Raw genomic sequence first — 288,358 nt, 5'->3', positions numbered from 1 at the left:
TGAACTCAGTTCGATGGAAATAATCAGTCCAGGAGCTCTAAAGTGCACTATAGTTTCCAATAACCCATCATACAATTTGTAAGTAAGAGGGAAAAGCTTAAAGATTCTAAAACATAGGTCCCCTGGTTCCCCTTATTTTCAATAATCAGTAGACATCTAGGATAATCTTAGCAGATAAGCAGAATAGCTCCATAGCTATGTACATATAACCCTTTAAGATGATATAAATGAAATGAACTCCAAGACATGGAAACAAGAGGTTTTTCTTTGTTGTTGTTGTTCTAAATGTACTATGTGATTTTTTTGTTTCTTTTGTTTGTTATTCCCCCTATGGTACATTGCCTGTTGTCTCTGTACTTGATTTTGGTACCCTGGTATTGTATATACGTTTAACTGAATTAGGGAAGGGAAGGGGAATGACAGAATGGTGAGGCAAAGATGAGGGAGGAACGCAATGCAACAGTGATAAAAAAAACCATAAGACAGTATGTGGGAAATGATCTGTACAACTTGGGGGAAAGGTTTGGGGGGAGGGAAAGTAGGAGAAAAATGAGGGAAGGGGTAACAAATTTGACAAGAAATGTACTTATTACCTTACTTATGTAAGTGTAACCCCTCTACATCACCTTGACAATTAAAAGAAAGGGAAAAAAGTAGGGGCTGGGAAGGTGGCTCAGTGGTAGAGCGTTTGCCTTGCATGCCTGAGGCCCTGGGTTCGATTCCTCAGCACCACATAAGCAAAAAGAAAAAAAAAGCCAGAAGTGGCGCTATGGCTCAAGTGGTAGAGCGCTAGCCTTGAGCTGAAGAGCTGAGGGACAGCGCCCAGGCCCAGAGTTCAGGCCCCACAACTGGACCCCCCCCCCAAAAAAAAAACAAGAAAGGGAAAAAAGTAGAGGTGTTAATTATTCTGTCTTGAATCTTACATGGTATTACATATATTGAAAGACCATACTGTACCTAATAAACATGTACATTACAAGTTCATCAAAAAAGTTAAAAATGCTTAGGGCTATGGAAGTCTCAACTGTGGTGATTTGATCTAAATGCAAGTTATACATACATCAAGTTACCAAGTGAGACCACATAAATTTGTATTAAGAAAAAATCTCTAGCAGCCAACAAATCTCACTTCAAATATATTCATGGAAATAACAAGTTTCAATCTATTTTCACAAATGAATAAAGTAAAAATTTATAGTGCCTCAACCTTCATTTGGCTATAAAATCCATTGTAATTTGGCCAGGCACCAATGAGTCATACCTGCAATCCTAGTTACTGAAGAGGCTGAGGCCTGGAGGACCTCAGTTTGAATCCAGCCCAGAAGAAGAGTCTCTGAGACTCCGCCGCTAATTAACCAGAGAAATGCTGAACTGGAGGTGTGGCTAAAGTGGTAGAGTACCAGCTGTGAGCAAGAAAGCTGAATGAGCATCCCAGTACCGGCATGGCATGTGTCCACACACACACACACACACACACACACACACACACACGGAGGTCATGTTGTCATTTGTTATTTAGAGCTTTTTAAACTCACTTATATAAAAAAGCAAAGCCAAATATTTTATCACAGATAAAGAGAATGCACATAATCCCCCAAACTGGTATCTAGGAAGCTTCTGAGTTGGTAGATAGCAATAAGCTGGCTGTGAGGTTCTGTGGTAGACTCAGATAATGAGCTCATGACAGGGCACTTTGAGGACAACTTGCCACTGAACTACATCCCAGACCTCTATGTTTAGTATATGTATATAGGCAGGCAATGCAACAGTCGTCAACTCAGTAATTTAGGTGTAAGAGCACCTAACTCTATTCTCAGAAAAGTTTTCTGGTGTACAATAATACAATATTGTTAACTTTATTTCTGTGCTTTCTGTGCCCTAGCTCCCTCCCCAGAGAGAGAGAGAAAGAGAGAGTGAGAAAGAGAGAGAGAGAGAGAGAGAGAGAGAGAGAGAGAGAGAGAGAGAGAGAGAGAGAGAGAGAGAGAGACCATTGTTTTCTGTTTTTCTTGTAGGAATTTTGGGGTTTCTAGTCTTTTACATAGTTCTCTAATCTACTTTTTTGTTTTTAATTTTTCGATTTTTTTGATTATCCACTTATATTTTTACTGGAAAACAGAAATTTCAGTCGTGATCTCTGAGGAGCCCTGAGATAAAAATCTGCATTTCTATATACAAGTTGTATAGCCTTGAATGCATTAATCTTACTTTAAATCAAGTTCTTTCTGTGTAAAGCCAGGTTGATAAATCTGGTGAGAGAATTGAATACGCAAATTCATGAAGTGCACGAACCAGGCTTGCTCCATAGTGAATGTCTTTGCTAATGTGACAGAACCTCATAGTTTATATAAGAATCAAGGAATAATGGCATTTGACAGCAAGCCATTATCTTCTATAGCAAGCTTATCCCATCATTCCCCTAATCTTCAAATAAAGGGACTTGACTCCTCATATAATTGCATTTTTGATCTCATGTATGGGGTTCAATGCTAATATAGTATGGCTATGATATTTTGAGCAGAATCATATGCTTAGAAATAGATGGGAAAATTGGCAAGTCATATGCATAAAATTTAGCTTGGTGATTGGTAGTATTATCTTCATACTAACATTTTGATATATATGTATCAGTTATAATTTCAATATCAGTATATTTTAATGATGTTGGTTAATGCTGAAATTCACCAGCATTCTCCTGTAGTGGATAAGGTAGTGATTGGTTGGGTCCTTTCTTCAGGACTCCTGTACCCGTCCTGAAAGCTCCTAGGGATATAGGCAGTGCCAGCCCCACAGGCAAGCCCCTCAGTGGGTCTACTGCTTACCACCAGAGAACTACCTGCTGTTGTGTGAATTCCCTTCCAGAAGGTCACTAAGACCACTGACAGCCTGATGGATGGATACACATGCTTCAGATGATAACATCCAAAATCAAGAGCTCACTATAGAATGGGCTGAGACGTCACTCCTGTGGATTGAGCCATTGAGGACTTCCCTAATAAGCCATCTGCATGTGATTTCCGATCTTAGATTTCTCTCCATGGACTTCGCTAAGACTTCAGTGTTGACATTCCACAGAAAACCATGGTGATCCTTTCAAGAAAAGAAATGACTCTAAATTATTTTGGCAGTATGTTGCTCCAGAAGGGGTTCTCATCAATACAGGCGTGGTGCAAGCTTCTCCACTGCCTCAGCTCTGGCAACTCCTTAGTAGTGCTCGATGCATCTAGGGCAATCTAGAACAAATAAAAGAATCATAGGAGGCCTCTGGAAAGGGTTTAATAGTGAATCTCTCAACAGAGGTCTTCAGGGTTGGCTGGGTAATTCCATGTCTTTGGAAACATTTTTTTCCACTTTGCAAGGTATCTCTTCATGCACAAGTCCCTGGTAGATTTATTTAATGACTGATCACACAAGCTTCATCTGCTGTCATCATCCAAGTGTTTCCTCAACAAGGTCATCATAGAAACATCTGGTGGGTGAAACACAAGTGATCCCTGAGAGTAGCCCAAAGCCCCACCCAGAGGAGACAGCCCACATGTGACAGCGATTCCCACACCACTCCTTTGCCTTCTCAATTTGCACTTACAAAGAGATGGAGGGGGAGCGAAGGGTGTCTTTCAGAAATAGATGTGCACAGCAGACTGCTACACTAGAGGTCAATGGCTGCTTCATGACAACTCCCACGCGGGGTGGCCTTGGAGAACCGTCGTGATTACACAGGGATCTCAGAGGGAAGAGTTCTGCGTGGTGCTCTTGATGGTTATTTTCCCAATGGAAAAAGGCATAACCTATTGTAGTCTCAACTGGACTGATGGGCCTCTCTGAGAGATTTTTTTTTTAATTCCTGGGAATTAGATGAAACAATGAGGAAAGATACATGATGCGATTCCATGTATCCAGGGAATGAAGATGAATTTGAAGAGCATACATGAGCACTTGAGGGAGCACCCTGTGGAAATGCTCCCAATAATCTAGTAGTTGAGATCCACATCATGCCGACTCCTTAGCCTTGCTCCTCAGCCATTTGGCTCTCTGGGCCTGCACACAAAGGATCTGTGCGTCAGGACTGAAAACCGGGGTTGGTGTGGGCGCTGCCACTTGCTTCGCCAGCCTGCACATTGAGGATGCTTTGGGCAGAGATTAAAGCTAAGCACTCAAGAGGTAAGGCGGAGAGGAGTCTAACTTTCCCTCAAGATTCTTGGACTCTACTTCTTGGCCTGGCATCCCGTTGGCTATTCCCTTCACTCTCAGAAATGTCCCACCTTGGAAGATAAATTGTATGATTGTACTCCTTTTTTTCCCCCTGGAGTCCTTCCTTGGCCTTTTTTTTGGTAGCACTTACATACATGCTAGTCCCTGGCTTTGGGATTACCTGGGTTTTCCCCTTGTGATTAGGTTAGTTAGGCAATGTTGGCTGAAGGCTACAGGGTATTTTGCTCTCAGGGTATCATAGTGAGGAGGTACATGGTGTCAGCTCTGATCACAATGTGGATGTCGGGCCATGAACACATGGAGTCCAATAGATTCTTTTCCTTCCATAGTGGTGTGTGAAGCAATTTAATGTAGTAGAACAGATGCATATTCTAGGTAGAGATTTATTTACCCTGCAGAAAATATTTCTGATCAACCATCATTTGATGACTTATAAATTCCCAATTCATCATGATGTATGTCCATTTGCAGTGATTCTAACCAAGGAAATCATTTTACTGTGAAGGAGAATGTATAATGAACTCAAACCTACAAATTAATTTATTTTCACCACGTGCCTCATAAAACACAACCAATTGGCTTGTCAGACAGATGGAATGGACTCCTGGGACAGAGGGAAGAGTTTTCAGGAAACCTCTGTGAGTTTAGGATGCTGTACCACTAAATAAACACATATGCCTTAAATCAATATCTATCTCTGTTAGCCAGGGTCCAAACAGGAGAGGGTAACTACCCTACATTTTGAAAATGAATCTAATATAAAGAATATGAACTATAATAGAGGATTACCCAAATGGGGAAAAGAGAAATAAAAAGAATACAGAGCACATGCAACCACTAAAGTTTTGACAGAGCACCCTGCCTCCTGGTCAGAGCTTAGATGAAGCCCTCACTAGAAAAGATGCAACCAGCCGGGCGCCGGTGGCTCACGCCTGTCATCCTAACTACTCAGGAGGCTGAGATCTGAGGACCACAGTTCACAGCCAGCCTGAACAGGAAAGTCTGTGAGACTCTTTTTTTTTTTTTTTTGGGTCCGGTCGTGGGGCCTGAACTCTGGGCCTGGGCACTGTCCCTCAGCTCTTCAGCTCAAGGCTAGCGCTCTACCACTTGAGCCACAGTGCCACTTCCGGCTTTTTTCTTTTTGCTTATGTGGTGCTGAGGAATCGAACCCAGGGCCTCGAGCATGCAAGGCAAGCGCTCTACCACTGAGCCACCTTCCCAGCCCCTGTGAGACTCTTATCTCCAATAAACCACCAGAAAACTGGAACTGGCGCTGTGGCAAAAGTGTTAGAGCACTAGCCTTGACTGAAAAGCTGAGGGACAGCTCCCAGGCCCTGAGTTCAAGGCCCACAACTGACCAAAAAAAAAAGGGGGGGGGGATGCATCCCAAACCCATTGGATGACAGCAAAGCTTGTGGAAATGCTGTCTTGCTGGAATTCTGTTTTCTGGGACATGGAAGGACCTGTATTCCAGGAGAGATCATGTCACCGAGATCACTGAGAAATCACCTTTTCTGGAGTTTGGGGACAAGGCCCACAGGAAGGTGAAGTGCGAATGGAAGCCACTGGGAAGCTCAAGGAAACCAGGACCCTCGGGTTCACGGGGAAGATGCTTGTGGGGCATGATACCAGGAACACACCCTCCAGCCCCTGAAGGAAGCCTTCTCATGAGAAGGAACATAAACTTTTGGCTATCAGGTGCTGTCAGAACCTATGAAGGGGGATGTTTTGCAAACAGGAAATAGAGCTCCATCCACTGACAGGGTCCCTCCAGGGAGACCTGCAGACAGAGGTTAACTCTGTGCACCTGCTACGCTATACTGACTCTGACTTACCTGTGCTACTCTGTAAGTAGCTCTCCATAATCACAGATCAAGCTACAACAGGTGAGTTGGAAGCCAAGTAACAAGTTGGTAGATAGTACAATTCTTCCCCCTGACTGTTCAGATTCCACAGTCACCATTCTGTACACTTTGTTTTAAACTTCTATACAATAACAAAACCATTAAGTGAGAGATACAGACATCCTTCTTACCTACATGGAGTTCCCCACACTCTGAAGTGTCTAGCCACTGTCTCTATAATGGACTTTATTAATAGAGAATAATCTCACAGACTTGCCTACCCCAGCTGGCTTTGTACTGTGATCCTCAGATCTCATCCTCCTGAGTATCTAGGATTACAGGCATGAGCCACAGGTGCCTGGTGACTTATTAAGTTCTTATATAATGTTCAAGATAGCTAACAGAAAATCCCAAATAAAGATCTCACCTTGATGCCTTTATAAAGCAGAATTCTAACTCAAAAAGCATAAAACAAGACAAAATAAGGCACAACCTTAGAGAATAGTGAGGCAGATAAGAACCAATGTCTGTTTATCACCTGGTATTCTAATCTCTCCCATTCCAATGGTGTGATATTTAGGGAGCCCAGGCTGGGTAATATTTCAGGACCTCAGTCTGAAAGAATGCATGGAATTTCTATTGTTCGACACCTCAGTTTCCTTGATCAATAGCCACAAGTTTATCTTCCTGTGTTTTTCTTTCCTACTTTTAACAATGCAAGGGATTGAACTCAAGGCCTCATGCCTGCTCAGCTTGCTTGTTTGGCTGTGCTTTACCACTCAAGTCATACCTCCAGCTTTACTTTTTGCTGGTTATTTTGGAGATAGAATCTCATCAACTTCTCTTCCCAGGCTGAACTCCAACTCTGATCCTCCAGATCTCAGCTGTCTGAGTAGCTGATATTATAGGCATGAGCCCCCATCACCTAGCTAGCTGCCACGGGGTTTTCTATGGCTGTTTTATGCTTTTAGTAATACACGATTATTAATTTTAGCAAACTTTAATTGCATTTAAAAGTTTGAAAACACATTTCCCCATTTAAAAATCCTTTCATATTTGAATTCTCTGACTCCATTGTCAGATTCCCTTTAAATTACTAAGTGAATGAATAGCTTTAATTTTAGTTCTTTTCCCCTGAAACCTGAGAGTGTTTTTGCATAATTTTACTTGTACTATTTTCTCAGCCCTGCATAATTTTACATCTCAATTCTTCAGCCCCAGCATGACTTCTTTCTTTTTAGTGCAGATTACTTTCCCATCATTATGCCATTGACTTTTTGTCTTACATTTTTCTTCCATCGTGTTTTATGAAACTACCGCCTTGCATCTTTTGTGAAGCTAAACCATTTAATTTCTATTGAAATGCAATGATATTTTGTAGATGAAATAATGGTCTTTTATTTATTTTTTCACTGCTATTGTGGCTTGAACTCAGGGATAATAGTCTTTTAGTTATCTCTGAGCTGTAACTTTTTTTGAGTTGCACTTTTATCATCAGTAGGAGTACAGAGTACTTCTCTTGATATACTGAAGTGACAGGACCTATTCTTACAAGTGCAGGTAGACGTCACCAGGATGTGTTTCTAGTGAGCATGTACTCCAGACCCTGGACCTGTCCGTGGTGCTGAAATGTCTTTCTCTATGCTTGTTTCTTTAGAAGTCTGACCTTTTGGGATAGAGTGATCTACCTGCACAGACTCTAGACACAAGGCCTAAATGCTAGCTGTGCTGACTGTCACTGGAGTGTTATTTTTTCCAGTCCTTGTCAGCGGCCATATCTGCCCACACAGCCACACTTGTAAATGTAATTATTTTTATGTTTATCTCCATGTATCTAATTATCTATATAATAAGACTGGGTATCAACAAATCAGATTTCTTTCATATATTTCTACCCTCTTTCTTGGCAACACATTAGCTCATATGCTTAAACTCCCTTGTGGTGATCTATGCTCTTTATTCCAATGCTAGGTGTTACAGGCCGATATTTTCTGGACCACTGAACTTGCGGTGCAGCCTGGTATTGATTTCATTCTATGGGCTATTGTTACTAACAAACTTTTGTCTGGATAATTACTTCTCAAGTAAATCAAGTGAGCAAAGAAGGAAAAGAGAGAGTGTGTAATAGGAGAGAATAGAGGGAAAAGCTTGTCTGTTTGTTTTTTATATTACCTAAAGCTCAACTCAAAGAAATATTACAGTAAAATCAGTGAGAGCTATATGGCCTGGAGGCCCCAGGTACTTGCTGTCTACTGCAAAGAATTAGTATGTGATGCATCTCAAATCACTGCTGTGTAAACTTAACGTTTATAAAACCTACCTATGTCAAATTCCGCTTTCATTGCTTGTTTGTTTTTACTGGGGTTTAAACTCAGAGCCTTGTGTTTACTAGTCAGGAGTTGTAACCACATGAGCCACACCCCTAGCCCTTTTTATTTCATTATTTTTCAAATACATTCTCACTTTTTCCCTAGGGAGCCTGGACCCATCCTCCTGTTTTTGCTTGTGTACCAGAATAGCAGGTGCATCCCACAACTACACCCTGCTTTTATTGGTTATGATGAAGCCTTGAACACTTTTTTTGCCCCTGTTGCCTTGGAACTTTAACAATCCCAAAATTCATGGCGGCACAAGCCACGATGCTGTATTGAGTTATTAAATGCAGTCCTTTTCTAAACATTCCATTCTATTCCCTCAATCTACAAATTACCCAAAATTGTACAAACATAATTTTGAAGCAGAATCCACCCTTATTTTTCAGGTGTAGAAACTTGAATAGGAACAAGAATGGCTTAGCCAAGTATAAATGTGTTTAACATGTAGGATGAAATAAATAGTAGAACAACTAAAACTCAGTTGTATCTATAAAGATACAAGTTTAAATCATATCATTTATTCTTTTCAAAACAATTACATATCTATCTTGTCTCAGAATGTGATCATACAGAGTAGCCTCTGCTCAGAAAATCATGGAGAAGATGATGTGCTAACATAGGTGTTGTGGCTTAAGCTTTCACAGAAATTATACAGCATGGTTATGTTTAGTTGTCTAAGAAATAGGAATGGCTACAAAGTCTGATGTCCACAGAGCTAAGAAATATAATTCTGCTCCTAAAAAAATGAAACTATTATATTCAATCATAATATCAACTACAATGTGGAATTAGAAAACATTTTTATTTCTTTTGTTGGCGGTGGTGGTGGTGGTCATGGGGCCTGAACTCTGGGCCTGGGAACTGTCCCTCAGCTTTTCAGCTCAAGGACAGTGCTCTACCACTTGAGCCACAGCACCACTTCTGACTTTTTCTGCTTTCCAATTTTTATTTCGTTGTTTGGTATTTATTTCTCTTACATTCCAAATAGATACATGCTTGATATGGATACTGCCTCTACTTAACCTACAAAGCAGAATGACTTCTGCTTTCTTCTACTCTGCAAACATTTTCTAACCATTCATGTAAATATCAATGATCTCCCTTCTCTAGTCACATGTAATGTGAGATCTATTATCTGTGCCCATCTTGGTCTGACCTCTGAGCAGTAGAGTAAATACCCACCATTCCAGAGCCATTACAATCCTCCTCATACTATTTTTGATAGCTTGTCTCTTGATATGACACATGCATGTGTGCATGCTCACATGTGCCCATGCATACAGACACCCAAACACTGTATAAGTGTATATATAATATCTATATCACCTGTATCTGTATCATCTATAAATCTATAGTATGTACTAGTTCTATATTTATTGTATTTGCATATATTTTTTCACTTTTTTGAGTGAAGACTACAATAATTGAAGGCTTACTCTAGGAGATTCAGAATGGACTGGTTGCTTTCTCCTCAATTCACCTTCCCATGATTCCTCACTCCAGGCACTCACTGCATTTTAGTTCTGTATACTTGCCCAGCTTTCTTCACCAGACATCTTGCAAATGCATACCAGATTCCTAGAATGTTCTCTTCCCATATCCTTCACTATCCAGTCCTGTATAATCTTATATCTCTACTTCCCAATGCTTAGAATCAGTGAGATTGTACAGATTTTATTATTCTCTAATTCTACCACTTCTCTAATCACTTCCATGTCAGACCATGCTGCCTCCTTCACCTTCTCATCATGGAGATACAGTGCGGTGGTGATAGTCATGGGAGAGGACAAAAGGGATATTTATTAAAGAAATTAATCAATCCCTTATTGATTGTTTCTCTGAAGTTGCTTCTCATTTCTGAGCTACTACCCAAAGTAGGACACTTCATTACATACTACTGTGGTAGGAGGCCATTATCCAAAGATGTTCATGTTCAAAAATTTCCAAGGCTTCACCCACAGAATGTGGAACTGTGTTGCCTAAATTGCCAAAGAGACTTTGAAGATGTGGTTCACTTAAGGGTATCGAGAGGGGAGATTGCCATGAATTGTCACAGTGGGTAGTCATCATGGTCTTTGTAAATGAACAGTGGAGATTTGAGGAAGCTGCACTGAGCCTTTGACACTGGAGGATGGACTCACAGACTCAGGAATTCAGGCAATCTTTACAGACAAGTAAGTAAATTCTTCCTCTGAGCCTTCAGAAAGAATAAAGCTTGGCCAACACTTTGATTTTTAACACTGTGAAACGGACTTCGGTATGTGAGTTTCAGAACAGTAAGACTATAAGCATGTGAGAACTCACTAAATGTTCATTAGTTTGTCATCTATCTGGAGTTGTGTTTACTTTTCTTGTGACCCTCCCTAGGATATGAAATCCACAAAGCTAGGTGTGTAGGTATTTTAGCCTTTGTGTGAGTTACAGATGAAGACAGATGACATGGAAGCATCCTCTTGCGTTATATTTTATGTGTGTGAATTTATGGGGGCAATCAACATATCCAGGGTGAATAATCGAGTCCTCACAGTCCGCCATGCGTGCCTCAGCTAAGTTCTCAGCCTGGAAAAGTGGTCATCTCCCACCTTGCACTCTCGCTATTTCCTCCCAGAACAGACACACACAGTGCTTCACTTTTCTCATGCATTTGACCTCCTCAGAGAACGCTCCCAGGAAACCCCAAGGCTCTTATCAAGGTTGAATGTAAAGTAGTTACTGATGACTTCAGGCAGTGAGCTCATCATTGGAACTGCAGAGTGGTGAGAGATTTGTACACTTGTAGTGATTCTGTAATAGTCACTCAACATCATAAATGTAAGAGTACGCCTTCAATTATTGTAGTTTTCACTCAAAAAAGTGAAAAAATATATGCAAATACAATATAGTAGTAAAAATTATAATGGAAATGTAAAATGCTTGTAAGTCTGAATGAGACAAAACAATATGGGCTTATTTCTCGTGAAGAGGGATATGGTTTTCGTTTCAACTTTCCTTCTTATTGTATTATATTGATGAATTCAATAATCTGAAAATCAACTTTTTCCCTCATATTAGGCACCCATCAGTGACTTATGGCTTTGGATTATTCAAGGATTATGCATAATCAAACTTTGCTTATTTTTTAAGAGAAGGAATGAGAGACAACTCTGACCTTTAAACTCTATGTCTGTTTTCCAGTGTGACTTCATCTGTGTGCAAAAGGAAGCTTTTGGCACTGAAACTGAAATTGGAATAAGTTTCTCATTCTGCTTAGCAGTTCACACATTTTTTTCTCTGAAACACTTCCTTATCTTCCTTTTGCACTGATACAGTGCATTCTTTGAAGACAGGACAGAGTGTCATGTTCTTTCTGGGAGCCTCGACTTGGCTTTGGGAGAAACAACAGAAATGTCAGGCTAATGTCTGCTGTGTCTGGAGACTCTGTGGTCTGAGGTTTTACTCGGGGACAGTATTGCTCTTGCTGCTTTCATAAATGTTGTTTTGGGCTGCCCTGGTGACCACACTGTGGAAAAACTGCTGTACATCCATCCTTTTCAGACATGATAAGGTTATACAGATGAGATGAGCTCCGATAAAGGATGGCTAGGGTGGTAGGATGCCAAGGTGAAATTGCCGATCTAATACAAGTTCCTCATATTCTCCACAGCAAGACCAAGATCACAGGGAGAAAGGTGAAACTTACTAACGTTGCGCCAAGAGTTCAGAGAAAAGAAAGTATCAGCATGCAAATTCCTGGGCTTGGCCAATGACATTGTTTTCAATATTGAAGTCAAGGAATCAAAGCAGTGACCAGATGCCTGATTAAAGCATCTTAAAAAGTGAAATTATGTATGGCTCCTGGTTTCAGAGTTCCCACCAATAGACCTGACCCTGCTGATTCTGGACCCTGGGCAGAATATCATGACAGTGGGGATGTTTGGCACAGGACCGTCAGCTCAGCTGACAGGGCAGGGGTAGGAAGGGGCCAGGCAGATCAGATAGCGTGCATGTGGACAAACAAGCCTCCAGTGACCCACTTCATCCAGGCCAGGCCCCACCTTCCAATTCCACCCCCTCCCAGTAATCTGTTCAATTCCTAAATCCATCCAAGGATGAAACCCTTCATTACATCAGGGCCCTCATGATCTAATCATCTCTGGAAACTTCTCTGAGACACACTTGGAAGTGTGCTTTGCTGATCCCATAGGCCACCTCTCAATCCAATCAAGTTGACGGTCGAGATTCATCATGGAAAGTATGTGGAAGGTGAAAGAAGCAGAGAGATCCTTCCTTATTTCTTCTATGGATATGTGAGCATAGAAATACTCCTATAACTAGATTGCATTCCCCTTAATTGAGCAACAATACTAACCACCCACTCTAATACTTGGTTAAACTGAAAAGCATAGATTGTAGCAAATGTTAATTGATTTACTGAGGACTCAAAAAATCCATATATACCTCCATCCCTGTGGTATTCAAGCATTCTGTAGATTACAAATCTATACATACTGAAAAGTACGATGGCTTTCATCCATCCCCTCAACCACAGTTTCTCAATAAGATAAAATTTGCATTACAAATTCATTGTGTAGTCCCCTACATATTGTTTATTTGTACTTACATGCTCGCATAGTTTTTAAAGATAAGTGACATCACAATATGCATGTATCCTATGAATTTTTTCCTTTCCTATATTTAATCACAGCCATTTATTTCAGTATTACATAACCACTTCATTCTTTTGATGGGATTGTAGAAAACATCTGCCTATTGAGAGGTATATTGCTACATGAGTTTAATGGCCTAGAATTTAAAAAACACCCAAAAAGTTTGCTAATCTATTTATAAGAACATTTTAGACTTATCAACTCAGAATTAGTGACAAAAATAGGATTTGTGGAGTCAGAAGACCTAGTTTTGAGTATTTTGTCTGCTACCCCAGGAAGTTCCTGGGCTGTATCATGGGTGGTAATACTTAGCTCACTTAGACCGTAGGTAAGACGTAAACAACAGTACTCAGGGGAAGCTCTTGGCACAAAGAAAGGTGCATCAAATGCCCGTTAACTCCTTCACTTCCCACATACTTTGTGTCCCTTCCTATCAGATAATGAACTACAGGGTGGGGGGTGGGGTGGGGGTAAGGGTCATGTCATTTTTACATTGCTGAGATAGCTCAGAATGAAACTTCTATATCTAATTCCACTTCCTGTCTTTCCAGAGGGTTCCCATCAGAACCCACCTCAGAGGGCTGCCCATCTGCTTTGCCCTGGTGACCTCCATGAAGCCTGCTGCCACTGTGCCAGTATACCTACTCGGTTTTCATAGGCAATTGTTATATCCACTTCTTGTGTAAGCCTTCGTGTCCCTTTGTCTTGTCTCATCGCATGTTGCTTGCTATGCAAAGCTCCCAACTTGAGACTCACATTTGATTAGATCCAGATTTCCACAGCTCTGCTTGAGTGTGCATGCAGCTCAAAGTGACTAAAAGAGAAATCTTTATAGTCTTCAAGTGGGCCAGGAAAAACCCCAGATCTCACCGTCTTCCTTTCCTACTCACCCCATCACTCACAGAGACTTTGTCGTAGCACGCGACCTTCTCTTTCCTCCAACCATACATGCCCGTGCCACCCAGCTTTATCCCTCTAACCTCTCTCAATAACAAAGTAGAAGCGATTAGGTTAAATTAAGCAAGGTTACCCTGTCAAACTGCATGCCTGTAAGTACGTACAGGTTCAGTGATGTCTTACTGGATACCACATATATTTTAGTTCAAACTCATCATTGGTCACCACAATCTAGTTCTTTCCCAAAGATACTGCTCTGAAACGTCCATTCCTTTAAACTTACACTATTATGTTTCATTATCCCATTCAATTATTGCCATAAAACTAGACAATAACATCAAATGTGTTCTTTTCAAACCATGATATCCTTGATATCACTCGGTTTTTGTTTTTTGTTTTTTGGTTTTTGGTTTTTTTTGCAGCTGCCACTCCATTTTCTGTTCCCATACACTGTCTTGAGCCTGGTAACCCGAAGTTATTCAGACTGCATCTTTCTCCTCAATGCCAGACTCCCAAATACAAGATCCATTCAAATTTCACAGTACACATGCTTATTCCTGACTGGCAAGTCAAAATCTGACTTCTAATCTTTATCCAATCTCTGTTAAACACCATTTCCAACTTTTTACTGGAGACCAATGGTGTTGGTCATTTTAAGTTATCTTATTTCTCTCCTGTAATCTGTGGCACCTATCTGTGAATTCTGATCTTCAGAACCCAACAAGAATCAGACTTCTACTATTGCTATTCACCCAGGATGAACAGCGTCTTCTGCTCCCTATAGCATCACAATGGCTTTCTGTCTACTCTTCCCCCTTGTCCTTACCCCTCTCACTACTTTTGTAAGAAATTCAAAAGTAAGCTGTGCACTGATGGCCCTCATCTGCAGTCCCACCTACTCAGGAGGCTGAGATGCATGTAGTTGGGAGCTACCCTGAAAAGTCCACAAGACTCCATCTCTGAAATAGCCAACACAAACAGGAGACATGGATCAAGTGGTAGAGCACCAGCCAAACAAGCAAGCCAAACAAATGCAATGACCCAAGTTCAAACTCATCCTAAAATGGTGGGTTGTAAGAGTGATCCTAAAAAAATATACCAAAGATTATATTTTCAATCTCTTTAAACACTCTAAAGTTCTGAGTAAAAAGCAAAACCAAGGTCACACTGTCATAAGAACCAGTGAATTTTAAAGATCAAATGAGAAGATTTTTCTAGTTGAGAGAGTCAAAGGATTTTTTTTGTCAGTCGTGGGGGCTGAACTCTGGGCCTGGGCACTGTCCCTCAGCTCTTCAGCTCAAGTGTAGGGCTCTACCACTTGAGCCATAGCACCACTTCCAGCTTTTTTCTGCTTATTTGGTGCTGAGGTATCGAACCCAGGGCCTCATGCATGCGAAGCAAGCACTCTACCACTCTACCACTGAGCCAACTTCCCAGCCCCTTATTTAAAAAAAAAGAATGAAGCATTGGGTTGACTCTTAAAATGGCATAATTTACAGAGGAATAAATATTAAAAATTATGATCATTGTTCTCAGTTGAGGAAATAACCCAAAGGCTTCAAAGAAGAACTATAGTATTCATAAATTTTTATTATCCTTAAGTAGTTGTACAAAGGGTTTCAATTCAACATGTCAGTTTATAAGTACAATGCATCGTGATCATAAATGTTTTAAAGAGATAAATGACTGTAGATGCTTGAATGACTTACCAGGAGACAAAAACAAAGGGATAGATTTGACCAAGATCATAAAAGATAAGGAACAGTGAAATGTCCATGGTAGTGTGGGTTAATAGTGGTTTCCATGGGGGTAAACAAAAGGTAATATGATATTAATATATTATGAATAATAAAAGAGGTGTCATCATTGGTGATGTCAGGATTTGAACATGGGGAAATGCACCGAGTAGCTGAGAAGCTATTGTAATATTCCTAGGACACTACACCTCTAAACTCTGTAAGAGACAGTGGAATTGTCGAGAACAGGTGCTCAGATGAACTATCTGAGGATCTACCCTTTCTGTTACTTTGCAAATAGAATCACAAGTTGGGATTCCTTATCTGAAATGAAGTGCTTTCTTATTTCGGGATTATTTTTTAATTTGGAATTTTGCATTTACATAAGATCTCAGGGGAACTTGGCCTAAGTTTGAACAAACACTTCACTTGCATTTCATATACATTCTTTGAGTGAAGGTGATCTTCTCTGTAATTTTAGTGCACTTGTATTTTGTTGCAATTTGTCATCTGAGGTCAGGTGTCAAGTTCTCCACTTTGAGAATCATGTTGGTGCTCAAGAAGTAGTGAATCATGGAGCATTTTGAATTTCTGAATTTCAGAAATTCAATATATAGATACAATAGACTTAATTTTTTTCTTCTTTTACACATGTTTACAAACAAAGTATAATGGGAATTCAAATCAGGAGGTATTTTTTCTGGCTTTGTTGCTATAAACATTATGTTTGCATGATGTGAAGTTGAGTTAGAATGCTCTAAATTAAACTTGCTTGGATATGAAGGGCAAAGGAGTTGTGTGGGTAGAGAAATGCAGGAGTGAAAGATGACTTCCGTTTCCAGCATTCTAACATTTTACTCCATCATTTTGGAAGCCTTTCTTTGTATCTGAACAGCTTTCATCCACAAAATATTATCCAAGAAAATATAACTGAGTATGTACCTACCACTTGTCATTTAATATATTTTTAATATGAAACAGATGTGTCATGCAGTACAGAATTCATAACTTCTCCTATCAAGGTTTATTACACCTGTCACTATCTCCCCATCTCTCCCCATCATTACCCCGTCACTGAGGACAATATTCATCAGGCAGAGATGTTCCCTTAGAAAATCATCCCGGCCAATTCTCATGCTCTGTTATTTCCTATTGAACCACGATTTATTGGTAAACATTCTGCAACTCCACAAGAAGAGAAAAATACCTGGGTCACAATCAATACAGTGCCTTAAAACAATTGAAAAATGTATTCAGAAACTGTCTAAATGAAAATACTCATGTGAATTTCAATTTATTAGTTAGACATAATTACTGCTGACATTCACTTGCTCTTTTAGTCGTTGCATTTTTGCATTTTAATCATGTTTTCCTTAGTTTTAAAGCTTTATTTTGATATGATTGATATACAAAACCTGTACATATACTATGTCTGCAATCTGATAAGGTTGGCTGTATGGATACATGTAGGCTGCCATCAATATGATTAAAGCAATGAATATGCATACGCCTCCAATCTTTCCCTCACTATCCCTTTGCTTTCAGTGTAGTAAGAATATTTTATCTAAGACCCACCATCCTAACTAAATTTTTACTGCATAGATCACATTGTTAGTTATAGGCAATAGGTTGCAAGTAGAGCTCTAGAATTCTTGTATAGCTGATTTTTTATCTTCATGAAATTACATCCCATTTCTGTTCTCCCCAACTCTTGTCAACCATGTGTGTTCTCTCTGCTGCCTTTAGATGGACTATTTTGGAAACACCATGTAACTTGGATCATGCAATATTTGTCCTGGGGTCACCGTCCTATTTCATGTAGCATCAGGTCTTCCAGGGGCAAATGTCCTGTTAGAAATAACAGGGCCTTCTCTTCTGAAAGGCTGAATGATAATCGAATCATCTCTCTCTCTCTCTCTCTCTCTCTCTCTCTCTTTCTTTCTTCCTTCCTTCCTTCCTTCCTTCCTTCCTTCCTTCCTTCCTTCCTTCCTTCCTTCCTTCCTTTCTTTTCTTTCTTTCTTTCTTTCTGTCTTTCTTTCTTTCTTTCTTTCTTTCTTTCTTTCTTTCTTTCTTTCTTTCTTTCTTTCTTTCTTTCTTTCTTTCTTTCTTTCTTCAGCAGCTTGTCAATGGCCATCTGGGTTATTTCCATATCTTGGTTAATGAAAATGATGGTGCCGAATCGATGGAAGTGCAGTTTGACTTGGAGTTCCTGATTTCATTTTTGGGGGGATATATACCTAGAAATTGAATGTAAATCAATATGGTAATTGCACTTTTAGTTTTTTAGGAACCTCCATACTGTTCTTCATTGTGGTTGTATAATTTTATATTTTCACCAATGATCCTTCAGTTTCTACCTATGTCCATATATATGTATATATATTACATATATGTGTATGTGTATAAAAATATTCATGAACATTTACTATGTGATGCTCATCCTCTGCCATGTCATCTGAGAATTAAGTTGAACTTCTCAGACAAGGATACACCTTTAATGGCCCCTGAGTTTTTAGAGTATTTTATTTACTTTATTTATTTCTAATCTTCACACTTCATAGTGCATTTTAATATGTGGCACGTATGCTTGCTCAGATCACTCACGCTAAGAATTTGGGTGGGAGTAGGTACACTAAAATCATAATTTGTGCATATTTGCAATCTCAGAGCCTTTACTGCAGTAGGTGCTCCCTGCAGGCCTGTTGAATAATGGATAAGCAATGCATGTAAATGATTGAACCAGTAGATTTAAAAAAGTGTTTAGGCCTTGATCAGCACTACTGACCAACTTGATCAAATCAACCTTGTTATAGGTGTACTATGTACACTCTTTCCAAGTGCATATGGGATGTTCACAATTTTAAAAAGCTACACCTGTGTCATAAAATGTATAATTTTACCAAGTTTCAGATAATTAAAAAAAGGGTATCCAACTGACTACGATCCTCCTTTATTGCTGGGTAATGACTCCTAAACTACCATCTTCATGGTTGCATGTAGTCGCTGTGTGCCTGGGATCCAAGCTTGGTTATCTGTGTGGATCTGCCGCAGGGTGTCTCATGGGGCTTCAGCGAACAGGTCAGGTAGGCCTCCACTTACCTCAGTCCTCCAGAAAGCTGTGGGCCTCGTCGCCATGCCACTGGTACGGGCTCTGCTGCCTTCGGTTGGCTGCCACGTGGGTCTCTTCCTACATTGCCCAAGTGTGCTTGCAACACAGCATTGGCTCCTCCCAGAGCAAGCAATGGAACGATCCTCACAACGTTGGGGAAGGAACATGGGCTGTGACCAGCTCCAAATAATCACGGGGGATTTTGTTTTGAACAGATTTTAAGAACCCTCGGCTGTGAATCTGTAGGTTCATATACTTCTCAAATATGGTTTGATAGAATAATTAATCTGAGAGGTTATTTCAAGAAACATAGACCTTTAAAGAAGAGTCTTTTAGAGAAGAGTCTTTTAAAGAAGACAGCATATTCATGATCAGCTCAACAGGTCCCGCTAGAACCAAGCTCTTACTGCCCATGGGTGTGACCCAAACCAAGAGCGATGTCTGTTCTCCTCACTTCGTGCATCTTCTCCAACCCCCGCCCCCATGTCTTTGTAATTGTCCACAATAAGAAAGGAATTTCAGCATCAAATGGAAAGAGTCCGAGCAGATAACCAGCACGTATACATATAATGACAGAAGACCTTATTCAGGTTACAGTCCTGAGTATAATTATGGTGATTACTGAGAAATAACGTCACAATTAGTCATCAGCATTATCCCTGTCTGTGTCCTGTTGAAAATAGCCTTTATCTCCACAATCATATTTCATCTTGCTGGAAAAACTGCTCCTGAATGACTCGTCTCATTTTTCACCTCTTCAGGGATGCAAGGTAATTGCTAATACTTTGTTTCTAAGAGACAAGCATGCTGTACATCTTTAGAGAATTTATCCTCGTCTCTGGGGCTTCTGTGGAGTTAAGAAATAAATTATAGTCAACTCTCAAGTAGTTTAGAATGTGAAGTAAAGCAAAAAAAAAAAAAAAAAAGCAAAAATCTTCTGAGTACCCGTCATTCTCTCTAAATAAGAATGGCACTTTTTTATTAAAAAGGAAAAAACCCATCAGCCTCCTCTTGCAAGAAAATAATTCATATGACAAGACATAGACATAGACTAGGAAGCAAATTTTTCTAATGCTTATCTCCAGAGATGGCCAGTATTTATGCATTTATATATTTCCCCCAGGATTTTTTCATATATATATGTAAATATGATTATTATACATATATACGACATATCATGATTTCTCCAAATTGAAATTACATTTGAATGAGGCAAGATGGTGTCTGTTCTACCGTTGTCTACAGTTGGTCGCCATTTATCACGAGCCCCTTGGTGGTGCCCCTCTGGGGGTGGATGCCGTACTGTCAGCCTGCTTCAGATCGATGCACATTTAGATAGGTCCTAGTTTGAACAATATGAACAATGATTTTCCTAAAGTGGACATCTAAAAATCTTTCTACATAGGCAGCTATTTCGTTTTACATAAATTTCAATACTTACAGGATGTGCCGATTTTTGTCATTTAAAAAAGTGTGTGTGTTAATATCTGAAGGCAATATATTATTATAACTTTTTTCAGTGATACCCAAATGGCCTCTGGCCTGGTCTTCCTGCATCCACCCTTCTATTGTAACTTCTTTGTGTCTGCCAAAACAAGCACTTAAACAAATGGAGAGCTTCCTTCTTCTAGAGAGCCCTTGGGGGGTCTTCTCAGTACTGAGGGAAAATACTTTATACTCCTTTGAAGGCAAGCAAGACATTGCATTTACCTACTCCCTACCTCTAGTGACTACCTCCAAATAGCTGCCCAGGAAACCATCACAAATGCAGGGGCTGAAAGCATCACGCTTTTTAATCTTACAGTTTTTGAGATTACAAGTCTGACATGGGTCTTGCCTAACCAAAGATCAGGTGTTGATAGGACTGCCTTCCCCTTGGTGGCTCTTGGAAGAATCTGTTTACTTGTCTGGCCTAACATCTAGGGGCCAATAGAATTCCTTGGCTCACAGGCCCTTCACCCAAATCCAGCAGGGTGCAGGGACAAAGCGTTATCTCATTGATGGATGATACACACACCTGGGCCTGATCAAGGAACGAGGCGGTATCTAACTTAAGCTCATAGCCATACTACACTCTTTACAAATCCCAGCACATTAAAAAAAAACACAAAATAGTACCACATAGTTCTATTTCTGAAACAACTGCATGTAGTTTGAACACAGATGAATCAGATGGCAGGCTTGTAGATATTTCTGTACCAGATACACACCAGTTATTCCCTCCGACTTAAGTGAGATGATGTCACCTTTGCATCTCCCTTCCCCTTTCCCACTGTCCTTGCTGTCCTGTAACACTTGGTATTGGCCATCACTACTACCCACCTCTCAGCTGCTGGTCCAACCTGGAACCACTTCCCCAATGGAGTCTAGTTGTAATGGACACAATACACTGGTTTTTGTAACCCTGATTCTTCTCAGACTCATGGAGGAGCTTCATAACCAAGTCAGGGCCCGGGCACATCTCTCTCCACCTGGGTGAAGATGTAGGATCAATGTGTTTCAAGAGCTTACAAGGTGATTCTGACCTGTCTCCAGCATCAGACCCACTGCCAACGCTAGCATCTTCTCCAGAGGCCAGAGTGCACCTGCAGTTGCAGTCCTCAGGCTCTTGATGAGAGGAATTTCTGAGAAGAATGACCATATCCACTTCCACAAACATGCACTGGCCCCACGTTCTGCACATTGACTCTTAGGCCATTCTCCAGGTCCATGATGTTTGAGAATCAATTTATCTTCAAACTTCTCAGTTTATCCCCAAATTGAGGCTTCTCAAAATAGAAAGAATTGATCTAAGATATGAACTAGAACATAGAATTTCATCCTGGTACCTTGAGCTTTTTTTTCTTTTTTGTCAGTCATGGGGCCTGAACTCTGCACCTGGGTGCTGTCCCTCAGTTTTTCAGCTCAAGGCAGATGCTCTACCACTTGAACCACAGCGCCACTTCCAGTTTTCTGGTGGTTCATTGGAGATAAGAGTCTCACAGACTTTCCTGCCAAGCTGGCTTTGAACCACAATCCTCAGATCTCAGCCTCCTGAGAAGCTAGGATGACAGGCATGAGCCACTGGTGACTAGAGAGGTACCTTTAGCTTTAACACGTCACTCATTACAATGATCTGTATTCAACAAGGCAGTTTGGAAGACTTTGTTATCTTTCCTACAGAGGATTGAATATACTCTTCTTGATATAGTAATCTAGGTTGGATATTATTTGCTTTCAGTGCTTGAAATATGTCTTTTGTAGTCCTCTTATCTTTGGAGTTTCTACTGAGAAATCTGCTGTTATTCTGATGGCTTTGCCATTAGATGGGACTTGTTTCTCTCTTGCAGCTTTTAATATTCTTTCAAGTTCTCTACTCTTAAAGTTTCAAATGTTAAAGGTATTGGAATGGTTCTTTTCTGGCCTTGAAGATGGACATTTTAAAAGTCTCCTGTTCCTAAATGGCTTTGTCTTTCTCAATGTTTGGGAAATTTTGTTCTATTATTTTATTGAATAGGATTTTCTCTCTCTTTAGCCTCACCTTTTCTCCTTCTTTTACTTTACTTTATAAAGGTGGTCTTTTAATAATAGCCTCGAGGTCTGGCTTATAAAAGAAATGTAAATGAAAACATAAAGTCAATGCAATTTAAACCATGTTACTAAGATACATATAATTGTTTTGCTGATATATGAATAATACTAATTTGAAACATTACAGGAACATGGAAATGAGCTCTATCTGGCAAGGTTTATTTAGAGTTTGGCATGTTTTATAGCTTTGTGCCTGATGGTTTCATGTCAGTAAAACCATGTATTTTATGACAATAGGCATAAACAAAAACCTTTATCTGTTGGTAGTAATACATATTTTTCTCAAGTATAAGGAGATTGAGAACGCTTATATTTTTATCATTGTTTTAATAGATTTGTACATTCACACACATATTATCATACAGAATGTCAAGATTGTTGACAAGTCAGACAAACCATAGTTACAGAATTGCCAATTTTGGCCATATAAACTAAAAATATTTTATGACTTAGATTTCCCAAGATTGTTCTTATAGACAATTTAAACAATCAATTGTGCTTTCATTTTTCAATCTGAATTTGGAGGTTGGTATTTCTTTGCCACTCTCTAGTTTGACTGAAGAAACATTCTAAGATCAGCTTTTGGTACTGAGACAAAACATTTAATTGAAATTCATATTTCATTTGCCATGCATTTGTTTCCTGGTCTGTCATTTTATAGACCAGAAAAGCCACTTTTTATTTTTTCCTACAATATCACTCAATAAGTTGATATATCATGCTCAAACATATATCAAACATATGTGTTCTATATTATTGGCTTACATTGTCACATGTGCACTTGCACATATGTATACATTTTTATGAATCACATTTTACCTAATAAGTTCATTTTTAATAATTTAAACATTTATCTTATATTTACAAAGTTTCCTTTGTAAATGAATGTTTTCATGTAGTTCTAGTTCTTGCTATTACTATACCTTTCATAGCAGAAGCTGTACTTCTCTCTCCAATTAACTTATTTAGATGAATTTCCAGAGGATTTGTCCCTGAAAGAAAATGTAAAATATTCTTTCACAATCACTTTCACTTTAAATTTGAATAGCACCTGTCTGCATATCAATGTTTAATAATAAATTTTTGTACTACATTCCCCATCTCCCCTGTCAGCACACAAGGTTTAAAGTGTTTGAGGTTTACAGCAAATGTACTAAATGAAACAGCAGGTACTCCTCTCCACAGAGGCTTTTATTCAAGTAGAATATTATGTTAAAAGTTGAGTTGGAACTATGTTTGTTTTATATTAATTTCAGACGAAACATTTTTCAAAAAATTAAATAAGCCTTCTCAGGAACATGAAGCAGCGCCTTGTTTCATTTTATAGAATGTTTTGTTTTAGCCATTTGTTACTAGGCATTTTTGTAATTGTTCCTCATAGGGGACAATGTTTTAATAGCAAATTGAGGCATCCCAGAAATGTAATGAAAAATAAACCCAACTTTTTGAGGTTTAACCTACAGCATACCCACCCTTGTTAGTGTACATATTGGAAAGGAATAGGCACGCACTTTTCTAAGAATCTTTGGACATCTTGAACTTTGATTCCATTTTATAACCCAAACAGCTACAGCCTATCCCGCTGTCTGTCTGTGTCAGCATTTGCATCACACCATACGTGCTCTTTCCCCTGCTGGAACCATGAGTCTTTCATGAGGGTCCTGGGTTCTCAGGTTGTACCTTCTGGCTTCTCCTTGTGGAACTGTCACCAGGCCTTGTCCCTCTCCTGCTTAGTCTTTGACAATCGTTTTTCCTGTCCATCCTTGGCAGAGGGCCTGACCATGCATTGACAGTGATTCAGTATGACCTGGGCCTTGGCAGTGAAGAGACTATAGCCAGGAAATGAAAAGGTAATGCTGGCGACTTCTGTCATTCTCAGCTCCACATGCCAGCCAACACCCACAGTGTCCCCAAGAATCTCAGTATAACACTGGGCACTGCCACTTTGCAAAGGCTGTTTGGTGTCCTTACCAGGGGCAGAAGTCTCTCACTTGACCTGTCTTCCCACCCTCCCACCACACTTAATTGAACAGGAAACCCAACTGTCGTCCGTGTGGAAAGAATCCTTTGTCCAGGTACCTGTCTGTGCACTCTTTCCCACTTACCAGATGGAGATTTTCACTTCACTGCTCTATAATCTGGCATTCTAAATTTTCACCAGGTCTCTCTCAACATGTGTTTGGAAACACAGAAGGTAAATTGGCATTGATTGATATCCTGTGCATATAAATTGGTTTTAAAAATGGTTACCCATTTTTTTTCAAATAATAGTTATTCTTCAAGACTGGTCACTAATTGGACCGGCAATCTTCACAGAAAGGACTTGATTTCTTGTCTGAAACTATTCAGCAGCAGGATTGTAAGGGTTTAGCCTGTGGAAAGGGTTGTTAGAGCTATGAATTCTTCCTCCAAGGATCGGAAAGAGGTTCTGATTGTTTGAGAAAACACTTAAAATGTTACCTCAAACTTGGAGTTTGGATGAAGAATTTCAGTCTTTCAAAATGCTGTTTCTTTTTATCTTACAGAATAAATGTTTACCCTAAGGAATGTTAAAAAAATTGAACATACTACTTGAGAGGTAGTGGTCTTTCTATCGCCTTCACTGTTCAAGTAGGCATGGCATGCCTGAAACATTCCAAGCATAAAGGACCCAGACATTGAAATCAGACACATAAATTTCACAAGGTATGTGGTCTACAATCACACCCTCACCAAACTTTAGGATGCTCTTCTATAACATACACAGTGGTTCCCAGATGTCCATGTGCCATTCTGCTAACCTGGAAGCAGATCTTGTCCCCACAGAGCCCCTGGAAGCCTAGTGGGTGCGGTTGATGTCCCTGAAGTTTTCTGGTGATGGAGTCAACCCTGCATCCCTACTTGAGCTAAATGGACAGCGTTCTCCAACTCCCTTCCCACTCACACACTGCAGAACTTGCTTTGTCTTCATCTTCCCATGACACTCTGTCCCCGCTCTACCTTATAGTCAGAGACCAAATCTACGCTTCACGTGCCTTTCAGTCCCCAGGAACGCAGGGACATGCAGGGCACGGACTTTAGCCTTGCTCCAAAGCTTCGGGTCGAGACCTTGGAGGTATTTTTCAAACACAAAGCTTGTGTGTGTGTGTGTGTGTGTGTGTGTGTGTGTGTGTGTGTGTGTGTGTGTGTGTGTGTGTGTGTGTGTGTGTGTGTGTGTGTGTGTGTGTGTGTGTGAGAGAGAGAGAGAGAGAGAGAGAGAGAGAGAGAGAGAGAGAGAGAGAGGTTTTCCTCCTCTCTAAAAAAAAGTCAGAAAATATCACCTTGAATAATTATATTCTTTGTATGAATAATCCTGCTGAATGAAATGTTCTATTTTGAGTTAAGGGATTAATAGTATTAGACATCTTTTGTCTCATTCAACAACTGAGTCGTGATTTAATAACATAAAATATGTGGTGCTCCTTGAAACTGCTCCTTGATAGAAATATGAGAGGAGGATCAGCACAATTGAGAATCACCCAGAATCTCTCTAGCTGAATAAGGGAATTGATGCATGCCATTAAGCAATTTTGTGTTCAGCTAAGGGTCCCGGGCTGGATTGTGCTCCCTCAACTCCATGATGCTTGTATTTGCAGTCAGGGTCATCAGGAGGCAGCCAGGTTTAGATGAGGTCAGGAGGATGGACTCCTCCACAGTGGGATTAATGTGGAAGAAGGAGGAGGAAGGAGCAGAGGAGGAGGAGGTGGAGGAGGAGGAGGAGGAGGAGGAGGAGGAGGAGGAGGAGGAGGAAAGAAGATAAAAGAAGCAGAAGCCACAGTGTTCTTTCATTCTGGACTTCCATCTCTCTCTCTCTCTCTCTCTCTCTCTCTCTCTCTCTCTCTCTCTCTCTCTCTCTCTCTCTCTCTCTCTCTCTCTCTCCCCCCCTCCCTCCCTTCCTCCCTCCTTCCCTCCCTTCTTCCCTTCCTCCTTCCCTCCCCTGCACAGTAAGATGCTAACTAACTGCAAGTCAGAAACTATGACAACATACTCTTGAAGCTTCACGTTGCTCTTCCACAGAGGGTGCAGTCGCCCAAGTTGAGCCTGTCAGATACCTCACCTAGAGCATATCAGAAGAGCTTAATGATCATTTGTTCCCGTGTTTCCAATTAAGCATCCTTAGCTAAGAGCTATGATGAAACATGACTATCTTGAAGAAATGGATTAGAGGTCACTCTTGCAGCTAGTTTGATAGCTTTCATCAGGAAGCATCTGGCGGACAAAGAATGCTGGGTGCAATCAGACAGGCTGGCTTTAGATTTTACCTGATGTACTTACCAAGCAATCTTGGGAACGTACTAAGCCATTCTGAGTCTTGGTTCTAACATTTTTTCAAATGAATATAACTTATGCAGGCTCAAATTCTTTATCCAAAATCTTGAAAATATGCAAGACTGCAATGTTTCTAGGCCTAAATTGTAGAAGTTTAGTATAATAGAATGCATATTTCTAATATTTTTAAATGCCCCCCAAAGGGTGGGCTCCTATAATAAAACTCATTACTGTTTTTGCAGGGAGGCATGAATATTCATAAGAGCAAATAACTGAAAACTATAAATAGTGTTATGTTCTTTCTAGCCAGGTTTTCCTATGAGATAAGTTACAAACTCCCTGGATTTTTACCTACCTTCTAGGGTTATTTCGCTACCATACCAGGGCATACATCTATAACCTGTAGCCCTGGGTTGGGACTACAATACATATTCCACAAGTATCATTGGTTATCATTTGTTAATAGCATGAGGGTGGCTACAATACACACAGAGATTCCATGAACTAATTTTACATGAAGCAAAGAGCTTTCCAGTATATTGTTAAATTCCCTCTGGTTATGGATGAGTGTGGTAAACTTCAGAGAGTAACATTGCCAACTTTGGATAGTCATTCAGTAGAGCCGGAATGCAAGTTTATCTCTGGGATTGTGTGTGTGTATGTGTGTGTGTGTGTGTGTGTGTGTGTGTCTGTCTGTCTGTCTGTCTGTCTGTCTGTCTGTCTGTCTGTCTGTCTGTCTCTGTCTGTGTGTGTGCATGTGTGCATGCTCTTAAGAATGGGGAACAATATGCATAATATAGTCCCACATATTTAGAGCTGGAATGACCTAGTGAAGTGTGTGTGACATCACAGGGTGTGTTTGTAGAGAGGAGCATGCTGGGTAGGGGTCCACACCGGACATTGGCATACATTGCCATCGGCATATAGCTATTTATTTTCCTTCACGGAGACACTATGGCTTTCGTTCCCAGCATACAGAGAGAAGTGTTTGCAGTCAGGCCATGGCAGGAGGGGGCGTGCTGTCCCAGGAGGCCGGTTCCCCCCCCCTCCCTGCCCCCAGCTGCTCTCTCCAGGTGGATTTGATTGCCACGGCCCACAGCTGCTCCAGGGCTCACTAATCGTATTATTCTGGCAGAGGACATTTCAGGGCCAATTAGCATGTGGAGATCTTCCAGGCTTCTAGAGCTGGGGCCTGGCAGATGATAAAAGGCCCTGGTTATGGATGGTGCCCTCCGAGATGTTGGAGGGGGTTAGAGAGGGAGCCTGTGGCATCTGGTTGCTGTGATAATTAGATTAAGGAGCAGAGGGGAGAGGAGAGAAGGCAGCCAAGGTAACCTGTGGGGACTGGTGGGAAAACTGGCAGAAGTGACCTCCAGAAGGTCACACTCAGCCTGAGACACAAAGCCAGTCGGGGCCCTGGCTGGTGAGAGGTCATTTGAGGGCAGCTTGTCCAGCAACTTCTGACTGACAGCCGGGTAGTATGCTTGTTTAAAGACACGGGTGGCCGGGCGGTGCCTAGCTACTCTAGGTCAGTAGATGTGGGTTTGACTAAGGTTGGAACTGGGGTCCGCACCTTAAAACAGGTCCTGGAGGATCCTGGTGTACGCAGTTCGCTCATCCCCGACCTCAGTCAACACTCACATTGCCCGGATGGGGAAACTGAGGCAGGGAGATCTGCCCAAGATCAAACATGACCACAGTGACACCACGCAGCGGGAGCCCTTCGCTTACGGTGAACCTCCTTTAGTCTCCAGGCGCTTCTGCGTGGTGGCTGCGTTCACCCGTGTGGTGGGTGAAAACGCTGAGGATTGGAGAGGGCACAGTACTGTTCACAGCCACGTAAGGAGTGAGTGGGGAAACAGAGGCGGCGCTGATGCTGCAGGACTCCTGCTCCAGAGGCTTCTTTCCACCGCCTACCTAGCATGGTGTGGCCGCTCTATAATCCTACTGTCACATCACCACTGTGCACCTGGGCATGAGACTCCAACCCACTGGCTGGCTTTTATTATTTTTATATTTATTATTTTGAAGTAGTTGTATAAAGGAATTGCCATTTCACAAAGTAGTTCATGAAGACAGTGCCTCTTGATCCATGTCACCCACGTTACCATTCTCCCCCAGCCCTTCAACCTAACCCATCCCTCGCTTTTCTTAATTTTAGGCTCTACATTGGATTCTTGACTACATTCTACCCTCTTCTTCTCTTCATTGGTCTTCCTCCCACCCCTTGCCCCCACCCCTTCAAGTACCTGCTTCCTGGTGTTTATGTTGTTCAACTTTGACTTTGTCTTTCTAAGGGATTACATTGAGTTCTCCTTTGAATCTACCATATTTCAGTTAATATATTTGTACACACTTGCACACCACCCAGTGCATTTATTTATGAGTGGAGAAAGCAATTCTGGCTTCCAGAAATGAGAGAAAACATGTGACCTTTGTCTCTTTGGACCTGATTTACTTCATTTAACCTAATTTTTTTCAGATCCTTCATTTATCTGCAAATAATCCGGTATTATTCCTTCCAATGGATGAGTAACATTCCGTTGTGTATATGTACCACATTTTCTTGATCCATTCATTTGTTGAGGGACTTCTGAGCTGAGTCCACTCCTTAGCTAGAGTGAGTAGCGCTGCAGTGAATATGGTTGTGCAGGTGGAAGGGCTTGATGGGCGTCTATAGCACAGACTCAAAAGCTCACACTCCCCTTCACTCAGCACACAAGCTGCTGTTCCCAGGGTAGCAGTTGGACCTTCTCAAATGTGATTTCTACTTTATGGACCTCAGTTTCCCCACTGAGAAACAAGAGGTGAGATAATGTGAACTCTGAGTTCTAACACAGCCATTGACAGACTTGAAGGTTCCCTACTTCTTACAATGGACAAATGATATTACTGTATGTGAAGAAACTTCAGGACCCAGCTTAGAGATTGTGCTTTATTCCTTGGCCTGATTGTGGAGACAGTTTCTCTCTCATAATGCCTACAACAAATGAAGTCACACTCTATGAATTACCCAGAGTTTTAAGCAAAATATACTGAAAGACAAATCATGCCATCTTTTATTAGTTAACCTCTAGCAGGAAAATGATATATATATATATATATATATATATATATATATATATATATGTGTGTGTGAATATATGCACATATTTATATATTGGGGGGGGTCTGTTATGGGGCTTCAACTCTGGGTTTGAGTGTTGTCCTTCAGTTCTTCAGCTCAAAGCAAGTACTCTACCACTTGAGCCACAGCACCACTTCCAGTTTTCTGAGTGGTTTATTGGAGATAAGAATCTCATGGAACTTTCCTGCCCAGGCTGGCTTTGAATCTCGATCCTCAGACCTCAGCCACCTGAGTAGCTAGGAAAACATATATATATATTTTTTTTTGGGGGGGGGGTCCGGTCGTGGGGCCTGAACTCTGGGCCTGGGCGCTGTCCCTCAGCTCTTCAGCTCAAGGCTAGCACTCTACCACTTGAGCCACAGCGCCACTTCCAGCTTTTTTCTTTTTGCTTATGTGGTGCTGAGGAATCAAACCCAGGGCCTCAGGCATGCAAGGCAAGCGCTCTACCACTGAGCCACCTTCCCAGCCCATATATATATATTTTAAAGGCGAAAATTTCCATCAAAACAATTTATAAAACAGTCACTTCATTCCAGATATCTAAGGAGGATGTTATGAAAACAATCAGCATTTTGATTTCATAACTCCTGCCAGGAACTCTTACTAGCCAATTCTATCATGTAAGCAGACGGCATGACAGCCCTTGATTCCAGCTACTCAGGTCTGCACCCACAGGTTACAGCCTGGAGGGAACATTCAAGCTGCAGTAGAGTACTGCATAGTATTACTACTGGTAGTTAGGAAATGGATAGCACACAACTTCAAGAAGAAATCCAAATCAATCAAGATGAAGTTTATAGAGATAACCTTGAGTCGCTCTATTTATAAAGCATATCATTTGCAGCATCGGCGTTTTAATGGTTGTTAGTCTCAAATTACTCGTGACACATTTCTAAATTATTTGAGATACGTCAAAGGAGCCTCGCCATGTTGTACTGGGGACATCATGAAGTTATAGGAAAGATCATTAGACTGGAGCATATAAGCCAAGCTTTGTTTCTGACAAATCATGTTTCTAGAATCCGATTTTGTCATCTAGAAGGAGTAAAATTACCTCAAAAATTCTGAAATATCATCTATAGGTAGTCTTTTGGGTTCTCCTCCATTATAGGGTATAAGACATAAAATATATATTTATACTACCTGCAATTTATTGAACCTAAGGGCTTTTGCCCATTTGCCCTACATGCTCTGAAACCAATCACAATCCTTGTATTGCCGTTATAGTAATGCATTCTTGCAGATCTAGCCCAACCTTTCTGTCCTTAATGGATGGCATAGTGTCCAATTACTCACATTGCTTCAATTGAATTTCATCTGTGCCATTTTCTGTGGAAAATTGTTCTTCAATCATATTTTTACCTCTAGTTGTGATAGAGTCAAAATAGTATTTGTTAATATTCCTTCTAAGACTTACTCTTCAGTGCTAGAGGATTTATCTATCATATATTTTATAACAGATGTATAATTTCATTAGACACTACATATGATGGACATGTAACAAAACTTCCCAGTATATGAACTTTATGAACATACTTATACACACATAAGTATGCACATATTTACATACACTGTCCCAAGATTTGAGACTTCATGTAGCCAAAACAACACATTTCTTATCTCTTGCTTTTGGAATAGAACTCTAGGGGGAGAGAACATTACCTGTGGTGTACGGAATATTGACTTCCTAAATGACCCAATTTAATCCTCAGACCCTGAGCATATGTAGATTGTAACTGTAGTGCTTGTGTTTTTTTTTAGGAGACATGGTGATAGGGAAAATTTTCTGGACCAATGAAGTAGTACAAACCCTTGACAGCAAAAGGGAAATACAGAAGGAAGGGGCAATGCTGGCTCAAAAATGAGACACCCTTATGAGAAGAAATTGGATTCTTCCAATCATCTATATGTTTGTGGTAACACCTTAACTTCAACCATTTAAGACCACAGGCATAGAGTCTAACTGAGCCATAGTGCATCCAGACTTTCCATCCATGCAAACTAGTAGACACCCCAAGTGGATTTTTGTGAAGCCACAGGATGTGTAGCAATTTATGGGTGCAGCAATAAAAGATTGCTACATAGTCTTTGCTCAACAGGGCATCAATTAGGGTAGACTGACTAGGGAGAGATGATCTACTTTCAAGATAGCTCCCATCCCTGGCTGGAAATGTGCTATTGGGTACCTGCTGGTTACTTGGCTGTTTGTTAGCCAGGACCCTGGTGGTCTTTTGATTTTATTTAATTTTGTTGTCAAGGTGACGTACAGAGGGGTTACAGTTGCTTATGTAACCTTGCTGGTCTTGGAGGCGAGCTTTCCACTTGGCTATTAGGCTTTTTACAACATGATGATGGGGTTCTGGAGAGGAATGGTTCAAAAACCATCATTTCCACAAAGCATTCCCTCAAGTCCATGTGCCTTTGGAATATCTATTTGCAAGGCAAGTTCTCACTGCACACGGGCCAAATCTAGTCAGATGGCCAAGCCTAGACATGACATTGGAAGAGAACCACTGATCAGCCTGATCAGAAGAGCAGTTTACCATATTCTCCACATACAAAACGACAGTTGTTTTTAGGCCCAGATGCCTCGAAATCTCTTCTCGTGATGATCGTGGACTCAGTCTTAGGTTCCAATTCAGGATGTCATCATGTGAAACAGGTTTAGATGCTGGTCAGAGCCTTCTCTCAATCAGAAGGCCTTGTTACCAAAAGAGAAAAGTTATCTGCCCTGTTACCCACTCACCCAACACATCCATTATATTTTTATTGTTATGAAAAAGAAAATGTACAGAGTAGTTACAGTTACATAAGTCAGGTAATGAGTGCATTTCTTTTTGTACAATCACATCCATTTTTAATGATGAAACAAAGACAGAAAAGTGAATTAGATGCTTCAATCACAAAGGAGACAGGAAGGACCCACCACAGCCACTCATCCATAGCAACTGCAAACCCCGCTGGTCACATGTCTGTAGTATCTTGCTAAGAACGAAGTTTCCTCTTGGGAGTGGTGCTCCATGGCTCTGGGCTCATGTCTTCTGTCCTTTTCCATAGGAAATAGACTGGGGATGCTCCGTTTACCTCTACAATGTTATTGCTATTTGATGACGCATCCATCTTAGAAAGACTGAGAAGGGGTTTTCCTGCCTGCTCCTTACACTTAGCAAATCGGATGCCTTACCTGTTTTCAATTTCTCCCACACTGCGTTTTCCCTTACCTTTTCCATCAAGGCAAATTTCTTACAATTTCTAGGGGTTTCCCATGAACTCTTGTTCGGGTTCACTCCATCAGACAAAAATCCTCTTTAGCCCACTTCAAATCTCTTGCATCTGTGTGCTGTCAGTCTATAGGAAAACCCTGCTAAGATTGCTCTTGTGGTTAGCTTAGTGATTTTTTAAATTATTCCTCATTTGCTGATTTTTAAAGTTTTTATTATCTTTAAGTAGTTGTTCAAAAGTGGTTTTAATTCAACAGGTCCATTTATGATTATAACCCATTTTGATCACCCTTTTCTCATTCTTCACCCCATCTAAACCTCACCCATCCCCTCAAATTACTTGGTACCATAGTTTACACTGAATATTTCCATTGCACATTGAGCATCATGACTGTATTCACCCACAATTCCTCTCTATTTACATGCCCCTCCCCTTGAGCCCACACCTTTCTGACAAGATAGAATTCAGCTTCCTGGTATTCATTTTAGTTAACTTCAAGTTAGTTGTTCAGAGGAGTTCCTTGGCATTGAACTCACTTTAGTCAGTTTGTATGTGTATGTATATTGTGTGAGTGTGTATCCAAATATGTTTATGATTAGATCTTTGCCAAGATTCTTATACACCCCTTTAGCTAGCTGGGAAGACTTATGAAAGCATACTCTTTAGCCCCTTAGGAGACTTTTTGTCTAGCTGAGTCTAGAAATCCATCTTAAATTTTAAGGTCATACCCTTGAACTAGTCTCGAACCTGACACCATGATTCAGGGACAGTTCCTTGGAGCTGATTACATTACATAATTTTGCTAGGAAAGCCTATGGATGAAAAGCAATGTTATTTTTAAACCTTGGCTCCTTTATTCTTCAAATTCTGCTTGAAAACCTAACATTTCCATATATATATATATATATACATATATAAAATCTCACCTTGCACCTCTTGTACTTTAGTGCAGATAGCTAAAAAAGAGTCAGTTGGCATTTCTACCAGTCTGCCTGGAGACCTCCAGGTAGACCTGCAAGATTATTAGATAATGTGTTTTTCCTCCACACTATCCATGTGACAGTTTCATTACTTTTTCTGCTGGTACATAACCCAGATACCCTTTTGTCCAACCTCTGCTTGCAATTTCGTTTTCTTCTTTTTCAGCACACAGTATCCAGTCCTGAAACAAATGCCAGGGTTTGGATTTTTGTAATGTCAGCAACCTGTTTCTGATACCCGTTTCTATTTTAACTATATATCTAGCATTGCATAACAGATCACCTCAATACCAGTAGTTCAAAACAAAAAAGAGCATTTTCTCATGATTCTGCAATCTGTGTCTGCAGCTCAGCTCTCCCGGCTCAGCACGGCTGCAGCTGGAGATCCACCAGTGGGGTGGTGGTTGCATTTCTGGAAGGCTCACTCCTAGGGCAGCTGCTGGGGACCTTGGCCAGGGCTGCTAGCCAGGTTTTCCATCTTACATGACTTCTCCAGGTGGCTAGATTATGCTGTACACAGCCTGGAGTGTGGCTTCTAAAGGGAGTCATCCCAGGAGTAAGAGCAAACCTCAATGGTCCTAGTGCTGGCCAATGTTCTATGAGCCACCAACCTGGGGTTGGTGGCACATCTTAGCCAACAGTTGAGGTGAAAGGAGACTAGAGAAGGGCATGCGGACTAGGAAGCCAGGAAGAACAGTTCAGTGTGTGTGTGTGTGTGCACGTGTGTGCATGTGTGTGTGCGCACGTGTGTGTGTGCACGTGTGTGTGTGCACGTGTGTGTGTGTGTGTGTGTGTGTGTGTGTGTGTGTTTCAACCAAGAAAGAAAGTTTCAATCTGAGGACAAAACTCTGAGGAAAATGAAACTCAAAAGGATGTAAACTCCAAATTGAACCAGGAACTACTTCCTTTACCCACCATTCTATGTCTATAATGATGGCAGAAAACAGTCCAGATTGTTGGGACATGGAAGCATTTTTGAAAGTATTTTTATTAAGATTCACACATGAAGTTTCACAATTAAGACCATGTGACAATTTTTTGTGCAAAAATAGGCCAATACAGGAATTGACTAGAGTTAAATTTCCAATAATAGAAACAAATGCACACAGGCAAAGGCATGCTCACATGCACACACATGTATGTAATCAACAAATGAATGATTGTGAATCAATTGTATATAAAATGAGTATTCACTCCCTCTTCAGCATGAAACCTACTTCTGATAGATTTTAGAACTAAGTGTAAAAAGAGCATAGTTATCAATTTTAAAATGTAGCATTGAAGATTGGTTTTATGATATAATGCAGGCAAAACACCTTCTACAAAAAAATCTCTTGCAATAGCTACAAAGTATTTTTTAAAGATACATTTGTCTAAGCTATAATTAAGAATTTCTATTCACCAAAACACACCACTAATAGAGTAATTGTGCATGCCACAGATGGAGAAGGTATTTCTGACAAAGGACTCATACCCAGACTAAATTAGTCTTTTAAATCAATAGGAAAAAAGCACAATAATTCAACAGAAGAGTAAGAGATTGAACAAGCCCTGTACAAAAGATTCTATCCAAAAGGCCAGTGTGTAAGTTAAAGTGTTCGACCTCTTCATTCAAATGCAAATGAAAGCCACAATGAGACCTGGAGCATGTCTCCAGACCCTGAGCTATAATGAAAATGACGAGGATACCAGATGTAGCTGGGACTCGACAGCTGCAGATTACGCTAGCGAAGATGGCAGAAGTCTACACTGTTGCAACCATTTTGTAAAACTGGCTGGCAGTCGCTATAAAAACTAAACAAATGGATCTTTTATTGCCCAGACTTTCCATTCCAAGGTACTAACCAAGAGCTTTGTTTTCCAACACCATGTAGAAGGATTTTCTTAGTAGCCTCATTTGCAACAAACCTGGATAGAACTCAATGTTTGTATTTGGTGAAACGGATCAACAAGCATGATATTGACATATACATAAGAGAAAACAAGGAGGATGGGAAGGGATGGGAAGGGATGGGAAGGGGAAACAAAGGAGGAGGCTACAATGCTTGATAAGAAATGTACTCATTATCTTGCCCATGTAATTGTAACCCCTCTGTACAGTATTTTCACAATAAAAAATAAAATTTAAAAAATGATCTAAATATTGCCATGTGCAGGTCAGAAAGACAATGCTGCGTGAACAGATCGACTTGCAATGAGTTCCGTGCTGTGTGGTTTACTCTAAGACCTTGTGCTTGTACATTTCATGCATAGGGAAAAAAACCCACCCTTGGTAACAGAAATCAGAGTCTGCGGTGTTAGGGGGCTGTGCTTGTCTCTAGGGACAAGGATTTTGTCTGGAAGGAAATTACAGGGACCTTCAAGGTGCTGTTCCTATTTTATGTTTCAACTTGACCCTGGCTGGTGTTTCCAAGGGTAACAGATGTTACTTTTTTATTTCAGCACATTGGGATTTGATTTTTATGCTCAAATAAAAGAAAGTCTATTTTCAGAATGTCCCTTTGTTATTGATGTGTGATCATAAACTATTTTATGGTAATTCCAGTTGGGGATGCTACTGGTGTCTGGTCTCCTTCATTAGCTAGTTTTTGCCATCATTTGCTTATTTGGTCATCAAATATCTCCTGATTTGCCTTGTACAAAGTCCCCATTAAGATCTCGGAGATATCAGTAAAAAGAAAATCCAACAGAAATGCCTTTTTTTTTTAAAGGAGCTTACATTTAATTGTAACATGAGAAGACTTTTTTATTTTCACATAGGAAACAACAGCTTTGAATGTGAGATGTAAAGAGACACGGTCAAGGGAAAAGGGTAGGTGAATGAAGAGAGGCAGGTAGAGAATGCTGTTGTAATATATGTGAAAATGGAACTATGAAGATTGAGAGGATGATGGAGTTGGGAATGGGATGGAGTTGGGATGATAGGGGAAAATTATGAAAAGATATACTGATCAAGATGCATTGTACACCTAAACTAGTATGTTGAGTTGAAATCCTTTTTTTTTAATTTTTTGGGTCCAGTTGTGGGGCCTGAACTCTGGGCTTGGGCGCTGTCCCTCAGCTCTTCAGCTCAAGGCTAGCGCTCTACCACTTGAGCCACAGCACCACTTCTGGCTTTTTTTCTTTTTGCTTATATGGTGCTGAGGAATCGAACCCAGGGCCTCATGCATGCAAGGCAAGCACTCTATCACTGAGCCACCTTCCCAGCCTCTGAAATCCTTTTATATTACTACTTAAAGAAAAAAATTTAAATCTGTTCTAGAAAACAAAACATTTTGAATGGATGTTGTTGCAAAGTAATATATAAGGATCTAGTTTTATTTTTCTGCATGTGGATAGCCAATTTTACAATTCAAAAATTCATACGGAATAATGAAAGAACTCAAATAGCAAAAGCAATCCTCAGCATGCAGGATAGAGCTGGAAGAATAACAATACCAAACTTTAAACTCCATTACAGTGCCATAGTGGTACTGGCAAAAAAAAAAAAAAAAGAACAAAGAACAAACAAAAACGAAAACAAAAACAGGCTTGAAGAACAATGGAATAGAATAGAACATCCAGAAACACACTGACCTACAGCCATTTAGCACTTGTTAAGGTAGGCAAAAATATAAACTGGAAGAAAGACAGTCTCTCAGCAAATGGTGCTGGCCAAATGGTATCGGCCCATTGTGATGCTCCTGGAGATAAAGACGTGGAATCAGTCCAGATCTTGCCAGTGGACTGTGGGTCTGAGTCACCACAGGGACGAATGGAATCTTTATCCAGTTCTGTGCTTTGAGCTTGTTCCCAAGTGTTCCTAAATGCTTTTTGCAGAGGGAAGCAGATACCACTTGAGAAAGAACCTCAAAGGGTAATCGTGTGTGTGTGTATGTGTGTGTGTGTGTGTGTGTGTGTGTGTGTGTGTGTGTGTGTGTGTGTGTATGTGCCAGAAATGGTCATGCGATGTCCTCTCAGGGCATGGAATCCAGCTTGTTTGTGTGTCCTGTGAAGGCCTATGCCATCACCCCCATGGCTGCTTAGAGAGTCTCTGAGATGAGCAACAGGCAAATTGGAATGAAAACACTGATTTTGCATATGAGAAGTAGATTGTGGATTAAAGAATCATTTAAAATCTGCTATTGTCATTGTCAAGTGTTTGTATTTGGTTAGCTATGAGATCATAAAGTTTGAAGGGTACTGCAGACACTCCAGGTTGCTTGAAATTCAGAGAGCAAAAGCGAGCCATGGAATAAAGATAAATAGGAGAATTAGGTCATCAGGCAAGTTGCTTTGTCCTAAAGATAGGCAACAGTTCCCACAGAAACACTTCAGCTGGCAGACTCCAACCCAAAGCTCCATTAGAGAACATAAGGTCACTGACCTATGAAATGATCCATTTGAGATGGGAACAAGTTTCTGCAAACATGCAAAGATGGCTCAATATCCGAGAATCTGGTAATGAGATTCAGCCCATTTACATAATGGAGTGGGAAAAACACGGAAAAGGAGAAGAGTTTTGCAAATTTAAGCATGAGCAATAAATTTATGGAAATTAGGAAAAAAAGGAAATTCTTGGGCTTCTTTGATGTACTGAGCATAATTCTCTAGGTCATGTTCGCAGAGCTTCTTTCTTGTAAAACCTAATTTTAGAGGTTGTATAAGAGAAGACGCTTGTGAATGGCCAGTAGTCCATGCTGATAGTTCATTCGAGATAGGGAGAGATGCAAATGAATGTATAACTTGGTACAGAGGATCTCCTCTCGGTGGGGCCTCTCTGCCTGCCTCTATTAACAAAGCAAACTATGACACATAAAAAGGAACTAGAAACAATGTGGCAACGTGTAATAAACTTGTGACAGAATATACTGCATTATTTTCTGTGATTTTTTTTGTTTGAAATGCCTTAAAAGCACAGAAATACACATACAGGTTAAAGAAAATGCTCAATAGTAGCCCAAAGTATCTGGTAGAAAGTAAGTTTTCTTGACCTATAAACCTCAGTGCCCGTGTTCTCTTGTGGGCACCATCTTTGCAGAAGCATTCCAGCCCAGGTGTGCATCTTGCACACTTGAGGACATATGCTGGGAGTGCCCCTCACTAAGCAGAAAACCTCATCCATGAAAATTCAAACAAAGCTCACTGAGGCAAGACAGGAGCGCCACTGCCCTTCCTTTCCTGACATTTGTCTTCATCTCTCATGCCCAGGCTCTCAGGCCTGGCTCTCTGGCCTCCTCCCTCTTCCAGTCCACACACACACCTCGGTGAGCTTCTCTTCTCCTTCCTCAGGTGGAGCCCTGCCTGGGTATCTGCCTTGGAGTCACACCCCTTACCACCCAGGGAGCCTTGAGCACCTCATGCAAGCTGTCTGTTCGGTTGAAAACCTTGGTGCTTACATAAAGAGCTGTATTTAGTTTAGACTGATGGAGGCTGGAAGTCCAAGACAGGCTTCCATGGTTGAGCCTCTAAAGAAGCCCTTTGCAGGGTTACAACCCAACAGAGGTACCGTGGTGGAAGCAGCCGTGTGCAGAAGAGCCAAGTACACAGTGGCTTCATTTCATGATAACCCCTGCTCTTGAGAACTGACTCTCCACAAGACGTCAGTCCCTTCTGCAGACGGTACACACAGGGCCTAATTATCCACCAAGATTCCCCCATTTCTTAGTAACACCACATGAGGGTCCAGCCTCCCATAGGAGCAGGAGGACATTCACACCATTCACACAGTCAAACTATAGGCCAAGCACTGCAGCTCCTTTCTTCTTAGAGTGGCTGCAAGGGTAGAGGAGATGACACAGATCCTGTGCCTGGAACAAAGCCTGAGAGCTTAGTGCTTGCTGTGCATCATCTGCTCTCATTATTACCAGCAGTCAATACTACAAGCAAATGCAGCCCGGCATTCAAGACCTTTCCTAGCATGGGCTCACCCTGCTGCCCGTCCTCCTTGCAGCATGTCTTATTTGCCTGCCCATGTCTTCTCCCCTGCCCATCCGTGGGCTTGCTGCACTAACTAGATTGGTGGTGCTGGGATTGTCACCCACGGCCAGCCCTCTCCTGCCCCCTCCCTGCCTGACATCCATGCCACTCTGCGCTTCACCAGCCAGCTAGGCTGTCACTCTTATCTGTCTCCTCCCATCTGTCTGGATGTCCTCTCTCTGCTGCCCGGCACCCTGTGGCCACAGCTCGTGTCTCTCTTCTCTAATTTTGCTCCAACCTACTTGTTCTCTGTGTGCTTGACCACCAACTCCTGTGCTGGCTTACAGCACCCTAGCTACAGGTCCCCCCTGTTCGTGGATGCGTTCAGTCCTCCATGTCTCCCTCACCACCTCACATTGGAGCTGCCTGCTCAGCCTCATGCCTTGTCTGTATGCAGGCATTTCCTGCTCTTCTGTGCCTGATCTCTGTGAATGCCCCCACCATTGCCTTCCTCTGATAGCTGGCCTAGCACCTGTTAATGATGCCACAAATAGATGTGCAATTACACATGGCGGTTGATCCGTAGTGACATTGTAAACCGATACGGTAAGCACTTCACATGGGTTCGTTCATTGGGTCATAATAACCTCATGCAGCAGACCATGCTGTTGTTCTTCCTACACTGAGCATTAGACGGCAGCTAGGTCTAGGCATTTGCCTCATGCACGAAGAGGAGATGCAGAGACCCTTTTTAAAAAACGTGTCTCCTCTCTGTGTTTGGTGGCTTGTTGCAGCCACCAAAAGCAAGTGAGAGCTATGGCTCCCCCATCTCTCCAGCAAGGTGTAGGTTGCCCTTCATCCTGTGCACACCACCTTCCAGTCCAGCCTCAGGTCCCGCTGTGGGGGCTGATCTTCCTGCACAGGCTCGTTGCTGCCCCGCTGCAGAGAAGGCTGCGGCTGTGGATACAGCGTGCAGAAAGCCCTTTGCTGCCCCCTGCTGCCCACCATGAGCCATCGAGGAGAAAACGGACCTGGGATTTCAGTCCACAGCTGCTACAGACTTTGTTTTGTGCCAGGGCTTCTCCCAAGGCAGTTTACTCTCACAGAGTTCCCAGGGGTGAAACCCTAAAATCCATTACTTCAGTGGGTGCCTCGGTGGGCTTTTACTAACAAGCAAGTTGAGAGGAATCACATGCAACTGAAATGGAGCCTGTGTTTGGGATTCAGAGCTAATCAGTCCAGCTTTGTCCCGCCTGGAACCACAGAGCCACTACGCTGTGTCTCTCTATAGTCGAAAGATGTGACCTATGCAGGTTTCACTGGGGAGATTTTGTGATGCTTGGTTAAGAGCATGTTGGACAATCGACTCTAATTCCTTTTCCATTTTACCTGTAGAAAGAAAGAGAACAGATTCTAAGCAAGGCCATAAAGCATATAGAATGCACTGTTTAAAGGCTTTCAGCAATTAAAATGTTAAATGAATGTTTTTATCCTATTTAAGTAGTTGTACAGAGGTTTCAGTTCTGATCAGACATCTGATCCATGTCATCCCTTTTATCCTTTTCCCCCATCTCTTCCAACCCCACCCTCCCCTCCATTTTCCTACTTCCATTTCCACGTGCATGCACGGAATGTTACGGCTACATTCACCCACCCTTCCTCTTCCAGCATCTTTTCAGGCTTGCTCAAGCCTAAAAATTTCCTTCTTAGACTTCAGGCATTGTCTTCCTCCTGTGTTCACAGTTCTCTGTCTTCAGGAATGGCTCAGCTCTCCTTCTGAACCACGTTACTGTGTCTCAGAGTTTCACAACGAGGCTGGATCGGAATCTCTCCAGGCTGTTTTGAGGCAGGTTTGGTAGAGGGTCACTGCATCCCTGGAGGGACAACGGAGGAATCTCAAAGGACAGACAGCCAGACCAAAGAGTGACAGGCATGGAGATGAGGACCAAGCAAGACACTCCGCCCAGGTCTTCTGTCCTCCTGACCTGGCGGCAGCTGCTCCTCCCCTTGGACATCTTGACCATGTTGTGCCCACTGCGCTGAGCAGGCCAGCCTCGGATGGTCCAGGGTAAATGGTGAGAAAATAACTTCCCCTCCAGCAAGGCCATCAGCACTGCAAAATGAGGATGGAATTGGAACAGTGATATCCCAAGTGAGGGCTATCTCTGCCCAGCTCTCATTTCTAGCCCTGAGATGAGCCCCTTCTATCCACCACAAGAGTTCTCTCCGTTGTCCATCCTGGCAGGAGAGCTGGCCCAGTAGACTCTGCGCCCAACTGCACATGTTGGATATTTATAGCATCATGACGGGCCGTGCAAAGTTCTTAGTGGTGGACCATGGACAGCCGACAAGAAGTTTTATGTGTCTGTCTGGTCACGTACCATGTGGTTCCACACACTGTATTTGGCCCACAGGCCCCAGACTTGTCTCCTCCGGAGGCCAGTTCTAGGGAGAAAGGATATTCAGGAGCTGGGTTCCAGCCCCTTCCCTAGAGCTGGGCATGGCCACAGGTCCCTGTCCCTCCCTTCCTATCCTGTATGGACAACCCTTCCTCTCCCCCGTCCTTTCTCCCCATGATGCCCTTTCCCATTAACCACTGGTTACAGGTACTTTCTCCACAGAGGCCCTTCTTCAACAACACAGCTGCCCACTGCCTCAGTGTGGGGTACTCAGTGCTCAGGGCTGTTTGTATTACAGTCTCCTGAGCTCATAGGCAAGGATATTATCATTGCTGGCCCTGTGATGATCTTATGATCGCCCATATCATTCCTAAGAGAATTTTGTAGCCGCCTTATCTGTGAAAGGAACAATTACAACACCTTGCTCAAAAGGTGATCAGATTTCACTTGTGTGTGTGTGTGTGTGTGTGTACATGCCTGTGTATTTGCACACCTGTGTGTGTGTATCTGGTGGAAGGGTGCTTTTTATTGAGACAATCTTGAAGAATAGAAGTTATTAACCCCATTTTGCATACGACAAAGGAAATGCTACTCAGTGACTCTCCTCTGTTTTTAGTTAAATAGTTGTACAAAGGAGTTGCCATGTAATAAAGGTTTATGAATACAATGCATCTTGATCAATGTCAACCCTTTCAACATTCTCACCCATCCATCCCCCCTCTACCGTTTCCCTCACTTTTCTTAATTTTGTAGGATACATGTTGAATTCTTGACTGCGTTCTCCCTTACTTCTCTTGCAGTTGTACCAACCGCAAGCCCCTGTCATCTTCTTACACCAGAGGGCAGAGACACCTCGTGGTGGGGAGGTGCTTTGACCTCAGTAAGTGCTGGACTTTCAGTCCTCCAGGAGAGGCAGGCTCTGCTCAGGGGTGGAGGAGGACATGCGTTACAGTTGTCCAGCAGATTTCGAATGGATGTTCTGGAGTGACTTCCATTTGAGACTCGTCGCTTTTCACCACAGGTTCTTCATGCAGTTTCAGCTGTGACAGCTGATGCTCGCTGACAGACGTGACCATGTTTGACTCACCAAAATGAGACTCACCACTGGGTTGATTTTACTGCCTGGCCCCGGTGGCGTCATTATTTAGCAGAGTTTCAATGTGCATGCATTTGTCACCATGCCCTAGTTGGACACTGCCAGTCCCTCACCTGTGTTCAAACTTCGGGTTCTTCGGTACGTAAACTACAAGGAATCATATGGAGTTTAGACCCATGGACAAGAGGCTGGACTGACCCCCTTCCCCACCCCACCCCCACCTCAGCTCAAGTCTCAGCACTCAGACCATGAGAGTCACCAGTGAGTCCCAGGTCTGCCCTTATCAACTCTGTGACTCTAGGCAAATTACTTAACCTCTCTTGATTTCCAATTTGCTTATGTAAAGAGCTCGAGGAAATTAAAGTAACATTTGCATTTGGAGGTTGTCATGAATCTTGATATTTGGAGAGAGCTTTGGTAGGGAATTAAACTACACCCATTATTTGATGAAAAAACCCTCTGACTGTTCAAGGTGAACTTTCTTTAGGAAGTACGATGTTGAGCCCTTTGGTTCATATGCATTTATTGGGGGACACTCTTTCTTCAAGACAATGATAAATAGAATATGGCAGAAGGTTTTACTTTTAAAATAATGTAAATGAATGCAAATTGTCTAGGAGGGCGATGACCTCTGATGTGGGACAGTGAGATAAATCCCCAAGGCACGTGGTTGGTACCCTTTCTGCTCCCACTTCTATCTTGCTTCCTCTGCTACTTCTGTCTGTACTTTTTTTACTTTTCTCTTCTCCCACTCCCCTTCATCTCCTTTCCTTCCAGCTCCCATGTATGGAGCAATAACCAGAGGAAAAACTCCACCATCAGGCACAAAGACCAACTCTACCCCCAGGGGCCTTTTATATCACCAAGTTGAAGACAGACAGATAGACAAACAGTTAAGAGAGGAAGGGTATGAAGACATTCCAGAAGGCCCAGCTTTCCCCTCCCCCAGAAAGGTTGCTCTGGCCTCATCCTAGGGAACAGCAGACCAATCCAGGGGCTATATTTCCCCAAGCTCAACACAGACCTAGACACCTGGGTTGTAGCACCCTGGCATGTAATATGAATAGACCATGTAAGATTATTCACATACAGGATTTTACCAGAATAACCAGGAGGCAGGCACAGGCAACTCATACTGACAATCCTAGCTACTCAGGAGGCTGAGATCTGAGGATCACAGTTCAAAGCCAGCTCTGAATGGAAAATTTCTGAGACTCTTATCTCCAAATAACAAGCAGAAAACCAGAAGAAGAGATGTAGCTCAGGCTATAGAGCACCAGCCTTGAGTGAAAAAGCTAAAAACGAGCATGAGGCCTTGACTTCAAGCTTCAGGGCCACCCACCCCCACCCCCTGTGTAGACAGGAATCTAGAGTTTTGAAGACTAGGTACTGGTCTTTAAAAGTCATAAAGCCTTTCTATACCCTTAATAGTATATAATTTTAGACCCATAAAAAGTAATGAAATGGAAATGGAAATAAAAGACCTACCATCCAAGACCTATCATCAGCCCAGGACCTGATGGATTCACAGCCAAATTCTGTAAGGCCTTCAAAGGAGAACTCACGCCAATGTTCCTCAAACTCTTCAATGAGATTGAAAGGGAAGATCACTGCCAAACTCATTCTATGGAGTCAGCATAGCCCTCATCCCCAAATCAGATAGGGACTCATCAAAGAAAGAGAACTATAGATCCATCTTTTTGATGAACATCGATGCAAAGCTTCTCAATAAAATTCTGGCCAACCAAATTCAACAACTAATTAAAAAACCTCATGCACTATGATCAAACAAGATTCATTCCAGAGAACACAAGAGTTGGCTCAATATACACAAATCAATTTATATAATTCAACACATCACCAGAAGCAAGGACAAGAATCACATGATGATCTCAATAGATGCAGAAAAAGCATTTGAAAAGATTCAATACCCCTTTATGATGAAAGTTCTGGTGAGTAGCTAAGAATCCATGGAACATTCTTCAATATAATAAAGACTGTATATGACAAACCTATAGCCAGCATTATACTTAATGGTGAAAAGTTTAAAGCATTTCCTCTAAAAGCAGGAGTGAGACAAAGATGTCCACTCTCTCCACTCTACCACAAGATAGTACTGGAATTCCTAGCAAGAGAAAAACATAAAGGGAATCAAATAGAGAAAGAAGAAGTGAAAACTTTCCCTCTTTGTAGATGACATGATCCGTATTTAAAAAACCCTATAGGTCCCTTCCCCAATTTATTTGAGCTCATCCAAAATTTTGGCAAAGTAGAAGGGTATGAAATAATCCCACAAAAATCAGTGGCTTTTCTGTATGTCAGCAATGAGAAGAGTGAGACTGAAATTAAGAAAGCAACTCCATTAGTAATAGCCTCCAAAAAATACTTAGAATTAACTTAAACATAGATGTGCAGGACCTCTATGATGAAAACTTCAAAAATCTGAAAAAATAAATCAAAGCAGATTTAAAGAAATGGATAAACCTCTGATGCTCCTGGGTTGGAAGGATTAACATTGTGAAAATGGCAATATTACCCAAAGCTATCTACAAATTCAACGCAATACCCATCAAAATCCCAATACTATTCTTTAATGACATAGAGAAAGCAATCCAAAAGCTCATATGGAATAAGAAAAGACCCCAAGCAAAAATAATCCTCAGCAGTAAGAACAGTGCTGGAGGAATATCAATATCAAACTTTAAACTCTATACAAAACAGTAGCAATAAAAACAGTGTGGGGGCTGGGAAGGTGGCTCAGTGGTAGAGCGCTTGCCTTGCATGCATGTGGCCCTGGGTTTGATTCCTCAGCACCACATAAGCAAAAAGAAAAAAGCCAGAAGTGGTGCTGTAGCTCAAATGGTAGAGTGCTAGCCTTGAGCTGAAGAGCTGAGGGACAGCACCCAGGCCCAGAGTTCAGGCCCCACGACCAGACCCAAAAATAAAAATAAAAACAAACAAAAAAAACCCCAATGTGGTACTGGCACAAGAATAGGCCTGAGAATCAATGAAATAGAAGACCCAGAAATGAACCTACAGACCAATAGTCATCTAATATTTGATAAGGGAGCCAGCCAAAAGCACAGGATGGAAGAGACAGCCTCTTTGACAAATGGCACTGGCAGAATTGGCTATGCACGTGCAGAAAACTGAAGCTCAATTTTTATATACACCATACACCAGAATCAATTCCAAATGGATCAAAGACCTCAATGTAAGGCCATATGCCATGAAAATATTACAGGAAAAGGGTAGGGGAAACACTGCAGCTCCCAGGCACAGGTTGAAACTTCCTAAGTAAAGATCCAGAATCACAACAAATCAAAGAAAGACTGGATAAATGGGGCTGCATCCAACTGAAGAGTCTCTGCATGGCAAAGGACATCGCTAGCAAGATAAATAGAAAGTCTATAGAATGGGAGAAGATCTTTACTAGCTACGCATCAGGCAAGGCCCTCAGATCTAAATTATACTTAGAGCTCAAAAAATTACCCCCCCCCAAAAAAAACAAACAGCTCAGTTAATAAATGGGCTAAAGACTTAAAGAGAGTCTTCCCAGAAGACGTAAGAATGTCCAATAGACACATGAAGACATGTTCAACATCTCTAGACATAAAAGTAAAGCAAATCATATGAACATTGAGATTCCACCTCACATTGGTTATTATAGCCAATATCAAGAAAATTAACAATAATAGATGTGTTTCCAAAAGGGGATGCTACCATACCATTGGTGAGAATGTAAATTTGTTCAACCACTCTGGAAAGCAGTATAGAGTTTCCTCAAAAGACTAAACATAGAGCTCCCCCACGATCCAGCAATCTCACTCTTGGGCATTTACCCAAATTACCATAAACAAGGCCACACTAAAGCCACCACCACAACCATGTTCAATGCAACATTGTTTACCATAACCAAGATATGGAATCAACCCAGAAGTCCCTCAGTAGATGAATGGATCAAGAAAATGTGGTATATATGCACAATGGGATGCTATGCTTCCATCAGAAAGAATGATATTGCCCCATAAGTAAGGAAATGGAAAGACTTGGAAACAATTATATTAAGTGAAGTAAGCCAGGTACAAAAAACATAAGTTGTATGGTTTCCTTCATTTGTAGTAATTGGAAACATAATAGAGCATAAATGACAAAAAATTGTAATTGGATATGTTAAATTAAACAAGACTCTAAATATTCACACAGTGAAACCAAAGAAAGATATTCTTAGAAGATCATGAAAGCTCAATAGCTATGTACATATGATCATATAAAGTGATATTTATGGAAATGAACTATAAGAAATGGAAACAAGAGGTTTTTTAAAATTATTTTACCTCCCCCCCATTTGACTGTTTTTTATTTCTGTACTTTTTGTCTTGTATGTAAGTTTATCTGTCTTTGGGAGGATAACGGAGAGTACAGAAATGGTGGGGTAAAGGGTGAACTAATTCAGTGGTGATACTTACTAGGCACTATGTTGAAAATGAAATTTACAACTTAGGGGGTTGTAGAGTTTGGAGGCAAAAAACTGGGAGAAAAAGGGAACCGGGACACTATTCAAAAACAAATATACTCATTTCGGACTTATGTAACTGTATGTCACCTTTGTATGTCACCTTTACAATAAAAATAAATTTAAAAATTACAAAGATATTGATATATAAGATCAACAAGTCTACAGATCTAATGTATAATATAAGGACAGTTGCTAATAAAATTATACTGCATTACAATTTTTCTCAAATAAGTATGTTCTTATGTATCGAATCTTCCCAATGCTCCCCAGAGTAACTGAGTAAAACAATAGACATGTGTGGTATGCAATTTATTGTCTATATTTGCCAAATAATGTCATGTTGTAAACCTCAAATAATTCACAGTGAAATTCTCTTCTTTTGTCGTTTTTGTTGGTCGTGGGGCTTGAACTCTGGGCCTGGGTGCTGTCCCTGAGCTCTTCAGTTCAAGGCGACCACTCTACCACTTGAGCCCACAGTGCCACTTCCAGTTTTCTGGTGGTTTATTGGAGATTAGGGTCTCACAGACTTTCCTGCCCCATCTGGCTTTGAACTGTGATCTTCAGATCTCAACCTCCTTAGTAGCTAGGTTTATAGGCGTGAGTCACCATTGGCCCGGCTGCAATTCACTTTTAAAAGAGTATTTGTTTCCATTGATCTTTCTCAATAAAGCCTCATTGTTTAGAGATAAATCTTTAAAATAGTAGGTTCTTTTGCCCATTTTTTTAAGGTACAACTCTGCTCTGACTACCACATGATAATACACATTGTGAAAAAGTCCTTATGTCTACATCAGGGGGAAACATCTTACTTTGGCAGAGTAGCTCAAATGAGTTCCCTGAAACAAAAGAATGTCTTGTAACTCCTGACAAGGACTAATTGGATGTAGAATAAGAATTTCCCGAGTTGTCATTGCTCCTGTTGGAGAACTGTCTCTTCTCTCTGTGGGCCAGTGCACACAAATCTTAGCTTGCTTCTTCTTCTCTTGGGGTTGTGACTGCTTACAGCAGCTAAGGGGAACCGAGATCCTGGAGGCCAAAGCATTTCCGATGCATTGCATGCTGGGGGAAGGCAGGGCAAGGGAAGGCAGCCCCCAGAGCTGCCCTCAACTGCTCAGATCACAGGCCAGGCCTTAGGCCATACTCATGGCATTGTCTGTGGTTCATGTGCCAGCTCTGCCTCTAACCCTGGTCCTACAACCCACAAGCACGTGCGAGTCTTGATCTCTCCATATCGAAGTCAGAGGTCATCAGCGTTTGGTCCCAAAGAATCTTCTTGGAATAGATTATCACAATACATTTCAAACTGCCCTGTGAGAACCTCCATCCTTCCCACAGTGAGCTTTCCATGGGTTTTTCTGTGTGTCCTGCTTCTCCAGCAAGTAAGCAGAGTCCACATTTCATCCCAGGACAGAGCGTACTTTGTTCCACCTTCCGCCCCAGCCACTGTAGAATAACACATCACACTTTAGAAAACACCCCAGCACGAGAAGGCAAGCAACCAGGGGGCTCACAGAACCCACTTGTGAATAGGGCACTCACATCCACACGGAGACTGCACCGCTGCCTAGCAGGATGACACAGAGTAACTTACTTCATTCTACTGAATCTCAGTTCCCTCTCCATAAGCATGAAGATAATCATAGCAGCTGCTCTAAGAGCCGGAGACAATAAATTCAGCAAAGCACGTGAGTGTCTAAGCCCAGAGACGAGGCTTAGTTCCACCGTCCTTGTCACCATCATCATCATCATCAATATCACCATCATCACCATTGTCCACACCATCAGTGCTATGGTCATTCCATCACCATTATCTGTGCTCTCAGGTCTGAGATTTGTCATCACGAACCCATGTTCATCCATCCAACAATGGAGCATGGAATGGCCCAAGTCACCCTCTAGTGGAGGAGGCAGGACTGAGACCCGGCCGTGGAGGCCCTGACACCCCAAACCCTCCAGTCAGATGTGCTCCGAGTGACAGGATGTGCTGTTACTCAGGCCCTCGGGACTCCTACATGGTGGTGGTTTAGGGCAACAGCAACAAGTAGAAAGGCAGAGTTACAAGACTTCCACAAAGAAAGCTTCTGAGAGTTGGCCTTTATCATGTTGGAGTTGGCGGCAATCGAGTCAAGGCTGTGTTGTCCACAGGCAGATGCAACAGATCAGGGGACAATGGACAGTGGACACTCCCAAAAATGACCACAGAATGCTCACAGCCACTGGGCGGCCGAGCCAGGCCCCCTCTGAAGGAACTGGTCCACAACAATCAGGACTCGGTCAAAAACATCCAGCTTCCCCTCTTTTGCCTTCTCTTTTCACTCAGGACCAAGCAGAAGCATCGGACTGTGTTCTCAGACCAGCAAGATGAGCAGTTCGTTCTAGGAAAGCCTCCTGCTTGTCTGTGCCGGTGATCTTTGGTAGGGGGCGTGTGTGCTCAGGGTGAGCTTCTTCACACCTCTGCCTGCTGAGTCTCAGCCACTGGACCCTCCTGACCCCCACACACACACCTGGCCTTGGGCTGCATTGCCTTGTGTTGCCCCTGGCTGCTCCTTCAATGTTACAGGAAGGCCAAATGCAAATGATGGTGGCTGAAGCTTTTGCACTGGTAAATCCTAAATAAATAGCTTCTGGTCTCATCTGGGTGGTTTTGTTTATGTGTACATATTTGAGAGAAAGAGTATGCTGCACAGCACCAAAGTATCCAAAGGATTACTGTGGATAACAGGACAGATGGGACAGGAGCTGCCTCTGGAAGCCACTGTCTCCTGTGTGCCAGGGCTGTAGGCTCTCTGGTCAAAAATACATCACAGGTCTCCATTGCCCATCTCCTTTCTCTGGTCCCGGGGTGGGGATGGGATGGCCAGGATGGCGTGTCGGGGACAGCCTCGTTTGACCGCCGCCGCCAGCGACGCGGGGGACCAGGAACACTGGCCGTGTGGCTGCGGGAATGGAGCTGTGCTTGTAAAATGCACACCAGATTTTAAGGATAATTTTAAAAGGTTCCAGGCCTGGGAAGGTGGCTCAGTGGTAGAGTGCTTGCCTTGCATGCATGAGGTCCTGGGTTCGATTCCTCAGCACCACATAAGCAGAAAAGCCCCAAGTGGCACCGTGGCTCGCCTTGAGCTGAAGAACTGAGGGACAGCGCCCAGGCCCAGAGTTCAGGCCCCATGACTGGAAAAAAAAAAAAAAAAAGGTTTCTTATTGATCATTTTGTCTCAGTTGCAATTAAAAGGGTTGAATACAGCACTTTATTCCATTTAAGTCCATTTGTGCTTTTTAATATAGCTAAATCTCCCTTGGGCTTGCATTTTATTCCTGTTGGAGAAGGTGCTCTAAGCCATGGTAATGGTTCATTCTAAACATCCCAGCTGACCGCCCAGAGTCGCGTGCCTGTGGACAGGGGGAGCTGGGGGCAACTCAACCTGTCCACCCTCTGAAGACTCCAGAGGCCCCGGCTGGGGGGCCGTGTGGGGGCTCACAAAGGTGTGTCCTGGGCAGTGGCATGGGACTCTCCTGGGAACAGCTCAGAATTGCCACTGACTGGACTGTCACAGGCCTGTCTGCCTGGGCGTCTTCTTCCCCTGGGAGGAGCTTTGGTGGGAGGAGCTATTAGGCTCAGAGCACCACGGCCTTGCTGCAGCCCAGAGGCCCAGGCCAGGAGGTATCAGGCAGCCCTGAGATCAGACACAAGGCAGACATGGCCCAGCTCAACCTCCCCCGTGAGACAGGAGGACATCAGGCTTCCTTTCCCACAAGCCCCTGGGAAATATGCATTCTATGGCTAACAGCCAAATACATCTCAAACCATAGGAGAAGTCTCAGATCTTCTATAGCTGCTCAAATTCTACTTACCTGTCTAAGTCTAGGCCACGGGTTAGCGGGCTGACCGGCCATATGGCTGCCTTGTGCCCTGACCCTGCAGGCATGACCAGAGCTGAGGCAGGGGTGATTAAAGACGTCATCTCATCTCTCATCTTTGAGCTCCATGTACCAGCCTCCTACAAGCAGCCCAGTTCTCCATCCACTTAGAAACCACTCACGATGCCTCCCGTCCTCTGCTCCCCCTCAGAGTCTCCTGGTCCCCTTTCTCTTCCGAAGCTCGGTTCTTAGCTGCATACACATTTCAGATCTTAATGGCTTTATGTGGAATTGAACTTTTTTATTATAAAATGTTTTTTAATCTCTGGTAATAACCTTGATCTTGAATGTAGTCTGTCAGCTTTCTTGTGCTTTGTGATTGCCTGGGTGCTTATTTCCACCCATTAATGTTCAAGTGGGCTGTGTCTTTAGATTTCAAGTATATTATTTTAATCAGCGTGCGTTTGGTTCTTGTCTTGTTTCATGATCTTATTGTCTTTGCGTTTTATGTGGCATACTTGCCCATTTATATTGGACGTAAATCTCTGATTATGGTGTTCCTGCCTGCTCTTGCTTTTTTGTGCTCTTTCTGTCTTGTTTCTAGAGAGATCTGCTCCTAGTCTTCCTCACCCCTAACCTGCAGCCCAGCACCGATTCATCTCTCCGCCCTGACTGCAGACTTGGGAAGGCTGCTACCTTGCATTCTCAGCAGGCCTCTGTGTACATTTGACGTATGTTTCATGTACGAGATCTTTTATTTAAACCTTGGTTTTCCTGCCGCTTTACAAAACAAACATTTAGAGGAGGGAAAGTTTCTATCCAAGCTGGAAGATCTTTTACATCTTCATCCCTCCAGTCTCAGTCTGCCACCCTACATACCTGGGTGCACTCAGTGGGAAAACCTTGATGATGAAGGCAGCCAGCAATTCAGCTCATCACCTGCCTCTGATGTCTGTTAACAGCTTGTGCTTCTCCTTTCTACGTCAGCTCCACCCCTGCCATGAATCTGGAAAGGAAGATATACATGGGTCTCTTCTCTCGTAGAAAGACTTGATTCTTTCTATTGGATTCTTTGCATCTGCAGATATCTGACCCATCAAATCATGATCCTTTAGTTTATTCCACATGTTCTTGGTTTTTAGGGTGGTAGAGACAGTCTCTTGAGACTTTCTGTTTCCCAACAGGAAAGAGATGTGCTCAGAGTGGTCACAACTGCCTTGCATGACTCCTTTATTCCCCTTAAAGTCTCTTCCCTAATGCTGGGGTGACACACACACATCCCACTGGGACATGGGCCTTCTGAGCTTGTCATCAGGCCTTGTTCTTTTGCATCATGGCCAGCCAGAGAAGTTGGTGAGGTTGACTGGGAACCTGGAGGTCATCAAGCCTGGCCTCAGCACGCAGCCCAGAGCCCACAGAGGACTGGCCGATAACTCCATCACCCAGTCACAGCGGAAGTGATTACCCCCAACATACCCTATTTTTCCTGTTAGAAGTGTCTGACTTTTGGTGCTTTAATCTCTTCATTAGCAAAAGAAGCGAGTTGGATTAGGTAAGCAGGCGGTCCCTTCCAGCATCATCAGTCTTGTTTTGTTTTGTTTTGTTTTTTTTCCTCCTCTTGAGCTCAAGAAAGCTTTCAAGGAGGTCAGGGATGTGAACCATGTTACATCATCGGAGACCTTTTCTATTTATGCGTAATGGTTTATCAGACAATGTCTACATCACAATTCTGGGGGACAAAAAGCGAATAGCTTATTATTACCCAAAAGAATAAAATAAAAGCCAAAATGAAAGAAAGTGTTTCAACATTGCACTCACAAAATCTAAATTTGCTCCCGTGAAATATCAGTGATTATATAGTAAAAAGACGATTTTCCTATTTGATTCACTCTCAGAGATGACCACCATAAATAATTTATAATGCATTGCTCAAAATGTGTATAGGCGTACGAGGTATCTGTGATTTTATTCTTTCTGTGTGTATTTACTGGCCTCCTGCTGTGTGCTGGAACATTCTGCCACATACCAAGGGCCATCAATAACCAACCCACAAGATCTGTGCTCCATGACCTGTCCCGTCCAGTGCCAAAGACAGATGAGAAGCCAACAAGGGAATGGACATCACTATCGCATAAGGAGAGGTGATAGAGGGGGCCAGGAAAGGCCTATTCTAAAATAGATGTCTCTTTCACAAACTTAGACTCCAGCAGTAGGAAAAGTCAGTTGCTCACGCCTGTTTTCCTAGCTACTCAGGAGGCTGAGAATTGTAGAGGTTCAAAGCCAGCCTGAGCAGAAAAGTCTGAGATTCTTACTTCCAGTTAACCAGCAAAATGGTGGAAATAGAGGTGTGGCTCAGGTGGTAGAGTGCCAGCCTTGAGCAAACAAACCAACAAAAAAGCCAAGGGACAGCACCCAGGCTCTGAGTTCAAGCCCCACTACTAATACAGAGAAACGAATCATCAACAACAAAAAAAACAAAACTGTGAGCTGAGAGTAAGCAGGTTGAAAAATGTTTAAAGGCTCTGAAGCGCACGGGGAGCTCAGGAAGCCAGCCCGGCCCGAGGCGCCTGGAAGGCAAAGCTAGGGATGGAGGGTGGGATGATGTCCTTGTGTCTCTGCAGATGAGTGCAAGATGTCCTGTGGTGCGGGGCAGAGACACTGGAAGGCTTTAAGCAGAAGGGTCAGCCAAATTCATAATGTGAAACGCAGTGAAATCTGAACCCACATAAAATGCTTGTGTCTGCTACTAGGTGCAATATGTTTATTCTCACAGTTTCACGGAATCCTTTACTATTTTAGAAGAACATACTTTTTGACGGACTTTTTAAAGTGCTGAACACCTTAAAATTGTAACTTAAACCTCCTTTCCCTGAGAAGCAGCAGTCTAGAGAAAGAAAAATCAATGGTGTGTGTGTGACCAACCTCCATCACCTTCCACAAGGACGGGAGCAGAGTTTGCCTCCGATGAAAGAGGAGCCTGACAAAGTGGGGTTTGCCTGTCACCCCCGCTACGTGAGAGGATCCTGGGCCCAGGTCAGCCCCGAGAGTAATGTGTGTTCGTTTTCCTCAGAAAAGCTCAGCTTGGTAATACACACCTGTCACTCCCGCTGTAGAAAGAAGCAGAAACAGGAGGATTATGGTTCAGGCCCAACTCAGCCAAAAGCCAGGTCCTATCTCAAAAAGAAGCAGAGCAGGAGGGCTGGAGGCATGGCTGGACGAGTCGAGTACCTTCCTAGTGAGCACAAAGCCTTGAGTTCAAACCTTAGAATTTAAATAAATAATAATAAAATAAAGTATAATGTCAGTTTCCAATGTGAGGAGGAGAGAAATCTCAAGATATTGGGGAAATGTGCCAGGTGTCTGACCCCCTAGAAGCGAGTAGTGCCCTGGGCAGGATGTGTCCAGGATGTGTCCAGGAAGGAGCAGATGATGCGCCCAGGCTCAGAGCAGCACATGCCCATCCGGGGACAGGCCGCGTCACTGTCTGTGAGGCCGACAGCGATGTGGAAGGAATGATCGATCAGACGGTCAGGATACATGGAGTACCTTCTCTCTCACCATCGACTTCCTAGGTCTTCCCACACAGCTCCTTCCTCTTTCAGTGCCCCAGTCTCTCCATCTCAGAGATGGCTCTCGTATCCCACAGGACTGTGAGTACAGAGTCAGACATTCTGTAGAAAAAGTATTTGCTTTGACTTCTCCTGATCTCTGAAATGCTGCCAAGTCTTTTCCCAGCAGACAATATCGAAACAATTCATGTCGGGAGAAATGCTGATCTCAGAAAGGTCAGCATCAACCGAATAAAGGGGAAGAATTAAGTAAGGATTCAAAGCAACAAGGAGGCAATTTGTTCCAACTCCCCTTTGACCATCGGATAATCCTCCATAGCCCTGCCTAGATGCCCACTGTCCTCAAAGAAGGAAGGGGGGAACCCTTTCTTCTGGGACAGTCCACAGCAGCTCCCACTATGCCAAGAAGAGCTGTTGGTTTTAGGAGACTGGAAGTTGGCCTGGAATCCCAGCTTCGGGGATGTGTGACCAGGAGACTGGTCTCATTCCCTCCGTAGTTAACACAATGGCATCTATACAAGAGGTGGCTCACGCTCTAGACGCATTTGACTCCTGAGAAACAGGATCCTCGTCTCTGCCTTGGCTCTGAAAACACAAGGCTTGGAACTGGGAGCCGCCATATGACTTGGGCACTATGGGAAGAGATGGACAAGAAGGAAACAGACACGTGTGAGGGGCAGAGAGAACCTGAATCCCACCTTTGCAATCCACTGATGAGTTACAGCAGCTATGCAACAGTCTCCCGTCCTAGAGTGACAGTGGAGGTACCTGTTTCGTCACTGTCAGAGCCCAGTGGCCAGGAATCTTTTTCTTTGTTTTCTTTTTTACCTGCTGCTTTAGATACAAATGGAATCCTGAGCATTCTGGACGTGTGAAGTCTATCATCTTCCACCCTCCAGGTTGAGTTTGTCCTCATACTCCTCCCTGCGTCCTTGTGTGGACATATTCATCTCTCTGATTACAGTCCCACCCACCCCACAAGGAGGCCTGCTTGGTCAGACCCAGAACCCATCCCCTGGTCATTTTGATCTCTATCATCTCTTTCTAGAACCTTCTAGATTGCCTTTCCCCAGTATACATGTACCATTCATTCTTCCACTAGGCACATCTCATGCCCCGTCAGTGGAAACACAGAAGAGCTGCTTTTCCTCCCCTGTATTCCATGCCTGGCACAGAGGCTGTGGACAGGGAATGCATGGCTGTGAATGGCTTTCCAGCATCAACAGCCAGGCCACGGCTGTGCGGGGAGCCCGCCTCTCTCTCCATCCCAGGCCGCAGAACCTCTGGACTCGCGGACTTGGAGTTTATAGAACATCACGTGCCTTCAGGAAGCAAAGTCTTATCTCTTCAGTGGCCCAACACAGCATCTGCAGCTTGCTGGAGTCTCGGGAAGTGGTATGTCTTAGAATTATTATTATCAGTTCTGCTGGATTTATGGAAAGACTGCAGCTCTCACACTGCCCTGCAGAGGAAGGAATGTGTCTAACTGGTATCAGGGAATGACTTTTAGGAAGTGTATTACCCAATCTTTAAATAGGAAGGTGACTGGGTGCTGGTGGCTCATGTCTGTCATCCTAGCTACTAAGGAGGCTGAGATCTGAGGATCACAGTTCAAAGCCAGCCTGGACAGGAAAGAGCTGAGGGACAGCACCCAGGCCCAAAGTTCAAGACACATGACTGACAAAAAAATCTCTTTCCTTACCTCCCCTTCAGGGTGTTGAAGTGACCGAGTGTGCTGTGGATCCCAAGCAGGTTATGCTGAGCTTTACCACATTGGCTCACAAATTTCCAAAACCTAAATGTCCATTTGAAACTAGCTATCTACCTCTCTTCTTTGTGAGGCACAGACTTGGAGACTGCATCATGGGTGAGCTCAGTGTGTGATTAGCACCCTTCCCGATCACAGATGGAGATGTCACTTGATGTGTAACTGAGTCCCCAACTATACCACAAGCTCACGTGGAGCCTCTGGCATCTGGTTCAACTCCAAATCTGTTTCCTTGTCTATCAATGGGGAATATACTGTGATTAGACTTGAAGTAAAATGACTGAAATTCACAGAGTACCTCTCTGTAAATTAAAAAAAAAAACTTCACTACTATTTTCTCCAATGAAATAAAAATCTAACTCAATGTCTTAAAGAGTGATGTCCAGCTGCAGTGTTTGCTAAAGGCAAAGAGAATATAAAGGAGTGGTGGGAAGAAGGCAGTTATAAATGCCAGCTATCGTGTGGGTCCTGCTACAGACCGCACTTGATAAGAATACTTCCTTTATATTTTGTTATGGGTATGTAATCATCTATTTCGTTGTGAATATATTCATGCATATCATCATTAATATAGATTCACCTTTTATTATGTGAAGTATGTAGGAGTGATCAAGCTCACCCTGAAATCTTTCTCATAGCAAAAAGAGCCACACCCGTCCCTTTCTCCTCTATACCCGCACGTCATAGTTTCTATTCGCTCCCAGCATACTGCTGGTGGGTGAGCTCAGCTTCAGATGCTACTTAACTCATCCGGGATCCTGTCTGTGCTCCCTCGTTCTTACCTGTGGCTTTCCCTGGTGTCTGTGCCGGGCCCTGACTCCGGTTTCTACCCCTCACTCTACGTTGTGACGTTCGTGTACTTCCCATATTTCAACAGCTGGCTGTCCCCAACACATGCCACACACAGGTCCAGCAACATCTTTGTGCTAGACCTGCTCAACTCTGGTCTTTATTTGAAGATTCATATACCTTAGAGCAAGAGAACTTAAACGATTGTGTCCAATAAGACACACCGTCCTTCAAGGGCCTTCGTTTTGATTTACTTCCTTTTCTCCTCCTTCCTCCATATACTGCCTCACCTTCCCACTTAGGAACTGTGGTTGTGTAGAGACTCCCCATATGAGTGGGCATTCTTGCAAAGTGGACAATAGCTTTCCGGTGGGTGCATTTCAGTGTTCCATTGTTGCACAATTCCTTCGACTCTTTGGGATCTTTCCATGTAGCAGCACATCCTCCCTGTTTGTGGTTTCTAACGGCTTCAGATCCCCTAGTGCTTTTACATTTTGCCTGACTGTCTCTCCAGTCCATGGCACTGGGGCTTCTCCAAGCACCTGCTACCACAAACAAAGCTGAAGCAGGCCTCCTCCCACATCTTCCACGTGTGGAAGATTCTCTGCTGGGCCGTGGGAAATGCGCCTACCTATTTTCGTTAATTATATCCGTCTAGCCTGGCTGAGCCTGAAGAAGGCCCACTGCGGTCCCCTCCTTCTCATCCTCTTTATCATTCCAAATTGTTTGCAGTTTCTGTCATGGTAGAAGGTTATGCCTTTAATTGTTTAAATTAGCATTTTTTAATTACTGAGTTTGAACATTTTTTAATAAACATCTGAGTAATTTACACTTCCCCAGCTGTCAGTTGGTTATTTATAAACTCGGCTCATATCTCTGCTCCGTGTAGTATCTGTGGTTTTTATTTTCAGGAGTTTTATTTTTTTATTGCTGATATAAATCATGTGTCAGTTTCAGAAGCTGAAAGCCTCTTCTCCTGGCTTGTCCTTAATTTAATTTCTATGATATTTTAAAGTAGGAATGATTAGTTTTCGTGAAACAAAAACCACCCTGTCCTCCCCGGAGGTTGTGTCTTTCTGGAGTGCCCAATCTGTCATGGCTGGTCTTCGCTGACAACCTCAGTGGGCGCCATCACTCTCAGCCCCGCACCACTTGTTGTAAGGTGCATTATTCCAGAAGCCACATTTAGGTAGATGGAATATTGGAGTCTTTATTACACAGTTAGCAGGCTGCAGGCAGCCCATTGCTACAAAGGCCTGCGGCCCCCAAATACACATAACACCGCTCAGAAACAGGCCAGAGAGGACAGAAAGAACAAAAACAATACCAGCAAACCAAGTCAGCTCTGATGGAGAGCCAAATTGGGATGCCATGATGACCAGAGACCAGCCAGGAGACAGGACACAGGAGACACACGTGCTATGGCATAACGGTGCCTGTGCTGCTCCAGCCTACATAGGGTCCAAGCAGGAGGCAGGTCCAAGGACATTCCCAGTCCCAGGCACTGGACTGACAGATCCAGTAACCTATCAGCCAAGTGCTCGCCCCTGTCTCCAGGGATTCAGGCACACCCATCACCTGGGAGGGCAGGAGCATCACCTTCCCCCAGCATGAAGACAAGGTGCCAGACCCTACCATCCACCATGTGGCCAAGATGGCGCCGGCCAGACTTGCCCTCCTTACTTCATACTCATCATCCTGGACCACTTTCTCCTCCATCCCACCGCTGCCAGTCACCAGCGTGCCCGGGGTGTGTCTGCCTGTGGCTGACGCATCTCACCCATCCTCACCGGTGCCATGCCAGCTGGCCCTTCTTGGTCCTTACTTGGATTGCCAATGATTAGCAGACTCTTGACTGGCCTCCTTGCCCGCTCCTCCAGCCTCTTCCCACTCCATGCCACTGGCTAGGTGTTCATTTTAGATATGGAACCCGATGGTCATCTTCTCCTGACAGGAAGATCTGAGGGGTGCTGGCGGTCACCCTGGTCGGGCTGAACATCGTAATCATTGGCTGTAGCTATTTGCTTTTCCCCAGTCCCAACCGAAAGTACAGAATGAAGAATATCCAGGGAGAGTTTGGGGAGCTGGGTTGATGTAGTGAAGTCTCTCACACAGCAAACCGGCTTTCCACCGCCCTGCTTTGTCTTCTAAATCCTGAGCATGGCACACCACACCCTCTGGGTTAGCATATCACATCAGGCTGCCTTACCCACGTCTTCACCTCACCGGACCACGAGGCTGCCAAGTATCGCTGGGGTATTTGTCCTCATGTGCAATCAACTTTTCTCGCTTTTCTACCTTTGCAAGTTTTGTGCCAACCTCTTGGGAGTCCTTTTTTTTTTTTGTCAGTTGTGGGGTTTGAACTCTGGGCCTGGGCACTGTCCCTGAGGCCTTCAGCTCAAGGTTAGTCTGCTAACCACTTGAGCCACAGCTTCCTGGGAGTCCTTTGACTTACTTTCAACTTACTTTAATTCTTCGAGGTTTTGATAAGCCAGATCTTCCTAGGGAAGCAGACGTGTGGCCACCGGTCCTAAGGTTGGGGTGCCCTTGCTGTGTCCCCCCTCCTCATGCTGGTGCTTCCTGTGGCGTGCCCTGCCACCACCCCTTCCCACTCTCTACTTTAATTCCTAGTAATTTGTCTTCAGATCTGTCTCTCTCAACGAACTCTGAGCCGCTGGAGACAGACAGAGCGGGCACATCGGCATTGTACTCGGGGCCATAGGACAAGAACATTAGACCTGGAAAGAGGATGAAACACGATTCATGGATTCGTGAATCATTAATGAATGATTAATGAATACCTATGTGCTTGTAAAGACGACTCAGTGTACCAATGGGACCCTTAATAAGAATGAGCTTCTAAGCCTGGAGCTTAAGTTCCCATGTTTATGGTAAGAATTAGATACCCATAGCTACTTAATCACCCTCCTCAAGCTTAGTGATATATAAAACTCAGTAATTTTTACTATCACTTCTTCTAGCTCCGGAGCTCAACTGGACTCAGCTTGCCTAACAAAAGCTTAGGCTGTGGTCATTTCTTCCCATTACCCCCATTACTTATGTAATGGCGTCGAAGGGAGCACTCCCTGAAGGATGCTCCAAATAAAACAATTGGTTTCCTTCCTGGAATGAATTTTGTATGGGATCTATCTATCTATTGATTTATCTATCTATTATTTATCTAACCTACATTTTATGTTTTACATGTGCTATTTCCTTTGCTTATTGAAATCTTCTGTGTTCTAAAATCCTGAATCTACTATCTTATATTTCTTAACTTTTAAAAATGCTTTAGAGTAGATTGTTGATCCTCGTTATAGATTTTAGGGATGTGTATCAACCTACATGCATTATATGACAGTATTATATTGTTCATGATAGATGATAGATAGATAGATAGATAGATAGATAGATAGATAGATAGATAGATAGATAGATGTAAAGAATATTGGAGAAGATACATGTTGAATACCTGTTATGCCCTAGGTCCTGCATTAGATGGCTAAAAACATCACTTTTTTTTTCCAGGGCTGAGGACCGAACCCAGGGCCTTGCGGGCACCGGGTGGGCACCCTTCCGCTGGGCTAAACCCCCAGCCCCAACATCACTTGTTTTGTTATTACTTTCCATGTAGATGAGGTAATAATTACTACTGTATAGTATATATACATAATAATTTCTACGATGCGCCAAGAGGTGCAGTCGACCCAAATCAGGCTCCAACCCTAACTTTGTATGAAACAATGATTTGGGAGTAGTTGATATCCATTATCAGAGCCACTTCTCCTACACACTTCCTCCTTGGGAACTGTTTCAGGCTGTGCCAGGGGAAAGCGAGGCCTGGGTTAGATGAGGAGATCTCTGGGGACACAGGGCCTTGAATCCAGCACTGAGCAATGGTGAAGCGGCAGCGTGGACTCCTTAGATCTTCACGGCTGTCCTCCTAGGTTCTCGCATAGCTCGGCCCCTGCCCATCCTGGCAGTGGCCAAGCACTGCCCACACACTGGCAGCGGGGCAGGGGGTGAAGCAGTCGCTACGGTGAGGTGAGAGAGATCAGAAAGGAACCTGCAGATCGCACTGTTGGAAAACCTGCTTTCCACCCAGACAGAACCTTCACCCAAGATGAACGAAAATCCATATCTGCACAAAGATTTCTACACGCGTGTTCATGGCAGCCATATTGATTAAAATAACCCACACTGGAAAGAGAGTAGAGAAATGGCATGCAGATGTGTTACATCCACGCCAGGGGTCACTGGCACCAATCACGTGAATGAGCTGCTCATGGAGGCGGTAGGCGGGAGCACCTCAGGAGCATGGCTCCATGCACACACCAGTGCAGAACATGAGCGTGTTACAAGTACACATTTTATCTGTTATCAAGATAGCATGACAGAACTTAAGGTGTGAATAATGGTGGGTGAAGGAAGGAGAAAGACATGAATCTAACACCTGCAGGTGGGAGATACCGCCATGAAACCACTTTGAGGGCCTCCACACACACCTAAACACCAAAGGACAGGAATGCAAAGCAGGTCCTGCGAAGCGGGCTGGGCATTAGTGGCAGAAGGGACAATTGAGGGGGGACATGTAGGGAGTGGAGGGGGACGTGGAGGGGGAAATCCTTTTGTTTTAGTTTCCTATTGTGAGGAATTTTGCTTTCTAACTTCAGTTCCATCTTGGGGGAAATCTGTCATGAAACTTTGCTGGCATCTGTGTGATGATGGGTGTGATGTTTGATACACACTCCGTTGTGCTGTTAGCAGAGCTGTGTTCTTGACGTTTACTCGGATCTGCTGCTCTTCCCGTCCTGTAAAGCCTCACGCCAGGGGCCTCTGAGAGCACATGGGATCTGACCTGTGGTTCTGCTGGTGCATTTGTCTCTACCCTCTCCTTTGAGTTCTATCGTCTTATACTTCCTGTACTTGAAACTAAATTGTCATCTGCATGCAACTTTGTTGACATTGTTCTGTCCTTTTGATGTCCATGAACGACTGTAATTTCGCTTTCTGGTCAGATTCTTCTTCATTTTCCACATTGGAGTTGTGTTTATTGAGTAAAGTTGGTTAGGGAACAGTCTACTTTTTCCTCAGTATCTATTAATTGGGAAAAGTGGGGGTTGTTTCGCCATGTTTACGTACCCCGATCAGACTTCCTCCTCCATCAATCTTTCTCTGCCTACTCCCCACTTCTGAAAACAAATGCATTCTCAGTCAGAAATCCCTGTGGCCAGCGAGGTACCGTTCCCCAGGGAACACATGCTTCAGAGCTAGATGGATATGGGTTCGATGCTACAGATGGGATTTACTTGTTGACTTCAGACAAATCATCTCCTCCCCCTGTCTTCCCTTTCTTGTCTGTAACAGCAAATCTGCAGGGTAAGGATGTTCTCAGTGACCAAGAATACTAAAACCAACTATTCCATGAAACAGCAGTTCCCACCGGGCGAGTCGGTGGTCCATGTATAAACTGGCCCATTATCAAATACGTTTCAACTGTTCTGAATACGAATTATTTTCAACTTCAAAATTCCTAACAATAGAAAACTAAAACAAAAAAGTAGATTCCCTGCCTACCCCCTCCCAGTGAACATTGTGATTCTCTAAGGGAGAATAAATAGAATGTTCGGTCTTCTAATGTCTGAACCAGGGCAGCATTTTTCCATGCTGTGTGAATGCCCTCGAGGAAATAATGGAGCAGGACAGAACAGACATTACAACGCTCTATCTTCTATTACGATTTTTATGATGGTCATTGCTACTAGTATTACGATTACTGGGGTTGTGATTACTACTTTGCAATAGCAATAACGATGCAAGAGGGCCGAGTCTATATAGATCCAAGTCACATATCAAAATTCACAAAGCATCACTTCCCAAACAAAATTCACATACAGAATTTTGCTTGGCTCCTCTTTTTTAAGTGCTGTTTACTTTAGAATGAACAACTTGGAAATAGACAAATCCCTCATCCCCCTGCTAATTAGTATGATGGACTGGTGAATGGAGACCCTCCCATCACAGGAGAGACCATGCCATTGCTTTTAATTAATCATACAGGGATTTGTGATCATGCAAACTAAGAGAAAAATCCTGACTGGGCCCATTTTCCTAAGTTAATGACTAAAGATGTCCAAGAAATAGCTTGGCTGTGGGGCTAATTTTTCTCTTGAGTTCCTCGCACAATAACAGGTGTATATTCACTGTAAAGCTGTTATTCTTTTCACGACCTGGCTAGGCTGAGGATGTGAACAGAACATTTTAGATTCACACAATTCTACAGTGCCAACCTTTCTTCCACTGTCTTGTTGTATTATGCGGTTCATTCCCAGAACGTTTGAGTTATAATAGTTGCTAGGTGATGAGTAATTTTCCATTATTCACCAGTGCCTCCTTGCATGCAAGCAGCCACCAGCACTTGTCTGATTTGCTGTGGCAGAGGCTCTAGACCATCATGCTCCTAGGCTCCTTCCCTGGTCCCAGTCTCCAGGACACTCCCAATATCAACAAGAATATGGGCCTGTGATTTGTCTCTGACATATTATGTGCAGCCCTGAGTAATAGTATTACAAACCTCTCATGGCCTTTGCCAAATTCCACTGGTTTAAGACCATGGATCCGGCACATGTTCCGAGGAACGGCTGAACACGGTCAGGGATGGAGGGGGAGGGTCTGCAGGCAGATGCTGCCCTGGAGTTTTCGCATCACAGTTTCCAGGATGAATCCTGAAGCGAAGAGCTCCTGCTCTCCTCCCTCTGTTGCATACTGGAGTGATGGCCCGCACCTTTTGAAATAGCTTCTGAGCCCGGGGTGTCTCGTGGAGAGGGGGAGTGGGCACCGTTGGGTCACAGGAAGTACCCATTGGACTGGGAGATGGAGGCACACATTCCATGCAATCCTATCAGAATCTCAGCGGAAATGTTTACATGAATAGAAAAAAAAAGTAATCCCCCCCAAGACAGGCGGACTCACAAGAAACCCTGTGCTGTCAAAACAATCTTGAATAAGAAGAACCAGCGGAGGACATTGCGCATCTTGCTTCTGACAGAGATTATCAAGGGAGTGTGTGGTGGTGGAATACACACAGACCTATATACACGGCTTCACACTGGGGACAGGTTCTGGGGACTGCACCTCCCTGTGACTGTGTGGTTGTGGGAAAGAACATCACAGAATATTTAAGCAGATGTGTTGTGCGGCAAAACTAGGATGGTCCATGGGGCTCTCGATGCCTAGTCAGCAGTCTCTTGCTCTCCCCCATTGCCTTTCCATCTCTCAGTAAGTGCACAGGAAATCTGCTCACTCTTGGGGCCACATTCAAAATGACCCTTCCTCCAAGAAGCCTTCCTCGCACGTCACTAGACACACTGTTTTCCCATCAGCCCATGTAGACTCCGGGGAAGCCAGAAAATCATTATGAAAAAACACTGGATCCTGGGGAATGACTGAAAACCAACTGCAACCTACGGAGACCTGTCTAAAACCCTGCATTGATTCCTCCCACCCATCCCAGCAAGGCCCAGAATTCCAGATGGCAAAACCCTGCAGCCAATCCACCCTCCCACTCCCGCCTTTCACCGTCGCCTTCTGCAGACATCACCCCTCCTGCCATGCCCAACCGTAGCCTGTGCAGCCGTGGGGCTGGGCCTGACCTCGGCAGCCCTGCTTAGCTCCATCTCCTCTGGGCTCACATCGGAGGGTGGCTGTAAGTGAGCAGGGAGGAAAGATCGGCCTCTTCCCTCCCCCGTGCCGGCAGAGCAGAAACGTAAACACACGCTTATCCTACACTGTAACAATGTGCGAAATGCAGATAGGGAAACGAGTCGCTCCCTGGCCAGGAGAGAACCCTTCACCCTCAGCCAGATTCCGTTAGTTGCACTTATTCCCAACAAGATCAGATCTGAAACTGGTTGGTGTGGGAGGGCGCTGACCGGGAGAAGCGAGACCACTGGAAGGGTGTGGGCAGGGACAAAAGCAGAGGCATCCTAGGGCCACCGTCACTCGGCCTGCTCTGCGCCTGAGGCCTTGTGACCGGCACAGCTGCTACCCTGGCAGAGACAGAGCCCAGGCCTGGGATGATGGCCCCACAGAGTAGAGAGAGGCTGGTCCAACTCAGCAATAGCCATGTGGAGGAGGCCAGGAGGGTAATTAGCTACGGCAGCAGCTGTATGCTCCATCCCGGGGCTGTGGCTTCTCCGTAGTGTCTGAAAAACCCAGAAGGTCAGGCACAGCCAGGAGGATGGACAACCAGCCCGGGATGCCTCAGGGAAGGAACAGCTGAGAGCCAGACCTTGGCCACTCCCTGGAATGCATTTTAAAACCTTCCTGGAGGAGCATCAACTCTCTTATCACGCTGGACTTGAGCCACGGCCAGCAGGTGGCGCAGGACAGGGAACTGGAGAACAGCAGCCTGCTAGAGCTCTGTATAAAGAGGGTTTGTTCTAACTGGCTAGGTCCTTTGCCACGCAGCTCTGCAGTTTAATGCAATCCCCACGGACTGGGAGAAGATCTTCACTGGCCATACAACAAACAAGGGCCTCATATCTAAAATATACTTACAAAAAAACTAAATCCTCTAAAAACAAATCCTCAAAGAAACAACCGCCCAATTAATAAGTGGGCTAAAGACTTAAAGAAAGACCTCTCTGAAGAGGAAATAAGAACGGCCAATAGACACATGAAGAAATTCTCAACTTTTCTGGCCATAAAAAAAATACAAGTCCAAACAACATTGAGATTCCACCTCACCCCAGTTAGAATGGCTACAATCAAGAACTCTAATAACAACAGATGCTGGAGGGGATGTAGCCAAAAAGGAATGCTACTGCACTGTTGGTGGGAGTGTAAACTTGTTCAACTACCCTGGAAAGAAGTATGGCGGTTTCTCAAAAGACTCCACATAGAGAGCTCCCCTGTGACCCAGCAATCTTACTTCTGGGCATTTACTCAAACGATCACAAACAAGGCCATACTAAAGCTACCAGCACAACTATGTTTATTGCAGCATTATTCACCATAGCTAAGATATGGAACTAATCCAGATGCCCCCTCAGTAGATGAATGGATCAAGAAAATGTGGTGTGTGTGTGTGTGTGTGTGTGTGTGTGTGTGTGTGTGTGTGTGTGTGTGTGTAAATTCTATGCTTCCATCAGAAAGAATGATACCACCCCATTTGTTAGGAAATGGAAAGACTTGGGAAAAAATTATATTAAGTGAAGTAAGCCAGACCCAAAGAAATATAGGTTCCATGGTTTCCCTCATTTGCAATAAATAGCATATGTCTAGGACAATTTTACCAGATGAGCAGAAAATCCTCAAAGCTATGTACATATGACCATATAAAATAATGCTAAGTGAAACGAACCTCAAGATGTGGACACAAGAGGTCTTTCTTTGTCGTTGTTGTTTTTAATGTACTATGTGATTTTTTGTTTCCTTTGTATTTCTTCCCCTATGGTATATCCCCTGTTGCCACTGTACTTGCTTTTGGTGCCCTGCATCTTGGATATACATTTATCTGATTTGGGGAGGGGAAGGGGAATACAAAACGTTGAAACAAGGACACAGGATGACCCATTGCAACAATGATACTCACAAAACACTATGTCGGGAATGAACTTTACAACCTGGCTGGGGGGAGGAAGGTCGGGGAGGGCAGGGATAGTGAGAGAAAAACAAAGGAGGGGATAACAATGTTCGGCAGGAGATGTACTCATGACCTTACTCATGTAACTGTACCCTCTGTACAGTATCTTTACAATAGAATAAAATAAGAGCAGCCAGCATCCGCATGCTCTGCTTCATCCTTGGTGCCCCACAGCCTCAGCCTCTATCCACCCAGATAAAAGTCTTTTTCATTGCATGACCCAAATGATGGTGTCTCCAGCAGTTCTGGGCTGTTGATAGCGGGTGCTCACTGAATCGAGAAGTTGACACTCATGGCCTCCTTCAATCTCTTCCTTTCATCAACCCCCGCCAGGGAAACACCTTCACAATCCTCACTTCTCACATGACTAAACTGAGGCTGGAGGGCCTTCACGGCTTGCACATCATCATACCTGATGAGCTAGTTTTAAACACATATCCCAATGACTGCACAACAGCAGAATGTCTAGGATAAACGTGCACCAGCCCTGTGAAGGGCAAAACTAGAAATAATTTGCATTTTTTAATCCCTTCCAGAACCTAACACGGTGTCTAGAATGTATTAGATCCCAATCAACATTCTGCAAAACAGAAATGATGAAGAATGAATCATTACTGAATGATTAGCAGAGACAGCAGGTGGTTTGGGACTCAGGAGAGAATTGTGCCAGCCAGAATGGGAGGGGGGAATATGAAGCTAAGGGCAGGGCCACAGGACAACTCAGAAGGACAGTGCATTTGGGGAACCCCTGGTCACTGTTCACCTAGGGCATTTCCAGAGAAGGGTGCTGACTGGGGGTAGCAAGCTGCGGCTTGTGAACCCTCCCTGGGTTCACTGAGGGCCCCTTGAGTCTTCCAAGGGCTGCTGGACGGTTCCTCCGATGGGTCTCGGGGGGGGGGTGGACATCCAGCTCTTCTCTTGCTGGATGTTCATGAACCTTCCACACATTCTAATTGTCCTGCTGAACCTCAGGGAAGCAGCTGCAGGCCCAGCAAGATGCCAGACTAGCCCCCTGGTCTACTAAGGTCTAGGACCAGAAAGAGCCTCTCAGAACCTTAGAGCGGCGGGAAGGGAGGAGGAGGTGATGGACTCCAACACGGGGCTCGCCACACACCTTCCTGGCCATCAGCAGCCACCGCAGCAGACCTGGCCGTGCGGATGCCACGCCTTCACTCTTCTTCTAATTAGTAAAGTCCCGGGCTAGACACAGCAATGTCCTCATTTACAGAGAATGAAACTTAGCATGGCCTAAGGAACCATGCTTCCAGTTATTAACTGCACCCCACCCCAGGGCCACTCCTACCGTACCTCTGTTTCCCCTTCAGGCTGTTCGGGTAGGATGGCGGAGGTACTGTGTCAGCCCGGGAGGATGGCTGCAAGCTGGGCTTGTTCGCTTTTCCTCTCCATTGGTCTTCTTTCCAGCTCATTGGATTTGCTCATACTTTTATTTTCTTGCTCTTGATTTGATTTGTTCTGAGCTTTTGAGTTTCTTAACATGGAAGCGTCAGGTATTGAATTTACAATTTTCCCCCATTATTTGCCTTCAAGATGAAAATTGTTCTGTGAGCTCGGCTTCCTCTGCATCTTGTAGGTTTTGTGTGTGTGTGTGTGTGGGTGTGTGTGTGTGTGTGTGTGTGTGTGTGTGTGTGTGTGTTTTCCAGTCATGTCCCCTTAACATTCAGAATAAACTATTTTGTAATTTTCTCTGTGAATTTTTTAACCCTCGGGCTATTTAGAAAAGCATTGCTTAATCTGCAAATATTTTGGTTTTTAAGGCATCAAAATCTTATTGTAATTGACTTATAATTAAATTCCATGTTGTCTAGAGAGTGCACTGGGAGACTGTCTAGCACTTTAAAGCTTGACTGGACTTGTGTTGTGTCTTCAGGTGTGTGAGCTTCTCAATCAGGGAGATCTGGTGGGGGGGGGCCTGGGATGCTGATAGCAATCAGGGATGGCCATCACCACCATGCCCAATTCAAACATTAACTGTGCTAAATTTAAAAAACTCTGTGGGTGCCAGGCACCTGTGGCTCACGCCTGTAATCCTAGCTACTCAGGGGGCTGAGATCTGAGGATCGCGGTTCAAAGCCAGCCTGGGCAGGAAAGTCCATGAGACTCTTATCTCCAATGAATGACCAGAAAACCGGAAGTGGTGCTGTGGCTCAAGCGGTAGAGTACTCACCTTGAGCTGAAGAGCTGAGGGACAGCGCCCAGGCCCAGAGTTCAAGACCCATGACTGACCAAAAAAAAAAAAAAACCCACTGGGGAATGTCATGTCAGAATTCTTCACCTTTCCTGATTTCTAGTTGCTGCAGCAATGACAATTTCAAAACTGTAGACTTGTCTGCTCATTAGCCCTGCTGGTTTTGCTTCATGTATTATAAGGCTCTGTTCTTAAAGTTTGAGCATACATTGGATGGCTGTATAGTCCTAATTAATTGACACTCATATGTTCCAGAATGTATCTCCTTGTTGTCACCTACCTTCTTCAAAACCGTTGTGACAATGGATCCTCAGGCTCATTCTTTGGGAATATATATATCTTTTTTTCCTTCACTTTCAGATGGTTATGGCTATATATTTAAAATATCCATATTACCCACGGAAATCAGTATTTTTTAATTCCCCATTCAGTTGGAAATTCCTCTTGGTGTTTTCAGACTGTTTAAATTATTTATATTGGTGTACTTGGGTTAAAATTTATTATCCTGAAATTTGTCTCCTCTATACATTTTTTAAAATCTTCTTTTTCCTACTTTCTCCAATTTCTTTCATGTAAAACTATTTAATCACCTTTATTGACTTTTTTAAACTTTCATTTTCTTTCAGTTAGCTTATGCCAGAGGACTTTCATATAACAGAAAAGTTTCACATTCATTGTCAATATCATATATCTACGTATCATGGAAAATACTTCCTCAATATGTATCATGACACCTTTTGCAAAAGGCCAAAATTGGTATCTATCAACTCCTTTACTCTTGCCTCCAATAAGCATAGAAATTCCAAGTCATGAAGACACAATAGTAGGAGCATAATGCATAGTGACTGTCAGAGTCTAGGAAATCAACAAGAGGAGCTATATTTCTAAGTGTTGGAAACAGAGCTATGGGAATCCATTTTCAAAGCAAGGCATTTGACCCTGGAACGGAAAATTACCAGTAGCTTGCTTACACAGTGACTTGCAGAGGTGTCAAAGTTCATGCACTTAGAGGTAAGTTGCTGGGCAAACAAGGTAGACAAACAAGGTAGACAAACAAAGTAGACAAACAGGACATTAAAGGGCGTCTGACTGCCAAGAGCAAGAATGACTGCAATAAAAAGAGAAGAGAAATTGGTACAAACTGTGTCAATACCAGAAAGCACATCCCCAGGGAAGCCTTCCAGCCACAAGAGAACAAAGGGAGGTGGAGACAGCCAACCCCTGCCCCTTCTACACTTCAACCAGTCTCAAGACAGCATGTATTAGAATTAGCCAATCAGAATCAAGGAAACTCAGGACTTCCAGAAAAGAACACACTTCCAGAAGAGAGCACAAGGCTGCACTCACCCAAGGAGAATTACAGAAAAATGGCTTGCTGCACCATCTGTGGGTGTGTCTGACCACTGGATGCCCATCTCGGCAGACCATCACTAGAGTGTTGCTTGTCATTACACTTCAGGTCTCCTAACTCAATTCTTTTCGGGTCAATGGGTGACTTTCACCTACATGAATGGCCGGCCCTGCGAGGTGATCCTAGAGGGAGAAGCAGATGTCTTGAATCTTAGCTGTGGCAGTATGTATACACAACCTGTGTGTGCGTTTGCCTGAGGGAACTGAGCACTCTCAAAAATAAATTTTACTACGTCTAAGCAGAGTAAATCTCTAAAAGGGCAACATGAAAAAATATTTATTAATAAATACCAAAGGAAAACATAAATCTATTAGGTCAAGAGATGAATCATAGTCAGAATTCAAATCCCAGGACTAAGAAATCCCAGGAAGAAGTTTTTTTTTTTTTATTCCTTGTCATCATAAATAGTATGTGTAGAAAGAACTCTCCCTTAAAAAAATTCAATTTAAAAAAAATGAAAAAAAATAGATTGCCTTTCTATTGACCTCTAAAATGTAGTTATTTGAGTGGTTGCACTAGAGTTTAAAAAATATACTCCCATCTACCTTTAAGTAACAATATAGTGATTTTGGAATAATGTACGAGTCTCCCAAGGGCAAAACTCCATTTATGCTACATCCTTTTTTTTTTTTTTTACTATGCATTTGTTGTTATGTTACTTTGTAAATATTTAAAACTACAGAACACTGTTATTATTTCTGCTTTTAGCAGCTAAGTCCCTGAGTTTGTGCATGTGTGCAAACCTATGCCTGGATAAGTAGTTAAGGAAAAATATATTCTGTATTTGTTCATGCATTTTCCTTTTTGCATTTTCCTTCTTCTTGCTTATAGAGCCAGGCTTTCTTCTGGAATTCCTTTTCTTCAAACTTAAGAACTTCTCATAGTACTTATTATACTGTGAATCTTCTATATATGAATTTATCATCTTTACTATACCCTCTCTTTATAAATCTTCTTTTTAATGAATTTAGCATGCATCCTTAATTCATAATTATTTTCTTCAGTATTGTAAATATATCATTATTTTTCTGTTTGTTTCTAGTCATTGTTCCCTTATATGTAGCATGCCTTTATTTATTTATTTATTTATTTCTCTTGTTTCCAGCATTTTGTATATGTTTGTTGTGTGTGTTTGTTCTACTTAGTTGTCCTCTTTCCAGTGCTCTTGCTTGTGGAGATAGATGGAGTTATACAATTAAAATATTTTTCAGCTATAATGTCTTCAAATGTTGTTTCAGCCTTATTCTCTTTCTTCCCCTGATATTCCAATCACACCCAAATTTGACTCCTTGATATTCTGTTTGGGAAGTTTGTTGCTCTTTTTCATCCAACCCTGTTTTCCTCTGCTTGTGCTTCAGATTGATATTTGCAATTCGTCTTTATTCAAGCTCGTGCCTCATTCTTCTGCTATCTTTCTATTAAGCCCTCCAAATGATTGTTTTTTTTTTTTTTTTCATTTTTGGCTTAAAGATGTTCACTTGTAGCATTTCTGCTCAAGTCCCTTTAATAGTTTCATCTCTCCACAAAACATTTCCAATTGCTCACGTTGTGACTGTGTTTATTTTAGAGTCTCTATCTTAGAACTTCAGAAGCCCGGAAGCTAGGCAATCTCAGGTTCCCATCAGTTGTTTTCCTCTCTTAACTATGGATCAGTTTCTCATCTGGATGTTTTATAGATGAAACATTACGGACCAATGAATTCTGAAGGAAGAGGCTATGCGTAATACCTTCACATAAGCCGTGTTCTTTCAGACGGGCAGCCAATAGTGGGGGCCGGGGGGGGGGGGGATGCTGATCTGTATGCAAATGAGCCTGTGTGTGCTGATCTGTATGCAAATGAACCTGTGTGGTGCTGTTCTGTATGCAAATGAAGCTGTGTGCACACTGGGATGCTTCCACTCTCATGGAGATTTAGTGCCCAGTTTTCCCCAAGCCTCTCAGGAGAGCTGAGAAGACACTTCCTTCAGATGGAGATAGTGTTAAAACTTCAGAAATAGTTCTGTGTTATATAAAGATAAACTTAAGTTTTCATTTACATCAAAGCCTTCAGCTTTATGTAAAGTTGCCAAATTTTGACTGTGGTCTATCTGTCTGCCTATCTGGTTATCATTTCTCCCTCTCCCTCTCCCCCTCCCTCTCCCTCTCCCCCCCTCCCTCTCCCCCTCCCTCTCCCCCTCCCCCTCCCCCTCCCCCTCCCTCTCCCTCTCCCTCTCCCTCCCCTCTCCTCCCCCTCCCTCTCCCTCTGTCTGTCTCTCTCTCCCCGCCTTCACATCCTCTCTCAATTCTTTCTTCTCTCTCCTCACATGTCAGTTTTTGTGGTCTCTGGGACTGTGTTCTCCCCTCAGTCTCATCCCTAAATTTCAATTCTGTAATCTTTCTGCAGCCCAGGGCCTCACTCAGCAAGAGCCGGAAGTGCTCCCAGAGGTCTCCAGCTCCTGCTGTCAGGCCTGGATCTTTGGAGGCTGACGCCCCCCACCCCCAGCAGGGTGTCTGACTCTGTGCTGTGCTCTGTGCTCTGTGCTGTGCTCTGTGCTCTGTGCTCTGTGCTCCCTGAAGGCTTGGTGTTTCCCTGCACTGTGTGGCAAAGCAATCTCCACATTAGCACGGGGGGGGGGGGGGGGAGGGGGACTGCCATTGTCCATCTGGCGGTCAGTCACGCCCTGGCCACATCATCCACAGGCTTGGTTTCCCCTCAAGCTTTGTCCACCTGCCTGGCCCACATGGAGCCCGAGCTCCATGCTTCCTTGAACCATTTCTCTTAGGATTCTACACTTCCTTATCTGCTGACTGCCCTGTATTTCCCAAAGAGGTCACTTTGACAAGGGTCCCTGAGTTCTTCCATCTGTGTGTGCCCCATGCCTAGAGCAGGCCTAGCATGCGCAGGTGCTTAGCTGCAGGGCTACGGTTGCCAGTGCAGTGCAGTATTGCACCGTGCATGCTGCTGAATCATCCCTACAAGGCGGCTTCACAAATTGCCTACCTTGGGGTTTGAGGTTGGATTTAATATCCTCTTTTTATTAAGCAAGAAGGGAAGAGACCATTAAGATAATGACGGAGGACATCTTGACGAGGTGACATTTAAAGGGCACATTCAGGAATCCAGGCCTCGTTTTGAAGCCTCCTCACGTGACAGTGCTGAATCTGTAGTTGCAAGTCTGGTAGAATGACATAGGACCTTGATGCTGTTTTATTCCATCTCTTTGTTTGAAAGAAGAGGAACACAAGAGCCTAGAAAGATTGTGTGTGTGTGTGTGTGTGTGTGTGTGTGTGTGTGTGTGTGTGTGTGTGTGTGTGTGTGTGTGTGTTGCTTTTTGTTTGCCCACAAAAATTTCAGTTTGGTAGAAAAGCCAGTCCCGGAAATTGAAATCCTAAATCTAGCTTGTCAAACAGTGAATGAAACACTGCAGCCAGTATCCCCAGCGTATTCAAATCCCTGGCTACTTCCACAGTCCACACCACCAGCCCCTCCCCAGAGCCGCTCAGCAAGCAAATGCACTGCAGTCTCTTCCCACCTGGCCCTCAGCCAAGCTCCGCCTACTCTCATGGCCAGTCCCAATCCCACCTCTACTCTGCGGCCTTTCGGGATCATTTACCAGCATTTACCTTGCCCTGGAACCCACAGTCCCTGCCCCAGTCCCGCACACATCTTGTGACTCCCAAGTCTGTTTCCCTGTGGAACAGGAATTGGGCCTGGGCACCTTCTTTCTCACCTCTGTGCATAGACCACACCAGAGCCTAGACATAGCACAGGTGGGACACAGAGGCTGCTGAAAGGTAGAATCACATGGCTCTAGCTCTGCATTACACATCAGCCCCAGCTCGTCATCTCTATTGTTCACAAGCCGTGTAAGAGCTGGAACTGGGACAGGATGATTACATGCTGTCAGGGATGAAGAGACCGGAGCCAAAGGAGCTCACTTAGCATCCCTGGGGGCTGAGCAGGTGGAAGTAGAGGACTGGATTTGTAACTCGTCTGTTCATTCCATGTCCATTGCTCTTTTAATAATATCTCTGGTGGGAGGAGGGGTGAAGGGGGGGCTGATCTATATCAGCACAAAGGTCACATTGTTTACATTGTTTGCTAAGTACAGGTAACTCCACATGCACAGGTTCTGATTCTGCAGATTCAACAGCCACAAATGAAAATATTTGAAAATGATGAATCTGTACTGGATACCTATTTCTTTCCTACTCATCCTCTAAGTAATACAGTACAACAATAATTTAAATACAACATATTATAGCTGCCATCTAGAAAAGATTTAAAGAATACAGGAGGATGCACATGCGAAAGTGCATCATATACGAGGAACTTAAGCATCTGCCAATTGGGGGGGGGTCCCCTGGAGAGCTTAAGGGATAATTATACACATGTGCAACTACCCATGTGTGTCCTTACGTGTAAATATGCGTGTCCACATGTGCATGCTATGTGTGCATGAACACATTAACACAGAAATGTCTGTTATACTGAATCAGCCATCATTTCCTTGTATATCTAACATAATAGGTTAGTCTACCTGTGCATTTAAAATTATGCGCGTTCCTTCATATGAAACATCAGTCAAATTGCGATGTCAAAATTCCTGGGTGGTGATGGCATGTGCCACAAGGGACACAGTCAAAGATACATGAGAGACACAGCCAGAGCTACACCAGAGACACAGTCAGAGCTACATGAGAGACACAGTCAGAGCTACACCAGAGACACAGTCGGAGATACATGAGAGACACAGCCAGAGCTACACCAGAGACACAGTCGGAGATACATGAGAGACACAGCCAGAGCTACACCAGAGACACAGTCAGAGCTACACCAGAGACACAGTTGGAGATACATGAGAGACACAGCCAGAGCTACACCAGAGACACAGTCAGTCAGAGCTATACCAGAGACACAGCCAGAGCTACACCAGAGACACAGTCAGAGCTACACCAGAGACACAGTCAGAGCTACACCAGAGACACAGTCAGAGCTACACCAGAGACACAGTCAGAGCTACACCAGAGACACAGCCAGAGATACACCAGAGACACAGTCAGAGCTACACCAGAGACACAGTCAGTCAGAGCTACACCAGAGACACAGAGCTACATCAGAGACACAGCCAGAGCTACACCAGAGACACAGCCAGAGCTACACCAGAGACACAGCCAGAGCTACACCAGAGACACAGTCAGTCAGAGCTACACCAGAGACACGGTCAGAGCTACACCAGAGACACAGCCAGAGCTACACCAGAGACACAGCCAGAGATACACCAGAGACACAGCCAGAGCTACACCAGAGACACAGTCAGTCAGAGCTACACCAGAGACACAGTCAGAGCTACACCAGAGACACAGCCAGAGCTACACCAGAGACATAGTCGGAGATACATGAGAGACACAGCCAGAGCTACACCAGAGACACAGCCAGAGCTACACCAGAGACACAGTCAGAGCTACACCAGAGACACAGTCAGAGCTACACCAGAGACACAGCCAGAGCTACACCAGAGACACAGTCAGTCAGAGCTACACCAGAGACACAGTCAGAGCTACACCAGAGACACAGTCAGTCAGAGCTACACCAGAGACACAGCCAGAGCTACACCAGAGACACAGCCAGAGCTACACCAGAGACACAGTCGGAGATACATGAGAGACACAGTCAGAGCTACACCAGAGACACAGCCAGAGCTACACCAGAGACACAGTCGGAGATACATGAGAGACACAGTCAGAGCTACACCAGAGACACAGCCAGAGCTACACCAGAGACACAGTCAGAGCTACACCAGAGACACAGTCAGTCAGAGCTACACCAGAGACACAGCCAGAGCTACACCAGAGACACAGCCAGAGCTACACCAGAGACACAGTCGGAGATACATGAGAGACACAGCCAGAGCTACACCAGAGACACAGTCAGAGATACACCAGAGACACAGTCAGAGCTATACCAGAGACACAGTCAGAGCTACAGGAGGGACACAGCCAGAGCTACACCAGAGACACAGTCAGAGCTACACCAGAGACACAGTCAGAGCTACACCAGAGACACAGTCAGAGCTACAGGAGGGACACAGCCGGAGATACACGAGAGACACAGTGAGCAGATGCCCAGGAAGTGATGCCACGCTTGCGCCTGCACCGCTGCACTCGGTCCTTCCCCTGTTGGAGGTGGCCACACCTGTGGAGGTGAGATCTTCAGGGCTGGAGTTTGCCTACAGACCTTTGGAAAGCTACCAATGGAAACGGGAAGCTGGGGGAAGTTAGGACTTCACTCAATCAGACATCACAAGACACTGTGAGCTGTGAATCATCTCCCCGTGCGTCCCCTTCCCAGGCCTTTCCACTGGCATAAGGGGTCTGGGAAGCCACCGCAGTTGCCGTTTAATTCTCCTCCAGAGGCTCTTGGGCAGTAGAAGGCCGTTTCTAAGTCTCAGGGCTGGGACTATGCAGCCATCTGATGTGTCTCCCAAAGTGAGCGTCATTCTCTTCCAGTCTCAGACCTTCCTACATTATGGTGCTGCTCTTCTGGGGCACAGATAGCCAGGAACTGGGCTCGAGGCAGATTTCCTTCCTGTACCGGGGACACAGGTCAGGAGAGCTGGAGGCTGCTCAAACTTTTTGGAGGAAGGACCCTGGTGAGGAAGAAGTTTCACCTTCCTTCCCAGCAAAAGCAGCCCAGGGACTCTAATTAACCAAGAAAAGAAAGGAAAGGGGTCGTGGTTGCCGGCTGGGACTGTTACCTCTGCAGGCCACCAGAGGGCAGACTCCCACCAGGAATCAGCCGTGGCAGTGCAGTGGGTCTGGAGTGGCCTCTTGGGATGACCTTTCTCCCTGCACTGTCTGCACCGGCCTGCCTGAGGGCGGCTAGGGAGGAGCACTTGCCTGAGCTCTCCCTGTGTCCCCTCTCAGCGGGGACTGTTCAATGCATCCATAGGCGGCTGCTTCTCAGGCACATAAACTGAATACAAGTCAGAGTGCACAGTCAGGACGTGCACTTGCCACAGGGTCCTTCATCCTGGGCTGTGTTGTAACCTGGTCTTGCACCTATAGCAGAACAATCACTGAGTTGATGGACTTTATGCAGGATGTCCACTGTCTGGTAAGACCTAAGTGTGCATGAGAGGCGGGGTGTGAATTTGGCAACGCTATCTGTGAGTTAAACCATCCCATATTTGCATAAACCCGGACCTGCAGGGTGGGAAGAAAGATCATGCCAGCAATGTAAAATTTTAACATTTCTTTCCCTAGAATATTAAATAACGAAAACCACAACGATAAAAAAAAGAGAGATTGTGAAAGAAAAGAAAGAATGCTAAGTGAAATGAACCCCAAGATACGGACACAAGAGGTTTTTTGCTTTGTTGTTTTTAATGTACTATGTGATTTTTTTTTTTGGTTTCTTCTGTATGTTCTCCCCCCGCCCTGTGGTATAATCCCTGTTGTCACTGTATTTGATTCCGGTGCCCTGCATCTTGTATATACATTGTTCTAATTTGGAGAGGGGAAGGGAAATAACAAAATGCTGAAGCAAGGATACAGGATGACCCATTGTAACAAAGAGATGTACAAGATGCTATGTTGAAAATGAGCGTTGCAAGTTGGAGGGGAGGAGGGAGGAGTTGAGGTGGGGGGGAGGGAAGAGATAATAGGGGAAAACAAAGGAGGAGGTAACAATTCTCATTACCTTACTCATGTAAATGTAACCCCTCTGTACAGTATCTTTACAATAAAAATATTAAAAATGAATAAAGACTTTATGAGGTTATGCAACCATAAAAAAAGAATTCTGTATTTATTACCTCGACACCATTTCTTCTCTGAGACTTAAACAAGGCGTCCAAATCATCATCATGCCTCAGACACTGGATAGCTGGCGGCTATTTTAAAGAGAAGTTAGAGCTGGGCTCTGGTGGTTCACCATGGTAATCCTAGCTATGCAGGGAGGCTGAGATCGAGGATTGTGGTTCCACATTAGCCTGGGCAGATACATCCATGTCACCTGCATTTAATTAGCCTGTAAAAAGCTGGACCTAGAGATGTGATTGAGCAAAAAAAAAGCTGAATGAAAGCCCAAGAGCCTGTGTTCAAGCCCCAGCATAAGCAGAAAGGGCGGGGAGGGAGGGAGGGGTGGGAGAGATTGGACTATTGAAGTCCTCTGTTCATAGATGTGGGATCTGGGCCTGGGGGGGCTGCTGTGAACATGAGTTCAGGGCACCTTCTCACCCAGCCCTGGGCTGCCCCCTCACGGACCATGCACAGCCCCGGCCCTGGGAGCCCACAGCCTCGGGTCCCAGCTACACCCTGGGCACCAGGCCCCGACCAGTCCCCATTCTCTGAGGGCAGAGACAACTGCTGAACCATGTTCTGAGGAAGTCTAGAGACCCTTATGTCCTCCCCACACAGAGCCCGTAGCCATGAGAATGCGGGTGCCCTGAGGTCCGTGGGAACCCCGCATGGTGGTCTACACAAAGCAGGAATGTCCCACCCAGCCAGAGACCCGGCTGCATTCACGGCATTGTGCCCGGAGAAAGAGGGAGGCCTTCAAGCGCACAGAAAAGAGGGGGTTGTGTCTGGCCCCAAGCATGGGAGATGGGGTGCAGCCTTTGATTACTGGGGCCTCTGCATTCCCACGGCTTCTCTCCTCTGGATTTGGCCTCGCCCTAGTGGCTCTGAATCTGAAGGTCATTTCCAAGGTTAGCCTGTTCAGTGTTTCTCGGATCAGAAGCAGGGGGGACTGGAGTGGGCGGGGTATTGGGGGCAGGGTGGTAAGGGGTGTGAGATGACAGCCAGCCCAGAACATGCTCTGGGGGGTCGGATACAAGAACAGCGCTGCCCATTGCCTTGTAGAAAGATCTTTTCTGGCCTCCGGTTAGATGAAGACAGCAAGCGAGAGCCACAGCCCTCCTGTCCTGCGGCCCCACGCAGCCAGCTGCGGCTCCCCTCAGTGTCTGGCTCCGTACAGCCCATTTCAGGTTGGGACCCCACAGTCAGTTCCTGACCCCACAGAGGAATGGCCTCAGGGCCAGAGGCGGCCCTGCCCTGTGCTGTGTGGGGCTTGGTGCCAGCCCAGTGCTGCCCTGGGGGCTTTCCATTCATATGCGTGTCTGGCACTTTGCCCCTCGTTTTCAGTGTCAACTCCCTCCCCATGGGGTTACGGGACCCCTGAACTGTGAAAGAGCCCAGGCCGAGGCTCCAGCCCTGCACTTGTCACTTCAGCGGTGAGGAGTTGCTCAAGTGTCTTAACCTCTCTGAGCCTCGACTTACTTGTTCATAATCTTTGGAAGGATGACACAAATCAAACCTCCTCCACATGAATTTCCTGGGGTTCTTGGCTTTGAAATCACTCCCAATTGTCCCAAAATTATCCCGAAGATGAGGAAACCTCCAGAACCACCAATGAAAGGGATCACAGGTAGAGTAAAGAGGTTGAAAGGAGAGGGAGACCAATGGCCGCCTGGGTTCTGGCCTGAGGTTCTCCAGAGGCTGGCCGCGTCTCCACAGACAGGAGCAGGCCAGCCACCCAATCCTCCATCAGCCACCAACGTGTGGTGTGGGCAGAGTGTGGAGAGGAGGCCTCTGAAAGCCCCGGGCTGGCGCTGTGTGGGTCAGCTGCCTGCAGGACGCTCAGCACCACAGCGCTGACAGAAAGGAGGAAGCTCAGACATGCTCTCTGCAGACCAAGCCCAGCCCCAGGCCCTCGGTGGTGTCGCTGCTACATCTGAATGCGAGGATGGGGTCCTTTCCTTCTCAAGTATCAGAGTAACTAGGGCTGCTTGCTATGCACGTGGTCCAAGCACAAGCGCATCAGAATCATCCCTGGCCTCTGTCAGAGAGATGACTGGGCTTTTCTGGGGCTGGAATCAGCTGCCGTGTGTCTCAGCCAATCAGAGACGTGTTACATGTGAAAAGAGAACCTGCGAGAGCCAATCAGAGATATGTTAAGTGTGAAAAGAGAACCTGCGAGAGCCAATCACAGACTTTAAATGTGCAAAGGGAACCTGCCAGAGCCAATCAGAGATGTGTTACATGTGAAAAGAGAAAGGAGAGCTTCTGAGGCCTGGTCTGACTCCCCAAGGAGAGACAGTGCTGTTGAAAAGGTGCCTCACTGGCACTTTAATTGGGGGGTGCACACACCCCATTAATGTGACTTGCTTTACACAGTACATGTGAGCATATCGCTGATGATTAACACACTTTGTACAACATAAGACGTACTTAAAAACAATGACGTTGTCATAAAATAGAAATGAGACGTCAAATACCGTAAGGCGATAAACAAGGGCCCCTCAGTCTGATCCTATAAAAATACAAGTTCCCATGGAAGAAGAAGTTAATGACAAGCAGTGTTTTCACTGGCTTGCAATGTCACCAAAATGAAGATCAGACAGTGTGACTGATGTAAGCGATGATGGAGCACAATGGAGCCTGTCTGTGCCTCCAGAGATCAGCAGCCATTGCCGGGGCACCTTCCCCAGCCCCAAGGAGGGCAAGGCCTGTAGCTGCCTCTTCCAAGAGCAGGGGCCGGGCCAAGCGCGGATGCCCCTGTCTGATCTTTCTGTGCCTCCTCTGCTTCTTCTTCACCCCCAGAGTTCCACGCACCTTCTCAGACTCAATGGCTCCCTCAGAGAGCTTGTGCCTCATGTCAGGACTCGTGGCTAAATTTCAAATAAGAGTCTGCATTTGCCACTGGAAACGATGTTGTATGATAAACATCCTTGTTTGTTCCAGGTTCTCTGTCTATCAAGCCAGAGATGGCAGCAGGATGGTCCACGTTAGCCCCGTGCACGTGCGTGTACCGCCGTGTACATGGCAGAGCGGAAGCAATCTCGTAATACTCTGTGCTGTTTGAAACAGAGCAAAGTTCCTTCCATAGCCTTCCACATGCGGCTGCCTGAGGTCTGAGCCCCTCCGGGCTGCAAGCTCCACCCCTGTTTATTTTCACTCTGTAAATATTTGTCAGGGGCCCCTTCCCACTCTCCCAGCAACAGGTGGGCGAGGGCAAAGCCAGGCTGGGCAAGCAAGCACAGGCAGTTTGTCAAAATAATTGTTACTGCAAAGCCAGAGGGCCAGGATGATGGACACTTGCAGTGCAGATGGCGGGGTGTGTAATCCCTATAATACGGACCGAGGCATGTAATTTAGGAAAGTGGATTTATTTTTCTTGAGCAACAGGATGGATAATGCTAGTTCATGTAGCATTGTCTCTGGGAAGTGCAGACCTTGTTATTTCTAAGCCCCATTTTTTCCCAACTCTCACTGTGTAGGCTGGAAATCCTACAGAACTGCCCTTTACAGCCTCCTGCTGCCCATACACAGGGTGACCACTCAGTCCATCCTCACCTCCCAGCCCAGGGACGCAGATGGATGTCTGGGGATCATGTATTCTTGGCAGTGCAGCATCAAGCAAGTCTTCAACTTCTCTGGGCTTCCATTTTCTGATCTTCACCACAGGGATTAACTAGGGCCATCCCTGCACCCACACATGTATTTATTGTACGCAAGTCCTTGGGGCACGCATCACAGGTCATCTTCTGAGCAAGAGCTGTTGTTGTATGGGAGGTGTGGGTCAGGCAGGTCTTTTTCTTCAGGGGTCTGTCAACCAGCATCACAGCTGCTCCACAGCTCTACAGATCCCTCATGGCTTCTGGCCTGCCCAGGATAAAGCTGGGCTCCAATATTTAAGAGATTCACAACATATATGTCTACTGAATTTAAAGTTGGGTACATTCTTTGCCTACTTTAGGGTCCCTCCCCTCTCCTCAACATGCATAAACAGAAATATGAGGTTCACCCATGTCCTAGGGGCTTAGCTCCAGAATCCTCTGCAGATGCTAAAATCTACAATGTTCAAGTCTTACATCAAATGTGTGGTGTTTGCACCGAACCTGTGCACCATCTGTCGTATAGTTTAAATCATCCCTACTTCACTTGTGCCACCTAATGCAAAGTGCATGCTATGTAAATAATAGTTGTTACACTGGATTGTTTAGGGAATGGTAGCAAGAAAAGACTGGACATGTTCAGTACAGATGCAACTTCTTTTCTAATTTTAATCCGTGGATGAGTATGGAAGCCATGGATTCCAGAGACCAACAGTCTATACAAAGCTATTTATTGCAGTATGTTTTAACTGAAAAATGATAGAGATAACCAGGTAGCAATTGAAGGATCCTGGAGGAAGTTTCAGTATATAATGCTGAGCTTCATGATGCTATATCAAGCATAGTCTCTGTTATCTAATAAGCATGAAGCATTGGTGAGATCAAAATGAAAGAGAATGCAAAGAGGTCATCAACAGAATGAGACAGGGCTAAATTAAACAGCAATTGTCAGGTGCCCAAGATGTATTGTTAGGTGAGGAAATCATGCTACAAAATGAGAGGTGTAGAATATGCTTCCACTTTATGAAAGACCGTGTGTCTGCATCTGTATCAGACTAGACTTCTTGAATGCATGGAGCACAGAGCCACAAAGAATCGCTTCAGCCATGGTTTCTGAAAGGAGAAATGGGGAGTTCTGCTTTACTAATTTGCTTCATTTTTTTCTGTTTAATACTACAGTATGGACCTCTTGACATCATAAACACAACCCCTATCTCACCACGCAAGCAACTTTCTAGACTCTGTTGAAGCCACTCTTCTGGGTGCAATATTTTGATTATTGTCTAATTTTCTCTCCTAATGGATGCTAAGCTAAACATGCTTGGAATATCACTTTGCTCATAAATAATACATCCTCAGAAGTAGAATCGTCTTTTTTAATTAATGTTTGTTCCGGTTCGCTTCGATAACTGCACACCACTTGATTAATTTCTAGATCGGGGAATGGCTCAGCCTTTTCCTAGCTGGAAGACAGATTACATTAACCTCGGAGGTTCACTTTCTTCTCTCGTAAAGTAGAAGTGAGTCACTTGTGGCACTGCCCAGGAGATGATAAGGAAGACAGGGAAGACCCATGGGAATGTGCCATCCAACCTTCCCGGGGGGGGAGGGGGAGCAAGCGTGGAACTTAGCAGAGAGATTTAATTTCTCAAATAAGGAAGCGTGGGGCCTGGAGGCCTTGCACAGGGGGAGACAGCCCAGGACGGGGTCGCAATATCAGCTAAGTCGTTGCTTTGAGTTATTCTGAAAAGAACCTGGGACAAGGCCCAATACAAAGGAAACTGGGATTGTATTTCTTAATAGATAGTTGCAAGTAACACAGAAGCCCAGCAGGCCATGTGAGAGCCAGGTGGGGTCTGTGTAAGACCCAGACAGACTCACCTAAGGACCGGACATCCGCACTTTCTGACGGTCTGAATGAGAACAGCCATGATTGCCAATTGACTACAAGTGCTCTCCCCACAAGCACCCTGTGGGGGTATATAGAGCACATGGGCAGCAAAGATGGCGCTGAGAGGGAGTTGAGTGGGCAGAGTCCAATTTGCTTTACGTTCAGTGCGTAACCAGCCCGTGGAAGCTTAGGTGCATGATAGGGTGTGACCTTGACAGTGATTGGTTCCTCTTCCTCCCCTGCCATGCCACCGGCTCTTTTTTGCTTTAAAAAGGACTGCTCTCCCGGGCTGAGGGAGGCTGGGGAACCGGCGAGCAGCCGCACTTACCTTTCCTTGGACCCCCTCCGTCTTTTGTGGGACAGATGAAGACCCGACAGAGGTAGTTGTTCAAATCATCACCAGCTCTCCCCATCCCCCCAGTCTCTTGGTGAGTGGCATGGGGCGGGGAGCTGGGACTGTTTGCTGCAGGAGCTCTGCTCAGCCTCTTCCTCCACCTGCTCCAGGATGTTTTCCCGCTGGCCGCCAGAGGGAGGGCTTGACAACACAAATCCAGTCCTGGTTCTGGATCTTCTTTGGTTTCCCCATCTGCCTGGAGTGATATTTAGCCCCAGACCTCTGTGTCCCCCTCTCACATACAAGCCCTGCTGCCTGCCTCTGCAGAGCTCCAGCCTGGGCGGTCTACTGCTCTTCCTAGGTCCCTCAAACCTGGTGGTGGCACATTTCCTGATCCAGATTTTTGTTTCCTCCCCTCCAATTGTGCCCTCCTTGACAGACACCCGCCTCCCCCATCCTTCACATGGAGAGAGTCAGCAGGTCCCTGACTATTTTCTCATTCAACAATCCTTCCCTGTTGAGGGCCAGGCCCTGTCCTGGGAACAGAGCAGTAACCGAATCTCCTGGCCTGGAACATCTCATTTCTGGCTGAAGAGAAAAAGAATTAACACATAAATTTTGTATTTATGTGTTATTTCGCTGACAAACAGTGAAATCCACTAGGGAACAAAGGATGTGGGAGACAGTACAGGTGAGCTGGCTGTGAAACCCTGCTGAGAAGGGAAGACACCGAAGGACTGGATTTGTGTTGTCAAGCCCTCCCTCTGGCGGCCAGCGGGAAAACATCCTGGAGCAGGTGGAGGAAGAGGCTGAGCAGAGCTCCTGCAGCAAACAGTCCCCCCCACGCCCCGCCACCCCATGCCACTCATCAAGAGACTCTGGGGATGGGAGGGAGAGCTGGTGATGATTTGGACAACTACCTCCACAGGGTGCTGGTGGGGAGAGCAGGTGCAGTAGTCAATTGGCAATCATGGCAGTTCTCACTCAGACCATGGGAAAGTGCGGATGCCGGGTCCTTAGGAGAGTCTGTCTGGGTCTTACACCTGGCTCTCACATGGCCTGCTGGGCCTTCTGTGGGCCAGCCCAGGCACACTTGCCACCATTGCTTCTTCCTCAGGGTGGCTGGCCCAGGCTGTCTCCCCCCCCCCCCTCCCCGGGCACAGACACAGAGGCCGACATGCCCAGAGCCGGCATCCGGGGCTGTGACTATTTACCCTACTGGAAGACCCTGGCTTCCAAGAGCCCAAGGAACAATCCCAAACTACTTTAGGTTTCCCTTAAGCACTGACTGACCCATTTCACAAAAATAAAGGCATGTAATAAGTGGGAGTGAGATCGTTCTTGATCTGCTCTTCTGTAGAAGGGAGTAAGTGTAACAAGAAGGAAGCCCATCCTCCAAGTAACAATTGTAGGATGCTTCTTATTCTGCAACAAAGTATCATGCTAATGAGGGCAATTCCTCTTTCTTCCCTGCAAGGTGTGTTTGAGAGATGTTTTTAACTGATCTCTGAGGAGCTTGAAAGTCCAATGTTAAATGACCTGAAAAAATAAATCAGCTCTTATGTTTATCTAGAAATTCCTGTGTGCATGGTAACTTTGTAGAGTTGTAGGAGATTCACATATTCCATGGCCCATGTTGTCATGTAATACAATTGAGGGAGACAATCTAAACCCATGAGTCACCATTCCACAGTGGCCAAACAGATGCCCAATTCATTTCATTCACTCATTCACTTATTCATTGGACATGTATTTATAGGAGTACCAGGCAAGTACTCCAAATTATTCTGAAATCTAGGCATTTAAGAGTAAACATAACTTCACCATACCTTCCTTCTCTTGGGGCATTTACACTTCAGGTCATGCTGAGAAAGGGGCTTAGGGTGATTGTCCAAGGACCAATAAAAGAAAAAGGTGATAGACTTGAGAAGGGACTCTCAGGCCAATGCCTGACTATGACCCCAGATAGATAAATATAAACGGTTTGAATACAAAACAGGCAATATTTCAGAGAGAAGTATGAATTGTGATTGGGGACCCCTGACATTTTTGTGTACTATTTGCCATTGGCATTAGTCATCATAATGGCTGAATGAGAAGAAGAAGAAAAAAGAAGCCACTTGGAACATTTCCTTATCCTCTGTGAAACATGTATCCGCATACTTGTGTGTATAATGATCTATATGTGGATCTTCTATTCCTGTTTAATACATCTTGCATGCTTGATCCCTTTGTCATCTTGGCAGAGAAACAGCAGTCCAAAGGAGGAAGGAAGGGAGACAGAGAGCTTTCCAATGGTCTTTCCAGAGCTTCTGCTTACCGCCGCCTCCAGTCCCAGGTCTCTCACCCCTGATGTGGGAACACAAAGCAGATGTCACTGAGCGCTCCTCTTCCTTGAGGCCAGGCATGGTTGTCAAAGCCACAGATTCATCTTCACGAGGAGACCTGGCTTTGGAGCATGGCAGCAGGGAGAGGGAGCTGGGGGAAAGAAGGCCTGTACCATGTTCTGCCTGTCCTCTAGCACTGGAACTCCACTCCAGGGAGTCGAGGGAAGCTGGGCATTTGCATGGGCTAGCCTGGCTTCCCCAGGTGAAGATGATTGCTAATTCAATCCCTAGTTCCCTAACTCAACACCACCACACTCAATTCAACACCACACTACCCACCTCCCAATCCCAGGGCACAGGAGTTCCCCATCCCACACCAGGTCCTTCCCTCTGCCCAGAGACCCCAGACCCTTGTGAGCCCTAGGTCACCCTTCGAACCATCACTGAGAGTCCCCTTTACACAGCGGCTTCTCCCATTCTTTAGACCCTGAGCTCTGTGGAGAGGTCTGTCTTCTGTTCTTAGGCCCCACCGTTCCTCTGTCCATTCTCTGGTTTGTGGATCTGTCTCTACACCCAGTGTTTAGTGGAGCTCAGGAACTGAAAGGGCAGGTTCAGGTTCAGGGGTACATCCCAGGGCTTTCTCACAGTCCCTGGCCCATGCTGAGCACACCACCGCGGGACTCCTTGCTAAGGTACTGACCGGGAATCCTTCTAGGCAGATGCTCCCGATGGATGACACATATCTTCCTGTGTCCCGCGCCTCTGACCAGGAACTCTTGGCCGGTGTCCACGATGGGGGGGGGGGGGCTGCGCCTGTTCCCCAGCATACCTCATCTCTGCTCAGCCGGTGCTTGCACCCAGTGGATGCACTGAACTGTTGTCACTGATGGATGCAGGACAGGGGAGCAGGGGCAGGCTGCTGAAATTCCCCGGGTCACAGAGGAGCCCATTCGGGTCTGTTTATTCATTGCTGCTACTCAGCAGGCGGCCAAATAAAGACACCCCAGAGCTAAGGAGCCTCCTGGGGCGCCCAGGTCACATGAATTAAGCCATGTTCTCATCCGGTTCAAAATACTCCGGCCTGGCCCATTTTAGGAACAGCGCTAGAAGAGAAAAAAGTAGGAGGGTGCCCAGGCCAGCGCCTGCCCCCCAGGCCAGCCTGGCAGCCCTCCCTGCTGCCCTGGGCCCCTCACTGTCCTCACCCAGCAATAAAGACACAATGCCCTCCGCCCTCCGCGGGGACCAGGGCCTGGGAGGCCAGGCTGCCGCGGGGACCCCCCCCAGACGAGGCTTCACCTGCGCCCACGGGGCAGGGCTCAGGGCCCGACCAGGGAGCCTCCCCAAAACGGGCCCAGCAGCTGCCTGGCCAGGCGGTGGGCTATTTCAGACCCCGCCGTCAAAGGCACCAAATATCCCAAAATACCCGGTGATGCCTACAACAGGGAGGGGGGGGGGGACAGGGGAGGGGGAGAACCGTCCTCACTCCCCAGGCTTCCTGAGGACGGTCACAGAAACCCCTGGAGTCTGAAGCTGTTGTCCTGGTCCCCGAGACCCTACCAGCCTCCCCACCAGGCTGGAGCTCCGGCCCAACCCGACCCTCCTCCCGCTCCCCTTCCCGGTCCCGCCCCCTCCCCCCCACCGCGTGCCAGGCCACGCCCCCGCCGTGCCTCAGGCCCGCCCCTCCACCGCGTGACCATGCTTCAGGCCACGCCCACTCCAGCCTCCGCCTCTAGGCCCCACCACCACACTCCAGGCCACGCCCCCTCCAGGTCCTGTCCCACCGCGCTCCAGGCCACGCCCACTCCAGCCTCCGCCTCTAGGTCCTGTACCACCACACTCCAGGTCCCGACCCTCCGCGCTCCAGGCCACGCCCCCTCCAGGTCCTGTCCCACCGCGCTCCAGGCCCCGCCCTCTCCAGCCCCTGCCTCTCGGCGCTGAGGCCCCGCCCCGCCCGGCCCCGCCCCCGCCCCAGCCGCTCTTAGCCCCGGAGCCCCGCCGCTCGGGTCGCCCCCCGGGCGGCTCGGGACAGCTTTGTTCCCGGTCTGCCTGCGCGTCCGCCAAGGCAGTGTCCGCCCCGTCTCGGTGTTCCGGTTTCTCGCACACGGCACACTTTATCCTGGACTCTGCAAGTTTCCAGCCGCGCGCGCTAACGGTGTGGAAGCTCGCTGCTCGCTCTCCGGGCCCGGGCCGGCCCGGCGCTGACAGCGCGCGGCCCGCGGGGCCCGAGGGCTGCGGGGCCCGGCGTCCCCTCCCCGGCGCGGGCTGCCTCCGGAGCAGGTGAGCCGCGTGCGCGCTGCGGGCGGGGCCCGGCCTTGACTCCCAGAGCCGGGAGCTGCTGGAGGGGTCGCTGCTGGCAGAGTAGCCGAGATGCACCGGCCTCTCCCAACGCTCCAGTGCGGAATCGGAGGCTGAGATCTGAGGATCACGGTTAGAAGACGAGGCTGGGCAGGAAACTCCCTGAGACGCCAGGCAAAAAGCCCCAAGTTGGGAGCTCCAGTGGCAGAGCGTTAGCCTTCAAGGATAGTTTTCAGGGTCTCCCGAGTTCAAGTCCCGGGCCCAGCAACAAAAAGCAAAGCGATACAGAACGAACGATGGGGAAGGAGGTGGGAAGGTCAACCTCCATCTGCATTTAGGTCTCCCGAAATGTCTGAGCATTTTGTTTGAGGTGTTTCTACCTTTGTGCTTCTCTTCTTCTGTGCGTTGTAGTCTATGGCAGACTAGACGGTAGTCCTGGCTTATGGAGCATAACTTGGATTCGATTTGTGGCTGGACAGGCAGATTGCGTGTGACCACTGGCAGAGAGCTTGTCAGGCTGGGCTGCAGGGGACTTTCGAGTCCCCCACCCCTGCTCAGAACTTCATTGTATTTCTTGTCATCGTGCAGAGCCTAGACAGGTGCATCTTAGTGAACAGAGATCAATCTAGCCCCCAATCGCTGTTTCCTCCTGATAATTTATACCTGGAAAAATCCTTAAAAGTCAAAGACTTTTCCTTAAGACACCCCTCTAAGTTAGCTCAGAGTTCCAGAAAGTTCTTTCCCAAGCTTCCATTTTTGTCAGAGAACTGTTGCATGGGTGCACTGCTCAGCTGTGTGCAGTTAAGTATGGGAGGAAGAAGGTTCAGGTGCCCAGCCACCATGCATTGTCTTGGTTTACTTTGCCTCATTCATCTAGTGAGCTGCAGAAGGAAGCACTCCCCTCCCTCCCCCCCCCCCCACCTCTTTGTCATTCAGCTACTGGCTGATTTCAGGAAGTCATTGCTCTGATGCTGGGTACTGGGTTGGACAGGAGGGTCTTCTAGGGGTACATGACCTACTTCACTGTCATGGGCTCTTTCAAGTGTTTGGAGTACAAGTGTGTGCTGGGAGGTTCTCCTAGATTCTCTACAGTTTTAACACCTGCAACATGATTCCATAAGTAGCCTACAGGCTGCTCCAGTCTGTGAAGAGTTTCAGTGCTTCACAATTCTTTTAATGATTTGCCAACATGATACATCCAGATTTTGTGTACAAATGTAAACTTTAGCCTAACTCCCCTTTTCTATTTTATTATTTTTACTTCCCACAAGATTGCCAGTGGCTGGGGCTGGGAGCAGCTGCCCACTCCAGACAGAGCATCTGGGCTCCCTGGTCATTGTGGCAATTGGGGATGTCCAGCAGGGTCTCTGCAGACTCAGAGAGTGCCTGCCCCAACCAGTTACCTCTCTCTATATGAGTCTGTTGTAAGAAGGGCTCAGATAAGTAGACGTGCACTCAGGAAAGAGAAACCTAGATATTTTGGGATGGGAATCTGTGGTGCACATGGACAGATAAACACTACCATGGGAAGGTCTTCTTGGGTTTGGGATCTGCCCTAAAGAAGAGATAGCTGATCTGTCCTTCTGTTCCCCAAAGGGTGGGGTTAGGAGGGATGCAGGGGACATTTCGCCACACACAGGATTCCAGGTGAGTGGGAATAGCTGCACGGAGACAGTAGAGGTTGACACATTGGGGTTTGAGTTCCCCACCATGGGATGCGGTCAGTGGTTGGGTGGCCATTGCGGAGGACTGGTCTAAACTTGAAAGCCTGGACCAGGTGAGCTTTTAAGGTCACTAGGATATCTACCTGACATCCTTCTCTTTGTAGGAGCTTGCTTCTCAGCCTAGTTTCCTCCTGCCAGCTTCTTTCTCCAGTGGTGCTGCTGCTGCTTCTGGAGAAGGCGAACACAGGTTGTGTGGTTGTTATTGTGAGCCAGGGCCATAAACAATCTCAGTTTGTAAATCAGAGTAAGAGACATGGGATGATGTGCCTGAGGATGGACAGAAGACATACACAGGGAGACAGTCCAAAGGCCATTTGAAGGTCAACCAAGGTCTTTCCCCTCCTATATTGGGGAGGGGTCCCCTTTAAAAAAGAATAGCAATTATTGATACAGAGCTCCCCAGCCCCAAAGAAAACTTGAAAATGACAAAGGGCTACAAAGAATTCTTAGGGTAGGAACAATCTTTGAGGATTGTTTAGTCGATCTTTGTTTCAGGAATAGCAGATCTGTTGAGCTGGCTGGCAAAAATAGCTGTGAAATCTGGTGAGATAGGAAAAATACAGTTCCCTGATTTTACAGATGAGGAAACAGATACCTGCAGAGGGAGGGCGATGGGACAGTGGGGGTGGCGGCTTGGTTTGCGGGCAGATAGACCTGGGATCAGGGATCAGGGGCTGACTCTCTGTTCTCCTCACTGAAGACTCAGTCTCAGTTGTTTATGTGTCTATATATGGGGATATGTGTGTGCATGCACACACGTAGTAGATGCCTATACATGTGTGGGCGTGTGTGTGTGTGTGTGTGTGTGTATTGGAGGTAGAATTCCGATTTGAGGCTGGGCTGCCAGGCTGTCATCTCCTCTTTTGCACTTGACTGGGGCAGCTGAGTTTGTTGAAAATGCATGAGTACACAAACAAACGAATGAATGAATGCATGACATGGACTCTCCCCCAGCTTTATTATTTAACAAAATTGATCACTTGCTCTCTGGTCTCAATAAGTGTAGCATGTTTATAACATTCCCTGGACTGAATGAGTGATGATAGGCTAAGCTTCTCCCTCTGGTGCTGATGTGAGCATCACCAACGCGGTGATGCACTCCAGATGATTCCCCAGGGACAGAGTTTCAGAGGACATGGGGCATTTGAGGCTCCCAGGAGATAACAGGACTGAGCATACTTGAGAGGCTAGAAGCTGGGGTAAAATGAACACAAACAAAGATGAGTGCTGGCAACTACCCAGCAAAAGCGTGAGCTCCTCCCCTTCTCCCCAACCTGGTGGTCCTGAGACACCCTACTGGAAGTCAGGCCAAAGCCTTCCAGTTCTTTTCTCGAGGCCATCTGCTCCCATTTGACCTCTCCCAGGTCACTGACCCCAGCCAACCCTGGGTGTACCCTAGTAAAGATGGAAATTGTCTTTTATGTTTTCTCTTTTTAAGTTTGGCTCATAATTAAATTTTGGAAAAGTAGTTCAGACTTTACACAATCTTTGGGTTGGAGTCATCTGTGAAGAGAACCCTTCCCTGCAACCACACAAACCAATGCAGGGCGCATGAAGCTGCATCGAGCTGCCAGGCAGCCACATCGCAGAGGCACAAGCTGCTGCAAGATGAGAACAAGCCAACCAGTCACAAACACCAATCTGATACCGCTGCATTTAGAATAAACGGGCGTGCTGGGCACCGGTGGTGGCTCACGCCTGTAATCCTAGGTACTTGGGAGGCTGAGATCTGAGGATTGTGGTTCAAGCCAGCCAGGGCAGAAAAAAGCCTCGTGAGACTCTTATCTCCAATTAATAACTTTAAAACCAGAAGTGGTGCTAGAACTTAAAGTAATGGAATGCCAGCATTGAGCAAAAAGAGCCAGGGACAATGCCCAGGCCCTGAGTTCAAGCCCCACAACTGCCAAAAAATAAAAAGGATGTAACACTCTCATGACACCAGCGATCTTCCCATCAAAGCAAGTACATTCTGGAGATGTACTGTACAAATGCATGTGTAGAGCAGTACTCACTCATACACTCAGCAGTCTGTTCAGAGAGCAGAGGGCAGGTCAAATGTTCCTACCACAATAAGATGAAGCATGATGAAACAGACCCACCAAACTCATGAGATGTAGTTCAGGAGAACACTTTGAGATCTAATTCAGGGTTTTGCCACCAAATCATTCGTTTCGTTGGCTTGCATCCGAGGTCCATGTCCAGGCACCTATCCGGGTGCTGTGTACTCTCTCCTTACTGAGGACAGTGTCCTGTCTTGTCACATCGTCCCCAGGGACCTGTGTGCTGTGCTTACAGAGATGTGACCTCCTCCAAAATCAGCCTGTGTGCTGTTGGATATGTGGTTAAAAATTCTTCCTTTTATCCAAATGAAAGCCTTCTCTACAGTTTCAGTCAGTCTTTAGTTCATGTTTTGGGGTATACTTAGAATAAATTAAATGCCTTCTCATGACATATTTTGAGCTCTCTCAAAGCAAAAATAGCTTCAATAGCATGCTTCCTGATGCTCTTGTGTGATGCTCTTGTGCATCTCGGGTACTCATTCCGAGTGACGCTCTTCCTTGTAGACAGACACACTGGGCTCATGGAAATCCTCTAGCGAGGCAATGGCAGGCCTGGGCTTCAAACTCTTAGTGCAAAGCCCACACCCCTCACATTCTTGATTGATTTCAATATAAATGTAGGCCACTCACACAAATAGGTATAAGCTAAATAGAATTCATATAAATGTAAACATATATAATTCACATAAAAATGCAAATGTGTCTTTTGGGTGATTGTTTTTCTGTCTAAATGGTGTTATTTATTGCAGTTGAGTTTTCTGTGTGTGTGTGTGTGTGTGTGCCAGTGCCAGTGCCAGTATTGGGACTTGAACTCAGGGCCTCACACTCTTGCTTGGCTTTTTTGCTCAGGCTTGTGTACTACCACTTGGGCCACAGCTCCACTTCCATCTTTTTGGCGATTCATTGGAGAAGAGTCTTCTGGATTTTTGTTGCCTGGGATGGCTTTAAACTATGATCCACAGATCCCAACCACCTGAGTAGGTGGGATTACAAGTGTGAGCCACCATGTCTGACCTATTGAAGCATTTTAAATCATAAAGGTAATACAGATGCCTTGCTACAAATGCAGCAGTGCCAGAAATCCTTCTGCAGTCTTACCTCCTGGTAGTAACATTCGACTACTAGCAATATCCTGCTACTATAACTAGTAGTAACAGTCCAGCAGTCCATTTATAACCTTTCCTATATACAAAATGCACCCAGCAATTAAAATCCAGCCTTCAAACAATTTGGAGAATAATACTGACAAATATGGAAAGGCATAGTTAGCTGGTATCATCATGTCTGGGGTCTAAGAAGCCTCCCTCGGATCTCCTATGGAGGAAACTTGTGAGAATTTTGTTCCACTTGGGCTGGGAAGGTGGCTTGGTGGTAGAGTGCTTGCCTTGCACCCTGAGACCCTGGGTTTGATTGCTCAGCACCACATAAGCAGCAAAATCCAGAAGTAGTGCTATGGCTCAAGTGGTAGGGCACTAGCCTTGAGCTGAAGAGCTGAAGGGCAGCGCCCAGGCCCAGAGTTCAGGTCCCATGACTGATCAAAAAAGAAAAAAGAAAAAGAAAAAGAATTTGTTCCACTTGATTGGATGTGTGCTGTGAGCATATTGGGGAGTGGCACTGGACCCCCACCCCAGCCAATCAGGTGATGGGCAGAGAGGGGCAGGGAGGGGATGTCCTTGGGCCTCTGCAGAACTTGTAACAGTGACCAATTCTGGCTTTATATGCCCCCTCCTTCATATGCCTTGCCCAGCTGTTGTTGCCACTAGACAGTGAGCTTGAGTTCATGAGCTCTGCTTTGCTCAGCTCAGAACCGCTGGTTTTGCCACGCTGGGCACAGACTCAACCTTTACAGAATGAAATGGTTTAAAAATAATGATAGTGAAATAGGGCACTGGTAGCTCAGGCCCCAACCCTAGGTACTCAGGAGGATGAGATCTGAGGATAGAGGTTCAAAGTCAGCCTGGGCAGGAAAGTCCATGAGACTCTCATCTTCAATTAAGTACCAAAAAGCCAGAAATAGAGCGGTGGCTTCAGTGGTAGAGTGTTAGCCTTGAGCAAAATAACTCAGGGACAGGGCCCAGGCACTGAGTTCAAGCCCCAGGATAGGCACGCACACAGAACAGTGATTCTGAAGTGCCTGCAAAACTCTGGCCATGTAAATAGGTGCGAGCTGAGTGAAGTTGCAGTCCACTTTGCATCTCCGTTATGTCGGTGGATGGAATGATGGGGTTGGATGTCCTAATGACAAGGACCATGCTCAGTAGGGTGACTTCCTAGCTGCATAGAGAGGCCCAGGGAGGCCTGTCAGTTCACCTGGCTTCCTGGCACCTTGGCTCGGTAGGGAGCCTGGCTGAGCTGGGGGTCTGATTCACAGACCAGGCTGCAGTGGTCATGAAGCTAGGCTAGGTCAGAATTTGGCTTTTCTGTCGGCTAGCCCTGTGGTTTTGAGCAGTGTATCAAGCACCTCTGGACCACAGCCCCGTGAGAAGTCTTGGCAAATGAGATCAGGGTCATCTCAGGGCCCTGAAAGCCCTGGTCAGCAAACAAATACAAGGCTACAAAGGAGGTTAGCCATAAATTGAGAGGAAATGCAAACTGGGTGTTGAAGGCTGAGTAGGAGTTTTCCTGTTGTCTCTGAGGTACCATCAGAGACAATGTTGGAAGTTAGGAAAAGAAAGTGCTGGTGTGGGAGGAACAGAGAGGAGTCTTTAGGGGTTGGTTTATGAGATGTGAATGTGGAAAAGGAGCTTAGGGTCAGTCAGGCTTGGTGCACCCAGAGAGAGGATTTTAAACCAGAGAATAGCCTGAACCAGTTGGTCTTGTTCAGTGATGTTTGTGCTTAGGGTAGCGAGAGGCTCCACAAATGTACACAGTGCAGTAAGCAGGGAAATGCTGATTTGTGTAGATGTGGATCTGTGACCCGAGAAGCAAACTGTTCTCTGCTTGTATGGGGTGGTTGTTCCAAGGCAGAGTTGGCGTCTTGTGTTTGACCACCAGGTCCTGCATTAGACCATGGGGTCCTGAATTAGACCATGGGGTCCTGAGTTGGACCATGGGGTCCTGAGTTGGACCATGGGGTCCTGTGCCAGACCATGGGGTCCTGAGTTAGATCAGGGGGTCCTGAGTCAGATCATGGGGTCCTGGGTCAGATCACAGTGTCCTATATCAGATCACAGGGTCCTGAGTTATGCCATCCAGGTCCTGAGTCTGACCACATTAGACCCCGGGGTCTTATGCTAGATCACATGGTTTTATGTGGATTCCCATGGGAGACTGTGAAATGGGTGATGGACAGGATTCTTTGGGTAATGACAGCCTCTTCTCACCAAGTGTCCATAGTAAGTCAAGAGTTTGACTCCCCATCTATCTTCATTCTCCACACTGTCTTTAACTGGCAACCAGATACGGGTAGGGAATCCAATCCCTCCCAGCGACAGGTGAGGCAGATGCGTAGCCAGGTGAGGTGACTAAGCTGGGAGAGACAAGCTGAGCTCATGTGACCACCAAGTGATGGAGGCTGCAGCCCATGGGTACCACCTGCTGCCCATGGCCCGCGGGCGTCAGGGCCCGCGGTCTCACCCCACCACAGAGCCCCTGGGTGGGCCTTTTTATCCCCCCTCCAGAAAATGGGGATCCTGTTGGGACGATGTAGATGCTGGGAGCGCTATTTATATGCACTGCTTCACCAGAGCAGACACGCTCAAAATACATGAAACAGAAATATCTCCTGTCCTCAAGCCCCTGTAATCTGAGCCACCCTCTCATGAGAGGAGGCGGTGTGCGGCGGTGGTTGGGGGGGAGAAAACTGGGCAGAATTCCTTACCAAAAATATGAAAGGACGCACAGGCTGTGGTGGCTCTCAGATGTCTACACAGACTAAGGAAACAAGTGTTTTTAACTAATGAAGAGCGAGGCTCATTCTCTCCCACAGGTGGTGGGGCTGGCTGGAAGGGTGGCTGTCTCACGCCTGGAAGGGTGGGCAGAGGGTGTGTCTGGATGGGCTTTGGATGTCTGCCCTAGGGGAGGGATGATTGGCTAGGGGTATTCTGGGAAAGCATACCTATGCAGAGTTGTCCAAGTAGTAAAGGAGAGGAAGAGGAGGCAAGATATAGAGCCCAAGGAGGTGAAGAAAGCTGGGGGGAGGAGAAGAGGAGAGAGAGGGAGGGAAGGAGGGAGGGGAGAGAGAGAGAGACAGACAGAGAGACACACACACACAGAGAATACGTACTGGGAGGCCTTGTTAAATACAGCAAGCAAGCACCTGCTTTATGTTTTACAAATGAAAGACCCAGGTGCCACAGTCTTAAGTTTTTTGTGTGTTTTTTGTTGTTGTTGTTGGTTGTGGGGCTTGAACTCTGGGCCTGGGTGCTGTCCCTCAGCTCTTCAGCTCAAAGGTAGCACTCTACCACTTGAGCCACAGCGCCACTTCTGGTTTTCTGAGTGGTTCTTTGGAGATAAGAATCTCATGGACTTTCTGCCTGGGCTGGTTTTGAACCGTGATCCTCAGATCTCAGACTCCAGAGTAGCTAGGATTACAGGCGTGAGCCACCTGCACCTGGCTGTCTTAAAATTTAAGTATGTAGACAAGGAGAGGTTTGTCTTGTGAGAGCCCAAAGCTCTTGGCAAAGCTAGCTAAAAGAATGGCATGAAGAACCTTGTCTTGTTCCTCACAAAATGGTCACCTGGGTGACCTCCAATGGAGACACATCTCTGCCCAATGGTGCCAATGGTCAGTGCGCCCATCCCAGCTCAACATGTTCCAGCATCCAGAAGAAGGAAAGTCTGAGTTTTCCCCATTCTACCCACTAGCCAGGAAGATGAGTATACCACAGGGACCACATCCATGGAGGAGAGGAGAGTTCCAGCTAAAACAAGATGGACTCTCCATCCTGAAGGAGGGAGATGAGAAGGCAGAAGATCATAGCACCAGGCTGGAAGCAGCCTCTGTGTGCTGACAGGATGCAGATGACCCCAGGACACTCTGGGTCTGTGTATACCTGAGCCTGGGAGTCACTTTTCTCTCCCAACTTCCTTCATTCTGAAGTGTAAGACTCAAATAAATATGATTTACAGTCACTGAGCATTGCTATCTGCTACAAAGCTCCAAGCTCAGAGCGCTCCCATTTCCGAACCTGCTATGTCCTGTGCAGCCCTTCCCACATTAACTTCATCTCATTCAAAAGGGTTTTGCTTGTCCAGGGAGTTGTGTACCCAGAATGTAGACCCGGTCTTTGCCATTATTTAATAACTGGAGCAATGTTCTGGCCTGAGGTGTATTATCCATGCAAGGGACAAATGGTGGCTCACGACCTGTGTGTGGTGAATCAGTTCTGACCCAGAATGTCACTGACTTTGAGTGGACTCCTAATAGGGAGGGGAGTTTCCTTGTGTACTTGTGAGGCCTGTCCGTGGATCCAGGGGTGACTCATATCATGCATACTACCCAGCTTCCACCAGCTGGACCTCAGGGTCATACAACAGTGAGACTTTCCTATCACCTCAGACCCCCGCATCCCCTGATGTGCTTCTGTGCACTCTCAGTGCAGCAAAGCCTAGCCAGCAACTCTGATAGAGAACTTGCATCCCATGTGCCCTCTCGTTAATCACAGCCAATGGGACCCTGCTTCTCAAGGACCTGGGCCAGAGGTGAGGGGTCTGTCAGCTTGACTCTCTGCTGTAGACTGCATCTGGGCCCCAGGGGCGCATTTCATATCTTGAAAAGTTACTCCCACGGTGAGGGCCTTAGGGAGTGTGGGGTGGGCACTTAGGTCACAGGGGTGGGCCCTTTGGAATGGGGTTAGTGTTCAAATAAAAGAGGCAGAGAGCTCCCTCACCCTCTGCCCTCTGCCCCTGCCTCCTGTGGGGGGTTGAATGAAAAGAGAGCCCGGGGAGAGCCAAGACACTGGATCTGCGGGTGCCTTATCTCGGACTTCCAATCTCCAGGACTGTGAGAAATCAGTCTGTGTTTGTAAGCCACCCAGGAAACTCTTTATCTGCTACAGACACCCTCATTGATGAAGATAGTCTGTAATTCAGCCGGGTGTTTTCTAGAAGAGGAGGGATTTTCTTATTCAAACACCTGCTGTCTTGTTGAGGCCGTGGATCTGAATCGAAGAATAGTGGGGGATTCGGCCATTGAACGATTCACTGGGTTGTTATTACATGTTATTTTGTGGGCAGATAATAAGCTTGGGAAACTCTCAGGGAGACTCTGTTCACTAGCAAAGTGAGTTAACTTCTCTGCCACAGGGCAGGGAAAGGTAAAAGATGTGTACTGACTGAGGTTTCCTTCCTCTCCTCAGCAAGGCCCTGTGGCCCCTGGTGACATAACTGTGTGCATTTATTGAGCCTCATGGATCTTTAGCTCACCTACAGGAGGAGATGACCCAGAGACAACTTGTATGCATGCTGCATTTTTAAAAATGCGTACACTTTATGTGTGTATATTTATTCTGCTTTCCCAAGATTAAACTTTATATTTGTTCTGTTCTCTTAACATTACCCTGCATTATTGAGATATTTATACACACAGGAAATATAAAATAAAATTGATAAAGGGAGAGAAGGAAATGTTCCTATCTGCCTTACAGGGGTCGCAAGGTTCCTGGATGGGGTTACCTGCTTCTGTTCCCCGGGGGAGGGGCTGCCCCCATCACAACCCCCTCACCAACCGGCTCCCAGAGGCTCCATGTGGTCATCCGGCTTCCTCCTGGGTGCTCTCCCCATCTGCCTGAGGTCTCTCAACACCAGGGCATCTGCCCCTGGACCACTTTGCTGGTGGCTGGTGCTGTTACCCCTTTCCAGCGTATGCCTGGCCTTCTCCGTGGACCCAAATCCTCTTTGTCAGCAGACCTCCCTAGAGTACATCAGTAGATATAATGCCACTCCCATGCATACAGTCATCCCTCAGCCCTAGGGGTTCTCTGAGATACATACTCAGGTCACTGTGCAAGTTTCTGGCTTCTTTTGTTCTTAAAGTCTTATTTCTCACCTGCCTTGTGCCCCATGAATTCCACCTAGGTCCCAGCCTCCCTTTGTCCTCTACTTCAAATTCCTATTCTTATGCTCATGGGAGGAGTGAGAACAGAGAAGATTCAGGCTGTTCCTGGCGAGACAGCCCCAGTCTTCCTGCTGACCCCTACAGACCCTACAAGACTAGCTCAGGCCTGACCTTCTACAGGAAGGCTTCTGACAGGAACTGGGCCTGAGTCAGGTGCTTGTGTTTTCAGCGCCCACAGTTCTGCATCCTCTTCTCTGTTTGAATGCTGACTACATAGATACGTAACCATGCCTGTGTGTGTGTCTTTCTGTACCACTGTGCTACAAGCTCATTGGACACAGTGAAGTATGAAAACGACAATGTGTGTGTATGTCATCACTGAATTAGTGTTACAAAGAAGCACTTGGCACCTTGTGGAGTCAGCATCTGCCAAAGTCTCTGTGGAGGTCAGGTGAATTGTCTCTTTTGTGGAGGTCAGGTGATCTCTCTCTTCTGGATAGTCAGTGGTGACAATGTAACAGTGTTGTATTCCATTAAAATGATCCGATCAATTGTCTCATGCCATCTACTCCACAGATGTCTGAATTCAGAGACACTGTTATCTTTTATGGCTGAAGAAACTGAGGATTGCAAATATCAGGAAAGTAGTATGCCCTGAGCATACTCCATGGTCAGGCTCTGTATTCTTAATTAATTAAATCAAAAGAGCTTTGTGTGCAGAAACTGGGAATCTGAATACTTGAATTTTGGTGAGGTTTTTTGTTTATTGAAAATCTTCACCACTTTGCGTGCTGCCCCTGAGAGAAGCCAAATGATGACAATGGCAACATCTGGGCTGGCATGGGGCTCCTTCAGAGTTCCCACTCACTGAAGGAAGAGGAGAAGTTTCATGCTACATGGGACAGTTTTGAATCGAGAATGCAGTGTCTCCAGTGGTCTTGGCTGACTCCCTGACAGCCCTGTTGAGACAGAAGCCACACAGCCCTAACTTTTCTTCTCTGTCCACAGTACAGTTTGTGCCACAGCTAGGCAGGTATGTGCCAGAGCTCATAGCCAGGCCATGACAGGAAAGAAAACACAGCTCAGTGGTCTGGTTATAGCCACTCACCCCATGCATGTGTTTTATACACCAGCCAGACCAGATTCTACCCCAGAAGCTGGCCTATCACCTGGCAACATGGCACTAGAGTTCCCACGTTGCCTGGACCCCACCCAGGGTGAGCAGCGGCCAGTCTCTTGAGTCAGGTGGAGAACACAGATTCTGCCCAGGCTGCCCTAGTAGTATGTCACATCTCATTTTCTCTCTCTAAATTGCTTTCTGCCCAGTGTTTGTCCTCCCCCTTTCTCTGGGTCCCTGGATAAGGAATGCTAGTTACTATGGTGACGGGCTAGTTAGTAGAAGGAACCCAGCTCAGTAAATTAATTAATTGCTGGGCTTTGCAGGGCCTACTAGCAGAGTTCTGCCTCCCAAAAATGGGGCTGTGAAATGGTGGCCTGTGTCATGCTGGCTTGGCAGCTAACTCCTGGCACAGAGATGTCCCTGCCTACTGGGGCTGTGACCTGAGGTGGGCTCAGGAGGGTGAAGGAGATCTTTCTGTGAACCAGAACCCCTCATTTCCTGCACGCCAACTCTGTGTCCAGCTCCATGCAACATGTTTCCTACAATTCTTCCCTCCCCCACCACAGAGGAGGAATGGAACACTAGAACTGCTCCTTCAGTCACTAGGGGGTGTAGAAAGGATTCCACCTGGGGCTGCCTCCCTCGGGGGACAATTTTATGAGCCCTCTATTTATCCTGGGCAGCAGTCTATTCTTCTCTGTATTATCTCTTCTAGAAGAGAGAAGCAGGGGGAATACTCAGTAAAAATCCTCAATAAAATATTAGCAAATCAAATCTAACAATGTGTAAAAGGAATTTATGCACCACAGCCCGGTGAGAAAGTTTTCCCTTGGAATGCAAGGTTGGTTTAACAGAATGGATTCAGATAAGTTAACACATAGGCAGACACAAGAAGGCCGTTCTCTGCCCTCTAGGGTCTGGTCTGGAGATTTCTTCCCTTGGCCCTGTTCTTTTATCTGTAAAGCCTTGGCACTCTCCCTCTGGTGACCTGAGTGACATACTGTCTTAGTGTGATTAGATCTTTTGCCTTTTCCTTTCTCTTTCTGTGTCTTCAATGTTGTTCCACTGAGATTTCAGTCACCCAAAAAAAGCAAGACTGTGGGCTGTGTTCACACCACCTGGGCCCAATTCTGACTCCTCGGTGTGGACCCATAGGGAGGTAACAGAAGCCCTTTGTTCCTCTGTCCCTTACTCTATAAATGGAATTAATTATGCCAGCTGTTCAGGTTGAATGTATAACTGTATTGCGTATGAAGTCCTTAGAATGGTTTGAGACATTTGGTAAGCACATGGTAAGTGTTAATAGTCAGTGGGGTGTGGGCTTTGGTATCAGAGGCCCAATACAAGCTTAACTCAGTCATTTATCTTTTGTATGCATTGGCTCTACTCAGCCTTCTGAACTCCATTTGGAAGAAACCTAGGAAGCCTGGCCTTCCCTTGTAACAGTGAAGTGACAGCTCCCCCTCTTTCCCCTCTGGTTCCACACTCCTTCAATTGATTCTGCTTTGTTCTGGGACACATCTTATCATGTCTCAAGAATCAGCTAGCGCCTGCCCAGGGTGGGTCCAGGATCATTTGCTCACCTTTCCTCAGCACCTGGCATGCAGCAACATCTGGTGAATATTTATTGAATGAATAAATACATGGTTAAAGATATAAACCCTGTCCAGATCCTTGGCTATAACAGTGATAAAGACTCTCAGCTGCAGATGGTCACATGAAAATAAAAAATATCCAATGGAAAATAATAAACAATAAACCTCCTGGGTCAAAGGTATGCATGGAAAGCAAGAAAGACTATTCCCCTATCTGCATTGGAAAAGGTTAAAGGAATGACACAGTCAGTGCTGCCCAGTATCTGGTGAGAGAGCTCTGATGCACACTCAGGTATTGGTGGGGATGTTGGAGACCTGTGCCTTTTAGGAAAACAATATTCCTGTCAGGACTCTTGCATAACCAATAGGAGTTTCTAAGTGTTTTCCTAATAACCTATCTGAAGAAAATAATTATACATGGGCAAAACTTAGGAACAAAAGTGTCTGCAGTGACACATTAAAGAAAATGGTCTATTACTGCCTATTAGTGTCTAACATTAGAAATTATGATTAGAATTAATTGTTCTAGTGACAGATATAGTTCTAGGTGACCGATAATGAGTTCAATAACATTGAAATTCAGGAGGGATTTTGTCAGGCTAGACCTTGTTCAAGAGATAATGTTAAGAGAAAACATGTCTTAAGCATGGAAGGAGAGGATATGTAGAGTGGCCGTGGATGAGGAGAATGGACACTCACCCTGGGTTTGAATCCCAGCACTCCTACCAACATTGGAGGAACAGGCATCTCTACATGCTGTAGCTTTTCACCTAGAAAGTAGGGGAGATCTTGATGTAGCCTAGTGTCAGAACCTGAGAATTCAATAGGATTGAAAATGGGGATAAACTTGGAGCAGATACTTAATACGCCATTCTGTTGCTAACTGGCAGTTAGGTAATCTTTACTGTTGGTAAAGAACTTATCACCACTATGTCCAAATAGAATGGAGAAAGGATTATTTCTGTCCAGTCTTGAGACCAGGCCAGTAATCCAGATTCTTAGTAGCTTCCTAAGTAGCTTCTTAATTTCCAACATGCATTTAGCTTGTTCCTTTTTATTTCCCATGTGTTTCTGGTGGAGTGCATTGTCCCAGAGGCTGGTTTGTCCGTGTGTGTCGTCAGGCTCAGTCCTGTGGATATTGTTCTTCACTGCAAATCCTGGATTTAGGAAGTTCTTTTCAGATCCACAGGAATGGAAATCTGAAATGACAATACTTGAATTATCAACCTTCTCTCTTCTAGTCTCATTTTCTTTCTCTCAGAAAGAAGCATTAACTGAGGACCTGCTCTGGTCTGTGTTTTATACTTGTCACTGAGGCTATAGAAACCAGTAGGCCTCAGTTCTTGCCATTGGAAAGCCCTGTGGCACTGGGGCAAACAGACCCATGGGGCAGATCAATGTAGTGTGATACACTACATGCTGTGACCAGGCCCAGTGCCAGCCCCCATGGGAATAAATCAATTCTTAAACCTCAATTAAGGATACCTCTAGCTTCAGTCAGCCAAAGAGGACATGAAGAATAGCTCCTTTCCCAAGTGCCTGCATCCTTGCAGAGGGAACAGGCATGGAGGAGGAGGTGCCATCCTGCAAGCAGAATTCAGAGGACCAATTATCCCCGTGTGGTGTGTGGGAAGGTGAAGGTCAGGAACAGACTGTGTTAGTTATTGGTGTGCAGCTCAGCATGAGGGCAATCCGTTTGGTAAAGTGCATCTGAAATCTGGTATTGTAAGAGCTGTGCAGTTTACTGGCGTGTGGTAAAAGTAGAGAACATGAAGAATGTGAGGTCTTGAGGCGCTGGCCTGTGGAATGCGGAGTTCCACAAGTTCCTCTCAGGGCTGAGGGGTTGTAGGTAGAGCAAGGACATCCAGCTGCCATGCAGACAGATTGGCTCTTCTTAGAGACGTGCCTTCTAGTTACAGGGCACCTTTCCCCAGAGCCACAGTGGCTAGGAGTATGGCTGTGGCAAGATCCTTCCCATGCAAAAGTTAGTTATTGATGATCTGTAAAATGGGGACCATTAAGGAGTAAGAATTGATAGGCTCTATCATGCGGAGACCAAGATAGGGAATGGCATCCCAGAACAAGGGATGCAGCCTGGAGAAGATGGGATGAGAGAATTTTCCTGGAAATCACTGGAAATTCTGTTACAAGAGGGCAGAGGCTGTCTGAGGTCTAATAGACATGGTAGCCAATGAAACTCAGGAGGGTTTCTTGCTTTTCAATGCATATGCAGCTTGCATGTGCGTGCATGCATGTGTGTGGTGTGCATGTCTGCATGTGGAGGGGGTGGGAGGGAGGGAGCAAGGAGCGTGGCCAGGGCAAGTGAACTGGGCAGAGGCTGGTTCGCCTGTGTTTGTCATCAGGTTCAGTTCTGCCGATGTTGTCCTTCATTGGGAATCCAGGATTTTGGAGGTTTCCTTCCAATTCACAGGGACAGAAATGTCAACAGAATTCTGAAAAATATAAAGAAAAAGAGGAAAACATCCATATGCACACACACACCTGCATATACATATATACCTACATGTGTACACACAACCTGCACATACTCACACCTGCATGCACACACACACACACACATACACACACACACACACACACACATACACCTGCACACATTCTTATATCTTCTTGTTCCCCTGCCATCTCGTTTTTGTTTGCATTTCACCTCTCTGCTCCAGTCCAGGGTGTTGTTGGTGGTGTGTGGCTCCTGTTGTAGCGGATGTCTCAATTCATGGGATGTGTTTTTATTTTTAAAATACTGAGCATGTATGATTCTTTCAACTTATTCCCTCATGGTCTGCTTACTGTGTTTTGTTCATTAAAACTTAAAAATCCAGGATTCTCCCATAGTTCTATTGCCTTTGAGACACCCCTGTCCCATCACAAGTATTCAGGCTTAGGGAGCCCATGAGAAGTTTTTTATGTTCCCCTCACTCCCTGGAGATACTGGTTGAGTATCCATACTGCAGGCAGGGCTCTAATCCCTGCCCACTGGTTCGCTTGGCATCAGTCCCTGAGGATCTGGTGGAGACTGGGGCAGACAAGGAGGCAAATGGATAGAGTGGCACCCACAGCTAACAAGGTGGGAGCTCAGGGGTCACCGGAGGTCGTCAAGGATGGCGCCTCATCTGGCTAGGGAGGAAGGCGCCAGAGAAAGCCTGGGGGAGTGGAATCTGGGCTGAGTATCCTCAAGGCTTTCAGAGCAAATGTGGGGTCTCAGAGAGGAGGGGCTTCAAGAGACCTGGCTTCAGGGAGAAATTGCTGGAAAGCTCACAGCGACGCAGTGCAGCCACTGGGTGAATGGGGAGAGGGATGAGGTCAGGAGCAGGAGGTCCTGCTCTGTGGCAGCTCCTTGAGTCATGTTCGTAGGGGTGGAAAGAGCGCATTACTGAGGGGTTCCAGGCAGGGCGATGTGCAGCCCCCAGCACTATGCTGTTCTTCTCTGTGGGCCTGGTGGGGCCTCTGCCTTTCTTTGCGGGCTGGGTGGATGGAAAGACAGATGGGTGAACCATTTGAGGGAAGACCCTGGCTTTGGTCATTGAACACCTCACAGATGAAGCAGAGGAGGGGAGAGGGGCTGCAAGGCCTCCAGACACGAGGATTCTGCTGGGCCCACCCACAGTACTTCCCAAGGCCAGGGCAGGCGGGATTCTGCGCTGCCTCTTATGGCCCTTCAGCTCCAGGGCACTTCCTAAGGGTGTTTCTTTCTCCACACAGGAAATGTTCTACTAGACACTGACACGTCTCTTCCTGGCCAAGGAATGCTTGTCCTCAAGAGCAAGAGAGCCGCGCCCCGCCCCCAAGGGAGCGCCGTGCCCTGGCTCCTGTGGGCGTGGCTGCTGTGGAGTGGCGGTGCGGGCTGCCAGGCCCAGCGTGCAGGTGGGACACTGTGGGGTGGGCACATCAGTGTGCGCCTGTCGGGTGGGTGGGGGTGTGGGACTGTGAGAGAGATCACAGTTAGGCTGTGTGGGTGTCAGCAGTGCATGTGAGTGCAAGGGCCAGTGCTATTGATCTAGGACAGCGTGTGAGAAAGCAATGTGTACCCCATGGGAGTGTGTAAGGATGTGTGTGTAAGAATGTGTGAATACATGTGGTGTGTGAGAATGTGTGAGTCCGTGAGTGTGCTACTAAGAGTATGAATGCAGATATGGGTGTGTAAGGATGTGTGTGAATATGATGTGATTGTGTGTTACCTGTGTATCACTAGAGAGTGTAAGATGGTGTGAATACATGCGGGTATGTAAGAATGTGAGGGTGAATGTGTGTGATAGTCTGAGTGTGTTACTGGGGAGTAAGAATGTGTGAAGATGTGTGGGTGTGCAAGAATGTAAGAGTGTGTGTACTGGGGCAGTATAAGAGTGAGTTCATGTGTGGGGGTGTGTAAGAGTGCAGGAGTGAATATCTGAGTGTGAGTGTGTGTGTGTGTCACTGTGGGAGTGTGGTCTGAGGGTGCGTATGTGTGATGGTGAGGGACCGGGTGTGAGGGAGGGTGAGAGGAAGAATGCTCGGCCTGCAGCATCTCCATCCCGGTGGGGCCGCGCCTGACCCCGGTGTGGGCGCAGACACGAGGGGGTCCAGGCTCAGGCCCGGCCGCCAGCCCCGCCTCGCCCTCCCTCTGTCCCCTGCAGGCTGCAAGAGCGTCCACTATGACCTGGTGTTCCTGCTGGACACGTCCTCCAGCGTGGGCAAGGAGGACTTCGAGAAGGTGCGGCAGTGGGTGGCCAACCTGGTGGACACCTTCGAGGTGGGCCCGGGCCGCACGCGCGTGGGGGTGGTGCGCTACAGCGACCGGCCTAGCACGGCCTTCGAGCTGGGCCGCCTGGGCTCGCGGGAGGCGGTCAAGGCGGCCGCCCGGCGCCTGGCCTACGACGGCGGCCACACCAACACGGGCGACGCGCTGCGCTTCGTCACCGGCCATAGCTTCTCGGCGCGCGCCGGCGGCCGGCCTGGGGACCCCGCCGTCAAGCAGGTGGCCGTCCTGCTGACCGACGGCCGCAGCCAGGACCTGGTGCTGGACGCCGCGGCCGCCGCGCACGCCGCGGGCATCCGCATCTTCGCGGTGGGCGTGGGCGCCGCGCTCCGGGAGGAGCTGCACGAGATCGCCTCCGAGCCCAAGGCCGCGCACGTCTTCCATGTGTCCGACTTCGACGCCATCGACAAGATCCGGGGCAAGCTGCGCCGGCGCCTGTGCGAGAGTGAGTGCTCCCAGCGGCGCGGCCCTGGATAGATGAAGGGATGGGTAGATGGAGGGATGGAGGGATGGATAGATGAAGGGATGGGTGGATGGAGGGATGGAGGGATGGATAGATGAAGGGATGGGTGGATGGAGGGATGAAGGGATGGAAGGATGAGTGGATGGGTGGATGGAGGGATGGAAGGATGAGTGGATGGAGGGATGGAGGGATAGTGGATGGACAGATAGAGGGAGGAAGGAGGGAGGGATGGGTGGATGGATGGGGGAATAGCTGGATGGATGGAGGGATGGGTGGATGGGTGGATTCATAGATGGAGGGAAGGATAGGTGGATGGATGGATGGAGGGAGGGATGGGTGCAGGGATGGATGGAGGGAGGGATGTATGGAGGGAGGGAGATGTTGGATAGATTGATAGATGATAGAAACATGATGGATTGATGATACAATATGGGTAGATGGTAGATTTAGAGATGATAGATATATGACAGATGATTGATAGATGATAAATTGATAGATGACTGATGGAGGATAGATAATTTATATATGGTAGATGATTGATAGACAGATGTGTATATATATGTATGTTTTGTTTTGCTTTGTTTTTGTGCCACTACTAGGGCTCGAACTTAGGGTCTGAGTCCTCTAATGCTTGCATCACAGCTCCACTTCAGATAGCTCTGAGTGTCTTGGACTTTCCTGCCTGGGTTGGCTTTGAACTGTGATCCTCTGATCCTAGCATCATTAGTAGCTAGGATGATAGGCACACAGCTTGTTTTAAAATGATCTGTCTGGCCTCTCCCTCCAGGGCAGAGGTGAAGGGCAGAGATGGAAGGCCTTTGGGGATTTAGAGTTGGCTCTAATCCTCCCACACCTATGATACTGTTGAAAGCTGAAGGTCTGGGAGGCTCGTGCTAGCATGGGCTATAGACTGTGCAGAGCTACTGAGGGTATGAGAAATCATGCAGAAAAAATAGTCTCAAGCATGTTAGTGGAGAGTGCTATGCATCCTACGTCAGCCCCTTGGAGATGGTCAGGGGCTGTATATTTCAGGGGCTGAGAATTGAGTATTCTTGGAGATGGCCAGAGTAAGGTCTCTAATTGTTTGTCTGGGACCTGTTCATTGTGGTTGGGGCTGGGGGCAGGGTGGGAGTCTTGGGTAACTGGCCCACAGAGAGCTGGCAGCCCTTCTATTACTGATGTGGAAATCTGACCTCCAGTCATTTGATGCTACGTGCTTTCTGAAGGTAGGACTATGGAGTTTCTTTCCCAAGACTCAGCCTGTCTCCCCTGTCTGCCTCTGCCTGCTTCGTTCAGGTGGCATTTGTCCCTGGCTCCCAGTAAGAGCTGGGTGGCTGTCCTCTCTGGGACCAGCAGCCACTGTGCTTGGAGGCTGCTGGTGGTCTAAGAACAGAGCCACAGCCTGTCTTACTGACTGGTGGGTGATTGAGCGAATACTGGCTGGGAATCCCAGTTGGTTCCACCGTGGCTGGGGAGGGGGGTGGGAAGGCCTCTGGGGCTGGGGCAGTGTTGGGAGGGGCTGTCCATGCTGTCCATGTAGGCTACTGGGTGTGGCTGTGCAGAAATGTGCCTGGCCTGCAGCCCAGGGAAGAAATAGCTAGGAAGAAACTGGAATGGCACTAGGTTTCCTTGCCCCACTGTGACTCCCTGTGGTGCTTACTTAACACACTTAGGGATTCATTCATTATTTGTTTTTTGGGATATCTACAGCTGTGTGGCCTTGTACTGATTTCTTGAGCCACAGAAAACGTTGAGACACATCCTTTGTCCTCCAGGGGTTCCTAGTCTTAGAGCTGGGAAAGGCACAGGATGTGTGCCAGTGACACAAAGGGTCAGGTGCTCTCACGGTAGGTCCTTGTGTGGTGGCCTTTGTGGGGGGAGCTCCCTGGAGGAGGTGGACCCAGGCCACTCCTGAGCTGCATAGGTCCGAGAAGGAAGAGGCAGTGTGTCATTATCCAGGGATGCTGGCATGGTCAATATGGCTGGGTTGCCAGAGGGAAGTGGAGGATTGTTGGGCCTTGCCTGATGGTCAGAGATTCGCTACAGAAGGTTAGGACATCATCAGGTTTTACTCATGGGTCTGGCCTGTCAGATCTGCAGAAAGCAGGGAAAGGGTGTGTTGTCCGTTGACGTTTAGAGAGCTGTGCTTTGGGAGAGATCACTGAAGAGAACGGTGAGGGCACAAGTACCCAAAGGGCCGTGTGAAGCCAGCCTGTCCTCTGGGGTACAGCCAAAGGCCTTGGCTGTGGACGTAACATCTGTGGCCTCACTTGATCCTTGTTGACCACCTCTGTCATCTCCTCTTATCCATCTGAGCCCTTGGGTTTCTGGGAAGGGGAAAGGACCCCAAGGAGCCAGCCTGGGCAGGACTGGGCTAAAGGGTTGTCTTAGGGAAACACTCACCAGAAATCTGGGCCGAGGAGAGCCAGGCACCGCATCATAGCTTCATCTAAGAAGTCCAGTGTGGAAAGTCAGGGTGAAGAACACAAGATGTCATCCCAAACGCCTTGCTCCAGGGGTCTAGGCAGCAAGAGACTCCTGGACTCAGGCACTGGTACTTCTCATCCCGTTCCATCAGGGTCAAATGTAGACTTGGCAGCACTCTGTGCCCAGCATGTACTTCTGTGGTGGACGAGAAAATCTCAGGGAGGTTGGTCCCTGGGATGGGACAGTAGGACTGAGAGCAGGGTCCAGCTTCCTGCTCTCTAGAGGCTGTCCTCCTCCTCTGTCTGTTGAAGGCTGAGGTCATCTTACTGACCTTGGTTGTGAATCAGGGACAGTCCTTCAGGGCATAAGTGGCAGAGAAACCCACTCTAAGTGGCCTAAAGAAGGAAGCAAAGGGGTAAGAAGGTCAGAGGTCAGCCATTCTCAGGATGATATCAGATCTTGTCCTTCTCTTTCCCTTCCTAAGTTCCTGTCTGGGAAAATTGCAACAGGCTCTAGCAATCAATGGATTTAACCAAAGAGGTACTGGCGAAGGGTGGGATGGACAGATGACCTGAATGAGTACGTGAATGGTACATGAATGGATAAATGAATGTCCCAAGTCATCGAATTGTTGGAGGACTCAGCTACTTCCTGGATGATAATGAAAGTGAAGGAAATCCTGTCTCCTCTCAATTCTGGTGCTGCCTCTCTTTGCTTGGTTGTTCACTGGGAGAAATAAGAGGAGGTCTCAAGCTGAGTAGAAGTGAGGCGTTCTGCTATCTGCAGTGTCTTCAGCATGTTGTCTTGCTCCATTCCCTCACCCATGTCTGCAGATAAAGTGTCCACAGTGACATTTACACTCGAGAATGTGGCTGCTCTAGACCCACCCTAGCCAATATGTGGGGCTCCTGAGCATTGGGGATACAGGACTGGTCCACTCTGAAAACTGCTGGAAGTCTAATGCTCTCACTGAATCCTGTAGATTTAGTGTGAGAAATAAACTAATAGATCTCAGCAGTGCTCTTCAATGGCACATTAAAATGGTAATATTTTGGAAAACTCTTGCTCAGTTATGAAGGAGAGTTTAGCTGGGTATAGTATTCTTGGTTGATTGTTGTTTGTTTTTAGGGCATGGCATACATCATTCCAGGCTCTTCTTGCTTTGATTGTCTCTGCTGAGAAATCTGAGGTGATTCTAACTGGTTTCCCTTTATAGGTGATTACCCTTTTCTCCTTGACAGCTTTAAGGATCTTTTCCTTGGTCTGAGTTGATCCTGTGTGGATTATAATGTGACGGTGGGATGTCCTAATCTGGTCTGGTCTATTTGGGGTTCTAAAAGCTTCTTGTATCTGAATAGGCCTATCTTTTTGTATGTTTGGGAAGTTCTCTGCTAGGATCCTGTTAAACAAATTTCCTAGACCATTAACTTCTGTTTCTAGGTGCTCCTCTACACCCATTATCCTTAGATTAGGCCTTCTGATGGTGTCTTCCAGGTGTTGGATAGATCTATCATATTTCTTGGACTTGTCTTGGATGGTTGTATGTTCTTTCTCTATAATATCTAGGCTGTCTTCAATCCCTGAGATTCGATCTTCTGCATGGTCTAACCTGCTGTCAAGACTCTCTACTTTGTTTTTTATCTCTTTTCCTTCTAGTTGGTCAGCTTTGATGGCTTCAAGTTCTTTGTTGAAGCTCTGTTTTAGGTCTTGTATGAATTTCTTTACTTCCTTAATTTGGTGTTCAGTGTTTGTTCTCAAATCACTTAGTTGATTGGTTATGGTTTCTTTGGACTCCCATTCCTTCTGTTGGGTTCCATTCAGCATTCCCTTTGTGGTCTCCCTAACTTCCTTCAGCTCTTTGTTAATGGATTCCATGAATGCCTTTAGTGATCTTTGTGTATTCTCTACCTGGTCTCTCAATTCCTGTATTACTCTTTGATTAGCTTCTTCCCGTTCATGGGATTCCTGTAGTTCTCTTTCCTCTCGTTCGTGGGATTCCTGCAGTTCTCTTTGAGTGTTCTCAGCCTGCTCACGCCATTCCTCCCTTTCTCTTTGAGTATTCTCAAGTTGTTCACGCAAATCCTGTATCAGTTTTTGAGTAGCTTCCTCACGCTTATGATATTCCTGTATAAGCTTTTGGGATGCCTCCTCTCTCTCCCTTTCACGCTCATACAGAGTCCTTTGTAAGTTGTCAAACTTCTCATTTATCATGTTTGCCAGCAGTGTTTGTAGAGCTATTTGGGAACTCTCCTCTGGATTATTCTTTATCTGTTCTGGCCCCTGATTACCAAGACTGGGACTTGAGATATCCGGATTTGCCATTCTTCTAGTGTTTTTTCGGCTTACTCTGCCCATTTGAGATGAAAATAGCACCAGTTTTGTGCTAGAACACTATCTTAAGGCAACCATCAATCAAAGTTTGCATTTGTACAGTCAATAGTCTACAGATACAATCTAGTTCAACAGATACTTCTATTCAACATCAAACCACTATATGTTAATGGGCTTCGAACCGCAGAGAAGAATTTGGAAAACCAGAAATTATTAGGGTTAGGGAGAGATGTGGGTAAAAAATAGGAATAGATTGGTGTGGGGAGGCACAGGGAGAGTTAACTATGTCCTAATCCCAATGCAGGAAATAGGTTGGGTAGGATGCATGTAGAGAGAGAGAGAAAAAGAAGAATGGGAAAGGGAAATGAAAAGAGACCAGAAAAAAAATAGAAACGTAAAAATTAATATTATTATGGAGATTAAAAGACCATCTATTTAGAGAGGAATGTGAGTATATTAATAGAAGGGTAGGGACATAGAGGAGAAGTGAAAAACTTAAAAAAATGCTTAAAATATTATATAGGTATAAAGAGGTAGTACTGCTATTAAGGAATTTAAGTCTCAGAGGTTTTGAATTGAGTAATAAATTTGTGGATTAAGTGTGTACACAATGGGGGATAGGGTCTACTAGTTAACTACGGGTTTATCTGAGGATGTGCAGGACAAGAGTTAAGTCACATACAGAAGATCAAAAGAGAAGAAAAGGTGAAAAGGATTAGAAAGGGATAAAAAAGATCAGAAGTTCAGTAGAGCTAGACAAAAAAACAAAAAGATAGTTAAGAAAGAAAGAAAAAGAGAAAGAAGACAAGAAAAGAAAGGAAAACGCACATTCATGTGTTCCTAAAATAAAAATTATAAGAGGAAAAAGAAGTTACTGGAAAACAATTATTTTTTCAAAAAAGGCAAAAATTAAAGATTAATAAAATTTTTAGAAAAGGAAAAAAAATTTATATATATATATATAAGGTACCAAAAAAAAAAGAAAAAAAGAAAAAAAAAGAAAAGAAGAGGAAGAAAAAAAAAAAGTTCTTTGATTTTTTTTTTGATTTTTTTTGGGAGGGGTGGGAAGAATCCTGTATCTCCCTTTTGTCTGTAACCAGCCTCTTGTTGGAGTCTCTGGTCAGCTTGAGGTCCTGTGGCTTGATTGGTTTCTTAAGTCAGTTTGTTCGAACAGGCAGAAAAATGCTCTGCTTTACCCAAGATTTTGAGATCCCCCTCCCAGGTTAGTTTACTGGGAGGGTGATCTGCTTTGAGAATCACAAAAGAGGGGGATGCAGTGGTGAGGCTAGGTTCTGGGTAGGGTTGAGGCCTTTCAACAATCAGTAGCTTTTTCCTGGGGCTAACACAGAGCCCAGCCTGGAGCGGTTCTCAGGGTTTCTGTTTTTCAATTGATTGTGGAGGCTGCTAGAGGGAGGGGCAGCCTCTAGCTCTGGTTACCCAGTGAGGAAAACCACTCCAATGGCTGGTGCCTGAGCTGGGTGACTTTTCCCTGGATCTCCCTGGACCTGCCGAGTCTGGCAGGTCACTTCGCCGTTAAGTTCTTGTGACCTGCTAAATGACTCATTTTATTCCAAGGCCTGGGTTGGAGCTGGCAGCTCCTCCGAGCTTTGTTGGTATCCAAGATGGAGATCACCGGTGCTGGGGGGGGGAGGGGTGGCCTTCCCTCCTCTGCTCCCTGAGAAGGAGTGAGGACATCGGGCTTCTACTCACGTCAAGTCTTGGATCCTGGGTCGTCTCTGGTCTGCGAACTGCAGGATGAAGATGTCCGCTCCTTGTCGGTTCTTGCTGGTGTTGAGTAGAATCCTCTCGCCCGCTGCGTCTGGCTCCTTTGTCCCAGACTGTCTGTGTGAGCGCTCAGTTATGGCCCAGGCTGCGGACTCTGCCGCGACCCTGCCGCCGCCGCCGCCGCTGCGGCTGCTGGCAGGCGCTCAGATGTGTCTTTTTGCCTTGGCTTCCCTTCTCTTGTCTAACTCTCTGTCCTGTGATGGCACACTTGGTGTGATTCTCTGGCTTAGGACTGTTCACTGGAACTCTAAAACTGCTTTCTATGCGAGAGCTTGTTCAGATTCCAGCTTCTCCTCCGCCATCTTCCCCAAAACTCTTGCTCAGATAGTAGAACCAATTCATCTTGCTCTTTTAAAATTTTTATTTTTATTTATTTATTTTTTTGGTTGATCATGGGCCTTGAACTCTGGGCTTGAGTGCTGTTCCTCAGCTCTTCAGCTCAAGGCTAGTGCTCTACCACTTGAGCTACAGTGCCACTTACGGTTTTCTGGTAGTTTATTGGAGATAAGAGTTTCATGGACTTTCCTGCCTGGGCTGGCTTTGAACCTTAGATCTCAGCCTCCTGAGTAGCTAGGATTGCAGGCATGAGTCACCGGTGCCTGGCTTTTTATTTATTTATTTATTTATTTATTTATTTATTTATTTATTTTTATATACATTTTTTTATTGTGAAAATACCGTACAGAGGGGTTACAATTACATGGGCAAGGTAATGAGTACATTTCTTATCAAGCATTGTTGCCTCCTCCTTTGTTTCCCCTTCCCATCCCTTCCCATTTCCCCCTCAGCCCGCCCCTCTCCCCCCGCCCCGTGCCAAAGTTGTAAAGTTTGTTTTTCCACATAACATCTTGTACATCTCATTGTTGCAATGGGTCCACCTGTATCCCTATTTAAACAATTTGTTTTTGCCCTTTCCCTCCATAAAATATACCAACATCAAATACAGTGAAAACAGGGGTTATACCGTGGGGAAGGGACATACAAAGCAACACAGAAATCATCTTTATATATATGTTAGAAACAATTGCAAAAAAGAAAAAAACATTTGAATCCTTATCTTGGGGTTCTGGAACCAACCCAGATGCCCCTCAGTAGTTGAATGGATCAAGAAAATGTGGTATAGGAAGTGGCGCTGTGGCTCAAGTGGTAGAGCGCTCGTCTTGAGCTGAAGAGCTGAGGGACAGCACTCAGGCCCAGAGTTCAAGCCCCATGACCGACAAAAAAAAAAAAAAGAAAGAAAGAAAGAAAAAGAAAATGTGGTATGTATATACAATGGAATTCTATGCCTCCATCAGAAAGAATGGCATTGCCCCATTTGTTTAGGAAATGGAAAGACTTGGAAAAAATTATATTAAGTGAAGTAAGCCAGGCCCAAAGAAACATAGGTCCCATGGTTTCCCTTGTTTGCAATAACTAGTATATGTCTGAGACAAGCAGAAACGGTCAGATAAGTTGATGTTAGGGAAATGAACCCTAAGATAAGGATTCATCTTGCTCTTTTGAATCTTTAATGTTCCTGTTAGCAAACAACATTACATAGATGGTTCACATTTTCTTTGGGATGTTGCTATTGGAGGTAACATGATACTGTGAATGTGTTTGGCAACTTGGGTAGTGGGATGGGTTATGTAAAGAAGCAATGGATGTGGAATCTTCAATTTGGGACCTTTAGACTTACAGATAAATATCAGATCTCTCCCTCCACCATCCTCCACATATGCCAGAGCTAGGAATAATATCTGCAGTGCTACTTAGGTGTGTGCTTAAAGCGTGTGATGTCATGATTGCTAAGTTATCCCTCTTCCTCCTTCCTAGCTTTCTTCCCCTCTTCCTTCTCCCTCTTCTTCCTTCCTCTTTCTTTCTCCCCTCTCCTTTCCCTTCTGTGGTGCTAATGCTGGAGATGTTGAAGATAAGTCTGGTTGTTTCCAAAGTCCTATGATCTCCCTTTCTATCCAGCTTGGTCACGAAAGGGGGAAAAGGGCACCCCTGAGGGTCAGTGGGCTCCCAGGCCTGCCCCCGGTGCTCTGACATAGTGTCCCCTTGGCTTTGGGCACATCTGGAGTAGTACCTGCATGTCACAGTACTGACTCCTGCTTCCCCATGGCCTCCCTGGGCTTCTCAGCCTCAGCTTCCTGCCGTGTGTGGGGTGGAGGCTGTGGCCAGGCCCAGCTCCAGAGCCTCGGTAGTAATTAAGAGCTTCCTCCACCCCGGGTTCTGTCATGGCCACAGGACAACCTTTATATAGCTTATCGGGTTGCTGGAAGTGAGTCTGTGAAATGCCAGCCGGCCACCGCCGTGGAGGCCTCCACCTACTTCTATTCTGGGGATGTGCTGTGGTGGTCTTGCTCCCACCCTCAGGGCTCAGGGCCCTCCTGGATCCCGTCTCACTGGGCTGAGAGGTGGGTCTGGACTAGGGGGAAGAAGGGGCTTCTCCCATGCTTCTGTGGCACTTTCAGTCTGGGTACACGTGGACATCGGTCTTTCTCTTTCTGTTCCATATGTGTTGTGGTTATATTTTGACTCCAGCGGGACTTTCAACTGCTGGGTGTGTTGTTTTCCCAGGGGAGGTGAAGGAAGAGAGACAGAGAGAAAGAGAGAGAGAGAGAGTGTGTGTGTGTGTGTGTGAGAGAGAGAGAGGAGAGATTTATGTGTGGGTATATAGGCAATTGATTATTCTGTCATTTATTGTTCACCGTGGGTGCTGGCTGGAGAGATGTGGGAATTTAGATTCCACCCTGCATTCTGACAAGTGTGTGATACTGTCATTTATTTTGCTCCTGAGTCTTGCTTACCTGCAGTGTGGGGTTTGCACCCCCTCATGGGCCTGTTTGCGGCATGAAGAGAGGATTTGGTGGGCAAAGAGTCCGGAGAGGCCTCTTGGGGGCTTTCCCTTGGGGGCTTTCCCTAGCTTTGACCTGTGGCTGCTATCCAGGCTACTCAAATAAGCTATGGGCCTCCCTTAAACACTTCACTTGGTACTTCTTTTTTTCTTGTCATGGGGCTTACCCTGAGGGTTTGGGTACTATCCCTGAGATTTTCTTTTCTTTTCTTTTCTTTTTTCCTCAAGGCTAGTTAGTAGTCTACTACTTTGAGCCACAGCTCCCCTTCTAGTTGTCTGGTGGCTAATTGGAGATAAGAGTCTCACAGACTTTCCTGGGTTGGTTTCAAATCATGACCCTCAAATCTCAGTCTCCTGAGTAGCTGGGATTACAGGTGTGAGCCACCAGGACCTAGCTTACTTTGTACTTCTTTTCCTATGTGTAATACAGACCTTTTCATTAGAGAGCACATTTATGTAATCAGAAATGGATTAAATAGACATTTGTAGACAACACCTCATGACAGTGGATTTTAAAAGAACTCTGTATATTTTAGTGCTTTTTTAAAATGTGCATTTGCTGAACCATAGTCTCTTCAGGGCATCATTCTGAGGTCTGAGGATCAGGTCTATGTCATTGTACTGAAAGGAGATTCTTTCCAGAAAGAAAGGAGCAAAGAAACAGTGATGCAGTGGGCCAGGTGGTTTCCTACAGTGACTGTGATAAGCACACACAGCAGATGTTACAAAGTACCAGCATGGTGGTGGGGGTTAGGAAGCCTCTGACAGGAGGATTTGTGTGTGTGTAGCTGTTCTGGGGCTTAAACTCAGGGTCTGGGCCTGTCCCCGAGCTTGTTAGCTTAAGGCCAGCACTCTACCACTTGAGCCACAGCTCCATTTCCAGTTTTTTTGGTGGTTATTTGGAGATAAAGGTCTCAAGGACTTTCCTTCCTAGGCTGGCTTCAGACATTGATCCTCAGCCTCCTGAGTAGCTAGGATTACATGTGTCAGCCACTAGTGTCCGACTTCCAGAGGAGAAAACTTGAGTGGAGCTTGGAATGGCTTGGAATGACTGCCCACCCAGACCCAGAGGGCTGAGGATATCCGAGGGCCGGAGAGGAGGGAGTTCACAGTGCCTGCTGAGGTATGGAGGAAGACCAAGCTGGCACATTGGGAGGGGAGACGGTGGCTCACATTCCTCAGCAGGGAGTCCAATGGGCTCTGTGTTTAAGAGGTGGAGCTGAGGCCCAGCTAAATGGCTTCTTTACTAAGTTCATGCAGCCAGAGGGGATTCAGGGGATGTCTGGATTCCTCTCTCAGCCAGAGGGACCCTGAGATAGAGCCATCTCTCCCCTTGAGGACTTGGCCGAAGAGACACAGGGCTGAGCTAGCCCAGATGCCTGCTTGCACATCTGGCCTGGAAAATCCTTGAGTCACCAATTCCCTATGACCAAAGTAAGTCTTATATTGTCATGAAAGAGGCCATAGCCCTGCTGGTGGCATTGTCCCCAGTGACCACACCTGCCTGGCTACATATAGCCCCTCCTGCACACACACAACACACACACACACACACACACACACACACACACAACATCCATATCCACACCCATACTCACAACCCAAACACATACATACATACACCTCATTCACACACATCATGAACACACGCCTTACAGTCACAGGATACAGACACCAGGCTCCTGTGCGCTCGCACGTGCACACGCACACACACACACACACACACACACACACACACCACATGCCTCCAACCCCCCCCCTCCCCGCATCTGGAACACGCATGTGACCATGAAGTGACCCTCCTGGCTGCTGGCCCGGGAGGACTCAGGAATTCCAGGGAGGAATGGGTGGCCGCGCCAGCTGTGGCTTTGGAGTGCCACGCCGAGCACTGTGGCTTGGCGCTTGGGACCACATTGGCCTCAAGATCCATTTAGGCCCCAGCCCCGCCCTCCACCAAGGGTCACTGTGAGTTCCTCTTGGGAAAAGGCGTTATGATTTTGGTCACCGGCTAGAAATAGTAATCTGGTTACTTAATTCTGAGTATGTGCTGGGAAATTTCATTAGAAAATGACTGAAAATGATGAAACACTGAAAACCCACCCTTCATTTATTTTTTATTAGTTTTTAATGAGTGTACTTCAAGGAAGAAAATATGTTTTCCCAACTCGGTCCTAGTCTCTCTGATGCATGTCCTTGAGAGACTCCCTGTCTCTGTCCAACACCAGAGCCCCGGGGATAAGCCTGCAACACAAAGCCTTCCTCTCCTCACGTGAGACTAGAGTGTGTAGCTCTATCACCCCTTTTCACTGCAAATGTGTCTTTTCTAAGTGTCTGGACTGTGCCCAGCATTTCTTCCTTCCTCCCTGAGTGGATGGTCCCTTACTATGTTCCCAATTCTGAGTCACTCTGATGGTATAGTATAGGTCTTTTCTTGTAAAGAACCCTTCAGATATGTGTGGGTTGCTTCCGCAGGTAAGGTTGGTATGGTTAGAACTCACTGCCGGTGTCAGCCAGACATAATGGTTGTTGACAGCATGCACTTGCAAATCACAGCACACACAGCCGGTGCCCTGGACCTCCCATGTCCCCTCCTTCCTCTCTGTGGCCGTGGCTCATGAAGTGACCTTCTACTTCATCTCTTCCTATGGAGCAGGTGGCTCAGTCCACATAGTTAGTGCCCCTAACTATAGTGGCTATGAACAGTTAGTGAGTTACTGCCAGGAAAGTGCTTGGTATTCTGGTAGCCTTGCGCATGTGCTCTTAGTGTGCATGTGTACACACACCTGTACATAAATATAAAGAAAAGCCTGGGCATCCTGGTGTACATATGTAATTTAATTTTCCTGGGGGAAAGAAAGACCTTACCTGAAAAGCAAACTGAAGCAAAGAAGAATTAGGTATATGGTTCAAATACTAGAACATTTGCAGATGAAAGGCTCTGAGATACAAACTCAGCACCACCAATAAATAAATAAAAGTAAATAAATAAATAATTTTTAGCTGTGTGTGTTCAGAGAAATGGTCAAGTCCAATACAATTCACATTTTCTATTATTGCTATTATTATTATTATTATTATTACTATTATTATTTCCTCCCAGAACATTTCATTTCCCGCTCACCCCTTCCCTGAAGTCATAACACTGCACCTACATTATATACATCCGCTATGCATTGGGTGCAGTTGAGCTTTACAGGGTCCCAAGCCACTGTAATATCTCAGTTTTCCCCAGCCTCAGTGCACTTTGTCCCCCGATGTGATGCCATGCTATCTCTCCATAAGCTGCCAGGCGAGACACAGGAGAGGGTCCCAGGGAACCCTGGCTGGGCCTGGGGTTCCTCAGAGGTGGAGACTTTCTAGCATCAGGTCTAGCAGTGGACTCGGGTGAAAAGCTTGAGCTACATCTTGATTCCTCCACATATTTTGAAGAATGAGTCCTTGTTACTTTTGTCTCCATCTGGAAAGAAGACGGAGAGAATGCAGCTCCTTCCTCTCTGTGGCCTGCCTCTCAGTTGGCACCTGCCTTGTGCCTGCTCTTGCTAGCCAGAGCTGGTCTGATGGAGTCACACCTCTGCTTCCTTCCTGCCAGCCAGGGCCTCAGCCAGCTGAGCCGCGAAGCCTCAGCTCATCTATAAAACCGAGCGCATGGCTTTTCATGTCTTGATCACACTTGCTACCACCTTGCCCAGTCATTGGTTGAGAGGGAGTCTCATGGACCTCCTTTTGCCTTGCCCGGCCTTTACTTCCCAAATAGTTAGGTTTACAGACTTGGCCCCTGCTCTCAGTTGTCTTTGTCCCTTTGATTTTTTGTTGTTGTTAAATTTAAATACAAAGATAGTCATGTAAGAACACAAACAAGGCACACACCTAGATACACACAGGCATATTAACATCCTCAGATGCTTCCAGAGATAAGCCCTCATGTGTACATCTCACTCAGATGTACATTTGTGCACAAATACACCACACACTCACACATGCATACACATACATTCTCTCAAAATATTTGCTACAGAGCTGGGTGTAGCAGTGGTTTATGTCTGTAATCCTAGCTAGCTACTCAGGAGGCTCAGATCTGAGGATTGTGATTCAAACCTAGCCTGGGCAGGAAAAGTATGTAAGACTTCAATCTCCAATTAACCACAAAAATAATCCCAAAGAAGTATGGCTCAAGTGGTAGGACATCAGCCTTGAGCCAAAAGGTTAAGGCACTGCTCCCAAGTCCTGAATGGAAGCCCTAGTACTGGCTTAATTCTACAAAGTATCTTGTGTAGCACTAGGAAGGGGTGCTCAGGACTAAAAACCAGAATGAAAACCTGCATTTACCCTTATGAGATACTCCATCTTCTAGAAATCTGATTGGTTCCTTTTGCTTCATGTGGTAACGTGCCAGGGTGTCTGCTTGCTTTCGTATAAAGGGTTCTTTCATGCCTCTGTCTGACAGCCAGATGGGGGCACAAATGGCCAGAGGGGAGGGAGGTCATAACCAGGTTCTCTCGTGGGAGCTGCAGGCAGGCAGACCGGATATTGGGACTCCCCACCTCATCCCTCACCTCCCCCCCCCACTCTCTGTGTGCTTGCTACTGCAGGATCTTCTAGGAGAGGATTTTATTTCATTTTTAAAAATACCTTAAGTCCTGTGGCTCAGCTGATTGTACCATGATTGCACATTTCAATGATCAAGCTGGCAGACCTGGGTTTGGATTCCTTTGTTTGACCTTTGTCATCACTTTGCTTATTACACAGTCTCTCTGTGCTTAGTCTTGGCATCTGTCAAATGGGTACAACAACCTCGCTGATTGTCAGGAAGGAGCTGAAGATCCATCAAGTTGTGTCAAGTGTTCTGAGTAGTGCTTGCCTAGTGCCATGTGAAGTACTTGCCACTTTCAGGTATCATGGACAAGGTCACCTGAGCATAGGGATGATAACAAAGCAAAAATCCTCCTTTCATTTCTGCGGGCATCCAGTTCCTCAGGAAATATGGATTGAATTCTTCCTGTGAGCTGGAAATGCTGGAAGGACCCAGGAGTAGAGTAGTTATTGTGATAAACGAATGAAAAAAATTACTGCTTAACATTATAGATGAAGATCTGGTGCCAGTAATTAGTGGCTCAGACCCATAATCCTAGTAGTGTGGAGGCTGAGCTTAGGAGACTCCATCTCAAAGGAAGAAACTGGGCATCATGGTACCTGACTGTCATCCCATCTGCCCGAGGAAACGAAAAACAGGATTGCAGTCTAGTCGTGAGCCAGCGCAGGGAGTGAACCCTATCATGAATATAACCAGTGCAAGCCTGGGCTGGAGGCATGGATCAGCAGTAGAGTGCCTCTCTAGCAAACTCTAAATTCTGAGTTCAAACCCTAGTATTGCCTGCCCCCCAGAAAAATGTTCAAAAATTATAGCTGGGAGTTTGAAGAAGGGCTCTTTTGGGCCTAAACAATAGAAGTAGGATAAGGAAGTAAGAAGGTTCGTAGATCGGTTGTTTTGGAAACACCTCTGAGGTTAGCCAGGCAAGAGGCAGGAAAACATTCTTTCTTATGTAAAGGAATGGGCTGGCTTTAGTCTCAGCCCTGGGAGGCAGTGCTTGGAAGCTTGTTTGGTAAGGTAAGCGGGGCAGAGGCCAGCTCCCACAGGTTCTGTGGCCTGGAGAGAGTTTGGAGTTTTATTCTGAGGTGAAAAGGAAGATGTTCTGGCTCATTGTGAACTTTGTGGGAAGCATTCTGATGTCACTCAAAATGCGTGCTCCCTTGGCCTCATGAAGGAATGCAAGCCAGAGAGAGTGCTCCTGATTCACGCTCTAAGTTCAGTTCTTTGTTGGGTGGCAGATGGATCGCTGTGAGTGACACAAGACCAGGGAATGTATCTCAGAAGTATGTGTAAGGGCTCATGAACTTGGGTGCCTGGGTAGACTTGACCAGCAGAGTGGTGATAAGAGGAGGAAATGGAGGCCTGCAGGGCTGAGCAGATTGTTCACCGGCAGCCAGACTGAAGCTGAAGGTGGGTCCACGGCCATTGCTGCTGTCCTGTCAAGTTAGATGCCCTAGGGCCCAGGTGGCAGGGAGGTAGGGGGTGCATAGTACAGAGAGGCACACAGCCAGGAGATCACACCACAGCCCAGCTCAGCTCCACCTGCTAATCCTCAGAGGCAAGTGCCCACCTCTAGAGCAGGTGCTGCCCACTTTGACCTTCCTCCTTCTCTTGGCCTCAGCCCAGCCTCCAAGGACAGCCTTAGGGGAGGAAGTTGCACTGAGAGCCTTAAGTTTGCCAGAAAGGCCCTCTACCGTGGAGCCATACCTCCAGCCCAGGTTTGCACTGGTTATTTTGGAGATATGATCTCACTCCCTGCTCCGGCTCATGACTAGAGTGCAATCCTCATGTTTTTCATTTCCCCTGGTAGGTGGAATGGCATACAACATACCACTGTGCCCAGAGTCTTCCTTTGAGATGGGGTCTTGCAGACTTTTTGGCCTAGGCTGGCTTGGAATCACAGCGCTCCAGCCACACCGGCTGTTCCTCTGTGAATCCCATCAAGCCTCACCAAAACCATTTCCTGGGCAGCCTGTGTCCTTCCCAGGAGTATAGCTTCAGCTGCCCCCCTGCTCCCCCCAGGCAGAGGACCTGGAGAAGATGTCTATCTCTGTCCTGGGACTTAGGACCCAGGAAAAGAAGCCCAATCTTGCCGTCTGCTCCTGCTTAGTGATTAGGAGGCCTGGCTAGGTGGAGATCTGACCTCGGCTTCCCACCCTTCGGTGAAGCTCTAAGCCTCCTGTCTCCGCTCCTGCCTTTGCCACTGGGGCTGATTCTGGGGACATGACCCTGGTATGCCTGACCCCAGGGCACATGCTAATGGAGAGAACGTGGTTGAGGCAGAAGCAATAAATACCACCCTATCTCATTTGCCTGTCTGAGAACCACAGAGTCAGGAAGGAGGCAGGAACTCAGTGGGGAGGGACTGGGGTTCAGCTAGCCAGTCCTATGATTTGTGGGGACGGAGGAGGGAGCTGGTTTGTCCACCCTCGTGGACTGACTGGGGTGGTCAGCCCTGGGTCTGATGGAGGTCACCTCAGGCCACCCTTCCACTGCGTTTTCTCAGCTTCTCCTCCCACCTTTCCTGTGAACAGTCTCCCCTCCCCTTTGGGGCTGGAGAGAGACCCCGTTGGCCCTCCTCTGGGTCCCTGTGCTGCATTGACAACGGGCTGCTGCTTTGATTCAGCCTCTGCCCATCTGCTGGGAATCTTGTATTGAAGGAGAAGCAAGGTGTTTGGGTTTTGTGCTTCCTCGTTCTTACACAGCAGGCATCCTGCCCGGGGCTCATGAATCGCTGGGGCCTAACATGCGGCGCTGTGCTGCCAAGGGTCAGGGGGTGACGATGGCAGGCTGGGTGTGTTCAGCTTTTTGCTCAGCCTTCCACGGGTGAAATTTCCAGGAGAAGCAGAGAGGCCCTGCTGTGCGTGATCTGGGGGTCCCGAGTATCACTCTGGCCGCCCCTCCTCATCTCACCTGGTCCTCGTCAGGATCTGAGGGTGGGCAGCAAGGACTCGTTGTTGGTTTTGGAGCTGTGTGGATGGCCTCAGCCCCTGCCACCCACAGAGAGCACTGAGCCCCGTCTCTGTGAGGACCGCCTGGGACAGGGCAGCTGGAAGTGTTTGTTCATCCCTGAGACCAGACCTGACATTCACCATGGCAGTGAACTTGGGTTCAAGGGTCCCATTGCAGACAGGAGGCCAAGCTTTAGGGTTTGACAGCAGTAGTGGTCACGTGTCACTGCCAAGCCGCCCCTACACATGAGGCGGAGGACCACAGTCCCATCCTCAGCATTTGTCCCTCTGGAAAGGAGGTGATATGTGTGAGGTGAGGCTCTGGAGGGCTGAGTCCTCTTTATTGAAATTGGAGTCCTACATGTAAAGCCAGAGGCCGGATGTTGGGGTCACTGGGACTTAACCTTGATCCCAAAGTCAGATTCTGTGTTGTCAGGATATTAGCTCCAGATGCAAGTACCTTCCTCGGTGGTTCTGTCTTCTGTCCAGCTCGGCTCAGCTGTTTAGTTCCTTCCATTGTCTATCTTCTCCTGGAAAACTCCAGGGACTGGACAGCAGGTGGGAAGGACAGGAGGAGGGGGCTGGTGCTGGAGAGGGAGACTCAGACTTGTGTGTTTTCCAGTAGCGTTCCCCAAAGGGCTTCCGCATCAAACTTCATTAGAGGATAACACAGCTGGGACATTCAGAGCATCCTGAGGCCTGAGGCCCGGGAGGGAAGAGCTGGCTGATGAAGTCACTGTCCCTCCTGTCTCAGGCTGGCCACTACACCACCACCGGGGCACCCGTGAGCCATGTAGTGCCTTCCTTGAAATGCTACGTCATCTGTCCATCGTGGGTTTCACGGGTTGCTCCTGCTGCTGGACCACTTGCTCCCCCCACCTCAGTCTTACTCTCCCCTGGCTTTCCCCTGGCTCTCTACTACCTCCCTGGCTTCCCTTCGAGGTCCCTGTTGCCAGCTCCCATTTGTCGGTGTTGGAGACCCGGCTCTGGTTCACAGACCTCTTCTCTTCCCTTCCTCATCTCTGCGCCACCTCACCCACCCCCGATGCTTTAAACACCATCTCCGCATCACAGCCGCCAGGTCACCATCTCAGCCAGGACCTGGGCCTTGATGTCTGGAAGCCAGGCGTGTGGTTCCATGGGCTTCCTGAGCATTTGGGAGTAGGTTCTCTTTCCCCAGGCCCAGGACAGTACTAAACCTTCCTGAGATACACCACATCTAATCTGCCATGGGAGACTACTTAGTCTGCTTTTGTGTGGATCACAGCCATCTCTCCCCTGGTCACCGGGATGGCCTTCTTGCTGGCCTCGGCTTCCACCCTGCCTTTTCAAGATCAAGGTCCCTGGATGGGTGTCCGATCTTACTGTGGCCCTTTACAGCCTCATTCCCAGAGCCTTATCTCCCTCTCTCGTCTCATTCTTGGTCTTCCCTTTGCTGACCTGCCTCCGGCCAGGTGTCTACACTTCTCCCACTTCTAACCCTTGGTGTGGACCTCCAGCGGACCATGCTGCCTTTGCTGCCTCTCCATCACTTCCTCCTAACCTCGGTTGAGCCACTGCGGCCTTCCACCCTCACCTGGCTGTTGCCTTAGCTCTTTCTGTTCCTGTCTTCCACCTTGTCTTCTGGACCATGGCTCCCTGAGGACCAAGAGCATGTTCTTTTGCGCATGCCTTCATTCCCGGTTGATTGATGGATCACCTCAGTGCCTGGCACATATCCGGTGTTGGTAATGTCAAATGTGGGAGAGGAGGTTTGGTTGAAAGGTGTGTCATTTGTTGGGTACCACGGGCTAATTAAGAGCTGCAGTCATGCTGAGCAGAATGAGCAAAGATACCTCTGCACCCTGTGGCACTTGCGCTGGCTGAGGGTTCTGATGTCCTCTAGGATCTCAGTGTACCCCATCTCTTCCTGCCCCTCCCGGGAGAGACCTCACCGTCTCTGCTCAGTTCCACTGGCACTGGACCACATGACTTCTCCACGAGGGAGCCAGGCCTGGAACACCAGAGTCACGGATGACGGGCTGGGTGTCTCACCATCCTCAGACAGTGACGCCAATGTAGTGCGACTTCAACCAGCAGCACAGCGCTTTCTTCTTGGCCTCCAGTTGTTGCCTTCCTGGGCGCTGGTCTCTCCATGGTCCTGAATTTTGACCCCTGTCCTGGGATATAGGGCTCTCCATGCTTGGATACATTCTGTCTCTTCCTTCTCCCTGTTCTGGCCACTCCAGGGAGTGTCTTGTGGCCAGCTCCCCGGATGAGCAGAGCCTTCTTAGCCTTGCTGTCTCCCTGTCTGCTGTGCTGTTCCTGCAGCTCCGGTGTCCCTCACCCTGTGATCTCCAGGACCAGCTCGTGGAATGTCCACCCTGGCCCTTCCCCCATTGTGCTGCATGGCGTGGGGGCATTCTCCCCATAGCTTGAGGGACTCACCCTGGCTGATTTGTTTCTCTGCCCGCTTCCCTAGCACGGGGGTTGCGGGAGAGCGGGAGGCACTCCTGTGTGCTGACCTAGGTCCTCATGGGAGAGCAGAGGCAGCGAGGCTGGGTGAGGAGCCAGCCATCATGTCCAGACTCCCACTCACCATTTCACTGGCCTCCCCTGCGGGAGTAGACACAGAAGGGGTGAGGGAAGGTCTGTTGACTCCAGTGTCTCTTGGCCATATGGGGATGCATGGCCCTGTTTCAGCTTCTCCTTACCTTTGAAGGAAGTGGCTCACACTGAGGCTGGGGGAGAAGAGCTCGTTCGTTAGTCTCTGGACGTGACTATCCGCAGCTCACTGTAGAAAAGGCTCAGCCATATCTCACGACCTGCCTCTGCCCTTACTCTTTCTGGCACCCTGGCAAAGGAGAGGAGGGGACCTGTGACCCAGGGTCGCAGCAATCAGGGAGATTGCTTTCAAGTACTGTTTGCCTCCAAACACTTGGCGCCCTGACCACCCCTCCACACAGCCTAGAGGACTGGGGAGATGTGGATCTCCTAGTCAGCGCTTCTATAGAGCCACTGGTACCCATATACTTTGACCTAGAAGACAGGTGAATCCAGGAGTCTCTAGAATGTTCCAGATAAGGAAGTAAAGGTTGGAATTGGGGAAAATACCCCAGTCCTCTGACTCCTAGCTTTTCCTCTTTATCTGTACCACAGCCCTCGGCTAGAATCAGCACTCGTTCTCCACTTTAAAATGGAGCATTCCATTTTACCCAGGAGATGCAGATGACCATGAGAATTTGGTCTCTTTGGACACAGAGACCATGGAGCCATTTGATGAACTGGCTTTTTGTTTGTTTGTTTTTAAAACTCCCAATGTGTTTGCTAACGCTGAGATTGTATGAATAGCACTGGAGAGCACAAGTCTGACTTGTGTCTGTCTCTGCCATCTGCTGGCTGTATTATATTGGATAAATGACAATGTCTCTGAGTTTGGGCTTCTTTCCCTATGCATAAACAAATGGATCTACAAGTTCAGAGCAAATCAGAGCAAATTCTACAGGTCTGCTTCAGGAGGTAGCAGGCTGGCTGTCTGGGATGCAGGCTTTGGAGACTACCTAGAGTTTCTGTCAGCCAATTGAGGCTCTATTATTAGAGTATCTATTAGACAGACTAGAATCTCTGTATGACCCTAGGCAGGTGACTCAATCTTTGGAGAGGCTGCATCCATCTTGAGGCTTTATGCTAAATCCTTACTTGCTGGTGATACAAGCCTTGGGTAATTTACTAACTTCCTCATGCTCTTCTTTCTGCATCTGTAAATAATAACCCATGCTCCATAAAGCTGTGGTAAAGATTCAATATGTCAACTTACTTTACATACTGGCAACAGCATGTGGAGCACAGCAAGCCATCCACATGCCCTGCTGGTCCTGGAGACGATTCCTTCTATCCCGCAGAGCAGTAACAAGGCTAGAAAGACTCCACCGAGGATGCCCTGTGTAGTACTTCAGTGTGTGGCAGCCATTAGGGTCACAAACCTTTTGTTTTTATTCTGTTTTATTTTGTTTTTATTATTATTATTTTTAAAAATTAAGTAGCTGGGGTTTCAATTTCACAAGTCAAGAGTACAGTGCATGGTGACTAATGTCATTATTCCTGCCACCCTGGGCCTGGTGCCTCTGGAAAGAGAAGATGTATTGGCAACCTCCTGGCCAGTCTCAGAACAAAGGAACAGGACTATATGTCGGCTAGAGTCCAATCCTTCTTTCCACCCACCTCTCCCCACCATTTGGGATAGCTTACATCTCTGGTCAGCTACACTCAGCAGTAGAAGCCATCAGGTGATGGATGAGCAGTGATTGCTTTCTGTCTGGTCCCCAGTGGGCTGCCGGCCATTCTCCTCTGCTCCCTCCTAGTCTTGCTGAGCACCTGCCTAGGTCCTGACACCTTCTACTCAGATTCTCAGTATAGGCAATGTTCCTGCCCGAGTAAGTTTCTGAACTCCCTTCAGCTTCTACTTTTATATCGGTGTAATGGGAGTAACATTTACTTTGTAGAGCATTTGTTGTGGGTTGCATCCCCAGTCAGGTGACCGACATACCACAGGTTCTACATCATTGTTAGTGTCCTTGCTTCCCAACTGGAAAAAGGGTTTCCTATCTCTTTGTTGTGAGAACAACAAAGCCTACCTGGAGCTCAGTAAATATTTCATCAGAATAAACAAGTAAAATGAACAGCTCCTTTATGACCTAAGAACTAGAAATGCCAATTGCTGAAGGCAACTGGAAAATGAGGGGCTTGAGATTCTAAGCCTCTCTTGCTGCAAAAGCAGGTGAACTGCAGGGGCCCTGACATCACTGGGAAGCCTAGTTTAGGGTATTTTAGGAGCCATTTGTCCTAACTTTAACCAAATGGGTGATGGGTTGATACCTGAGCCTGTTGAATGCAGGACCAAGCTTGGTGATGCCATGAACTAAGTTTGTGATGGCCAGCGGCACTTTGTATTTGTTGTGGGAGTGACTCAAAACAGTTTGAGCAACTTCTGCCTTTGAGAAAACTCTCCACCTTTTCTGCGTCTGTGATCTTCATTTTGGCCTTGCCATCTGGTCCAAGGAACCAGCTCCTCCCATTGGGATGCAGGCAGACATGACGCAAACCTGAAGTCTGTTCTGAGCATTAGCTGTCAGCCTCCAGAGCTTTGCTCCTCATCTAGCATGAGACCTTTTGAGTCAACCCGTTTTAAATTTTAAACTCATTTAAATGACACACAGTCCTCAGCCTGTCCCTCTGGCAGGCAGCCCACATTACAGCAATTGATTGTCACCCTACAGCTGCCGCTGTCCCGGGCCGGGTGGTCTAAATATCGCCTGGTGCCTGCCTGTGTCTTCTCCCATGTTTAGTCCTGGGCAGACAGTTCGGTGCTATCTCCAAAATAACCTGTTCTCTGGGGCTTGTCAGACCTGGCGGTGCCTTTTACGAGAAATACTAAAAATACCTCCTTCCAAATCAGGAGAGATCGCATTTGTTGGGTTCAAAGGGGCCCTCCTCTGCTCTGTGCCAAAATGCAGATGGACCCAAATTGGAGAGATGGTCATTCCTCATGAGACGAACGGGATGTTGGAGCTTCCTGGTGATGTGGGATCAAAGTAACGATGTGTGATAGACAAGTTGATTCCCGGCAGGGCCGGGTCACAGGGAGGGAAGCGAGCTGCCTGTGGCCCAGGTTGAGGGCTTTCCTTCTGTACCACCAGCCTTGGGCTTAGCCTTGCCCAGGCCCCAAAGAGGCCCTTCTACACGGGTGTGTTTGGAAATCTCCCCTACTCAGAGAGGCCTCAGAACTGGTTGGTTCTGGAACCAAAGCTTAGACCTAGTACCTTGACATTCAGAGCTAGGGCTTGTTCTGAGCTAGTTAGACTGAAAGAGCTGATTATATTTCAACTCCTTTTAAAGTGAAGATTCTGAAGACTTTAGATAAGACATTTATGTGCCTTTATTATATGACTTACTTCATTGCTTTTAGATAACTGAGAGATTTTTCTGCTTCTAGAATTGCATTCTGCCATTAAGGAGGATAGCTGACCTTCTCTGTCTGTATCTCCAACACACAGTTCCCATTGTGCTCGTTTTCATATATGAAGTTCAGTCAGCTTAGATGGCCTTTTGGTCTCTTGTCAGTCTAGCTCAGTTTTTACTGTTCCTATAAGAGGAAATTTCCAGGAAAGCCTTCCTGTGCTTGACAGAGCAGGGGATCCACCTGTGCCCCAGACCCGTCCACACATCTGTCACCAATTCCACTGGGTGGCTAATATTGCTTTCACCCCTCTGGCCCCCTGTAGTATATGGGCTGTGAGTTCATTGGAGCTGGGGACACTGCCTTGTCTACTGTGTATCCTCTAGAGAGCATGGCATCTGCAGAGCCCGTGCTTAGTTAGCAAAGGCGTGTGTCAGAGCAAGAGTCCATGAATGTGGAGCTGTCGGTGGACAGCTGCTCAGGCTCTGAGCGTCCCTCCCCCTCCCCCCCACGGCATGGGGGCTGGGGTCCTTCACAGTCACACTTCATGGGGTGACCATCTGCGTGTTTTCTCATCGGTCTGTTTCCTCTTCCCTTTCTCAGATGTGCTGTGCCCCAGCATCCGAGTAGAAGGAGATCGATTTAAGCACACCAATGGAGAAACCAAGGAAATCACAGGTAGGAGAGACAACATGGCCACACAGGTTTGATCTTGGGTGCTACTTACTGGACCTGCGTGTGACCCTAGTCAACCCAGGAGAGGTCTTGCTGACCGCATCCTCATTCTTGTCTGTTACTGAAGTTTGGAGAGAGGTCTGGAATGTACAGATGCCGGCAGTGTGTCTAACAGTGACAAGTGTTTACCATTTTCCACGTGGCAGGCTGGGAGCATCCTGTCAGATTCACTACCTATCACGTTCAAGAGAGTGCTTTGTGCAATGGTTAGCAAGTCCTTGAGCAAACAACAGACAAAGTGAGGGGAAGATCGAATAACTGAAGGCACTTAGGAAAGAGGTGGGGAACGAATCAGTGTAATACATGTAAGAGGGAGCCAGAGGGTGAGAGGCCGAGAGACAGCTGACTGCAGATCGGGCAGCAGAGGGAACCAAGCAGAGGCTTGTCACAGCCGTCTCTGCAGATGACAGAGCAGCCCGAGGGCGCCCAGACCCCGGCATCCTGACAGTGCTGAGCGCTGACTGTCATTCCTCTGGCCAGACTTCCTGCCCAGCACTTTGATTTGATTTGCGTGGATTTGAAGCGGTTTCCTCTCTTCCTTGCCACTCAGTATCGAAACCTGGCTCTTCTCACCCATGTCCTCAGCTCAGGGAACTTGTCTCCCTCCTCTCTTGTCCTCAGTCCAAATCTCGGTTGGCAGCCAGTTTTGTGAAGTCAGATTAACTTCTGGGCAGGTGCTGCCAGTGCCATGCCCCCTTCCCCGGGGCTCTGCCCATAGCAGCGTTGCCCTCTAGACTTCAAGATGCAGCATCTGCGTCTTTGAACCCGAGGAAGAGGCTTCTGTGTCTGTGCTGCAGAGCAGGCAGGATGTGCCAGGGGAGTTGGTACTCCTCAGAGCAGTGTTCAGTCAGACACTTGGTGTGGAGTGCTCCCTGCTCCATGGCTCCTGTGTGGGTTTGTGCTTATGTCCATGTGGGGAAGTGTCTGGAGGCAGAGCTGGACTGGCAGGTCTGGGCTGGATAGATTGGACGGCACTGTATCTGACAGCATGGATTGCCAAGGCGAGTCAAACTCCCTGGTGATTTTATACCCTGGGCAGAATGGCCCAGCTATAAATGCGCTTATTTCAGGGTACCTGAGCAAGCAAAATGAAGAGATGAAAATTTGCCCTTAGCTTGTAGATTGGACAAAAAAAGTGACCGCGACAGTGCTTTGCTGAGCCTCAATGGCTCAGCACACGTCCCTCCAGGGAGAAGAGACGAGTGGAATGTGCTACGGAGACGTGAGTTGCATGTACACCGTGTGCGGTGGTTAGTTCAGGGTCATCCGTAGATCCAGCCAACATCATCCTCTCTTCAGAAATTCTTCTGGGTATTCTGAGACCTGCAATTATTGTGCACTTCAGGCGCTAAGCAAAACAAAAAAAAATATAGAATGAATATAGCAAGGACGTGGACAAGGGGAAACTCTTACCCACTGGTGGTGGGGATGCACACTAGTAAAACATTATGGAAAACAGTATGGAGGGTCCTAAAAGAAACAAAAGCAAGGGTTACCATACGGCCCAGCGACTCCTCTTCTGAAGATGAACCAGAGGAAAGGAAGTTGTGCTGGAGGAGGCAGCAGCAGCAGGCACTCAGGTCGGATTCAGTGCCTTTCTTCCCAGAGTGGCCATTTAGTGAAGGAGTGATGATATTCAGGTGAACTGCTCTCACCTTGTAAAGACACAGGAGCCCTCAGGCTGACTGGGGATGGACACAGTGCTCTGAGCACAGGACTCTTGCGGGGTGAGGGGTGTGAACACAGAGGTGTCTGTGTGTGAACAGGGTCTGCATGTGGTCAGCTGACTCAGGCTGTGGCGAGACCCTCCCCCCGCCCCCTCAGGCTCTGCCCATTACCCAAGTGCTTCTTTATTGCACAGCACCTTGCATGGCAGTCCATTACCTCAGGAGTGTTCTTCATTTCCCTTCCCAGCTTTTTATTTATTTCAGGCCATCGGTCTTTTCCTCTGGGCGTACCCTTTGCTGCCACCTAGTTAATTGCTTGTTGTTTAAAGTTATGTCCTGCTCAAGTCTTTGGCTGTATTCGTTGAAGGCAATAAAAGTGGAATCATAAAGTAGACTTTTTAGGTTTTTTTTTTCCTCTTCAAATCCACCCACATGCAGCTGCTAAGGGGGACATGTAGATGCAGGTGGCCTTGTCCACTTCAGCCAAGAAAGCTACAAGGCTGCTCAACAGGCCCCTTGTGGTTCTGGCCGCTCCCTCCTCATGGGGGCCCTTGGGCTCAAGGCCGCCTCAGTGCTGGATGTGGTCTTTGGCTCTCACTGGCTCTGGCAGCCCCATGCTTGGTCCTGGAGCCATGGCTCCGGCTCAGTTCACCCGTGAGTCTCCTGTCATCACCGGTCCTGTGGGGCCCGGTTTCAGGAGTCTGGGGGTCGCCTAGGAAGCCATTGCTGTGGCTCCTCTGGACAAGATCAGTGAGGGCGCTGGGTCAACACAGCAAGTCCCCCGAGCGGGGCTCAGGGGCTGGGAGCTGGGAGGTCTGGAAGCAGCGTCCTCTGCTCCTCTGGGATACCCCCACTCTCTCTCCCTGATGTCAACTGCAGCTCATTCAGCTTGCACCTGCAGGACCTCCCAGGTCCTGGGACCCCTGTGGAAGGCATTCCCTCATCCTTGAGCCACTGAGGACCAGGCCACCAGACAACCTGGTGCCCCTGACCTGGGTGAGCCCCTCCAAAGCCCATTGCTATCTTTTAATTTTTCCTTCTCTGAAGAAAATCAGATCCCAGGCAGGGTCTGTGCCCTTGTCCCTCTGGGCATCAGTTCCACGGGGACTAGAAGTGCAAGGCCTCCGGGAACTTCTCCATCAGTGTCCTGATCCCCTTCCACCATGTGTCCCACTCCCAGGGGTCCACAGGAACAGGACGAGGGTCCCAGCCCACACAGCGGCCCTGCGACTCATCTGACCTCTTGTTGCATGGCACAGAGTTCATTCTGTAAACTGCTCCTGTCCCGGGCAGAAGCCAAGAGATGCTGGACACCTTTGCTTCTTCCCTTAGATGGGGATGGCTCACAGTCCTCAGGAAAGCAGGCTCAGACCCTCAAGTGGGCTGAGGGCTATGCAGGCCTGCATGCAGAGTCAGGGGCTGCCGGCTGTCGTTCAATAGGTATCTCTTATCACTGGCCTCTCCTTATGTTTGGGATCTCTTGGGTGCCTTCCAGGACTTACTCCCCCTAGGACAGGTGGCTGCTTCTTGCCAAGATTGATCCTTGGATCCTGGTCCTGTGTAGTCAGGGTGATGGCGGTAAGGCTCAGGAAGAAATGGCCTTGACGTGTCAGGGATTCTACAGATGCCCACGATGGTGCCAGGAAGAGCTCATGGTGTTGTCTGAGCAATTACTGGGTGCTGGCTTCCCTACCAGCATTGCAGGACATCCTCAGGGAATTGGCCCCTCTGTGTTTTCTAGTTAAGGAAACAGGTTCCACTGAGTCCAGTAAGTTCCGCACAGGCACTCAGCCTCAGGGTCTGTGGCTGGGGCTCAGTGAACAATGTAGGTGTGCACAGCACATCAGCCTCTTTCCCAAGGTTAACACCCACATCATGAATGCACATTCTGCCTTCTTCCTGGCCCGTCCCTCAACATGCTATGGGCAAACTGTAGAACTGAGGGGTTCTCTACTTCATGCAAACTGGTCATTCAGATTTACTACTGGGTAAGACAGTTCCTTTGGAAAACAGACTCTTTGTAGATATGTCATTATTGGTGCTAAAAATGCAAAATGATGATCCTATTCCACCTGTTCTCCCAGCTTACAGCTGGGGGAACTGCATCTAGGGAAAAAAGTGACTCAGCCCTAGCCTCAGCCATTCAAGGTCAGGGAGCCTCACCCAACTCCCTCCATCACCAATGTTTATCCAGCTTGCCAGGGGATTGGAGGCATCTCATGCCGTCATTCATGATGGATATCATTTAGATCATACGGTACTTAGTGAGCTAACACGAGGTTTCAGGCACAGTCCCGTGTGTTTTATCGGTTTAAGCTCAAAATGAGACATCCCGCATCACAGGCTCACAAGTCAGACTAATACTGCACCATCAGCCTCCAGAATGAGTAGTGGCTCTACAGAGCCATTCAGATTCTCCTAAGAACATTGTAAAGGCCTCCCATGTGGGGAAGTGTGGGTGGGACGCACTGGTGGTAGTAAGGAACGATTATTTGTAACAGATCTGCTTGGTGGATCTTCTACAGCCTGCCAGGGTCTCCCGATATCGGAGGGGCCTTATCCTTTAGGCTCCTGCTGGCTAAGGAACCTGCCATGCTTATCCAAATATGCCGCTGAGCAGGAGGCAATTCCCTTCCCCACCCCGCCACTCCCTCCAGGCCAAGGCCAAGCCGGGACCACTCCATTCCTTCCCATTCACAATGCTTCCTCAGTTCTCTTAGAAGGAAAGCCAAACCCAAACAAACCAAACCAAACACCTTCTGTGAATGCGATATTGTGAAGGCAGTCTTCTTGTCTCTCGTGTTTCTGTCAAATCATCCGATGTAAAAGCTGCCAGACTGCCACCCAAGCAGAATCCAAATGGAAAGGCAAAGCTGTGACTGTAGGAAGGAAAGCCCCACACTGTAATGTGCCCACGGAAGCCATCCAGGCGATTGGGCCTCTGGAACACCAGGCTCCCCTAGCAGGAGGTGACTGGCGTGCCTTCCATTTGCCTCACGCTTGACTGTGAAAAAGGATGCTCTTAACTCAGCTCACATTCCAGTGGGACAGCCTGTGTCTGCATCCTGCCTCAGTTTTTCCTTGGAATGTCACCTGAGGCTCGGATCTGTGGCTTGTTTTCTCATGAGTGTGTGTTAGAGCAGTTTGCTCTGTCTCCAGTGGCAAGGGTAGGCAGACTGCCTGGTTTTGAAGAAAGAGGAGAGAGACAGAGGAGAGGGAGAGAAAGGAGCTCTTCCTTTGTCTCCCACAGTCCCCTCTGTCAAACTCACTCCCAGCTCTTCTCTTTGCACAGGTTTTGACCTTATGGATTTGTTCAATGTGAAGGAGATCCTGGGGAAGAGAGAGGATGGAGCACAGAGTTCCTATGTCCGAATGGGATCCTTCCCCGTGGTGCAGAGGACTGAGTAAGTGCTCATTTCCCTTTCTGGATGCCTGGGCAAAGAGCAGGGAAGGGCCCAGTCAGCTGTATGCTGAGCACCAAGCACTGAGCACCAGTACTCAGGGGCGATCGGTGAGGTCACACCTCGATAAATTAACTCAGCCACCGACCTGCGGAGTCAATCTGGTTCTTCATTCATTATCACTGACTTAATGGTTCTCTGGTCCCTTCACAGCCATTTATCTATATTTGGTCATAGTCATTCATCCATGCATTCTTCTGTTAGTTCATTAAATAACAAATATCCCAGGTAACAGGGACATAACACCTACTGTAGATCGACCATTGCGTTATATGACAGACACATACCTCTCATGATCATGTACAGATTGGGCCAATAGAGACCCAGTTTGAGTGCCTAGCTTGGCACGTTATTGAATGCCCCCACGTCTCCATTTTCTCCTGATTCTGCCTAAGAGATCGACATTCCTGCCTTCCATGGTCCTCGTGCATCCTGACCACCTTGCCTTGAAAGCCTCATGGTTTGTGCGTCCATTGTCCTGTGTCTCCATTGTCTTCTGGAGCCTGTCTCTCACCGTCAGGCCTCTGCTGGCGCTCTTCTCCTTACCCGGGACACCTTCTCTGCTCCTTCCAGTTTAACCATTGTGCTCTGGAGCACATTCCTGCTGGGCTGCGAGACTGAGCTAGGCCCTCCCTTTATCCACTCTCCTCACGCCTGCATCTCTGCACAGAATGAGCCAACCTGGTGCACATCCAATCACCGTAGAGTTATTCCTCTGCAGTCAGCCTGCCCTGCTCTACTAAACTCTTGGTGGGGGCTGTGTCATCATGTCTGCTGCAGCCCGAGTGCTGAGCTAAGTCGTTCCCCGCACAGGGGGTTGCTGGGCTTTGATGCGTGAATAAACCAGGCCACAATGAGTGAACTTTAAATGTGTTCAGGTTCTTGCTTGTGTTGTGTGTAGTGATTTCGCTCAGTGAGCATGGTCTGAATTCCACCCCTACACCAGGCCTGGCATGAATGGGGGTGAGAAAAGGTGCTTCCTTCCCCTGGGCCTTGTTTCTCAGGTATCAGATGGAGGAGGTGGTGCTCACTTCAGCTGTTTCCCAGACATGGAACACTCCCCTCGGCAGTAGTGCACGGGTGCCAGGGGGATGCTCTCAGTCCTCCCTGCTCCCACACGGGTTAAGGAGTACACACGGAGGGACAGAACCAGGCTCCCCTCTCCTCTCCATCCTCCCCAGCCATACTGTTCAGAAGCAGAAAGAACCATATGCTAAACACAGGATATTGAGCAACATGACACAAATCTCTGAGGAAGGGCCTAGCGGAAGACCCTTTTCATTTTCTAGCAGTGCCTCATTTTCATGAGATACTTGGATCAAACACTCACATGGCTGTAGGCTCTATTCTGTGGAATAGAGGATGGGATGCAGGCTGTGGGTTATGTATTTGGGTCCTGTGATGTTCACATTTGTCCTGAGAAGGAACGGATTTTTTTTTCTATATGGCTTCCTGTTTGTTTTGATGGCACGACTCCTGACAGGAAATCAAACCCACAAAACTTTGATATTTTAGGAAATAAGAGTTTTCCTTTAATGTCCGATGCTTTGAAATGTATATATGCATAGTTTAATTTCAATATTTGTGTCTTCCTTCTCACTTATTTACCATATGAAGGACGTCTTACACATCTAATTTATTTCCCACTGCTGTAAACAGAAGTGAGCATGGCATTATTATCATTGATCTGGTGCAAGATCTGAGACTCTCAAAGGAGCAGTAGCTTATCAAAGCCTCCCAGCTTATAGGAATGAGAAAACTGGTCTCATCCTGCGGTCCTCTAATTCTCTAAACCACTGCCCTTTGCATGGTAGTCACACAATCTGCTATATTATTTGTGGAAGGAGTGTATCAGAGTGTTTTATTCCCTAATGCCCTCTATTGCCAACCCCTTGATTATAATGATATTAAGTTGTGTGAGTGTGTGTATGTGTGTGTGTTTACTTTCCTATCTACCTATTACCTACTGCTAATACCACTTTTGTTGGGGGTATAAATGTGTGTGTGTGTGTGTGTGTGTGTGTGTGTCTGTGAATGTACCTTAAACATACAAGAAGAAAGTGCAGCTCAAAAGAAAACAGTAGCACAGCCAGACTCACTAAGGAAAAATAAAGATGAGGAAGTGAAATGTCCCTCTGTGGCTAGTGAGCCTGTGTCTGCAGACCTACATGAGGACAATTTGTCTTTTCCCACATGGACATGCTGGGTCCTGAGAGAAGCCCTGGTGCTCTAGGTTGGGGATAGGCTCTTCCTCCTGCCTGAATGCCTCCTGGGTGAATTCTCAGCTCAGACAATGATCCTGAATGACTGCGCTACCTCCCACTTTGGATCCACGTTCTGAGAATCAGGGAGGCCTGATCTTTCCTCATGTTTAGTGGTCAAAAGAAGGGTCCCTGAGGATCTGTAAATCTAAGAACCAGGAACGCAGACGCCTCCCTACTTCCCTTCCTGGATGTCTGGCCAGACAGATTCTTCTTCAATGGCAAAGTCAGTGTGCTATATGTTCCCAGAGGCAGCCCTCTGCCCAGACAAGGCTTGGGGTTCGCCACGACCAGCTTCTTCAGAATGAACTCACAGTCAGCAGACTGATGCCTAAGCAAAGAGATATGTGGAGACCGGACTCTTTGGGTGTGAACTCTGTCTTCCATGTTGCATTGAGTCTGGGTTCCATCACCTATAACACAAGGATTGGAATACCTACTTTGTGCATTATTTCAATAAAGACATGAGACATACACCAAAACTTACAATGTTGGCTTTGTATTAAACCCTTCAAATTTTCACTGAAGGATTCTTACATCAAATGAGATCATATGAGTAACTTGTAGGTTACTTTAAGAGAGAATTAAACTAAGTTTGTTTTGCTAGGATGTGAGTCTAGCATAGGTCAGTGGTCTCAAACAGGAATTTTTTTCCCCATGTAAAATTCAGCAGTATCTGGGAGGCATTTTGGTTCTTACAATGAGGGTAGAAGGAATGTTACTGTCACCTTGAGGGAGGAGGCCAGGGTTACTGGGCATCCTACAAAACACTGCTCATAGCAGTGTTGTCTAGGGAACCGGGCCTCTGCAGAAAGTGTGGTGAGATTTTGGGAAGTCTCTGGTGCTGTGAGTGCTGAGAGACAGGAACTCATCAGCTTTCTTCACCAGAGACGTCATGAGGAAATGTGGGGAGGAGAAAGGGATTGGGGCCAGGTGGCCATGAGTTGAGCAAATGGGGAGAAGAAATGAGAGAGTGTATAGAAAGCGTTTTCTAGAACCCTATTGGTAAGGGGAGGGGAAGGGAGGTGGGACGCAGCCAGGGATCCACAGAGGCTTTGCTCTGGCAGCGGATGGAGCTGGAAGGACGTGGGCTCGGAGGATGCGGTGGGAAGGCATCGAGCCTGGCTGGTTCAGGACTTGGCCCTCCATGGGGATGGGGGAAAAGGGCTGGGACTGGCTGGGGAGGAGCAGCAGGGAGTGGAGGATGCCCCCAGACAAGGGACTGGCTCTGCCTACCCCCTGAGGCCAGGGTCTGGCAGGGAGAGCAAAGTGTCCTATGGTTTGGCCCATTACGGCTGATATAACAAAATTGATGTAACTGCAGCTTATTTATCCTGGCTCTGAGGTTGGGCGGCCTGAGGTTAGAACTCTACAGTCTTGGGCTTCTCAGGGTGAAATCAGGCAGTGGACAGGGTGAGCAGCCTCTGTGGACTCCACCCTCTAGACCTCATCTCTCTCCAAAAGAAAGCCCCACCCTCTCATCCCATCACCTTAGGCTTTAGGATTTCAGCCCATAAATCTGGGGAGGGCATACCCATGAAGGCTGTAGCATCCTGGGACGAGGGACAGGGAGACAAAGCAGGGTACAACATGGCAGGATGTCCTTGCTGAGAAGGAGCAGGGTGGGGAGGGGAAATCCAGGAGTCACCACTGTATTTCTTTTGGGGGGAGGAGGGAAGTGAGCCCTTAACCTCTATTGCTCCTGGCAGAGAGATGAGCAGATGAGCATGGCTGGGTGGATTTGAAGGAGCTGAGGAGGAAGCATTGGACAGGCCACAGGGGTGTCTACAGGGGGTCGGCACACGTGCAGGCCACGAGGCAGGCTGTGGAATTCTTTGGAAGGTCAAACCAGCAGGACTTGGTGGTTGAGCAATGGCTTCTGACACTCTAAGCCTGGGGTTTTCTGTCTCTCTTTTCCCCCAGGGATGTGTTTCCCCAAGGTCTTCCTGATGAGTACGCCTTCGTCACGACCTTCCGGTTCAGGAAAACATCTCGGAAAGAGGACTGGTACATCTGGCAGGTCATCGATCAGTATGGCATCCCACAGGTGTGTGAAGCACCGCCCTGCCTTGGGGTGGAGAGCCTGCCTCCTTCTCCCGGGAGATTGCGTGGGTCACTTTGTTCTCAGTGGGGCTCAGATCTAGGCTGGAGCCTCACAGCTCTGCTGGAGAAAGTCACATAACCCCCAGGCCCAACTTGTTCTCCCAGTAATAAACCAAGACGAACCCTGAGCGAGGGGGACAGGAAGGGGACCTTGTTCCTGTGTTCAAGGACTCCCTGCTTAGCCATGGAAGTGGCCTCTAGCTCTACTGTCAAATGCCATTTGCTATGCTGGGAGCACAGGTGGCAGAACTTCATGATACAGGTCAAGTACCTGGGCCAAATCCTGCCCACATCCTTTCTTGGTATGGACCCTCAGATAGGGCTCTGAGACGTGGTTTACTTAGGTGGAAAATGGAAAATATAGTATACTTACCATGATTGTTTGAGAAAATCAGATAATACATAAAAGCATCCATATGAGTGGCTGGTATGTATGTGTGTGTATATATATGTATATATATGTGTGTATATGTGTGTGTGCATATATATATATATGGTCAGGAGTAAGTAAGTGTCTTCTTATGAATGGACGAGTTCTTCTGTTTACTCATGCGTGAAGCTCTGAGCTCCATCTTCCGCCACATCATTGGCTTCTAGTACCCACAAGGCAGAATAACATTTCAGTGGCACAACCCAGTGAGAAAGACACATCTTGTGATCAAAGTTGTATAGACACAGTCTTCTGGCTCGGGAGGAACGCAGCACTATTTCCCATGCTCCCCCAAATCCTCTTTTTGCCGAGCTCACAGGCCAACCATCTCTTTGTCCAGTCATGGAAAATGAACTGTGCATGGATGTTCCTTACTGTCAGTGAGGGGAGACTGTCTGCCTTTTAATGTGAGGATGAAATACATCAAAAGCATGTTAGAAAAAATAGGACCAGCAGTCCTTGCTGCAGAGTTCTGTCTAAGAGAATCAGCTACTTACCCCAAACAAACAGGCTTGCTCGTCTTGGGTGAAAACCCACCCTGGCACCGCACGCATTGCTCTCCAACATGCATGTGCTCTGTGTATGACGCGGGTGATGGCCTTGCAGTGTTCTTGTCTTAGACCTGCAAGTAGGTTTTACTCTTTTTACCTAACAGGGGAGGAAACTGAGTCACGGAAAGAATTGGGTATTTGAGTTTTCAGAGGTAGTAAGAGTGGGAATTGAGAGATTTGGACCTGGGCAGTTGAGCTTTCTGGCTGATTCTATTAATCACCTGCTCAGCTGGTCTCTGTGATAGTCTGACCTGATCGGCTAGTTCTGGGGAATGACTTTTCTGCACCGTCTTGCATCACATCGGGACGTGGCAGGCTGAAGGAGACTTGAGATTCTTCTTCAGAGACCACCTTTCTGGAGCGTAGGCAGCTCATTGTGTGTCCTCCACCTCCATCTCCAGTTGGATACACACTTGCTCCTCCATTTCTCAGGTCTGACGAGTGGGCCTGGGTTCTTGCCATGACATTCTTGTGGGGTGAGCCCACACCACCCCCTCAGTCTGGGTTCTCTTCTTTCATGGCATTTGCAGAGCTGTGTGTGCTTTCCTGCCATGTCTTTATCTCCCCCGCTCAGCCTCCACTACTTCTTCTGGAATGAGCTGTGGGTAGAAATACCACAGAGCCATACACAGGTTGAGTCTGCTTTGGAAGAGCTGAGGCTCATGTTTGAAGAGACACCGGCTGGCTCACTTTCACTTGGTGGAGCTACTGATGGTGGTGCTTGTTTACCCAAGGAAATGCTAGGTCGTCACAGGAGAATTGCATCTGGGCCCGCCAGAAGATGAGCTGCCTGCTGAAGGTGGTCAATTGCTCTGCGGGCTCTCTGTGGTCATTGCCCGTCTGTTGACAGAGAGGTGTGTCTCCTTATCACATGTGGCACTTAAAACGTTTGAATGCTGGCATTTTATGCAGATGTCATTTGAGGAAGCCCAGATAGGATGAACAGGAGAGAGGCTGGTACAGCTGGAATAGTGTGTGTGTGTGTGTGTGTGTGTGTGTGTGTGTGTGTGTGTGTGTGTGTGTGTGTGTGTGTGTGTGTGTGTGTGTGTGTGTGTGTGTGTGTGTGTGTGTGTGTGTGTGTGTAAAGCCAAGTTTACAGAAAGCACTGAACATGAGTAGGCTGTGGAGCCATGCAGACAAAGCTCTTAAAAGTCAGACTGTGAGGTCCAAGAGCAGACAGTAGCATTATTGTCAGGATAGAGGAGGGCTAACCCAGAGGGCAATGTGACCATGCTTTCATCCATCCCTCCCTCCAGCCATCCATCCCTCCATCCATCCCTCCATCCATCCATCCATCCCTCCCTCCATCCATCCATCCCTCCATCCTTCCATCCCTCCATCCCTCCATCCATCCATCCATCCATCCATCCATCCATTCATTCAGCGAATCCTTAGCTTCTGGCCCCTGTGTGCACACACTGACATAGTATTCATCCCAGCCATTGTAGAATTCCTGGCAGGTAACGCATAGCTTGCCTGCCTCACCCAGGACATTCTGTGAGTGTTATGGAGGGTGAAAAAGTGAACATGCCGGGGCATTCCAAGAACATGTTCATTCACTCCTCAAAAGCAGTCACCAGTCGACCCTTCTCCAGGGCTTGCCTTTGCTAGAGACACTGTGCACAAGGCTAGAACACTCACCTTTCCCAGGCAGACCAGGCTTCTGACACAGGAGACACCCTGTCCTAGGAAGAGACCCACAGATGGGGTCTCGTGTTTGGATGTGCAGTCTGGCCAGGATATGCATTTGGTTTAGTCAGGCAGGGGTCTTTGGAGACCCTGGGACTAGTCAAGATTTCTACTAGGTCTCACCACCCAGCCCTTTTGCACTCATTGTCTGGGTCTCTTATCTGTATGGCCCCTTAAGGCAGGTGAATGTGGGATCCCTGGGTAGAGCGTGAATTTGATAGTAAATTTAGAGCAGCCTGGATAGTAGCTACTAATGTTCTCATATGGAGGAGGAAACTAAGGCTCAGAGCTGGACCTAACTGGCCTGAGTGACAGCTGTCCATCAACTACAGAAACCAGGACTGAGCCATCTTTGTTAAAGAAAAATCTCCCGTGAAGCTCGGGGGCACACAGTAGGTGCTGGAGAGTGTCTGCACACAGTAGGTGCTCAGCAGGCCCCTTCCCCGCAGGTCTCCATCCGGCTGGATGGTGAGAACAAGGCCGTGGAGTACAACGCCGTGGGGGCCTTCAAGGACGCCGTCAGGGTGGTCTTCCGGGGTCCCCAGGTCAATGACCTCTTTGACCGGGACTGGCACAAGATGGCTCTGAGCATCCAGGCCCAGAACGTTTCCCTATACATCGACTGCGAGCTGGTGCAGACGCTGCCCATCGAGGAGAGGGAGAACATTGACATCCAGGGCAAGACGGTCATTGGCAAACGCCTGTACGACAGTGTGCCCATCGACGTGAGTACCGGAGGGCTCCTGCAACGTGGCCTGGCTACGGGGGCCCGGGAACCCACAAGCCCTGAGGCCACCCGCCCACATGCCAGGGGTCAAGTCAGGACTGCAGGCCATCCTAGAAGGGAGGTCCTGGATCGGGAATGTTCATTCATTCATTCACTCAGTCAGCCATTTCATCAACCCCCACTCTTGTCTGTTCACCTGGCCTGGCCACTGTGGGTAATGCTTCCCTGTGGGCAGGTGTGTTTCATACCACAGCCCTTAACTTTTGCACTTATGTGTTAATGGTTTTTTTAAGTGTGAGAGGTGGTGGTATTATTCAGTGTGGGTTAGCCGCACATTCTAATCTCAGCGTACTCAAACTGCTATGTGGAGATGTGCAGAGAAGCTGAAAAATAGGAACACAGTGAGCCCCAGAGACCCCTGCCACACCTGCTCTGATGGCGACACGGAGGTGGGCAGGTGCGTCTGTGCCTGTGTCGGGGCTGGAGGCGTGGTCCCTGCAGAACAGAACCAAGTGGAGTTTCATGCTTGCCCTGAGCCTGCCTGTGCTTAGGCTCCCTCCGGAAGCGGGGGTGGGGGTACAAGGACCATGGTTAGCTTCCCTGTGAGCTGCAGCATTGCAGCTGGAGGTGGGAGGCCTGAGGAGGAAGTAGGCCAGGTGACGGGGCGGGGCTTGTCTGATACCATGGAGATTTCTGGTTCATGGTTCCTGAGACTCTTCCTCTCTCCTCTTGTTCCTTCCCAGTTTGACCTGCAGCGGATTGTGATTTACTGTGACTCGAGACATGCAGAACTAGAGACGTGCTGTGATGTCCCATCTGGTCCGGTGAGCAGATCTGGACAGAGTGGGTGGGAGGAGGTTCATGGGGGGCTGTGGAGGGGCGTGTCCAGGACTTAGGAAGGGGCAGTTGGGATCAGAGGGGCTCTGACCATCACAATGTGGTCTGTGGGCAGCCTTGTGACCACTTTGGGTTTTGATTGCGGTTCCCACCGGGAATGGGTTGGGTATGTCAAGTTAAGCAGGTTTCCCCCAGGGGCTGCTGTGGTCTGGACCTTAGCTGACCCCAAAGCTGCCAGCAACGTGACAAGGTCCAGCTTTGGGAAGCACAGGAGGTAGAAGCTGGAAGGTACTCTAAAGAAGGACTATCCTCTGTGCCCCCAGTGCTTGGGGAAGAGGAGGCTGCCTGAAGCTGCCTGGAGCTGGGTAGTGAGGTGAATGGTCAGAGGACAGCCAGCCCCAGAGCCCCGCACTGACCACTTGGGCTGTTCTGGGCAGGTCTTTTCCCTCTGAGATGGACCCACCTTTTCCTTTAGCCTTCTCCCTCCCCAACTCTCTCCTATATCCTAATGACAGGCTTGCTAGAAAGATGAGAATTGTAACCAAGCCCGCTTCCCAGGGCTGAAGTGTGATGTCCAGGCTGAAGTGTGATGTCCATGCAAGAACTTAATCTCTGTCTAGTCTCAGCATGCTTGTGGCATTCAGGGTGCAGCTAGCGCTAAAGATAGAGCTGGTATGGAGAGAGTGTGAGGGAAGAAAGGAGCCATAGATGATGAGAGAGAATACAAGGAAAGAAGGAATGAAGGAAGGAAGGAAGGAGGGAAGGAAGGAAGGAAGGAAGAAAGGAGGGAGGGAGGGAGGGAAGGACCAAGGGAGGGAGTGTGTGATCCAAAGGAGAATCTACCAGGTGCAAAAAGCTGAGCTGTAATTCTCCTTGAGTTGTTTCATTATTAGCCTTCCCCATGATTTTATGAAGGAAACATCCTGTCTGCATTCTGCATGGTGAATGCCGAGGCTCTTGCGGCTGCTGGGCAGCCTGGCCAGGTCTATCTTCTCTGCAGCCTCTGGAGAAGCAGAACCTGCAGTCAGATACACTCTTCCATATGCCCTGCACACACAGGCATCCTTAGAGGCTTCTGAGTCTTACTTGTTTTCTGGGTCTGCCCTGTTTCTTTGAATCCCAAAGGATAAAGCCTCTTAACCAGACAGTGATTGCTAGATGCCCAGTCAGATACTGACCTGCTGGCCTTTCTCTGTCCAGTGCCAGGTGACGGTAGTGACTGAGCCTCCGCCTGTGCCCCCACAGCCGCCCACCCCTGGCAGCGAACAAATTGGATTCCTAAAGACCATCAACTGCTCCTGCCCAGCTGGAGAAAAGGTACCAGCCATAGGGTGCCCTCAGTTCCCAGTCTGCAGCCCCAGAGTGGGGAAGGGTTGGTCTGCGGGACTGCCTGACAGGGAGGCGGGAGTTTCCCATCATGCCCCTGGTCTGCCTGGGCAGGATCACCATAGGCTCACAGTGAGCTTAGGTCCAGAGCATCATTAGTGTTCCCTAGACTTTCCAATTCTTGAATCTTTGTGCACTCTGGAGAGGAGGTTCTCTGGCTTGGCTCTCCTTAACATTTTCCTGAGGTTAATAATGTATTCCTAAGGTTGTTCTGCTTCTACTTGTATCATTCTCCACTCTCATATGTCTAAGTCACACTAGACTTGGAGTACGAGTAGAGACTCAGAACAGAACAAAGGTGAAGGTCTAGATATACACTATAGAAACATACTCTTAACCCTTTCTCCCCCCAAATTTTTCCTTCCTTCCTTCCTTCCTTCCTTCCTTCCTTCTTTTCTTCTTCCTCCCTCCCTCCCTCCCCCACCCCCATCTCTCATCTCACTACATTGACCTCTAATCTATCGCCCTTCTATTTCAGCCTCCAGAGTGTTGGATTCAGTTTCTTTCAATCATAGTCCATAATCTGGATACCCATACACACACTTGAAATTTTATGTTTGTTTCTCATTTAAAAGTTACATTTCTGTGAATAGTACCACCATGGTCTGCTGGACAGATGAAAGATCTCATCTCAGCCTGTGCCTGAGGCTGCTGTTAGCCTTTGCTGTAGTCCAGTGGTCGTTGATAGGAAAAACATGCTCACTACTTGAGCATGAGGAACATAATCATATATCCCAGGCTCACGGAAGGAGAACGGGGGAGGGTACAGTCGTGGAAGGACTGGTGAGAATGTGGAAAGGTGTCACATTGATCATGATACATTGTATTCATAGACTGCTTTGTTAAAGATATACTTTTTTAAAAGTACAAGGGGTAGAAACTTGCTTTGGGAAGTCCTTCTGGACTGATAACCCAAGAACCCTCAACCCATGTGTTCCCAGCTCAGCTCAGGAGGGGCAGACAGTGGGGGACATGCCCCATACAGTAGGGAACATACCTCAGACAGTGGGGGACATGCCACAGACAGTGGGGGACATACCTCAGACAGTGGGGGACATGCCACAGATAGTGGCTCTGCCTGGTCTAAGAACACACAGAACAGAAGGTAAAGAGATGTTTTCAGCAACTGGAGTGCCTTCTTTCCTGCCTTCTGTGCTTCTGTTATTCTTCTCTGCCCACTATCCCCATGCCTTCCCTCCACTCTCCTTTCTTTTTGTTCTACCCAGAGTGTCAGACCCACAGGATATCTTCAGGAGCTTTTAGTCCAATGGAGTTGTCCAATGATGACCCAGTTTGCTGTAGGCCCAACCCAAAGCCAGGCCAGATGTGCCTTGATCTTGGGCTGCGGCAGTATGAAGGTCACTATGAAGGGTCCCCCAGCCCGATGTGGGGATGTAGGGAGCAGAGGAAGGATCTGTGTGTGCGTGTGCGCACGTGTGTGCACACACAGGACAGGCAGAGGGTGCTTTCTCTTCCAGACAGCGGCTGATGTTGGCCTCCATCCACAGACTGGCTTCCTCCTGCATGCCAATGAAATCACAGCAGCAGCTGTCTAAACCCAAACCCTCTGAATGCTGTTTCCAGTTAGAACCCAGTGTGAAGGGCGATGCATAGGCGATTTTGATCTTCTACCATCCTGGGCACACAGGCTGGGAGTGCAGCCAAAACTAGCTTTGCCCTGGCCAGGGCTTCTCCTCAGAGCCAGGCCCAGGCCTGGGGGGGAGTTGTGAAGGCTGCCGTGGTCACTGGCAGGGAACCTGGGGTCACAGGGCCTCCCCTCCCATCCAGCGCCCTGCCCTCCAGCTCATAAACACCGGGGCTGTGGGCTGCCCTCCTTCGAATGGCCTGGAGGCACTCTCTCGAGTCCTCTCGATTTACCCGTGACCCACACTGGTCTCCCAGGTGCCTGTAGCCTCACCACATGCTTTTGCTCCCAATTCCAGGCCAGGTCAGAGCTCTCCGATTCTCGGAGGGGTTTTCTCAACTACGGCCCCATTGTATGTCTGAAACACCTTTCTTCTCCTTCTGCGCCTTTACCTGGCTGATGCCTGCTTTTCTGACATGCCCAAGGAATCTTGCTGAGCCCAGTGTTATCTGTGCACCCTTTCTTCCTTCCTTTCCCTTTCCCTCCTCCCACGCTCTCTTTTTTCCTTCCTTCCTTATATTATTTCCCACCGTCCATTCTATACTTATTCCGGACCTGCTCTTTCCCAGGCACTGTGAGTCCTTTGCCTCAGGACTCAAGCAGTGGCTCTACTACCTGGAAACTGTCTCCCAGTCTTTGCTTCTGTCAGACCCTATGTTTCCGATGGCAGAGACTGGATCTTTACATGTCTATTTTCGTGACTACCACAGAGCTGAGCACAGAGAAGACTGTTATTAAGTTATGATTGAATCAATGGATAAATGGATCAGGGTGGGAAAAGCAGGGTGGGTGGGCCAGACAGACGGGGTGAAGGATAAAAGCATACATCCTCTGTTCCTGTTGATGGAACAAAGACCTGCTATTTAAGGTTGTCATGTACACAGTCTAGGCACCACCCAATAAGTCACTGCTGCAGGCAGTCCATCATTCCTCATTTCTGATTACAGACATTAGGCTTCCTCCTGTGTATATGGTACTTGGCTGCACACAGAGGCTTTGTGGCAAGTAGGATTTGACCCTTCAGGTCTTATAGTATGCTATCTGGTTGAGAAGTAGGAGCTCTGAATATGGCTCAACCCTAGGAGTGTACAGAAGAAAGGTAGCCTGTTCCTTCTACCTCTGAGAAAGAGCAACAGGGAGGAAACAGCTTCACAGCCTCTGGCAGGTGTTGGCTTCCTCTTCTACCTGTATGTCTATGCAAACACAAGGCCAGTAAGTCAGAGCCCTTCACTAGGAGGCCAAGCTCTGGCAGCAAGCAGACGTTTTCCAGTAGTTTAAATCTTCCATTCAGTTTGTGAGGCATTACCGTTATTATACACAGTCAACAGATGTTAGGTCCCTGTTTATATCTTTGTGATCAGCCCTTATGCTGGGCATGAGCAGTTGCAAGGCCTTCTGTTGGATGCCAGGAAAGGTCAAATTCACACAGGAGTATCATCAATTTGCTTGTCCAATGGAAGCTGCAATGCATTTAAGAATATACAATCCAACTGGGCACCAGTGACTCATGCCTGTAATCCTAGCTACTCAGAAGGCTGAGATCTGAGGATTGCGGTTTAAAGCCAACCCAGGCAGGAAAGTCCATGAGACTCTTATCTCCAGTTAACCACCAGAAAACTGGAAGTGGCGTTATGGCTCAAGTGGTAGAGCACTTGCCTTGAGCTGAAGGGCTCAGGGACAGTGCCCAGGCCCAGAGTTCAAGCCCCATGACCAACAATAAATAAATAAATAAATATGTATGTATGTAGTATGTATGTATATATATGTATATATATATATATATATATATATATATATATATATATATATATATATATACATTTCCAGCCATTTGGGAAGGAGAGATAAGGGTCAGGGTTTGACAGTAGCCTGGACAAAAAAGACTCTATCTTGAAGAACAAGCTGCAAGTGGTAAGATATGTTTAATAACTTCAGGTCTGTAGGAGGCAGAAGTCAGATTGTGGTTTGAATCTGGCTTGGAGACATATTGTGAGACCTGTGTAAAAATTAACTAAAAAGAAAAATAACTTACAGGGTTTGTCTACCAAGCACGGGGCACTTGTTCAAATCTACCCTCTTTCCTGCCCTGGCACCCACATACAGTCCTGAAGTAGCTAAATGTGACCAGAGGGTAGACTGTTGTTCACTTTTTATTAATGGCCTGACATTTACACATAAAAATCATATGAATCATACTGCATTTGTTTTCAGGATGCAGTATATATAGCTACAACTTACAAATCATGGTTTTCAATCTAGTAACAAGATCTTTCACACATTTTTTTAATGGAATGGGTTTTGCATTTAGAAATTGCTTGTGGACATGCGATGCTTCTCCTTTCAGTGAATAATAAACACATGAACAGTTGCAGGCAATGTAATTTTCTTTTTAATTGAAGTGATGGCATATCCAGATAAAATATAGCCTTGGGAAGCATTCCTTTATTTATAATTGGCTACTGAAAAAGAATAATTGTCGAGTTTATGCTATAATCGTACATTTCACATGATGGAATGAATGAATCAAGTTAATGAACATATCCATTACCTTCAATACCTATCATATTCCTTATATCTAATTAAAACTGTACCCACTGGCCAATGTCTCCTCCCTTCCCTGCACCTGGCAGCCACTGGTAACTACCATTATTCTCCCTGCTTCTGAGTATTTGAGTCTTTCAGCTTCCAAGTAGAAGTGAGAACATCAGTATTTGTCTTTCTGTGCCTACATGGAGGCCATGTTCAAACTCCTCACATGTAAGTTTTCAGTTCAAGGACAAGCTTATACTTTAGACTTAACATCCATATATGAAAACACACACAGAGCACACACACACACACACACACACACACACACACACACACACACACACACACACACACACACACACACACACACACACACACACACACACACATATATAAAGTATTTCAATTAACCCCTTTGAACAATTACCTGACATATTAACAAAATGAATACCAGAAAGCCGAAACATCTTTTGTCTGAAGGGGACTAAGGGGGAGGGGCAGATGAGGGGGAGAGGAAGGGTGGGCAAATAACAGTCGTCATACTTAATGTACAGATGTGAAAATGGAGCCAGGAGCCCTGAGGGGTGGGTGGGGTTGGGACAGGTGTGGGAGAATGATGAAAGGAGTGACATTGACCAAGATGCATTGAAACTCCTTTATACGATTGCTTAAACATAAAAAATATATATATTAACCGGAAAGAACAGGCTTTTGACCATGTTCTGATGGTTCATGCCTGTCACCCTAGCCACTCAGGAGGCTGAGATCCAGAGGCTTTCAGATTTCCATCTCCAGAATAACCAGCAGAAAGCTGGCCTGGAAGTATGGCTCAGATGCTCAGTGCTGACTGAGAAAGCTAGCTTACTGACCATGAGGCCTTGAGTTCAACCTCTCTCCCCAAAACTGAATGGGCTTTGGCTCTGCTCAGCCAGTTCCCTGTCTAACTTGACTGGCCAGCACTTGCTTTTCGAGACCGGCTTTAAACACATGAAGTGAATAACCAGCTCCTGTTTGCAGATGGAGACCCTCAAAACAGAACTTCATTTGTTTCCTTTTGTTTTTCTTCCCACAGGGTGAAAAGGGCTTTGTTGGTCCTGTGGGGCTCCCTGGCCCGAAGGTCAGTCCTGGCATGACACAGATTTCTTTCAGAACCTCAGGGTGCTCACTTGGTTTCTGTGGAAGGACAATGGTGCAAGAGACCTCTCCTCTCTTCAGTGTTTTGCTTGGGAGCTTGTGTAGATGTAGATAAGAACACACAGTATAAAGTTGGAACGTGTGTGTGTTGAAATGCTGAGGACATTTCTTGGCCTCAAATTGCTACAAGAAAGGCAGAGCCCTGCCAGAGCCCAGGCTCTGAGCTTGGGTGTGCCAGCAGGCTCACCCTCCACGGTCAGACAGTTCTACACCCACCCTTGCAAGCTGATGTGATCTTGAAACTTGGAAGGGTTGATCTGTAAGGTATTCTTATACATAAAACTTCTGTCCTCGGTAATTGCGCAAAGCTAGGTACTACCCCCTAGGGCCCCCCATCCTAAGTCATGAACATCCATCCCTCCCCTCCTTGGTCCCCCAAGGTGTCATATTCCCCCATCAAGCTCAGAAAAATGAAACTGGGAGTGAAAACTGTGTATCATCCCCAAGTAGAAGAATTCTGCTATTGCATGACCAACCATCACCTGGTCTGGTGTTTCAAAGAGAGGCTGAGTGTAGCCATGGAGATACCTAGAGGTGCCTAGACCTCTCTTTTTTTGGGGAAGGAGTCCAGTCATGGGGCCTGAATTCTGGGCCTGGGCACTGTCCCTCAGCTCTTCAGCTCAAGGCTAGCACTCTACCACTTGAGCCATAGCGCCACTTCCGGCTTTTTTCTTTTTGCTTAAGTGGTGCTGAGGAATTGAACCCAGGGCCTCATGCATGCAAGGCAAGCGCTCTACCACTGAGCCACCTTCCCAGCCCTCCAGAACCTCTCATTTCCAGGCTTCTGTCTCCTTCCTTCTTTACACAGACTTGGCCAGCTCACCTCTCCCTCTCCTCACCTCTGCCTCCTGCCTTTCTTAGTTTTGATTTCACCCAATGCATTCTTACATTGTAGCAGCGGAGGCCCAGGCACGGGGTTCATACTAGAATTGGATGATATCCTCTGTTGCCTGAGTCTGTGCTTCTCCACTTCCGGGTGTAGAACAATGACTTCACCACATAGTTGGCAAAGACCAATCTGCTACTTCTAGAGACTGTGGCGAGGGGTGGCTGTGTGCAGCCTGAGAGCCAGCAACTCTGTCAGATGACCTAACCCCATGCTTGTCTCTGCTTCCAACCTCTCAGGGAGACACGGGAGCCACTGGGCTGACAGGAATGCCTGGACCCAAGGGAGAGAAAGGGGACATGGTGAGTATAGTGCTGTTGCTGTCTGTGGCTGGAACATGTGGCTGGCGTGGGGTGACGCAGAGCTCCTTCCCGGACCCCACATCTGGACATGTCAATCACCAGGTGTGGTCCATAGTACAAGGGACTGAGCCCACCCCCCTGGGAATTGAAGCCCCTCTCCTCTCCACAGGCAGGGGACATCTGGACATGCCCTAGTGGCTCTCCAGCCTGTCCTTCCCTCTTCCCTGCCCCAGAATTCTGTGCTTCCAAATGAGCCACATCGAGATTCCTGACATTGGGAATTGCAGGGAGGGGGTATTCTCTCTGTATTCTTGACTGCCATGTTCTTCCCTCTACAAGGGCATTCTTTCCACCCATCCTGGTTTCCCCTCACCCCTTCTGTCTGATGGTGGACAAGGAAAGAATCACAGAGATGAATAGTTCATGGCTCCTGGAAGAGACTCCAGAGCCACACAGCCACAGAGTGTCTCCACTAAACGTTTTGCTCTTGGTCTCCTCATCTGTGCAGGGGCGGGGAGTGAAGGGGAACTCGCTGTGCTGGGAGAATGAAGTGAGCTGGCCCATGCACATAGGTTCAGAGGAAGGGAGAGCGGGAAAACTTTGTTCTAGAATCAAAGAACAAACATGGGTATCCTTAGGAGCCCCAAGTCTGGGCCGTGGTCCATGGCGCTCTTGTCAGTACTGCCTGCCCTGTGCTGATGGCAGTTCCATCCAGCAGGGGTGAGGAGGTGGCACTGGCTTCAGAGGGCCCACATTCAAATCTGTTCCACCACCTACTTGTTCCATGAACTGAAGATGCTTCCAGAACTTTCTGAGCCTCATTTTCCATGCTTTCTAATAAGACCTATACAGGTCTTATATACCTATATACAGGTCTTCTGGACCCACTCCCAATAGAAGATCAGTCCCTGGAAATGCCAGCATGCTTCACCTCTGTCCTTGGAGTCAGGTGCTGCATAGGCAGCTGCAGTCAGGAGATGGGGGTCTCCCCTCACCACCCCAACTCTCAAGGCAGAGCTTCTGCCTCAGATGGAACAAGACAGGGGTGTTGAGATCCAGAGGGAGCGGGCCCACACTGGAACATTCACGTGGAGACCACCACGGAGGCCACCGTTCCTACCCCTAAGAGAAGAGTCTGTGGCTCTGGTTCCCAGCTCTACAGCAAGAACTCAGAGATTTAGTCCTTAAAAACAGAGAACTAGCTGGGAGCTGGGAGCTCATGCCTATATTCCTAGTTACTCAGGAGGCTAAGATATGAAAGACCAGGGTTCAGAGCCCACCCAGGCAGAAAAGTTCATGAGAATCTACCTACAAAATAACCAGCAAAAAATGGGCAGGGCTAGAGGTAGGGTTGAAGAGGTAGAGCACCAGAGATGAATGGGTAAAAGATCCTGAGTTCAAACCCCAGTACTTCACAACAGCAACAAAAGAACAGAGAACTCTAAATATTTTCCTGAAAGGCACTGAATCTGAAAGAGAGAATTTGAGGAGGCTCTTTAAGAAGAAGGGGAATTGGAGGATCCGTGACCGCAAGAAGAGCAGTGGTTCTCTGAGACCACTGGACTGTGCCACAGCCTGGCTAGTGTACCAGATTGACTCAGAAGAGCCCACACTGGAACACCAGAGGCATGCCTCGGTGGTAGCCACAGCAACCCAGGCAAAGGGTAATTGAGTTGGACCCTGTCGCAGAAAAAGTGCAGTGAATCATTCTTTAAAAACAAAGCAGTTATCTGGGAATTCAAAACACTTAGGAGCTGGACTAACGTCAGTAGAGACTGTCAGAAAGAGTCCCGCGAAGACCACCAGCATCACAGGGTGACTGTCAAGGCCACAGGCCCAGAGGAGTGGCCGTAAAGATGTCACACTGGTCAAGGGAATAGAGTTCATTTATACCTAACAGCTAGCCAAGTCAATAAACCAACCAACAAACCAGAAAACAGTCAACCCAGCCCTAGAAGGGGAAGTGAATAATATCCAGAGTTCCTAATGTCTCAACAAATGAATGTTGAAACATGTACAGAACCAGGAAAATATGACATAGGGAGAAAATAAGCAGGCAAACAAAGGTATCTGTGAGTGGGAAGATGTGTTGGGGTTAGTGATCAAAGCCTTCAAATAATCCACATAACTGTGTTCAAGGAACAAGGGAGCAGTTCTCAGAAAAGTCAAAGCAGGTATGAAGATAACATGCCATACCATATCCATCCATAGAAAGGTGGAACTTCGAAATGAATGGAAATTTGGGGGTTTAAAATTAAATAACTGAAATGAAAAAAAAATCTCTAGAGAGGCTAGGCAGGAGATGTGGGCAGGCACATGTCAATCACCAAGCATGTGAGCATGAACTATCCCGATGACGGTTTAGTAGAGCTTACGAGATCTGAAGAGCACAGAAGAAAAAAGAACAGAGACAAGCGAACAGTGTTACAAAATATTGGTCAAATGTGAACCAGTATGCACATCTGGTGAATTCAAAAAGGAGAAGAGAGAGGGGAGAGCCGGAAGTAATAGGGCTGAAATCACACACTGAAAAGAAGTAATCTGTGCATTCAGGATATTCAATGAGCTTTAATTAAGATTTACACGAAAAGCTACACACATAAACTTCATAAATGTGCTGAAAGGCAAGTCGAATTAATAGCATCCAAGGAGAAGTAAAGATTCATCACGTACAGGGAAACAGTACAATAAACAACTGGCCACTCAGAAGAATTAATTGAGGCTAAAGTGCTGTGGAATAGGCTCAAACTAATCATGATAACAACATGGTAATTCAGCTGTCCATGGCTCACACCTGAAACCCTAGCTACTCAAAGGCTGAGATCTGAGGATTGTGGTTCAAAGTCTGTGAGGCTTATGTCCAGTTAACCACCTAAAAGCTGGAAGTGCAACCGTGGCTAACATGATATTGAGCTAGTCTTGAACTAAACAGGGACAGCACCCAGGCCCTGAGTTCAACCCCTATGCTGACACACACACACACACACACACACACACACACACACACACACTCTCTCTCTCTCTCTCTCTCTCTCTCTCTCTCTCTCTCTCTCTCTCTCTCTCTCTCTCTCTCTCTCTGTTGGGTGTTTAACAAATCTGCATGTAGTAGAATACAAAAGGGAGAGGTGAAGATACAGTAATAAGGAACATGGTTGTGTGTCTCATTGTTTTGTTTCTAGAGAAAGTCTTGGTGAATTTAGATTTATATGATAAGCCATAGAGAATCTTCTAAGAAAATGATTCTAGCTATCTAAAAAAAAATTACATTAAGGAATCTAAAACGTTACTCTAGAAAGTACAGAGCGTGATGCGTTGCTGCTCAGAGCAGTAAACAGAAGGTCTAACACAGGCTTCGTCTGTCACTCTGGGAGACGATGCAACTTCTGGGAGGAAAAGGCCTGGCAGTTCTCAGAAGTTTAAACGTGGAGTTAGCACAGGCATCGCCGCTCCGTCTCACTCACAGGTATCCACTGAAAAGAAATACAAGCATGCACTCATGGAAAACCTACACACAGATGTTCACAGCAGCATTATTTGCAGCAGCGTAAAATAGATCCCACCTGAAGGCCATCACAGGAAGGATGGTTAAGCGATAAATAAAATGTGTGTTAATCTTCAAAAATAGGAAATTCAGACACGTACAGCAGCCTATGTGTGGACCTAACAAAAAGGCGGCTAAGTGAGAGGAGTCTACACATTACTCCCTTCCCTTTGCATCATTGCGAGGTTAGGCAAGTCTTTCTAGGACAGAAATAGATTGGGAGCTGTCTAGTTCTGGGAATGGGGGGAAGAGGGGAGCACATGTATCGGTATTGGTTCCTTCTGAGGTGAGTGAAATGTTCTAAAGTCAATTGTGGCTTAGTTCTACATATATACTAAAAGCTATTGACCTGGTATACAAATTATATCCTAATAAAGCTGTTAAAGGAAGCATAGTACCAGTAGCGTTAAATTATTAGAAAGCAATTCAATAAGATGACACTCATGAGAATCTTTACTCAATAAACAGTTATATCCCTTTCAGAGGCTCCAGGCAGGACTAATGAGAAAGTACGCAGTTGTTTCTGTCCTGGAGTGATGCTGTGTCCTGATGATGCTCTCTAGTAAACCTTTGCCTTCTGCTTTGCCTTTTCTAGGGCAGAGGACCCTTTATCCAAGGAGAAAAGGGAGAAAAGGTAAGCACCTTCCCTTCATGCACTCCCCCAAGGGACAGGATGGGGGCTGGTGTCTGTGAGAGGCGCATGGCACCTTTGTACTGTCTGGAAAGACAGTACTAGTGGGGAGAGGCGCCCTTTGTTGGGCTGTGGGCCCGGCCTCTGTGTGTGCTTCCATCTTAGATGCTTGAAGCTTATATAGAGACTGCAGGAAGAAAAGATGGAGACAGGAAGTGGTGGCTGGGAGAGGTGAGACCCATGTGATTGGGAGGTTAATGAGCTAGACTGTTGAGGGCAGTGGACAGCAGTGACACCCAGGAGTTGGAGGCTTTGGGCGGGATCTGAGCGGCCAGGCACATGCAGGCTGTGGCGGTGATCATGCTTCCGACAAAGGTGGTCAGTGATGATCAGGACAGAAGGGGCCTGGTGGCACTGAGGGGTTAGAGAATAGGGCTAGAGAAGTGGTTTGGAGGACTGTCATGTAGAAATCAAAACATACTGATGGGGCCATGGAAGATTCTGAGAGTATCCAAATGTGCTGAAGATGTTCAGAGGTTCCAGATAGAACTGAGAGGCGGCAGGCCAGAGAAATGTGGGAAAGAGTGAGGATACTTAAAGTGGAGGAGATGGGGAGGAAGGTGACCGAAGGGAGCTGGTGAGGGCAGCAGACCTGAGTGGGCAGAAACTAGAGGGGAACTTGTGGGAGGTCTAAAACTCTGCCCACCCTGTTCCCTGTCAGTGTGATGGGCACAGCACAGCAATTCTGAGGGAAAGCAGGGCTTCTGAAGAGGAAATCCTTGAAGCATTAGCCCGTGAGGAGACAAAGACAGTAAAGAGCTTCCCAACATGCCATTTCCCACTTGTATCAGCTGTTTAAAAATTAAATAATGGGGTGCGGGTAGTTCAGGCCCATAATCCTAGCTACTCAGGAGGCTGAGAGCTAAGGAGCCTGGAGCTGGTGATTCACAACTATTCAGGAAATTGAGATCTAAGGATCTTGGTTCAAAGCCAGCCCAGACAGGAAAGTCTGTGGAGCACTTATTTTCAGACCACCACCAAAAATCCAGAAGTTAAAATATAACTCAAGTGGTAAAGCACCAACCTTCAGTGGAAAAGCTAGGAGAGAGTACCAAGACCTCCAGTTCAAACCTCAGTGCTGGCACGTGTGTGCATGCACGTACACGCGTGCACACGCGTGTTTTCTAGAGGGGCAGCCTTTAGGACAGTGTGTGTGCACTTTAGTACTGACCCAGAGCTGCTGGCCCCTGGCTGGTGCTGCATCCGCCTGGCACTGGGCTGATTGTGTAGCCCAGGAATCACTCTACAAAATGGCAGGAGAAGCAGCAACATGTAGACAGCCCATTGTCACCCGTGGGAACTTCCCCTAGGTTTGCTTCAAGGAGATGCTTGCAGATTCGCAGGAGCACATACCCACAAGGTCTTTCTCTGTGAGACCAGAAGCTTCGTGTGAATAATTCATAAGTACAACCAGACACAGATAATGCTGTGCAGAGGACAAAGGGAGGAAAGGTTGTACAGCTAACCATGTGACAGCAGCCCGAGGCATGATATAGAATAATTGAGGTCCTGAGGAAAAAAAGAACAGATAGTTCTCTGGCACATTTCAGTGACATTGCAAAATGAATATGTTTTCACCCCTGTGGTTGTCTGTAAGTAACAAAGCTATGAGTGCATTTCCCCCTCACACTTCATTTGTTCCATAATAACTTGGTCCTACTCCTCACCAAAAGCACAGACACTTGAGCACACAGTCTTCTCTAAGAATTTAAGGTGGTCTGAGTGGCTGCATGGCATCTAACATTATGGAGTTACAAAGCTGAGATGCGCTCATGGCTTCGTGCCATTGTTGTGTTCAGTTTTTCTTTCTTCCTTTTTTTTGGGGGGGGTCAGCCATGGGGCCTGAACTCTGGGCCTGGTCACCGTCCCTCAGCTCTTCAGCTCAAGGCTAGTGCTCTACCACTTGAGCCACAGTACCACTTCTGGCTTCCGGCTTATGTGGTGTTGAGGAATCAAACCCAGGGCCTCATGCAAGGCAAGCACTCTACCACTGAGCCATCTTCCCAGCCTGTGTTCCAGTTTTTAATTCCTTTTTCTTTTCTTTTTTTTCCCTTGTGCTGGTTCTGGGTGCTTTCCCTAAGCTTTTGCTCAAGACTACTGTTTTATCACTGGACCAACAGCTCCACTTTCAGTATTTTGGTGACTAATTAGAGATATAGACTTTTCTTGACTGGATTGGCTTTGAACTATAATCCTTAGATCTCAGCTCCTTGAGTATCTAGGATTACAGATGTGAGGCGTGGGTATCTGGATTTGCATTCCTTTAAAAATTTGTAATTGTTAGTACGAAGGTGATCTACAGAGGGGTTACAGTTACATAAGTCAGGTACATTTCTTTCCTCACTCACAGTTTTTCCCTCTTGTCCCCTGCATTCCTTTTTATGAGCGTTGGCCTTCTGCTACCTAAATGTGAGGCTCATAACCTCTACCTTTAATGATTTTCTGTGTGGTTTAGAACATAGCATCTGGGACCACAATACTCAAATTCAGCCGCTGCTTTCTTTCTTAAAATACTTTTTGAGACTATAATGAAGATTATTTACCATGAGGGCTAGCCTCTCAACAGATACCAGGTGAACAATACAGTCTTGTTGCTTTCCTTCTGGGCACTTCCTTTCTACAGCAGCGATCAGAAAAAGATCCTAGAAGCCATTTGGTGCTCCTCTGTGTACTGGACAATGTTTGAACACATGTACCCCTGTCAATCCATAAGTTCAAGCCCCACACTACAAGGTGCTATTGTTAGAAGGTGGGGTGTGGGCTGGGAAGGTGGCTCAGTGGTAGAGCGCTTGCCCTGCATGCATGAGGTACCACACAAGCAGAAAAAGCTGGAAGTGGCACTGTGACTCAAGTGGTAGAGCGCTAGCCTTGAGCTGAAGAGCTGAGAGACATTGCCCAGGCCCAGAGTTCAGGTCCCACAACCGACAAAAAAGGGTGGGGTGTTTGGGAGGTTATGGGTAGGTGCTGAGGAAGGAGACCTTGTAAGAAGTGTCAGGGTCCTTGTAGAAGAGGCCCAACAGAGGCCCTTGCCCCTTCCACCCTGAGAAGCTATGGTGAGGAGTCCCCTCTATGAACCAGGAACTGGTGCTCACCACAACAGAATAGACCTATGCCTTGATTTTGACCTTGGACTTCCAGACTCCAGAACTGAGAGAAATACCTTTCCATTATTTATAAGCCCTGCATTTTAAGGTGTTGTATAACCACCCAATTGGACTAAATAAAGCAAAGAGGTCTCTTGCATAAGAGAAGACACAGCAGAGCAAGGAACAGGTTATACTTTTTAATTTGTTGAGTCTCTTGGAGAACAACAGACAGGGATGTGGGCTATAGCAGCCATGGTGCATTCACTGGCCACAGCTGCCAGTTTTGAATGTTACAGTGCCTCTGTCTGAATAGTGATGGAAAAACACACACCATCAGCCCTTCACCGGCCTTTTGATATATTCCACATGATTCCGCTCAGGGGCATTGGCTCCTTAAGCCTCTGGGCAGAGGCTGGCTCTAAGCAGGAGCACCAAGCTGGGGCATGGCTGGACAGGGGTTGGGTGTATCTGATACAAGATACAAAACACCTTAGGGCTGACATCTCCACTCCTGGTCATTGTACCGGTCCTTCCTTGCCTCTCCTGCAAAAAAAAAAAAAAAAAAAAAAATCTAGGGATTCTTTGTATTCAAAAACCATGTTCCGCACACAATCTAATTATTGTACATAAAGACTGCATTGTACAATCTCTGGGCCATAAAATATATATTATACATTTGTGTTTCTATGTGTGAAACCGTTTACCTCTAGCTATGGATTTTTAAAAAATTCACAGCTGGCTTAATCCATATTCCCATCTCCTTGTCTTGGCCTGTGCATGTAATTTGCACAATTCCTGGTTGAATGCCTTCTAGTTTTACAATAATTAAAGGATTTAGAGGAAATTACTTTAGCTGCTTACATTCCTTGGAGAGCCTAGTCAACTGGAGGCAAAACAGAATACCTGTCCATGGTGCTGAAGGGCGCTTGGAGAAGTTTGTTCCAGGATCTTACAAACAGGAATCTCCTAGCTTTTTCCTCCAGCCCCTTTGAACACTTGGAGGCTAGCAAGTGTAACAGACCAGTCATAAGACCAAAGGCTTCCTAGAAGAAGGGAGAACATTTATGGGAAGCGTTCATGCTGGGTGACCTGAGAGGTGACTCGACACAAAGCGGGCCGATTCTAGACACACATTGGCTGGTCCAGACCTCAGCTCAGCCCCTTGGCGGCTGTACAACAGGGCTATAACTGAACCCCGGCTTCTCTGGTCTGTGACTTGGCAAATCTAATAGTATTCACATCAGAGTGTTGCTACAAGGATTAAATGAGCTAAGGAAAATATATGACTTATATTTGTAAAAGGCACTCATAAACCTGAAGTATAATTACCATTACACCATGTTCCGTTTTAATATGCCAAATGGCGTCTTCGGCGCCCTCAGAATTGATGAGGTCTTTCCCCAGGGCCAGCAGCAGCTGCACACATCACAGCTCTTCTGCCCCGCCCCGAGGAGGACCCTTCCCACTCCCAAGACCTTAGGATGTCCAGGGTTTGCTCTTAGAAAAGATGTTCCAGGTGAGAAGGTGTAGAGGTTCATTTGTTTCCTCAATTCATGTAAAATAACTCCCGGGGCACCTGCGAAAAATAGTACTGAATAGTTGCAGGCTCTTGCTGCCTGATGAGATTCTTGCACATGCTCTTTAGCTTTTGAGGGGGCCATCCCAGGCTCCATGTGGTAGTAACTGGGTCCAGGAACTGGCGATTTTGCCTTTCTACCTGGTAGAGTCAGGATTTGAGCTCCTATTTTCTGACAACCAGCATTTATTTGGAGTTCTTAAACATGAGCCAACACCCAATGACCCAGAGAATTTATTAAGTCAGATTCTCAGATTCCTTTCCCGAAGTGTCCGGCTCAGCAGACTTGCCACAGGCTAGAGATTTCGCACGCAGGGCTGCTGCTGGTCCATGGACCATCCAGAATGTTCCATAAACTCCACTCAGTGAACCTGCTGTGCCTGCTATCAAACCGAGGTGGCTTCTCTGGCAAGGAAGCAATCTCCTGATCAGTACTTAGAAATAAGCCTTGACAGTTAACTGGGAGAGAAAGGAGTGTGTGCCCTTGAGGATCTCTTGACCAGTGAAATAACGAGCAATATGAGCTCTGAGCTCTGACGGGGGGGTGTGGCAGGCAGGAGGGCTCTGCCCTCCATCCATGGTGGAGACATGGTGGGAAGAGGGAAGCCAGGGGTGGCAGGGAGATCAGCGCTGGGACTCTGCCTCAATTTGGACTTGACCAAGTTTGAATCCGTCCTAACAGCCCACATGAAGTTGGAAAGCCCTGGTTTTCTTCTCCAGTGGACTCCATGACCACTGTCTGTAATCATCACTTGCCCCAACAACCTGAGTGTCAATCCCTTTTATAATGGAACTATGGGAAGTTAGGAGGTTTTCTCAAATGGGTAGTACTTTTGGCTAGTTTCAAGTGTCTCTGTGTTATACACATTTCCCTGGACTTAGTGGCTTGGCCATTCCCCTTTGGCCAGAGGCGATATTCTTTCTTTATCCCCTCAGCAGAGGGATGAAGCTGATACTTGCACACTACTGCTGTGATAACAAAAGTCCTGAGGCTGGGTAATTGACAGACAACAGGAATGTATTGCTTAGAGTTCGGGAGACTTGTAAGTCTGCCGTGGATGTGCCAAGAGATTTGGTATCTGGCGAGGGAGTTCTGCTTCATCGATGGTACGACATGGTTGTCCCCATATGCCAGAAGGGGCATTGCCTCATTTATACGTGCACTGACTCCCTTTCATCCTATTTGGTGACACTGGAATTTGAAACCAGAGCCTTACACTGCTAGGCAGGTGCTTTATTTATTGTCTTGCCACAACTTCAGCCATGTTTTGCAATGGTTCTTTTTGAGATCGAGTCTCACCTCCTGCCCAGGAATGTGTAAACTGTGATCCACCTATTTCTACTTCCTACAAAAGCTTTAGTCAGGGAAGGATCTTGCAAATTTCTTTGTACAGGCTTACCCCAGATCGCAATCCTCCCTTGCTTCAGCCTCCCAAGTGATTGGTATATGAGCCACTGGCACTGAACAGAGACCTCAGTTCTTAATACTGTTGCACAAGGGATTAGGTTTTAATGGGAAAATCATGAGAGGGTGCACATTCACACCACAGTAGGGAGTTGGATTTGTGTACATCAGACCTTCCTCTCTTTGCCTTCTTTTACACTTGTTAAAGAGTTTTTGAAATCTGAAGCTAGTGGCTCACACCTGTAATCTTAGCTACTCAGGAGGCTGAGATCTGAGGATTGTGGTTTGAAGCCAGCCAGGGCAGGAACGTCTATGAGACCCTTAGCGCCAATAAACTACTTAGAAAAAGCTGGAAGTGGCACTGTGTCTCAAGTGGTAGAATGCTAGCCTTGAAAAAAAGAACCTCAGGGACAGCACCGAAGCTGAGTCGAAGCCCCAGGACTGGCAAAACAAAAAGGGTTGGTACTTTATGACAGATCTTTACCAACATCTTCCCTTCTCAGGCTGGACCTTACAGTTTGGGGAGCAAACTCTAGCCCTTCCCAAAGCACTGTTTTTGACCTAGCCCATGAGGGCTGGGGTGGGGGTAGGGGATGCTTAGTTTTGTTAGTTTGAGATATAGTGTCACTATGAGGCTCAGACTAGCACTGAATTTAGTGATATGCAGTCCAGGCTGGTTTTGAACTCATGATCCTTGTACCCAAGCCTTCCAGTGGTAGAATTATAGGTAAATGATACCACACTCAGCTTAGGGGGCACAAAAATGATCCATCACACAGAAACATAAAGTGTATTTGTCCATCTCAGTGGTCTCCAGGTTATCTTAACCATATACAACAGAATTCAGAAAGACTTACTGTACTTTCTGACCTAGAACACATTCATATCTAAAGAGGCCTCCATTCAGATCTTTAAGAACCAGTACTATGGTAGCCCACATGTCCAAGTGGGTGTGGCTGGATCTATAGGTCAGTTTCCTAAAAGCCAAGCTCCTGAATTGTGCCCAGATCCTGGAGATTGATGCTATCTGCAGGGAGATGAAGAAGTCTGAGTATTCTGCTAGCCTGACCAAAGTCATAAGAAGAGAATTTGAATCTAACTTGCTGACTTCTCTATACCATTGTCTGTCTACCATACCTGCTATTCAATTTGTTTCTGGAGCTTCACATTCCACGAATAACTCTTGAGCAAAAGAATCATCCGTGGCCTTAAGTTACAAGCCCATAGGGCCGTAGAAAGCATTGAAATCCCCACAGCATCCATGGGGCCCTGCAGCAAGGCAGGTGCTGGTCACGTGATCTTGATTCTTCACTCCCCAGAGTTCCTGCCCCAAGATTCACGTAGCCACTGGACGCTATGAACCAGCCAGGCCAGAGAGGTCACCGTTGTGTGGAAAGCCCAGGGTTCTGGAACCCTGCAGGAGTTCTCTCTGGCATTGTCTCAGGCTTCTCCCCATGCTCCCTTTATTAGGCAGGCAGTGAACCACGGTACCCTGCTGTCCCCACATTTCTACAGGAGGCTCGGGCCTAACAGGACCTCCCTTCCCTGTGCACAGCTGCAAGATTTCCAAACCTGCCAGAGCCAGAAGACACACTGGCCCGAAGGACCCCCTCTTTTAAGTGGGTAACCAACATGCTGGTCACTCTGCACTGAGCCCCCCAGAGGCCTGGTTATGGGGAGTGCCATTTAGAACATCCGCCCAGAGGAGGTCCATGAGCCTTTGTGATCCTCGCTTTTGGAAAACCTTGAACTGAGGGTCACAGGGACGTGGAGTTCGTGAGTTTGTGTCTAGCCAACCAGAATCACCCCCGTTGGTTTTAGTCGATGTTGAAGGGGTGGTGTGTGGAACATGGGCCACTCACCAGGCCCTCAGCAGAGTTTACAAGCAGTTGTTTTTGTATGTAAGACTTCAAGAACTCTCGTGGCCAAGGAGCCTGACCCTCTGTGCCCAGCGTCTCCACCCAGCACTGTCTCCACTACCACAGCATCTTGAGCACCTACCCCAGCATCAGCCTCTTCTCTAACCAGTGACTGTTTTCTTTGTCTCCTAGGGTTCCCGGGGACTGCCTGGGCCCCCGGGGAGAGACGGCAGTAAAGGCGTGAGAGTAAGTTCTGTTCATAGCCCAACACAGCACGGGGCCGGCATCGAGAGGTACAGCCCAGGGTCCTCCAGGGCGGGGTTATGGCCATCGTCAGGCCTGGGCTGGGGCTCATTTGTACCAGGCATGCTGAGGACATTCTGACTGGCCTCATGGTTCCAACCATACCAGCAGCAGGTGCCGCCCCATGTCCTGTGTCTGCATCCTGGAAGTAGTCTTTTCCACCTGGTGGATAAGCAGCTCTGAGTGAGAGTCTTGTTATTTCCAATGCCTCTGCTGGAGCCAAGCCTTAACGAGGGGAGGATTTGGCAAGGGCCCCAGTTCATAGCTAGAGGAGTTACAGCGAGAGTCATACACACACACCACCACTCCCCGCCCCCCAGCCTGCTTTCCTCTGGTCCCAGACTCCCAGCTGCCCCTGGGCTATGGCATGCTCCAGGATCCCCAAGCGAGTGATGACAAACAGTAGATTGGTCTTTTCTGTGGGAAAAGAGATATCGTCCACCCATGGAAATGGGCCTGGCGTCTGCACCCATCTACCCCTTCTCCTGTCACACAGAGCGGAGGTCGGCTGCGCGAGCCGCCCACAGCTGGGTCAGGAGAGAAGAGGAGGCTCTCCATGCAGGCCCGACTCCCCACCGGCTCCCCCTGCTGTGGTGGCAGAGGGCAGCCTGCACGGAAGCTCCCCGATTTCTAGACTTAGTTTTCCAAATGCAGCTTTGGTGACCTCCAGTGTGGGGAAATGGGGAGTCGACGGCCCATGACTGTGTGCTTGTTTCTGTGTGCAGGGGGAGTCGGGAGAGCTGGGCGAGCCGGGGCTGCCTGGAGAAGTGGGCATGCGGGTAAGTGGCACTCAAGCTGCGTTCTGCGCAGGCGTGCGGACAGGGAGCTGGGCGGAGTGGGGGGGGCAGGTGCTGTGCGCGTGGACAGACAGAGTGCTGGGGCTTCCCTCTCCTCCTCGTACAGCTATACCTTCCCTCCCCACCCCCTGCTATTGCTCCTACATTCTTATAAAAAAAAAAAAGGACCCCCTGTTTGGTCCTTTATCCTCTCCATGTATCTTTCCCTGGTAGGGAACCAATTTACCCATTGCCTTGACTTAAGCCACTGTGTTCCTTGAGGTGGGCAGCCTCACTGTTTATACAGCCTTTTCCCTCTCCCTCTAGCCTTCGAGTTATTTTGTAATTCTGTTTTCTACTAAAATCAGTAGAGTGATAAAGCATGCAAGTGCAGGTGTGCACGTGTTTATCCTTAAGTAAGGGTTATTATTATTATTATTATAGTTAGCTTACAAAAGTTAGGATATCCTGGGCTGAGGAAATGCACATTTTTATTTTAGCAGGTTTTCTTTTTTTCAGTCCTAGGGCTTGCACTCAGGCCCTGGGTGCTATACCTGAGCTTTTGTGCTCAAGGCAAGTACTCTGCCACTTGAGCCACAATTCCACTTCTTTGTGTGTGTGTGTGTGTGTGTGTGTGTGTGTGTGTGTGTGTGTGTGTGTGTGTGTGTATGTGTGTGTGTGTTTAATTCAAAGTTTCCTGCCAGAGCTGCCGTCAAACTGTGATCCTCAGATCTCAGCCTCCTCAGTAGCTAGGATGACAGGCGTGAGCCACGGGTGCCTGGGAACTCCATGCGGAGCCTTTTGATAGATGATGCTCATGGTGGTTGGCTAATGCTTTGGGAATTTATGGAACAGGTGGTGAGGGCTTCTCCAGATGTCGCCAACTCCTCCACACTCTGTTGGGACTGAAACCTGACAGGTGTAGGGATCAGCATTAGAAGCTGTGAATGTGCCCAGGCCTGGCCATGGGGAGACCCAAGGGCATGGGACACTGGGGGTCAAAATGGGCTCAGGTTACACACACAGTTGTTCCTTGCAGTCCAGCACTTCTGGGTGACATTGCAGCTTCCTGCCGGGCAGAAGCTGGCATAATGTCCCCTGGGCACGGAAGCGGGGAGCGGGGCTGAGGACGGTCTACCTGGGAGGCCTTGTTCAGGTGCCGTGAGCACTGAGCGGCGTGGGATGCATGGATCTCCCCACTAAACATGGCGGGTGCTGAGCAGCTCTGTCTTCTCTTTCCATCCCTTGCAGGGGCCCCAAGGACCACCTGGGCTTCCGGGGCCTCCCGGGCACGTCGGAGCTCCGGTAAGTGAAGACAGCTTGTCTGGGAGAGCTTCTGTCCCATTCTGCAGGGTCAAGAGCCAGGCTTTCTAGTTAGATCCTCATGGTGCATCTGGAGATGAATGAAGTGTTGGTCTCTTTCTCTCAGACCAGAAATTCTTCAATGCTGTGGCACAAAAGTATCTCCTCAGTTCACATTTGCTAGATAATAAAACTGGGCAGAGCCCAGGAGTTTGTGACAACTGGCCTAAAGAAGCCATTTGTGTTGGGCACCAGTGGCTCACACCTGTAATCCTAGCTAGTCAGGAGGCTGAGATCTGAGGATCAAGGTTCAAAGCCAGCCCGAGCAAGAAAGTCCATGAGACTCTTATCTCCAGTTAACTATTAGAAAACTGGAAGTGGTGCTATGGCTCAAGTGGTAGAACTCTAGCCTTGAGCTGAAGAGCTAATGGACAGTGCCCAAGCCCAGAGTTCAAGACCCAGGACTGACCATTAAAAAAAAAGAGCCATTTGCTTCTGCCCTCCGGAAGGGAGGAAGGATCCTCTGGCTTTCTAGCCCATAAGACCAGTGTCAGACACATGATAAATGCTGAGTATACCGTGGATGAAGGGCCAAAGAATAGACCATGGCTTATAATGGGCACACTGCCTTCTGGGTAGTAATCCTAGGCTTGATTTTCATTAAGAAACATTTGAGATTTGTCACTGAACCAAAGAAGCTGTGTAAATAACCATTTTTCAGTGATATTGAGGACCTGGTGAATTGAGGCCCGGAGAACAGTTCCACCTTCAGGGCCTGGGCAGGAGGAGGGAGGCTGGCTTTCGTGAGGTGTTAGTAAGGCCCGCGGAGGGAGACAATGTCTCCACCACACCCGTGAGCACCTGGGCCAGACCCTGCCCTGTGGTTTGCGCCCAGGCCCTCAGGGAGCATGTGCAGGCCACACCGGGACTTGTGTCACAGCTCTGTCTCCTCCCCAGGGCCTCCAGGGAGAACGAGGAGAAAGGGGAACTCGAGGAGAAAAGGTATTTACAGTCTTCCTCTGCCCATCCGGACCACTTCCTGCAAAGGGGGGGGGTGTCATGTGTGTGTGCGTGCGTGCGTGTACACTCGTGCAGACACATAAACACAACTCTACAAGAAAGCTGGGGTCTCGTCGCCATTTCCACCCAGGCAGAGTGCAGCGAGTATGGTCAGAGCCACAGAGAAAGCCCAGATCCTGTTATCCCACGGGTGTGAATGCCATGGGAGGCTGCGCCCACCTCTCAGCCCGGCCTTCTGCAGCCTTGAGACCAGAGGCCAAGACCTAGACAACCGGGACCCAACTTCCTGCCTGCGCTAGGCCCAGGCACCTTGTTGCCCGCCCCCCGTGCTGTCTTCCAGTTTTCTAAGGGCTTGTTTTTGGTTCATTGAGTGTGTCTCGGTATATTTGGGACAGAGTGAAAATGAGCCAGTAATCTGGCCGTAGCTGGCACAGCATGGCTACCGTTGACACTTCTCTGCAGGACTTACTTTCGTCTCTAGCTTCTTTCTGCACTTGATTCTGTGAGCTCCGGGGCTCCGTGTCCAGCGGGTGGCCCCTGTGGGCGATATTTCCTCCTGACTATTGTGCACCTTTCAGATCTCAGCGTCATACAGCCCAACAGTGTTCACTGGGTGAATAAACCGTGATTTGTGTGCTCATTCCCCTGGTATTGATCGTTTAGGGTCATTTCCAGGTTTCTCACTTTGGTGGATATTTTTTAACTTAGAGCATTATGTATTTGGTTTTCAAATTTAGGGTTATTTCCTTAGGCCACCTTCCCAGGAGTAAAATTAGCAGTCAGAGAAAACGAGCCTGCTCTTGACTGCAGGGAGCGGCACCGCCGTCGCTTGCCTCGTTGTGATTAAGCGAAGCCCAGACCAGCCTGTGTGGTGAGGGGCTGCCGGGTCTCCCTGGGACAGCATGCAGACGCGTGTTTCCTCTGGAGGCAGCTTCCCAGCGACTTAAGACTCGGGTGCCACGCACACCCTCCCGTGCTCATCCGGGTGACCCAGAGGCTGGGTTGCTCTTACAACAGGGGTTGGCCGTCGCTACCTGGAACTTCCCTGGGAATGGCTGTCCCTGTCATTGTCTTAGAGCTAGCTAGAGGCTTGTGGGCGCAGATGTCCCAGGCCCTAGCTGTCTCATCCTCACGGTCCCATGGTGCTCAGCCCACAGGGGGAGGGCACTGGGGCCCTGATGGGGCAAGCACCGCGTGGTGATCGGGAGGCGTGGACTTTGCTTCATGTCCCGCAGCCTCATCAAGCCATCTGACTCCAGCAGGGGTACCGCACACTTCTGGAGGGAGCCAGCGCCATGTGCTACGCGTCCCCTCCGTGCACACGGAAGCTGCGTGGGTTGCCAGGTCCTGCAGGGCTCTTGTCACACATTCGACTCCTTTTGGTTTTTGATGGTCCCGGGGACTCGATGCAGCGTTTGCTAGGCAAGCACTCTCACACCTGAGCCCTGCCTCGGCCCCACTTGTTTTATAGGGTTGTGTTTTGCTTTTTTAAAGTGGGGTCTCCGGTTTTGTGTCTGTGGTGGCTTGGATGGCGAGCATCTTACTTGGTTTCTGCATGTTGCATGGGATGACAGGCCCCAGCCACTGCTCCCAACCATTGGTTGAGATGGAGTCTCTCTAACTTCTCTTTGGCAGGCTAGCCTCAAGCCACGGTCTCCTGACTTCTGCCTCGCAAGTAATTATAATTCCAGGCTTGAGCCCCCACAGTTGGCCAAATCCTAGTCTTCAAAACTCGTGTGTGTGTGTGTGTGTGTGTGTGTGTGTGTGAAGTATCTATATGTCAAATCTTGTGAGATCTAAGCAGAGAGATGCAGGAGAAGAAAAGTGAAGGGCTGGATTGGGGGCAATCACTTCCAGACACAGAGGCGGGGTGGGAGGGTCTTCGAGGAAGGGCAGGTCAGGGGTGGGTTCTATCAGAATCAGAATTTTTCCCCCATGCTCCTTCATGTATTCTAACCAGGAACAAAGGAAAGATGCACAAAATGCACTCCCTGTCCCCAAGCAACAAAGACACATCATGGTGGAGAAGGGCTGTGGTGCTGGTTGGAGCGCAGAGAGTAACAGAGAGGAATGGAATCCACACCTGTCTGCCCTCCTCCCTCCAGGTGTCTCTGGCGCTGATGCGGAGGGCAGAGCTGGCTAGAGAGAGGCTCTGTGGGCCACGCCAGCAGCAGGCAGGGGGAAGAGGGGCTCCGGGGACAGGGGCAGCCATGTTCCCGAGGAGGAAGTTAGCCGGAGATGTGGAAGGATCCTGGGCGTTGTCACTGGGACCCGTGGGCAATGGGGAGCCAGTGGGGTCAGGGGCAGAAAGTGCCAGACCCGAGCTAGGGAGTCGCTGCCACAGGCGGGCATTGGTGGGTGCCAGGCTGGAGGTGGAGGGTGAGGGGTGACAGCAGGAGTCCATGCAGGACGGGGTGGACCAGAGGGTGACTAGAGGAACCGGGGAGACAAGCTCATTGTCTGCCCCACAAAGGCATGGAGGGAGGGCACGCCTCCCACCCACCCCCTTTACTGCCAAGTCAGATGGGGGCTGCAGGCTGGAGAGTGGGCAGTCCAGGGAGAGGGCCATCCCTCTGCTGTGGGTGGGGTGAGCCTGCCCTCTGCTGTCAGAAATTGGGAACTGCAGCCAACGCATTCCAACAGGGCCTGTGTGGGCTTTGCAGTCAGGACTGAGACAGGGAATGAATTACACTTTTTCCCCTTTGGGGCTGTCTGACTTCACGCAGCATCCAATCTCCAAGACTTGGTTTCCTGTACAAAGCAGCAGAAGAGTTAAGTGGTTGCAGCACATTTTAAACGAGCTGCTGCCCACATTATTACCCGCCCCAGTTGAATGGGGACGGATACCTCTTCATTCGCGTGAACTCTTATCTCCCCCTTGATTGAAAGGATGTGGGAGTGACCTTCAAGCTTTTGTACTACAGCTGCTCTTATCTCATGTTTTATAAGGGATTTGAACCCAGAGACTATGGTATCTGCCAGGGTGACTAAGGAGTGGAGGACAGACTCAGGATTAGAACTCAGGGCTCCTGATTCCCCTCCCCCTATATCTCCCTCCAGTCAGCCCTCTCCCCTGCCCCCCCCAAGCCCTTTCCAACTGGCTTCTTCTTTCCTTCTCTTCCTTCATTTTACCTATTTGCGCTTTATTTTGTGTAAGCTGGTACATAGTTGGGAGAAGGCTGACATGGCCTGCCGTAGGAGGTGTTTTAGAGGTGTTATCTCTGATGTCCTTTGAGCAGGATTATTGTGACTTCCGTGAAGCAGAGCAACAGCATATTCCCAGAAAGGTGAGCGGACTTGCTCAGGGTCCCACACGAGTTGGAGACTCCGAATCCGCTGTGAGGGAATGTGAGCGGATGGATGGATGGTGCTGATGGCTTGTTGTCGGCCAGCGGCCCAAGCTTAGTTCTCTGTGAGCATAGGGAATGGACACTGTGTAAAAGATGTGTGCCGTTTTATCACTTGTGGCACGAACCTCACACATCTATTACTTCTGACTCCCACACAGAGCCACACGACAAGCAGAGTGGTGTGGTGTGGCTCACAGATGCTAAAGAGGCTGTTTCTGGGTCACAGTGTTTGAAAGAGAAAAAATATCTATGTCTCTTTGGTCTTTCACCTCTGGTCCTGGACCCCCCTCCCAAACACACACACACGCACACACGCACACACACACACTTTGCATGCACTTGGCTTTCCAGTGGTACTTGGGGGACAGAGAAGTTGAGTGTGCAGACACTCAACTTACTGCTTCTTATGCCAGTGACTGGGGTGGGGTGGGTGTGGGGACATCCAATGAGCTGCTGTCTGAAGATGGTTTCCCCATGATTTATTTCTTCATTTCCTTCCTCCTGCCAGGGAGAACGAGGCTTGGATGGATTCCCTGGGAAGCCTGGGGAGACAGGGGAGCAGGTAGGTGGCTTAGGAGCTGCCGGGCAGCGTTTCTCAAAGAACAGGATTGTCTGCACCTTGCCATCAAGCTTTTTTGTAGGCCTTGGCCCTCTGCTCCTCCTTGCTCAGCTAGAGGCCATGGGGGAGGGGGCTTGGTGACCAGATCCCATCCGTGTGGCCGTGCATTACGCTGCTGACTTCCAAGCCGGAGGGAGTCCAGTGCACACACGAAGTTAAATCCAGTGTTCGTGAAGGGATGTGACAGGCTCTCATTTGCACAAAGACCAGGGACACTGCACAGAGGCCAGAGGGATGTAGGTACAGGGATCAAGATTACAGTCTTACCCACAGAGTTAGGGAATAGACGCTCCTCAGTAGGAATGGGTTGAAATTCTGCATGGGTGGAGGGGAAGGCCACGAAGCTGTGGACATGTGTCAAGAAATGTTCCTTACGCTGCTGTAGACCGTCGGTGACACACGCAGCTCAGCAGGGAGGAGGTACCCAGGATGGGAGCAGAAATGGACAGCCTCTGGAAGGTTCCTTCTGCTTTATCTTAGTGTGGAAGGAAGAGGGAGCCCTTGAGCTCTTTCAGGGTACTGCTGTGTCTGAGTGCATCCCCGCAACACCTCCGGCTGCAGTGGGGGTCCAGGGCTTGCCCCTCTGCCTTCCAGGACCCTCTCACTTCCTTGAGGAGCCTGACGTGTGGGCAACCCCGTGTGAGGCCCTGGGTGTCCTCCACACCTCTCACAGGAGATACACAGCTTTCCTGCTGTGACTCTTGGGGGCGGGACTCTTGCGTGGGGACACTGAAGAGGAGTGTGCCTTCTGCCAACTCTCAGTTCTCCTGTGTCAGAGTCCTGGCACTGGAGACCCAGCCGTTCCCAGATCTCCTCAGCGTTTTTGCACAGTTCCATCTCTGCCTTGGCCCCAGGGCAGATCTGGGTGACTTGTTTCTTCCACTTCTCACACAGATTCTGATGTAGCCCTCCCTGCCCAAAGCGAAAGGGCTCAGAACTCAGTGTGAGCAGCCCAGTGCCAGCAGGGTTTGGAAAGGAGAAGCGGGGAGGAAGAACTTGCTAGCAGAAGCACAGGTCTGGGCCATGGGGGCACTGTCACCACCTACCTTTGCTTTCTTTCCTGCAGGGAAGACCTGGACCTCCGGGTATGCCAGGGCCTCCAGGAGAGAAGGTAAGTGTGGGTGGGGCTGTGGATGTGAGAGCTGCCCCCCCCCGACAAACCAGGGCCCAAGGGGACCCAGATGGGAGTTCTGGGGACAAAATACACAAAACAGGCCGAGCTGGGTACTGAGAATTCAGCCAGCATGACAGTTCTGGCTATATTTGTTTGTTTGTTTTTTGTCAGTCGTGGGGCTTGAACTCTGGGCCTGGGCACTATCCCTGAGCTCTTCAGCTCAAGGTTGACCCTCTACCACTTGAGCCACAGCGCCACTTCCTGTTTTCTGGCAGTTAATTGTAGATAAGTGTCTCATGGACTTTCCTGCTCAGGCTGACTTTGAACTGTGATCCTCCAATCTCAGCCTCCTGAGTAGCTAGGACAGGCATGAGCCACCGGCACCCAGCTGGCTATTGTATCTAATTGTTTCCCTGCCTTGAAGAGTGAAGTCAGGGGGAATAAAAACCCAAAGACAATATTATATAATTTCTAGAAATATTAAAGCCTTTTGCTACTTAGAAGATTTTTGGACAATATAAGGCTAATAGATTTGTAATAAGCAGAGTAAAAGCTCAGGCTGTCATCCTGGTTATCCGTTTCAGACGCCTTCTCACAAGGCTAAGTGGATACATTTGCTGCTTAGAATCTCTGTATCCCAAGCGAAATGACCGAAATGACCACATGTAACAATTTTTGCAAATTGGGAAGTGCTCATAGAGATGTCCGTGTACATAATGACTTGGTAAAAGCCTTCAGGGTGAGGGAGAGGGGAAAGGAGTTCCATGGTGGATTTTGGAGCATGCTAAGAGTAGCTTGTGTGTGAGGCTGAGGGGAGGGTGTTTGTTCCAACTCAGTCAGGCTCTGGGCTGGAGGGCAGGAGGGGAGACTGGCAGTGGAGGGCGGGGGGGGGACCATCTGTGGAGGGCAGGAGGGGAGACTGGCAGTGGAGGGAAGGGTGGGGGGGGACCGGCTGTGGAGGGCAGGGGGGACTGGCTGTGGAGGGAAGGTGGGGGGGGACCGTCTGTGGAGGGCAGGAGGGGAGACTGGCAGTGGAGGGAAGGGTGGGGGACCGGCTGTGGAGGGCAGGGGGGACCGGGTGTGGAGGGCAGGGGGGACCGGCTGTGGAGGGCAGGAGGGGAGACTGGCAGTGGAGGGAAGGGTGGGGGACCGGCTGTGGAGGGCAGGGGGGACCGGGTGTGGAGGGCGGGGGGGACCGGCTGTGGAGGGCAGGCATCCAGCGGTGCTGCTGAGATGGTAGATCAGAGCAGCTTCCTGGTGTCCAGGTGGAGGACATCGGGGGACAGTCCAGTTCTACATACACCCCCCAAAGTAATAGGGAAGGTGTTGCCGACTGTTTACAGCAGCAGCAGAGAAGGTGTGCATTCTACAGAAATAGTGAAGTACAAGGCAGGCCGGGGACTGAGGCGTGGCAGCTCCTGGCTGGGGGGGGGGGGGCTTCCTCCTCCACTGCCAGCTGAGTCAGTTCCACTCTCTCATGCAAGGGGTTTTCAGAGCTGAGGTGTGCATGGTTAGAATATCTTGGATATCATGGAGGATATCCAGGATATTCTCCACAGGGGATGTTAAGCCCTTAGTGTGTTCATGTCAAGTCAGGCAAATGCCTGAAGTTGCCACTTAGGTTATAACTGTTTGCTGCTGCTGCTGCTGCTGCTGCTGCTGCTGCTGTGTGTGTGTGATGGGTGTGGACCCTCATATCAGGAGAAGCACTGAGTTATCCTCATTGTGATGCATTCAGCAGTGGTGGAAGGGCAGACAAGGTGAAGGGCATTATTTAAACAGTTCACTGAGATACTCAAGGACGCAGCAAGGCGCAGGTGGTTTTATGACTCTCATCTCATTCCTAGAGTACACACCTTGGATTTTGTAGACTCTTTAATGTCATGCATTCTTTGAGCAAGTCCCTGGGACCATGGGGTGGTCTTTTAGAGCACACGAGACCCAGAGGCCCTCAAATGTGGGTGTCTGTCCCCTAACTTCACAGCTGAGTTGATTCTAGACAAAGTCTCAGGTTCAGAGTATCCATCCAAAGTTGTGCTGCCTGGTCTTATTGAACTCTTTGTTGGGCATGAACCTCTTCTGTGTGTGTGTGTGTGTGTGTGTGTGTGTGTGTGTGTGTGTGTGTGTGTGTGCGTGTGTGCATGTGAGCGCGCACGTGTGCTATTACTGGAGCTTGAACTCAGCTTAAGCTGTCCCTGGGCTGTTTCGCTCAGGGCTAACACTCTACCCCTTGAGTCACAGTACTACTTCTGGCTTTTGGATGGTTATTTGGAGATAAGGAGTCACAGATCTCCTTTCCTGGGCTGGTTTCAAACCGTGATCCTCAGATCTCAGCCTCCTGACAAGCGAGGATTACAGGCGTGAGCCACCAGGGCCCAGTGGGAATCAAGTCTTTATGTCACATTAGGAATTTTACTAGCTCACCTCTGTGGTTGTATTAGCCAACCATTTCTATGTAACCAGTGATCCTAAACCGTAGTCGCTCCACACAACGAGTGTTTGTCATCTCACAGTTTTAGAGGACAGGGGTCTAGGAGACCTGACTGGACTGTCTGGCTCAGGAGCCCGCCTGGGGCTGCTCAGTCCACAGAGCAGACTTTCAAGGACCTCCTGTTCCCTCCTTGCTTGTGTGTTGCTCGGTAGGCGTTTCCCTCATGGCTGTCAGCTAGAAGCCCCTCTCCTTCCGTGGCATCCCCACCGGGCTGCTCACACTGGACATTGTTCCACCGAGTGCCTGAGTGAAGCGGGGGGGGGGGGGGACCCAGGATGGCAGGTGCAGCCATGTTTATGACACAATCCCGGGAAGCCGGCCATGTGGAGAAAGGCCAGAAAGGCCGCCCGAAGACACCTGGCGTGGCCAAGACTCCTCACGAACTGCAATGTTTCTAGAAAAAGACTTGACTCTCTCGAATCCAGTTTATTTATTTATTTTTTTACCTTGGTCCCTAAATATCTCTGTGCCTCAGAGTGTCCTTGTCCCTGAGATGAGAAGGTCACACCCTAGAGAAAAAGGATGATTCATAGCAACTTCTTGGAGAAAGTTCTCATGCAGCTATAGGTGACGTGTGCACAGCGGTGATGGGACAATGCCAGGATCTTATCTTTCCTTAGCGATAATTTAACGTATCCCAACTGTGAGTGATTCAAACATGTGTCAAGTGCCTTTATAGTTATTATGGAAAACTAACTTTTGTTAGTAACGATGACAATATTCAAAATATAAAGAGTGAATGTGTTAGTGACGCAATGCATAAATGTGTACATGAAAGCATTATGGGCTCTAAATTTTACCAGGTCTCAGCAATCTGATCTTACCGAAAATTACTGTGGCTTGTAGAAGCCACTATCCTCAGAGCCTGAGCATGGTCCCTGAGCTTTTTTGCTCAAGGCTAGCATTCTACCACTTGAGCCACAGCTCTACTTCTGGCTTTTTTTTTTTTTGGTCGGTCGTGGGGCTTGAATTCTGGGCTTGGGCGCTGTCCCTCAGCTCTTCAGTTCAAGGCGAGCGCTCTACCACTTGAACTACAGTGCCACTTCTGGTTTTCTGGTGGTTTATTGGAGATAGGAGTCTCACGGTCTCTCCTGCCCGGGCTGGCTTTGAAACGCAATCCTCAGGTCTCAGCCTCCTGAGTAGCTAGGATTACAGGCGTGAGCCACCAGCGCCTGGCTTACTTCTGGCTTTTTGATGGTTATTTGGAGATAAAAAAAAATTCACAGATCTCCCTTCCTGGGCTGGCTTCAAACCATGATCCTCAGATCTCAGCCTCCTGACAAGTGAGGATTACAGGTGTGAGCCACCAGGGCCCAGTGGGAATGAAGTCTTTGTGCCACTTTATGGGAAGAGGCAAGTGCTTTGGCAGGAAACGCTGATGTCCTTGAGCAAGGATCAGGGTGCGTGACTGTCATGTGTACATGTCACAGAAGCGCCGGGTCATGGTATAGAATGGCTTCAACTACACGGTGTGGGCATGCACATGGGTGGGTGTGCCCATGTGTGGGTCCATGTGTGTTCACCTGTGTGGGCAGTGGTAATACCAAGAGGAAGAAAACCCAGATAAACCACATTTGTAAGGCAGAAAGCTCAGTAATCACATAGGAAAGACCAAAAAGGAGGTACATGGGGAAGTTGTACCCACACGCTTTGATATCGCCAGATGGGCAGAGGAGATTTTAGGGATTCTCTTGGTGCTACACCAAAGGAGGTGAGTTTCCCGTGCCTGGAGCAGGTGTGGGAGTCAGTGGACGTGGGAAGGAGAGGAATGTGTGCATAGGCCTGGTGTCAGAGGGAGGGTCTGAAGTGAGAGCAGCCCAGGGGGATGGGACCCTGTCCACCGAACATTTCCCAGAATGCAGCGCAGGATGGCAGACATGCCCTCCGTCACTTGTGCTTTTTTTTTACCTTAGGATACAAGAGATGTTTTCACATGTGTTTGGTGTCTTATTTCTTCATTTGATCATTTTTGACCTCTTCTCATGGCCCCTGAGCTGAGTCGAGGGTAAAGGAGAGCAGGTTGTGTGTAGGACAAAGATACAAGCACTCTCTTTGCTTAAGTTAGATACCAGAGTGAGGTCAATGTGCGATAGAGGGATTTGAATTTGCACAGCTGACAAGTCTCCATGCAGAACACAACATTGTTCAGACCTTGGGAAATACAATATGGCCAAGCCATGGCCATGGTAGCCCAGGGGACTATACACCAAGGGGAGAGATGTGTGGCATCTTTTCTATAGCACAAGTAAGATGGCTGGACAGCATTGCAGTCATTTGCTTAGTCCTTCCATAGATACTGGTTGAGCGCTGGTTGTATGAACTTAGCACAATGGTCACGTTACCAGTTATAGCTCACGATTCCTTTTGTGCCTAGCACAGTGCCTGCTCCCTGCCGGTGCCCACTGAGTGGTGGACCGAGGGCTGTTCTCAAAGCAGCATGCATTTGCACAAATCTCAGGAAAGGTCCATCCATAGACCCCCAGCCAGAGGCAGGCCCTGAGCTGAACGTACACAAAGAGAAAACTCAGAAAGTTGAGTCTGATGCAGAGGTAAGAACCAGATGCAGAAGCTTCCAGAATACTGCTGTGGTAGAATAAGTCCAGGCATGAGAGACTGACACTGCTGAGGGTACTCCAAGGAAGTCCTCTGGGATTGGAAGAGTAGGCAGGTCCTGGGGGCTTGGCGGTGGCAGCGTGTAACTGATTGAAAGTGCTCGCTATTTCTCCACAGGGTGAAGCTGGACCTACATGCCCTCCTGGTGTGCCAGGCTCTGTGGTGAGTCACCAGCCGTGGGCATTCTGATGGGACTGGGTTAGCGGGAGGGTCTTTACCTCAAAGCAAAAAGACAGTGACAGGCGTGAGACAGAAAGCTTTACACACACACACAGACACACACACACAGACACACAGACACACACACACACACACACACACACTCACACACTCACACACACTCACACAAATGGGATCAAATCAGATCCAAGCCCAAAACTGCCCAATCACAGCATGGCATGTGAATGCCCTGGATGGGCTGGAGTGAGTGTGGCTGCTGCCGAGAGAGGGCCAGCCCCTTCGCTAACACCTGTTTGTCTCACAGATGCAGAGAGAGGGCCTGAAGGGAGAGCAGGTAAGCGGACGCAGAGCCTCCCATTGTGGGGATTTCAGTTGTGATGGAAGTGGGAGGGGCCACAGGCAAGGAGTCAGGATCCACGGAGCCTTGGGCAGGGATGGGCCCTGTCGGCTCCCTGCCAGGAAGGCAGGTGCCTTACCGATGTCACTGAGTGCCTATTAGGGATGAGGGCCGTGAACTCCTGTCAGGGGGTGGTGGTCCCGGTGTCGGTCTGGGTCAGGTGGAGGACGATGGGAAGGGTCACGGAGAATTCATGTGCTGCTTGTGTTTCTAGGGGGCTCCAGGACCAAGAGGTCACCAGGGCCCGCCTGGACCACCAGGGGCACCGGTAAGCCATCCCTCTCCAGCTCAGGGTGGGCTTAGAATTTCCCCAGGCCTGAGAAATAATTGTGCTTCCCACTGATGTGTGTAGCTCAGAAACCTAGACATGACCCTGAAATCAGCCATCCAGGAAACCAGACCTGAGTGTCCCAGAACTCACTTCACCTAATGCATAAGGGTCTATATACTACAGGATCATGAGAAGGACCCCTAAATACCAGGACAGCCAATCTGCTGGCCCGCAGAGCTGTCCGTGGTCCTGAAGATACCCTCCAGGCCAGGTGCTCCTGATAGAATGAGAGTTAGTAAAATACGTGGTACTAAACGGTACTAACCTAAATACATGGTTGGTGAAATTCCCTTGGGCAGAGTTCAGAAAGCCACCAGCCTAGCTGACAGCCTTGTTCAAAGGAGGACAATAGTGAAAGATCAGAGACAGGAAGATCCTTCAAGACAGGACCAACTTCGTTACATTTAGTGTTTCTTGCAAAACCAGAGCATAAGATACGCATGTAACGGGATGGCCCTCAACTGGGCACTCAAGGGGAGAGCACTAGTGTGGGTCTGATTGAAGTGTGAGCTTATAAAGATCAGTGTGGCTCTGGGAAGCACCAGGGATGAAGAGCCAAAGCAGCATTTGGCTTTCTGTCCATGCTTACCCACAAAGTAGATTTATGTCTTTGGTGACATTCTGTAATGTCTCTAATCCTCACTCGAGTCATTCAAAATTGGGAAGTCATCTTGATCGTCTCACCTAACCATGCTACAAAGGTTAAATGAACTAATATACAAAGCAGGGGCTTACGAAGGCTTATTAAGACCAGCTTCGATGTCAGTGGTTGTTTCTACATGTTTTGCGTCCCCAAGGCCCCTGGATCAGGGTGCATAGAGCAATGGCTTCCTAAATATTCATCCGACTGAACTGAAATGAGAAGATGGCTTCAGTGACTTCTGTCGAGAATGGAAAGTTTTAAGTTTGTGTTCAGCAAACCCAGAGAGAGGAAAAATATATCCTATTCTCTAAGTGGAAACTGTGTGCAGGATTCTGCATCCAAATGCTGACCACTTTTACCCTTTCTCCACAATGAAATAGGGCCTGGTAGTTTTACCAATGTCTGGTGAGTGTAAGGCAAGTCCAACTGAGCAAATCGATGCCATCCATTTCTTGCTGCTTAATCCAGACGGAATCCTCTGTGGTCTTCTCTCCCCATATGCCCAGAGTCTAGCTGAGCTGTCCTTACAAGGGAGGGGTAGGCACACATTTAATTCTTGCAGCCTGCGCATTGCTGAGTTCATTTACATAGCAGCATTAAAGTAAAGAAGTCATATCTAAATACAGATTGGTCACCAAATATTTATGCAACATTTGGCAGTAGGAGCAGTTCGGGCGATAATGCTATTTATTTCAGACGAGGAAGTTGAAATGTAGCGAGGACCGTGATTTACTCAGAAGCAGTGATGGGTTCTTGGCTGTCCACTTGGCTTCTCTGTAGGTTCTAGAAGCTCTCAGTGAAGACATCCATGCGGTACTGGGTCATGACATTAGCGCCCACACTTCTTGTGGTTTTCTCAAGTGCTTTGGGAAACCAGTCCATTATTCTCATTGTTGAAGTTCAACAATGACAAATGACTAAACTGACAGAACCAGAGGCCTTGTTGGACAATGCCAAGTGATGTTCACAGAAGGTCCAAGAAAGAGTGAGGGCGTGGGATATGAGTGAGGATTGTGTCGCACCTCACTTCCACCCCCAGTAACGTCCTTACCTAGGCAAGAGTGCATTTCTTTCCTACACATTTTCATTTCCTTGTCCCTTGCACAGCATTGATGCCTGTGAGTTGGGAGACCGAGGCTAGTTCTTTTTATTATTATTATTATTATTTTATCAGTTGTGGGGGTTGAACTCTGGGCCTGGGTATTCTCCCTCAGCTCTTTAGCTCAAAGTGAGTGCTCTTCCACTTGAGCCAGAGCGCCACTTCTGGTTTTCTGGTGGTTTATTGGAGATAAAAGTCTCATGGCCTTTCCTGCCCAGGCTGGCTTTGAACCATGATCCTCAGATCTCAGCCTCCTGATAGGTGTGAGCCACCAGTGCCTGGCTTTTTATTTAATTTTTAAATTATAGTTTACTACCGTTAAGTAGTTGTACAAAGGAGTTATCTTTCAACAAAGGTGAAGCTAGTTCTTTCTGAGCCAGCAAGCTGTAAGGAAAAAGGCCTTGGGCTTAGAACCTGATGCTTGTGCTATAGTTTGGTTCTTCTGTGTGTGCTTTATAGAGTCCATTAAAATAAGCCATCGACTCCTTACTGTGCTTATCAGTAAAGTTCACATTGCGTTGCTTACATCTTCCTTGTTAACTATACTAATTAGGCCAAAGAGAGCTCCATATTTTTAAAGTGAATTGGAAATAATGTGTTGTTCATTCTCTCCTGACCTTACAATTTCATATTAGGAGGCAAGATTTCCCCATCCACCAAGAGGAATAACTTGTGCTTTTAAACCTGCATTTACTACTCGCCCTCTCTCTCTTCTTATTTTTTCCCTTCCTAAAGGGTCTGCTTGGTCCAGAAGGCAAAGATGGAGCCCCTGGCTTACAAGGTCTCCGAGTAAGTAAACTGTCTTCCCTTTCTAATGCCCAGCACATGCACACTGGATTACAGTTTATAAGGACAGGAGCCAGCTTCAGGCACCTGGCATTAATACTGCAATCAGAAGAAGGGTAGACTCAGCTCGCTTTTCTGTGAAGCTCCCATGTAATGTGCCCTGGTTCAGGTTTGGCAGCATGGAGATGAGTTTGTGACTCGGGTGTGCAGTAATGCACATCCTTGTGTGATCAAAGTGCCTGATAGAGGGCAGCCCAGTGCTGGAGAGGGCACAGCACACAAGAGGCCCAGCCTGGAAGGCATCGGAGCCTTGGACTAAGCTTTAAGAAAAGCCTAAGGGAAAATAGGAACAAGGAGGGAGCTTCTAACACGTTACACTGCTTAACCCAGGTATCCATATTATCATTGAATATCATGTTCCGTGTGGCACTTAATTTAATCTTTTGATTTAATTAAGCATCTGTCTTATGTAAATTGGACATCCTTGATGTGATTTTTTATTGTAAAGATACTATACAGAGGGTTACAGTTACATGAGTGAGGTAATGAGTACACTTCCTCTTGAACATTGTTACCCCCTCCATTGTTTTCCCCCTACAATCCCCTCCCTCCCTCCCTTCCCCGAGGTTCTTTTTTTTTTTTTGATTGTGATTAAGTGATTACATAATTTCTGGAAATTCACAGTATTGTGGAATAATGATGCTCATTTAAAGTCACAAGTTCATTCTAACTTTCCTGGAGCAAATTGTCTATCACAGTCTGTAATATATAACGGTGCTCACATGTTATATACCATATATGTGATCAGCAGCATGGGGATATTTAGTAGTGGTTCAACCAGATGAGTGGGAGTTCTTTGTTTCTTAAGTCCTGTTAGTTTTGTCATATCACCTAACATTTTGGATTTATCATCCACTTATCAGGGAGACCATGTACTGTTTGTCTCTTCATTCTTGGCTTACCTTGCTCAACATGATTCCTTCTAGCTCCATCCATTTCCCTGCAAATGCCATTATTTTGTCATTTCTAATGGCTGCATAATATTCCATTGTGTATAGATACCACAATTTTTGGATCCATTCATCTGTGGTGGGGCATCTAGGTTGTTTCCATATCCTAGCTATTGCGAACAGTGCTGCAATAAACATGGAGGTGCACATGTCCTTGTATATTGGTTCCTATTGTTCAGGGTAGATGCCTAGAAGTGGTATGACTGGGTCGTAAGGGAGGTCAATCTTTAGCTTTCTAAGGACCCTCCAGACTGCTTTCCAAAGTGGTTGTATAAGTGTACATTCCCACCAGCAGTGTAATAGGGTTCCTCGTTCTCCACATCCCCTCCAGCATTTGTCGTTGGTTGATTTGTGGATGTGGGACATTCTGACTGGGGTAAGGTGGTATCTCAGGGTTGTCTTTATTTGCATTTCCTTCACCACCAGGGATGATGAACATTTCTTCATGTGTTTCTTTGCCATTTTTATTTCTTCATTTGAGAAGTCCCTCTTTAGTTCCCTTGGTTTGTTAGGTTTGGGAGGGATTAGTTTCTTGAGTTCCCTGTATATACAGGATGTTAACCCCTTGTCTGATATATTGCTGGTAAATATTTTTTCCCAATTAGTTGGTTGTCTTTCTAGCTTGGTTACGATAGCTTTTTCTGTGCAGAAGCTTTTTATTTTAAGGTAGTCCTATTTGTCGAGTCTCTCTCCAACTTGTTGTGACCCTGGGACTCTGTTCAGGAAGTTCCTTCCTGTGCCTATTAGTTCAAGTGTCTCTCCTACTCTGTCCTGCAGTATTTTCAGAGATTCAGGTTTAATGTTAAGGTCAGTATGCCTGGCTCTTGCCACAGGTTTAAGCAGAAGAGCTGCAGAAACATAACCAGGGTGAGATTCCCTCCTGTGCATCCACAGCAAATGGGGCTGGACCCAGGTCCAATGCTGGGTCCCTGTTAGCATGAAGCTAACAATATGGTGTCTGGCACAGAGTGAGGGTGTCATGCACTTGTAGAGCTCTGAGGCACAGGCCCTCCTTCCTGCTGTCCGGAGCAAGCTGTACCCAAGGCACTGGCATCCTGCCCTGGGGCTTGGGGTAGCCGCTCAGGACCAGGGGGCTTCCTGTCCCCCCTAGAGGGCGTTGTCTACAGGGCAAAGGAACACTGACTGTCCGGAGGATGCAGGATGCCCTGGCGTCTGGCAGAAGCATCCCTATTCATTCAGAAGACCCTCTACCTCAGTTGGGTAGTGGTATTGGGAATCAGCTGTGGATTGATAGTCAGACGGAATCAGGCCGTTCTATCCTCCTTGCTAGAATCAGGTTGCTTTTCTTCTCACAAACTCCAATCTGTCCTTCCTCACCAGTAAGATTTAACTCTTCGATTTCCAAACAACTCTGCAGTGAATTTTCAAGATTCTAGGACTTGTTTAGAAGGCCTGTGATTGTGATATGGTGGTGATCTGTAGGTGAGAAATAAGGGAATGAGTTCTTCCAATTATAATACCTTGGAAATACCACTCCTCATTCAACACACCCAGTTTCCCGGTCTGTCAAATGAGGAAGTCAGTTGGCTGGTTGCTCTCTCCTCTGTACAGTGGAAGGATCCTGGGTGTGAGGTCCTGACTCACTTCCCAGCAGCTGCGGGATGCTGGCAAGTCGCTTGGCCTCTCCTGGCCTGTTGTCTTGTTACAGGGAGGAAGGCGTCACCGTGGGGAAGCTGCTAGGAGGAAGGGCACTCAGGGAAGCAGCAGGCTATGCTGGCCATTACGGGTCTCCCTCTCTGCATGCGACACGCCCTTCAGGGATAACCGCATGCTGTGATTAGTGTTTATGTGGACCTATCTCTAGTCTACATTTGGACAGCTGCTATTTTATAACAGCTTGTCAGAGCTTGCCTCTCAGGCCTGCACTTCCTCATTGTGTGTGATTTTCTGGAATCTTCTGAGGGTTATGTTTCCATGGATGACGGCTGCCATCTCCAGAAGCACCTGTTACCTCTAAATGAAAAGCCAACCACAGATGCAATAGGGACTAGGCCTGGCCAAGCTTAACATGGGTCAGGGGCTTTGGGAATTGGGCAGCTGCACATGTTCTGTATATTGGATGAAAAGCACGACGCTGTGTCTTCCTGTTCAGGCTCTGGCAGTCAGTACTGCACTGGGAACACTCAGCCAATCCTGTTTTATATTCTTTTTGCCTATCTCTTTGCCTCTGTTGTTGGGTATCTCCCTGCCCTTCCCCATCCCTGCCTCTTCTCTAGTCCCTTCCTTCTGGAGGATCAAGTATTTCTTCAGTGTTAACTGGCTCCAGCTGTTGTCTGAGTTCAGTTAGAAAGGCAATCCAGTCCCTCAAGGCAGGATGAGAGAGTTTTAAAGTCAAGCATGTAAGTTGGTGATGCAGGAATGCCTGGTCCATTGGTGAGTTCATGAACGGACTCTCAGGACGGGGGCTGGCCACGCTGAGGGCTGGGGGACGGACGCGCCAGGCAGAGGCAGACATTGGAGATATGCTCTGGGACTAGAGCTGAAGCTGCATTGGCATGTTAGGACCAGAGACCAGCGTGAATAGAGCTGGCCAGGAGTCAAGCAGCAAGGGGTGGAGTCTGAGGAATTAGGAGCCATTTGTGTTGGGCCATGTGAACGTATTCTATCTAAAGGCTTTATATAGACTATTCTTTATAAAGGCTGGGAGGGAATTGGAGGGGGCTGCTGTATGCTTTTAGTGTGTTTTATTATAATAAAAATGCAACAGTAGAACACAGTCCCATATATCCCATATCCACTTTCCATGTCATTGAAAAACATGCTTTATTTGTGCCCAAAGCCACGTCTCCCACCATTGTAAGTACTGACGGTGATGGCTAATGTCACGCCATTTTGTTTTCTGAGTATTTCAGTACATCATCTCCAAAAGCTAAAGGATTCAAGAGAAACACAACTGTCATACCATTGTCCCACCTAAACCTGTGAGTGCCACTTGAAGTTTCACCGAATATTGATCTTTGGGTTCAGCGTGTTCCACATCTCTTCTGTGTCTGGCTGCGGTTTGCTTGCTGCAGAGGTCTGAATACCGCAGAGGTAGCCTGGCGTGCGTTCGGGGCACATCCATTTGGTGGCTGAGTTGAGGATAGGTTACAGAGTAGAGGGAGACCAGACTGGAGCTGCAAGGTGATTACATCATCAAGGTGGAGTCTCCCATCAAGAGCAGGAGCTAGACGGTGCAGAGGGCTTCGAGTGACCATCACAGTCCATGTGACCTGTGGCAGGGATGAGAGGGGACAAGAAAAAGACAGAAGTCAAGTCCTGAAAGATCCAGCACCTAGCAGCATGGAGTACAGATTGCAAGGTGGGCGATGAAGGTGGCGATTCAGGGCAGAGTGAAAGTACTGAGGTGCTTCCCTCTTGTTTGGCTTCCTCTCCTGGATTGCACATGGCGACATAGGTGTCTTTGGATCCTCTGTGAGTCCTGGGTGACTCCCTGGTTCAACCCCATCCTGCGGCCTTGCTTGTTCCGTGTTTGCAGCAATGGAAGAGAGTTGAAAGCTCACTGTGATGTCGGGAGGCCGGGAGCTAGCGGCTTCCTGCGCCCCCATGCACCGCTGCGTCAGGGAAACCCGAGACAGGACTGACAGGTCTGCTTCCCTCACCACCACCTGTCACTTCCTCCTCATCAGTTCGAACAGAAACATCACTCAGCAGAGCCCTTGAGCATCAAGGCAAACAGCCGGGCCACACAGAGGAAGAGCGGGCAACAGCAAGATGCAGAAATCTGTGGATGGAGATGCAGAGCTAAAACACGGGGTAGGAGGAAGAGTCTGGGCCCTCTGTTTTAGAGATTAGTGCCAGACAGACTGCACGATTCTTTGCAAGGTAAATCCATTCGTTTTGGACCAAGCCAGTACTTTTTCCGCAATGACGCCAGTGAGAGGCGAGTTGAGAGCGGCAGCCTGCTGGGATCGCAGCAGGAACAGAGACACTGTGCCTTAACGTCCTGCTGCTGGTCTGTCCTAAGCAGTCAGAAGCAAGCAGGAAGTCTGGCAGTTAGCTGACATGAGCCCGGTTACCCCTGAGTCTGGAACATTCCAGCAGAAGAGCCAGCCTAGGCCAAGGCCACACTAGCATTTGGACATGCCAGAGTTCCAGGAAACTGACCTCCCCCCAGAGTTTTCCCATTCTCGTTGTTCAGCCCCACACAGCGGTCCTGTTCTCGTGTCTATCTTCATGCGCTGCCGAGAACTTACTCAATATATTCTCATTTAGAATTCATTCATTTTTTCTCCATTAGAATGTAATACTATGAGAGCTGGGATTTTTTTCCTTCTCTGTTTTTATATTCACAGTTCCAAGAAGAATACCTCACACTCAGAAAACATACACACTGTATATACACATAAATTACTTAGATTCAACTGTGCACTGCTGGCTCACACCTGTAATCCTAACGACTCAGGAGGCTGAGGTCTGAGGATTGCAGTTTGAAGCCAAGTCCATGAGACTCTAATTTCGAGTTTACCAGCAAAAAGCAGAAGTGGAGCTGTGGCTTGAGTGGCAGAGCACCAGCCCTGGTTGAAAAAAACTAAAGATAGTGCGTAGGCCTTGATTTCAAGCTCCAGAACCATGTAATATTTAAACACATATAAGATGAACATACATGTATGATGACATTAGTCATTGCTTGCCTTCCTTCTCTTGAATAAGCCGTGTGTAAGAACAAAGGAGCGCATAAGAACGAAGGAGCACAGTGTGGATTCAGGTCTGTGGGCACAGACACACATCTCAGAGAGGACAAGGTCTGTGGTCAGAGATGGTGCCTGGTCACCTGGCTTCTGACCTTGAGCAGGGAAAATACCCAGTGTCAGAGTAGAAAAAGGGTGGCCATGCCTTGCTCTGGTATTGAATCTTGGAGGAAATAACCCAGCATCTTTGTTCCTCTTTGGAAAGGAATGCTCAGGAACATCTCATGTGGCCAGGCACTTCAGTATCATATAAAATGTGGAATGCCTGAGCTCTAGAAACATCACAGTAGAAGAGGGCTCTAAAACTCACCGAGAAATTTTATGTTCAGAAAGACAAAAAAAAGGCTTCTTTGAGGATGCAAGGTTTTTGTCTTTGCTGTTTGCACACGTTCAAAGCAATCTCGGATTTCTTTGATTATTTTCTTAACATTGTCTGGTTTCTATTCACTCATAGATAAAAACTGAAGCATTGATCCTGTTGGATAGGGTATGATCACTGTATTTCTTACTACAGATGTGCCAGTGGCATTAAGAACACATTTTCAAACCAGAATTGATCTATGCCCATGTAGAGGTAAAATAAGGAAGACATAACCGTGCTGTCATTGGAAGGCAGTCACCTAACTAGATGATTTTTTTGCGTTTGTGTTTCTTACCTAGCTCTTGGATAGCACCATGATGTATGGTAGTTTCAGCCTCATTTTATTGTTGAGGAAAGGTACAAATCAGAGTCCCCAGTGTCACCCAGACTCTTAGGTGAAGCAGTGTGGGAATTCAGGTCTGCCTGGCTCCAAACCCTCCACTGTCTGTGCTTTGGGATTGGTGCCTGTGTCTCTGTATAGCCCAAAGTTCTAGAACTTGCTGTTGGTACCTTGCAGGGTTCTTGGGCCTTTCTGACTGTGTCTACCCCATGTGGTGTGTGGAACATAGACCACTTTAGACTCTGGTTGTTCCCCTTGGATCTGATCATCTCCTGACTGCCAGACACAGCCAGGCTTGCCATCTCTGACTCCTGGCAGATTTGCAGGGAGAAACATGGGGCAGCCGGGGTCGTATTTGTTTTAGTCTTCTACTTCTAGAGCTTTTCTTCTGGCTCTACCAGTTGGTAGCAATGCTGTTTAGATCACAATCTACTGTAAGATCCACTCCAGGGTTTGAAGCCCAGGTTTCTGTCAGGACTCCCTTGGTTTCCCTTGAACACCTGGCTCCAGCTCCACCCAGTGGAAAAATAATCACATGACATCCGGAAGCCTGGAGAAGAGGAACTAAGCAAAAGACCATGGGATGTATATTCGAATGACTGGCTCAAGAAACCCTGCCATCTGTTAATGGGCCTGACAGTGGCCGTGTGAGCTCACCCTGGCTGCGAAGATACTGCGGCTCTGAGCTTCCGGCTCCCCTTCCCCGGCCCCTTCCAAGGCTAGACAGGCAGCCACGTTTGGCATCCGGGCACCCAGACTGGCTTGAAGAACATCAGCCCTTAGGAATAAATTGCAGGCACTTTAAATGTCTGGGTAGCAATTTAAAAGAGAAGAAAAATGACGGCACACAGCCCTGCTGTTATTGAAAGAGCTCTGTACTGCACAGAACTGGTCCTGGCTGGCCCTTCCCCGATCCCACCATCAGTTATACTTGGGAAATGGAGAAATTATGCAGCTGCTGCTCCATCGAAAGGTACTCGTTATGCCACTGCTGAAATACTGTCGGCGCTGCCTCTACACACCTCTGCCACCATCATTACCACCCTCCTCACCAGCACCCCCCTACCACCACACCACTGCCGATGTTCCACCAGCACCAGCACCCCACTACCACCACACCACTGCCAATGTTCCACCAGCACCAGCACCAGCACACCACTACCTACCACCACACCACTGCCAATGTACCACCACCACCATCACGACTGTCACCATAATTACCACCACCATCAGTCACCACCATGACGATCACCTACACCCCAACCACCACTGCTGCCAGGAGCAGTACCCACCACCTCTACCAGCGCTATAATAATCACCGTCACCATAACCATCCTCACCACCACGGCCGTCATCAATACCACCATTACCACCACCATCGCCATCACAGGATCATTGCTAGAACCATCATCATCACCACCCCCCTACCAATAGCACCATTACCTTCACCACCACCACCACCACCGTCCACCTGGGTGGTACCAAGGAATCTGTTTCTCAAGTGTATTTTGTTGCCACTTTTTGCCTATTATTTCTGTCACTGTTGGGGGCTTCGTGGAAGAAATGGTTCTGATGTGAGCTGTGACTGGCAGGCTGGGGCAGGGAGGTGGTGTTACAAGTAGACACAGCCTTGTGGGCCACGTCGCAAGAGGCCAGAAGTCTTAAGAGGTGTTTTGGCTGGGTGAAGAGGCTGTCTTGGCTTCTGCTCAGAAGATGGGAGTAATACACTGGATAAAGTGTAGAGAAGATGATCAGAACCACAGCGCCTGGCCGTATCTCCAAAAGAAACCGTTGGGTATTTACCTTTGGATGATGAGAAGGCTCTGAGTGCTTTTGAGTAGGAGTGGCGCTTTCACACCTCAGGGAAGGTGGCAGGGGGTGAGCTGTCCAGGCGGAGAGGAGAGTCGCGGGGGGGGGGGGGGGGGCGGGCTCCTGTGATTGAGAGGCACAGACGGCTCAGGTGCTGGGGTGTGGAAGCATGCACGCAGGACTGGAGCTGGTGTTTTTCTGGGCGAGGCTCCTTCCTGGATGATCCGGAAGCACTCTGCCTTTTTGAGGAGCTTCGAAGCTGCCTCATACCATTGCTTTGACCCCAGATTTCTGCCTTTAGCCTCTTGCGTCCATCTTGGGCTGTTTGCTTCTTTTAGTTGATTTCTTTGCATTGCTTTCTCACCCTCTCCCTTCTCCCAGCCTGTGGACCCGTTCCTTCAGACGTGTTTATTGGATGGCCAGCACCTCCCAACTCCAATCCAGGCCTGTTACAGCTTTCATTCACTTCCTCATCCTTAGAGTCTGTGAGCATTAGTAACATATGATCTCACCCTGCAAAAGATTCAAAGAGCTGCTGAGACCACTGCCTCCCGCACGGGTGACTACCCCAACAGAGAGAGTTAGACCCTGCCCCTTTCCTCTCACTATTCACCCCATCAACAGCCGGGGCCTTCATAGATCTTCACTTCAGTCACTCGGTGTCCTGGCCCTCGTTTTAACCTTGCATAGAGGCATGTTGCTGGCTTGTTTTCTGAAATCTGATGATCATTTAGTGGATCCCACTCACCCTGAGGGAGAAAATGGTTTCTTTGTCTTGGAAGGGGTGTCTGCCTTCCATTCCTTCAGGAAGATGAGCTGTGGCTCTGGGCTCTCTGGGCCATGTTTGCATATATCAGAGCTCAGTCGGAGGGAGGCTGAGACCAAGGCCTCGAAGGCATGGCTGGCTTCTGAAGGTATCTGTGACCATAACTTAACAGGTGTCATTCTAGCTTGGGCCTTGCTCACCGCAGGCTGAAATGCTTCAGAGTCAGGGGTGGGGCTTAGAGCCTAGTGCTTCTGAGTCAGGCAGACTCATCTACTGTCTGCAAGAGCATTGATCACCAAGCTGTGTCTTCTTCCCCTTCCTAACTTCACTCACCTCCAACCTCTATGGCTATTCTCCTTGCCATGGATACTTTGATCTCCAAGCCACAGTCTGTTCTACCATTCCAGCCCACCAATGTGTATCAGCCATATCACAGGGACTGTCATGGGCCCAGGCTGCAGCATCAAAAAAGCCAGGGCCAGCCCCTGCTGGCAGGTGCCTTGCTTCCTGGTAGTGTCTGTGAGGCAGTCAGTAAATAGACATGAGTATCCACATTGAGTCTGTGGTGACACAGGCTAAGAAGGTTCGGCTGGTGAAGGGGTGGCATGTGTGGATGAGACGGGATAGCAGCTATTGTGATGAGAGGGCATTTGGGCAGCGACCAACCCCGAAGAATCGCAGAATCCATTCCTACCGATCTCGTGGGAACCAACATTCCAGGTGGAAAGAAAAGTCGATGGAAGGACCTTGAGGCTGGGACTATTTGCCCAAGGTAGAGGAAGGACGCCAGTACTTGGAGGTGGGGAAAGTGTCAGGACGTGAGAAGAGGGAGTAGCAGAAATGGCTCCTGTTGGGCCAGCTGGGGGCCATTGATGGTTTACTCTGAGTGAGCTGGAGAAGCCCTGCAGTGTCTGTGGCAGAAGAGATACAGATGCACTGGTGTTTTAATAAAGCCACCCTGGCCAAGGATGATGGGGACCTGAGGGGCCACCTAAGGGTCCAGGACCAGCCGGTAGGGGATTGGCCCAGCAACGTTGTGCTGAACAGTGAGGCGCGTTTTTGGTCAGTTTTGCTCTTTCCTCTTTGATGCCTCTGGTGCCAGTATACAGTGGTGACGTTCAAATACTGGACCAGGAGAGAGGGAGGAAGGAAGGAAGGAAGGAAGGAAGGAAGGAAGGAAGGAAGGAAGGAAGGAAGGAAGGAAGGAAGGAAGGAAGGAAGCAGTAGAGGAGGGGAGGAAGGAAGAAGGGAAGGATCAGAAGGAAAATCGTGGGGCTGGGTTGGGCTCAGTTCAGGGAAAGACAGTAGCCTAATATGTATGAATGACGTGGGGTTCAGGACCAGTGAGGACAAGCAGGGGTTGCCAAGGTACAGGAAGGAGAGGGCCCCATTTGCTGGATGAGAGCCGATGTCAAGGTTCTATAACCTCAGGGGCAAGTGCAGAGTTCTGTGGGAGCTATCGTAAGAGGAAACACAGGATTCGGGCCACACAGACGCAGGTGGCTTCCTAACCCTAGCACTTCCCTGCCCTGTAATGCCTGCCAACTCCAACTACCCAAGATAGGAAGGACCAGGAAGAAAGTTTGCCATAAAACTCACGAAATGGGAGCCTTATTCAGTCGTCTTTCTTTAAGTTTCTGAACGAGCTGCTTTTATTTAACCAGGAAAGCTTCCAAGAAAACAAGAAGTCCACCCTCCCTCAGTCGGATAAACCTGCCATATGATAGTGCGGTTACCTCATCGTATGGATAAATACAAGAGTATACGTCTCCTCCCGCCTCCCATTTAGAGATGGGTGCTGAGAACCAAGGAGGGCAGTGGCCCACGATTGCACCCAGGACGGCGGGGGGGGGGGGGGGAGGGGAGGGGCCGGTGGGGGAGGGATGCATCCCAGTGTGGATTCTAAATGCAGAAGGGAGGAAGCGCCTGTGGGTTCCTGCGTGGGGGAGACGTCTAAATGCCCCCTCTCATCCTTGTCCTGCACATTATTTGGCTGGGCAAGGCGGTTGGGGAAAACACGCATGTCAAAAGCATTTCTTAAGGTTGGTCATTGTTGAGCAGCAGCATTTATTAACAGGTGGGTCTGCATACTGCAGTTTGTGAAGATGAAACGTGGGAGAGGGGAGGAGAGGGAGGAGGGAAGAGAGAGGGAGGGGAGGTACGCTTCTGACTTGCGCGTGCAATATCTCTGAAGGGTCAGGAGTGTCTGGCGGGTCAGGACAGGGACTAGAACGAGAAGATGTCACTCAGTGCACCTCTCTATGCCTTTGTGCTACTTCAACTAGTAAAGTCACAGAGCTGGGGTGCAAAACCACTTCCTGACAGGGAAGCCCACGCCCTTCTCCTGACCCCCACGGCGCTGCTCTTTCGGAAGATCTGGGAGTGATGATCCCGGGCCTCGCAGCCGTAAAGACCGGGGTTTCCATACCATGCGTTATTAAATGGACTCAGCAGTGCCTGCTTGCCTGTTCATTTTGGCTGCTTCTTCTGCCCTCAGGGGAAGAAAGGCGACGTGGGACCGCCGGGGACCCCAGGAGCATCGGGGCTGCAGGTAACTACTGTCCTCTGATCCCCACAGCAGCACTGCTTTTTCTGATAGAGCCATTTCCCAGGTAGCAGTGCTGAAGCAGAAGCTGGCCCAGAGAACCTGATCACTGTGTCACTTACAGCACATTCTTCCTGTGCCCTCAGAATCGATTCAGCGTTTGCAGATGCTTTCCAGGTGGAACTAGGTGTAATAAGGAACAATTGTTTGCTCCTCTATTAATGACGATTAGGCTAATTGGTTATTTATGCATTATCAGCGTGACAGCTGATCACATTTGATAGCTATTCAGACACTAGAGGGAATGAAATTGTTGCTCTATTAATAATTGGATTGATTGGTTAATATGTAGAAGCATGACTTAATTGTTTTTATTATGACTAATGAAAACTAGTCATCTATTTTGTTAACCTTTGGAATCTGCTGGTTAATTTGCCGCTCTCATTAATAATTGGATGAATTGGTTATTGGGAGGTTTTTTAATCAATGATTAAAAGAGAAGAAAGAAGTAAGTTTGGTGAAGTCTCCCAGTGTTTGGGGCTAGCTCACACAGCCGCTTCCATCCACACACAATTAGGTGCAGGTGGGAGTTTAAGGGTTGGATGCCCCCAGGTCCTGAGATAGTTCAAGGCCCCTCCAGATTGGACCCAGCTCCACCTAACCTAAAGCCCTATTTATTTTCCAGATAAATCCCTACCTGTGTGTCTCTTGGCCCAAAGAAAATGAGCCTTGCCTGACCCACCTTGGGAAGCTTCTGTGGTTGTTACCCTTGGCTCCACTTCTTTCTGGAAACTAACCCTGAGGAGAAATAATGTGGAGAATTCTTGTGGGTTTTTTTTTAAGATTTTTAAAAAAATTTGTCTAAAGGAAAGTGGAAGAGAGGAAAGGGACGTTCTCACTCTTGGAATACCCACGTGCCACGTAGGTAGATATGGATAAATGTAGAAAAATAGTTCAACCTGGCCATGCTATGATTTGCACTTAGAACGTTTACTTGTGACTCCACCCGCTCTTCTGATTGGCGCTGTTCAACTTGACTGCAGAGGAAAGGGGCAGAAATGGGGATTGTCGCAAAGCAGAAAGCCAAGGAGGTTGGTCCACTCAAACCTACAGGGAGGGTGGGCCTCTCCAGCTGAACAGAGCTTTACCCGCAAGGTCTCCATGACCATGAAAGATGCTCTAGCCACATCTGTCCTCCCCAAAGCTGAGATTATGTATAATTTCCATAATGGAGGGTGATACCATCCTAGAGCCCGACCATAACCTTGGTCTAAGCAGTGCCCTGAGGACATTCCCACAGCCTAGCACTCAGTCTCCCCGCCCCCGCCATGTCTCTCTCTCTCTCTCTCTCTTTCCACCGCCCATCTCTTTCTTTTTTGCCATCACTCTGTGCAGAGCTGAGGTTGAGTGTGATACTGGTCAGGGTCGTGTGCTGAGAGTTCATTAGGGCCAAGGGCAGGTGCAGCATCTGCCGTCTGCGCCACCTCTGTCACAGCGCTGTGCTGCTCCAGTAAGCATCTGTCCTCACCACTTCCCTGGTCTCCATCTTCTGGTGGACATTCCAGGGCCTATTAGGAACTTGAGAACTAAATCTGTAGATCATAAACATGTCAGCCCCATTTTGTCTAGAGATGTGCTATATGTAGATTGCAAAACCAGCCTTCCTTCCCCTTGAAAGAATTGCCAAACTCTCTCTATATAATATGTATATATATATATATATATATATATGTTTTTAATATATATATAGGGGTTTTTTTTGGTTGTGGGGCTTGAACTCTGGGCCTGGGCGCTGTCCCTCAGCTCTTCAGCTCAAGGCGAGTGCTCTACCACTTGAGCCACAGCGCCACTTCTGGTTTTCTGGTGGTTAATTAGAGGTAAGAGTCTCATGGACTTTCCTGCCTGGGCTGGCTTTGAACTGCAATCCTCAGATCTCAGCCTCCTGAGTAGCTAGGATTACAAGCGTGAGCCCCCAGCACCCGGCTCAAACTATATTTTTAATGGAAAGATGATGCCTAAAAATCTAGATTCCCAGGTCATCGGAAGGGGTAGCAGTTTTCCTGTGTACAGGCCAGAGACTGACTGGACTGGGAAGTCTGGATCCCGTGTCCTGCTCCGGCATGCCGGCCCTGTCCTCCTGGAAATCATGTCCCTCCCATCCCTGCCTGCCTTGCTCATCCCACGCTTGCCTCACTAACGGGTACTGGAGCTGAAGAACCCTCTTGTCTTGTCCTGGTCAGTGGTAAGTGCAGTCCATCAGGGAAAGGAGAACAGAGCAAGACTCCTTCCTGTGAGTCGCCCAGGATGGAGTGAGGAAGACAGATCAGCCAAAGGAGCCTCTCATTCCCTCTGCTCATTTGGATAATTGGCTGCCCACTTCCCACTGCCCCAGACTGAGAACAACTGAATTCTCTCCAGTAAAAACCACATCCATGTGCTCAGTGCAGACCACTGGCCCCCTTGCTCCACCCCCTCCCCCACGGCTCGCAGTGGAGACTCCTGGATCTGAGCACTGTTTAGCTGGGCCAAAAGCTCAGCGGAGCCGGGGGTCCCACCCTTGTCTGTCCTCTGTCCTCCATTGATGTGGCCAGGGTGGGGGCTTGTCATTCATCCCAGGGCTCTGGGCAAAGGTACTCCATCCCACGGACTCAGCTGTCCCCTCCTCTCGGGCTGCCCGGTACTGTCCAAGAACCCGGACCTTGGGTGGACGTGACCGAGAGCGATTGTTCTCTTAGGGTCTATGTGACCTTGAGAGTTAACTCGTGTTCTCCTCTCGGAGACCCTGATCCCTCAGCTTTGATGTCGTATTAATCATTCAGGTTGATTCAAGAATATTTATGGAGGGTCTCTCCAGACTGGATGCTTGGACAGGCAGGACAAAGATCCGGAGGGAGCCATGGCCAGTGGGCCCTGAGCCCGTGGCGCTGTGGTATCATTGTGCTGTCTTTCTGGGTGTCCACAGGGTGTAGGGTTCCCCACTCCATAGACCACGAAGCTGGGCCTCAGTAAAGGCCCAGGATCTTTCCCTATGGGAGAGAAGTAGCAGGTGGGGCTTTGATTCTCTCCTTGAGGGCTGGGCTCCAGCGCACCCCGAGCTGGTGGCCCTCGTGAACCACAGGGCTGCAAGATGCACCGGACAGAGACAGGTACTAGCGGGGACCCCAGCGGGTGACTTGCGCACAGACACAGGGCGCTGTGAGTAAAGGCGTCCTGGAATCCTGGGCAGAGCATGTGCTCCTGGTTTCTCCTTTGTTGACGGGCGCATGGCTGTCTCCTGGCTGTCTTCCACGTGGTTGCTAAGGGGCTGGCTCCTCTAGGCCTTCCCCAGGGGAGTCTGCAATAGAGCTGAGGTCCCAGCTGCACCAGGTGTCCAACAGCAGAGCCGTCCAGAGGCAAGGAGGCTGCTCTGCAGCCTATCTCTGCCTCCCCGCATTGCTCTGCCTTCAGAAGATAGCGTGTGGCCATGAGCACAGGCCTGCAGGGGGTGCCGAGGCTGCCTCCTGCCGCTGCCTCCTCTCTCCTGTCCCCCCTCCCCCTTCCCCATCCCTCCACGCGCCCCCCCACCCGTTCCCCACCTGGACTTCCAAGATGCTGTCTGTAAATTGGAAAAGGAGCTCGAGGCAAATCACCACCCCCTTTGAAATTGGGCACCTCCTGGGAGATGCTTCCAGATCTCCCAACAGCTGCTTCCAGCTGTTTCTAGTTGCTTCTAGTTGCTTTTAGCTGCTTCTAGCTGCCTCTCTCTCTAAATGCTTACTGCAGTTGTTGGGCTTAATTAGAGTTTTGCTGTGGGTGCTGTGCTTATAGCAATGAGCACACAGAGCCTTCTTAACCCCTCCTGTGAGCATGGCAGGAATGCATCTCACAGGGAGGCTCTCAGCTCTTCATAGAGCCCAGAGTTCCAGTCGCACTTAATATGTAGAGAATCCTCGTTAATCAGGAGATCTGGAGGATTCAAGTTAGCCTTGGCCAAAACATAGAACATCTGTGAGATTCTGTCTCTAAGCGATGAGTCAAAGCAGGCCAGAAGGCTTGGCTCAGATGGTAGACCAGCGATTTGTATAAGCAACCTGAGCAAATGGGGGGAGAGGCCAGCAGGGAAAGGCAGGAAGAACCAGTTCAAACCCCAGTGTGGCTGGGAAAAAATAAAACCACAACAAACAGAAATGGTGGGATAGGCCTGCAGGAAAAAGCCACAGCTTCTCCCTCATGCCGGAGGGGGCTGGGCAGAGCCTCCGCAGCATCGGAGCACAGGGTTTGTCAGGCTGGCTGTGCTAATGGCCAGTGGCTTCCCCTTCAGGTTGCAGTCCCCCTTCTGCAGTGTGGCATGGTATGAGTTGCCCGGGCGGACCACCACGGAGGCTGTGATGAGATACAGCATGCAAATCTTGGCCAAGTCATGTACCCAGAGGGGATGTGGCTGCTTTGTCCCAGCCTCCCTGGCTTCTGATTTCTTCCCCCTGGCTGTGGTCCACTCTGCGGCTTTAAGACTGGAACTGGTGGTGGGATGGCTGTGTGTGGAGCTGGCCTGTGCACATAATCCAGCCCTGGGGCTCAGCAGAGCCACGGGTGAATCCCAGAGCTCTAATTTGCGGCCCTGCACGTTCCAGCCCTTCAGTCTGGGAGTTCTACCGGGGACCAGCACACTGTGTGTATGAGGGGATTGCTGGCTGCCTGCAGCATCCCAACCATTCAGGAGCCTCTTCCTCCTGGAAGGGATGGCTGTGCAGCCTTCGGTGGAAATCTTACCTTCTCTGGCTCTCAGTTTTCTTCCATCAAACACGGAAGTTTGATTTGTACTAGATGATCGATAAAGATAGGGACATCCTGGGCTTGCAAATAGCAGCAGAGTTCGGGGCCTTTGTCAGGAGTGAGGGGAAAGGGGGAGAACCATTTACTTTGAAAGGCAGCAGCATCACCAGGAGTACAAGGAGGGCAGCCAAGGAAATGTGTTCCCTGCCTTGGGGCTGGGAAGGACCCTCAGATAAGGCTCAGTGGACCAGGGGCTGAGGACCCTCAGAAATCCTGCTGAAGGGCCCAGGATGGCCTGGCCAGCGCCTTTGGGAGCAGGTGTGTCCGTGGCGCTGCCTGCAGGGAGAGGCGGGTGAGGTGTGGGTGAGGCTGGCCTGGCCCTTTGTGTCTACATCCTGTATAGAATCCCGGCTGCTTAGCTCTGCTGGGCTGCTCTTGCTCCATCTCACAGCAGATGTCTCTGAAGAGCACAGATGCGCCCTAAAGACTCCCCAGGTCTAAGCAAGCTACAGAGATGACCACGGCGAAGCCCTCGTGAATGTCTAGTTTAGTGCTTTTTGGATGCCCGTGTTTGACTCACCTGCTCCCCCCAGAGGGAGGAAGGGGAACAGCTCAGGGACACAGCCGCGCTGACATTCTTCAGTGTTCACTGCCCTCTGGTGGCCCAGCTCCGCCTCTCCCCAGCGCTGCTGCTCCCTTCAGATGACAAATTCCCAGCAGGTTCCCAGGGAGCTCTGTCTGGATCTGGATCCATTCTTCCTGGTTGTGTGGAGCAGTGACTGTGGGCAGGGAGAGAGGGAGGTTGTGAACAGACCCGGAAGGATCCAGAAGGCCAGGCAGATACACGAGGCATTAGAAACAGGAGTTGCTGGGAATGCTTCAGCTGCCATGCGCTTGGTCTGTGGGCAGGAAGCTGAATCAGTCCTTGCGCTCCTCAAGGGGCCATTGTCCTGTGGCTACAACCAGACCCTGGTTGGTGGCCCAGGGCCTGCCTTCTCCCCCGTCCCCTTCCAATGCAAGCTACTTCTCTGGAACCACATGTGGTGGCATATGACTTGCTCCGAAGGCCTTTCTTGTAAAGCTCTGCCTCTTCACTCTCCAGGGTCCCGGCCTGGTGAATGGCTGTTCCCCTGCAGCGCTATTGGCTGTTTTATAAAACACAGTACTGGCCTCTGACACTTGGTTCCACCTGCCTTGTCCCCCAGGCCTTTGGTGATTTTTTTCTCTCTCTAGGGTGGGAAGGATCTGTGAGTGGGCGGCCCTTCCTTGGGAAGGAAGCATGCTCACGCACACACACGCGTCTTCTCTCTGAACAGGCAGCAGAATAATGTAACTGCTGATAAATACCTGCTACCCACAGAGGACACTTCCGATCATTTCTCAAAAGTTGCTTCAGATCTTTTTTCAGAAGTTTTGCCTTTGCTCCATTCTGCTTGAATTAAAGCAGTCTCAGCAAAGCTAAAGCTTGGAGCCCCAGTTCATCCCTAGGCCCAGTTCCCCTTTGTCTCTATTTAAAATACTGCCATTACGGGAGGCGGCTCTTTGTCCTTTTGTAACCCCCTCCTTCTCTTTATAGGGTCCCCCTGGACCTCCCGGCATCCCAGGGCCCCCTGGACCTGGAGGCCCCCCGGTAAGGCTGGCTTTGCTTTTCTCTCCTGAAGGTTCTTAAATGGTCTTATTGTGGTCTGTGGGGACCAACTCCTTCTCACCTTTCTTCTGCTCAGGGCTAGTCCAGGGTACACACAGGGAACCGCTCCCTTCGTGAAAACACCCACAGGCTCTCCGCAGACCCTGGGGCTCTGATGGCTCTGCATTTGAAGCGTCACTAGAACTAAGGTGGCACTTTAGTGTCTAGAAACTTCTAGACTCTGGTAGAGGGGGCGTGTCAGCTGCGACCGTCCAGTCAGGCATGTATAGTAGTTGACGCTTTAGCTTTGAGGTGATCTGTGGGTTAACATTCTCCCATTCAGCAGAAAGGGAATCGCCACATGGCTCAGGCAGACAGAGCTGCTTGGGTGGGGGTGGGAGTCGGGGAGAGCACAGTGCAGACCACAGGGGATGTAGATGCATGGAGGCAGAGGGAAAGAACAAGAGAAGGGGACTTGTGATGAGCGGGCTTATATAGGGAAAGGCAGGAGGCGGGACCACAGCGGACACAGAAGTGACCTCAGAGCCTGGGGAACCTCTTCCTGTCGGAGGGAAGTGTGACCAGGGTGGTTCAGGAAGTGACCTCAGAGCCCGGGGTCCTTGGCTGACTCCCAGTGGTTGACAGTCAGGTGATTTCCGGCAGGGACAGGCGGAGGGAGAGGGGCTATTCTCCCAGGCAGGCCTAACAGCCTCCTTCATTGGGGGAACAGCTGGGAAACTGCTCCCACAGCAGGTACTCAGAGGGTTAGACCCAGCAATGGGCAGAAGGACGGAGGTCCATCCGTACCCCCGGCTGGCAAGGGAGTGACCGTGGCTCCCGCCGCCCTGCAGATGTGCTGTGGACACGCCAACGGTGGTGAGGGGCCACTCAGTATTGCATGGTGGCCAGCACTGAGGGTCTCTGGTCACCCCCGAGGTGTCCTTGTGGGAGTCAGGGGCATGGACCTGTGTCCGGATTAGCGCTGCACAAGACTCTGCTCTCCACATCGCCTCACCGCTCCCTCCCATGTTCCTCTTTAGGGCCTACCTGGAGAAATCGGCTTCCCGGGCAAGCCTGGGCCTCCTGGGCAGACGGTGAGTGACCCTCTTGTTCCACGGCCTCAGATTGGCGGGGCCCTTGCGGCTGGGCCCCTCCCGGGCTGGTGACTTGCACGTCCCTCAGCCTGCTCCCTCTCCCCAGGACGCTGTTTCCTGGACTGTCCCCGGCCTCAGGGCCCTGGCCGACGATTGGGGCGATTGGGGACATGGCTTCCCGACCACCACCCTCACACTCATTCCCCCAAACACACTCCAGAGCCTCTTGCTTTTTAAAGAGTGGTCGTGTGACCCGAGGTCATGTGCTTAGAGGTAGCAGGGGCCGTGGAGACAGGGCCACGGTGCTCAGGCGGTGCACCCCCTGCCACCCCATTGCTACCTGCTCCTGGGTTATGGCAAAGGAGGCCTTTAAGTCTGGGGTTGGTGTCCTGTGGGAGCTGCCACAGGGCCAAGCTGGCATGTGGATCTGAGCACCGGTGACCCAGTTCTGCCTGCCCTTGGGGAGCCCCGGCTCCACTCCAGAGGACTAGGATTTCCTGTGGCTGCTGCTCTGTCTCGGAGCTGCACAGTGGGACGGCCACAGCGCTGGTGGAGTGTCCGGGCCCGACAGAGGGCTGAGGAGCAGCGGAGCAGACCATGGTGCACAAAGCCCTCCCCGTGCTCTGCGGCCCATGGGGCCATCAGCAGATCAAGGCCCCAGGACCACAATGCCACCACCCAGCATCCTAAACTCTGCTGCACACCCGGCACAGGGCCAGAGACCACCAGCCATCAGCTGTGCTGGAAAGCACACACAGGTGAAATGGTGTGAATCTGGAGAAACACCTGGCCAGCACCATCACCACCACCAAGAATTCCTTGACCACGCCATTAACCCCAGTGTCACTGCTGCACGTGCGGGCCCCCCCCCCCCCCCCGACAGCCCCACCTCTGTCACCTCCTTGGATCTGAGAGTGTCATCGGAAGTGTGCGTGGCACAGGAACCCGCAGAAGCAGGGAACAGAATGAGAGATGTCAAAGGGATTCGTGGTCTTTATCACCATAAGGCTGCGGCTGGCCTCTGTGAAGCAGCCTTTGGTGTTGGTGTTTGCTCCTCTGGGTCAGGATCATCTCCCATTGACACGAGTGGTGTCCAGCCCTGAGCAAGCCCATCCTGTTCTCCCACAGAGCTTGACCCCAGGGCCCCTTCTATGTGCTGGGGAGGGGGTGGGGGAATCACAGGGGGAGTCAATCACCTGTGCTGGGGAGGGGGTGGGGGAATCACAGGGAGAGTCTTAAGTCAGGTCACAGCAGAGGAATCACCAAGATTACAGAGGAAGTGCTAACGTCTGCCTAGTATGAAGAGTACTGTTAGTTTGGGAGATATTCTGATGAAGGAAATTATTTGCCCTTGTCCGTCCCTGGGGACTGCGTGACTTCAGTTGCAGGGACTTCGGGATGGGGCCAGGAGACCCCGTGGGTTCCCGTGACTAGCTCTGTGGCCGTGATGGGATCGGATCGCTCAGCCTGCAAAGGCTTTGTCTCCTCGCCTATAGACAGCATCAGTAACACCTCTCCTGCCACACAACTGGGTGGGGGTGGAGGAAACACCTGAAGCAGGAAATTATAGCACGGAAAGCCCGTGTAGCATCATCAGCGATGCCCAGAGACTGCTTCCGGCCTCTGCGAAGGGCAAGAGGAAAGCAGGGTTTGGTAGGAGTGGATCTCCCAGACTGTCTGGAGGCCGCAGCAGGAGTGTGGAGACGGTGTGGCCACCTGGAGCTGACAAAGCCAAGGGTAGGAAAGGAACGGTGTGCAGAGGTTCCTGCAGACCACCCTGCCCTCCCTACCATGCCTCTGCAGAGAGCAGGGACCTGCGCCCTGGCCCCAGAGAGACGCTTGGGTCATGGTGGCTCATGTGAGGAGAGCCTGGCCCAGCAGAGGTCGGTAGGTCCAGGGAGAGCACACGGCTGGTTAATGAGGACGGCTGTGCTCTCCATCTCTCCTGCAGTCACCTGGCCTTCCACAACTTGCTCTAAAACCTCCCTAAATGTGCTTGCTTTCTTTTGTTTTAATTTTTTTGTCCTTTGTTCCACCCAGGGGTCACCTGGAAGAGATGGGCCAAATGGACCGCCAGGCCTGCCAGGATCCAAGGTTGGTACACACTGCACTGGTGGACACAAGGTCAGGAGGCGGAGGCACAAGAACACAAAGATTCTCAGTTGCTGGGCAGTAACGTAATTGAGTGCCCGGGCCATGGATCAGATGTGGCTGAAATGTCTGAATCTACAAGTCTTGTCTAGGAAAGCTCTCTCTAAAAGCTAGGGAAGTATTTAGAAACTCCAGGCCTTAAAATCAATCTAAATATGTATTTCATTTGCATAAAGGATAAAAATCCATCTATGCTTCCTAACACAAGAGACTTCAATTTAAAAGATGTTCCAATGGGACTCATTATAGCAGGATTATGGAGGTTAAAAAAAGTTGGCGACCAAATACCAACAAGTACAAATTTAGTATAAATACTTCAAATGAATAAACATGGTATCAGTGTATATATCTATTTTTTAATGAACACACAGGTTCAGGTAGGCAGGTGAACTGTCTTTGACAGGCCACTGTAGAAACCATTGCTTGATTTTTGGGGGAATTCCTTGTTCTTTTGGATACACGGACTTAGAGCCTTGACATTTTCATGACAAAATACAGAATACATGTGCATACAACTCATGCAGGACAGCACCGTTCTCCTGTATCTGGCAGTAGGCAGTGGCTTAAAGGACTACTGTATATTATCAAAAACATGAAGGCACACCTCCTACTGTCTTTCAGTGAAGGGAAGTGACGCCATTTCGACTCCATTTTACGCTGCTGCTGCTGTTAGAGTTGTGGAATGCGGGCTGTGGGTGGTGGTGAGTCTTCCCATGTTGGCTGCCATCTTTATTTAACTATATACAAGGAGCTTTGGAGAGCACCCACACAGGACGATTCCTCTTCCTTACCCATCTCTAACCAGCCCTGGACGCAGTGACTCCACTCGGGGCCTGACTCCTTCTCTCCTGTTAACTCAGCTTTTTGTTCTTTACAGGGAGAGCCGGGAGAAAGAGGCGAAGGCGGCCTGCCAGGGAGGCCTGGGCCCCGGGTATGTCTGCCCCTCGCTGTCATGCTTGCTACCCTGGATGGGCTGTCGGGGGCTATGGGGCAGTCTTACCTAGTCGAGCACAGAGTGGGTTTCAGCTGGGACCTGGCAGGAAGCACAGCTGGTTAGAAAGGGGCTGTTCAAAAGCTGGCGGGGCCAAGGGGTAGAGCGCTAGCCTTGAGTGTAAAAGCTCAGGGACAGAACCCAGGCCCTGAGTTCAAGCCCCAGGACCAAACAAACCAAACCAAACCACTCTCCTCCTACTCCTAACCTCAGGGAATTTTTGTGCTTATGCCAAGAGGCAGAGCAGAAATTGGGGAGCACTGGCCCCTCACCAAGTTCTTTCTCCACAGCTTCTCCTTCCTCTTGGGATCCCACATGGAATCTTAGGTTTTCCTGATGTGTCACATAACCCTCAGTGGGAGATGGAGCTCCGTGTTATTTGGAATCTTAGGTGTCTTAAGGCTCAACACTAACGGTTTAGCCCGTATGTACTCTTGTGGGGCATCTCCAGGAATTATGTCTGGTTTTGGCAGACAATCTGAGGACGCATGGATCCCCTCTTTCTAGGGATGATACACACTGCACTGCCTAGGTTATGACCTCTGGCCTTTAACCCATGCCTCGTATTAGAGAATGAGAGGTTGTACCTGGCAGGGGCTGTGGATATACAGACCTTCAGGAAGGGGCAGCCATGGCCGGAGGTACGCATGCAAGGTGATGACATTTGTTATTCTCTCTCCAGGGTGAAGTTGGGGAGCAAGGCCTGGCAGGCAGACCTGGGGAGAAGGTGGGTCATTCATGTCTTCATCAATTCATCTCATTCATTCATTCACTCATTCATCCACTGGTATATGATAAGTCTTTCTACAGTCGTGCAAATGCCAAGCCTTGAGTCTGTTGGGAGTTCACTGTGCTCATTTATTTGCTCGACAATGGGGGATGGATGGGAAAGAGCTCCACTGGGCATACTCCAGCGAGTGGGTCATCTGGTATCCCCTGCCCACGCTGCTCTGCCTTCCCTGTGACTTCCACCAAGCCTGGAGATCTGTAGACAGGCTGACCAACCACAACCATGGCATAGGACCCACAGCCTGCCCCGGGGAGGCCTCCCATGAGCGCCTTGTGGACAGAGCTGCCATTTTGTCCTCACAGGGAGAAGCAGGTCTCCCCGGTGCTCCCGGATTCCCAGGTGTGCAGGGACAGAAAGGAGACCAGGTAAGGCTGGCTTCTCTTGCCCAGGACCATGGAAAGCAGCTGCTGCTGGGATCTTAGCTGTTTGTGAGGAGGTGATCATTTCGACTGGGGGAATAGAGTTGTCCCCAGATTTGATGGGAGAGAAATGGGAGGAGAGTGGCAGAGATTCTGAGAGGAGACAAAAGGACCACAGGTAGGAGGTACTTTGGGGAAGAGCAGAGGATCCTCAGGTTGAATGGTAGGAATAGGGGCTGGGAGACACTGCCTGCCACCTGTAGAATTAAACTTTTAACACTTAGCTAGCAGGAGCACCACTGGGTTAGGCTTTGCTCTGGCCATATCACTGCTAAGGCATGGCTGTGGAGAGAGGGGAGAGGGAAAGAAATGTACATGTTGCTCACGATCACATTGCCTTCACCACAAAGAGGCAGCCATTAAGCTTTGGGTTAGAATGTTTTATATTTGTATCTTTCATAATAGGGAGAAAAAGGTGACCTGGGAATTCCTGGACTGAAAGGTGACCGAGGTGAAAAGGTAAGAGCAACTTCCTCTCATCCCGATTGTCTGGTCTCACTGGCTGCTGCTTCCTAAAGTTGGGTATTTTTACTGAGTGCCTTTGTCCAAAGTGCCAAAGTATGACAAAGTTTTTAGGGAAAAATAAGTTAGATATAAACTCTGGAATTGTAGTAATCCACCCATCTACCCATTCATTATCTATCTACCATCCCATGTATCCATCAGTCATCCATCCATCCATCCATCCATCCATCCATCCATCCATCCTTTTGTACTCATAGGCTTGAGATTTGCTCGAGTACCTCTCTCATGCTGAGTACCATGTTTGTCCTCATCATTCTCAGTTTCTCTCTCTGAATACAAGCACAGCTGTATAAGATAGATATTAGCACTTGGCAACACCTTCTGCCACATGCCAGGAGCTGTTGATGAGCGGTGCTCTCAGGACAAACAGAAGGAGAGAGAGCCATGAGGGGGGAATTCACGGACGGAAAGTGCTAAGGGTAAGAAATCAGAGGTAGCAAAGCACTCCCGGGTAAGTAAACAGCAAGGAGCCAGGAAAGACGAGGAGAGGGAGCTCTCTCCAGAGCCCAGAGAGCCTGACGGTCACCCTGCCCAGACAGCAGGGACACAGACAGGACCAGCCTGTGGCCTGCTACTGTCCCGTGACCTGGCGGTGCCCCTCCGTAGCTCATCCTGTCCTCCCTCCTCCTGCTTCATGCTCAGCCTCTCGCCAAACATAGTTACTGCCACAGCAGCTTACATATGTCGCACGCACGCACACACATGCACGCATACACTTACCACACACACACATGTACACCTCCCTCAGAACCTGGCTTTGTGGGAAGAGCCCTGGTCCAGGAGTCAGAAAGGCAGCCTTGGGGGACTGGGAAGGTGGCTTAGTAGTAGAGTGCTCACCTAGCAAGCATGAAGCCCTGGGTTTGATTCCTCAGCACCACATACACACTATAGACCAGAAGTGGTGCTGTGGCTCAAGTGGTAGAATGCTAGCCTTATGCACAGAGAGGCCTAGGGACAGAGCCTAGGCCCTGAGTTCAAACCCCAGGACTAGTAAAATAAATAAATAAATAAGCCCTAAAGATGGCATTGGTTTTTCACCCCACGCTTCCAGCTTCTTACCATCAACTTGACTCTGGCTTTGCAGCCAGATGCCTCTGCCCGAGGTCCTCAGAAGGAAGGAGTAAGTGGCCCGCTGTGCCAGAGTGATCTGGGCAGACTCACTGTGTGAAGCACTATCTTGAGCACTGTCCATGTGGGACCCAGTGGGTCCCCACTTCTGAGAGAAGGAAGTGGAGGCCCAGAAAAGCTAGCGAGCTCCTCATCCCGGCTCTCATGAGACCCAGTCCGTGTGCGTGCTGCGCACATAGTCTGTGCTGCACACCGGACCTGTCTGGCTCTGGGGCCTGGGCGCTGGGACCCCTCCCACACGGTCCTTGCCTCCCCCCTTCACAGAGGATTGTTTTCCCTCCATGGGGTTCCCAGCCCTCCTTCCCTTTGGCCATCTTGGTACTGGCTGGTGTGGGTGAGCCGTCCAGGCCTGCTGCTTCCCTGGGCTTTTCAGAAATGCCGTTTCTATGTGAGGAGCCCATTCCCAGAATGCAGAAGCAGAGGGTGAGCAGGGAGCGGCTCGGGTCCTGTGGCAGATCACACGCAGGCTTCCGAAGAGCCTGGGCTGCCTGTCCACACCTCCAGAGATTGGCAATGGTACACGATTTGTTTCCCCTCCCACCAAAACTCCAGACAGGCATTGAAGCAACCCTGCCGCCTTCTGACCGGCCTGCGTAGGGCCCCTCTGCCCTTCCCTTCAGTGCCTGCCCTGCGTGCGGTCCATTGCGCCCCATCAGGCACAGACGGGACAGAGCTGCCCGACTTCTGGGGGGGTGGGCAACTGGGAGCTAAGCACTCACAGTAAAGCAGGATTGGAACTCAGTCTGTCAACTTTAACCCGCATGCCACAGGTCTTCTAAAGCTTCTTTGTCTGCGTTGTAGCCCCTCTACCTGCCTCCTCTGCCCACCCATCCTTCCCTGGAATTTCAGTCTGAGTGTGAACCCATTCAGTCTTTGACTGGTTCTAGAGTTTGTTGCTGGAGGCTTCTATGCCTTGATGTCTTCACTGGTGAGACAGGGAAATCCATTCCCTCAGGGGACCCTCTGTGGAGATAACCCCTCAGGGGGCGTCTGTGGAGGTAACCCCTCAGGGGGTGTCTGTGGAGATAACCCCTCAGGGGCCGTCTGTGGGGATAACCCCTCAGGGGCCGTCTGTGGAGATAACCCCTCAGGGGGTGTCTGTGGGGATAACCCCTCAGGGGACCCTCTGTGGAGATAACCCCTCAGGGGCCGTCTGTGGAGGTAACCCCTCAGGGGGCGTCTGTGGAGGTAACCCCTCAGGGGACCCTCTGTGGAGATAACCCCTCAGGGGCCGTCTGTGGGGATAACCCCTTAGGGCGCTGTCTAGGAGACAAGTGAGTCCAGCAGGGACTCGTGGAAACCAGAACCTGGAATTAGATGCTAGCAGGCAAAACAGTGGCACACATCTCCATCGTCATAGTATTGTTGCTTAATGAAGTTATGCTCGGCCCTTACTAAGTTGACTTCGTTCATTCATTGGTCCATGTAATCATTTATAGGAGGCCTCAGGCCAGGCTCTGGGCTGGTTCCAGGAACGAGACTAGGGTAGACCCTGCTTCCTGGCTTCACGTGGCCCCGGTCACGTGACAGACAGGCTGGGCATCCATGCTTGAGGGTCTCCTTGTGGCAGTTGCCAACCTCTCTGGCAGGGGTGACAGCCTGCCCTTTGTTGTTTTGCTTGTCCAGATACGATGCTAGGCTCTGGAGGCATCATTGTCTTTATGAGTCTGCGAAGACGTGAGTTACAGCAGGTGAAAGTCATTGGTAAAATGTGAGAGTTGCTTTTTAAGCCCAGCTGACTGGACTTGTAGGCCTGTGTGCTTTACAGAGATAATCCTAGGGCCTCAGGCCCCGGACAGCACAGCCAGCTTCTCGCAGGAGAGCAGGCGGGCTCCGGGCATCTGTTAGGGAGCTGCAGGTCAAAGAGGTCATCCAGCTGAAGGGCATATTTGTTGTTGTGACAAACCACATGCTGGCTGTCACCACATTACAGGAAAACAGCCCCAGTGCCAGACTGCTATGGAGAACCATCGGTGTGGGGCCTAGCCGTGGAACAGTGTGTGATTTAGGTAATCGATAGCTATACAAATGTATGTAGATACTTGGGCCTGAAGTATTTTATAATTTGGAGTGTACGTACCATGGATACATACGTATCCATCTGTATAATCTCCATTCATTATCTCTCTCTCTCTCTCTCTCTCTCTCTCTATCGTCTCTATATATCTAGGTAGGTACAGGGAGGGTGTTCTGGTTATTTGGGTAGAGATAATATCAAATCTGTTCTGGCACAAACAGAGTTGGCAGAAGAACGGATGGTCATTTATTTTCCATTTCCTCACCTAGGGTGAAGCTGGCCCAGCAGGTCCTCCCGGGTTGCCTGGAACAGTGAGTAGCTCTCCTAATTCTTTCTCCTCCAATTCCTGAAGCGTTGGGAACGCCTGGCCAGCACATGCACACGCATGTGTGCACACACTCCCTCAATAGCAACTCTTCGCTTGTGTTTACTGGTTTACTTTATTGAGAAAAGGATGAGAATGGTGATTGTTATTTCTGATAACATGTGCCTAGGGATTGACAGTACATTTCTGCCTGGTTGCATATGGGGAAACTGAGGTCCAGAGATAAGGAGTCATTTATCCAGGACTCATCTTCTGCCGTTATTGTCACTGGGGCTCACTGTTTGGAGGTGGACCCCGTGGTGTCCCTTGGTGCAGTCCCCGCTCCCTTGGCCCCCTGCCGAAAGCTGAAAGCCGGGCGATGCCCGCCTCAGGCTTGAGGGAGCTCAGGGCCTCCGAAGGGAGGCGGTAGCTGCCATAACTCAGTGGCCAAGATCAGCCTGTGTCACAACGTAAAGTGAGCGCCAGCAAGGAAAGCAAGGCAAAGCGAGGAGAACAACTGAAGTGACCTGGTTTGAACTGTAGAGGAGAAAAGGGCATCTTTGGAGGGATTTAAACATTTTAAAGAACCCAGAACGGTGAGCTTTAAACAAAGGGGGAGCCAAAGAACGGGGCCCCTCACCCTGTCTTTGCACCTCTGTCCCTGCCTGGTTCAGGACAGGCAACAGCACTGGACTAGGAGGTGCTAAGGCACAGCCCCGTGCAGACTCCACTATTCCACTCAGGCCTCTGAGGCCCACGGGGAGAATGGTTCATCCCCCATCGACTGATGGAGTCCTAGAAGCTGGCAGAAGGACCCCCACACCACCCAGGGTTTAGAGCTCAGGCCATGGACCCCAGACACCCCGATCAGCTACTGTGCCTTCACGCTTCCTGGGGGCTTTGCAGAAAGAATTCCGAGACTCAGAGCTTCCCGTAGCTAAAGAGTACCTTGAGGCTGTACTGTTTCACCTGGCAAGCTTCTCAGAGATGGCAGGGGTTTAGGGGCTGGGGCATGGCTCTGTAGTGAGGGAAAGTGCTAGTGCGAGTTCACGTCTTGGGGTCAGTCCTACACCCCGCCCCGCCCCGCCCCGCCCCCACACACAGAAGAGAAAAGAAAAGACAGCAGAATCTTAAAAAATGGCATGCCAGGCGCCTCTAATTTCTGTGCTTTCCTTTTCAGACATCCCTGTTCACACCACACCCAAGAATGCCGGTGAGTAGCAGTGACACCTTGGCATGATCCTGTGCCCTCAGCCTGGCTGGCCGTGCCCAGAGCTGGTTGGGAGCTTGAGCTCCCTCAGTCTGTCATCCGGGCATCTGGTCTTCGTGACTAGTCCTGCTAATAGGGGGATCAGTTTGTGCAGGAAGATGGCCCTGTGCCAGGCAGGACATTCCAGGATATCCTGTTGGCAAGGCGTCCAGGGAAAAGACCACGCTGTCTTTGGGTAAAGTTAGGTCTGCAGTGGAACATTGGAGATTGCAGGGCACGGAGCAGTCGAGGCAGGCATGTTCCCTGGCCGCCGGAGGTGGAGACCAGGTGGGAGAACTTCAAGGAGGGGCCCAGAAAGTGGGGAGGCTGTGGGGAGGGGGACAGCCAGACGCCACAACCCTGAGGAGAAAAGTGAGAATCAAACCATCTGAGTTCCAAGGCCACGGCCACTCCGCTCCCCTTGGCCAGAGTCTCTCTCTCTCTCTCTCTTTCTTTCTTTTCTTTCTTCCCTCCCTCCCTCCCTCCCTCCCTCCCTCCCTCCCTCCCTCTCTCCCTCCCTCCCTCCCTTCCTTCTCAGAGCCTGGGCGCTATTCCTGAGGTTATTCCATTTGTCTTTATGCCACTGGCAGGCATCTAGGCAGGGCCCCTCCTGCCTCTGCTCACTTCTTTTGTGCGGCGAGAGGCTGCGGTAGGCACATGTAAACTGGATCCCTGCCTCTCTCAACAATTTAAAAGCTGGTAAAGATCCCGTCTTTGCCAGAAGTGAGTGGAGTGGGTGGAAGGAGACCGAGTCAGAGGCTGAAGTTCCTGTAGAAGGAGAAGCAAGGATTTCTGAGCCCTGGAGAACCAGGGAGGAAGTCATGGAGGCCAGGCATTGCTAGGCAGTGTGGTCTTTCGTGGTCATTGTAAGGAGTAGGGTCAGTCAGCCGTGTTGTCCTGGCTGGAATTGACACCCCTGCCTGTCTCTGTGTTTGGAGACTTGGCCCCACACACGCAGGCCGCCTGGCCAGCTCACTGCTTCCTCCTCCTCCTCCTCCTCCTCCTCCTCCTCCTCCTCCTCCTCCTCCTCCTCCTCCTCCTAGTACAACTCTGCTATCTGTGCTATTTGCCCTTTCACCTCTGTCAGGTTCCCCCAGAGGCCCTTAAGATTAAAACTAGTCTACACATCATCAGCCTCTTCTGAAAAGACTGGCTCCATAAAATGAGAGTTTCTAGAATGGTGCCCTGGAAAAGCACACAAGGAGAGGATCGGGGCCACGGCCTTGCCCTCCACTTTTAAGTCCTGGTGATGACATCCTGTGTGGTTTTGAGGCAGCCAGGGAGCCGCTCTCTGAATCAAAGCGAGGTAATTGTGACTAAAGAAAAAGAAGTTTTCATAGCAGGCAATTGCAGGACTCTGGGGCAGGGGGGGGGGTTGTCATGGTAACCCATGTTTGCATTGATGGCTCGGGATGGTGATACTGCGTTTGACTCTTCCCTGCTCTCCATGGGTGTGTGTCTTCCAGTAGTACACGGGGACTTGGGATTTAGAGGGACAGTACAATTTGCTATGCAATGAGAAGAATAGAAGATGGGAGACGAGGTGGAGGGAAGGAAAAGCTCAGCTCCTTCTCTTCCTCATCAGTGTTGAGGATGCTCACAAAGGGAGCAGGGGCTGATGGACAAGGAAGATGGCGGAGTGCCGCTGCCCGGCCCGCGGAGAGCGGAGCAGGCTCTCTGATGGCATTCAGAGATACCGGCTGGACACAGAAAGCATTTGGAGCTGGGGGAGGCGGGACTGGCTAGTCACAGGGTTAGGGATTACAGAGGAGAACTCCAGGAGGGATCCGAGGCTAGGGATGAGGGCGGGCTCCGAAGTGGCCATGTTGGACTGGCACAGCCAGGTTCAACTCCTCTCCCTTCAAGGGAGTCTTTTGAGAGTCCAGATATGGGCTTTGGTGTGACTGACGTGGACACTGGCTGACAGTGGGTGCAATAGGAGCAGGCAGCCATGGCCATACGTTCTTCACCTGTAGATAGAGCACCTGCGTCCCGGGCCCCGGGCAGGTCTTAGGTGGCCTGCCTGTGGTGCGTGCTTTCTCCTTAGCACTCACGCATCCCACGCTTACCTTCCTGCTCCCTGCAGTCTCGTTCCTGACAGCGGCCTCCTCCCTGTGTGTCCCCTGAACCCTCGCTGGTGACCGGAAGGTCCCAGCCGCTCTGCAAGTCCTCTCTGTGTGAAGTGTCCCAGGAAAGAAACACGCTGGAGTCATGTCCTTGTGGAATTAGCCATGTTTCTTCCTGTTCCCCGGGGCCATTCCAGGGGCGGGAATGAGCTGTGTCTGTGGGAATCTCCCCCTGGACACATGGCAGATGCAGCCTCATGTAATCCAAGGACAGCCCCGAGGGGTGGGACGCCACCCCTGAGAGTAGTCCTGAGAGTGGCGGACAGACCCCATGCCCGGTGCCAGCTGGTGGCCAGAGAGGAGGTTGGAGTGGAGGGTAGGCGGGAGCTGCTGGCCGGCTCCTGAATTTGTCCCTGCATTGACCCAGAGCCGAGTGAGACCACCACCAGGTGGTGCCACAGTCTCCAATGGAGTCACTAGCATCTGCCCCAGGTGTCCTCCAGGGTCCCCCCCCCCCCCAGCCCTCCTTCTTTCCAGAGCCTTCATTTGTAAGCTTCCTGCCCAGGCAAGACTCCTGCCCATGTTTGAAGCGAATGTTCATCCCGTTTCTCTGCTTGCAGAAGGCAAACCCAGTATCTCTCCTAGTGAGAGATACTGCTCTTTGAGGAAACCACTCTACGTCCATGTGCAGACCTTCTGCATGAACGCACTTGTGTTGTTCCTGCCCCTGCAAGGAGCCCCTCTCTGCCATGCCTTCTGTGATGCCTGTGGCAGATATGAAACCAGTCAAGGCCTAAGCCAGTCGACAAAACTCTGCAGCAGGGTCTCTTTTACGGCTACCCATGCCTGCCCCTCTGCTGCAGGGTGGCCCTGAAGCCTTGGCAAACACCCAGCTGCCTTCAAATAGCCTCCCGCCAGTCCTCCCTCCTCCCCCCTGTCCCCTGTGGGCTGTGGATGATCTCGTGTCCTTCTAAGCATCCTAGGAGGTGGGCCTCACTCACCCCCAGGAGTTCAGTCTGAGCACACCCAAGGCACTGTCTTTCCAACCTGTCCCTTCATCTGTCAGACCATGCCAAGCATGGGATTCAGCCCCAGGTCCTGTTGACAAAGAGTGGTCCCATCTCCCTCAAGAAGTGGCCCGTGACAGCCCTTTCCTCCTCTGGGAATTCTCCCCATCATCATCCCCGATGATCCGCCTCTCTGCAGGTGCCGAGCTGGAGGGGACACAGGCCAGGCCACACCAATATGTGTAAAGCTGAAACTTAGCAGCTGCCACGGAGAAGAGTTTGGACTCTGGGGGTCCCTAACAGTAGGACTTGGATGTGTGGGGGACCTACCTCCTTTCTCAAGGAAGAGGGTCCCACCCTCAGTAGGAAAGAGGAGTCAGAATCCATCAGAGTCCCGGAAGAGTGGGAGGGTAGAGGCCTGAGCCCCAGGACTCCCCCTTGGGGAGGTGAAGACCCTGCAGGCCCGTCCACTGATGGGAGGAGCCTGTGCTAAGCTGAGGGTGGGAGGAGGAGTGTGTACACAGGAAGGAGTGGGAGGTCCGCTTGCAGCCCAGTGACCTGTTCTCCATGCTTTCCACCCACAGGGAGAACAAGGGCCCAAAGGAGAGAAGGGCGATCCCGGTGTGCCCGGGGAAGTGGTGAGTGCCAGTGCCCTGCACGTGCTCCCACCTGGGAGCCAGCCAGCTCCAGGCACGAGCCGCACTGTCCAGCCAGGAGCCCAGCCGGACCTGGTGCACATCCTGGCTCAGATTGTACCCATTGTGCATGCCCACACCACAGCCCGTGTGCGGGAACCAGGGTGATGAGCCGCTTGACGGACAGACTGTCTCATTTCAGGGACCACAGGGCCGTCCTGGAGACCCGGGGCTTTGGGGACCCATTGGACCTCCGGTAAGAAAGCTCACTTTCCACATTTTTGGGGGAGGGGGGAGGGAGTGTTTCGCTGGTCCTGGGGCTTGAACTCTAGGCCTGGGCACTGTCCCTGAGCTCTTGTCAAAGGTAGCGCTCTACCACTTGAACCACGGCACCACGTCTGGCCTTTTCTGTTTATGTGGTGCTGAGGAATCGAACCCAGAGCCTCATGCAAGCAAGGCAAGTGCTCTACCACTAAGCCACCTTCCCAGCCCCTTTCCAGGGGTTTGAAATCCCTATGTGCTCTTTGCCTTCGTCCGTATCCTCGTCTGGCATTTCTCTAGTTACCACCAGAGGGTGCTGTGGCCTGGTGCTAGGTCCTCACACATCCCAGCTCCTCCATAACTCAGTCCCTGGGGGCTGGGCCAGGCTCTGTCCTCCTTACTCTGTCTTGTCATCGCTGGGCGGAGTTAGCCCTGAGTCCCACGTGTGTCACAAGAGACATGTCCTCACAATCAGAAAATCACTTCCCCTCCTCTCAGTCAGCAGCCTTGGCGTAGAGGATGCCTGGCATACGGTGGCATTTTGACTGCATTTTCTTCCCTCCCCGTGTGCGCTGCCGCTGTGGATGGTTCCTAGCGATTTTTCAGATTGTCTGGAGGAATCCAGACAGCACAGAGGGCCTGGTGGACTGGCCTGTCCAGCCGAGATCCCGGGAGCTTCTGTCTGGCCGTGCTACTACCCTCTGCGCCGCGGTGGGGGTCTGGTGGCACTGGGGGCCGTGGTGAGGGTGAGGACAAGGCCCCATGGCAGCGCAGGTGCCATTCCATGTGCGTGAGAGCTGCTCCCGGGGCTTCTGTGTGGATCATCTGATTTTTGACGTGTTGGGGCTTGCTGACACTTTCTTGCCTTGAGGGTGAAGGACTCTGACCTCTGACCTTTCTTTCTGTCTCCTGCACAGGGCGCCAAGGGACAAGATGGCTCCCACGGGGCCCCTGGAGCAGCTGGGAGTCCTGTAAGTCCTGTGTCCTGTGTGCCACCTGCTTCCCTCGGACAGAGAGGAGACCAGGACGGGGACCGGGCCTGAGCAGGGAGCACAAGGGGACACGCTTTGGTCTTCAGTCTAACAGAGAAATGTCTTTCCTTACGTGTGTGCACACGCGCATGTACACATGCACACACACACACAGCACTGTTCCTCCTCCTGGGTGCCCTCTCTCTGGGAATGGCATCTTCATCATGGTGCAGGCTAAAAGCAGACCTGCTGTGTTCCATGCGGACTTTGTGGTCTTCCGTGAGCAAGCAACTGACCACAAGCCCAGGATATCACTCTCCACACATTTATGAGAAATTCCTGTCCAACCCACAGTCTGCCTTGGCCCGGCCCTATTCTCTCTCTCTCTCTCTTGAGTGTCTTTGGACTGATCTGTCTCATGGACCTTTTCTATCCAGGTCGGCTCTGAGCAGCTTGCTCTGTCTTCAGTGTTCCTTTCCTCCCCAGTTAGAATTCGGGCGGAGGGCAGGGCATTCACACGCCTGCAATCCTCACGTGCTGTTAGGGGTTGTGCTCCTGGCCCAGCCTCGCGTCCTGGCTTCCTCACCCTCCTATTCTGTGCTTGGGCAGTGTCCTTCTGCTCCCTGTTTTTCTCTTCTGTGCCGGAAGCCCACGCGTGAGGCCTGGCTTCTCTGGGGAGGGGATATCCGGTGGGAGGCTGTGCTAGCAAGTTCCAATGAGCTGCATGAGGGACGGGCACAGAGCATGGCTAGGTTCAGCTGTTTCTAATCGAGACTTCTGGCCTTTCTCATGTGCTGTGTCTCTGGCTAGGGTGCTCCTGGGCCTGCAGGACCCCCCGGTGTCAGTGGTCCCCCAGGAAGTGCGGTGAGTAACTGGGCCCTGGGCCCTTGGTATCTTCTATTGTTTCCGTCTCTCAGTGTCCTGGGTTCACAGGGAGGGAGTTGGGATTGGTGACCTGTGTCACCAGTGATCCTGCTAGGGTTGCTTCAACCCTCTGGGTGGTAAATGAAGTGTTGGGGTTGGAGAAGTCTGTGCCTTTTGCTGGTGTTAGAAGAAACGTGGAGACGTTTAGACAACCAAAATGAACTTAAAGAGTTTGGTCACAGGGCGCCTGCTGCCTGTTCCCCATGGGCATTCAGACCCAGCTCTCCACTGACGGGCAGTAGACACGGGCCGGGCTCCTGGAGGCCTCTGCCCTCCCCTGCGGGGTGCACAGGCTGTGCTGAGTCACCTTTTGGGCCCTGCCTCCTCTGGTGTGCGGAGGTCCGACCTCTCCAGCTCAGATGCAGAGGCCCAGAGCGTCTCTGACGACCCAGCTTCACGGTTCACCATCAACATTGATTTAGACTTGAATGTTCTTTAATAAAACACACTGACATCTCGCCAGGGGCCGAGACAGTTTATTCTCCGCTGTAGTGTGAGGTGAGTCCTACACATTCATCACACCTCTCCAAGTAATAATCATCTGCCTTTAGAGGACAAATGCTGGCCCCGAAGACGTTCTCGGGCATTGCTGGCGTGATGGCCCCCATGGGTAGGGAGTGACTCTCCTGACCCCAGGCCACACAGGCAGGAAGTGCGTACGGAACGCGCTGGCTGTCTTGCCCGCTCCACCCTTCCTGTCCCTCAGTGTCTGCATCAACTTCTTTCGCATGAGCCTTTTGTCTGGCCTTGTGCAGGTGGCTAGTGGCCCCACCCAAGAGTGGCCCTGGGTGGACAGCACAGAGCCAGGCTCTTCCACCTTTAGGTAGGCTCAGGGGGTCCCCAGGTCCCCCGTAGGACTGATTTCAGTTGCTCATGCTGTGTTTCCAGCTGACTGTGTGAATAACCTTCCTTTCTTTAGGGCACTCCGGGAATCAGAGGCCCGCCGGGGAAAGATGGCGAGCGGGGTGAGAAGGTGAGCACCATGCATGCCCTCGGCCTGGAGGCCTCGGTGGCAGTAGAGCACCCCCTGCCACGCGGGGCCTGGGTTAGGACCCACAAATCGGAATGAGTAGGAGGCAGAGAAGGCCCTGTGGCTCCCCGCCCTCTCCTCTAACCCTCCCGCTCCTTGATAGCTGTGGAGATGGACGCTCAGCGCGAATTGATTTGCTCATGTCTCCCAGCTGGAGAGCTGCTGAGCCAGGTGTGTGTGACCGCACGCCCCGCCTGCTCTGGCACCGTGGCCAGGCTCTCCATTGTGCACCTGCGATCGGGGGGCGGGGGAACACCACCTTCCCCAAAGTGTGGCAGGAAGGGAGAAGCAGCGTCCACCAGGGACAGACGAGCCCCAGAGACTGAGGAAGCAAACCACGCCCACTGAAACCCCACCGCACGCGTCTGTCAGCCTGTGCTCTTGAGAACGCCTTCTTGGTGATACGGAGCCAGAGCCGTGGAAACCCAAAGTGCTCATTGGAATGCACCGAGGGAGTCGCGTGGGATTCAAACCCAGGACGCACGCCAGCTTCCAAGTCTTGGTTCTGCAGCTCTACACTAGGGGAGGGGAGGGAGGAGATGGGGGTCTGTTCCCGGCGCAGCCTGCCTCCTTCTGACATGGCTAGTTGTCACCGCTGGAGGAAAAAATGGATACTGGCACAGAGTAGGTAAAGACCAGGGATTCTACTGGAAACCTCAGAGTGCAAGAATCAACCGGTCTGAAAGACCCTGGCTCCTGGACTGGCATCCTCACGAGGATGCTCAGAGCTACCCGGAACCCAAAGTGATGAAGCCGAGCTGAGAGCGGGGAGCAGGTGCTCAGGGTAGGCTGGGGTGGAGCAAGGCCGTGGGGCCGGCAGAGGACAGAGGCTCGGGGCTGGTGGCACACACACACACACCCTCTCTCCTGACAGAGCGTCTGCAGATGCCTCTCCCAGCACCGTTATCCAAACTCTCCATCCAGGTTCCTCGCAGTCTGCGTTTGCTGACACTTTTCCAGGGACGGATCACTTTCTCGTATCTTTATATAAAATTTAACAAGAATAGATGCAGAGTTTGCATTTTGGCTCCATTAAAAAAAATACATCTTTCCAATTTATTTTAGAAAGAACAAAGATGAGCCAGATGGGGCAGGGGGGAGTGGAGTGCAGGCTGTTAGCTGATCACAGGCTCAGTAACAATCCTTATAGGCAACGTGCACACGAAAGTTTTAGGATACCATCTCAGACTGCAGTAATGAATGGGGACACGCAAAGGAACGGCAGCCCTCTCTGCTCTTCCCTGACAGTGCCAAGGGTGGGGGACCCTATGTCACACACGAGCTGGTGAGCCTAGAAGGGGTGACTGAGATGTCAAGGTTAAATTCCAATCACTAAGATGTTTAAAGGTTTGAGCATTCCAAACCCAGAAGTCCAGTGGGCTGTTGGCCCATTCAGCCACTAGGGGGAGCCACACCCCTTCTCGTTCTCCGCAGCGCGCCCAGGGAACTTCTGGGGCTCGCTACAATGTTCTTTCTCCCAAGCCCAGTGGCGGCCTCCGGGAAGGCTGCGGGCTGTGGGCCTGGGGAGACCCTCTCCATCCAAGGCTTGCCAGACTTCAGCCTCCTCCATCAGAGGAGAGCTGGGACATTTAAACATCAGGACTGCTGTCTGGAAATAAAGGTGTGTCTGTCTGTTGGGTTTGACCCAGTATTTCACACCGAAGCTGCATGTAGCTTTGAGGACAGACGAGCAACTGTCCTGTTGCAAGTTCAAAGCCTTGCTTGCTCAGCAGCTCCTCGCCCATGCTCTCCATCTCTCCATCTGTCTGATTCTCTCCCAACGGAGCGATCTGGTGAAGGAACACACAGGCAGGCCCCGCCCAGAGCGGCTGAGCAGGACCTGAGGAGCCCCTGCCAGGCTGGAGCAGTGGCAGCCTTTCCCTGCGTGGGTGAGAGGTGGCTGCAGGCCGCCATCCGAATCCTCTGGGCTTCCCTGTGTCACGTTGCTCTCGCGGGCTGCACAATGACAGATCTCAGAGCAATGGAGATTTACCGTGGGGACGAGAATCCCAGACCAGGCCGTCCCAGGCCGGGTCCTGGAGGGAGGGCCACGAGGCGGACCTGACCCGGCACGCTCTTCCCTTTGCAACCTCCGTCTTCCCTCCACCGCTTCTCAACATCTGCCCTTCCCGGGTCTGTCCCCAGGGACCTCATCCGAGAGCCCAGTGGCTCCCACCCCGGGATGACCTCCTTTAAACTTAACCGGTGGCACTTTAACATGTGGCTTTGGGAGGGTGCGATTCAGCAATTCAGTGCGAGCGGGTGCTGCCCACTTCTGTGCCATCCAGGCCCGCCTGCCTTTCATTTTCCATCACGGCCACCCCAGGAAGTCTGTCCGCTGCAGGGGCGGCTCCCACTGGAAGCTGAACTCGGCCTAATGCGGACCCTGGAAATTGTCTACTTTTCTCCCCAGGGAACAGCAGGCGAAGAAGGGCGCCCAGGGCCAGCGGGGCCGCGGGGTGATCCCGGGCCACCCGGGAAGGGGAAGGACGGCGAACCGGTAAGCAGCTCACACGCGCCCGTGTGTGTGTGTGTGTGTGTGTGTGTGTGTGTGTGTGAGTGTGTGAGTGTGTGTGAGTGTGTGTGTGAGTGTGTGTATGTGTGTGTGAGTGTGTGTGACTGTGTATGTGTGTGTGAGTATGTGTGAGTGTGTATGTGTGTGTGAGTATGTGTGAGTGTATGTGTGTGTGAGAGTGTGTGAGTGTGTGTGTGTGTGTGAGAGTGTGTGTGAGTGTGTGTGAGAGTGTGTGAGTGTGTGTGTGAGTGTGTGTGTGAGTGTGTGAGTATGTGTGTGTGTGTGATGTGAGTGTATGTGTGTGAGTGTGTCTGAGAGTGTGTGTGAGTGTGTGTGTGTGAGTGTGTGTGAGTGTGTGAGTGTGTGTGAGTGTGTGTGAGTGTGTGTGTGAGAGTATGTCTGTCTGTGTGTCTGTGTCTATGTCGATGTCTATGTGTATCAGGAACATGTTTCTATGCCTGGAGAAAATAGAGTGGAAAAGGAAAAGGAACAGAAATAAAGAAGCACTGTAGTCAGTGCCAGTAAGCTGGGCCCAGTTGGGAAAGGTGAGGTCTGGGGTGAACGGCATTTTCTGCACCTGCTTTGCCGCCCCCCTCACCCCCCCAGTCATGAAGCCACGGATAACACTCTGTGTCCTACATAAAGACACGCGCCCCATGCTTCCCCTAGTCACACAAGTCTATGGCAAAACATCATTTATATGTTAAGTACAGTAAGACGCGAACACAACAATACAATAAAACAGTTACAACCATCTACTGCACCGAAAGCCGTTTAGAACGCATTGGTTATCTCTGAGTCCTTCCACTTACCGTTGTTGGACTGTGGCTGAGCATGGTTTACCTGAAATGCCGGGAAGCGAAGCAGTAGCTTTGCCGGGTGTGGGCGCTGACTTCAGGCCAGTGCAGCCACGCGGACTGCTCGCTGCAGGGCAGGCCCAGCCCGGCGCTGGCCATGCCAAGATGTGGCCACCAGTCTGGGCCTCTGAGCCTCTGGTGATGGAGGGAGGCTGTCGTGAAATAAGTTACCCGTGGTCAGGACAGTCACGGGCAGGAGCAGAGAGGAACCCTCGTAAGTACTGTGTCCGTGAGTGCTGAACCGAACAAACCTCCAGAGCTACCCCAGGGCTCTAAGCACAGCCAAGAAGAATAGGGATCTGGCTTTGGATCAGGTGCGCCCTGCTCTGAAGCCCAGCTTTCCAGTCACCTGTGGGAAGCTGGTCATATTGAACTGTGGTACAAAGGAGTCGCCACTCACTGAGGCAGTTTACGAATACAGTGCGGCTAGCTCCATGTCACCACGCCTTCCCACATTCTCACCCACCGCTCCCAGTCACCCCTGATCTGGCTCAACAGCTGAACGCCTTCGCCCCGCTTCCACCCACCCTTCCCTCGCATTTCTCAGTTCTGTGGTGTGGACAGTGAATTCTTGCCTGCATGCTCTCCCCTCCCCCTCACTAATCTTAAGCGGAAAAAGTAGACTGAGAGGCAGGCGAGGTGCTTCTGCTCACGTGGAGGCCGGAGTCCCACGTGGCTCACACAAGTCAGGGCGTCTGCCCCGCCCCCAGCAGAGCGTGGCTGCCAATGGGACGGCCAGTGCTGGCTCACACCTCACACCTGCCCTGTGTCTCTCCCTTCCCCAGGGGCTGCGAGGCTCCCCCGGCTTCCCTGGCCCTCCAGGAACCAAGGTAAGTGCTGGCACGCAAATGGCGCATGGGCCCTTCTAGGGAGGGGCCGTGGGGACTTTGTGCTGTGAGCTCCTCTCCGACCACTCCCACTTCCCTCCGCTTCTCATACACCCATTGGCTGGAGGTTCCGGGGGCACTTCACTGTGATCTTGAAATGATGCACACACACACACACACACACACACACACACACACACACACACACACACACACACACACACACACACACACACACACACACACACACACACACACCCCACCTCATACAGTCCTACTGTGTGAAATTGCCAGAGACACTCACTGGCTTTCCCCCATCCCAGGAGTCACACACACACACACACACACACACACACACACACACACACACACACACACACACACACACACACACACACACACACACACACACACACACACACACACACACACACACACCACCTCATACAGTCCTACTGTGTGAAATTGCCAGAGACACTCACTGGCTTTCCCCCATCCCAGGAGTCTCACGTGGTCCGCGTGATTTCGGTCACACGTGATCTCCGCACGTCAGAGGCTTCTCGCAGTGCGGGTCCACTTCTCATTCGCACGGGGTCTTCAGGGGCTCCTGTTGTGTGGGGTTCCAGACCAGGTGGATATCTTGGGTCTCATGCTCAAATCCAGTGGTGCTTCCATACTTGGTATGCAGTGGCAGAGGGGACAGAGAAGGGAGACACTGCTGAGAGGAGTTTGTGAGCCCGCCCGGACGTCGGTAAGGAGTCACTACCAGCCTCAGTGGCAGTCCTGGCCAGTCCTGGCTCCAGTCTGAGCCTCCTCTTATCCCGGCAGGCAGGTGAGCAGCAGAGCTGCAAATACACCAGCTAGCTTGTGCCGTGGGCCAGGCACCGGCTGCAGGCTCTGTGTGTCTGTCTCACTTAGTAAGAGTGGCTGGTGTGGCTGCTTCTATTATAGATGAAGAAACTTGCTTTCAGAGCATTATTTACTTTCCTAAAGTTCTTACATAGTGAAGCCAGAACTTAAACCCAGGCCAAATCCACACAGTGAACCTTTAACACTTGAAACAAAGTGTGACCTCAATCAGCCCTGGGTCCCTCCGCCACTCCCACAACACGGAAGGCACTGGTAAATTCTTGGCAGATTGACAAGTGGATTTTCTGGTGATCGGGGACCTGGAGTTGGAACATGAATGCGTGTGTGGCTACAAGAGAGGAATGATAGTTTGGTGGGGGCAGGAGGGCACAGTGGATTTGGACCATTGACACCACATCACACGTAAGGCTGGGCCTGTCTGGAGGATGGGCTCCCTGGGTGCATCATGGGAAATCTCAGAGTACAGGGATGGGAACTGGATTGGAAGAGAGCAGTTAGGATCTAAGGAAGAGCGCTCTTCTACCGACTACACCTTGATCATCTCCTTATAGCACTGACCACTCCTCCCTCCCTCTCTCTCTTTCAGGGAGACCGAGGAGCACCTGGGATCCCTGGCTCTCCTGGTAGCCGTGGAGACCCAGGCATTGGGGTTGCTGGACCTCCTGTGAGTGTTGATTCAACCAATGCTTTTGCTTGTGCCTGGGCCAGGCCGCCACAGCGTGCTAGCTCTGATGGCTGCTGTTTCAGCGAATGAGGTCTTGGGGCCAGATGGGTGCACACAGCTGACATGGGTGTAAAACGTAGTGTACCTTTTATAAGAATAAGAACATAGCTTATGCAGAAGCCAAGACTTGTCTGATTCAAAGGTAGGTCAACGAATATCACTAGAGTTTAACGAAAGGCAAAGACAATTCCTCATCCCCTCTTCGAGGGAAGGAAGCATAGCCAACAACGTGGAGCTGGGTGGAAAGGAAGCTGAAGTGGACAAACCGTGTGTTTTCATGTATTTCAGGCAGAAAAGAGTTCATCATCCTGCTTGTTCTAATTAGTAAGGCAAAAATAGACATGAGGTCATGCTTCTGAAATGCAATCTACCAATCCGTTTTATATGACTGATTTTAACGTGTCCTTCCCACCCGCTGCCCTGTGTGCTTGTGAAGACCCCTAGAGGTGTAATTATAAGAATTTGTAAAACCTCTAAGTGACAAGTGCTCATTTGGATCAATGAAGTCCAGGTCTCATCCGAGTCAAGGATTGCTCTCAATGTTCTTTCTCTGCAATACTTGAGTACTTGCAGAAATTGAAGACTCACTTTGTCCATAGGCAGTATATCTGGCCCTGAAACATAATGGTTTTTCATGGAAAGCAGACATTTCCCTGAGCAATGGTTTTATGGCTCTTCCACCGGTGGTTTCCTGACCTCCCCTTCACCTTCCCTCGAACATCACAGTATGTGGTCTAGTCTCTCTTGGTTTCTCATTAGGAAACGCAGCTGTCATTCTTCACCTGTAACTCTCAAAGAAGGATGGAAACCTAAGGGTGGGCCCGGGCACTCATACCTGTAGTCATAGCTGCTGGGGAGGTGGAGACAAGATCATGTTTGAATCCAGTCTGGCATTTACAAATGAGAAAAGCTAGTGAGTCCTCCCGCACAGAGGGCTGGGGCGTGGCCTCCCCAACCCGTACAAGGCCGGAGCTCAACCCTTACCTCCCCAGTGTTGCCAGAAATAGGAAGATATGTTGACGCTATGATTCACAGTCTCACTCACAGATACCTCTTTCCTCTCTTCTGTGTTCTTGTTCTACATCTCAGTGTAGTCCTAGGCTTCTTGCGTGGCTCTCCAAATCCTCCAGCCTTTGTTCTCTGTCCTTCTCAAGAAGGATTCCTGAGGCCACCCATTTCTGTTCCACTGCTGGGCATGCGTACCATTCCAAGTGTGACAGGGTCAGGTGACGCTTTGTCTTCCCCCGGGTCCCTGGGATTCCAGCATGCGGAATCCTTTTGGATTGAACCGTTTGCCTTAAAAGAAATTTTCAGCCAAGAATTTCTGACAGACAGAGCCCTCTACTTCATGACATGATCAACTTTGCCTTTTATCCTGTCTCTTTGTTGTTGTCTAGTAACTGGAGAAACAATGTGGCAAAAGATCAAGGCAAAGGAAGCTAAGTAGTCCAGACTTCTTATTTCTGAAGTCCTCCTTAGGGTCCAGCTCCATTCCCTAGAGTGAAGGGTGGAATTCCTGTTAGACTAGAGAGAACTGACCGTATGTCAAACTACAGGCCTAGGCCTGGATGTGGCACGCTCTTGTTTAACAAGGTTTTCTGTGTCCTGTCTACTCCCCACAACTTCACTATGCCAGACACTTAATCAGAGAGCCAGGCAGCAGAACGGGACAGCTGGGCCCACCTCCCACTTGCGAGTCCGCTAAAGTCGCCATGAAATATCTTCCTGCTTAAGTGATTCCACCTACACATTGGCCAAGCCTCAGGTTGTAAATCAACTGTTTCAAGTGTCTTTCTTCCACTTTGGCTTATTAAAAGCTTCCTTGGTGGATGGAACCTGGTTGACTTGTCATAAATCTTCTCTTTGGCTCCCAGCCTGGACACTCGATGGAAATCTGTGGGGAGAGTTCAAGGGTGTGTGGAGAGCAGGCGTGCACAGCGGGTGAGGAAGCGGGGCGGGGGGTGTCAGGTTGTACGGCTGCCCGGGACAAGAATGCTGCCTCTGTTTGCTGAGTAGTCATAGGTCAGTCTGATCCTCTGGGGGTCAAAGCATCATCTCCACTGTTGGGAGTTTCAAGAGTGAGGCGTTTATTCAGGAAGTCATCCAGAAATGAGAGGTGGAGAGGAGAGAGAACAGAGAAGAGGGGGGAACATGGGAGGAGAGAGGGGAGAGGAGAGAAAAAAGAGAGAGACAGAGACAGAGAGGGAGAGACAGAGACAGAGAGCGTACCCAGGGAGATCATGTTAATGAGAAGATGTGCTCTGGCTCACTCCGCTAACCCCTGCATGACTGCATGGTATGGTCTCGGAATGATCAAGTTGTAGTGTTGGTGTGCCAACACCCATCATTGCTCAGTGGTGTTCCCAGCCACACCTGGCCAGCCAGAGCATCAGCCTCACATTCCACGGTGTAGAAAGGGGGTCTTGGGGCAGGTGCCTGCAGCAGGTGGTGGCTGGGCTGCTAGGCCCAGTTAAGATGAGGATGGAGTGAGCCATCTGCTGCTCTGGTGGCCTCGAGGTGAACCGTGTGAAGTTCTGAAGACACAGGGCTGAGGCTCGTGTTACCCAGCCTGTGTAGGAGCTGGGCCAGGGAGTAGATGGACTTTCCCATCCTTAGAAGCCGCTTGTCATTGGTGGCACCTCACCTCGTGGCTTCCATAGTGTGAGCAGGACTTACACATTCCCACTGCCTTGGCTCAGTGGAGGCGCAGATGGGGTAGATCTGCTAGGAAGTGATTCTCTGCCTGGTGCTATGCTCCAGTTCCTGGGGACCAGGGCCAGCTCTGCCCCTGTGAAAGGGGGGACCTGGGGCTCAGTCGGCTCTCTCCGTCCCATCATTGAACAGGAGGGCATGAACAGCCACATAGCTATTTGAGATCTTGGCCTTCTTCAAAACATTCTCGCAAGAAAAGGAAATTTCCTTTAATCTTCAAGTTGTCTCTGATCTTCCTTTAGCAAGGTTTGAAGTGCTGAAAATGAGCTTTAGCCCAGCCTGGGGAAGATCAAAGTGTCCATGGGCCTCCCTGGCACCGAGAGTGGGCTATTTAGGACAGGGCTCCTGCTGGTAGCCACCAAACTCAGAACCTGCTTCTTCCCAGTCTGATCCTCCGTTTCCCCATGGTCAGACACCAGCAGTGTCTGCAGTACCTTGGGTAAGCAGGAGGTAGAAGTAACACCTTCTGGACTGAGAAGGTGTTCCTCATTTTCTGTCCTCTCATTACCGAAGAGCCTAAGACTAGCAAGAAACTGGTAACTGAAGACTGATAGCCTATATAGGCCCTGTTTGCAGACAAGGAAACCTTTCAGATGTTTTACTAAAGAGTAGATACACCCAAACAGGAGGCTCTCAGCATCTCCCAGCCATGACCCATGACACCACACACTGATTGTGGTTTTCTCATAACTCAAGCACTAGTTGTGGGCAGGTTCCAAGACTCCCTGAGATTTCAGCCCAGCATGAGGCCTACTCCTGGCACGTCATGCAAGGGCCTGTGGAATCTTAGACATGTAGATAAAGGGGGAATTAGATAGAGCCTGATTTATAGTATAATGTAGCAAAGAAAAAAGAGCAAGTGTTTAGCACATATAAAATGCCTTGGGACTTTCATTTCTAGAACTGTTCACTAATTATAATTACCAACACACACCCATAATGTGTCAGTGTCTGCATTTACATATGCATCTATAGTTGTGAATGAATGTGTGGTGTATACACACACACACACACACACATATATATATATGTGTATATGTCATATGTCACTTAAAAGCATGGATATGTTCTGAAAAAATAACTCAGGCAACTTTGTCAATTAACGTCAGAATGTACTTACCCCTGAAAGATAGCCATGACATCGCTTTAAATATGATCTTACCGGATTTTATTGTTTATACAGTCTGTCATTGTTAAAACATTGTTGTGCAGTACATGACCATGTATATATATATATATATATATATATATAAACATACATACATATGTAAGTCTATGCACACATATACGTACTCTTATTATGAAGAATAAGAGCAGCAGGCAGAATAACAAGATGGCATCCGAGTAGCCACTAACGAGGACTACAGGCCAGTGGTCATACTTTCCCTTGTCCATCCTTCAGCTTTTATTGTTTGAAAGCACACACATAATATCCTTTAATCAGTGTTGGAACCTGTGCTTTGGAAAGGCGAGATATTTTTAAATGTATCCGCAGTTTCATTACCACATAATCAAATGTCCAGTTACTGTTCATTCTTCTCATCCATTCATAATTGCTACACTTAAGTCAATTTTCTTCTCTGTCTTAAGAGCCAAGTGAAGCAAACAGCAAGCTATAAGAAGAGTGAAATTAGGGTTGTTTGCTATCAAACAGAAATCAATGGAGATTATCATATTAATTAAAATTAGCCAGTCCCACAGAGACATATATTTTCTCTCATTTGTGAAAGCTAGAGGCAAGAGGTCCTAGTTCATGAAAATGAGAAGGGACCGCAAGACAGGAGGCTGTGGATAGGGAGGAAGAGAGGGGACAAGGAAGAGCAGTAGAGGAGGTGAACAGAGATCCCCTCCCTCTTCCTCCCTCCCTCCCCCCACCATTATCCTTCTTGGTTTTATTTGTTGAAGGAAACAGGTTTAGTCTTTAGTCTCCGAAGCTCTCACAATCTGGGATTTGTGAATTTCGTAGTGGAGCACATTTCACTTCCCTTGTTGTTGTGATTATTTGATACTCAGCGTTAGAGGCTTGATCAGGCTCGGCTTCCGTTCTTCCACCGAGGGGACCAGGCGCTCCTGGGCCCCCACTGATGTCCAGTGCTCGCATCGCCTGGCACATCGGGCTTGCAGGTTGGTGTGTTCTAGTTTCCCCCGTTCGTCATTACTGGGCTTCTGCTACAGCGAGAACGCTTCCTCACATCCTGTTTGCAAACCCTGCATAGTGTTTGCAGTACCTGACGTGGAAGGAAGGAAAGGTAGGAACTTCTCAGCCTTGCCCACTGATTGCTTTTGTATAATGACTTGGCTCCTTAGTATCTGGCAAAGATGACTAATTAGGTATTTGTTTATGTTTTGAAGAGGGAGTCTGAACTCATGGACTTAAATGCACTGGTGTGTTTTTAACATATCTCAGCTATTCCTTTTGGTATTCAAATGGTTGTTTCTCACAGCAATGGGCTTCTATACATGTTGAGCCAGAATGGTCTGGACGCAGCCTGGCAACTGATGGCTGTCTCCTTGCTCTGGGAAATGGTGGATGCTCTAGGGGTCTGTGCATGCTCTTTGGCCAGGTCTATGACTGACCATTGAATTCAAGGAATTGTGGTTCTCCTTAGTGGAAATTGGTCTCAAAGCCTGAAATCGGGTATTAGCTAAAAAGATCTTAGAAAACTGTAATCATTAAAGATAATTAGATGTTTAATTTAGGAAGAACATTAGAGAAATAACTGTATAGTTGTTCCCTAATATACTCTTTTCTGTGTCTTAAAGTTGACAAACAGAAGAGCTGTGGGAATGATCCTGACAGGCCAGGCCCAGGGCTCTTTTGTACTTCTAGGATCTGCTAAGTTTTCATGAAGCTAAGACTTGAAATGAAGATCTTAGAGCACAAAATCCATCCAGCACAGTAAAGCTTATATTCGATGACATAAGAAAGTATTTGGAGCCTAGATTAATAAATGAGTTCAATGTTTGTGGTAAACTGTGGAATTTAATTTGAAAACAAGAGTGATGTTAAAATGGCAACATTCCGCATGCCAGTAACACACTGCCCCTTTCCTCCAGGAAGCATATACAGCCTCACAGGAACCTCTTTGAGATGTGCAGAGTTCAGATGCACACATGTTGGTCCATTATAATGACAGCAGCATGCATTCCAGTGGAGGGACCCATGGCCTTTGAGCCAAGTAGACAAGAGGTGCATCTCCGAGCTTGTAATTCTACCTGTTTAACTTTGGCTATATTACATAATGCCATTTAGAGTCAGCCTTTCCATCTGTAGCAAAAGAATGTTGGAGATTCCCAAGGTTCAGGCTACAAGCAGTATTAAAGCAAAGCTATGTGTGAGGAGCAGTGACCAAGAGCTACAAGTCCTCTTCTTTCCACACCTTGAGTCTTTCACCTCTGCATTTCTGTACCTGTGGCCTCCCTGTGTGTGTACAGCTCTTTCAGTCATACCTGGAGGTAGATAATGAGAGAGATAATCAATACCTAGAGCCATTCTCACTCCATTAATTCTTTATTAGCTGACGTACTTCTCAATAGAGAACTCCCTTATCTACTATTTGCAATACAGATAGAAGGCAAAGTGTACATGCCCATGTCCCTGGACATCATTGACTTAGTGGCAGAGTTCAGTTGTGACCGAGACTCTGTCCTATAAAGCTTATGATACTTACTGCCCTTTTATAGATATACTGGACACCTGTTATAGCACATTAAAGTCTTCCCTTTATCTGCTTGCAGTAGCTTGGTCCAAAGAAGGGCTTTTTCCTTGTCCCTATACAATCCTTAGGGCTCCAGGCAAATCATGTTATAATTGAATACTGATTTTCTGAAATCACAGCCTGTAGGTCTTTGGTGTTTTCCTCTACTTTCCTTAGGATTCAACCTGCCCTTGGAAAGATACTCACTCTGTTTCTATCAGGGAGCTCCACAATGTGTTTAGGGAGTAGGCTTGTAGATTACTTGGTCCAAAATACTGCAAGGATTCTGGCATTTGTGCACAACGTTTTCTCCCTCTTGGGAGCACGCAGGACCGCCTTCTGGGCTTTGCTACAGTGAGTATGTAGGAGGCACTGGGACGCTGGTGGGAAGTGGGACTCACGCTAACCTGAAGGATGGTCCAAGGCAGAGGCATGTAAACTCAGAGCCCCATTGTGAAAAGAGAAGGCATGCAACTTGTCCAAATAGAAAGGAAGGCCTTTCATGCAAAAGCACCAGCATAGCGAAGGCCTTTCAGGGCACAGGCAGAAATGCTCCTGGAAGACCTGAACGGGTCCTTTAGCATCTTCAAGTATGACCTCGGTATGCCCAGCCATCCTGAGTAGATAAAGCCAGGGCACACTTGAACTGTAGAGAAGATGTGGGCTCAGGTCTCAGAAACCCAGTGAGCATGAGGGCAGGGTGGCACCGTGCAGGGAATAAATGCAGAAGCTCCCTGGATTTCTGGGAACAGCATTTGTGGGTGAGCACAGAGTGGCAATGCGGCTTCCAGATGAGAGGAATTTAGTGACATTTTCCCGGATGGTCGAAGTCTTGGCTTAGACATGAACAGCACAGTATGTCTTGAATGACCCTTCCATCACTGCTCTGCTTGCTGATTTGCTCCTTTGTTTCTTAGGGCCCATCAGGACCACCAGGAGACAAAGGCCCCCCGGTACAGTATGCTTTAAATGGGTCCCTATGGGAAGAATTAATTCTGCTCAAATCAAAGCCATTTTAAAATGCAGGAACCAAAAACTAAAATAATTTCCGAAAGTCCCTAACGTTAAATGGTGTGACACTGTAAAATACGAGCCCCGACCTATGGGATAGGATATACGATCTATAAATGCACATCAGGAAGAGGGATTGAAGGCCCTCTTGACTCCGTGTGTCCAGTTTAGAGTCAGGGCTTTACTTTGGGGCAGCCCTTTATCCCATAAGGAGAAGCACAGTTTAATGAATCAAATTTTCAGAAGGGCTGATTATTTTTAAATTGTAGCTTTGTGGTCCCTCCCACCCCATGAACAAATGAGGTAAATTCTTTTTGTGCATCACATAGGCACAACAAGACCCATAAGCCATTGAGCATAGACCTAACGGACAACAGGGGAGAGATCATCATAAGCATTTGTCCCAGGAGAGGCAAAGGCCAGTCATAGGAAATCATATACATTTACCATGAAAATGTCAATGCTTATAAACACACCTTAATAGAAAAGACATCATCTTAACAGCTGGGAGAGATATCATACCCTTGTCGTGAACACATATTTGAAATATACTTGTATGGTTTCTGAATAAGGAGGGAAGGGGCTTTCATAGCCATTTTGATAAAGAAATTGAGACACAGCAATTAATGGTAGGGCCCAGAGAAAGTTATACAATGTAGAGGTGAGGAAGATGAGAAGAAGGGACCTCTGTGAACATTCTAGAACAGACGGTCAGCTCACACATAGCAAGGAGCATAAAAATGCCCTGAAGAAGAGCTGATTTCCATTTGTTGTTCTATTTAAGGGGAAAAAATCTAAAAGGAAACAAAGAATGTGTTCAGTTCCCTGATTTGGTCCAGAAATGTTCAATAGAAGGGGAATGAATTCCTTGTATACTTTCGGATGCCATCTATGCGGTGAGCATTGTGCCGAAGGCTTGCGCACCAGGCTTACTTTGGCCATTGGCAGCCCTGATGTTATGCAACAGTGCCTAAAGGATTTGAGCTCAGGCACTGCTTGCTCCCTTGGGTAAAGGTTTCCTGAGCACTCTGTGTGCTCAAACTGAGAAGCAGGGTGCTTTTGGTACTTGAATTAAGTTGGCCTCCTCTTCGCCATAACCATTTGTACAATGACAGCCAACTCTTGCCAAGAATGGGGAGCCTTTGTTTGCTCACATGTGTGGGGGGGTCTTCTCTTCTTTTCCATCAGGGATCCCGAGGCTTACCTGGATTCCCCGGCCCCCAGGGACCAGCTGGACAGGACGTAAGTAGACAGGAGTGGCATTGTTCGGCCTCCCAATTCATGGCTTTAGAGTCACCCAACTGCCTACTAACTCCTGGACTCACTTGACTATGTAGACAGTGGTATAGTCCAGTCAAGGATTTTCAGGAAGCCCTGAAAAAAAACACCTGCTACTCTCCCAATTGTTGATCAGTGTTCATCTTCAGAGTTTATTGAGTTCCATGTCTCCCCCCGCCCCACCACCAAATTGCACTCGGTAGATTGAGAGGTTGACAGAGGAGATGAGCGGGAGGGGTCAAGTGGACCAAGATTATATATCTACCTCAGTTATCATTTTCTTTCTTTCTTTTCTCAGGGTGCACCAGGAAATCCGGGAGAAAGAGGGCCTCCGGGGAAACCAGTATGTCATCTTTCAGTACTGGATGAACGTTGACTATCAGGCAGGGCGCTGGTGACAAAATAAAGTGCAATTCAGACAGTTGAAGAGACAAGCAAGGGGTCTTTCTCAGCTCTGTGGGCGGAGGGAAACGATATGGACTGCATAAGGCTTAGCGAAAAGCCAGACTCGAGAGTTGTTCCCACCGCTGTGCGTGTGTTCAAAGCCAGATGAGAGCTAGAGCAGTAAGATAAAGCGGCAACTGTAGCTGTAGATTCAAAGCCATGGCCAGAAGGATTGGCCTGAGGCAGAGAGGAAGCACTTTCCACATCCTGGTCTCTTGAAGTCCTGTCCCTCTGGTCCGACCCAGCCACAGCCGGCGGGGACGCCTCTAGAGCGCAGGCCCGAGGAAGCCAGAAGCTGATAGTGAGGGTGGACTCGAGCAACTCTATTGCAATGTCCCAGCTCGCCCCTTTGGCCCCTTTGGCTAGATTGCCCTTTTAGCATTATTTAGATGGTGAGAAACATCCATTTTTGTCTCCTATAACGAGAGTGGAAAGCTGCAGAAGCTTGCCAGGATGTGGGCTGCTCTGGAAACCCAGTTCTTGGCGGTGTGGCGGTAGCCCGGTATGGCTCCTGCAGGCTCCGCAGCATAGCACCTCCATGCTCTGACTGAGTAGCCAGAGGAGGGGCGATGGCTGAGGCAGGTAACAGGTCTTGGTGGCTTCTCTAGGGATAAGCAGGTCCTGGCAGCTGTGTAGATGCAGGGCGAGTTCGTCCACTGAAGGTGCTCATGCCTACCATGGGAGAGTGGCTGTGAAACTGGAGAATTGTGGGCTTCAAGAGCAAGCCCACAGCCTGGTTTCAGAACCAAATGCTCACCTGGGCAGAATACTCCCCTAGAGAGGCTGTGAAGGGTTTTGTCTCCTTTGCAAGCCTGGCGGGCAATGGGTTTCAAATAAGGACCCAGGCACAGAGCCCCTCTGAGCTCCAGGCCACCATCGCTCTCTTAGATGAGTTGGTGGACCCAGCAGATGCCAGGACAGGAATCCTGGCTTGTCTGTATGGATCTGGAACGTTTCACTGAAGATTTCCCGGGGGATGTGCATAAATCCTTGCTTTGAGTGAGAAGTCATTGACTCACCTCTCCTGCACGGAGTCAGCTTCACACCAGCCAAGGATGTGCCTCACAGAAGCACATCATCATTCAAGGGCTAGGCCGCAATGAAAGGGTGAGGAGAGGAAATGAAAGTGTAAATCACTACAGCACACCAAGACCCTGACATTGCCCAGCAAAAGAGGCCAACTGACAATGTGCTCCTGTAATTCCCTTGTCACCACAAAAAATGAATGCTGGAGACAGGGAGATGGGAAGAGAGAGAGGGATGGGGGGAGGGAGAGGGAGAGAGAAAGACTAGAGAGAGATAAGAAATAGAGACAGACAAGATAGACAGCTGATGGATGGATGGATAGATATTGATGTTGGTAGATGTTGAAGGATGTGTAGATAGATGATAGATAGATAGATAGATAGATAGATAGATAGATAGATAGATAGATAGATAGATAGATAGATAGATTAGGTAGAGACTTTGGACTCTTTAAACTCTCGGAATGTACTTTTCTTAAGTAACCCTGATCATGACTTCAGGGTCTTTGTTATCTCACTATGGAGAATCATTGTATCAGGGGCTCCTGAGAGCCCTCTCAGTTTCAATGATTTGCTAAAGGAGCTGTAAACACAGAAATCCTGTTCTACTCATGCCTATGTCTGATTGCAGCAAGGAGGTGCATACTCAATCCAGCAGAAGTATGTAGGAGTCTTGGCCAGGGGGAAGGAGGGAGTAAGTAAGTAGGGAGCTACCACCTCCTTCCATGGACTCATCTGGCTGGTGCTTAACCCTCCCAGCTACACTGCCTGGCACCATGTACAAGGTGCTGCCACAGGAAACTAGCTCGTGTGGCAGCCAGGAGTCTGTCATGTAGGCATAGCATAGCCATAGGGCTCCCATTTACTACATAGCCTCCTGCTTCTCCAGAGGTCACTCGGTGCTGCGTGGCCCAAAGCCCCCGCTGGGTGTCTCATGGTTAGTGTCAGCTGTCTTAGCCCAAGGCCCCAGGTCAGCAGACACATCCTTTCGAGGCTGCGCATCCCCAGGGTTTGAAGGTGATTCCTAGGACCCAGCCAGGAACGTGCAAGATGAGAACAATCCGGTCCTGCAGAGTTAACCCTTTGCTGCAGTTGTCCATCCTGTGCCAGGAGTCCTCATCTCTGGTTGGCTTTCCGGAAGCAGAGTCCACAGCGGGGATTCTCATCCCAGTGGCGGGTTGAGGGAGGGTTCCCGGAGGACATCTGCAAGGATGGAGAGAAGCAGGCCGCATGGGATGGGAAGAAGCCCATCAGTGATGTGAGTTCAGCTCAGGTCTAGCTTTGTCCTCACCCCACAGGGAGCTCTGCTCCCTCCCGTGCTAGCAACCACCATTACTAATCTGAGGCATCTATGACAATTTTGGACTGAAGCCAGTCTAGCTGGGCCTCCCCAGGGGGGCTGTGGGGCCTACCAGCATTTAATGGGCATGGTTGAGGAGGACCATCCGGTGAAGAGAAGGGATGAGGGGAAGAGACCTGAAAGGTCTGGAGACCTTGAGGCGTGGTTAGGGCTGGCAGCCTGTGCCACTGCTGCAGGAGGGGAGTTTCTTCATGGCCCCCAGGCCTGGGACATCACCTAGACTCCTGTGTACCCTGCAGGCAGACATCCATTATGAGTTACAGCTTGCACTTTGAAGGCCTCTTGTTTTCTGAAGGCGTGTGGGCTGACTATATGGGCATATGTACTTATTTATTCTTACCTCGCCAGGGTCCTTCTTCAGTGCTGTCTCCAGGGGACATAAATCTCTTGGTTAAGGTAAAAGTGCATGTGCATGGCAAATGGTGGCGGAATATTGGAATTCAATATTTTTTTTTCTGTGAATAAATCTATGATGGTACTAACAGCAGCAGCAGCAGCATTTGTGGAGAATTCACCCTATACACCCGCCTGAGCACTAAAGCCCTGCTTTCTAATAGGCACTCACTAGCCACATGACTCTGTCTCAGTTAAGGCTGGAATGGATGCAATTAAGAATTCAGCTCCTTGGTCACACTTTGCAAGGACTTAGTGCTACTAGATGAGCTGGTGGCTCCCTCCTGGGCCATTGCAGCTATGGGACAGAAAGTTCTAGACAGTGTTGTGCTACTTTTCATCTGTGCATGTCTCAGCTTTCATACTCCATGAGGTAGGTACCGTTCATATTCTTGTTTTGTATACAAGAAATACAAGAGAGTGGAAAGGCCAGTGGAGAAGAGAATATTCTGGGGATAGAATCTAGCTGCAAGGTCAAATGTTGGCCTTAACTTCAACAGGGGAGTTCCTTCCCCCCCCCCCATACTGCTAGTTAAAGGGCCATAAGCAAATGAAGAGGTGAAGCTGGTTGCTGGGCTTATAGCCAGTGCAGCCCCAGATTGGTGCAGATTTCCCTGGTTTCTCAAACTACATGTGCTTTCTCCATGAGAAGCTAGTAGCCTGAGGATTTGGGCCTAACTCCACTTGGACAAGGCAGGACATAGCTGCACCTGCAGGCTCAACTGTGAAGGTGCCCAGGTGCCTGGCTGAAGACCTCAGGTCTTAAATGAGCTGAGAAAGGCCAAGCACAAGAGGCAGGGTAAGATTTTTGTTTCATAGAGAACATGCATTTCGATGAGGGTTACTTGATTGTTTAAAAAAAAAATGGCCAATGCCAGAAAGGCCCTAGTTCATGCATGAAACCACAAGAGGAAAATGAAACGTTATGAGAATCTTCTCATAAGCCTGGAACTCCCTCTTAGTCTCTCTGCACATGGAGATGGCTCAATGGAATATTATACATTTTATTAAAAACGAGTAGTACAGCAATCTTTCAAGATTTTATTGATGAGGGCTTTTTCCCCTCCCTACCATCAAGGACATGACAATAAATCATTATCTAGTGATTCAATGCCTTTTTTATTATGGGCTTTTATTAACCTCAACCACTCTCCATAATTCTGTGGCTGTGGAAATGCTGGGTTTCCATCAGCCCCCCCCCCACCCCAGGAGACTCCAATCTTCACACATCCCAGGCTTTATGCCAATAATAACTGGCATGAATGCACACCATGCAGTCGACGCATAGACAGGTATTTAACTGAGTTAATCTCTCTTAACAGTTAATGGATGTTCAGTTCATCTGAGCAGCTAGACTCTGACAGGGAATGTGAAAACCTGCAGTCGGGGTGGTTCGCAGAGATGGGCCCCGGGGGATGGACCGAATCTGGAAATGTGTTCGAAGCAGCCCGGGCTCGGCCAGGGTGCAGCACTGACCACCTTTACTTCCCAGGATTTAGAGTCTATTGTTGCGGGCTTGATTGACGTTGCAGGTTAAAGCCTTGTTTAGTCCAAGTGAGTGGGGGCAGGTGTCCCAGCTGCCCAGGAGGTGTTTTTATTACGGCATATTTACCTCTGCCCCTGAGAGGGGCAGTCTGTAGCACATTCTGACCATTGGAACACTGGCTTATCTTCTGTGAGTCCTTCCTACATGGAATCCCATCATTGGGTCGGAGGCAATGACAGGATGTCTCCATTAGACAGCCCCCCGGCATATGTAATTTCCTCTGATCAGCATGAGGATCTCTGCAGTGCGTTCTGTTTCTGTTTGCGTTTGCAGGGAGGTGGTTAGGCATTACTAGGTAAGTTTCTTGTTTGAAGGCCACAGAGCTGGTAGTGGCAGGACCAAGACTTAAACCCAGCATGAACAACTCCAGAGCCTTTGCAGCGAAGCACCTTGCTCACACTTCCTGCCAGTGGACAAAATAGAGGCAGCTAGTGAGCTCCCTGCCACCCACCTCCTCCGCCCTGAGAGGTGAAGGTCACACAATGCTTTGATGGGAATACTGAACTGAGATTCAGATATCTACAGAAGGTTAGATGAGCTGACTGCTTTTGTGATGCAACATCAGGATTTCATTGAGCATTGATTTACTTTTATGGCTGTACTAGGACTGTGAATGGTACGAATCTCACTCCGTGCTCACAGAACTCCTAGACTGGGCCAGTGTGTTGACTCCAGTGCCCCGTTACGGGTGGGTACATCTGGGTCTACTCACAGTCTCATCTTCAAGGAACAACCTCACATATTTGGCAGATATGACAGACCCAGGCTGACATATGGACTAGGAATGGGAAAGAAATAGGAAAGCAATATGATTTTTAATACTCAGAGGTAACCTCTTGATACTATAATGTCACTGATAAGAATGGTTCCTAATGAGCAGTACAGAGTCCAAGTTCAGTAAAAACTTTATAGCCTGAATTCTTGCTGCTACAGGCCAGCTTTATTCTTATCCATGCATCATGCATCCATCCATCTACCCAACCATCCATTCAACCATCTACCATTCTGTCCCTCCTTACCTCCCTCCCTCCTTGCATCCAATCATGCATCTACCCATCCACCCATGATCTACCCATCTACAAGGCAAATCCTTCAATAGTGGTCATTCCTAAAGTCTTTGGGAGAACAGTGGACCTATCCCCACCCATGGGCCTTCAGGAAGGCTTCTTAGAGGAGGAGATGGCTACAGAATTTCGAAGATTTAGTAAGAATGAGGCAAGTAAAAGGAAGATGGGCCATTCAGACTTACTTCAAGTTCATGAATTTGAGACCAACAAGATGAATGCTAAAATCACCTGAGAACACATATATGTTGGACTATGAACGTGAGTAGCTTCCACCTGCCTTTGCAGGCCTCTTGACAGAGCACCGAGAAGCTCTTGGTGCTGTTCAAGATGCACACACACTGCAGCCTCAAAGCTCAGCACAGTGCGCAACGTGCCTTGCAGATGACTTGCAAGTATTTTTTTCCCAAGAGAATAATAGGTTAATAACAGATGTTCTGGGCATTATCTGTGCTGACACAGGCTGCATTTGTATGATCTCATTTAATTCCTTAGTAGCAAGAGAGGAGGAGCAGGAGAGAGGGAGGATTACAGGAAAGCTATGGATGGAAGAACTAGTCCAAAGAAAGAATGCAGGGTGTGTCGGGAGTGCAGTGGGGCTAGCTTCACGTAGTCCCTGCTAAACTCTCAACTGTCAGATCTAGCTTGACACAGAAAATCAGAAAGAGTCACTTCTGAATTGACAGACTTATAAATTTGCCCCAGGGGCGGCATTTTTACCTACCTTGAAGAGTAGCACAAATTCCAGAGAACATTTGTGAAATGCCTCCCTTGGGCAGGGAACAATGCTAAGGCTCAGCTGCACGTCCTGGCAGGAGAGTGTATCCTGTGGTGTGTGTCTGCTGCCACCTTTGTTCCCCTCCTTTTCAGGAACCACTTTACCTTTCCACCTGGTGGAGACTTTTGCTCTCATCTTTGTTGGTCTCTAACCTCAAGGACACAGCATGCTGCTTTTAATAACACTGAGCATTTGTCTTAAATAGGCGCTGTTAATTTTTCTTTGATGCTGACGGGTATTTTACGGGCAGATTTTGCCATTTTCTCAGGCTGTACTTCTCTCAGTCTGACTGGCCCTGTTAAGGAGAATGGAGTGAAAAATCCAGACTCGTCAGTGCTGAATGTAAAGTTTAAAGTTATCTGAGTAACGCCTCAATCTTCTCACTTGCTTTTCCATCTTTGCTGGCATCGTGAAGAAAATTTCCATCCAGACAGTTAGGAATCAGAACTGCTTTGCAAGTCATTGAGTTATCTATCCATGTTCTCTCTCTGTCCTCTCCTAGGACATTTGCAATGACTGCCCTCCTGGTCCCCCAGGCCTTCCTGGTCTGCCAGGCTTTAAAGGGGATAAAGGTCTCCCGGGAAAGCCAGGGAGAGAAGGCGTAGAAGGGAAAAAGGTAAGGACAAAGGGGGAAACCTGATCTTTGTCATTGCAATCATCGCCTCTCTCTCTAGCCGGGGCACAGGGCTGAAGGGACAGTGTTATGGAAATGTGGGAAGTGGCTGACTTTGAGGGTTTTTTTTTTTTGTCACTTTCAGAGTATGTTGACTGTAAAACTCCATTCTACATGTGCATATTTAGAAATTCATATTGGTTTGACTGACATTTCCGACTTCCTCTTGTCCCTTCCATCCATCCAACTTTGGACCATCTGGTATGTCCAAGTACCAAAGCAGGTCTTTAGAACACATGGATCCATCCCTCTGTGCATTCATCTGTCCATCCCTCTGTCCTTCCATCTGTCCACCCGCCATCCCTATCCACCATCTGTTCATCCATCCACACAGTCACTCCTATGTCATCCCTGGTTTTGGAGTGTGTTCCAGGTGTAGACACTGTTCCAGCATGTAGACACTGAGGGAACCTAGAAGAAAGGACTGAGACCTTGTTCTTGTGAGCTATTGAGAGAAGAATGGATGATAGACAGTTTTGTATGTGTGTGGGTCAAAGCAAAAAATTTGCTCTCAACACTGAAAACATCTCCACAAAAGTAGACGAGAGGAAAAAAACCACAATTACAATACTGAATAAACATTGAACCGGAACGTGCTGCATGTTCCTGGCAATCTGCTAAGAGACTGCAAAATCAGGGGAAAAGGGTCATTCTTTCATATAACCATGAGGATGCAGCCTCTAATTGCGTATTTCATCTCAAAACACGCAAGGAAGCCTCAAGAGAGTGAGCAGCAACGCCCCTCACGCTTGGTCTGTCTGGTGTCTTGTCTCTCCACGGCAGCTTACCCAATTGAAGGAGAGCATCTCCCCATTACATAATGGGAAGTAGTTTTATAGGTACCCTCCTACAGAAATTGGGCAATGGAACCATTGTTTCTCATGCTTGGTACATTGCAAAGAGGTGGATCCTGGGCCTTGAGAGATTGCTGGTTATAAAACTGGCAAAAACCTTTAGCTTTTTTTCTTCTTTTTCATTTTTGGTACTGGGGGTTGAACCCATGACACCCGCACTTGCTAGGCAAGCACTTTTCCACTGAACTACACCCAGCCCATTATTTCGTTTTTAAAAGTTTTCCCACATATTTAATGATAGAAAAGCCAGGCTCAAGCCTCTCAGCCTAGCTACTCAGGACGCTGAGATCGAGATGGTTCAAATTGATCCTACGCAGCAAATTCCATGAGACTCTTATCTCCAATTCACCACCCAAAATCCCGTAAGTGGAGCTATAGTTCTAGCGGTGTAGACTGCTAGTATGGAGCACAAAAACTCAGGGAAAGTGCCCAGTCCCTGAGCTGAAGCCATATGACCTAAACACACACAGCAAACAAGATAGAATTCACAATGATGAGGTCTCTAAAGAGAATGTTCAGTCATACTCAATGTACATATGTGAAAATGGAGCAGGTCCCTTGAGGGACTGGGAGAACTGGGGGAGAAGGAGGAAAGGGAAATGCATTGACGAAAATGCATTGGACTCACAAACATGAGCACATGTGAAGCACACACGTGTAAAGTTCAACGTGTAAGGCACGCATGTGTGAAATGAGATGTCACGTCATTCCCTCTCACCGTAGCAAATACCCCCTCCTTTCACAGTGTGTTCTTTGTCTGTCATTACTTCATTAAAAGTTTACTCCAGCCACCAAACATTTCATGAGCTCAGAATTTCTAAGAAGCAAGAATGGCCTAGCTGGGTTCTAACTCGGGACTTCCTTGGGCTGGCTTGAGTAGCAGTCATCTCAAGTCCTGTCTGACAGAGTCCTCTCCCAGCAGAGTCCTCCTGGGGCTGCTGGCTGAATAATCCCTTCCTGGCTGCCAGCAGGAGGTGCTGTCTTCTTCAGGGAGCTATGTAGCTGGATGCAGACAGCGGAAGTTGGTTTTTAGATAGACAGAGAGCAGGGCTAGAGAGAGGCAGGCTGCGGTGAGGGACAGACATTGTACACCTGATCTCTGACTTGTATACCATCATGGGTGCCATTTTCTGTTGGCCACACAGAACTCACATGAGGCAAGTAGGAGCTGCTCGGGGTGCAAATGTGAGAACACAAATGTTAGGTGAGGTTGGTGACACTGCCACACCCACATGCCACATGCATGAAAGCATACCCACTATGGTATTAGGGCCAGCTCAGATCCTTCGCCAGATACACTGCTGGCAGTGGCCGACGGCAGGGCTGTTCACTGGGAAGTCAGTGAGCAGAGGGGCAGGGCTGACAGGTCTGTAATGGCTCTGGATGTAGGATCCAGACATTCACATTATTCTCTTTTTCCCCCTCCTTTGTTCCTGCTACAGGGAGACGCTGGACCCCAAGGCATCCCAGGGCCCCCGGGGGTAGCTGGGCCACAGGTAAGTGAGACTCCATCCACACCTGCAGGTGTACAGTCTTCTTACCACCCGGCTCATCCAAGCTCTGGGAAGAGGGATGATTGTTAAAGGAAGTGAGTGGCCTTAGGCTCAGAAAACCTGGGTTCTAAGTCTGATCTTGGCACTCACTGTCCTCGAGACCCAGGGCAGGCCAGCTCAACTTGTATCCAGAACCAGTGTGGACCATTTACCAACACCTGAGAGCTGCAAGGTCTGAGATGCAGGCAGGCCCTGCAGTGTGTGGGCCTTAGTAGTCCAGGCATGAATCTAGGGTCAGCTCTCTTCACTCCACAGGGATGATAACAACACAATCAGCTGGAGAGACATGTTGGAACTGAGTAGTGGCACACAATAAGAACTTGGCACTTGATGAAAAGCTGGCAACTGCTTTACAAAAGCAAGCAAGCGTTATTATCCTCATGTGCATGGTTTCAGGTCATCCCCAAGCTCTGTGCCTTCTGGGAATCAGAGCACACTGCCCTCCCCCGGTCCTCCCCTTCCCTCACCCCCCCCCCCAGGAGGAGGGAGGTGTGAGCTCCAACCCTCTCCAGAACAGGCAGGGAAGCAGTCCACCGCTGTGAGGACGAGTGTTTGGTGGCAGCGTCTGCCATGTTGGCGTTGGTGACAGTATTAATCTCTGAGATGGGACTGTGTGAGATGGGATGGGGAGGAAAGGGAGGCTGCCGTCCCATCAATGGTGCTCTTCGAGGATGTGCCTTGATGGTCTGGGGCCTCGGTGCTGTGGCAGGTACCCTGCCCCTAGCACTCAAGGGCCTGGCCGGACACAATGGCCACATCTGCAGGGAGCCTCAGCGTGAAGTTGTCTCTGGGAAAGAGTGACCAGGGACCACAGCCTGGGTGGAATCACCTCAGCCCTGTGTCCTTCAGAGAGGTTCTTAAGCTTTCTGCTCTTCTCTTTTGGTCCATCCTGGGGCTTGAACTCAGGGCCGAGGCCCTGTCTTTGAGCACTAGCTCAAGGCTAGTGTTCTACCACGTTCAGCCACAGTGCTACTTCCGGTTTTCTGAGTGGTTTATTGGAGATAAGAGTCTCACAGACTTTCCTGCCGGGTCTGGCTTCGCACTGCAATCCTCAGATCTCAGCCTCCTGAGTAGCTGGGATTCCAGGTACCTGGCTGCCCTTCTCTTTTAGTAAAGTAGGGAACATCTAAGAGCAGCTGCCCTTTCCAGCTTATCCCAGAATAACAGCAGGTGGACTGCTCCATCAGGGCCTGGTACATCCCATACCTGCAGTCAGCTGGCAGGACTCCAGGCATTCACACACAAGCAGTAGGACTAAAGGATATTCTCAGGGAGGAACGCTTCTGAACATTTAAAATACTTTTATCGAAAGCAATTCCAGGATATGGACACATGGGATTTTGTTTCATTGCTGGTGGTGGTGGTTTTTGCTTTTTGAGTTTTTTATTTGTTCTTTTTTTTTCCTGTCTTCATGGAGGAGCAAATGGGGTACAGAAATGGAGGGAGAAAGGATGGGTAACTGCAGGCAGGGTTCTAGCAGACACTATGTGGAAAATGAACGGTGCAGCTGGTGGGCAGAGATGGGAGGGGGAAGTGGAGGAAAGCGAAGGAAGGGGTGAGACTGTCCAAGAAGAAATGTCCTCATTACATGACTTATGAAACAATAACCCTCGTAAAACACCTCGATCATAGCAATAAAGTCATATTTTAAAAAATTAAGAAAAAAGATGGATCCAGGTGCCAGAGGCTCATACCTGTAGTCCCAGCTACTCAAAAGCTTTGATCTGAGGATTACAGTTCGAAGCCAGCCTGTGACTCTTATCTCCAGTTAACCAGCAAAGAGCCTGAAGTGGGGGTGTGGGGTGTGGCTCAGGTGGTAGAGGGCCAGTCTTGAGCCATAAAGCTAACAGAGAGTGCCCAAGTCCTGGGCTCAAACTCCAGTACTGTCACACGAAGAAAGATGACCCTAGGAACATGTATTCTTGATGTCAGGTGTGTCCGATGTAAAAGCATCTGTCCAGTTAGAGATGATAATCACTTTTGCTCCACTGAAAGCATTTGTGTTTTTACTACGCATCTGAGAACTACATAATGGGGTTTAGAAGGTGTCCATAGTGAACCTGCTGAGCAGAAGTCCTCTCTAAGAGGTTCTGGAAGATTCTAGAAAGGCAGAGATAATACACTGCCAAAAGGGTCCCAGGAATCCTGTCCTGGCCAGAAAGTCCCCAGATCACTTGAGCATGCTCCTTTTAGGGCAAGCTTCTCTTCTTGCATCTGCTCAGTCCTGAATGACCATTTCTTTTCAGGCCAGAGGCACAGACAGAGGTCAGACATTGCAAGGCCTCCCAGGGGCCTGGAATGGTGAGGGGGGACAAAGAACCACCCACTGGAGGGGGACACTCAGAAGAGTCACCCCGAGGCTGCAGGCCCTGGATCTGTGCACAGAAACCCGGGCTTTGGAGGCTGATGGTTCCCAGGCTGATGGTTATGGGACTTGGGCATTCACTTAGCTTCTCTGAATCTTGGCTCCCTGCTCTAGAGACATATAGCTTAACTCAAAGGAAATGTAAGCACTAAACAAAAGACAGTTTATAAAGCAGCTTGTGGGAAGGGAGGGGGAGGGGCTGGGCGCTGAGGATGGGGAGTACTATGAAAGGCGGGCCATGGGTCGAGGTGCATTGTACTTATAAACTGATTTGTTGAATGGCAATTCCCTTGCACAACTATCTGAAGATGATAAAAAATATAATTTAAAAAAAGCTAAGGTAAAAATAGCAATTTTAAAAACAACAAAACTTCCTTAGGTGGGTATGAGAAGGGTCTCCCATAACAATTCTTGTGACTAGTAGGGATCTTGCTCAGTTTGAGACAATAGCAGACAGAAGAGATGTCAGGAGAGGAGTTAAGGACTCTTAAGAACAGCAGCATCTTGGGGCAGAGCCACCTGGAGGAGGTGGAATTTTAGGTGTCTTGAAGCGTTAGAGAAGATTTTCCTGGCATGTAAGCAGCAGGCAAAAATTGAGAGCAGGACTTTGGAGAGCAGCAGATTTGTGTGTATGTGTGCATGTGCGTGCGTGTGTGTGTGCGTGTGCGTGTGCGTGCGTGTGTGTGTGTGCGTGTGCGTGTGTATGCATGTGTGTGTGTGTGTGTGTGTGTACTGGGGATGATACGCAAGGCCTTGAGCTCTCATTCAGCTTTTCTTCTCATGGTTAGTGCTCTACTACTTGAGCCACACCTCCAAGTCTGGCAATTGGCATATTAATTGGAGATAAGAATTTGGAGAAATTGTCTGCCCAGGCTGGTTTTGAACCTTGATCCTTCATCCTTTCAGCCTACGCAGGCTCTCGAGCAGCTAGGGTTACAGGTGTGAGCCACCGGCACCTGCTGTCCAGCAGATTCGATTTGCAAAGGCTGGTATCCCTACAGCAATTCCCAGCCCAAAGACAGCCTCTAGATGACCAAAATATAATAAAAATATGATTACAGTTTAATATCCCCTGCTGTTGGTAGGGAAAACTAAGCCTTTATAAAATTCTGCCATAAACATTGTCTGAAGACAACTGAGCTGGTGAAGAAATGAACCTATACCTCCTAGGGATGGGAAAGGACTTTTATTTGTCTTCTTCATTGTTGTGTGTCTGCCGTACATCAACAAGCCTGCCTGCACTGAGCACAGCCCCTCAGGCTTCCCAGCTCTCAATCCAGTGCTCTTGACATGCTAAGTCCTACAGGACCTGGTGTCATGACACCAAAGAGCCAGGGTAGTTCCTGGGGCGAGGAGAGCCAGCTTGAATATCTGATAATCAATCAATCAGAATGGCGTGTAGAGTACCAGTCTGATTGATTAGCAGACCTTTCCAGACCTTTATTATTATTCCAGAACTTTTATTAGCTGCGTAGCCTCAGGTGAAATACTTAACCTGTCTGGTTAGTCTTAATTCATATCCAGTACTCTGTTAGTAGCCGGTGTATCACAAGCAGCGATCTTACTGGTTAGCATAGATATCAGAACGATATTTCATATTTTTTGGCATTAGCTTAGGTTATAAACAAAGAACTCCATGTAATGTGATCTTGTATGGACAGCCCTGGCAGAGTGCCTGGAAAAGAAGGGGTTCCGGAAATGCCTCCCCCTTTCTGGAAGGAAGTGAGTTGGGGCGGGGGTGGCTGCCTTTGCCCTGGTCCTTGTCTTGGTGGACACAGAGACAGGGCAGCCGTGGAGAGCCTGACCTGCGGATGTTTTCCTTGTTCTCAGCCTAGTGTTGAAACGGCCAGCTGAGGCCGTTGGGAGGAAAGCGCTTAGCTGTGAAGTGGTTGTCCTGATCCCCCGGCAGCAGTGTGCTAGGGTGCAGCCCTTCTTCCAGTGGATCACAAAAGCAGCCTGCGGACGCTGGGCCAGCTACCCGGGCTCAGAAACTGTGGTCATACTTACATGCAAAAGAGTGCTGGACCGAAGGCCCTCCCCTGTGACACCATGTTTCCTTCCTCTAAACAATGCCTTTTAGCACCTGTCCAGTATTAGCCCACAGACCCCTCCACACCCACCCCCAGGAGAGAGCAGGAGTGGCAGTATGTAGTCACAGTAGTGCTGCTGCTGCAGGTCAGAAGAGGACTGGGCGTGACACTCAAACAAGAGCATCTTGGGACTGGAAGGACCATCGAAGACCGGCCTGCCCTCCTGCTTGGTCTCCTGGAAGGGTGCACTGCGACCCACAAGGGAGCGCGGTCTGCTCAGGAGTACAGAGCTCGGGCGCTGTGGGAATGGAGCCAGAGCTAAGATGGACTTACTGCTAAAGACCTATTTTTCTAGATATTGCATCATCTTAAATGAAAGGACAGAAGGGGTTTTGTTTAACAACATTTTTTTTTAATTTTAATTTTTATTTTTTGTGAACATATTATACAGAAGGGTTACAATTGCATGGGCAAGATAATGAGTACATTTCTTATCAAACATTGCAGCCTCTTCCTTTGTTTACCCTTCACATCCCTTCCCAGCCTCCCCTCGCCCCTCCACACAATCCCCACCTCCCCCCCCCCCCCCCCCCGCACCAAAGTTGTAAAGTTTGTTTGTGACATGACATCGGGTCCACCTGTATCCTTAACCGACTTGTTTTTCCCCATCTCCTCCACAAATTATACTGACATCAAATATAGTGAAAGCAGGGGTTGTACTGTGGGGGAGGGACATACAAAGCTACAAAGAAATAATCTTATAAATGAGTTAGAAACAAATGCATGAAAGAAAAAAAACATTTAAATACTTATCTAAGGGTTCATTTTCCTAACATCACATTATCTGACCTTTTCTGCTTGACTCATACATATACTAGATATTGCAAATAAGGGAAACCATGGGACCTTTGTTTCTTTGGGCTTGGCTTACTTCACTTAATATAATTTTTTCCAAGTCTTTCCATTTCCTAACAAATGGGAAATGTCATTCTTTCTGATGGAAGCATAGAATTCCATTGTGTATATATACCACATTTTCTTGATCCATATCTTGGATATCTTGGTTCCATATCTTAGCTATGGTAAATAATGCTGCAATAAACATAGTTGTGCTAGTAGCTTTAGTGTGGTCTTGTTTGTAAACATTTGGGTAAATGCCCAAAAGTGGGATTGCTGGGTCATAGGGGAGCTCTATGTGAAGTCTTTTCAGGAACCTCCATACTGCTTTCCAAAGTGGTTGAACAAGTTTACACTCCTACCAACAATGAAGTAAGGTTCCCTTCTGTCCACATCCCCTCCAGCATCTGTTGTTGTTAGAGTTCTTGATTATAGCCATTCTAGCTGGGGTGAGGTGGTATCTCAATGTTGTTTAACAACATTTTTACATTCATGCATTTGTTAATTTGTTAACATAGTAGATTCAGAACCAGGGTGGGCAGATAGTTAAGATCAGAAGCTCTGAACGTTTTTGTTTGTTGGTTTCGGTGCCAGTCATGGGGCTTGAACTCAGGACTTGGGTGTTGTATGTGTGCTTGTTTGTTCAAGACTAGCATTCTACCACTTGAACCATTGCTCCATTCCTGGCTTTTTTTTAGTGGTTAAGTAGAGATAAGAGTCAAGAGGTTTTCCTGCCAGAGCGGGCTACACACCTAGATCCTCAGATCTTAGCCTCCAGAGCAGCTAGGATTACAGGCATGAGTCACCAGTGCCTGGCTGAATGGTATTTTTTTTGTCGGTCCTGGGGCTTGAACTCTGGGTCCTGGGCACTGTCCCTGAGCTTTTCAGCTCAAGGCTCTACCACTTTGAGTACCACTTCCGGTTTTCTGATGGTTTATTGGAGGTAAGAGTCTCATGGACTTTCCTGTCTAGGCTGGCTTTGAACCATTATCCTCAGATCTCAGCCTCCTGAGTAGCTAGGATTACAGGTGTGAGCCACCAGCAACTGCTGAATGGTATTTTTAAGGTTAGTCTCTAAAATTATTGCAGATAGGTTGTATGTTCTGACTATCATGCTACTATGGTGGTGATGGTGGTGGTGGTGATGGTGATGATGGTGTTGACCATGGCGGTGGTGGAGCTGGAGCCTGTGCTGGTGGTGATGAAGAGAAGATGGTGGATGGTGATGGTGGTGGATGTGACAGTGATGATGGATGATGAGGGAGGAGGAGGGGGTGGTGGTTGTGATGCTGATGGCGATGATGACAATGGTAATATGGACCATGATGATCAGGGGAATGTTGCAGTGTTAGTGATGGGCTGAGAGTCATCATGGCCAGGTGGTGGTGCTGGTGGTGATCGCCAGGGTTATTAAGGTTGAACACTGATCCTGTCACTAGCACCTTATAGATCTCAGGGCATGTAAGTTTCCTAATAACCCTACAATAATGCTCCCATTAGAATACTCATTGGAAGTTGGGATATAGAGAGTAGAATCACCAAGTCCAGAGACACACCATGAGAAGGCCAGGATTAAGATGTGAAATTACCAGCACAATACTAACACTTCATCTTTACAAGCCGGCACTGTGTTCCGAGTAGAGTGTGAAGTAGCGCCATGTTTTATTATCTGATTTTATTCTCTCACACATCATAATAATTAGTGTAGCCACCTATCCTCCTAAGGACTCGGGAAGCTCAGATCTGAGGATGTGGTTCAAAGCTAGTCAGGGCAGGAAAAATCTTCAAGACACCATTTCTAGTTAGCCAGCAAAGAGGCAGAAGGGGAAGTGTAGATCACCAGCTGTGCGTGACAGCACGAGGCCCTGAGTTCAAACCTTTGGACCAGCACAAAATAAGCAAACAAAAAGGAAAGAAAAACTCTCTCCAGGTGTTCGCTGGCTCCTCAGGGTTCCAGATGGGGAGTTAGGGCTGCATGTTAGGAGGGGCTGCCCCCCAAGCCCCGTGGGCAGCTCTGTTCCCAGCCCCACCATCTCCGCGGTGTCCCCTTCCTCATCTGCACACCTGCGTTCCAGAACCCGCAGGCACCACGCTGGTTCTGTCTCCGATCCAACTCTTTCATGATAACCTAATGCTCTCCCCTGAGCCACTCTCTGCTCCTCAGCCTGGATGGTCTAGCTCACCTCACACCCCAGCCACAGCTAAAATCTAAGCTCATCCTCCAACCTCCTGCAATGACACCCAGACGTGCTACACCGGGATCCCAGGCAGGCCTGCTGTCTCCCAGTGACATTTCCTGATGCCCCTTCCACGGTCCCCAAAGCCCAGCTAAGCCGTTTCGCCACCATGCCCACTGCCCCTGTGCTTGGCACACAGCAGCGCCGTGATAGGGGGTTGTTGAAGAATGGATAGATGAACGAATGCATGATTACATTTTGTTTTCTTTTGTGATGCAGCTCTAGTGAGATTTCCAGTGACTCTTTTTGTTCCTTCCAAGGGAAGCCAAGGAGAGCGTGGTGCAGATGGTGAAGTTGGACAGAAAGGTGATCAGGTAAAAAAAAATCCTTAATAACGTATAGCTGGCATGGTACTGTTGTGATAGGGGCTTTCTCTACACAGCCCCATTCTTTCCCTCTCTCTCTGTCTCTGTGCCTGTTTGTCTTTCTGTCTCTCTCTTTCCCCCTCCTCCTCCATTTTCCCTCTTTTCTCTCTTTTTCTTTCCCTCCTTCTCCATCTTTCCCTCTCTGTCTCCCACCAGCCCTCTCTTTGGGATTTCCATGCACCTCTGTAGAGCTCAGCCCAGCACGCATCACAGTAACGCAGTACCATGGCAGGATCCAGCTCTACTAGCTCAGTCTGAGACACAGCATGAGCAAGGGGCGGATCCTGACCTCATGGCACTTGGGGTGGCTGAATAAAGGATGATGTATGTGAGCAGGTGATCCAAAAGCAGTGAGAGGCAAGCCTGGCTTGCGATCAGCTAAAAGCCCTTCTGCAGTAGGAAAAACAAAGAGTATTTGTATTATCCTTACAGCAATGACATGTCACAGGTAAAATGCACTCTACTCCAGGTATGATTGCCCATGTTTGCCAGTGTCATGGCATGCAGGTGGAGGAGAGGGAAATAACTTCTTCTTTTGTTTTATGACTACACACGGCACTGTCATAGAATGAATGACTGTGTGTGAGTGTGTATGTGTGTGTATGTCACAGAGAGATATAGACACACAATCCATCCTCTATTCCCATGGTTTCTGAATCCATTCAGACAACTTAACTGTAGGTTAAGAATGTTTTAAATATTACATCTGGATTGAAGATGTGTAGACTTTTCCCTAATATTACTCCTTACATAGGTACAGTGTGCCTGGTAAAAATATAGCATTTCCAGTGCAGTTGTAATAACCAGAGATAATTTAAAGTCTATGGGAGGATGTGTTAAGTTAGATGCTGTTTTGTGTAAGGGCCATGAGCATCTTCAGATCCTCATGTGTAGAAGTGGGGGGGTCCTGGGACGCCCCGTGGATACTGAGGGACATCAGGATGCGTCGGTGAATGTGTGTGAATTTGTTCTTAGATTTTACCATAGAACACATCAAACACATCCACAAGGTTGAGAGTATAATGAAATGAACCCAGAACCCTTCACCATTTCCACACACATTATCTGGAAGCAAATCCACTTTCAGGGCACACTTTCAATAAGTATTCTTGGTCATTTTATCCACCTTTTGATTGTGTAGTGATGCATGAAAAAAAGAAGAAGACATCCTTTTTGCTGTCAGTGTCTTTAATAGAAATGGTTAATAGGGTTAGAGGTGGATGCTGGATTCCGCCTGAAATCTTGTGTTTGTATATGGTGAAAGCTTTTCATGAGGAAGTTTCCAGAATCGCTGTTTGTGTCTCCTCAGGGTCATCCTGGAGTTCCAGGCTTCATGGGGCCCCCTGGGAATCCTGGGCCACCAGTAAGTAGAACGTTGCATGCCTGTCTCTTCTGGCCTTCACATTTGAGCATGTCCTCACTTGCTGGAGATGGGATTGTACTGGATGCAACTTCTCTGGGGAGGAGGATGGCACTCTCTAAAGCGACCAGAGTTGAACTGACAGAACAGATCCCACGGCTTCTGAGGTGAATGTAGAGGGACCGGGGGTTCCGGATGGATGGGGGCTTAGAGCACTCCTGGAGTCGGAAGGTGTTGGCAAGGATGGAGGAAGCCAGTGTCACAGCGTGGCTGTCTCTTGCTTGCAAGTGCTTTGGGCTCACTCAGCAAGCGTCTATCGAGTTTCTGCTTTGTGCCGTGCCTTGTTAATTGCCTTTGAACGTGGGTGTCATCGAGTCTGCTTCCTTTCAGGGCCAGCAGCAGGTCTTGTAGAAGCAACGACTTGGGAGCAAGAAATTAACCCTCTCGGGCTGGGAAGGTGGCTCAGTAGTAGAGCGCTTGCCTTGAGCTGAAGAGCTAAGGGACAGCGCCCAGGCCCAGAGCTCAGGCTGGACCCCCCTCCCCAAAAAAGAAATTAACCCTCCCCTCTCGCTTATTTGTCAGATCCTGTGCAAGTCATGGTACTGGGCACTCTGTGATCTGGGTACCAAGCAGACAAATGTCTTTCACATTTGTCTTCTAGTTCTGTTAGCTTTGTACCAAGTGTGTAATCTAACAAGAAACCTTATACTATACATTTAAGGAGTGTCATTGTCCCTTTTGTTCATGAACACTTGCTGAATTCTTGTCTGGCGGCAGAGGTGGGCAAACCTGTCTGATTGTAGGATTTGCCATCCATGGAAAACCAACACATTTTCTGTGACTATATCAATTCCGTTGAGGTCCAAGTCTGAGGTACAGAAACTTCTGCCTTCCTACAATGTGGCTGACACCTGGTCACATTAAGCACTCACTCAGACCAGTTAGACAAAGCTGTATTGATAGATACACAGACAATGAGCACTTGCTTGTCTGTAACTTCCTATGTAATGAATGCAGCGTCATTGGTCCTCTGAGGACAATGGATGCTTATGATAATGGACGGCCCTTTGCAGAGAGTCCCAGGTGTTCTGGGTGCTGGCTACTTCTCTATGTGTATTATCTCCTCACTTCATGTGCAATCGTTGCTGCCATTTCTTTCTGTATTTTATAAACTGTGATACAAAGGATATAAGGACACTTGCTCAGGGCAAAACAGCTCAACCGGAGGAGCAGCCTATGGACCCAGAATTCTGGGTCTAAGAAGGTTCCTGAAGCTTAGAAATCTAATATGACTCTATGAGAGCTAGTAAGAGGTCATGTGAATTAGCCTAAAGAACTCCTGCTTTGGCTGGGCATGGTAGTGGTACCTGCAATCCCGTGATAGCTGAAGGGCAGGTGGGATGACTGAGGCTGGCCCTGAGCAAAAGTGTGGGATCCCATCTGACAAATAAACTAAAGCAAAAAAAAAAAATACATGGCTTAAGTGGTAGAGTGCTTGCCCAGCAAGTATGAGGCCATGAGTTTACATTCTTCAGGACTGTCAATAATAAAGAGCTGGGTGTCGGTGGCTCACACCTGTAATCCTGGCTACTCAGGAGGCTGAGATCTGAGGATCATGGTGACAAGACAATAAACAAATGGCAAGGCAAGCTAATAAGCACCTCCATGGCCAGTGTTGGAAATACTCTAGAAAAAAGTAGATTGAAAATGAACAAATGGTACCAGAGTCGTGAGGGGCAGTGTCTGGGGGACAGGAGGGCTCTCATGGGATGGAGCTGCACCCTGTGGACACACAGGGGACTGGGCTGTAGGCAGAGTGAACATTAGGTGCAAGGGCCCTGGTGCACACACATGCCTGGGCCCCTCTGTGTGCTGGGCCCCTCTGTGTGCCTGAGCCCCTCTGTGTGCCGGGGGCCCTCTGTATGCCTGGCCCCTCTGTGTGCTGGGCCCCTCTGTGTGCTGGGCCCCTCTGTGTGCCGGGGGCCCTCTGTGTGCCTGGGCCCCTCTGTGTGCTGGGCCCCTCTGTGTGCTGGCCCCCTCTGTGTGCCGGGGGCCCTCTGTGTGCCTGAGCCCCTCTGTGTGCTGGGCCCCTCTGTGTGCCTGGGCCCCTCTGTGTGCTGGGCTCCTCTGTGTGCCGGGGGCCCTCTGTGTGCCTGGGCCCCTCTGTGTGCCGGGGGCCCTCTGTGTGCTGGCCCCTCTGTGTGCTGGGCCCTCTGTGTGCCTGAGCCCCTCTGTGTGCCTGAGCCCCTCTGTGTGCTGGGCCTCTCTGTATGCTGAGCCCCTCTGTGTGCCTGGCCCCCTCTGTGTGCCTGGGCCCCTCTGTGTGCCTGAGCCCCTCTGTGTGCTGGGCCCCTCTGTGTGCCTGAGCCCCTCTGTGTGCTGGGCCCCTCTGTGTGCTGGGCCCCTCTGTGTGCTGGGCCCCTCTGTGTGCCTGAGCCCCTCTGTGTGCTGGGCCCCTCTGTGTGTCCGGGGCCCTCTGTGTGCTGGGGACTCTGTGTGCCTGGGCCCCTCTGTGTGCTGGGCCCCTCTGTGTGCCTGGGCCCCTCTGTGTGCCTGGGCCCCTCTGTGTGCTGGGCCCCTCTGTGTGCCTGGGCCCCTCTGTGTGCTGGGCCCCTCTGTGTGCTGGGCCCCTCTGTGTGCTGGGCCCCTCTGTGTGCTGGGCCCCTCTGTGTGCCGGGGGCCCTCTGTGTGCCTGGGCCCCTCTGTGTGCCTGGGCCCCTCTGTGTGCTGGGCCCCTCTGTGTGCTGGGCCCCTCTGTGTGCCTGGGCCCCTCTGTGTGTCCGGGGCCCTCCATGTGTCCGGGGTGCATTCTGTGTACCTGTGCAGGACTCTCCTTCCATCTCCTCCTCCTGTGTATTGCTTCTTCCCTGGGCTGACATAAATGATTGTCTTCCTCATCTCTCAGAAGAGAGATCCAGGTGTTCATTTATTGCTTTCAGCCTGAAATGTTTCCTGACCCTGGCTGAGAATGTCCATTATAAAGTAAGACTGTGTGCCGTTGTCTTGGGATAGACAGGCTGGTTAATGTCTTGGTGCTTCCCGAAGTCTGGTGGTGGCTTCTCAGGACAGCCTGAGCTCACGAGGAACACCTTGGCTAGTGGAGCTAGGGAAGGGCACATGATGAGGGGAATCGGGGGACAGGTGCAGACATATTCAACGCATATCCTACGAAACTAGGAAACTGGACGGGAGGGGTTGGGCTGGGAGGGATGGGGAGAATTACAAAAGCGGTGACACTGATCGCAACCACACTCGTGAAATGTTAACCCTTGTGTGCTGCTACTTAAAGATAATAATAACATAATTTAAAAAAATCCGTGCATCATTTTATCTCTGCAGAGGAGAGTACTAACAATGGACTAGTTGCCCGAGGAACTAATTTTCTGCCTCTTCTTTCTAGGGAGCAGATGGACTGGCGGGAGCTGCTGGGCCTCCAGGTGTTCCAGGGTTGCAGGTGAGTTCTTTATGGGATGGAAGCTATCCCAAATCTGTCTTGGGCCTTGGTAGAAGTCCAGGTGTTCCCCTGCCCTGTCACAGTGCTCTCTACCTCCTGGGCCTACATGTTCCCAGAGATCTTCTCTAGAAGCTCTGCAGTAAAAGCAGGGAGTAAGTTGCTTTCTGGTGAGCTTGGTTACTTCCCCATTGAAACAGAGGTTTGGATAAAATGATCTGATAATCTTTAATTCCAGAATTCAGCGTACAGACACCAGCACAAGCAGGTTCTTGAGGTACACCTCACTTTCATAGCTTTTACTCTGAGCAAGCCCAGGTGAGTGGAACAGTTTCAGGCTAGCTCTTCCAGAGCTACTCTGTGCCCTGATGCATATCAGGTAAGAGGCAGTATCATGATTCACGTATTCCAGAGGGGAATGAAAATAAGCGCAAAGTCAATAGCCAAGGTCTCCAAATTACAACAGGCACAGTTAGCATTTCAACCCAATGCCTCTTGCTCAAAACCCAGAGTTATTTTCATTGTACAAAGCTGCTAGAAGCACATAATTCACTTCAGTACCATAAAGCAAAAGGTGAAATGCACTTCAGAGAGGGTGTTTAGCTAGGAGCCTGGCATGCCTAGCATGTAAAGGGATATGCAGAAATCCATTCATATCCCTGTCTCATCTGGATGAACCTCCTTTATAACAGCCCCCAAATTATTATATCCATTGTATAAATAAGGAAGGTTGAATTTGGAGAATTGAAGTGACCAGTTCAGGGTCACATAATAGCATGCAGCTTGATTTACAGGAATCTCAGCATTGTAGTCCTAGAGTAGCTGGCAAGGAGGTCAACCTTTCCCTGGGGTCTTTGGGCTCTGGTGACAACCAGAAAGGCCAAGTCAGATTTCCAAATGCATACAGGAAAATAATATTAAGTCAGTACCTAAGACCTATATCAATCTGGGAACTCTGAGTTCCCAGATTATTATTGCATACCAACACACCAGAGAAGGATGAGATTATGTACTTGAAAGCTGTGTGGACCTGTGTGTGTTTGGGCTTGAATTCAGGGCCTGAGTGCTTTCTTTGAGCTTTTTATGTTCAAGACTAGGGCTCTGCCACTCGAGCTACACCTCCGCTTCTGGCTTTTTGTGTTTTTTTGGTGGTTGTTAGTGGTGGTAGTGGTTAGTAGTGAGATAAAAGTCTCATGGACTTTCCTTCTTGGGCTAACTTCAAACTTTGATCCTCAGATCTCAGACTCCTGAGTAGTAGAATTACAGGTATAGCCACCAGCACCAGCTTCATGTGGCCCTTTTAAAGATCATTCTGTGGTCAGGTCTTTAGAAGCAATGCCCACAGGCAGAATAAAACACTGCAGATTGCTTTGCAATGATTTTCAGACTGTAAGAGATTTCCCTGATGAAAGTTGTTGCAAGAAGTGTACGCTGTACAGCCCATGTGGGTTTTGGTTTGTTTTTAAAAGAACTACATTCCTAGGAACAAAACTATAATAAATAAGACAGAGTCCATCATAGAACCCTCTTGGCAAATTATACCCATGCTTGGAGCTGTGCATGGTCCTGATTCATTGCCATTGTGGTGCTAAGAGCACTGGACAGGGAGTCAGGAGTTAGTCCTCTCCTAGGCTTGTCCCCTTATTATGTAATCATACCTTCTTCACCCAGGAACCAAGAGAATCTTGCTACTTAGCTAACTATCTCCATAAAATGAAACAAGTAGCAAATGTTTCAGGCTGTGTGGGCCATATGCTCTGCTACATCAACTCACCTCAGCTGGGGTAAAGCAAACAATAAGGCACGCTTCATACATAGTGGTGTGATGGTGTGCTGATAAAACTTTATTTATGAAAGCAGGTAGAGGGCCAGAGTTTGCTGGCCTCTCTCTTGGATTCTGTTTGTTGTTTTGGTTGTTTCTATTCTAACTTCTCAGAAGGCTATAATCAGTGCTTAAAATTCTGTAATGATGATGGAATACTTGTTTTGTGCTGACAAGTGCATTGCTTTTATTTGCTTATGTGTTTGTGGATGTTGTGGCATAGGGAAGAAATGAGTATTTTGATTTATTGTGTTGATCATTTTGCATTCGTTTTACTTCACTTAATATATTTTTTTCAGTGTCTTTCTATTTCCTTAGGAATGGTACAATATCTTTCTTTTTGATTGATGAGTAGAATTCCATTGTATATCTATACTACATTTCTTGGTCCATTCATCCAATAAGGGACATCTAGGATGATTCCATATTTTGCCTATGATAACGCTGCAATGAAGAGATAAGGGAAATTCAAACATCTATGGAATTCAATGTCAATAAACACACAACATACCAGCTCCTCTGGGACACAACAAAAGCAATACTCAGAGGAAAATTTGTAACTTTGAGTGTCTACATAAACAAATTAGAGATATCTCAAATCAACACTCTAATGATATACCTCAAGTTTCTTGAAAAACAGGAACAAGCCAGCCCCCAACCAGTAGTTAGAAAGAAATAAAAATTAGACCAGAAAGAAATAGTTTAGAGGCACAAAAAAGCCATACAAGTAACAACAAAACAGAGTTGGTTCTTTGAAAAAATTTAAACAATTGACACCCTTAGAAAATCTAAGCAACTTACCTAAATAAATTAAAATTAGAGATTACAAAAGGGGATATCACAACAGAAGCAAGCAAAATCTACCCACCCTGAACCAAGAAGATTTAAACCAATTAAATAGACCCATAACAAGGAATGAGATTGAAATGCTTTTTAAGGGGCTAAATGTATAACCTTTAAGAAAAACCTTCATTTGTATGGTCAGAACTAAAGGCTGGCACTTAGTACTTATCTCACAGAGCATTGGTAGTGGATTACCATAGTGCCAGGACCTCGGCATTCTCTTAGCACAGAGATGGGAGGAGGTAGAAAAGGCATTGTGGTGGACAGTGGCACTGACTGCCTCGTGCTGACACAAAAACTCTAGACAACAGTGTCACTGCTGTGTCTTTGAGGAATGAAATGGGTAATGAAGTGCTAATTAATGCCGTTTACCGAAACAGTCTTTCAAACAGATACTCACATAACTTGCTGGCCTAGTAAATCTTTATAGTTTAATCATCTTTGAACCAAAAACGGCGAAAACAAGAAAATCATCCCTTATACATAACCACATTTGGTGGGGACAGTAGCTGGAGGTTTCTGTGCTTTGTGGTTGGAGAACCCAAGGTTCAAGATATTTGGGGACCAATGTCAAGTTGGACCTGAACCCAGCCTGATGAACTTCAAGGCCTTAACGCATTCTTCCCACCTCCATTATAACGGTGGAGTTCTGCAGTCACCGGAATGCGGGCAGCATTGGGGTGAGCGTTTTCCCACTGCTGTTCAATGTTCACTACATTTACAGCCTGGAGCCCACTGTCCTGGGAGATGTGCAGCCCAAGGAGCAAAGAAGGGGGGTGGCACTGGCTTCTACCCACAGCCCCCTCCCCGTGGGGAGATCACCATGGAGGAGCCCAGCCAGCTGGTCTAGTAAAGCCAATCAAGGGTCTCCCTGTTTGTGTCTTGGATTTTCTTTTTTAGGGGAAAGAAGGTCCTCCTGGACCCCAAGGCCCTTCGGGAATTCCTGGAATCCCAGTAAGTGATTCTTAAAAAAATATCGTTTCCCTTTATAAACATAAGCAAACACAAATATATATATATATATATATATATATATGTAAAGGAATATATATATATATATATATATACATGTAAAGGCATGATGATTAGTGGAATTTCATGATTTTAAAAATTAGAAGATATACAGCTACTAACTTATTCTTCAGCTGAATCAACCAAACTTTGGGGCAGCCAGTCTTCCATATATATATATGTGTGTGTGTGTGTGTGTGTGTGTGTGTGTGTGTGTGTGTGTGTGTGTGTGTGTGTGTGTGTGTGTGTGTGTGTGTGTGTGTGTGTGTGTATGTGTGTGTGTGTGTGTGTGTATTTATATTGGTGATGTGTTATTGATTTAAATGGTTTTCCTCTCTTTGTATGTAAGTATGTATATGTGTATATATATATATATATATATATATATATATATATATATATATATACACTACAAAATGGCTTTCCATCAGCATTGTTCTGAACTTTTCCATTGACTATGCATCTCAGTATAGGTGAGATGGACCATGTGCTTGTAATCGGCTCTGTCCAGAAAGGCCTCTGCATGGAGAACTAATTCTTGTGTGGTTGGAGGTCTGGCCTTGCCTGCTGCCATCACTGGCTCCGGCCATGTATTCTTTTACCATTTCTTTGTGATTTCTAGGACATGCTATACTCTCTTACCACACTTGGGCGCCTTCTCTCGGGCTTATGAGCATTTTCATCTGCCAAGCACATGCTCTGGTTTCCTCTTTGATGGCTGCTGTTGTGTACATTGCTGGGAACTGGAACCCTGGCCACACACACACAAGGCAGCATTCACCACTAAGCTACATTTCCAGTCCCAGTTCAACTTGCTATCTTTCTTCCTTGAGTTGATCACCCTGTTGGTTTATTTTGTACTTCTGGGATGTTGAACCCAGAACCTCAAGCACGGTCTAGATCCCCAGACCCCTGAGGACTTTGATCCTTCCCATGTCAGTCCAGTCCTTGTGGCCTGCTTCCTTCTCTGTCCAGACAGACCAAATCAGCCTCTCAGTCTCACCTCTCCTGTCCCAGCTGCTGGTCACATTTGTACTGGTGTAGTGGATGCTGCTATTCCTTGATGTGATTCCAGTTGCTCATTCAAACAGACTCAGATTAGACACCCTCTGTTTTCTAGATCTGTGGATATAACAGAGAAGAGCAGTTAGTAATACTACATTATGAGGGAGCAGTTTCAAAGAGAGTTAAGAATTACATCTGCTCTGGTTCTCCCTCAGTCCTCACAGACAGGGAGCATACAGCATTAATTAAAGGCGTCTATAGATGGGTAAATTGCTCTCATAGGGCCCTTCTTCATAGAATGCCTGACAGACACTCCCACGGATGAGTGGAGGTGCTGTCTCTCCTGGGTAGCCCTGAATGCAGTCCTCTGCCTATCTAGGCTTATGGATCTCAAGTGACAGGCTGGGATGGAGCCACTGTCAGTGTAAACAGCAGTCCTAGAGACTGGTATGTCATCGAAACCTAGGAAATCACTGTTGGCTAAATTCTAGCAATGGTAAAGCTAGGAGAGAAAATCTCCACTTTGGAACAACGAATTTGCATCAACCCTTTATCAATATTCCACTGTGTGCCCAGGCTGTGGCTCAAGTAGTGAAGAGCTCTGGTCAGAGGCCAACCAGAGGCCCTGTGTTCCATCTCCATTACATAAATTCCTCTCAAGGACTCGATTAGAGGAAGACAGCCTTCAACATGATTATGTTGTTCCCCTAAACATCTGATCTTCCCTTCCATCCTGCCCCCTCCCTCCGTCTCTCCCTTCTTTCCTTCTAAGGTAGATTCAATCAGTCACCATCTCTTTTTGCCTAGCGTCACTGCTAAGACTAATGTCTGTTGACTAGTATCCATTGACTAGTGTCCATGTCTAGACTGGGCATTGTGGCCTCCTGGTTCTTCATGAGCTGTTTTCTTTTCTCTCTCACTTTCATCTCTCTCTATTAACTCCAACCCCATCACACCCTTCATGGCAGCCTCCACAAGCTAATTTTCTCTCTCCACCAAAGGATTCCTGGCCCCAGCTCTTCCCTCTTCCTTCTGCCTGGCCTATTAGAACCCCTCCGTGTGCCTGGCCTATTAGAACCATGACACCTCCGTGTGCACTGTCCTCACCGTCTGTGAGCCCTGGATCCAATCTTGGTCTCTATGTCCTCTGTCATCATCACCGTCACAGAGTTCCTTTCCCATCTCCAGAGACCTGAGGAAATGCTTGTCTCTCAGATGATCAGGAAGATGTTAGTGCACATGTAGAGCTGAGCCTGGATGGGGCAGATGGGGAGGGGCTCATGGCTGGCTGCATAAAGAGAAATTGAGAATGCTCATAGCCTTCCTAGAACCAAAATGAACTACCCCTGTACGTAGTTCTCTGAGTCAAGCGGGTGCCCCAAGAACATTGCAAATGCTCTGCTCTTCCCATGTAATGTCCTCTTCTTTATCACTACTGACCTCCCTGTCACCATGTTCACCCAGGAGGCCCAGCAATGAGCCAGGGGCACGCCATTCTCCAGTGAGGATGGTGATCCTCCAGATCGATGGCAAGAATACCGTTGCTATTCGAGATGCGTTGCTTTCCTGGGATGGGATGGGTCATGCGAGTCTGTCAGACATCCATTGTCAGAATCTTGATGCTGGGGAAGAAATGGGGGAAACTAGACCCACTCTGTGTGTGTGCGTGTGTGTGTGCGTGTGTGTGTGCGTGTGTGTGCGTGTGTGTGCGTGTGCGTGTGTGCATGCGTGTGTGTGCGCGTGTGTGTGCGTGTGTGTGTGCGTGTGTGTGTGTGCGTGTGTGTGTGTGTGCGTGTGTGTGCGTGTGTGTGTGTGTGTGTGTGTGTGTGTGCGCGCGCACGCGTGCATGGAGATGGCCTCTATAGCTGGTGAGGGGAATTTGGCAGAAAACAGAGATGGGCTGTGGTGGCATCTATGCTCCCCTCCGCTCTACTGTTCATGGACCTCATAACTAAATTGTGTTTCTCTTGTAGGGAGAAGAAGGCAAACAGGGCCGAGACGGAAAGCTGGGCCCCCCTGGAGAGCCGGTAAGGCACATCCACACTTCTCATTTCATATGCTAAATTCGCCATTCCTCAGCCACAGCTCCTCTGTGCTGAGGGGCTTCTGTGAACCAGGAAGTCTCTTTATTTCCCCCTAAAGGCCACCTGCCTTTTATTTTTGAGCAGAGTAAGTCTCAGGAAGGTGAAAGGGCCAGTCCAACACCTCCCTGCCGGGAAGCCTGGGCGTGGGGTCCTGTGCCTCCTCCACCTCTGTGCACTGCCCATGGGGCCTCAGTCCTGCCCGTGGGGCCTCAGTCCTGCCCGTGGGGCTGCATTCGCTGGGGTAGGTGAGCTGGACCTGCCGTCGAAATCTGACGTCCGTAAGAAGGCAAGCTGGGCAGCGTTACCACCGCTTTGATAACGGTCAGTGAGGCGTTTGCGGTTCTTCTCACATGGCAGTCATCCACTGGCTCTAAGGGTGTCCTGCGAGATGGACACAGTGCTCCTGAGGTGCTGGAGGTACCCGCAGGAGCATGCTGGGATTTCTAAGGTCCCATCGTGGTGTCTGCAAGCTTGCCTCCCCGAGCTTTAGCAAGTCAAGGCTCCTGGAGGAGGATGACCCTGCAGGGTCCTCAGCGACTTTGTTGTCATCAACCCAGGGCCAGGGTGTGGCTCAGGGGCAGAGCATGAGCAAGGAGGCCCTCACAGCCATCCCAGCACCATGAATTGACAACAAGAGGACCACATCAAAACAAAAGGAACCCCACAGGTTCAGGGGGAGATGAATGGGTGGGCACGAAGCCTGGTTCTCCAAAGGCCCACCCTAAGAAGCTGGCTGCATGCAGGGCGAGCGTGCATCTGGAAACAGCCACACATGGCAGCTGTCAGAACAAATGGAGGCTTTCTGTGTGAGTTGTGAGTTGATGTGGGACCGTTACGAGTACCATGTCACAGGGAAAGACAGAGGTGCTGAGCAGTGCACAGTCTGCCTTACTTTTGTTGTAAATATGCTCTCCAAGAACAACATCAGAGTCACAAGGATAGACACGAGAATGAAGAATTGTCTCAGCAAGGCAAAATTGGCTTCTGTGGAGGAGAGTATGTTCCATCAGCCAACAATCCCCTGGCTGGCAAGCACTCGGAGCCCAGGCTGCTCCCTGTTTTTATCCCTGACACAGCAGGCCCTGCCCCGTTGCTCAGTTGGATTGAGCTCAGGTTCACAATCTGCCTATGATCGGCCAGTTTGAAAAGGGTAAAACTTTTTTTTTTTTACATAAGGTGACTTTGAAATGACATTAACTGTATACAAGTACACCCTTGGCTGTTTCTTGAACAATCTGTTGTGTGTCATAATTTCATCTTGAGAAGAAACCATTTTAAGACAAAACCTTACATTTCAAAAATCCTTCCTTATCCCAAAGCAGTTCCTCTTCTCCTTCACAGGAGACAAGCCACCAGGCCAAAGCAGGAACTTTTAAGCAGGCATTTTTCATAGAAAAGATAGTTTTTCTCACATACCCAACAAAAATAGATGTCTTTATTTTCCTAGCTTTCGATGTCAAGGAACTCTGTGAGACTCCACAGAAGAGAGTAGTTTGCGTTCACTGGTGAGGGCTCTGAGCCAAGGGACCACAGGAATGAGAAAGCAACTTCATGCACCTGCCATGCAGTGTAAGGGTCTGGGTTCATTTCTTCACCTGTTAAAGAATTAAAGGGCAGGAACTTGTTTAAAGCAGACAGAGCAAGTTTAGTTAAAAATGAAAGTAGAGCAGAGACTCTGTGGAAAAGAGCCAGAGCTGGAAATCCAGAGGAGTCCTCTCTCGGGGTGATTATTGCAGTACGGGGGCAACATCCACATCTTCTCCACTGAGTTGGGCCCTGATCGCTTGAAGGCTCATATATCTGTCACCCTGGCTCTTTTCAGGGCGTAAGCAGGCACCCAGGGCATTGTGGGAGGAAGAAGCATTTGATTAGAAACAAGGGCATTATGGGAAGAAGCATTTGAGTAGGAGTGCAGGGCATTATGGGAAGAAGTATTTGAGTGGGAATCCAGGGCATTGTGGGAAGAAGAACATCCTGATGAGCCACATGTTATGCCCACCTTTTTGGCTTTTTCATCCAACACCAGGCCTCGAGCCCCATATCTGTTGTCTTCCTCATTGGTGGACACTCTACCGTCTGAGTCACCCCAAAGAGTTGGTTGTTTCCATTTTTTTGTCATAGGTCCGCCATTTTCTATTCCTATATATCTATTCTTCCTCACCATAATGTTTGTATTTTAAGTTTTGGAGCTATAGATAAGCATTTCTTACTGACAAAATTAAATGATAATGGTGAAGTAAAAATGTGTTAGTCCACAGTTACAGCAACAATCACCGCTGGGAAGTGGTACTGGCTCCACTCCTTGATGACCCAGAGTGAGTCAGATAGCGTCTGTGAGCACTAGTGTCTTTTTCTGTGGAATGAAAAGAAGCTGACTGCCAGAGTAACTGGAGGAGCAAATGAGGGGAACACTGCATGTCCTGCTCCGGCTTGTCTGACTGTTAATTATTTTAGTGAGTTTCTTTTTGCAGCTGCCCTACTTTTAATTCCTGGTGAGGTCGAAACTGTAGAGCCGTTGGAGCCCTTGAGTAGAATTACATAAAAGTTTCTAGGGGGAAGTTCATGTTCCGTTTAATTTGTTTGGTCATAAACTATTATCACTGCCTCTAAATTTCGCAGTTCTGCCAGAGGCACCTCTTTGTCAGTTTACACTGTTTGCCAGATGTCAAAGCCAAGATTTATCACTAGGGGGAATGGGAGGGGAAAACAGATCATCACTACAAACAAAGGCTCTAGAATTCTGAAGCAGCCTAGCAGACATGCTTAAAGCAGGGCTGACTCCCAGGTGACCTGCCCCGGGAAAGAGACCAAGGGCAGTCAGCAGGTGGATGGCATCAGAAACTGTGTCCTCTGGCTGGAACTCCTGCAAGCACCTGAGGCCCGGGCATAGTACTTCACCTCCTTTTCCAATCTGTTGTAAAGCCCCAGGGGGGAGGACCATCATCATTCCAGCTGGGGAACTTGTCACAGAGCGGTAGACAGATCAGTCAAGATCATCAGTTCATCAATGAAGCATCCAGGGGTTAACCTGGAGCACAGAGCTCAGAACAGGGACCCAGCTTTCTGGAGGTGCATTAGCCTGAGAAGTGTCCCTCCACTAGAGTAACTGGGGACTTTGATCTTTTCTTCGGTCTGTTTATTGAATGCCAGCTCTAGCCTATGCCTGTGCCAGGCATTAGACATTACTGATGCAAAAACTAAGTCTGTCCTGGGTGCATGGAGTACATGTTGGACACAAGGCTGTGTCTCCTGGACTGCACATGACTGGTGGGTAACCTCACCCCCAGCAGCAGAGAGCCCCATCCAGAACCCTATGACCTGACCAGGAATAGCAGTACTCCTGCACGTGCCCGGGCCTAAGATTTACATGCCTGCATTCTCCCATTGATTCACTGGGAAACTTCACGGCGCTGCCCTCCTGTTCATCACCCTGAATTATAGGGACGGGTAGAACCTAGGATCCCCTGAGATCTTAGGCAGAGGTTGGGAGCAGGTATTCAGGAGGGAATCCTACAAAGTAAACCTCTGCGGGACTGGATGAGGGGGCGAGGAAAAGGCCAGCTAGTGCGTCACTCCTCCGGGGAGCACAGAGAGAGCTCTGTGGGGATCCCTGAGGATCACCACTAGAAGGTCAGCCCTTCCCCATCTCTGAGGCAGGACCAGGGTCTGGGATAGCTACGTATCACGCTCCAGCCTTTTGTGGATGATCACTGCTCCTGGAGGCCTTCCCTCACACATGTATGGGCCTTCTTCACACCTTCAAGAGCCCACTGGAGCCAGCATGTCCTTGCCCCCCTCCCCCTCCTCACTGCCCCCCCCCCCCAATCTAACAGCTAGCCTCTGAAGGAGTTGTAGGACTGGGGCAGGCAGATTCACTCCCAATGAGCCCAAGGATGTGGCTGGTAAATGTCTTCACTAGAACTTGAGTTGTGTTCCTTGGGTAGATGACCCAACTTCTCTGTATCCCAGTGCTCAGCTGGAGGGTTAAGAAGAGTTTCACTGGATTTCAGGGTGGATGCATGGACACCGTTAAGGCCTGCTGGTTATTGTCCCATTTTTCTGAGCGTAATCTGGATCCCGTGGCCACCATCATACTTTCCTTCGGAGCAGAGCCAGGATAGGTCTGTACTGCCTGACTCGCAGAGACCTACATCACAGGCAAGAACAGCCATCTGGGTGTGGAGCAAGTCTAGGAAGTCTGGCTTCTCCATTTCGATGCTCAGTGGAAATGTGCCTGCCTGCTTCTCTGTGTCACCTCCCGGAAGGCACAATCCTTAATAGCTTCTGGGTGAAGACATCCATGGGCATTGAGATGTTGCCGTCATCTCTCCTCAGGCTGGAGCACTTCTGACAGTGCAGGGCATGAGGAGTCAGGAAGCACTGTGCAGCCAGCACTCCCAAGGAAACCTAGAAGGCTCTGGGCATGGACGTATTGTGGGTGTAGGCCTAGATGAAATGGACCAGAAAACGGGGGGAGCAGGCTGACAGTCATAAAGACTGTGGCTTGTGGACATAGAGCGATACAAAGTACTGGCAGACGGCAACAGGGAAATCCTGAAAATACGGTCTTCCAACTGTTCTTTTCTTCTTTCAGGGCAAAGCAGGAGAGCCGGGTCTGCCAGGAGCGGACGGTGCCCGAGGACCACCTGTAAGTTTAGGACCAGTGTTGGGCATGGTAGCGTGAAGCCCCTCAGCCACGAGGCTCTGCCCACCTTGGGTAGGGATAGCTGAGACCTGAATGTGAGGTTACACACCCATCTCCCCATCCTCCGAGAACAGGGGTTCTTCCAAGAACATCTCTGCTGTTTCCACATATTACATGTGGAAAATCACAGCCCCCCCCCTTCCCCCGCCACCACCACCACAGGACTGTTTTCACTTTTCTGCGTTGGTTTCTTCTTGATTATACTTTTAGTGGGTTCTCTCTGAATAGTAAGACCTAGACATGAGTGTTCTAAAAAATATCTTTGAGGAGTTGTACAAAGGGGTTTCAATTCGGTGTGTTAACTTATGAATACCATGCATCTTGACCAATGTCTCCCCTTCCATCACTGTCTTCATCTTTCCAAACTCCATCCATGGCCTCACGCTATCTGGTTCCATTCTTGTCTAACTACAGTGAATATTAAGACTGTATTTTCCCATCCTTTTCTTCCCTTCTCCCCTTAAGCTACAGCACCCTCAGACAAAACATATTTCAGCTTTCTGGTATTTATTTTGTTAAACGGTCAGCTAACAAGGAGTTGCGTTATTGAAATTTACCCCTGTGTATATTATATTTTGTTCAGTTCGATTGTGTAAATATATGCGTGTGTATGGCCCTGTTATCAGACATGCTATTAATTTAGATCAAAATGAGAAAAAAAACATGCATCCCTTGTCTCTCTGAGCCTGACTTGCTTCACTTAACATATTTTTCTAGGTCCATCCATTTTCCTGCAAGTGACATAGCATTATTCTTCCTGATGGATGAATGAATTTCCATTGTGTATGTGTGTGCGGACATATCTAAATCATATTTTCTTGATCCACTGGTTCATTATAGGGCATCTAGGCTGTTTCTGTAACTTGGCTATGGTGAATTGTGCAGCAGTGAACATGATTGTGCATGTGTCTTTATTATATCCTGACTTGTAGTCTTTTGGATAAGTGTCCAAGACTAAAAGTGAGTCTTAATTTTCATCTGCAAATTTCTCCATAACTAAGATTTTTCTAATGATTTTAGGATTTTCTAATGCTTTATTTTTCCATAATTTCAAAGTTATTTACACAATTATTTAAATTGTTTCTGGAAAAAATATGTTGTTTAATGAAAATCTTAAAATCCAATTATCTGCCAAGAAGTAGCAGACCAAAATTGTGACTTCTGTTTCCTTAATGTTGTTTTTCTTTAAAAAAATCAATAAATCACCAAGCTAGTTTTTTCAATAGGAGGAAATAAAACACAAAAATCAATATTGCTCTCACCCAAATCTCCTTGCTTTTCACCTAACCACACCAGAAGGAGCCTGAGCACCAGGACCGTTTTTGCCTGTGGGTGTTGAAATACAGAATAAGCAATTGATTTTTTTTCCAAGCATACTTGAAATTGATGATCTCATTATATTTTTTCTAAAGGCATTTTTAAAATTTATTAGATGACTGCTTACTATGGAACATAATATAATCTCATAAAAGTATGGTATCATGGTGAATAATGGTTAGTTCATTTGTTTGTTTTTTTTTCTCGTAGCGTGGGTGGGGGTTGAACCCAGGGACTTCCACATATGACCAGATTATAACTGTACTATTCAGCTACAGCCCCAGGCTCTGTGTTCTCAAATCAAATAAACTAGTTAATATTAGTATACATGAATAGTACAAGGGAGTGTCATTGTGATAATTCTGTAGGTGCATACTGTGCATCTACTACCTCTTCTCCACTGCTTTTCAGACAGTGTTGAGTTGGTTTCATTATGCTGTCTTCATATATAAATATATATATATATGCACATAGGCATATATGTATGTATAGATGCATAAATGTATATGGATATATGTATAGTATACATGTATGTCTATGTACACATATACATGTAATATATTTTCTACTTTGATCCTCTTCATCCCCTCCTCACTGACTACCTCAGTTTCTCTTTTATACTAATATTATTATTATTACTACTATTATTATTCTAGGTACCAGATATGTGTAAAACCTTGATACATGGCTTTTTGAGTTTTTATGATCTCAGTCAACATGTTCTCAAGTTCCATTGTATTCTTGCAAATGACATGATTTCATTCTTCTTTGTGGATGATGAATTTCTATCTCTCACCCATCTGTATCAGTTTCTCTAGTCATTTGTGGGGACTCTAGCCTGGTTCTTTATCTTGCCTATTGTGACCAGTGCTTAGTAAACATGGGTGTGCATGTATTTCTCTTGTATGTTGATTTACACCCTTTGGATATATGACTAGGAGTGGTATAGATGGGTCATAAAGTAGCTCTACTTTTTTGTGTATGTGTGTATGTGTATGTGTATGTGTATATGTGTGTTTGTGTGTGTGTGAGTGCACACATGTGCACATGCCACTTCTGCCTTTTTTTTCCTTCTTTTGGTGGTTAATTGGAAATAAGAGTCTCATGGGCTTTTCTGCAGGGCCTGGCTTTAAACTGCCGTCCTCAGATCTCAGCCTCCAGAGTAGCTAGGCTTACAGATGTGAGCCACCAACGCCCAGCTTCTACTCTTTTTTTTTTTTTTGAAGAAATTCCATATTGACTTAAGCAAAATTGATGATTGCTTGTAGAATTATAGAATGCAATATAATAAACAAATGATGCTGGGAAAACTGGTTATCTCCTTGAAGACTTTCTCCCATTTTGTGGGTTGTCTTTGGAGTCTGATCATTGCTTCCCTTGATGAGCAAACGCTATTTTGTTATTTCTTGCTTTTATCTCCAGGGCAACTAAAAGTCTTATTCAGAAAAAGGTTTATAACTAAATTTTCTATTTTCCCTGTTTTCCTTTAGTAGGTTCGGAGCTTTAGGTCTTACTTTAAAGCCTTTTATCCATTTTTAAATGATTTTTGTACAGGATAAAAGAAAAGGGTCCTATTTCTGTTTTTGTGTGTGTGTAGATAGCCGATTATCTCACAGCCTGTGTAGGGTGTAGGAGTGGAGGAAGGGGTGTGTCCTGGGGCTTGAACTCAGAGCCATCCTTTAGCTTTCTCGCTCTACCACTTGAGCCAAACCTCTGCTTTGGCTTTTGGTTGTTAATTGGAGATTATAGTCTCACCGGCTTTTCCTGCCTAGGTTGGCTTCAAACTGTGATCCTTAGATCACAGCCTCCTGTGTAGCTAGGTCTATAGGAGTCTTTGGCTCCTTTGTAAAATGTCAGATGGCTGTGGGAGTTTATTTCTGTGTCTTTGATGCTGTTCTCTTTGTCTTTGTTTGTGTATGCCTGTATTCAAGCTTGAACTCAGGGTCAGGGTGCTGTTCCTGAGCTTTTTGGCTCAAGGCTAGCACTCTACTGCAGTAGCCATAGCTCTACTTCTAGCTTTTTGGAGGTTAAATGGAGATAAGACTCCCATGGATTTTTTTCGTCCCAAGATGACTGGCTTGGAACTATAATCCACAGATCTCAGCTTCCTGAGTAGCTGCGATTATAGGCTAGTACCCAGTGTTCCATGCGTCCTTGTATCTATTTGCATTCCACTACCATGCTGATTTTTGTTGTTGTTGTTGTTACTGCAATGTGATTTGAAGTCTGGTGTTGTGATACCTCCAGCATTGCTCTTTTGGTGTATTGGGTCTTTTTTAATGAATTTTATATGAATATGAATTTTATATGAATATGAATTTTAGGATTGATTTTTCTGTTCCTGTGAGGAACAACATTGGGGTTTTGATGAGCTTTTTGATGAACTGTTTTCACTGAATCTGTAGATGGTGTAGTCATTTTCACAGCATGGATTCTGCTAGACCAAATCCAAAGATATGGCAGCTCTGTCCATGTTCTGTTTTTTTAAACATTTCTTTCTTCAACATTTTATAGTTTTTATTGAATAGGTCTTTTCCCTTCTTAGATAATAATTTACTTCTAGGTGTTTTTGTAGTTTTTTGATGCTATTACAAGTGGAATTGTTTTTACTGAACTTGTTCTCAGCATGTTCATTGTTGTATAGAAAAACCTACTGATTTTTTTATATGTTACTTGTATATCGTGCTATTCCAAAAACCTCGGGATGCTTTGGTAGAATCTTTTGCCTCATTTAAGTCAAGGATTATATCATGTACAAGTAAGAATAATGTTCCTTCTTCCTTTCCTATTTGAATTCCTTTTCTTTCTCTTACCTTATTTCTCTGCAGTAATTTCTAGCACTCTATTGAATATGATAGAAGAGAGTGAACACCTTTGACTCAGACCTGACTTGGGAGGAAATGATTTCAGATGTTCACGCAGGTAGCATTATGTTAGCTATAGCCGCACATTTTTTGAGTTGAGACTGGCGAGAGAGGGTACCCCGTAGGTCCCGCCAGAGGTTCTGTTCTTCTCAGGAGATAAGGCCAGAGCGGGGTGTGGAGGGTCCTTGCTCTGAGAGCTCTGTGGGGCCGCAAGCTGCTGCTTGATTTCAGAGGCAGGGAGAGGCCATGTGTCAGTCGGGGTGTGTGTGAACCACAGCACCACTTTCCTCATCGATAAGCCGGGCACACAGAATTCACCTTTCATGACTTGAGGACGGTGACCTGAGAGTACTGTGAGGGCCAGCACCGCATCGCGGGCCCCATAGGGAGGAACCCTGACCTCGCCTTCCTTCCTCCCCTCCATCACTGCGCCCCTCCCCCATCCTCCCCCTCCATCATCACTGCGCCCCTCCCCCTTCCTCCCCCTCCATCACTGCGCCCCTCCCCCTTCCTCCCCCTCCATCACTGCGCCCCTCCCCCATCCTCTCCCTCTATCATGCGCTCCTCCCCTTCCTCTCCCTCCATCACTGCACCTCTCCCCCTTTCTCCTCTTCTATCACTACACCCCTCTCCCTCTCTCCCCCTCCATCACTGTGCCCCTCCCCCTTCCTCCCCCTCCATCACTGCACCCCTCCCCCTTCCTCCCCCTCCATCACTGCACCCCTCCCCTTCCTCCTCTTCCATCGCTGAGCCCCTCCCCCTTCCTCCCCCTCCATCATCACTGTACCCCTCCTCCTCCATCACTGCACCCCTCCCCCTCCTCCCCCTCCTTCACTGTGCCCCTCCCCCATCCTCCCCCTCCATCATCACTGCACCTCTCCCCCTTCCTCCCCCTTCCTCCCCCTCCATCATCACTGCACCCCTCCCCCTCCATCACTGTGCCCCTTCCCCTTCCTCCCCCTCCATCACTGTGCCCCTCCCCCTTCCTCCCCCTCCATCACTGCGCCCCTCCCCCTTCTCCTTTCCCACCTTCCTCCCCATTCTGAGCACACAGCAGGGCCCAGTGTCTGTCTGGCAGTTGACAATGAGCAGAGTTGGGTGGAGCCAAAGCCACAGGAGAAGATGTACCTGCTCTTCATCACGCTAAGCCTACGCCCTTCCTTTGCCCCTTGAGCCTGCTGTTTGTTGAAGTAACTCCGTCTTATTTCTTCCAGGGCTTCAAGGGACATACAGGCGATTCTGGGCCCCCTGGTCCTCGGGTAAGTGAGTGACTGGCTTTGGAAGGTCTCCTGGGTGAGTCAGAGTGGGCACATTTAGAGGGAGGGCTGCTGAGGTGCGCAGCAGGGACATACCGTGTTACCTAACCCTCGGGCTCTACTCTCACGCCCTCTTTTAGCCTGATTCCTCTTGCTGGTCCTGCTCGAGGGCAGGCAGATGCACGGCCAGTTTGACCAGAGCCACCCGACCTCTGCGGTGGTTTCCAGCATCTGGGATGTGCATGTTGCCCGGGAGCCTATGAAACAAATCTCAGCAGTGGGTTTATTTTGCAGAGGGCGAATCTGAAGCCCTGAAGATATGGGTGGCCGTTTCCCCAAGGTCCACCTTCTTCCATAGTCTATTTCCTTCTCCTTTAACTCCAGTGCCCGGATGAAAAGGACCCTGGGGTCTGTGGCTGTGCTAATAACTAATAACTAGTACAAAGCCACAATAGAGAGTGTGGGGGGGGGTATGGCCACCAGATAAAGAGAGGACCCGAGCAGGCCCTGCTGATCCTTGGCTTGCTGCACTGCGGGGGGGGGGGAGCACGCGAGGCCCCCCGCAATCTTCCTGCTTCTCCCCCCCATCGGCCTGCAATCTTTCTGGTCCTAGTTGTGGGTGATGAAGATCCCGCCCTGTGCAGCAGGCTCTGCCCTGTGGGAGGCTGTCTCTCTTTCACTGCTGTCTCTCTTTCACTTCCCCTGAGGCCCCCGGCTGGAGGCATCCAGAAGCCAAGGCAGCTCCATCCCTAACAGCCTCTTCTTGTTTCTAGGGAGAGCCTGGGGCCATGGGCCCCCCTGGCCAGGAAGGGACACCAGGAAAAGATGTAAGTGTGTTTTCAGTGGGGGTTTGTTTGTTTTGTTTTGCCAGTTCTGAGGCTCCAACGCAGGGCTTGGACGCTGTCCCTGAGCTTCTTTTGCTCAAGGTTAGCGCTCTACCACTGTAGCCACAGCACTACTGGCTTTTCTTGTGTATGTGGTACTGAGGGGTTGAACCCAGGGCTTCAGGCATGCTAGGCAAGCACTCTACCACTGAGCCGCATTCTCAGCCTTGGTGGGGTTGTTGTGGGGGACCCTGGGTGTGCTGTGGCCTGCGGGAGTTGGGAAGACCAGGGACTGACAGCAGGAGCTGCTCTCTGCAGTGACTGGTGACCCTGCTGTAAAGTGCCACACAGTGAACTCCACACGCTGGCCAGGGCTTCCTGCCCGTGGTGGGGCCTGTGCCTTGTGGATTAACTATGCTTTGCCTGTTGGTACCCATGGCAGGGCCACTGTTGCACACTCTGTGCCCTAGAAAGACAGCCACCTCTCCTCCTAGCATCTTCCTCCATCTCCTGCTTCCTTAGTAATCATAGCCCCTCATCTCCATAATTTATTAATTAATTTAGTGCCAGTCTGGGGGCTTGAACTCAGGGCCTGGGTATTCTCCCTGATCATTTTATTTTTATTTGTTTTGCTCAAGGCTACCACTCTATCTCTTGAACCATAGCTCCACTTCTGGCTTTTTGTGGTTAATTAGAGATAAGAGTCTCATAGGATTTCCTGTCCAGGCTGGCTTTGAACCATGATCCTCAGATCTCAGCCTCCTAAGGAGCTAGAGTTACAGCCCAGCTGCATGTCATTTCAGATGGCTGAGATGACCCTTGGGTTAAGTGGTCTTGAATCAGGACAGTGCAAGTATATTTCTTACTCGGGTGATATCATTAAAACACTGAGATCTGGACAGGTTAAGGACTTACTGTCCTTATGGAGAGCCAGAGGAAGGTGCAGCCAGACTGCAGCCAGTATTTGCCAGGTGGTCATGTCCCCAGTGGCTGGCAAGCTTTTGTATTTGGCATCTTGCAGGCCTCCTGACGCTGGAGGAAGTAGCTTGGTTTCCTGAGAATGGCTCTTTGGAGGAAAGTATGAACATGGTGTCTTGAGCTCTCAGGTGGCCCCTGTCTGCCCTTTGCCCTCTTTGGACCGGGCTGAGAACTGGTGAGGTGGAAGCATCTCAGTGTTCTCGATGCCGTGAAGCATGCCGGCCCTTTGGCTGACCTGAGTTGATGGAGCTAGACGGGATCAAAGGAGAAAGCTGATCTAGGTCCCATGTTTTTCCTTAGCACCTACTCTAGCGATGCGGTGTGTGAAGAAGCCCCCTGTGCATAGCTGAACGCAAACACACCCCAACCCTGCCTCGTGGGGGCCTCTCAGATGCTAGGTGGCAGCTGGGCAATCCTGGCTTAGCCACTTCTCTACTTCAGTGTTCACTGGGGGGAAAAGTCCTCCCCAGGTTGCATTGGAGCTGGTCTCAGCCCAGACCACACTCAAGATGGAGTTGAGTAGGAGCCTGGGGCACCAGCTGGTGGGCAAATGCTTTCTTTCTCCATCTGAGCTCTCTGGCTCTTTTTAGTTTAAAAACTGGGCTTTTAGACTGTTTTCTAGTCCACTGTGTGTGGTAACATGTCAAAACTCTTGAGACTTCTCCCCTAACACAGTAGGATTACAGCAAGTAAGGAGGCTGCCTGGGCCTCATAAAAATGGTAGTGCTTTGTGAAACATGGCTGCTTAGCGCCAAAGGCCCTGTGAACCTGGTGGGCACTGCTTAGCTCCAAAGGCCCTGTGCACCTACTGGGCAGATTTTTTTTTCTGGGAGGATTCAGTCAGGAGACGATGGAAATGGGGTGAGATTCCTGAGCAAGTGGGCATGTACCCTCAGGCCTCAATGAGAACTTACACGAAGTGTCCTCGTTTGTGAGAAGCAGCTTTGCGCAAATGTGCAATTACCAGTGATTCATAAGGGAGCGGCTGGGTCTCTTGGTGCCGTCTAGCCCACATTGGAAGCTGGACCATCAGCCTCTTTCCTGTGTCTCTCTGTGATGACATGGCTCATGTCTGTCTGTTCCAGGGTGATGCCGGACCTGCAGGGCTACAGGGTCCCCGAGGTCCCAGGGGACCCCCGGTAAGTTTTGCCTTGAGGATTTGCTGCATGTGTTGGCAAGGACTTATCCTGGTGATGTTTGGCTAGTGCACCCTGGTGCAGTCATATATGATGTGGGGGAAAAAAATCAAGGCTTTATAGGTTCGAGCCACTGCCCTTGGCCCCTGATTGTCCAGGGATCTGGAGGCCAGAAGCCGGAGAGGGGGACATGCATGGGCAGGATTGGCCTTTCCAAAGGATGGCGCTCCATACATCTACACCTTCTAGGGGGCTCCGTTCCGCTTGGCCTTCCTTGGATGGTGAATGCATCACCCCGTCTCTGCCTCCATCTGCAGGAAGTTCTTCCTGTGTGTCTCTGGGTTCATATTGGATAAGGATCCCACCCTACCACACCTTGAACTCATGGAACTCATTAGTCTACAATGACCTGGTTTCTAACTAAGGTCCCATTCTGAGAGTACCAAGATCACTAGGACTCCAACTACGAATTTTGAGGAGACACAGTTTAACCTCCTCACCTCCCAGATGTTAGTCAATATTTTCAGTATTGTTTGTGCCCATTTGCACACCTAAGTAAATGCTTACCTAAGAATAGCCAGCGAGTATGGAGAAGCAGAAAAGAGATTTGTACACGCAGAGTGCTATGCAAGAAAAAAACAAAAGGATGTGATCAACTCACCTGATGCACACGAGATGAGTGAGTGGTTGTCTGAGTACGTGGGTAGTCTTTTGTGGAAGTTTTTACTTACCTGCTATTTTGAGATGTTAGACATTGAATTCTGGGGATTGCGCTCTCTGAGAAAGCACTCTACCGCTCGCGTGATGCCTGCAGTCCTTTTGCTTTTGTTTTAGAGACAGGGTATCCTTAACTTGGCCTCTATTTTGAGGTCCACCTTCCTCAGCCTCCTGAGTAGCTGACAGCTGTCCACCATGTCAGGCTATAGCTTGCTTTGTTCATAAGTAGAAATATAGTCTGAAACTAAGTTGGAAAGCATATCATGGTGGTGTATAAGCCTGTGGAATATCCATCTATTAGGATCATCAAGAGCCACATATGGAACACGAGCACATACTATCCTTTCCGTTTCTGGCCTTATGACACCACTAGGCATTGGGAACTTCTCAGGCCCACTGTAATCTTATAGGACCACGGTTGTGTATATAGTCTGTTGTGCCCCAAAACATCATTACATTGCTGGCTGACAGTATTTATGAGTTGCTCTCATGTATAGAAAGTATGTGTGTGGCCATAAAAAAAAAACAACCCTTCATTTTATTTCTTTAAAATCTTCATCTGCACAGAGGTGGGAAAAGATCGCATGATGACCACTTCTAGCCACTGGCTTTTAGGAGCTACCAGGAGGGTTTAGTGCTGTGGACTTTGTGAAGCACTAACCTCATTTGTTCACTGAGTTTTCCTCAAAACCTCTGAGTGTGGTGGTTACTCATGTGTAGAGGAGAAATGGAGGCACAGAGATGCCAGGTAATTCACCCAAGATCACACAGCTGAGTCAGCAGCTATGGCAGGATTTAGACCCGAGCCGTCTGGCACAGAGTCTGCAGCTTAATCCCTCTGACACATCCAAGCGCGGGCCTGTGTGGGCCAGATTTCCTTGTCAAAGAGGTCATCCTGGAAGGAAGGGAGCTCAAGGCCGGAGAGTGTGCCTCACAATATCTGGGGAAAGCCCCCCATACCTTCCATGCTGGAGCCGCCCGGGGACTTTCCCAGGGGGATTCTTGAGAAAGGGGGAGACACTTGGAGGGCCTCCATGACCCTAGAATGTCTCCAGTACCCAGTGGACAGGCAACCCCATGCCTGGTTTGGCTGCTGTGTGCTGATGTGTCCTGTTTTCCTCCCCCTGCTGTAGAGGGGCCCAGAGGGAGGAGGGAGGAGATGTGATTTCTGCAGGGATTTGGCGAAGCGCATATTTTTAGAGGGACACAGATGGGATGGTGGGCGAGGGAGCACAGGGAGAGGTAGCTGGCAGCTCTCCTGGGAGGGACCGAGGCGGGGCCCTGGTGCAGATCCTGCTTGCTGCTCGGATTTCAGCCTTCTGCAGCTCTAGCCTCGCTGGGCCTGGGCTTCCTCTGCGCCTCCGTGTCCTCACCTGGGGTAGAGGACTAAAGACATTGAAGACATCTTCGGGAGGACTGGGTAAGATGAGTCCCGCCGTGGTCATCTGTGTATGTGGTAGGCACAGGAGGAGGCTACAGTTGTATCACGAACCCACAAGTTTGGTCCTTTCTGAGATGCAAAGCAGTGTGGGATATATGATCTGTGCTGCCTGAGCTCAGAGTTCAGACCCTCCGGCTCTGGCCAGTTTAACCTTTCTGGGCCTGTTTCTCCACTTGTAAAAATGGTGATGATGTTTGCACGTGTGTGAAGCCCCTTTGAGGGTGTGCTGTGTACGAAGTGCCCAGGCAGGGATCACTGCCCCCCACTAACATGTCTCCTGGAAACGTTTGTGAAGATCTGCTTTGTGCATTTCAGCATTCACAAGAGCCTCAGGGATGCCCTTGGCCCATCCCTTGAAGGAGAGAGACTCCTGTGCCTGACCTGTGCTGGACACTGCGGGCGTGGGGGTCATGGGCACAGACTCTTGGGTTCCTGGTAGCAGGGAGGAGAGGCACACAAGTTAAAACATGGTGGGCAGAGGGTGAGGCCAATTCCAATGGAAGAATTTCAGGCATCGTTGCCTAAAAGGAGGTATCGAGGAACATTCTTCACCCTCCTGATTTTTTTTAATACTCTATCAGAAATCTTCTTGGTTAACTATATTCATCCGATGACAAATGGGCAGAAAACACCTTTGGAAAATAGTTGAATTGAGACAGTCACTGTGAACACATCCGTGAACCTGGGCCTGCCAGGGCAGGGCTGCGCATCTCCCCCTCCCTTCCCTGTCCTCGTCTATTACATGGCCGGGCAGTGGAAAGAGGTGAGCACATGGACATCCTCGGTGGGGAGCAGCATTCCGTGAGGCAAGCCATCATCTCTACGTCTGGTCCTTTTAGTTGCTTTCCTTCCAAACACAGCATCTTGAGTTGAAGGATGAATGGATGGAGGAGTGAATGTGGTCATGATTCTTTATCGTGCCTGCGCTGTAGGCACAAGTCACTGGGCTGGGCCTTTGCATGCCCACGGACTCAGCTCCACCATCGCCGTATGAATTAAATATTATGAACTCTTTCTGACAAGTGGAGAAATCTCTGAGGAACAAAGTGGTTTCCTGCAAACCACACTGGTCCCAGTGAGAAGAGAGTGTGTGAAATCAGGCCCTTCCCCTCCAGCAATGTCTACACCACGCTCCGGCTCTGTGACGTCCTGTCCCAGCCATGCCCTGATCTGTGACACCCTGGCATGCAGTCCTGGCAGGATTATCATTTCTGTTTCTTCCACCAGGGTAACAGTGGATCACCAGGTTCCCCAGGTGACCCTGGCCATCCAGGAACTCCAGTGAGTATCCTTCCACGGCTACGTGGTGGCGTGGGCAATCTCTGTGAGGGCATAACATTGCTTACGTTGTCTGGTCTCCATTCTGGGAGCATTGGTAGAGAAATTGGAGTTGGACTGGGAGAATGAGGGTGGAAGGAAACTAGAGGGTCTGGGGAAAACTCTTTCAAAATTTAAAATACCTGTGATCATACACCTACGTCTCTACTGTCTGCAGCCACTGGCCTCAACCACTATTAAAAGTGAAACACAATGTGAAGTAAGGTGTTTGGTAGGTGTACAGAAGAAGAGGAAGGATCGGGCTGAGCAGTTGCCCATTGTAGGTGACAGAGGGAGTGTGCCGGGTGGAAATGGAGGCAGAATGGGTGGGGAGTGAGAAGGATCGTCCGAAGGTCGTGGAGGAAGGAAGGCTGCACACCTGACCAACACAGTTCTGATCACCGGACTGAGGGTTCCAGACTGGGAGTTCAGGCCCGGATTATTGGGAGGCACCTAGAATGGTACCTCGGTGGGTTCTGTGGTTGGAGAAGTCCAAGTCTGGCAACTAGTTTCTTCCTAGCCCAATCTGCTTCTATTTGTGTTTTGCTGGAATTGGCCTCTGTACTCGGGAGTCTGTGTGCAAGTGTGGGGAGTCAGGCATTACACTCCGAAGGCAATGGGCCCCGGGCCCTGGGCTGACCTCTGCTGGGAAAACAAATGCGGGCACTGTGGAAGCAGAATGACCAGAAACCCGGCCTACTGGGCACCGGCTTACCCTGGTGACCACCCTTGTCCTGCTGGGCCAGGGCAAAAGGCCTCTCTGTCTTCACGGCAATCTCGATGACCTCCACTGGGAGCACTGGCGTCCCTGCTGGTAAGACAGGCCCATGGGGTAGGATGGGGCCACAAGGATGGCTCCATCAAGGTCAAATCTAGTCCCTGAAGATCTGACCCCACACTTGATGGCTTCCACAAATGCTAAAGCTGAATCTTCCAAAGATGAAGTCCCACAATGCCTTGAGTGCTGGCCCGTGTCCTCAGGAGAGGACATCCTGGTGGATCACAGGCTTTCGGTGATTTGTGTGGATTAACCTCCCCGTTGTGTTGGCTGCATTGCTGTGTGTGGAGGGGCTTCTCTTCTTCCTCTGCCTCAGAGCAGTGCTGTGGAGATCCGCAGTGGCCCGCGTCTCCTCCTGGTCCCTCTCTGTCACAGGGAAGGGGCTCTGACTTGTCTTTTGGTGGATGTCTTGGGACTTCCGAGTTCAGAGCGCCCTAAAGGTCGGGTGAACCCTTGACCTTGAGCAATTAATTTCCTATTTTTCCTTCACAGGGCCAAAAAGGAACCAAAGGAGAGAATGGGAGCCCAGGACTTCCTGGCTTTCAGGGTCCCCGGGGGCCACCGGTAAGCAGAGAACCCCAACCAGGCCAGATGTGTACACAGCTGTGTGATGTTCATGTTCAGTACTGTCTCTACCATGTACCGTGTCCTCGGGTCATGACCACACAATGTCAACAGACCTCGTGACTGAGGCAGGCGTGGAGAGCCCAGAGGTCACACCTGCCTGACTCTCAGCCCTTCCACTCCCTGGCTGTGAAAGCTTCACGAAGGCCTGTGATACCTCGTTATGCATAGTGACCTACCACTGCTCCCTCTTTCTCCCTGGAATGAGGTGCCCCTCTGGGTCCCCTCAAATAAAGTCTGACCTAAGCGGGTCTACAAGGTCTTCCCTGGTCTGACCTTACTCCATCAGTCTGACAGCTTCGCCCACTTCTGAGGGCCAAATGAGAAGATCCAGGTGAAGTATTCTAGAGCTGCCTGGCTCAAGAGGTACACATGATCTCCATAGTGTTTTTGGTGGGGCAGTGATGCTAGAATGATCTTAGCAAAAACCATGGTGACGATCTTGATGGTGATCGTTGTCGAGATGGACAGGGAGGGCTGCGGACTTGGGTGGTTTCCTCGAGGCCACAGGGTGCATCTGCACCAGCTAGCTGCACTTGAGTCTGCACCTGACACCTGGATGCAGAGAGAACCCTGGCCAGCTCTCTGGGGACAGGGATGCAGAAGACTCAAGCATCAGCACCGGGGCCATGGGTTTCCACTGTGGTCTCTGGCCCGCAGCTTGGCATTCCAACAGATAGGATGAGGGTTCTGTGAAACATACCAGGGTAGAATGCTTCTCCATCTTCTCCTCCAGCCCCTCCAACTGAGTTCTTCCCTGTCTGATTACTCCCATGGCCAGCCCTGACCAGCTCTTCCCACAGGCGATCCTCTTTCAGAGCTGCTTCCCAAGCTCTGACTGATACTTAAATATCTTCACTCGGTTGTCTTCTTCTTCATTCTCAAGTTAATGATCCGTCTGCTGCTGAGCAGACAGGTTTGCATGTGTTACCATGGTTATTCTATAAGAGTGAAAATAGCCGATGATGTGTCCAACCCTTCCTATGGGCCAGCCACTGTCTGAATTCTTTATATACACACACACACACACACACACACACACACACACACACACACACACACACACACACACACACACACACACACACGTATATACACATATATATATGTGTGTGTGTGTATATATATATATATATATATGTATGTCTTATAGATTCCCACAGGAAGGCACAGCTACTTTGCCTACTTTAGAGATGAAGAAACAGAGTCATATCCAACTTAAGGGGGTTGTTCAACATCATAGAGCCAGCCAATCAGTAGAGGAGTCAAGATTTGCCCTTAAGAGCCCATGACAGCTTCCTTAACCATCAGGGACAGAGCGAACCTCCTCCGGCCTTGTCTGACTTCCCTGCTGTGATCTTCCTCGGTGACTTTGTGGTGTTTTATTTCTCATGCTGTGAACCTCCTCCTCAGAATGGCCTCTCTCGCACGATCAGATTGTTGTCAACATTGTCATCCTGTGGCTGCCGTCTAGGTTGAGTCATGCCCAGGGACTGGGATAGTTCTTTGCCTCCCTCTGCACAGGCTGAGTGAGAGCCTTGTTTGGGATCAAACAGTTACTGTCATTGGTAGAACAGGACCTGAATAGAAATGTGTGGCAGAGACAGCCACATAAGGTACACCGTGCCAATATCACAGAGTGAACTGGTCCTGTGTTCTGTTTTGCAGGGAGAAGCAGGAGAGAAAGGAGTTCCAGGCAAAGAGGTAAGTGTGCCCACTCTGTCCCCCTGGACTGCTCTTCCCTTGGGAACTGAAAGCCAGGGTTGGGCAGTTTGGACAGGCTCAGGAGCCTGCCATTGTGTTGTTGTCATTAGTGCCTTTTGAACAAGGAGCACATGATCTGATTTGCACAAATGCTCACCAATGGCACAGCCACCAGGGCACCGTCTGGTCTGGACACATCTCTTTTCTTTCTTTTCTTTTTTTTTTTTTTTTTTTGTCGGTCATGGGGCTTGAATTCTGGGCCTGGGCGCTGTCCCTCAGCTCTTCAGCTCAAGGCGAGTGCTCTACCACTTGAGCTACAGCGCCACTTCCGGTTTTCTGGTGGTTTATTGGAGATAGGAGTCTCACGGTCTCTCCTGCCCGGGCTGGCTTTGAGCCACAATCCTCAGATCTCAGCCTCTTGAGTAGCTAGGATTACAGGCGTGAGCCACCAGCGCCCGGCTTGGACACATCTCTTTTCTTAACCATCCTTGACCATCTCTTCATCAGCACACTGATGCTGGCTTCATGGCGCGTCTCAGTGCTAGTCAGATCTCCCCATTGCTTCCATGTGGACCTTAACCCAACTGTCTTTGTGCTTCTCCTGGACCATCACGGCTGCATCCTACTGGGGTTTGTCTGTCCTGGCCCTCGCTGCCCTGTGCCAAGGGTCCGTGTGACAGAAGCACTTAATGCCACTTTCTGCTTCATTTCTCAGCCCTTTCTTCCCCTTCAATGGATTCCAAGACGCTCTGAGCCGTCACTGCCCCTGAGCTCCAGTCACTTCGACCTTATAGTTCCTGAAACATCAAATTTTTTTCCAGGTCCCTCTTTTCAGAAAGTCTCGACTCTCTCCCTCCCTCCTCTTTCCTTGTGGACTTCCGCTGACCACCAGATACTAAGGAGAGGCCCTTCTGTGTGGTCTGAACACCTGCTGTCTTCTTCCTCAACACTAGGGAGGCACCAACAATGTTTGATGAGGGATGGGGAGATGGATGAATGGATTCAGGAAAAAGAGCCCTAAAGACATCAGCTCATGTGTTTCAAAGCCCGCATCCTCCCTCTTGAAAGAGACAGACTCTGTGCCTTTGGACTACTTCCTTCACTGGGTATCTTCCTGGAAGCTGAACCCAAAGACTTCATGTCTGAGAAGTGTGGTGTTCAGCTTGGGTTCCGTGTCCCTTTTCCACTCACACATTGACCATTCATTGTTCTTGCTCCCTCCTGCTCACCAGATCGAAGGTGAGTCCGTCCACCCCATGTGCTACTCATTGGGCTGAGGCTCCAGTAGAATAAAGTCCATCTTGAGCCGGCCTCCAGGGCCTCTATGGTTAGACCCTATTCTGTCAAATTCAAGCTCCTGCACTTTCCTGGATTATACATGGGATACCCACCCCTGCCTTCCTCATGTCTGAGTCTTGGTCTCAACTCATCCACCCACTGGGGTGGGAACATCTTTTCTTACCTGCTTTTCCTTTCAGATTCTTTCTGACATTGTGCTTTTTTCTTTTTCTGGACTAGCACAGTATCTTCTTGAGCTGTTATTATAGACATGAAACCCACCTTCCATGTAGAAGAATCACCCATGCCCATTTGTTCTTCTTGGCAGGCGGGGAGCTCAGGTCCTGATGAGAAGGGCCACGCCTCCCCTGTATCTCTGCAGAGGCCGGGTGCCGTGGGATGGGGGTTTCAGGGTAGCAGACTTGGCCAGGCTCGGAAGCTCTCAAGTTTATATTTACTTTCTGAAGTCAATGTAAGCTTGGTCTACCTGAAGTTAAGACACATATCAGTGGGTTAAATTTGTTTCCCCATTATAGCCAGCCTGGAGTTTGGCATGTTTTGAACACATGTCCCAGCAGTGAAAAGTGTGTAATGCTGTGTCCCTCAGTCCTCCTAGGACTGTGAAGAGGTAGAAGGTTCTTCTGCAAGGAGATCTGAGGCCTGGCAAGTTACTTATCTGAGCAGAGGTTGGGAGTATGTCACAAGAACAGAGAAAATGATGTGTAGAAAGCCAGGAGATGGCCAATCAGCATGTTCCTGCTGTCGGGGACCCAGTCATGGGGTTTGGCAAGAGCCAGCCCTGCCCCCTGCCCTCCCCCCCCCAGCCAGCAGTGATGGGACCCTATCAAAGGCCAGTTCTTGCCAGGCCCCTGGTGTATGCCAAGGGGGACGGGGTTTACCCTGAGAGAGGCAGAGGAGGAAGCTGAAGAGGCTTCACTGCAGGCTGGTGCCTCCTCCGCTCGGGGTCTCCAGGGACAGGAGGAAAAGAGCGAAGCGGAAAGTGTACCAATCCTGTAATGGACAAAACTGGAGCTCTTAAGGGATCAGTTATAGGTATTCCAGGATGCCTTGTCCTGTGCACACCATGGTGTGGAAGAAATGCAAAAGGCAAAGATGCCAGGTCAGCTGGCCGGGATGAAATGACAACCATCTACTTAACTCCTTGCAGGGGGCCCCTGGGAAGCCAGGAGAGCCAGGAGCCAAAGGAGAAAGGGTAAGTGTGTGTATTATGTGTGTGTGTGGGGGGGGGTCATCCCCTTGAACAGCCTCCCTGGGGCCTCTCTCAGTGTCGAGGGAACTTTGCAGGTGGTGTTTGCGGAGCGGACAGCTGCTTCCTGTTGGCCTTTCTGTTCTTTGTAAAATCTCGAGCACCACTGAGGGGCTTCTCCCCCCCCCCCGCCCCCAGTATTGTTGTATTCAATGTGATTTTTTTCCTTTTCTTTTTGGTTGTTATTTTTATGGGATAAAATGATGGTAATTACGCATGCAAAGGCAAGCGCCGGGAGGCTCTGACAGGTTCCCTCTCGCCATGTGCGAATGTGTGTGCTTGACAGGCCTGGCTCCCCTAGTGCCAGCTCGCCCAGAGCCAGATTTGTCACCGGAGGTGACAAGGGAACAGATTTTCCCATAATGAGCTGCCTTGGCGCCACACTCGGAAAAGCTTTCTTTACATTTCATTTCTCCAAAGAAACAATGAGAAGAAATCATTTTCCTTGCAGAAAAGCCAGTGGGGGAAGGGTGCACTTGTGTGTGTGTGCGTGTGTGTGCGTGCGTGGCACACACGCCCCCACACACAGACACAGACACAGACACAGAACTGCTGCTTCCTTTGGTGGCTTTGCATGTCTTCTTTGCCCACAGTCCTGTCTTTGGACACACTTGCATGTGGGTGTCACCCCAGAACAAGTGGGGTACTCCTGCCGTTCACTTCATAGGGTCCTTCTAAGACATCGTATCAGCATGCTTTGCCTGTTGTATGGGTGGGCGCTGTGATCCTTTGCAGACAGAAGACGGAGGAGACGTGGAAGTAGTCGCAGTGTTTCCTCTCCTTCTGATCTCTCTCCCTGTCTCCTTCCAATGACTTTGATTCCATGGAGCATGGCAGTTGGTTCCTGAATGAAGGGGATGTTGAGTGACCCCTAAGACCGCCCCTCAGGGGCTCCTGGGAACCACAGAACAAGGGACAGACCCGAATTCTAGTTGTCAACCAGGGAGTTCAGGAACCTCTTCTCTAACACTTAATCAATAACTGGCGTGCTGTCTTCCCCGGTTAAGTGGTTTCTTGGAATCCTGCCAGGGGGCCTTTGACTCCCCATTCCTTGGTAATCTTGGGAACATTTGAAGTAGGGGCCAAGTCCTCTTACCGCTAAGTGATATGCAGATGTTTAATGGATAGGAAATGCCATAGTGTATGTACCATGGAGTCTGCCTTCCAGATAGATTAGGAACCCAAGCTTTTATTGACCTCTGAATTCAAGATCACTAAAGATAGATGGCAGTGATCTCATGAAATGCATCCTGTGTGCAAAACTGAAGAGACCTCCCTTGGGTCTGAATAAATTAAGTTTTGATACATGGCTTTTCTGATCGATGCTGAATTTATAGTAACATATATTAATTAGACAAAGGGGTTTTATATGTTCTATTTCCATACGTGTACATGTTGTCCTTTATTGGTGAAATTTCAAAACAAGTAACTGAACAATTTGAACTGCTAGAGTACAAACAATGGAAGCCATTAGCCCCTTCCATCCTGCCCTGGAGCCTGTCCTCTGCCCTGGGCCAGCCCTGTACACCAATTTTTTATCTTTTTGGAGCATTGTACACAGACTTGGGAGCTGTTCACTTGCTGCACGCACCTCTCTCTGCCTCCCTCCCAGTGCGTGTCTCCCTCTCCCTCTGCCCTTTCAGTCCTGGTGATTTCCGCTTAATCATCCATGCTGAGGATGATTCCAGAACTGGGCAGTCTTCTTTCTCAGAGTCATTGGTCACTTTGGTGGTCAGGCCGGGTTTCTAGCTACCTTGCCCTTGTTAAATACCTATGTAGTCTTCCAAATATTTTATGTTTACCAAGGAAATATGGTAAGTATCTTACCCCTCCCCACTTCTAATATACTTTGGATATTGTTGTATACCTGAGTTTTTCTGTTGATATTGAAACTGGCAAGGCTGTCCACGTGGTTCTTGATGGAAATCCTTACGTTGTAACTACAGTATTCTTTGTTGCTTAGACAAGCCCCTTCCTTCTCCCCCTCCCCACATGGCAGCTCTAAGGGTGCTTAATAGTCTGGTTGGGATTTGGTAGTGATCTTTTTCTGTACAGTCAGGATGGTCTGATCAAGTCATGTGATCAAGTCATGGAGTCACGTGAAGGTCACCTAGCACTGAGCTGCCCCTGGATGGAGGCAGGGCACCAGAGGAAGGGACCTCTGGCCGCAGCACATGTTCCCTTCCAGCCGGGACTCATTACTAACACACTTCTCTCCTCCCTAGGGAGATCCTGGTACCAAAGGAGACAAAGGAGCCCCTGGTGGGAAGGGACAGCCTGGAGACCCGGGAATCCCAGGCCACAAAGGCCACACAGGACTGATGGGTCCCCAAGGGCCACCGGGGGAGAGCGGGCCGGCTGGGCCTCCCGGACCCGCAGGCCAGCCCGGATTTCCTGGACTGAGGGTAAGGAGGCTGATGTTGCATGGGGCTCCTGAGGGGAAGGCAGGAAGTCTGGAGACTTGGGGAGGAGCAGGTGCAGATCCCAGGCCTCCAGGAGCTGTCTGTGAAGCCAGAGACAAGTTCCCTCTCTCCTCTGGGCCTGCCCTTCTTTTCTGCTAAGAGGGAAGAAAAATGGTTGTTTTTTGCTTTGTTAGAGTTTTTACCAGGAGCTGCTCGGCCGCCGCGTCCCCCTGCCCTTGCCATCCCCTGCTCTGTTTCTCTGGTAGTGAGCTCAAGGCTTTCGCCTTTTCTGTTCCTGCTTCCCCTCCCCACCTCCCACAAACGTGGTGGCTTAGTAGATGGCTTTTATGATCCAGGTTTCACCCTGGGAGGCCGGCAATGTGCTTGTGGCTCCGCCTTGCTCTTCTCGCTGCTTCCTGAGTGTTCATTCTTCCTTTGGGTCACATTTTTCCTGATGTAGAAAGAGACATTTGTTTAGCGTAGTAATATTTTATGTCTTCTTTTTGTTAGAGCATATTAATTGTACAAAGGGGATTCATTGTGATTTTCTGTACATGCATATAATGTACATGGATCAAATTCATCCCCTCAAGTGGGAGAGCACTTGCCTTGAGCTGAAGAGCTGAGGGACAGTGCCCAGGCCCAGAGTTTAAGCCCTATGACTGAGGAAAAAAAAATCTTAAAAAAGAAGGGGGCTGGGAAGGTGGCTCAGTGATAGAGTGCTTGCCTTGCATGCATGAGGCCCTGGGTTTGACTCCTCAGCACCACATAAGCAGAAAAAGCCAGAAGTGACGCTGTATCTCAAGTGGTAGAGTGCTAGCCTTGAGCTGAAGAGCTGAGGGACAGCGTTCAGGCCCAGAGCTCAGGCTCCACGACCAACAAAAGAAAAAAAAAATTCATCCCTTCTTACTCTTTCCCTTTCTTTCCTCACTATGCTGACAGTTTTTAAAGGGGGCATTTGGAGACTTAGACTTGTAAGCCAAGGTGCTTAGAAAGCTGAGATTGGGAGGATTTCAGTTTGAGGCCAGATCAGGCAACTGTTTGTGACACCGCCATCTCAAACAATAAAAAATCTGGCTATGAGCCAGGCACTGGTGGCTCACACCTATAATCCTAGCTATTCCAGAGGCTGACATCTGAGGATTGCAGACCAAAGCCAGACCAAGCAGGAAAGTCTATGAGACACTTACCTCCAATAAATTCCTCCAAAAGCCAGAAGTGGAGCTGTGTCTCAAGAGCTAGAGTACTAGCTTTGAGTAAAAGGAGCTCAGAAACAGCACCTGTGCCCTGAGTTTAAGCCCCAGGATGGGGGGTTGGGGGGAGGGAAGCTAGCCATGGTTGATGCAAATCTGTCATCATAGTCATACAAAAAGTATAAATTGGAGGATCACATTCCAGGCTAACCCATGCATAAATAAGACCCTATTGTGGCTACAGCTCATGGGGCAGAGCGCCTGCCTAGCAATCACAAGGCCCTAATGTCAGACCCTGGTATCATCAAAATGATAGAATAAAACTTAATCAATTTTAGTCCATTTTATTCTTTTCACACACGTGTATGAGTCCTTCGGTTATAGTCACACTCCCCCTTTCATAAAGTAGTAGCATTTTTTCTTCCTTGTAACGCATTTTATGCTGCTGGCAGAACTGTTTGCACAGACTGTAACATGGCACGTGAGGTATAACATGGTAATGGCTGAGCGTTCCCCACGGGCATGTTGCCGGGGCTGTCTGCCGGGCCCCTGGGCTCTCCCACCTGCTTCCCCGTGGCTGCTCAGGCCCACCGAGCAGCAGTGGGGTGCCTGCCTATGCCTGCCGGCTCTGACATGGCGATCCAGTTGCTGTGGTCAGTCTTGAGTTTTCACCTCTCTGAGGAGGCCAGACGTCCACAGCCAACCCCTGTGGGAGCTGGCATCCGAATCTACATCCCGCCGCTGTGACGAGGGATGAAACATCTGGAACCGTCAGACAAGAACAAGGCCATGCCGGTGCTGGGCAGACAGAGAGGAGCCCGGGTGGGGGCGGACACCTCCCCACGGGTTCAGAGAGGACTGCAGAGCTCTGTGGAGGAGAAAGGC

At 48.2% G+C, this 288,358-nt stretch overlaps 2 protein-coding genes across 2 annotated transcripts; both read left to right on the top strand.

Moving 5' to 3' along the window:
- The first annotated feature begins 144,520 nt into the window (after positions 1–144,520).
- Positions 144,521–232,938, top strand: Col22a1 (collagen type XXII alpha 1 chain). The gene is made up of 37 exons (XM_069991844.1): positions 144,521–144,573; positions 145,319–145,399; positions 146,613–146,729; positions 152,045–152,089; positions 153,292–153,354; positions 157,491–157,529; positions 165,705–165,758; positions 166,541–166,594; positions 167,843–167,896; positions 168,851–168,895; positions 172,772–172,825; positions 173,949–173,993; positions 179,218–179,262; positions 179,585–179,614; positions 179,892–179,945; positions 182,486–182,539; positions 194,032–194,085; positions 200,408–200,461; positions 201,499–201,552; positions 203,593–203,646; positions 204,581–204,634; positions 205,377–205,421; positions 205,787–205,849; positions 206,309–206,362; positions 209,843–209,884; positions 211,058–211,090; positions 214,784–214,837; positions 215,037–215,090; positions 216,013–216,066; positions 216,877–216,930; positions 217,910–217,963; positions 220,434–220,520; positions 222,178–222,222; positions 223,676–223,753; positions 231,141–231,176; positions 232,423–232,476; positions 232,811–232,938. The coding sequence occupies exons 5-37, from the start codon at positions 153,322–153,324 to the stop codon at positions 232,886–232,888; spliced, it is 1,716 nt and encodes a 571-aa protein (XP_069847945.1). The 5' UTR covers positions 144,521–144,573; positions 145,319–145,399; positions 146,613–146,729; positions 152,045–152,089; positions 153,292–153,321; the 3' UTR covers positions 232,889–232,938.
- Positions 232,939–235,689: 2,751 nt separating this feature from the next.
- Positions 235,690–286,200, top strand: LOC138806170 (uncharacterized). The gene is made up of 17 exons (XM_069991713.1): positions 235,690–235,737; positions 239,625–239,738; positions 242,092–242,145; positions 249,992–250,045; positions 251,406–251,459; positions 254,857–254,910; positions 258,473–258,526; positions 261,562–261,615; positions 266,267–266,320; positions 271,773–271,817; positions 272,588–272,641; positions 274,702–274,755; positions 278,138–278,191; positions 279,498–279,569; positions 281,298–281,333; positions 283,780–283,824; positions 286,104–286,200. The coding sequence occupies exons 4-17, from the start codon at positions 250,017–250,019 to the stop codon at positions 286,198–286,200; spliced, it is 756 nt and encodes a 251-aa protein (XP_069847814.1). The 5' UTR covers positions 235,690–235,737; positions 239,625–239,738; positions 242,092–242,145; positions 249,992–250,016.
- Positions 286,201–288,358: the final 2,158 nt, after the last annotated feature.

The sequence above is a fragment of the Dipodomys merriami genome, unplaced genomic scaffold, assembly GCF_024711535.1.
Source record: "Dipodomys merriami isolate MVZ:Mamm:240054 unplaced genomic scaffold, mDipMer1.0.p SCAF_4, whole genome shotgun sequence".
Lineage (NCBI taxonomy): Eukaryota > Metazoa > Chordata > Mammalia > Rodentia > Heteromyidae > Dipodomys > Dipodomys merriami.
Note: the sequence above shows the minus strand (reverse complement) of the source record. Positions and strands in the feature narration are given on the sequence as shown.

Coding starts and splice junctions, on each gene's coding strand:
- Col22a1 (XM_069991844.1), top strand. CDS start 153,322: ATGCCTGGACCCAAGGGAGAGAAAGGGGACATG. Junction 173,994..179,217: donor CAGGGCCTCCAGGAGAGAAG/GTAAGTGTGGGT, acceptor ATTTCTCCACAG/GGTGAAGCTGGACCTACATG. Junction 231,177..232,422: donor CAGGAGACAAAGGCCCCCCG/GTACAGTATGCT, acceptor CTTTTCCATCAG/GGATCCCGAGGCTTACCTGG.
- LOC138806170 (XM_069991713.1), top strand. CDS start 250,017: ATGGTGAAGTTGGACAGAAAGGTGATCAG. Junction 258,527..261,561: donor CGGGAATTCCTGGAATCCCA/GTAAGTGATTCT, acceptor TTTCTCTTGTAG/GGAGAAGAAGGCAAACAGGG. Junction 279,570..281,297: donor AGGGTCCCCGGGGGCCACCG/GTAAGCAGAGAA, acceptor TCTGTTTTGCAG/GGAGAAGCAGGAGAGAAAGG.